The 288,358-nt window shown below is 39.2% G+C and overlaps 20 protein-coding genes across 33 annotated transcripts in view; 9 read left to right on the forward strand and 11 right to left on the reverse strand.

Annotated features, from left to right (window-relative positions):
* The first annotated feature begins 17,074 nt into the window (after window positions 1–17,074).
* On the forward strand, window positions 17,075–46,633 carry LOC120961224 (uncharacterized). 3 transcript variants are annotated; one of them, XM_049605834.1, is made up of 11 exons: window positions 17,075–17,313; window positions 17,943–18,225; window positions 24,388–24,507; window positions 24,702–24,828; window positions 39,115–39,241; window positions 40,083–40,181; window positions 42,228–42,368; window positions 42,869–43,155; window positions 44,513–44,821; window positions 45,461–45,745; window positions 46,292–46,633. In XM_049605834.1, the coding sequence occupies exons 2-11, from the start codon at window positions 17,992–17,994 to the stop codon at window positions 46,486–46,488; spliced, it is 1,926 nt and encodes a 641-aa protein (XP_049461791.1). In that variant the 5' UTR covers window positions 17,075–17,313; window positions 17,943–17,991; the 3' UTR covers window positions 46,489–46,633. The 3 variants fall into 3 exon arrangements, with proteins under 3 accessions (XP_049461791.1, XP_049461793.1, XP_049461790.1); XM_049605836.1 differs by having other exon boundaries at window positions 17,075–17,286; XM_049605833.1 differs by having other exon boundaries at window positions 17,075–17,414; window positions 46,292–46,632.
* Window positions 24,835–28,347, reverse strand: LOC120951320 (heterogeneous nuclear ribonucleoprotein A3-like). 2 transcript variants are annotated; one of them, XM_040369977.2, is made up of 6 exons: window positions 27,594–28,347; window positions 27,290–27,386; window positions 26,373–26,408; window positions 26,008–26,218; window positions 25,788–25,901; window positions 24,835–25,485 (listed from the first exon to the last, which is right to left on the reverse strand). In XM_040369977.2, exons 3-6 carry the CDS (start codon window positions 26,380–26,382, stop codon window positions 24,963–24,965), a joined length of 858 nt encoding a protein of 285 aa, XP_040225911.2. In that variant the 5' UTR covers window positions 26,383–26,408; window positions 27,290–27,386; window positions 27,594–28,347; the 3' UTR covers window positions 24,835–24,962. The 2 variants fall into 2 exon arrangements, with proteins under 2 accessions (XP_040225911.2, XP_040225912.2); XM_040369978.2 differs by lacking the exon at window positions 27,290–27,386.
* Window positions 46,634–53,614: 6,981 nt separating the features above from the next.
* LOC120949840 (potassium channel subfamily K member 18) lies at window positions 53,615–79,698 on the forward strand. 3 transcript variants are annotated; one of them, XM_040367395.2, is made up of 10 exons: window positions 53,615–53,886; window positions 54,534–54,938; window positions 66,739–66,886; window positions 67,234–67,382; window positions 68,612–68,713; window positions 68,807–68,937; window positions 69,087–69,223; window positions 69,316–69,439; window positions 79,182–79,286; window positions 79,372–79,698. In XM_040367395.2, exons 2-10 carry the CDS (start codon window positions 54,800–54,802, stop codon window positions 79,471–79,473), a joined length of 1,137 nt encoding a protein of 378 aa, XP_040223329.2. In that variant the 5' UTR covers window positions 53,615–53,886; window positions 54,534–54,799; the 3' UTR covers window positions 79,474–79,698. The 3 variants fall into 3 exon arrangements, with proteins under 3 accessions (XP_040223329.2, XP_040223332.2, XP_040223330.2); XM_040367398.2 differs by having other exon boundaries at window positions 53,615–53,841; XM_040367396.2 differs by having other exon boundaries at window positions 53,615–53,817.
* LOC120949841 (trypsin 5G1-like) lies at window positions 79,677–82,188 on the reverse strand. The gene is made up of 3 exons (XM_040367399.2): window positions 81,659–82,188; window positions 81,418–81,595; window positions 79,677–80,114 (listed from the first exon to the last, which is right to left on the reverse strand). Exons 1-3 carry the CDS (start codon window positions 82,148–82,150, stop codon window positions 79,756–79,758), a joined length of 1,029 nt encoding a protein of 342 aa, XP_040223333.1. The 5' UTR covers window positions 82,151–82,188; the 3' UTR covers window positions 79,677–79,755.
* A 9,954-nt stretch (window positions 82,189–92,142) lies between these two features.
* Window positions 92,143–110,051, forward strand: LOC120949839 (TWiK family of potassium channels protein 7). Its single transcript, XM_040367394.2, has 6 exons — window positions 92,143–93,425; window positions 104,842–105,140; window positions 105,218–105,374; window positions 105,459–105,555; window positions 106,384–106,513; window positions 106,691–110,051. The coding sequence occupies exons 2-6, from the start codon at window positions 104,966–104,968 to the stop codon at window positions 107,428–107,430; spliced, it is 1,299 nt and encodes a 432-aa protein (XP_040223328.2). The 5' UTR covers window positions 92,143–93,425; window positions 104,842–104,965; the 3' UTR covers window positions 107,431–110,051.
* Window positions 110,052–110,609: 558 nt separating this feature from the next.
* On the reverse strand, window positions 110,610–113,185 carry LOC120950685 (N-acetylglucosamine-6-sulfatase-like). 2 transcript variants are annotated; one of them, XM_040368938.2, is made up of 7 exons: window positions 112,987–113,185; window positions 112,865–112,924; window positions 112,455–112,793; window positions 112,194–112,368; window positions 111,916–112,116; window positions 111,426–111,853; window positions 110,610–111,346 (listed from the first exon to the last, which is right to left on the reverse strand). In XM_040368938.2, exons 1-7 carry the CDS (start codon window positions 113,116–113,118, stop codon window positions 111,197–111,199), a joined length of 1,485 nt encoding a protein of 494 aa, XP_040224872.2. In that variant the 5' UTR covers window positions 113,119–113,185; the 3' UTR covers window positions 110,610–111,196. The 2 variants fall into 2 exon arrangements, with proteins under 2 accessions (XP_040224872.2, XP_049461644.1); XM_049605687.1 differs by having other exon boundaries at window positions 112,176–112,368.
* Window positions 113,114–113,466, reverse strand: LOC120950687 (uncharacterized). The gene is made up of 2 exons (XM_040368940.2): window positions 113,334–113,466; window positions 113,114–113,264 (listed from the first exon to the last, which is right to left on the reverse strand). Exons 1-2 carry the CDS (start codon window positions 113,396–113,398, stop codon window positions 113,171–113,173), a joined length of 159 nt encoding a protein of 52 aa, XP_040224874.2. The 5' UTR covers window positions 113,399–113,466; the 3' UTR covers window positions 113,114–113,170.
* On the reverse strand, window positions 113,114–114,744 carry LOC120950686 (iron-sulfur cluster co-chaperone protein HscB). Its single transcript, XM_040368939.2, has 3 exons — window positions 114,362–114,744; window positions 113,334–114,282; window positions 113,114–113,289 (listed from the first exon to the last, which is right to left on the reverse strand). The coding sequence occupies exons 1-2, from the start codon at window positions 114,533–114,535 to the stop codon at window positions 113,782–113,784; spliced, it is 675 nt and encodes a 224-aa protein (XP_040224873.2). The 5' UTR covers window positions 114,536–114,744; the 3' UTR covers window positions 113,114–113,289; window positions 113,334–113,781.
* Window positions 114,745–118,373: 3,629 nt separating this feature from the next.
* Window positions 118,374–122,347, forward strand: LOC120951833 (chromobox protein homolog 1-like). 2 transcript variants are annotated; one of them, XM_040370792.2, is made up of 5 exons: window positions 118,374–118,593; window positions 118,698–118,854; window positions 118,909–119,029; window positions 119,109–119,246; window positions 121,950–122,347. In XM_040370792.2, the coding sequence occupies exons 2-5, from the start codon at window positions 118,759–118,761 to the stop codon at window positions 122,126–122,128; spliced, it is 534 nt and encodes a 177-aa protein (XP_040226726.1). In that variant the 5' UTR covers window positions 118,374–118,593; window positions 118,698–118,758; the 3' UTR covers window positions 122,129–122,347. The 2 variants fall into 2 exon arrangements, with proteins under 2 accessions (XP_040226726.1, XP_040226727.1); XM_040370793.2 differs by having other exon boundaries at window positions 118,376–118,491.
* Window positions 122,348–130,340: 7,993 nt separating this feature from the next.
* LOC120951717 (intraflagellar transport protein 74 homolog) lies at window positions 130,341–163,093 on the forward strand. Its single transcript, XM_040370576.2, has 5 exons — window positions 130,341–131,487; window positions 160,738–160,852; window positions 160,988–161,963; window positions 162,036–162,556; window positions 162,636–163,093. Exons 1-5 carry the CDS (start codon window positions 131,327–131,329, stop codon window positions 162,708–162,710), a joined length of 1,848 nt encoding a protein of 615 aa, XP_040226510.2. The 5' UTR covers window positions 130,341–131,326; the 3' UTR covers window positions 162,711–163,093.
* Window positions 163,094–163,706: 613 nt separating this feature from the next.
* LOC120947779 (eukaryotic translation initiation factor 3 subunit C) lies at window positions 163,707–171,039 on the forward strand. Its single transcript, XM_040363476.2, has 3 exons — window positions 163,707–163,811; window positions 164,139–164,253; window positions 164,324–171,039. The coding sequence occupies exons 2-3, from the start codon at window positions 164,161–164,163 to the stop codon at window positions 167,096–167,098; spliced, it is 2,868 nt and encodes a 955-aa protein (XP_040219410.1). The 5' UTR covers window positions 163,707–163,811; window positions 164,139–164,160; the 3' UTR covers window positions 167,099–171,039.
* Window positions 170,326–175,477, reverse strand: LOC120947780 (uncharacterized protein CG3556). 2 transcript variants are annotated; one of them, XM_040363478.2, is made up of 7 exons: window positions 175,110–175,477; window positions 172,775–173,718; window positions 172,386–172,669; window positions 171,833–172,152; window positions 171,628–171,705; window positions 171,484–171,566; window positions 170,326–171,373 (listed from the first exon to the last, which is right to left on the reverse strand). In XM_040363478.2, the coding sequence occupies exons 2-7, from the start codon at window positions 173,709–173,711 to the stop codon at window positions 171,312–171,314; spliced, it is 1,764 nt and encodes a 587-aa protein (XP_040219412.1). In that variant the 5' UTR covers window positions 173,712–173,718; window positions 175,110–175,477; the 3' UTR covers window positions 170,326–171,311. The 2 variants fall into 2 exon arrangements, with proteins under 2 accessions (XP_040219412.1, XP_040219411.1); XM_040363477.2 differs by having other exon boundaries at window positions 172,775–173,742.
* A 1,944-nt stretch (window positions 175,478–177,421) lies between these two features.
* LOC120952912 (gustatory receptor for sugar taste 43a) lies at window positions 177,422–180,952 on the forward strand. Of its 3 annotated transcripts, none has more exons than XM_040372494.2 (13): window positions 177,422–178,644; window positions 178,755–178,809; window positions 178,884–179,028; window positions 179,144–179,255; window positions 179,352–179,414; window positions 179,483–179,626; window positions 179,696–179,800; window positions 179,875–179,959; window positions 180,053–180,149; window positions 180,218–180,313; window positions 180,379–180,447; window positions 180,519–180,608; window positions 180,698–180,952. In XM_040372494.2, the coding sequence occupies exons 1-13, from the start codon at window positions 178,488–178,490 to the stop codon at window positions 180,779–180,781; spliced, it is 1,302 nt and encodes a 433-aa protein (XP_040228428.2). In that variant the 5' UTR covers window positions 177,422–178,487; the 3' UTR covers window positions 180,782–180,952. The 3 variants fall into 3 exon arrangements, with proteins under 3 accessions (XP_040228428.2, XP_040228427.2, XP_040228429.2); XM_040372493.2 differs by having other exon boundaries at window positions 178,274–178,644; window positions 179,875–179,971; XM_040372495.2 differs by having other exon boundaries at window positions 178,279–178,644; window positions 178,896–179,028; window positions 179,875–179,971.
* Window positions 180,953–186,969: 6,017 nt separating this feature from the next.
* Window positions 186,970–194,972, reverse strand: LOC120952264 (armadillo repeat-containing protein 2). Its single transcript, XM_040371499.2, has 9 exons — window positions 194,591–194,972; window positions 194,175–194,522; window positions 189,544–189,722; window positions 189,305–189,448; window positions 189,103–189,237; window positions 188,912–189,014; window positions 187,923–188,824; window positions 187,277–187,832; window positions 186,970–187,203 (listed from the first exon to the last, which is right to left on the reverse strand). Exons 1-9 carry the CDS (start codon window positions 194,745–194,747, stop codon window positions 187,061–187,063), a joined length of 2,667 nt encoding a protein of 888 aa, XP_040227433.2. The 5' UTR covers window positions 194,748–194,972; the 3' UTR covers window positions 186,970–187,060.
* A 15,456-nt stretch (window positions 194,973–210,428) lies between these two features.
* Window positions 210,429–213,448, reverse strand: LOC120947802 (zinc finger protein 774). 2 transcript variants are annotated; one of them, XM_049605782.1, is made up of 8 exons: window positions 212,962–213,448; window positions 212,298–212,886; window positions 211,917–212,231; window positions 211,700–211,827; window positions 211,549–211,638; window positions 211,359–211,448; window positions 211,138–211,278; window positions 210,429–211,058 (listed from the first exon to the last, which is right to left on the reverse strand). In XM_049605782.1, exons 1-8 carry the CDS (start codon window positions 213,091–213,093, stop codon window positions 210,990–210,992), a joined length of 1,554 nt encoding a protein of 517 aa, XP_049461739.1. In that variant the 5' UTR covers window positions 213,094–213,448; the 3' UTR covers window positions 210,429–210,989. The 2 variants fall into 2 exon arrangements, with proteins under 2 accessions (XP_049461739.1, XP_049461740.1); XM_049605783.1 differs by having other exon boundaries at window positions 212,298–212,913; window positions 212,962–213,051.
* Window positions 213,449–215,646: 2,198 nt separating this feature from the next.
* LOC120950503 (uncharacterized) lies at window positions 215,647–219,767 on the reverse strand. Its single transcript, XM_040368590.2, has 2 exons — window positions 219,004–219,767; window positions 215,647–215,944 (listed from the first exon to the last, which is right to left on the reverse strand). The coding sequence occupies exons 1-2, from the start codon at window positions 219,746–219,748 to the stop codon at window positions 215,919–215,921; spliced, it is 771 nt and encodes a 256-aa protein (XP_040224524.2). The 5' UTR covers window positions 219,749–219,767; the 3' UTR covers window positions 215,647–215,918.
* Window positions 219,768–241,591: 21,824 nt separating this feature from the next.
* On the forward strand, window positions 241,592–244,172 carry LOC120947804 (uncharacterized). The gene is made up of 3 exons (XM_049605787.1): window positions 241,592–243,523; window positions 243,638–243,784; window positions 243,877–244,172. The coding sequence occupies exons 1-3, from the start codon at window positions 242,985–242,987 to the stop codon at window positions 244,073–244,075; spliced, it is 885 nt and encodes a 294-aa protein (XP_049461744.1). The 5' UTR covers window positions 241,592–242,984; the 3' UTR covers window positions 244,076–244,172.
* Window positions 244,173–244,315: 143 nt separating this feature from the next.
* LOC120947803 (group 3 secretory phospholipase A2-like) lies at window positions 244,316–252,535 on the reverse strand. 3 transcript variants are annotated; one of them, XM_040363534.2, is made up of 7 exons: window positions 252,294–252,535; window positions 250,525–250,717; window positions 250,088–250,257; window positions 247,814–248,008; window positions 247,109–247,196; window positions 245,301–246,130; window positions 244,917–245,024 (listed from the first exon to the last, which is right to left on the reverse strand). In XM_040363534.2, exons 2-6 carry the CDS (start codon window positions 250,698–250,700, stop codon window positions 245,857–245,859), a joined length of 903 nt encoding a protein of 300 aa, XP_040219468.2. In that variant the 5' UTR covers window positions 250,701–250,717; window positions 252,294–252,535; the 3' UTR covers window positions 244,917–245,024; window positions 245,301–245,856. The 3 variants fall into 3 exon arrangements, with proteins under 3 accessions (XP_049461742.1, XP_040219468.2, XP_040219471.2); XM_040363537.2 differs by lacking the exon at window positions 252,294–252,535 and adding an exon at window positions 251,378–252,245; XM_049605785.1 differs by lacking the exon at window positions 245,301–246,130 and having other exon boundaries at window positions 244,316–245,024; window positions 252,294–252,525.
* A 5,250-nt stretch (window positions 252,536–257,785) lies between these two features.
* Window positions 257,786–288,358, reverse strand: part of LOC120961225 (uncharacterized) — a 58,584-nt gene continuing 28,011 nt past the window's right edge. The window contains exons 3-14 of the mRNA XM_049605778.1: window positions 287,452–288,358; window positions 287,246–287,371; window positions 283,637–283,756; window positions 283,389–283,549; window positions 282,304–283,290; window positions 282,125–282,189; window positions 264,617–267,959; window positions 264,175–264,419; window positions 263,408–264,087; window positions 262,479–263,020; window positions 261,935–262,085; window positions 257,786–261,767 (exon numbers count right to left, since the gene is read on the reverse strand). The exon at window positions 287,452–288,358 is cut by the window's right edge and continues 3,660 nt beyond it. Coding sequence (XP_049461735.1) covers window positions 260,376–261,767; window positions 261,935–262,085; window positions 262,479–263,020; window positions 263,408–264,087; window positions 264,175–264,419; window positions 264,617–267,959; window positions 282,125–282,189; window positions 282,304–283,290; window positions 283,389–283,549; window positions 283,637–283,756; window positions 287,246–287,371; window positions 287,452–288,358 — 8,719 coding nt within the window. The 3' untranslated portion in view covers window positions 257,786–260,375. The remainder of the gene's footprint in view (window positions 261,768–261,934; window positions 262,086–262,478; window positions 263,021–263,407; window positions 264,088–264,174; window positions 264,420–264,616; window positions 267,960–282,124; window positions 282,190–282,303; window positions 283,291–283,388; window positions 283,550–283,636; window positions 283,757–287,245; window positions 287,372–287,451) is intronic.
* LOC125906539 (uncharacterized) lies at window positions 272,076–282,116 on the forward strand. Its single transcript, XM_049605779.1, has 2 exons — window positions 272,076–280,691; window positions 280,937–282,116. Exons 1-2 carry the CDS (start codon window positions 279,477–279,479, stop codon window positions 281,666–281,668), a joined length of 1,947 nt encoding a protein of 648 aa, XP_049461736.1. The 5' UTR covers window positions 272,076–279,476; the 3' UTR covers window positions 281,669–282,116.

Genomic DNA, 288,358 nt, shown 5'->3' on the forward strand with positions numbered 1-288,358 from the left:
CAAGCCTGCCATTAACGCAAACACCATTCCAGTACGATTCGTTTGGTAGTGCAGATGGAGTGGGCTCGCAAGTGGTGGTTGGCGAATGCCTTCATGGTGCCGTCAGTACTACGTGTTCTATTTGGACTACCAGCAGTTATTGTTGTCCAGCAAACTTTAACGTTCCCTGGTAGCGTATCAGGGCGGATTTCCAATTTCGCAACAGCACACCCCGGCGCCTTTCGAGGACTGTTTACGATGATGGTTTTGCTATTGTCATCGTGCGTTGGTTTTGGCACTTATTGGCATTGGTCTGACGAAACGTCATTGACAAATGGCATAATTGCATCGAGCGATTGCCGCAGTCAAAACTGTGCTAAATCAAAGCGAGCCTTCAGCATGGAAGTGATCGTAGCATTTGTATTGCCTTTGCTGGTGACCGTCAACATCTATCTGTACCGCTGGAATAATAGAGCCATGATTGCAGATCTGAATCGCAATTTTAGATGCATCTACGACAGTCATCAACATTCCCTTCACGCCCAGCGGCAATACTGTTTCTGGGACCAGTACGGTCGGTTAGTTATGAAGCAGTTGTTTGAAGTGATGGCTTTGGGTGTGCTGTGGTTGAATCTCAGGCCGTTAAACCACACGGAAGAAGGCGGTAATGTGGACAATTATTGGATACGCAAATTAATTTCATCGATGGCTGCAATGCTTCCAGCTGTTGTGTGTGTGCTGGTCTCAATTGAGATGGGTATTATTTTTTCATTTATCGCCCGCACATTAACTATCCTAAATTGGTCTCTCGATTCTTGGGTTCGGTGCAGTTGTGCGGACAATGGTTTAAAAAGACTTAGAAAGAGTACACTCATACAACATTTGCAAGCATCAGACGAATGGTCTCCGTACACCATGGACATCCGGGGCTATTTACGCAAGTGCATCGCAAAATACGACGAATTGTGCCAATTTATGCTAGAAATTGTCCAGTTCTATTCATCAAATTTGTTGTTGATTATAGGAATGCACTTTATACTTTTCACGATGCAGGTATGTGTTAAATACTTGTTCTTGTACTGGGCTAGAACGAATCGATCATTGGACCACCGATCACTCCTAACAAACTTATTATTTTATTTTGTTGTTTTTATTTGTAAAAAATGGTACATATTACTTGAATTATATCATCAAACCGTATAACTATTTAGTACTAATCCTAATGAACTCCAGGCTAAACTTTAACTCCAGGATAAAAACTTACAGGATTGTAGTTGAATAAATTTGATAAAACTCAAATTTTGTGTAACTATGATAGATTATTACAATCGTGTTTCTAAAAATCTCAATCTAAAATATGTAATTCAAAATGACAACTACACATAAAACATAATAAAATTGTAAATTGTTTGAGTTGAATAAGGATTATTCTACAAGAGTAGTGTAACGTAAATATAACTTGTACTTACTTACTTGTATACTTACTTGTACTAGCTTGTAATAAGACAGAACAACTCCTAATGGTTTTCATTAAATCTTAATTTAATTACATTGTCGTGCATAACACGTTTTTCACACATAATATACAGTACCATATACAGTACCGTCTAGTGATGGTCGGGTTGACCCGAACCTACCTAGTCGAAGCCATCCACATGCCATCCGCTCCGGGTCGGTAGGCTCATACGAGTTCAGCAGGTTTAGAAGGTTCAGTACAGGGTTTACCTAGCTAATCGGTTGTCGTCAAAGCGTTATCGGTCGCCGTAAATACTTTTTCGGGCGACGTAAACCCTCAATTGGGCACTGTCATTTTTATTCGGGCCTTGTGAAGTATGAATCGCGCATAGCGCAGAATCGATTCCGATGAAAACTACATTTTTCGCATCACTAATCCTGATGTAAGGGAGCATGGTTTTATTTCCCACATTTACTATCATGTTCTCTCATAGTCACCTTTAAAATTCTGAAACATATCTCTTTCTTTATACCAGTATACAGGCAAATACTAAAAAACCTCGCAACAAATAACACAATAACTCTTTTTTATCCCGTTTTAATTTGCTGCCCCTTAGAGATCAATTCTTATATAAATAAATAATGTTTAGAGCCGGCTTGAATTGAATAATGTTAATTTATTCTGCTCTTATTTGATCATTATTGCACTCCAAAAATTAGATAGATAACTATTTGTTTGATTGATCTGGCTAATTGCTAAAAAAAGGAAAACGGTGAAGAATAATGAATAAAAAAACAAAAGTGCAATAGCATACAGGGTTTCCCACGATTTATTGATCAGCTCCCATAATTTGTTGGGCTCGTTTCACAATTTATTCATCGTATCCCATATATTTTTGGTTGGTTCCCAAAATTTATTGGTATCGAACGATTGGATACTATTGAACAAAAAAAATGGGAAACGGCCAACAAATCGTGGGAACACACCAAGAAACATGGAAACCAACCAAACAATTATGGGAATCAACCCAAAAATTATGGGAACCAACTAATAAATCGTGGGAAACCCTGTAAGTAGAGCGAAAGAGAAAGTGTGCAAACATGTTCAATGAAAGAAGAGAGAAAAAATAAGCTGATCAATGTAGCCTGGTTAGAGGGCTTGCTCTTCTGTTTCATAGTTTGTACATGCTGCAACAGTCACTATTTTTCAAGCGAAATGGTCCAAGAAGCCCAAAGCGCGGTTAGTAAGCAACTGTAAAGCAACTGTTGACTAAAAATTAACGAAATACTTAATATCGAAGTTTTTAATGGATTTTGTTGCGATTTTATATACGTTATTTGTTTATATTGCACATCAGCTGGTTGCTGTTATCTGACAGATATTTTACCAGTCAAATTGTTCATTTCGGTCAAATTTCATTGCGGTTATAGACGTGAAATAAGGCAATACAACAGAAATACAGAAATACACAATATATTTCCAATAGCTGGAAAAGAGAATATCTTTTTTGTCTATTTTGAGAGATATATTGTCCATTAAGTTTCCCTACAATCACCACATGCACCTTACGCGGAATGGTTATAAAGATTATTTATTCCAAGTGTACAGTCAAAATAACCTTCCATTTTAATAAAATTATAGGGAAAAAATCATGAAAATTTCAAATATGGTAATTTTTAATATCATAACTTTGTGTTTTCTTGTGACAGCTTTTCTTATGTTATCGACAAATGTCGCGTACAACTAGTGTTTCAGCAAATTTAAATGACACGCTTTTTCCAATGTTATCGGCTATCGCAAGTGCAGGACAGATCGTTTTCCTGGTTGATATGATCGCCAACGTAAATAGCAAAGTATGCTCCATTGACACATGCCTCGCTTATCGTAATCCTTAACGATTTATGATTTTATTTAATTACGTTTGTTAAAATATTGCATTGCATGTTCGCAGATCGAAGATTCAGTAGAAATTATTCGTTGTGTGTCTGCAGTAGCTGAAAGCTATGAACGAAATAATTTGCACAAAAATTTCTATGACGAAATTCACAAAAGTGTAAGTACCATGTAATTTTTTACGGCTGAAATCAAAATTACTTTTTTTTATGTAGGTGACAATATTTTCTTTGATTGTGCGTAATGTTCTGGATAGCACTAACTTATATGGTTATTTTGATCTAGATCGAAGTCTAGTTATGACGGTAAGTTTGTTTTAATGCATGGTCATTATGAGCGCGCAATAGTTTATTATTTTTCTTTTCAGATAATTGCTTCCACATGTTCTTATTTGATCGTTTTAATTCAAGTAATGTAATGGATTGTACAGACATGTTCGTTAATTTGTGGTATATTCAAAGGTGGTTCGATTTTTGAACACCACATATTGTTTATTTCTTATTACATTATTTCGTATTGTCGAGGTTGATTGGTATATTGCAGGTGTATACAACAGCTTGTAAAGAGTAAAATTTTTGTAGTTACCAATAATTTTGGATTATTCTAACAGGGAAAACAAGCCAACTACTGTTCGCGAGTCGTACTTTGCGATAACTGTTTTATTTATTTATTAAATAATATTTGTTTATTTATTAACTTATTAATTTATTTATTTACTCATTTATTTATTCATTAATAAATAATTTTAAAAAAATATTTATTGATTAATATATTAATAAATTAATTTATTTATAGATTTTATATTTAGTTATTCCTTTATTCAATAATTCATTTCATTTCATTTCATTTCATTTATTAAATTCAATATCCGCAATCAAGGATAAATAATGCAGACATAAAAATTAATTAATAGCTAACAAACAAACAAAATCAATCATAAAATACTAACCTTAACTAAACTAGTACTGAGCTAGCAAAAAATAAAATAAAAAAAATATTGGATAATCTTAGGGACAAAAGAGAGTAAATGAAAACAAAGAAAAAGAATCAAAGAGAATTAGAAGAAAAAATACGGTTACGGAAAGAGTTAAGAGAGCAATCGAAATCAAAGAGATAGTACAAGTGGTTAAACAACCTGAAACAAGATAGAAGAGGATCCTTGAAAGCATAAAGAGTGTGACGTGTTTCAATTGACAGAGGATCATGGGAACGAAGAGAACGAGAGGGAACATACAGCACGATGGACGAGAGTAAATCGGGAGCACCAAAAGTAGAAAGTAATAAGCCACTAATAAAACAAGCTTGAAACACTTGGCGACGGAAGCTTAAAGAGTAAAGATTTAAAAACTGCAATCGCATTTCATAGGGAGGTAGTGAGGCAGCACCGAACAAACGACGAAAAGTAAACCTGGGTAAGAGGCGATGAATGCTTTACATTCTTGAACAGCCATCGATAGTGAGAGGATTCTAAATGATGCTAGCATATTCAAGAAGAGACCTTACCAGAGCACAGTAAAGGTATCTAAGGCAGCTTTGATCTCTAAAGATAGAGGTAGCGGAACTTGGGGCAAGTGTGGCACCTTAAGCATTTCAAGTTATAACTCACTAAAACGTGTTTTTCAAAAGCCGATTTAAATCTCATAACCATTTTACATATATTTCCTCACTTATAAATGAGTTTCGCTTGAAAAAAGTGCAAACAAAACAGTTTTTGAAGCGTTTTAAAAAAGGTCCAAAAAGACGTTCTTTTTTGGGCTATGGGGCAAGAGTGCCACTCGTATGGGGCAAGACGGCCACCTGGTTAAAATAACCGTATTTCTTAGATAATTGGAAATTATTACGTTTGTACCACTAGTGCATGTATTCCTACATGTATTTAGTCACCAATGAACCCTTTTTGACCACCAATTGTACCACAATAAGGTTTGTTACTGTTCTGTTTTTCTGGCGTGGAATCCGATTACAATAGCGCACCATTCCGCAGCACGCTACCACAATGTTTACATTTTTGACAGCTCGCGCCTATGAAAGATGGTGGCACACTTGCCCCAAACAGAGATGGCACACTTGCCCCAAAAGATGTAACTTTTTTGAAATTGAATTTTTCAGTGACAAAAAAAAGTTTTTTTCAACTAACCCCACAAAAAATTACACGTTTTCTCAGCTATACGGTGGTGTAAATATTTTCTCGGTTGATTGTTCGCATGATTTTTGAGAGCTTGTTTGGTTGCATTAAAAAATTATAATATTCTGCTCAATTTTGAAACTCAATGTAAATCAGTTCAAAACAATGGGAAATATCGATTGGTCTATATGAAATTAGGCTCAGAATACCTAGTCATTGGAAAGCAACCAACTGTATACAAAATTAATCATTAAACTAAAGTTTTCAAGGAAAAATGCTTGGTGGCACTCTTGCCCCATATGGCACACTTGCCCCAAATTCCGCTATAACGTAAAATAAACCCAAGGGTTCGATAAGCTTTTAGTAGAACCTCATCAAGCTGCAGTTTAAAGTTAAGACGACGGGTCAAGTATAATACCAATGTCACGGATGGACATAACACGAGAGAGGGACGAGTTAGAGAGAGTATAGTTAAATAAAATAGGAGAAAGAGAGTGAGAGAAAGAAATAACAGCACACTTTTCAGGACACAGGCGAAGTAAATTGGATGAACACCAATTGTAGCAGATTTACTGCTAACAGTAGGTCACATCCAACTTAAACAAAGTAATCATAACAATCCGATCAATATCGTAATTAGATATCATATCGAGAACATTGCGAAACTTATAACCACCCAGTAGGTCAACTCCAGCAGAAAACCAGCCACAATAAAAACATAAACACTTACGAAATATAAAACCGTCAAGCAGGAAGCGCATCGCAACGTTTCGCAAATCATAACGCAATTGCAAAACCAATTGCGCAGGGTAACCCAGAAAGAACACCCATTAATAAACAATAACGTTCGATCGTCTTTATCCACAAAAACATAACAGGAAACTCGACAGACGATCAGAAGAAAGTAGGTCAGTTTAAAATATAAATATATAACAATATATGGATGACAAAGTGTGTCATCATAGAAAATAATTGGTTATAAATAAAGCTTAAACTGATGGCGACTTCAGTTCACAATTTACAGACATGTAGATCACTCGTGTTCTGGTGTATCTCACCCATTTGCAGATTCCGCCGAAGGCTCTGCTCAATTTGGTAACGTTTGGTTATCAGCTGTTCAGTCGGTTGACCGATCAGCTAAACCCCTTCTACAACATAAGTGCAAGTTTGCACATTAATCGGTTAATACTCCCGCAGTGCTTTAACACCGCCTGGAATCCGACCCGTTGCGTAAAGTAAAGTTCCGTTGTTTTATTCGTCCGTTGCGTAAGTGTAACTTGACCATCCTAACGTAGCAAGCGAACGATACGACACAATCGCAATTGAACTAACCTACGGTACGTTCTCGCTCGATACCCCGCTTCTTTCTGCACTCTTCTTCTGCATTCCGCGCATCAGCTTACCGCACACGGTTCTGATAAACAAAAGTGCGCGACGAACCTACCACACAATAAACAAAACCATTGAGGTAGTGCTGAAGTCTCAAACAATTAGAAGAAGAAGACAAAGGTAAAAAGATTTTGATATCATCTGCATAAATGAGATGACCATCAGGAGGTAACACATTGCAAACATTATTGATGAATAAAGAAAACAAAAGAGGGCTTAGCACACAACCCTGACGGACACCTGACGTACAAAAAACCTCTTCAGATAAGTACGACCCGGTTTTAACTCTGCAAGATCGATTACTTAAGTATGAGGACAACCAGCAAATAATGCCATCAGAAAATCAAGTTTAGACAATATAGCTAAAAATAAAGAGTGAGTTAAACTATCAAATGCAGCGTGAAAGTCAGTGTATATTGCATCAAGTTAGGTACCGGCCTCAAAAGATCTATAAATATTGGAAACAATAGACATGAGATTAGTTGAAGTAGACCACCAGGCATAAATAAATGCTGTTTAGGGCTAATAGCGGAACTACAACAATGAAATATGGTTGGAATGTATCTTTCAAAAGTTCAAAAGTTTTAGCTGTGGCGCAAGTTTGGGTTATCCCACGATAGTTTGAAACAATGCTACGGCATCCCTTTTTGTGCACTGGAAAAAGCCAACAGGATTTCCAAACAACAGGAAGACCCCGAGAGATAACACCTGTACGACTGTTTCAGAGCTAACCAAAATATCAGAAAGATTAATTAAGTTCGCTGGCGTGTAAAGTAGCGCACCCTCAAGAAGGTCAGGGTCACTTACAGGTGGCTCAAATATTTGGGAAAAATGAGCAGAGAAGAGATCACAAAGCTCTACAGGAGTAGAGGTAGTTTGAGAATCAAGTACAATTTCATTAAGTAACGCATTGCACCTTCTTCGTGAACTAACAAATCGCCAAAAGGATGCTGGATCAGAACGAAAACGCAATTGCAGGCTACTCATATATGCCTAAAACGAGCCCTGTTGTATAATCGATGCGCAGAGGCAGCGTAACAATAAACGAAAGTAGTATGCAGATCGGCCCAACGATACCTGCTAAGATATTTCATTCTATAATTTTTGAGGGTGCGAAAAGTACGATAGGACCAGGGAGGTTTAGGAGGCGATCAAAACATAGGTGTATAAGAGAGGAGTGCAGAGGTTAACAAAGCATTAAACGATTGGACGGCCTCGTCGACCGATGTACATTGATAAAAAAGACCAGTCGGAACGAGAAACAATGGAATTAAGTTTACGATAGTCTGTGAGACAAACATTATAACGAACACTTAATGAATGAGGAGCAGAAGGCCATACATTCCTAACCCTAATAGCCCTAAATAAAGAAGAAGGTAACGCAATTTCTAGAGCACCATGATTAGCAACCTGGGGCAGGAGCAGTGACGAAGCAGGATATACAGAACAGGAAGCAGCAGCAGCAGAATTGGAGAGTACCAGGTCAAGATAATCATTTAAATGGTAATGGGCACCCCGTTAAGCTGATAGAGTTCATGCAAATTTATCATATCCAAAAAGCAGGAACTGGATGAATGCGGAGAGATATGTGGCACATAATGTCTTATAGGTAAAGATGAATCTGACAATAGAACACCTGCGGCTGCAGGTGACCACTCTAACGCAGGTTGATTGAAGTCACCAAGAAGGATAAGATGATTCTTTGGTTTCATTTGCATGTATGCAACGCTGATGAAAGCAGAGAGGGAATATTTAGATTTAGAATATTTATTTAGAATAGTTGCGGTCGCTGCTCAACGATACGGTGGTAAATAAACAATCCCTACATAAAGACGAAACTTAGAAAAAGAAATACGGATACATAAAGCTTCAAGAGTGGGGTCATTAATGCTAAGTGCCACAAAAGGATATCGACTGGAACATGCAAGTAGTACACCACCCCCACGCAAAAGTTCATTGTTTAACCAGCTACGATCGCTACGGTATATGTTGTAAGAATCATTATGAAGAATCATGTTGGAAGAAATCGATTCAGTTATTTATTTATAAATTTATTAATTTAGTTATTTATTTTCTTTATTTTATTAGGGACAACTTAATGCCCGGTAGAATCTACCGGATGTCTACGGATTCTGGAGTGTCCGCAAACTCCCAGTTTCTCTTCAAGTTAAGATACATAAGATACTTCAAACCGATCTCAAATGCGTGCTTTCTTCATTTTCGGCCCAATCTTAAAGACAATCATGAATCACTCAGAGTCACGGCCACCCTAACTTAGACACCTATTTTTTGTTATGCATTACACTAGGTTTGTGTTAACTTTGATGTTTCTTTAAACCGTGGAACGTAATGGTGCCTTCAAATAACGATGAGGAAACTCTTGGGCTATGCTGTTGCAAAAACAAGGCCGGTATCGGAAAAAAATTCCGGCAATATAGCCATTGTATTAACTTTCAGAACTAATTTTTTTAAATTAGGTTGTTTAATACGCACATGAAATAACAACATTCTATTGAATAACTTATTCTAACTTACTTTTCAAGGCCAGATAAATGGTGAAAATTTGAGGGATCCGACACTATAATGAAATAGCTGTTAATTTTTAAATGTAACACATTGACATACAAACCAGTCGATTTTTTATATTATTTCTAAAGAAATATGTAATTACTCAAAAGTTTAATGCATAAAATCTAATGTATATATGTGTAATAATAAATGTACAGTCAGTCCAAAAAGTATTCGTCTAGCTGAATATTTAGCAGAAAAAGGGGAACTATGGCCGCAATAGGCATGGGGAGGTAAAAGTAATCATGGGATTTGATAAAGGGACTATCAATACACACGTTTTGCTAAAAAATAAGCATTAAAATAGTGCAATAATAACTAAATTATTTAAAAAACTAAAAAAAGTCGTATGATGGGCGCGCAAAAAGTATTCGTCTATCAGACTTTTGGTATAAAATGCGTATGAAAACAAAGGTTATGGAATCAAAAAATTTCCTGATCTTGTTTCTTATTGCATTTATGACTATTGGTGACTACTTGCACAATTCAAGAACTCATTTGAACCTTTAAAAAGGCGTATTTTTTATCCACTCATCCTACAAGACTTGGAACAATTATCCTCTGATAGAAATATTGCATTTCCGGACTACGTGGCCAAGTTCCATTGAAAAATGGCAACTGATATCATATTAAGAGTCTACTAAATCATTTTCATCAGTTTGGTTTCAGCTGGTTTGGCATTTTGGACAAATGACAATGCCCTGTTTGTTCTCCAGCTCGACTGTTCTTGAAACATGTGATACATTTTAAGTAAAATTTCTCAGAACTGGGACTCAAAGTACTTAAGAACTGCATTAATATGTTTCTCCATCTCGTCTCCTATCATTTTGAATCATTTTTCTAGCTCACCTTACCTCACTGAGCCCTAGTATCATGACTCAATGATGTTACCGTTACCCGAGATTTTGATGTTGGATCTTAGTAGACTGTTTTGCTATGGTAGACGTCGCCCGTTTGACCTTGGCGATTTTAACATGTTTTAATATGTTAGTAGAGTCTAATTTGCAACAAATTCCTGAATTATTTGATGCAACTTAACAGATTTGGCCACTTTCTGTGTATGGTATTATTCAAACAAAACATGTTAGTAACAACTCACTCATTCAAACTATTACATGACCAGCTACGATGAAATGCAGCATGACCCATCAAACAAATGTGACCCATATCTTTTCCTTTTCTTATTGGCCATCACAAAATGCACTGATTCCATGGTAAAATTTGATTTTTTGGACATTAAACCGCTTCTTTCAATCTAACGAAACCTCACAACCGTCAAGGATGGCTGCTTACATGGCAGTTTGTCACACAATTAGTGTCAGAAAAATGGCCAAACTCTGATCAAATGAAGGAACGAGCCCTTCCACACATTTTGTAAACTTCAAAAATTGGTAGGATTGGTTACGCATAAGTTAAAGATACGATTTTCGCCATCATGCTCCAATCATTTAACTCCCCCGCCTTTAGTGCCTCTCTGACCGCTTGAAGTGCAATTGAAACAACAGAAATGCATTATTTTAGAAGGAAGTCACCAGGAAATTGATAATAATAAATTTAATTCACGTCTAAGTTGTGTTTGTCCAGCGTAAATAATTAAAAAGCTAGATGGACGAATACTTTTTGAGCGCCCCTCAAACGACTGTTTTTAGTTTTTTATGTATTTTGGTCGCTATTGCACTATTTAAATGCTTATTTTTTAGCAAAACGTGTGTATTGATGGTCCCTTTAGCAAACCTCATCATTACTTTTACCACCCCATGCCTATTGCGGCCATAATTCGCCTTTTTCTGTAAAATATTCAGCTAGACGAATACTTTTTGGACTGACTGTATATGTAACTTCACAGTAATAAATTATTTTTCTTATGCAGGGAAAAGCACTTATTTGTTATTTGTTATTTGTTTTATTTAATTCAACGGACCGCATGACCCTCTCAAAGCATTAACACTATACATAATATTTGACATTTTCGCAAAATACATGTATGCGTTTAGTCATAGGTCAATAAAATTAGGACGTAGAAGGACGCACGTCACGGATATTGTTTAGTAGCTCGGCACGCGATATGTCTGGTTCATGACGATCACGGATAACGTTGAACTCACGGCACATACGAAGAAACGGATCAGAGGAGCCAAAGCGCGTGCGACGCTCCTCCACGTCAAGTAGAGATCTAGCTCGGAGCGACTTCGGCGAGACATAAATGTTGAGCCTAGATAGAAGCGCCAGTGAGTCGACCCGTTTGTCCAGGAGTCCCGCAACAGTCTCTGGGCGTTGCAGTGTCGCTGATTCAGAAATTCGAGGACTAAGAGCGCACAAAGACCGGCATAATCAACCTAAACACTCCTGAAGCGCAAGGCAAACCGTGTGAACTTACGCTGGATTGACTCCAAATGGGCCAGCGGGCGTGGAGCTGATGGCCACCATACTACCGAAGCGTATTCCAGCACTGATCGCACCAAACCGCAGTACAGCGTCTTGATGCAGACTGGGTCAGTGATATCACGTGTAATTTGTATTAGTAAGCCGATCAATTGGTTTCCCTTAGTGACTACGTTCTCTAGCTGGTCGTGAAAGCTCAACTTTTCATCAAGGAGCACTCCAAGATCCCTGACACAGCTTCTTGCAAACGTAATGAGAACACACTTCTCGACGCACAATTCAAGACCATTCAAAGAGCTCCAGGAGGGCTTGAAGGCGGAGTTGATCTTGCCGGTCGCGGATCGGCGGGAACAGCTTTGAATCGTCCGCGTATAGAAGGTTACTTAGCTACCTTTTTATGTTAGAATACTATATACAAGATTGTTATGTATGATAATAAAACTACTCTACTCTGGTAGAGTACTCTGGTACAATATACTAAATAGCTAATTTAGTTTTACTTTTGTTGACTTATTTCTTCATAACAGTTCTAGTTCTATGATAGCATGTAATTACTTTACTAGTAACCTGCGATTGGATAAATGATGTTTTGGTCGGAATCGATTTTGAATTTCAGAATTTATCTGGAATCGAATCCGGAGAGTAAAAAATAGTCTCCGAAATCGGAACCCTGGCATCAGCATCAAATTCGGAGCGCAAGCTTTTAATCAGTTACTTTTTTACTTTGAAGTCAACGTTTAGAAAAAGAGATGCCGTTCATCCCTTTCTGAAGATTGATTCATTATTATCAATTTTGTATTCTTCAACGGACGAGCATAGGCCACATCGCTTAAATATGGTAGTTCCCTACGACTAAATTCAAAATCATTTTTGATAATAAAATCCATACTAATAAACTGTATTGAATGCATTGTCACTAGCATATTGCTAGAATTATATTTTTAATATCCAATTATATTTTTCTAAACATTGTTTAAAATTACCCCAAGCCACCCACACAAAAAATCAAACTTTCACAATTATTCGGATAATTTAATTTGCATAAGTAATACAAGAAAACTTATAGTGGAACCAGTTATCTGGAAAATAAAAATAGAAACATCCAATATCAGTTTTATAACAATACATGAGTAACTCAATAAAAAAAACAACACAAACATAACAAAACAATTACGTAAAACGTAAAATCAAGTTATGTGAGAAATCGTTACGTGCAAAGTGCATGAATTAGTAGAGTATTGTAGAAAGTGATTTTGTATCGCTTTTGCTGGGTGACTTCTTTCGGAATTGTTATGTCAACACGCATAAAATTATGAATAAGCAGACCCCTCCCCCTCCCTGGTCCACCCTTCACGAATTTAATACCAGAGCCTCTGGTATTTAGGCGGAGCATAGAAATATCAATTTGTTCTGAACAACTTGGTTACATGTCACATAATTTTAAGGAGGTTAGTAGTATTTTAAATCCCTACCTGGAATAGAAGAGAATTATTTAGCGATATTCCTTTAGAAATATCGATTGACGAGACTTTGTTCATCATATGGATTAACACTACGTCATGCTATTCATAAAAAGTTAGAAAAAACAAGGGTTAGAGAGCTATATTCAAAACATTTTCATATTCACTTGCGATACGTTACCACTCTGCGAAAGCTATTTCCTACACGACTTGAAGATGGAGTTTTTTGACAGAAGGTGAAAATGGAGTGAAGTTGCTAAAAGTAATCAACAATAGATAAAATGGCTCAGTATTCTCTTGTATCTTTCAAGCATACACAGTGGCGGATCATTTGCCAAGAAGGCCCTATTGTTTCTTTATCCTTAGTACTGAAAGCTATTATATAAAAAATGCCTACATTAAGAAATTTTCCTATCATTAAATAATTGAATGTTGAGGTGTTTGCTTTATTTGGCATTCCAAAAACATACGGAACTATTTTAAACAGAATTGCAAATAGAAAAAAAAGCAAATTCAAAAAGAAAAATATATTTTACAAGTTTTTTATGTAATAATAAATATCAAGCATAAAGCTTTGATCGCGCAAAATCCCTACGTTGTGTTTTTTTAAATATATTTTTATTTAAAACTAATATATTAAAATGATAACGCGAAACTTTTGTGTGCTTACGCAAAACCGGTACTCATGACGTGTTGGTTGTTGTGTCAATCCATAGATCTTTCCCGCTATCCTAATCGCACCAATACGTACAAAAAAGAAACTTTCAATTATACGCACAATCCGATAAAAACGCAATTACGAGAAACGCAGTTGAAATTTTTCACATACACGGAATATGGGCACCTGTAACACACATTCCTAAACATGCTCAATAATATTTCTACTTCAGAATTTCTTGAAACGTATAAAATCTGTTTGAGTTACAAGATGTGCGTTGACCTCGGGGATTCAACCGGCCGCTTAGTTCGCTCTCTGAATGATCCACCACTGAACACGCATACTATTCAATACATTTTACCCTTTGATGAAACTTGTTGAATCCGTAAATCAGAGAATGAAAATCGATGTAACGAAGAATCAGCTTCAAACTGCTACGAAACACTACTGCATTATTCAGAACATGGTCGAGGCGAATCGCATTATACATTTCCATTAATCCAACGAAAAGCTCATAACTCTGTCAATGAAAAGTATTGAGAATTCAAACCTCATTTTTAGCGATTGAATCACTTCCAAGGAATTTAATAATACGCACGTCAGAAACAGTTCCAAAAAAATAGTATACTAACACAGTAGAGATGATCGTATTTAAACGGTTAATTTGTCCAACTACCAAGCAATTGAATTCAGCATCGCTTTGACTCAATCGAACAACGTTATAATAGTTACAGTTAAGGTTTGTTTTTATTATTTCGTTGTTAAAACGTCTAAACAATTCATGTGTAAAATGACAAACAAACAGCATCAAAAGTTCTAAAGATCGAACAAACGTCGACAAAATATATGAGGACCAAAATAACGAAAATCTGTAGCTCCACGAAAGCAACGGTTCGGTCAACCATTGGTCAGGGATTGCATCGGTTATTGTAAAAGTTAGCAACAGATGAAATATTACAATGACTGAGAGTTTGATTAGCCATCGGTTAGCAATTCGTGAGAGGTAGGTATGAGATTCATAACCGAATACGATTGTTTCACTAATGCTGATTGTTTTGTTAAAATAACACGTGGTTTGTACTCGGTGTCTGAAGAATACAAAAAATACTAAGATTGCACAGCCCCACTCGAGCAACAGCTCCAGCAAAGATATCCATTTGGTGAGGTCTAAAGCATTTATGTTAAAGAACAAAGCTAATATTGGTGACACTCCAGATAACATTACTGCGGCACCAAAGACACACGTGACTGCTCTGCGAGCTACTGTTTGCTTGAATCTATAATTTGTTCCTGAAATGGATAGTTCTGCAAATAAATACGGTAACGCACAATATTCCACCAATTTATGATTACGAAAACTCATGCTGCCTATTACCAGTTCCAAACTGAACTAATCAATGTAGAAAGAATATGATATATTGAAGCGTTGAAACGGTGTGTCTCATTCAATTACTTAATTTGATTAGCATAAGAGGAAAATTACTTGTTTCATGACGTTCAAATGGTAATTCTTTCATCATTGAGACTTGAGGAAAATTATTTGTGTTGACATATATTTGAGATAATATGTTGTGTATAATGCAAATGTAAAGTTACGCTATTCATTGAAATAATTTTAGATACCAATCAATAAGTTACAATATTCCTTCAAATTAAATTAATTTCATTTTCAAGTGGTGATTGGCATGTGTTTTTGACGCTAATAATAATATAGAGTGCCTCTTGGATCATAACAAATGTACTGTTTTAAGCTGTTAACGATTGGCACAGCCTTTTGTTACATCTCATTAAAAATTAAGGTTTATTACTGCTTTATTCGTCAATCAAGTCAATTGTTTAAGTATAAGGGTCTTCCTTTGTGGTTTGACACTATCAAATAACCTAAGCTACCACATCGTACATATAAGATTAAAAACTAAAAAAGGTAAAAAGAGACATATATTAAAATGGAACTGAGAAAAATAAGATTTAAAGTGTTGCGTACTGATAAGAAGACCATCGTTTGGCCATAACGAGTACGACGAGCGAGAAATTATGTGATTTTAAATGTACAATGCCAAACCACAACAAAAATAGAAATCTGCTTAAAAAAAACAAACAAATAATTCGATCAAAGTGAACACAATCACCGTGACAAATTTAAGTGGTCGCTGCTATTAACCACGAAAAATATATTTATTTACCAAAAATAACTTTAATTAGATATGCTATGCAATATGCTTATGCAATCTCTTCGGATTTCAAGACGCAAAAGCAATTATACAAGTTTTTATATTGATGTTACTTTTGTTAAATGTATATAATTGCCTTGAATAATTCAAATTACCAAATAATTTTTTCTCAGTAGTTTAACTAAATTATGCTATTTCTTGAATCAAACTTATCTTGTTTGTTGTGCTTCAGCATTAAAAATTTGTAATCAAAAACCGAATAGTGTTTAAAACAGTAACTGAACTTCATTTTTAACTAACAACATGGAAATGAACATGCAAGAGATGGACACTAAATTTTCCCGGTCCTTCAGCTCAATCACAAAACTTTCCTCAAATTCCCAAAGTGAACGACCCCGTGGTTTATTTGGTTCAATTCAATAGACGTACCATTCCTAAAATGTCCGAACAGTCCTAAATGTCCAAAAACAGATTATTCGATTGCGTGCAGCAATAATTCGGCGCACCTTATTCGAAGGCCGACGTCGTGCAAAGTGTCATCAGAAGAAATGAACAAAATTGCAAAATACACCAGCATATCATACATACTTTTAAACATAGCTCAAATCACACTCAAAACAATCTAAAATCATAAAATTCTCATACAGAATAAAATTTTGGCATTTAAAAAAAAGTAAATTGAACTACTGGATAAAGTAATGCAAACTACTGTGCTTAAGTTAATCAATTAATTGTACTCACATTTGAAAGCACGCTGCCTCTCCACATTTGATGGACGTATTCACATCCATTGAAACGTATAGAGGAAGAGGATAGAGGAAGAGTCTCGACTGCTTGTGAGAGTTGCAGGTTACTGAAACCTAGGAGCGTGTCTGCTACCAATACTACAACTTATCCGCTACGTCTTTCGTTTGGATCAGAAAATCTCACTACAACTGCTGTAAAAAATAGAACTTCCTATATTCGGCCCGACTGGTTGAGGCAGAGAAAATTGAAAATCTTCGATACTGAGAAAACTCGTTGCTAGCCGAACACGCTTGTATCGGTGCTTAAGAGAATATGTGACCGAATGTGCTGTTACGATCGTTCGCGTCAGCTGGGAATAATTTCATAACACGAGCTGAATAATTTGTGTGTTCAGTATACTGGTTGCTATTAGAGGGACTGGTCTCGATTCTGCAGTGAAATTTCACGCTACATATTTAGTAAACAAATGCAGCTGTGGTTGTGTAGTGTGTGTTTTTTTAGAAATAACATTTCATGGAGCATTAAGTGAACTATTATATCAAATATCTTTCTGTATGAATCAGATCAGATTGGAAACGAGTTTGTGGTGAGAGTAGCTCAGACGAAAGAGAACAAGTGCTAACGGGTGTACATTCTATCTATGTATTAGAAACATGCCTCAATAGTTTTTCCGCGTATGGTCTAACATGAACGACTGTGGAAATCTGAGTATTAATTTTGTGAATCGAATGAGCAAACTTCATACCGCACATTTAGTGGAGTGAATGTATGGTTATCAGTTTTCTTCTGTAAAAACGACATCAATGTTCTGTATATTATTGTACCGAAATTATTGTAGCAAATAGATGATTATTTAATTTATGATTCATATTTAATATTCAGCCTTAATTACATATAAGCATGTACTACAAAGCGAGTAGATATTACTCTACGAAGTCCGTATAGAATAAATCTCTTATTTTTATTTTACAGATAAAGCATAATTATTAATAATAGTACACTAGAATAACTTTACTTTATTATGTCCATTGCGATTGAAATAGATAATGCAACAAGTGTCTGTTATGATATGATACTTGCGATTTTTTTTGTCTTTTATTCCTTCGGAAACTAGTTGAATGAAAGGAAGCTCGTATATCCAGCAAGCACAAAACTGTTAAGAAATGTCATCTAGGCGTACCGCACCTCCACCAATGCAACAATTGCAGCCGCAAATGTCGATTTCCTATGGTGAACCAGAAAAAAAACCGCGCAGCAAATGCATGTCTTTTGTTTGTTGCATGTGGAAGGTGTTTACCTGCATCTTTTCGCATGTAACGCTAGTGGCCACAGTTGTTGCATACTGTTTTCTGGGAGCATTTACTTTCGAACATTTAGAGGCAGAAAATGAACGCAACGTGAGTAAACCCCAATTATGTCTAGAATACTATTGTATTCCGTTAAACACTCCTCGCTTTGACACTAATATATGAAAACATCGACATAATTCGTCTGTACTAATTTTCTTCATTAAATACATCGCAGGGCTCAAATACACATACAGGAAGTACTTGATAGACAGTGAGTGCAAAAAGCATTCGTCTAGTTTCGTTTTGTCTAGATACACATTATGGTCGCAATAAATGTGCGTGGGTAAAAGTAATGACGAAGTTTGATAGAAGAACCATCAATTCATAAGTGTTGCTACAACTTAAGCATTCAAAAAGTGGAGTACCAACACAAACACTAAAACTAAACTAAAATTCATTTGGTAATTTGGTAGACGCATAAAATGTATTTGTCTATCCGGTTTTTTATTCATCTATGAGGGTCAAACACTACGTAGACATAGAATAAATTGATTGTTGTCAATCTGCTTGTAAGTTAATCCAAAAGTATTGCATTTCTTTAATTTCAATTGTACCTCGAACGGATACAGAGGCATCAAAGGCGTGAAAATCAAAGGAATGAACCATTATGGCGAAATCGTGCATTAATCCTATGTAACCGACTACCAGTTAATCTTCGGCTTATACTCAAAGTCCATGTAACGCACGCGTGTCTCGAAACTATGCAGACGTTTTAAATTTTTAACTGTTATTTACTTTTACGAATTACCGTATTTTAGCATACATAATACATACTAACAACAAATATTACCTACTAACAGATAGTGATGTGCATGGGTATCCACAAACATAACACTAAAACGGGAAAAAAGTGTTGCCACTGAAAAGCATAAGGAAAAATAAGGGTCGAAAATAAGGATTTGCAATCGGAGGATACAATTCGTCTCATTGGTTCTTTAAATTGAAGATTCAAATTCATAAAAAGGAACAGCTTAAGCTGAGGTTAAAAAATAAAGCTTAGAAAATATCAAAAGAACGAAAGTAAAACTTCCAATAAAAAAAAAAGATTTGATCTGATCCAAAACGATAATAGTTGTTGTTTTTGAACCTTGTAATAATAAAGTGTAAAAAATTCTTTATCTTATACACGGGAAGTCCACGTTGGGTTGTACACATGAAAACGGTAGTTAAAAATGAAACAATTTTATTTTTTTTATTTTTCTATGTTACACAACATAAATAAAACCAAAAAATAAAAAACAAGGGTCACCCGATATCATATATAATTCCAAGACAGCATAGGAGAATGACGGCGCAGTGCATATTTGTACAAAAACTTTTCTGTGTTGTTATTGACGTCCAGTCCATTCTTGAAAAAAATAACTTACATACATAGACATAGACCTAGAGGATACATAGACCTAGAGATATTCTACACGGTGTTCAATAAGTTCGAATACAACTTTTCATAGTTGTGTAGCTTTGTACCATGCCACTCAGTGTAACGGCATTGATGTCAGTGTTAGCCCCAGACAGTGTTGTACCGTGGTGAAAATACCTTTTTACCCTGCATTTATTTTTTGGGTTTTTATCGGGTTTTTAACTTTTTTGTTTTCACTCGTGTAAATATTGGGTATTTTCGATTGAATTGAATTTTTAATGCTGTTTATCACTTATATTGGAAATATTTCTGCAAAGTTTACATAAAATAGACAATTCTATATTCTTATATACAGTTTGGGCTACTACAAGGTTGTTTTGCCTACATATTTAATAAATGGTGTTCTATTGCTAACGAGACTATGATACAACACCTATTTATTCATTTAAGATGTTGTGCAAACGATTTGTTCGATCAAAACATTCAAAAGGACGATTTGATATTTAACAAAGTGTTCAACATCTTCTATAGAGCAAATACTATTTCTTCGAATAGAGAACTATTTTTAAACAATAAGCTGAAACGTGGTTAATTAAAGCGTTTTACCTGATAAATTTGGCATCCTCCAAATTACAGTGGAGCGCCGTTTATCCGGGTACCTTTTATCCGGCTGTCCGTTTATCCGTGCTATTGAGAAATGACAGTTCAATACAATGGTGACATTCCGTTATGAGGAGGATATTTGAAAAAGCTGTTAAAAGAGCACATTGTCATAACAAAAGACCCGATAATTCAAGGCAAATTTCAAATATTCTTTTGGAAAAAGCATGAAGTTAAAAAAAAACTGGGTTATTTTTATCAAAAAATAAGATAATTTTCCAAAAATTAATCAGGAATTGGGGATAAAATATATCATGTGACTCATTATCCGTTTTATTCGCTTATCCGGCCGATGTCAAGTCTAGAGAAGCCCGGATAAACAGCGCTCCACTGTAAATCTAATAGAAGGTAGAGGCGCTTCCGTGATACAGTCGTCAACTCGAACGACTCAATAACATGCCCGTCACGGGTTAAAGCCTAGACTGGACCGTCCCCCCGTAGCAAGGATTGACTATTCGACTGCGTGGTAATGAATTAAGTCTCGAAAATCTGTATAGGATCTCATACAGGGCTTTCTGATAGAACTCAAGACGGCGGGACATTTTGATGTATCGGTAGGAGTAAATCGCAAGAACGATACGTGAAAACGTTGACGATACCGGGATCCGGGATCGCAAGACTGCGGCACTCTTTTTCGGACACATTGTCACCTTTTAGGGACATATGGTCTGACAGCAAGGATTTTTGAATTAAAATTTTTGGGCGTTTACTGGTTCGGTTTTGACTAACTGTGGGGCCCTTTCTGTTGTAAGTTCGTAGGCTGAAATTTCAGCCTGTCAGCTGTTTGCATTGTATAGCAGTTTTCGAGCAGCTATTTAAGGGAGTATAATATACAGGTGGGCTTATCCCAATGTGTATGAATTTGAAGGCTGATTTTTATCGCTTCTGCTTCTGAATGAAGATTTTAAGAGTGTTTCGTGTATTCGTCAAGCCTCCAGAAAGCTTGTTTGAGCAAAAGTTTTCACCCGTTCTGTTAAAAGTGATGTTCAGATTTGGTTATCAAAAAACATGCTATGAGACCACCTGGACCACATCAAGGTGTTATAAATGACAAGGTGAAGTTGTTCAGAGCAAAATGACATTTCTCGACTTGACATTTCTCTTCCGGGGGCTCCGGTATAAAAATCGGGGAGGGCTGGTGCGGGGTAATGAAATGTGTATGCAGAGAGTGACAGATGTCCCCCACAATGTCGCCCAGCAAAAGCGATAAAAATCAACCTTCTAAATACATTATCCTTGGACCACATACACTGTGATTCTATATTCCACCACCTGATCTCTTTAATGCACCTTGGGGTAAATGTAAACATCACCTTGTATTGCCATTTTTTCGAGCAGGTACTCGAATCTAATTCTAGCTTTGAGGCTAGAATAACCTAGACTGAAAATCGCAGGCTAGTTTTGTGTATGGTTTTGTATGGAGTGTTTACATGCTTCCAACTGTCAAAATCCATATAAAAAGCTTACTAGAATCGCGAAGAGCTTCTGTATTGGGTTTTTATTTGTTTGCAAGCGAATTAATTATTGATACACACTCTTAAAATAATTATTCTCATGGGCTGCGATTTCGGGTAGGGTATTAAACCTACTTCTCACAACTACTGACAATTCGGGTCAACCCGGACTCGCTGAACCCACGACTGATCCTACCTTTGCCCGACCCGATCCGAAATCGTTAGTGCATCGTTGGGTTGAAATCGTTAATGGTGTCTTGCACTTACGGGAATCGTTGCACCGACTGAACCTACCTAATGTATCTTTCGAGTCGACTCGTACGACTCCTACGACAGGTCGCTTATGGATGGGTCCGCCCAGTCAGACAAATCGGACTTAATTTACCCCTATCTTACCGCTAAATTACCGGTAATTTAAGAGTAATTTAATGGTAAATTAGCAGTCGTTAATTTACCCATTCGAGCAGTTTTGACAGATCCTATTCCTTCCTCTATTTTATTTTTATTTTTGTCGGCCAAATTGTTAATAAATAATACGAAATGTATTATATTACAGTTAACCTTTAAGTTGGCAACCGGATACCCGGGTATTTTTTTTAACTTTAAACTGCAATAACTTTTGATTCATTGCTTTTATTGACCTGAAATTTTCGGTAGCCTCCCAACTTTTAATTTCTGATTTTTTGGTGCATAAGTTGTAACAGCCTTATAAGTATTTTATTTTGATTTTTTTTGACTTTACCACGTAAGTTGGCAACCAGCATACCCGGGTATTCCATACATTTTGTATGGAGAATGACGTTTCTCTTCTTCCTCTTTTCATATTGTACTTATTTTCGAGTCAAATTCAAGCGATTCCAAATTTCAATTTGACCGTTATTTTTATAATAAAATGAATAAACTAAATGAATAAATGAAATAGAAGAGAATATATGGTCGGCATTACTTGCTTACAGCATTAAAATATAGAAAGCATTAGCCGGCATCACGAATAAATGAACACATTTTAACAGTCGTTTAAAGTTCATTTTGGTTTAACCGAGTTCATTTGTTGTTCTTTCCTGTTAAAATAAACGACCGTCAAAACAGTTAACGACTGCTCGATATCGCATATAGGCAAACACGGGGAAAAAATTCGAGCAGTATAATTAAACGACTGTTAATTTGTATCGCATACGCTCTTGACAGTCGTTTGTTTAACGGCGGCATAGGACCAGTCGTTAAAATTGACAAATGAACTCAATGCGTTCGCGATGCCAAATTCTAGCAATTTTTAACGACTCTGGTTAATTTTTAACGACTGTTAATTTTAAACCAATTCTTTCGCGATACCAGCTATTGTTTACCTATGAAAATCGTTAATTTTTTGTATCAAAACGTGTGGAATACCCGGGTATGCCGGTTGCCAACTTACGTGTGTAAATCTGGTTGCCAACTCTACGGTTAAATGCTTTTATTCAATCATTGTCCTTAACTTATACAAACGATTACAATGTATTTTTTTAAGCAAACTCGACTTGAACAGCCGCTTCACCCGGAGAAGGATGTGCACAAATAGCACTAATAAATGCAATTTCTCGGCTGTTTTTTGCATTTTACAGTTTTAAACACACCGCCGATGTCTTCTTCCACTAAAAGATCATTAAGACAATACTTGTTATGTTATTATTTATATCTTTTTACTGCAACAAACGACAACACTTCGTACCGCTAAATTGCTCTTAAATTACTGTTATGACAGACACAAAACTGCTCGAATGGGTAAATTAACAGAAGGCTGTCTGACTGGGCGGCCCTGTAAGTTTGAGTTGACCCACCCATCACTAATACAAGTGCTTAATCGTTTTCTGTTAGGAGTTGTAACTTTGATGTTTTCAATGTTTAAGATATGTTCTACTGAAATCACTTAAACTTCGTGCATCCATGCTTGGCACTCTCACTTTAAATTTCCTTTGGATATCGTGGATTTTTTTTCCCGAAATTAAAAATACCCGATTTGGTACATCCCTAGACATAAATGAAATGAAATGAAGTAACATGTCCCAGCCATCGTATCCTGTCAGCCTTCGCCACCGTCAGGATGCTCAGTTCGCCGAACAGCCCAGCAAACTCGTGGCGTACTCTAGTAAAAAGAAGACCCGTACTCTACTAAAAAGATCCTAATCACAAGGCATCTATTCGCTATCCCATATCTCAGCAACAGTTTGGTGAATCTTCTATTCTAATCGTGCATCTCCATTCTTGACCAGTTCATCTGCGATTCCATTTCCAGTGCCTTGTTATTTTTCAGTGCACAGATAGCTTTTCGAGTTTCGTTGATTTTGGGGTGGCTCTAATCCAATGCTTTCTGCTAGTGAAACCTTTAGCATACCTTTTATTTTCTACGCATATTACGCGAAGAACCGGGTAAACGAATAGTTTTGAAGCGTCCACCAAAAGACTTTTTTTGTATTTTTGCTAGTATTGCACTATTTGAATGCTTAATTTGTAGGAACACACGTGGTCCTTCTATCAAACCTCATCAATACTTTGATCGTCACTTGCCCATTGCGGTCATGATTCGCTAGTTGCTGTAAAATATTCAGCTTGATGAATTCTTTTAAGACTCAATATATTTAAAGACATTATTTCCCCTGATTTGAAAGTATCGTTTCGACTGCATTATCTTCCATTAGTCAGCTACAGACCATTAAATAAAAGTACACATACATACGTATTTTCCTTTACTGTTTTAAGGTCAAAAAAGGAATCAGTTCTATTCGTGTCAATCTCACTGATGCTATTTGGAAAATGACTAATGATAGACCAGTTTTGCATCAACAAAATTGGACATCCGCTGCTATTATGCATCTACAGGTATGTTACAATTGAAATATTTTAAAATTACCACTCTGATAATTTTTGTTTATTGTTCTGATACCAACTTGAAAGATTTTTGTACTATTTTTATACTATACTATCATGCTATCCATCGAAGTTAAACATTAGTGTATATACTTACCCACAGACACTTTAACAAAAGCTGTATTTGCTCTCCTACCCTATAACAGTCTTTCGAAAAAGAAATACTCACAGCCATGAAAAAGGACGGTTGGGATGGAAACGAAGATGTGGATCAAATTCAATGGACATTTTTTGGAGCTCTTTTTTATTCTATTATCGTCATAACAACAATCGGTAAGTAACAAAGCTATTTTAGCATGGTGACAACCAAAAACTACAAACACTGAAAGAGTGTTGTAACGAGCTGCATCAGTCAACTTTTATCTTACAATCTCAGTGGAGCTGAAGTGATGCTTCAAGTTGTTCTGTTAGACTGATTTCTTTTCCACCTTCTTACTGGCTTGGCGGGTTTGGTCAAACTGTGGACCGAATTGAGATCCACCTGGGAATGAACCGAACGGTCTCGGCCCTATTCCACCTACACCGAATGGCTGAGGAAAATAGCCTCCCGAGGGATAGCCACCGGGCGAGAAGAATCCACCCGGATGTCCATTGAACGTCGGATTTCCGAATCCTCCTCCATAGGGATATCCGTTCCCTCCAGGATAGTATCCGGCACCGCCGTACGGAAACCGGTTATACGGACGGCCTATAATGCCGGTCGGGCCTCCAGGGCCCACGAGAATTCCATTACCACTGGAACCGTGTCCCAAACCGCCATACCCTCCGCCTAAGTGTGGTTGACCCGGGTAAAATCCTGCTCCTCCTAATGCATTACCACCCTGGAACGGGAATCCTCCTACACCACCCTGTTGGCCAAGGTTAATTCCGTACGGGTTCGGCCCAAATTGTCCGTTAATAAGTCCTCCCCCACCGAACTTTTGATTGAATCTGGAAATTTGGAAAATACAGACATAAATAGAGAAATAGAGAAAAAAATGTTGAAATATACAATTGTTTGTTATTATATATAGTGACCGGCAAAATTAAAAGCCCATTTTTAAAAGGTGATTGAAGCTAACTTTTCATATTCGCCTTAATTTGGCATTGTTCGTTTAAAACACATAATGACTAATGTTTCAAATAATAATACGGCAAGTAAGTTTCATTTTAAAACCTAACAAATGTTAGAATTTAAGGAGTGAGCACTTTATTTTGTCGGCCCCTGTATATCTTAAATTATGTTTTAGTACCCAAAATCATTAGATTGATTTCCATCTCCAAATTCGCCAGAAAACTCATCATTTTGTGGCCTTGAGAATGATGGCCTTTTCGTAGTTGTTTCTTTTACCTCGTATCGGCCTTTTCTGGAATAGAATCAAGTTTAAGATAAAACGGCGGACAATAGTTCATCTTTCGATAGAAATTTGCTGTTTATAATTATTCTGCTTTCCTTTAAAGATTGAAATTTACCTAACTGCCAAAGTATTCCGTTTTTCATTTGATGCTGCTGCTTGTGACCCAGTGCCTTGGAATTCCAACATATCGCTACGCACGTTGTATCGATCAGCATCGTTTTTGGCATTATTGCTATTGTCGTTATTTCCCCCTCCTGACCATGACCATCGCTCCTGGGCGGTCACCGTAAGGATTACCGCAAATATCGTCAGTAGCCGAAGTAATGCTTTAATAAAATATAACAGATTCATCTTCTCATCCACAAATAGTTCAAATAATGCTAAATCTCAGAAAACAATATCGATGTTTGACAAAAATGTTCAGGGATAAAGAGTCTATTTACCAATGAACGAATAACGTACACAATTTACAATACTTACATTGTAGCATACTTGCAGTATATTAGTAGACACGTGCTAAAAGGTAATTTGCCAATTGTGGTAAATATGTCATTTGTTTGTGATGATTAAAGTCACAATAATCAGGTTATATGTGTCTATTATACATAATTATTGTTTAAAAACTAGTATGTATTTTTTATTTTAGGGATTAAATTTATGAATAATGGCAAGAAATAATGATTTTAAACGTATTCGAAAAAACAATTGTTGCACACTTTATATTCAATTATTGAACACTTTCTAATACACTGAACTAGAAAAATGAGCCCTAAAATGGTTATTTTTCTACCGAATAATGTATAAGACAATATTAATGTATTACCACGTGGTTCAAGCCAGAATTCCGCAAAATAAGTAATGCACTTGCACCTGCTGCCGCAAGCTTATGGTAAAGAAAGGACTGTCAACATGATAGCAAGGTGAAAAAAGGAGGTGGTATCGAAGCACACTCGTTGTTCCAATTAAGTGGTTCACAGGGCGAAATAAAACTCATTATCCCTTAACGGTTTAAATAAGGCACCCATTCAGTCAAAATATTTTCATTTTTGTTTAAAAAATCTAAAAAAATACTAAATAGAATATGCGACAGAAATGATCAATATTTAAGGAAAAAGAGATAGCTTTCCTTAATACTTTTTAAATATTTGGATAAACAACCATTTATACTCATTGTGCAATAATTGAGTGGTGTGCAACAATAGGCAAATTACCCTGCTTTGTCTAATTAATAATATTTTTGTTATAAAACTGTTTTATATATTCTCATATCCACGGTAAAATATGTAAAATATTGCCTTTTGAATACTTCACTTTTTCTGTACAATTATATTATTCAATGTCAGTTTTTAAACGATATTCACCATACGACACTTTTTTATGTAAAATCATTAACTCACTTCTTAAACCTTTTTCACTTCTTTAGAACAAAACATGAGCGTGTCGTCGATAGTTTCAATCCAGTATGACGATCTGTTACTCTATGTATGTTACGTTCTAGTTGAAATAGTTAAAAAATTAAAACAGCACTTATTTAAATAAGCAAAAAAATCTTCTTAATTCACTTTCTTAATTTAAATCATTTTTATTTTTATTTTTTGCTCAATTGTTGCACGAGTCTTATTGTTATACACTAATTTGTCACACACAAACTACGTGATCTGCTTTCATAATGAAATAAAATACCCCACATTTTAAACGAACCGTAATAAATACAATTTTTGGTGTACACTTAAATACGAATCACAGAGCACAGTGTACAACCAATTGTTTGAATAGTTTATAGAGGCTTTGGCTCCAACGGATTTCTTTCGCCTCTGTTGTACAACTAATGCTGCCTTTTTAACTTGTCGTTGTGGCTGAAATATCCCGAAAGTGATCCGATGCCAATCGTTGCTTTCGGTCTACTAAACTATACACTTTAAAAGTTTGCAATTCTTATACTCAAACTATGAGCACACACCAACGCACCAAACAAATACTACGAAACATTGTAAGGTTATTTCTCCTAGCATCAGTATAAACGCTTCATTGTCTGCGATTCGAACAGTAGGCCGGGAACTCATCAGCTTTACGGACTCTTTCGGTCCAAGTTCACGTAAATGTGTGTAACACAAACGTCTCAACTGGGTTTGGGAGACAAAACAAAAGATTTCATGAAACGCATCACTGTCACGCTGGTCGCTTGCAAGAGAAAGGAAACTGTCACACTATAGCGTGAATGCCAAACACAAAAAGCTAAAGCAAACTACCAGCAGCTAATCAACGGCCGTCATCTTTTGCAGCAGGTGCGTTTACAAGCATTTGTCTCTGGTTAACTTTGTTTCCCTGTAAAATTCCCAGCATACAAAGCTCAGCTTTTGAAAGCGGATATTGCATAAAACCGTATAAAATGTGCATACATTGCAATATCTTTTTATTAGAGCATAGGTTTAAGAGGTTTTATAGATCTACCTAATTAGACTTATTTTATGAATTTTACATGCAAAACATTCACATAAAATGTACAAACTATTTTCAGATATACTCGAAATATTTCATTTTTCTTTATTATTTTGATCAAGCAATTCAATTGGCATGAAATTTAACATAAGCATGAGCTTCTATCAACATTTAAATTCGAGTATCATTTACATTTCAAATATTCGCTCGCAATATTCCTGATCTCCTGACCACACCAAAATAATAATGATACATTTTTTATGCCTTAAAAACACCACGGTTGCAAAAAATATGCTCATTCCCAAACAACCCATTTTGAGCGTTCAGAGTTCATGAATGGGGCAAAGCTGACCATTGTGCTTACAACCATCAAGAGACGTCCGCATCTAGGTTAAGGTCAATTCAGCCAAATACGATTTCACACCCACAACAGAGCCATGCATGTCTTAGACCTTCGAGTTTTAACTGTTGCTTAAAAAAAACTGTTTCCGCTGATACCCTTTCTGAGACTACCTGATCGCCTTCGCGAAACATTTTCAAGACTATTTACCATGTATATTATTTCATCTCTTCCACACATTTTTAAAAAATCGAACATTTTGTGTGTATAGAAATAAACGTGTATATATTTGAACCATTTTTCTTATCTCAAGCCTTTTGAAACAAAAATCGATGTTTGTTTGTTTGAAAAAAAAAACCGCCATTTGTTATGGATCCGATTTTTCTAAGAAATTTGATATGATTTATGTTCTTCTTTTTTTCGTGATGCGAACTATGCCATTCATGCGTCATGCTTGTTTAGGCTTTTTTTGTTATCGAGGAGTGAGCGTATTCCATCCCGCTCCCCGACTTACCCAACCCTGCCGGTACGCTGTGGTGCGTATTACTTCATGCGGAGTCGTGTGTGCGGTGCACGCTGATGCTTGTTTGGGCTTTTTTTTTTTTTTTTTTTTTTTTTTTTTTTTTTTTTTTTTTTTTTTTTTTTTTTTTTTTTTTTTTTTTTTGTGGACGAAGAGTGAGCATATTCCATCCCCCTCTCCGACTCACCCAACTCGGCCGGTACGCTTGTGGTGCGTATTACTTCATGCGGAGTCGTGTGTGCGGTTGCACCCTGGGTCACGACGCATCTTCTGCGGCGATCTGGTCTGATGATTCTGCTTATTACGCTGCTTTCCGTGGTGCGACGCGGTCCCTTTGGTCCTATCGCCCACGCTTCGGGTGGGCAATGGGGGGTCGGCATCGTTGGTCACCACTCCAAGCACGTAAGGCAGTTCTCCTGAAACGAGATTTGGATAGAGGAAACAAGAAAAAGGAGAAAGAGATAGAAGAAAGCTGAAAATAGATGAGAGAAGAGAAAAAGAAAGCTGGAAAGAAACGAAAATAAATAAAAGATTAATAACTTTCCAGCTTACGGTGGCCCTTGCGGTGCGGGTTGTTGCCGTGCCGCATGGCCTGAGGGACCACCATTTGCGTCCCGCGCCCGCCGTCTGGCCCGCCTGCGTCGCCTTGCCGTTGGTGGACGCTCAACATCCCATCTCGCTTGGAGAGTGGAGAAGATTGTCCTGGCGGCGGCGCGGACGGCCTCCCACGTTTCGCTGCGGGTGCACATTTCCGAGACGATGTTATCCATTGTTACTCGGGGATGGCACCGCTGCTGCATCTCATTCCGGATCCGATCGAACCGTGGACAGTGGAACAGCACGTGTTCAACGTCTTCCACGGCGTCACCACATTCAGGGCAGTTGGGCGAGCCCTCCAGGATGCCTTTCTCGACGAAATAGGAGCGCAAGAACCCGTGCCCCGTGAGGAGCTGGGTGAGGAAAAAGTCAACTTCCCCATGCTTGCGGCTGACCCAGAGATTAATGTCTGGAATCAGCCTCCTCGTCTTCAGTCCTGGTGCTCCTGGTTGCCCTGCACCCGTTGTCCACTGGTCCTGCCAGCGCCTCATCGTCTCCTCCCGTTGCCGCTTTCGTATGTCCGATTGAACTCCACCACTCGCTACCTTTTCGTCGTGGCAGCGGATATCCTCCTGCATGAGGAGGACTAACGGGGTGGTGTTGGCAACAACGCAAGCGGCATCATAAGAAACGGTCTGGAAGGCGCTGGCGACTCGGAGAGCCCCCGGTCGATGCGCCCTTTGGACCGATTTGCGATGGGTCTCCTTGTCGAGCACCCATCGCCCCCAGGTGGCAACTCCGTATCGGATGATACTGTTGCCGACGTTTACGAGCTGTCTCCTACTGCGGCTCTTAGGACCACGCTTATTCGGCATCAGGCAGGTCAAGGCATTCGTAATCCGTGAAGCCTTATTGACCACCCTCTCCAGATGCCGGCTGTGGTGCTGTTTGCGGCAGAGGTCCACTCCCAGGTACTTCAGCGTTTCTGCTTGTTTGGGCTTCCGAGACTTATATGTACCACACTGACGAATATTCAGTGTTTCCTGCGGGAGGATTGCCCGGTTATGAATATATTCTGCCGGCCGTTGTAGAAGTCGGCTACTCTACCGAAGAGCCCGCTAGGTCGCACTTCTATGATTTATCAGTTTAATTATATTTATTCGAAGCAGCTCGGTAATCTTGACATTGAATGTTTTCGGATCCTGTTCTAGTAAACTAACTGCTTTAACAGTTTGTTTACGGTTATTGCGTCACAAACAAGGTGACACTTTAAGTCAAATCTAGTATTTGGCAGCAGCTCATATTGCAAAAAATGTTGTGAATATATATTAGATAGACAATCATGAGTACTCTCGCTTTGGAGACCACGATATCCATATAGCAAAACTATGCTGTTTTAACTTGACGCATGTTATAAGTAAGATATTCTATATTTCAGCGAGCATAACATGTGGTACCCTTTGTACCTTTTACTGTTATTCCAATGCATTTGATATGATATGAAATATGAAAATGTGAAATTTATTATTGTTAATTGAATTTGTATACATTCTCAGTAGTATGTCAGTTTTGGATGTTTTCTTCCGGCATTTTCCGCGGACATACATTAGTCTCATTAGGCGGGTGAAGCCTCCAGTCGTCTAGTTATAAAACCAAGTCTTTATAAATAAAGATGTAAAACAACTATGTAATAATGGGGAGTTTTACGATGGTATTCTGCTGTTTTATATGGAGTTTGAGACTTGGCTACTGAAATCATGTTAACACTCCATACAAAACCACACGCAAAAATAGCCTCACATTTTCAGCCTAGGTTACAGTCGTTGTCACCTATTTTGGCTCTAATAAGGTATCAATTTTTAATGATGCGCATCAATTTCTACCTCTAAGGCATACATTTTTGACAGTGCGCATCAATTTTTTACTCTAACGCACCTATTTTTGTCTGTAAGTCATACATCTTTGACTCTTGACTCTTGAATCCAAACGTATTAGGAAAACAAACCATAAATCAGGAGGTTTATCAAATGAAAAATCTGGAAACAGCCAGAAAACCAGGGAAACCCCAGTAAACGGTTTTTTTGTCAGTACGCACATAGACATCGTATTTTTGCTTATATGTGGGGCTATGAACACGTCAATGTTAACTATGAGCTAGGGTTGTTTGTAAGCTTAGTTTTATAGTGTAACTATTTTGCTCTACGAATTAAGCACGGTAGTGAAACGGATTCAAAAGGAGGTATTTGGATTCGATCGGAGTAATCCGGATACAATCGGACCCAATTGAATCTGTATTCGTTTGGATCAGCCGGATTCAAAGACATATTTATTTTGGAGTCCGATGCAGTTTAAAAATTTCTGAGTCGGAGTGGTTTCACGAATCCAATCGGGAGCTCCCATTACTAAAACATACGAAAAAATCATACTGATTTCGATTATCACCGACTGAGAATATCGCGACCAAGAGTTGGACATTGCACACAATGTCACCAGCATGTGACGGTCGCAACAATTGTTTGAATCTCATTTCGGATCATCACTGAGCTCGTGACGCTGACATTTTTTGTTTCAGCCGGAATTTGTCATAACTATGTCAATAACATTTTGCAGATTTGATCACAGTAAAAAAAATCATGACATTGTGACTAACCAAGTGTTAGTCACAAAAATGTCATTATTACAATTGCGCACGTGACGCTGGCATAGATTTTGTTTTTGTCAGATTTTTTATGACATTGACAATGACATTTTGCAGGCCAATTATGGTCACAACAACAGCACTTCGGCAATGGCCAAAGCTTTTGCACACGTTTGTGAAATGTATGCTCTTTCTATCTTTTGTTTTGCTATTCAGGAAAACTATTTAATTTTCCAATAAAAAAATTATTTAAACTAAAACACTTTCTTTCTGTCAGCATTATTGTGTGAAAAAAAAACCATAGCCTCACCTAGCACTATGTGTCAAAAACACCGGTTCAAATTGCCCCATGTGTAGCATTTTTTTTTTTGTTATATTGGTCTTCAGCTTGGTCCTCAGAAATATATAAAACTTTCTTGGTGTCAATAGAATGAATAGTTAATAGAATGAATGAATGAGTGAATCTTTGCCATAAAATAATGCTTAAATAAAAGGTGCTTACCCGTATAGCCTTCAAATACCCAGAATCAGTACATTCATTCGCTTGCCTAATCGGGAGCTTGGCATGTTGATTGCTTTGTTTGCTATATTGAAGTAGTGGTGATGGAAAGAAATCTTTTGACTATAAGAACAGGGAACCAATATCGCGAACATTGCACCATTTTTCTAACACTTTATCACGTTAATATTCCTAACATAATCTTGTACATACTTAACGAGAAAAACGAATGCATAAACATTGATATATGGAATGCGTTATATCGTTACGTACACATCATAAAAAAAATTATTCACCCGTTTTCTGTTTCGAGTCAACAAGCTGAAAATTCAGCATGTCAGTGGAACAACATACATCATCCGGTTTGTACCTATTTGACAATTAAGTTCCGCCATATCAGGTTTCACCATTTGTTTACAAACAAAGATGCTTGTTATAAATGTTTTCTTTTCTTGATTCTATTTGAAAAGAATTATAGTGCTTTTATTAAACCTAAAACAGTCGATCAAAACAATTTTAAACCTTTCTCGATATATTTATCCTTCACGATAACACGATATTTATCCTGCAGCAAAAAAAAAAAAAAAAAAACAATCCTTTATGAGTTACATAACTTGAACTCGCGACGATACGGTAATACGATACGACGATAGGCAAGCGTATGAATGTACTGATTCTGGGTATTTGAAGGCTATACGGGTAAGGGGGGCAAAATTAACATGCGAAGCAAAATGAGCATCCTTTATTTAAGCATTATTTTATGACAAAGATTCACTCATTCATTCATTCTATTAACTATTCATTCTATTGACACCAAGAAAGTTTTATATATTTCTGAGGACCAAGCTGAAGACCAATATAACAAAAAAAAAAATGCTACACATGGGGCAATATGAACCGGTGTTTTTGACACATAGCGCAAGGTGAGGCTATGGTTTTTTTTACACACATTACTGCTGACAGAAAAAAAGTGTTTTAGTTTAAATAATTTTTTTATTGGAAAATTAAATAGTTTTCCTGAATAGCAAAACAAAAGATAGAAAGAGCATACATTTCACAAACGTGTTCAAAAGCTTTGGCCATTACCGAAGTGCTGTTGTTATGACCATAAATGGCCTGCAAAATGTCATTGTCAATGTCATAAAAAATCTGACTAAAACAAAATCTATGCCAGCGTCACGTGCGCAATTGTGATAATGACATTTTTGTGACTGACACTTGGTTAGTCACATTGTCATGATTTTTTTTACTGTGATCAAATCTGCAAAATGTTATTGACTTAGTTATGACAAATTCCGGCTGAAACAAAAAATGTCAGCGTCACGAGCTCAGTGATGATCCGAAATGAGATTCAAACAATTGTTGCGACCGTCACATGCTGGTGACATTGTGTGCAATGTCCAACTCTTGGTCGCGATATTCTCAGTCGGTGATAATCGAAATCAGTATGATTTTTTCGTATGTTTTAGTAATGGGAGCTCCGGATTGGATTCGTGAAACCACTCCGACTCAGAATTTTTTAAACTGCATCGGACTCCGAAATAAATATGTCTTTGAATCCGGCTGATCCAAACGAATACAAATTCAATTGGGTCCGATTGTATCCGGATTACTCCGATCGAATCCAAATGCCTCCTTTTGCCTGCCTCCTTACAAACAACCCTAGCTCATAGTTAACATTAACGTGTTCATAGCCACACATATAAGCAAAAATACGATGTCTATGTGCGTACTGACAAAAAAACAGTATACTGGGGTTTCCCTGGTTTTCTGGCTGTTTCCAGATTTTTCATTTTATAAACCTCATGATTTATGGTTTGTTTTCCTAATACGTTTGGATTCTTTCAACGATTTACTAACAGTTTCCTGCATATGTTTTACCCGTTTCCAAAATAAGTTGGCATTATTTAACTTTTTATCAAATACATAATTCGTTCCGCAGTCAGACAAATCGGATTTAATTTACCCCTATCTTACCGCTAAATTACCGGTAATTTAAGAGTAATTTAATGATAAATTAGCAGTCGGTAATTTACCCATTCGAGCAGTTTTGGCAGATCCTATTCCTTCCTCTATTTTGTTTTAATTTTTTTCGGCCAAATTGTCAATAAATAACACGAAATTTATTATATTACTGATTAATGGTTATATTCAATCTTTTTCTTTAACTCATACACACGATTACGATGTATTTTTTTTAGCAAAACTTGACTTGAACAGCCTCTTCACTCGGTGAAGATGATGCACAAATAGCACTAATAAACGCAATTTCTCGGCTGTTTTTTACATTTAACAGTTTTAAACACACCGCCGACGTCTTCTTCCACTAAAAGATCATTAAGACAATACTTGTTATGTTATTATTTATATCTTTTTACTGCAACAAACGACAACACTTCGTACCGCTAAATTGCTCTTAAATTACTGTTATGACAGACACAAAACTGCTCGAATGGGTAAATTAACAGAAGGCGGTCTGACTGGGTAGTTCAAATAAATTTATTGAATCCAAATTATTTTTTGAAGCTAACAATAAATCATGACTATCTGAAGCAAATCGGAAAGTTCACAGAAAACTTTTAGCTTATAGCTACGTAGATATATAGAGTATAGTGGCACTGTATAGTATGGTGAAATTTACTCAACAACTTAAAAAAGGCTGAACATTATTCCATCCCAAACAGCCCTCCCATCCACTTACTCTGGAGTTGATCCGGACTCGAATCCGAAAGCAGTGGGATCCGGATCAATCCAAATCCGGCTACAGACCAATTTTGCCCATCACTAGTATGTTTCTGTTATTGGGGCCCTTTCGAAATTTCAGCCTGTCAGCTGTTTGCATTGTATAGCAGTTTTCGAGCAGCTATCCAAGTGGGTATTATATACAGGTGGGCTTATCCCAAGGTGTATGAATTTGGAAGGCTGGTTTTTATCGCTTCTGCTTCTGAATGAAGATTTTAAGAGTGTTTATGTATTCTTCAAGCCTCCAGAAAGCTTGTTTGAGCAAAAGATTTAGCCGGTCCTGTAAAAAAGTGATATTCAATATTGGTTAAAAAAAATGCTATGAAACCAGCTGGACTACATACACTTTGATTCTAGATTCCATCACCTGATCTCTTTGATGCACTTTGGGGTAAATGTAAACAACACCGTGTTTTGCCATTTTTTTGAGCAGATACTCGAATCTAATTCTAGCTTTGAGGCTAGAATAATCTAGACTGAAAATTGCAGGCTAGTTTTATGTGTGGTTTTGTATGGAGTGTTTACATGATTTCAGACTCCAAATGTCAAACTCCATACAAAAAACTGACTAGAATCGTGAAGGGTCCCATTTTCAGACAATGTTCCAAAGCAATCTTATCTTAGTGGTGGAAGCATATAATAATCTAACCGTATTAATACACGATGCGCAATCTCAGATTGCGCATATATTCGTTTTATCAAAACATAAGTCATTTCGCGTAGCCAACCCTGAGCTATAAACGTCATTTCCATACAGTTTCAGATTGCGCCAAGATTGCGCATAAATTTTCAAGATTATATGTCCGAGATATATAAATTTTTTTTGACAGATAAATATATCAAACCGATCCGTTTGACAGATAAATATATGCGCAATCTGAGATTGCGCATCGTCTATTGCTACGGTAAGAATAATTGTGTTTTGTAGATAATTCAAAGGAATATTCATTAAACTGATTACAATTCCATTTTGTTCCGCTTTCCCCTGTATGTTGCGATGTGATAGATGTATCCTCAATTTATTTGGGTTGCTTGGGGTTCCCGTGGTACAGTCTTCAACTCGCATGACTTAAAACATGTTCGTCATGGTTTCAAGCCAAATATGCACCTTCCCCCCGTAGCAAGGACTGACCATTCGGCTGCGTGGTACTAAATAAGTATCGAAATCCTGTATAGACCAGCATGACCGCGTGGATCGTTACGAATAGAAGAATTTGGTGTTCGGACTCCTGTGGTTTCATACGAACATGAAACACTTCAGACATGCTTTACTAATTTAGACCTTCGGCATCTTGGCGCGAAGAGAGATCCGTCTAAGCTAAATTTTTGCTACTGGGACTTCCACACGGATCCCAGTATCATATCGGATAGTTAAAAACTAACTATCACAAATGCCCATTTGTGGCAAAAAAAGACGATGACGAGACGAGAATGATGCTTGAACTTTCCTAGTGAAAATCTACATCAATGTGCCTGAAATAATGATTCACTCTGGTCATTCTCCTCATTGCGATCCAGAATTCACTACGCATATTACGAACGGATTACATATATGAGTAGGAGCTTTAATAAATCGTACCAGCATTTAGACTTTCTATTTCATGTCGATAGTTTTAAAAACAGAATTGGTTGAATTATTACTAGTCAGGTCGTCAAACGTTACGTTTTGTTTCATACGAGAGAGGGAGAGTTAAACTTTTGTAATCTATATAACACAAACAAACACACATAAAATGCATTTTTTGCAAATACCAGATGAGTAATAAACAATTATTCTTTTTCTTGACTCAACAACTTTCGCGGTTATGCCGGCCTAAAAAGGCTTTCGTTACTATGTACTACGCAGCCGAATAGTCCGGCATTGCTAAGTGGCCGGTTCATACGAGGCTTGAACCCACGACGGAAGTAGGTTACCACGGACGGACGAACGAAAACACATATCAAAGGATCACCGCAGTAACGTTGCATTCCGTTATCGCAGGACTCCACACAGCATAACACGGAGCGCAACATAACAACTGACAGCTGCCAAACGCTTCAGAAAACGCTTTATTGCTGGTATCATATTTTGAATATCCTTAGTAGGCCGCTCATTGCTCGTAGAAAAACTACCGGCCTACTGCGATGACCGACAGTTAATGAAACGCCTTACCCCTTTTTCCAAGCGTTTTGTGAAGCGTTTGGTTAGCTGTCAATTGTTATGTTGCGCTCCGTGTTATGCTGTGTGGAGTCCTGCGGTTACGGCTACGACCGACATAGGTTACTATAATTAAGGTTCTTCGTTACACAAAATACCGGCTTACTATAAACTCATAACACGTTGTAATCCCATATAATCCCATATAATGAGATTATAAATATCCCATGTATCCTTTGTAATCTTAACTATTGCTAAACAATGTCAAATCAATGCTCCTTCTTTTTGTTTGTCGAAATAGCATGGAGCGTGCAATAGCATAACGCATGACTGCTATTTTGACCGGTGCTTCATATCTCGCTTATTTAAATACTTTCTCTAGTTGTTAGATGGCTTATATCGTCCGAATACCCTTATGTAAGGTATCTGATGAAATCAACTCATCACCAATTGACATTAGAAATAGTTCCATATAACACCACTGGGAAAAGGTCTTTATATGATTATACCAAAATGGTAAAACAGACATGCATATGTCTTTTTAGTCATTAATTGGTCAGAATCTATAAAAAAACACATAGACAGAAAGCTCCTCAACCACCATATCCTTCAGGTTCAGAATTCTAGAATATTTTTAATAATTTTGTAATAGTTGGAAAGGTGGAATACTCAAGCTCAAGCGCAAGGCATACCCAAAACCAGTTAGTTTTTACTGTTTTTAAAAGAATGTAATGAATCTTTGTTCAATTGTTATTATCTAGAAAAAAAAACAAAAATCGATTATTCTTCCAACAATTCTTGGAATCTATATCTTTAACTGAAAATTTCATTGAAAAATCTGGAAAAAAAAACTCCCATTTAAATCCAGTACAGGCTGAATTCAATTGTTCAACGCTTTATAGTTGGCATTAAAGAAACCGTTTTTTTTTTTTGAAAAATCCACAGAAATCTCTTGGCCTGCCGAGAAAATTTTTAGATTTTTTTGTATGGATAAACGTGCCAACTAAAAAGCACATATTCCATAGTTGGCATGGAATCGAAGTTCAACCAGTGAGCTCCGACTGTGCATAACGGAAAAAGCAAAATGATGCTTCTTATAAAACATAGTTCGACGAAATGATGCTTACATATTTTTTTGTTTGCCATCAGTGACTCCTCCTCCCCTTCCCATCAAAAAGAATCTTCCAAGTTCAAACCCGGTGATTTATCGTAACACTGCGATATCGAGCAGGAATGTCGTCTTGGATCGAGTTTGAACCAGTGAACCATACATTCAAATTAAAGAATAAATAAAATATGCTTATTCACTACACTCTACAAAAATCTTACAGAGAAACAAGTTATTAATATTTCATTTTTATTTATCATAGGTTATGGTCATATAGCACCCAAAACATACATGGGAAAAATATCAACCATTTTTTATGCCATTTTGGGCATTCCACTCATGTTACTGTGTCTCTCTAACATCGGCGATATTATGGCTAGTTCTTTTAGGTAAGCACATTCCTTCGTGATTATTTTAAAATAGATTTATGTTGAATTTTATTCAGCAAGTTTCCATATTAAAACAAATGTTTTCTCTAATATATTTATTATTTTTACTACATCACAATTTACTTAGCGCAAAATTATAGTTTTTGCCATTGTAAAACGAAAGGAAACCGTAGGTTTGTTTGGAAATTTGCCCACTGGAAACAGCGCAACATTCAAATAACGCCCGTGCTACGGGTACCTTTTATCCGATTGTCCGTTTATCAGTGCTGTTCTGAAATGATAGACAACCCAGTTATAATACCATATTGTTAACTTACAAAACTACAATTTTTGACAGATTTAATATATGTTCCTTATAAAAACATGGATTTCATAGGAACCAACTGGATAAAAAAAATAGCAAAATTTAAAAATATGAATTTGTGTTAAAGCACATTTGGGCCTATTGTCTATCCATCCAGACCAAATTCCGACGAGTCGTCAAAAGTAAAAAAGTAGCAAAAAGTAGCATAGCTGCAATATTCCACGCAGAAATATATGTGTTCAACTGCCATTTTGTATGGTGCATTGTCACCACATTCGATAAAATATCAAATTGTTCATGTTTCCACACATGGAGTGTAAAAGTTCGCCATGAGACTTTATTAATATGTACATCTCAGCGAATATCATCATCGAAAACAATTGCATGTCATAGATTTTTATTCTATTTGACGGTGTGGCTAGGCGCACGCTAATTATTAAAGTATTTTTAAACTATTTTTTGTGAAGTGATCTTTCACAGATTTCAAAATAAGAAGAATAGAATGAAGAAAAACGATTGATATTATTATTGTTACAGATTTTTATATTGGCGAGTATGTTGTTATGTCTGTACGAGAGAACCTAAAAGGTCCAATTCAAGAAGAAGTCGTAGCAGCCGTGGAACCGTCAGGCAAGGGTGAGAAAATGTGAAATATTTTTTTATTATACTGTGATGTTTTAATTATTTTCAATAAAATGACGATGACGATGATCTCATCTCCCGAACAGGGTCGAGAAGAAAAAATACTATGTCAAAGATGTTTTATGTGAATAATATTACAATAAATATTTATTTTAGCATACATAATATGTATTATATGACATATATTATACGTCTTCTTCATTATGTTACATATATTATGACTAGAACGCAACACTCATCTTCTACACTTATAGAACCGCATGTATCGTACACGTGACGTGGAATTTTGTTTTATAAATTTGTTTACAGACAGAATAAAATAATTATAATAATAATACTTACATATATGTGTGATTCGTTTGTTGCCAGCAACTTTCGAAACGGCTGGATTTTTAACGAAATTTTGTATACACCTTATGGTAGCATCAGAATAGGTTTTAAGAAACACAACCTTTTCCGATGTTACACTTCACTTTATTTAATTGCCATTTTCTAAGTCACATACAAAGAGCAAGATTGCAATTATTGTTGTACACAGCTTTTTGAACTCAGTGTAATTTGTTAAACTTGTGTAATTTTACGATGCTGTCTCAAATATCCCAAGTACTAAGCAAATATGATATAGTTTAGATATTTGGGAATATCTAATCTAAGCTAATAGTATATAATACTAGCTGGCCCGACAAACTGAGTTATTCATAAAAAAAAACTAAAAAAATCCATTATTGCTTTGTTACTCGGGATAGTTGTATCGTGCCCGTATCCTCTCAGGATCCAATCATCGAGTGTAAACCGCCAGACCCCTCACACCAAGGGTCAAAGTGCTGTATCAAAGTGGGTTATTACAAGGTGTGTTTATTTAGAAGGTGAATTATTAGCGCGTTTGCTGGGCGCCATCATTGAGTATTGTTATGTCAAATCGCATACAATTTTCTATACCCCCCTCTTGCCCTTCCCGATTTTAATACCGGAGCCCCCAGTATTGTTATGTCAAGTCGTGAAATGTCAATTTGCTCTGAAGCACTTCACCTCCTAATATCCAAACACCTTGGGTTTATTATACAGGTGGGCTTATCCCGAACAAATTGACAGCCGTACTGTAGAAAAATGAAAACGAAATGACAGGAGGGGATTCGATCATTTGTTGATGTATGCGTGTGAATTCCAATGGCTATTTTGGATGATGTGTGGTAGTGTGGGTGAAAAACTACGTATCACAATCGAATCCCCTCCTGTCATTCGTTCGTCCAATATGGCCTTCCCGCCAAACCTATAAGCCCACCTAGTCCCTATACCCACTTTGGTGCTGTATACAACACAACAACAATCCTGCTCTTTGTATGGGAGTTAGAAAATCATTTTTAAATTATGTTTAGTGTAACATCTGAACGATTTTTAAGTCTTAAAACCTATTCTCATACCACCATAAGGTGTGTGCAAAGTTTCGTTGAAAATGATCAAGCCGTTTCGGAGGTTGCTCGCTGCAAACACCATGACACGAGATTTTTATATATACAGTGGAGCGCCGTTTATTCGGGTACTTATTATCCGGCTTTCCGTTTATCCGTGCTGTTGAGAAATGACAGTTCAATACAAAGGTGACATTGCGCTTTGAGGAGGATATTTAAAGTAGCGGTTAAAAGAGCACAATATCATAACAAAAAACACTATAATTCATGGCAAATTTCAAATATTCTCATGGGAAAAACAGGAAGTTAATATAAACTGGGTTATTTTTATCAACATATAGGAATTTTTTAAAAATTAATCAGAAATTGGTGATAAAATATATTATTTGACTCATTATCCGTGTTATTCGCTTATCTGGTCGAGGTCAAGTCCCGAGAAGCCCGGATAAACGGCGCTCCACTGTATAGATATTGGCGTATATGCTGTGTGTGTGTATGCGTGAGTTTTTAAAACTTCTAACACTAAATATGACAGCTACTCAAACGTGCATTGTGCTCAATATGTTTACAAATAATAAACAAGAATGCAACTATCCCGACTTTGAGAATTATTATTAATTCATATCTTCAGGAGAAGTTCTATGAGATCTGTTCAAGCAGCTGGAACAAATTTAAGACGCTCGGTGCGAAATTCTCAACGTTCAGCTGATTCAGGATTTGATCCATACTATGAACCAGGCTTATCTCATTCATATTCGGATACGGATTGCAGGTATTATACATAGAATTAAGCTACTAGTTATCAACAAAAGAGTTAAGAAAACATAACTTTTACAATTTGAAAAGGTTTGTTGTCATAATAACAAAATCAGGCAAAGAGATTTATTTTACATATCTTTCAAGTTGGTGGCATCGCGCTATTTATTATGCAACATCACAAGATGAGATATTTAAGCAATACGGCCTTTATGCAATGGACCCTTACTCCTAAATTAAAAAAAACAAGATGAGATATTTTTTACTAACCTAAAAACATAATATAGGGATGGATCAATGGAGAGTGGATTGCTTTCAATCCAAGCTATCTTCCCTACACTACACTAAGTATCGTGCTGTTAATTAGAAACCACCTATTATATACAGGTTATCGGATCGTATTAGTAGTAAAATCAGATGAAGTATAACATAAATTATTAATAATAAAAAAACATATAAAACAAATATACAATGCAACATGAACTGAAATAAATGTTATTTACTTCATCGTAACAGGTATAATGCTGCCATGGATGATGCATACTATCCCGATAATGATCGAAGCATGCGACAACAAACGAAGTATGACACTCAAAATCCCACCGGTCCTGGAGGTATACGTCACCAAATCAGAGGTGCTCCCAATCCCGATGCTTTTATGAATGATGAGTATCTCGCAAGTTCACAACAAATAAAGCGTCCACCCCCGGGACATTCCCGTGTCGAATCCATGGGACTCGATCAATCGCAAAGATCGTTACAAAAACCTCGTCAGTTTGATGGGCAATACAGAAAACCACAAGGTTTGTTTCTCTTATATTATTTGCAATCATCTTGTCTATGACAATGTTATAATTAACATTTTGGCATATATATATATATATATATATATATATATATATATATATATATATATATATATATATATATATATATATATATATATATATATATATATATATCTATCTATAACTTTTTTTTAATTTATATATATCGTTAAACAATGTGTAATATAAATATAATATATAAATATTAAATATAATTCCCATGGATTAAATATAATTGAATATTAAATTTATAATACTATAAATCTTCTTCTTCTTCTTTGCCTCAACAACCGTTGTCGGTCAAGGCCTGCCTGTACCACTTACGGGCTTGGCTTTCAGTGACTAATTGATATCCCCCCATAGCAGGATAGTCAATCCTACGTATGGCGGCGCGGTCTATTTGGGGATTGAACCCATGACGGGCATGTTGTTAAGTCGTACGAGTTGACGACTGTACTACGAGACCGACTATAATAATGTAAATATATATAGGGTGTTCGAGATAAATTTGACAGTTTCTGAGGGAATAGGAAAGGAATTTTTATCAAATTTATGTTAAATATTAAAAAAAAATATTTTTCTACAAAGTTTAGCTTACCATGTTTGCCGCATTTTTTATTCGAAGTACCCCCCCCCCCCCCTTCGCGTCGATGGCCGCCTGCACCCGCTTCCGGAACCGCGCGCAAGCCCGGACAACCATGTCTCTGGGGATGGCCGCAAACACGGCCTTTATTCTGGCCACCAGCTCCGCTTTGGTATTGCAGGACGCCCTGTTGGTGTCCCGCTCAACTGTACCCCACACAAAGTAATCCATAGGATTAAGGTCAGGGGAGCTGGGTGGCCAAACGTCGGTGCTGGTGTATCGGTCGAAATTGGCAGTGAGCCATTGGCGTGTTTTAACGGCCGTATGGCATGATGCTGAATCCTGCTGCCAAACGTACGGCCGCCCATTGGCCACCGTATTGTTTTTACGGTGTTCAGCGAACACATCGCCGCCTTCCGAATTTCGACATTCGTATGGCCGACACGAACCATCATAACACACGTTACGCGCTTGTACAATTCGGACGGGTTCCACATATTTACGGAGCTAGACATTTTTTACACTTGTTCGCACAACTTTTAGCAATCGAATGACATATCAATCATTTCGATACGCCAACTCAACCCTGAGATATAAACCCAAAGGCAAGGTGTCAAATTTATCTCGAACACCCTGTATATATTTAAAAAACAAATCAGTTAAATCATTAATTAATTTAGCATGTAAACTGTTTCTACTACTGTATAAATACAATTTTCAATTTCAATATTTTTCAATATTTTTAACCAGGAATGCGAGCGCAATCCCTTGATCGCCGTATGTTTCGGCAGGATTCACAAATGATAGACATGGATGATGATTCACCATGTAAAACGCCAATACTGTGTAACAAATATGCGCTTGACGATGTGGATGACCAGGACGGCAGATCGACGAGACCTAATCCACGCAGTCAATCGATGCCACGCCAAACAGGTCGCTATGGTGACCGTTTGATGCCCGATCGGATGCCCTACTATACGGAGGACAACGAGATAGCAGAAAATATGCAATCCGTGCGCAAATCAGCCCCACAACGACGTCGTGAGCCACGTCCCGGTAAGTGAATACATACATAAGCAAGCGTGCTATATTTCTGGCAAATTTTCTGAGACCACCAAACGTGACGACCACCAAGACGATTCTAAACCCAAGAACATGATTGACTAACTCACTTTAGTACACATCAGAGGGTTAAATCAGAGCGCAGAACTTTAAAAAGAATGAATGATGAACAAACACACTCCACATGTTTCGTGACATCATAATGTCCCATCAGCATCAGAACCCTGAATGAGATAGTACAATAATTTTACATAACTTTCTGTCTTAAAATAATAATTTTTTTCAAACACAAAAGTTATCTGTGTGACTTGAAGAAATGAATAAAGCAGACTATGTTGTAAAAATTTGTGACATCTATATGGAATAAATACTCAAACATCAGGGTGAGGCGAGAGCAGTCCATCTCGATTGGCTGCTGACTTCTTTTACATCTTACATCCAATGCCAGCTGTTGAGCGCGAGCCATCGCAGTCTCACGAAGAGACGCTGTTAAAAACATAAAAGGATTGATATTCAAACGAAAAAAAACTCTCCATTCTGACAGTACGCGTGGATCATAATTTACCGTTAATTACATGCTTGCAATTAAAACGATACCTTTTTCGCTTACCGTTTTAACTATAATTGCTGTAGTGCCAGCACCATCGCCACGTATAATGTCACCGATGGGATTCGCAGTTCATCGCCAAGCCCGCCATCTACAAAATGTGATCGATGATAATTCGCTCTATGATGACGAATGGGATCTCCACAGCGGCGAGCTTCCACCATCCTCCATTGTGCGGCCAGTGCCAATTTGGTTGTGCGTTTTTCTAGTCGTTAGTTATATCATTGCCGGCGCATTTATGTTTTCTGAATGGGAAGAGTGGAGCTTCCTTGATTCTGCATACTTTTGTTTCATAACCCTTACTACTATAGGTAAGTAGTTTTACAGCAAAATAACAATATTAAATTGTCAAGCGGATAGGTGAAATCAAATACAAATAATGTTTAATTATTGTTAAATACAAGGCATAGATACATTTTACTACAACTTTTTCAATTATCATTAATGTTAATGTGTTTACGGGCGATTATTTCTATACAACTATCCTATGCTTTATTCTACTTTTTCTATCTATATTCTACACTTTCTATACTATACATCAGTGCTCTCCTACCTATTTAGGATCGCGGACCACGTAGACTTTCAAATTTGCCACAACCCACTTCTTTTGAGGGTATTCATTTTATACACTTAGTTAAAAGATTTTGTTAATCAATAATATGTTTAAATCTTATTCTAGCCTGTTGATCGTGTAATTTAGATTGTTGGGAAAATGGCACGAAACTTTTTTTATTCGTGCGGTGCTATACATAACCTAAAGACAAATGCTTGTGAAATTGTATCTTAATTTCGTATTTTAAATTTTCGTTCTGCTAAGAATATCTATATGAACTTTACTTTTACTCAACTCTTTTCAGGTTTTGGTGATTTTGTTCCAGCTCAAGGGGTTAAAAATGATTCAGAAATTTCAATAGCACTCTGTTCTCTCTATCTTCTCTTTGGCATTGCACTTTTGGCCATGAGTTTCAATCTAGTACAGGAAGAAGTGATCTCAAATGTCAAAAGCGTTGCACGAAGACTAGGAATACTTAAGGAAGAAGAATTGGATGATTAAATCCAATTCTTCTTCCTTAAGATTAAATTAAATTTTTTTATCGATATAAAATTTCATCCTCATCATAGTATGTGTTTTTTAGGACACATCTTAATTATGTGAAATAATTTAATCTTAGTCGTACTTTTTTTCACATCTAGTTGAGCAATAAAATAATGTTCTTAAAAATGTTATCCAATATGTCAAAATAATCTCTTTTTGTTTGTTTTGTTCTCTCCAAACGTTTCTTTTTTTATTCAGAAAGAACATACTACCGTTCTAGGCGATTTTACTTAAAAATCCATATTACTTACCAAGTATTGTCAATTCATAACATTCTATGTCAAGATAAATGTAGCTTTTTATTTACATTTATCTCAAATAAGCAGTACAACGTGATAATAAATATTTTGCAAAGGTAAGTTTATAATAATAATTATTATTATAATTTATTTAATTTTTTAGGTAAGTTTATTATGTATCTATTTATTAACAGAAAATTGTTTATCTCAAGGAAAGTACAATTGATAACTTACACTTAGATACTAACTTTAAACCTAAAGCTACTCATAATCTAAATTAACAAGTGTCAGGCAAAACAAAGCTTAACAATGTAAATAAATTTTAAAAAAATACAGAAAGAAAACAAAAAATCTTATTTACCAGGTCACAACTGAACAGATAGAGCACACACAACACAAAGGAAAGAAAGTTGGAAAGAGAAAGGAAAACTATATTATATAAAAGACACATACGTAAGAATACTCAGAGGAACGAGAGGAAGAGAGACGGTTAATATGGGAGGATATCAATGCTGAGACAATCCTATTACAACGCAGGCTATCGTTCTGTTTACAAATGCAATACATTGTTTACATTGTATTACAAATACAATACAACACAATACAATACAATGTAACTACAAAACAATACAATGTAACAGATATTAATGCTGCTAGTTTTATAAGTATGTGGATAAGTAAGCATGTTTATGATGAAGTAATTTGACAATTGAAAACAAAAACAAAGCAAAAAGTAAATGTTTATTTGTATCACATTTCAAACCAAAAATCCGGGTAATAAAAATAAGTAAAATATAAATTTATTGTGTTTTAATCTTTGCATTAAAAATAATACACAACGCTCACATATATGAAATTTCGAAGCATATATATTTTCCCATTTTAAGTATATTTTCTTTTTCATTTTAGAACATATGATTCGACTGAACGTATGTAATTTTCTCGCCCATCATGTTTAATCCTTCGATGCCATAGACGATCACATTTACGCATGTTTTAACCTATCAACAGTACGTTAAGATTTAGCTACGCTCCCTAGCTTTATCAACCATTCAAATTGGTTCCTAAAATTCGAGAAGTATTGCTTTTCCCTTCCAATCGATAGCGATCGGAAACAAGTTAAATTTTCTAACATCATCATCATAAGTGTGATAGAACGATGGAACGAAGGGTAACGCGTACGCCAAATAACATTTCTTCTCTACCAAATTTCATTTTGACGAACATATGGTCCTGAACTATCGCTACTCATTGCCTGTTTTTCACATTAGAAATCTGCTAGTACTGCTGAATTCAGAAATGCTACATGTGTGCTAGGTTTGATATTTTTAGATGGTCTTCATGCATTAGTGGTGCACTTCGTGTGAAAGTTTTCTGGTGTCCTTTAACGTACGATACAAAATTTATGTCGAAATCAACACAGAGCTGCTAGCATTTAAAAAAGGGATGATAAGCAATTGAATTCATGGAATTGGTTTTTTTATAACCTGTTACCTGCTACTCTTTAAACCTTATGTTTTTTTTTATGTGTTCTAATTTGAAAATGTTTATCTTTTTTACTTTTTTATATTTTTCACCTGTGTCTTTATCTTATCCAGCTCATCTTTTTTTAACCTACCAAATTTGTAGCTGACGAACGATGTAATCCACATTAGCAAAAGTTCTTTATAATTTATTGTATTGAAGGTATAATTTTAAACATCTGTTAATATGTTTAATATGTTTTTCTTTTAGTTTGTATTTTATTGAAGGAACAGTCTTTAATGGTGCTAAAAACTAGAAATCAATATTTAAAATCCTAATATTCTATAAATGAATATGTCTAGGCCATCGCATGATATATCTTGATGTCATATACTATACACTACTTATACAAAACATTAATTGTTAATTTGAAACTTAAAAAATTACCTTCTTCTTTCTCTACTTGGTGTGACGTTATACGTGGACATGTTGGCCTATACAGGCTTTCGATACATAATCAGTACCAAGCAATGGGATAGCTGGTGCTTGCTATGGGAGGACGGGCCATTCTACATTTAAACCCTCGACGGGCTTGTTGTTAAGTCTTGTGAGTTGACGACTGTACCATAGAATAGCCTCAATTACCAAACAAAATACCTTGTTGGTGTTGAATAGCAATTATCATGAACCGTATGCCTAAGAGCAGGCGAAAGGAACTTTTTTACAATAAAGGGAGGGAATTCGAAACGCGCACATGATCTTTCAGGCTTTATTAAAATTCTAAATCTTTCTTATATTCTATTTTGCTATACATGTGACATATTTTTTTGAATAATTTCTTCCTATTCTTGCCTGCATGAGCTATGTCTCTTTTTATTACGTTGCGACCGATAATGGAACTTATCAGCGCTTTATTGGCCTTACATGACAGGATTATTTTTACCGCGAACTTTTGATATTGGTTTTATTCCTTAAGTTTTTCATTTTCTTTACATAATATAACAATATGTTGTTTTGTGATAATAAATCTACTTATATGAGAAAAGTGCAAAAAAGCACATGTAGTTTTAACCTTAACCTAAACATATCTATCTAACGTGCATAACCTACATTTGTAAAACTTTATCCATAACAAGATAGAGAAGGTGAGAGCTATGTACAAAAAATATAAACTTTTTTTAAATATATAATTAATTAATATATAATATATAATTAATTAATTAAGTATTCATAAAAATAATGCATTATTAATAAATTACTAACATATTAAATATTGTTCAATTGATTGAATAATTATAATAATTGAGCTTTCGCAACATTGTTGATAATTTTTTTGCTTAAATTTGCTATTAATGCTTCCATTTTTAGTCATTTATACTATATTTTGTCAAGGTTTGTCAAATTGGAATGTTCTTCCACTGATGTGGATTGAGGATGTTATGTTTTAGGCGGTTTCCAAGTTTTTTTTTAATTTGAAATAAATTTCGTGCTTATTTTGCCTCAAAGCCCTATGCATCTTTATGGTGTATGCATTTTTGTAATTGTTCCCCAGTTTAAATAAAATAATGAGGTTACTTGATCACTCATTTTGTTTAGTCTTGTTCTTATACTGAATTACAATCGTTATAATTTAATCCATCAACGCCTCAATAAGCTGGGCACAGTAAGGTAGTCAATTTACTCAACTTAACAACATGCCCATCATGGGTTTAAGTCCCGTGACTGCCATACGTAGGATATTATTTCAATAGATTTTACCACCATTTTCGATGTTTAAAATCTATTCATATGGTAATACAGTTATACAAACAGTTATATGCCTCTGATAGAAATATTTTATCGTTATTGCAATATATATCTTGCTCATTTATGGCAACAGCACTCTTTTATGGGAGACATTGATCTATTGTAACATTGTAACAAGTAATTAATGAATTTTATAAAATAAAACACGGCTTGTGTTTGTACATTCTGCTACAACAGATTGCTTTTTTCTGTGTTGATTTTTGAGAATACGAAATTTTTGAATAATAGTCTTTTAAAATATATCGTTTCTCGTTACATAACGAGTACAGCATATTCCCGAGATACGCGGTTTATGCGTTCCCTAGCAATTCGCGTAACTCGAATATCGGCGTAAGTCCAATATCACGTTTCACTTAACCATTTATTCACTTCACTTAACCATTTATTCAACATGTTTCGTGCAGAAAATTAGGAAACTTTAAAGTAGTTTAAAGATTTGGAAAAGGGAGTTTTTTTATTTGACAATTGTTTGAACAAATTGTACTGATTTGATAAACAAACTGTCAAATTTAAAAAAAAACAGCGTATCTTTAAATCCGCGTAAGTCGAGATCCGCATACATCGGAAACAAACTGTACATAAAAAAATCAAATCAAAACCATGAAAATGCCAACATCATCATAACTCGTCTACTTACAGTATGTCTATTCATCACACTTCTCATAACACACATCTGTTTTGCATTATGAATAAACTGTCATTCAAAATATCAAATTTCATGGCATCATCGACATCGCCAACGATGTGTGTCTAGCGTATACAGCTTTGAAGCAAACGTATACCGCAAACGCATTCTGTAAGAAACCCCTCCTTAATACATTTGAGGTGTCATAAATTTTCCTCACTCTAGCTCAGACGACAACATCCAACAATCTCACAATGACGAATTGTTATTTACGGAAAAGACCAGGTAAATCATGGCAAAAGGCAATGCAACGCTTCTCTAAAAACCGTACAAAAATACTCTGATCACCCCAGAGTAATGGACTTATTTTCTGTTTTTTTCAAAGGAGATCTCTAAAACAAAGATACATTTGGCAACCATCCATCTGATACTTTCGTTATTTTTATTTACGGGAACAGACAAAAAATACAATAGTAAAAACATACTGTACGTGGAAAATGTGTTCCCTGTACCTTCCTTTTCGACAAACGATCAAGTATATGTATGTATGTATGTATGTATGTAGGATATGAAAAGATCCTATTACTAAAGGTTCTTCTTGTTCACGGCATTATGGTCTACTTAAATAGGCCGGTTTGTTAAGTTTACTAGGCTTTTTTTGTATCATACAACCGAACAGTCAGACCTTTCTCTGCAGGAGCAATCCTGAGAGGAATCATAACTTATCGACATTCCAAACGGTCACGCGTCCATTCAATAGACCACTGTCACAGAAGTTAATTATATTGAAGCCTAGCCTAGAATTTCTTCACTATCCCTCATTCATATTGTACATTTTGCTTTCTTCACAAAATATGTTAACTAAAATATAGACTTTTCTTGAGTTACACGAATAATGCATTCCAAAGACATTCACGTAACTTGGATTTTCCCGTTCGTCAAATGTTACATTTTTTAGCCAAAAATAGTAGAGAGACAGTTATTTGTACACAGTATTAGCTATAATACCGCAGTTCAATACATGGTTTATGCATTTATGGGGACACCAGATCTAGACAGATATTAGGAGAATAATTTACGGATGATATGGCCACTACCTCATCATCAAAAGTACAAGATTTCTTTTTTCTTCTTCTTTGGGGCTCAACAACCGTTGTCGGTCAAGGGCAGCCTATACCACTTGTGGGGTTGGCTTTCAGTGACTTTTCGATTACCCCCCATAGCAGTCAGTCCTACGTATGGCGGCACGGTATATTTGAGGCTTGAACCAATGATGGGCATGTTGTTAAGTCGTACGGACGGGCATGTTGTAAGTCGCTTAAAAGACACAGGTTGGTAAATAAGAAATGAAGAAAAAATAATTTCTTCATTTATTACAAAGAAAACTTCAAAATATGCAGAACGTTGAGTAAAAAATTGCTTTGCCTATTTTGGCCCCAAGATATATGGAAAATTCCTTTTTTGTAGCAATCTGAGAACTATACAATGGTTTAACCGCATGTATAAATGCAGTGTTACTGTAATTTTTTTCTTCTTCCATGTCTAGTGTTTTTACACAAAAACTGAAAGCTGATCAAAAATGATTTGTATCAATAATAATATGAAACATGAACAAGCGTCTTAGGTTACGCTGTACGAAGTAATATCAACCAACTATTTGTAGGCGCAGGAGTATTGATGTAACTTTCTTTGTACATAACCTAGTGAAAGACTGGTTCAATTCATGCAATACTTTTCTACTCTTAATATATATTGTTACTCAATATGTATTTCACTATACACTGTACTAATATTAATATTACGAACTAATATTATATATTTCTCTCATCATCACTGGTTATGAAATTGATGACTCTACATAATCATGTTAATGCCAGCAAAGGTTGTTTAGTTAATAGCTGAAGTAAATTCAATCAATTAAATAATTACCGTATTTCATGTTTCTTTATATTTGACATTGATATATGGTTTTACTTTGCGTTTCATTTATAGAGATTATTCCAACAAAATTTTCTTAAGTTAAGTATTTACCGATTTACTCCACATACACACATTCATTTAACACTGTTGTCGCCGTCGTAACATTGCGATCGCACAGCTAGAATTATTCTTGTCTTTGCAGAAAGAAAGAAGATCAAGAAGAGAGAAAAATATGTTCTATTTTCATACCAGACAGCGTCAAACGTAAACATATAACGCAACTCATGGACGTCGTGGTTTAACAGTGTCTACCACCATGCACGTTCAATATCGAAATCAAGGATCACGACCACTCTTATACTATATAACTACTGCGAAAACGTAAATTTACTTAGCGCAACACCACAATCATTCAATCTACCTGCAAACTCTGAATAAACGGTAAAGTTTTCACGTTTTGAGAACGCCGAGCGGCTGTCCGCTTGAAGATAATTGAACATGACAAGTTCGTTTTTGTGCATGTGAACTGCGAACAACGAACCATGGTTTCAGGTATGAGACATTTATCAGGCAGCAAAAAAGACACCACTCTGAACGGGAGATCATGATCGAACGTGTCATGTTTATTTTTGGACACTATTGCATGATACCGCCACGCCACCAGAATTCTGTGACTAAAAACTGTGTCAGACACGGTTTTCATGCAAAAAAAAACCTTGTGCCAAACTGATTCATATAAACTGAATGATAATGTATACTAGAAAAACCGCAGATGTGTTATGAAAAAATGAATCTTATTGACGAATAATACCACTTCCGATACGATTTCAAACCGTTCGCCGTTTGCGCAACGTACGTCTGAGGTTGAGTGTTATACTTGATCGTTCACTCCAATGAAACACGTGAAAATATATTTTCACATCTTTCTGAACTCATCGATGACAAAAAAAGTCACACTACCACCAATACAATAACCAATATTCGTCTGTTTGCACACAACTGCAGATCAGTTTCTAACCAATGTTGTGGTATATATTTGAGGAAAGGTATATCTGTAGAATAAATCCTACATCTTCTCGTGTGTGGTGGTAATGCATTTCATCTTGCTTGTTACTGCTTTGGAGAGCGTACAGCAAGCTCAGATTTGCTCTTAAAATTCAGTCGGAACGGAAAATTCACACTGTAAAGATCACGTTTTGTGCATTAAGTAACACATCACGATGAGCGTAAAATGTATATTCGTATTCTTAGTTTTCAGTTAGTATCTACGTGAGCAACTTCGAGACATCTTACGTTGTTACGGTAGTGTTAGCACAATTTGCCATACATTGATTCGCAGTCCATAGCATATTATTTTTTTAAACTAATTTGTTTTTTGGAAATGTATATGATATTAAAATATGATATGAATATGATATTAAAGTGTTGCTAGACACCAAATATAGTAAAAGTAATAGTTCAACGAATTCTAGCGCGGCAAATGCAGTGAATGATAAACGGCAATCGAGTAAACATGTGTAACGCACTGTTATCGTACAAAATATAAAAACAAGACAATCCATAAAGCTAAAACATGTTATAATAAATAAAAACACATTAGTCAAGGGGGATACGACGGATTAGTTGGGAATGTGTTCGCAGTGCACAATCTATCTCAAGCCCTTTTTCCGCTACAACCATGCTGCTCAGTGATTTAAAATATAAAAATTAATATAAAAATAATAAATATAAAAAAATAAACATGAAAATATTTTAATAAAAAGTGTTAACTGCTAGTTGCAGTCTACATAATAAATGTGTTACAGTGTTGTCAAAAATATTAATAATAAAGATAAGCAATAGAAGCAAACGAAATGCTCTTATTTCACTTTTTTCTACAAAATGTACACAACCCATGAATTTCATTAAGTGTCAAACACTTTTTAATCCATATTTACTTCGTGTTCTAGTATGCAACGATTCTCGGAGTTGTAAATAAGAATGTTATAAACAGTGATGAATCTACGATAATCTCATAGCCACTATTGAATACAATTAAGTGATGGTTCTAACTAGTCTTACCTTGGTGATAAAAGGCAGGCAGTATCAATATTCCAGCAATCTTAGCTGGTGCCACAATATCTGGTTGATCTTGATCCAGGTATTATACTTGGCAACACCGTGGTAGCATTTGATTCAAAACAACACTGCACAAAAATAAGGAAAACCTCCTTCAATGGAACGAAAACGTTCAATAAGACGCCGCCAAAAGCCACCATTTGCGGAGCGGGCTAAAGATCATTGCCGCAATTTTACGGCATTCATGTTTAGCAATGTAGGAATTATATTCCTCGTTGTATTATACATGATAGCAGGTAAGCAACATTTCTGACTGGATATATTCTCTTTACGTATCGTTATTTACCATCATCCAATACTACTATTTTAATACTGTGTCGATATTTATCATGATTACTATTGCTATTAGTACCATTGTTGCCATTAATGTAGTTATAAATAACGTTGTATTGTAACTTTTATTAGCATTTTGACATATTTGATGATTATAAAATATTTACAATTATATTTTCTTTTTTAAATTAAATATATAACTAGAGAGATTCATCAAAAAAGGATACGTGTAACTATTATTTATCTTTCAATGTTTCGCTACGTTGTAAATTTTTACCCTTCCATTGCACAATGGGCATTTGCCGGGATGAAATTCAAAAAATCAACTTTGTAATAGCGCAATTTCAAATACTAGGTTTTAATACTAAGGGTTGAACTAAGAAAAATACCAAATATGAGCTCTTTATCTTTTCTGGTTCTCTAGAAAAGACCTCTCAAAGTCAAGACTTAAAAAAACGCAGAAAAATCTTCACTTTTTTGGAAAACTTTGAACCTTTGTAACTTTTTCAAATATGAATCGATTTTGATAAGTTTAGACATTTTATAAACGATATTTAGTCAGCTTTATAAACACATGAAAGATTTTGAGTTAAGTTAATTTTATGCAAAAATATACGATAATAACTGAAGAAACTTCCTGAAAATTTACATCATTTTAATTTTTGACTTGATGCCATTATGAAAGTGGTGTAGAGTGGCGTTGTCTCATATATGTCACATAATAGTGTAATATATATACTATCAATCTGTGAAGAAATATTCTGCGAAAGTTTGCGAACGCGAATTTTATTGAGGTTTTTTCAACTTTTTTTAAAAACAGACACATTCGTAACTAGGCGGCTCCATAGGTGCCTAGTGTAGCGTATTTCGTGTATTCTACAAAAATATATTCTACGTGCTTTTGATCAACTTTCATTTCCATTACGAAGCTGTTTATCTTAGTTTCAGTCCTACTCCAGATTATAGACGGATGTAAAAAAATAATTTAAAAAAATATACGCATAACAGGAAAACGTTATGAATGCATCAGCATCTATTGGCGTTTTAGGAGAAGAAACTCCCAAAAGTTATGACAAACTAAATATAAGGATAGAGGGGAGTATGCTCCAAAGAATATTTTGCTAGAAAGAAAATGCATCCAGAAGGACATTTTGTATAATGAGCTGTATTCCTCTGATTCGTTAACCAGTTCAATATCAGTAGCTGCACGCACTAAAACAAAGACAGGGTTTAACTTTACAAATGAAGTAAATACTTTGTTTGTAGCTATCGTTGAATTCTGATTTTTTCAGATAGTTGTAAAACCAAGAACATCAGATTTTTTTTATTATCCCTTCTGAAGGCAGTTCAGAACTTGGAAAAGTATTGGATGAATATTGTGTGATATCAATGCCCAGGAAAAAGTGTAAATCCTATTTTTTTTTTAAACAACAGATTTAAAATTTTAACCTTCAAAGATAAACAATTTGTGCTGCTTTTCATTACGAATTTGGGAACTACTTTATTTCAATGTACCTGCTCTATCTAATTATTTAAATGCCTTTATTCATGTCTTTAGAAACGTGAACTAGACGTTAGGAGCTTGTAATAGCATCCACCTAAGTTGTGTTTGTAAATTTTTAATATTTGTACTACCTGTGAGTAAAAGTGATGAGAATTAGCTACAATTGTCCTATACAAAGCAGAAAATATTATCTTATTCAAAATTATTATGTTTTGTTCATATTTTATGGAACATTACAGTATATTTTAAAATGGTTTATACTATTAGCAATAAATAATAAAAGAAAAAAAACACACAACATTAATAAAACTAAGCAAAGATCCCTTAAAACACTATTTTATGTAGCGCCACTTGGTGGTATGGATGCGAACTACATATAAAATGTTATTTACTATCATAATACTTTACTACAAACGATGAAAACTAACAATTTCTGCAAAAATAATTTTATCCCGCAATTTGTTCTAAACTGCCAATTGTGCATTGTTGATAGTATTTGACGCTTCACTTATTTGTAAATGTTAAATTTCCTCTGCCGTTAGTCTATCAATTGGCAGCAGTAAAGAACCGAATAAGAAGCAATAGGAAATTTAAATCTATTGCATAAAGGATATTTGATACAGAACTTCATGCAACAAACCATAACCGTCTCACGAGAGTTATAGATTTGATCAAATATTGTACAGGCTGATACAGTTTACGCAATAAAAATGTTTGTTTAATTTCATCCGATCCGTAGCATATTGGATTATGTTGTGCTATATGACATATTCATTCTAAGGACAAATATTTTGATTATGTATTTCAGTCGTTTCCCGAGTTACACGACACTCCAGCTACGCGAATTTGAATAATGCGAATTTTTAATTTTTACAGTTTATCTGCTAAATAAGTACAAATACGTCCAGCAATTGTCAAATGCCAAAAATGCATTTATGCTAAATCAATGTATTAATTATAATGTAATTATAATGTGAAATGTAACATTCAAAGATTTCTATGGAGATTGGAAAATAGGGAGTTAGGGTTGCTAAGGACTTTGTATGAGTTGCTAAGTAACTTTGACAAATTTTTATTTGACAGCTAGGGAGTCCAAAGGCTAGGGAGCTAGGCTAAGGTCCAATTAATGGATCTTGGCTTCCATTTACTTTACACAAAGTTATCCCAGGTGGTCTCGGTTTATATAAATCTAAACGTTTATTTTATTGAAAAGGTTTAGCTAGTTTACATGTGGTTTTGGTAATAATTCTTTCTAAAGATACTTAATAAGTTTTATAGAATATTATTTTATAAGTTTTCGCTGGCAATCGGTGTCTGGTAAAAAAATAATGTCTAGGCAGGGGTCCAATTTGCAGGTAATGCGTTCAGCAAATTCAATGAAGCCTCTCTTACACTGCTTCTAGATGACCCAAAGTCGTCTTGATTACATTTAATTCTCTTATGCAAATTGCCCTGTATTTTGCGATAAAAAATCTTCCGGGACAATTTTTGGCGACAGTTTCCATCTGACAAACCGTCTATGTTTTAGGACGAAAGTATAGATAACTTAGATCGTTTCGTCACGAAACGGGAGCGCTGATTTTCTGTGAAAAACTCACAAACCCGCGACAATCACGGTTGCCTCTGATTGTGCTCTAAAATTGAGAAGTTCATTTAGAACAAAGAGTTCGCTGAAAATTGGTCGCGGTACAAAAGTTGGTCGTCTAGAAGCAGTGTAACACCGCTTTTACACTGCTTCTAGACCACCCAACAAATCTTCGCAACAATTTTTGGCGACACTTTCCATCTGTCAAACTGTCTATGTTATAGCACGAAAGTATGGCTTACTTCGATCGTAATGTCGCGAAACGCAAGCGTTGCCTTTCTGTGAACAAATCACAAGCCCGCGACAATCACGGTAGCCCTTGATTTGGTTTTTTTTTTGTTGAGACGTTTTTTAGAATAATGAGGTCGCAGAAAATTTATAGCGGTACAAAGGTGCTAAAAGATTGACCACGCAGAAAAGTCAGATATACTGAATAATACGCACAGTTATATAATTGAAAAATTAAAACTACAATTTTATTAAACATCTAATTAATTAATGTAGAGAATTAAAAGTAATCAAAAATAACTATTTGTCAACCATATTTTGGCAGAAAAACGTAATTTATGACTTATGCTGAAAACCGAGTTACGCGAATGTCTCTGGAGCCCATTATTTGCGATAAATTGAATATTTCTAATCTAGCTCTGATAAAGTAAGGCGGCGCTCTGGGACCAATCGAACGAGACAAACAAACACGACTCTGTTCGATAGGTGCTCTGTCAGCTGTTCGATGTCTTACGCCAGGACTCCACACAGCATAACACGGAGCGCAACATAACAACTGACAGCTGCTAAACGCTTCATAAAACGCTTTATTGCCGGTACCATGTTTCGAATATCCTTAGTAGGCCGCTCATTTTTCGTTGAAAAGCTACCAACCTACTGCGATGACCGATAGTTAATGAAACGCTTAACCTCCTTTCCCAAGCATTTTCTCAAGCGTTTGGCAGCTGTCAGTTGTTATGTTGCGCTCCGTGTTATGCTCTGTGGAGTCCTGGCGTTATAGACCTGTCATGATGCACTGCAATACGCCTTTCTTTTCGTCTCGAAAATGAAGCATTTTCATAGTTTAAATGAATATCCACCTACAGGGGGAAGTTTCAACTCATAATTTACTACTTATTCACATCCATAATAACATAGAAATTATTCAAATTTAATATTGAAAAATGTAAACAAACGTCCATGCCAAAACACATACAGTGCATACACATGGTTTATGTACACACAATAGTTTAATACGTTTCAATCCTTTATATATGATGTTATAATTGATTGCAAAGTTTAACAATAATTATTGATAGCTATTTTAAATATTTTGCACGCAATTTTAAGAAGATAAAGAGACAAACTACGTAAACAAACTTAAAAATGTCCCGAATTGAATTCTATCTACTGTAGCTGTGAAGCGTTTGACAGCCAAGGTACTCACAGCACAGGTGGGTATCGAACATCACAGACAGAATCAACTGACATGTTCGACTCGACGTTTGTCTTGTTTGTTTGTTTGTGTCAGACAGTGCACCTCCATATGATTATATGGGTTTGTTCGTGTCGGATGTCGTGTTCGATTGCTGCTAGAGCGCCGCCTAACTCTCCACGGAACGAACCTTTCCCCTTCCACTGTCAAAATCGCGAACAGTTTTGTGTTTCCATGACACGATTAATCAGTAGATTCGGAAATGGCGATTTTATGAACATTTACACATTAACACTTGTTTTTAACGTGTAGAAATCACTAAAAACCTTTGAACAAACCACAGATTCCAAAAATAAGTTTAAACAACAAAATATACAGTTTCCTTTGCACCTATCAAAAGATTACAAGCAAAGATTCGTGCCATCCAGCCACCAGCGGATGGCCAAAATTGCACGAAAAAGAATCTCTGAACTCTGCTCGATTTTACGTTGCCATGAGAGCCCGTTAACAAATTCGAACAGTCTGCGAGCTCACAAGAAGCCTCGTACTCAATATACAGTGAACCCTCTGTTATTTGACACATCTCCAATTTGAGAAACCTCTCTTATTTGAACATTTTTCACAGTCCCTTAATTTCCAGTACATTTTTGTCCCTCTTATTTGGAAACCTCTGAAATCTGTATTCATGTTATTTGTGTATGGTGTTGCCATGGTTATTGAAAGATGTATGCTCAAAATGGCGATTCTGTTTGCAGTTTCCTATAGCAACAGTTAAGGCTGCATACTAAATGTTCTGTTTCTTTCTAGTTTGTATGGACATTTCATTCACTTTCAACCTCTGTAACTTGAAAACCCCTCTTTTTCGACAGTCCCATCGCCTCTCAAATAAGAGAGAGTTGACTGTAAATTCATAGCCTCTGCGCCCTCACATTTAAGCAGATTGTGAGGGCAAACAGGTTTTTCGCCTATAGTTTTAGCAGTTATAATTACCCAGCACCCAACAAAAAGTTCAAACAGCGTAAATTATAGCATAATAAAGGGTTTAAATTCTTGTTGAAAAATCCACAAAAATTGAATACGTGCTCTTTTGCTACTAGATACTACTAGCAACCCTCGCAATGTTTAACGGGAGACGGTGATTTTGACAGGAATTTTCAAGCAGAAATCGTTTCGTCGAAACAAGATTTTAAATATGTTCAATTTTACGTTTTCCATGGTTTCTAAGATATTTTGTAGAATGTTTTGTGTAACAAGTGTTTTAAATATTATTAAACTTTTTGTTATTGTTAGCAAATTAACATACTTCAAAAGATAAATTAAACTAGCGAAACTTACATCTTATTCATTATAAGCTGTAGTCGGATAGTGGCACACGAGGCTCATTTTTTATTTGAACTCATCTGATTGCATTTGATCGGACTATCCAGTTAAACATGTATTGTAAACAACACGGCTATGCAATATACAAAATTGTGGGATTATTTAATAACTTCAGAATACGTTCAAACGTTTACGTTTTTTTGTTTATTTTACAAACGAATTGTCATCGGCACAGAAAGGAGCAGCTTTCAAACGCAAACGCAAATACAAACGCAGTCTGTTGTGCCCTACCTTTCAGAAATCCAATGGTAGCGGCACGCGATTCGATCATAGTGGCATATGATTCGAGAGTAGTGGAACGCGATTCAACCGTACTGGCACGTGATTTAACCGGAGATGCACTTCGTTCGTAGTGCACCTCCCCCGTACTATAATTCGTAAATTAAACTAAAATTCATTTACAAAATTCTGTCAAAAAAAATCTAAAGGCCGGGGGAAGGTCGTGTTTTACAGGGTTTTTGAGGATTATATAGAAATGTTCAGCGAGTTGTAGTTCAGCGAGTTTAGTTTAAAAGTAGACTTTTTCAGCGAGATATACAGGCCTATTATATTGCGTTCGGCATTCGAGAAATTTGACTGGCACGTTCATTATGTTCATTTTGCTATCGTTTTGCTAGCGACGTTTCCCTTCGAGTAACCCGTCAGCAAGTTCGAGTCGACGAAGTAAAAATCGGTACCTTATTGTTCGAACAGTCAGGTACAGTATCGGACATTAAGATAGGACCCTTTTGTTTCAATGCACCGTGCACTTGTTTTGCCACGTTACTTGTGTTTGTGTGTGTGTATGTGTGTATGTGTGTGTGTATGTGTGTGTGAGTGTGTGTGTGTATGTGTGTGTGTGTGTGCATGTGTGTGTGTGTAGTAGTAGAAAGAGAGTGTGCTTTTTAATGTGTATTAGCAAGTGCGCGGGTTTGTGTCTGAAAAACATAGCTTGCCATGATGTCATATTGCGTTGAAATTATTCTTATTATGTGTGTTATCATGTGAAACATTGTGCGTTTACACTTGGATAAAAACTAAAGTTTGCATCGACAGCAGCGCTTGTTCCTCGGACGAAAACGCAGGTGTGCTGTTTCATGAATGTGAATGCGACACCGGTGCGAAATGGACGCGCGCACAATAGCAATGAACTCGGCATTCCCTCACAGGTGTTTCTCCAGTGCACGCCATAGAAATGCCTTCGTGCATCTCTGCGTTGCACGTTGTGTGCGAATGGTAAACTTTGTGCGTGCATTGAGCTGGCGTGCAGTTATTCTTTTCAATGGGCGTTTTGTTTCATGAGCGCGGCAGTATTCTTTTCTCGATTTTGAAGGGAAGACGCTTACTCGCGTACTCGTTGATAGTTTTTATCCATGCGATGTTTTCGCTGCTCCAAAACGATGTAATTCATCGCGTATAGAAGTAGAACGCAGGCAGAGCACGGGATCAGCCGTGTCCAAGTTTTTAACCAGCGCGTTCTTGACGGTCCAAGCAAGCAATGTTAGTAACAATGGGTCGAGGTAAACGTTGTACCGATCATCAGCGCCATATGTAAAAGCGAATGGCTGCTGCTGGCATTAAGCGCAAAAGGATCGAGTTCGTAATGGAACGATCGCGCACTTTTGTGGCAAACGCGCTTTGGACAACCGAAACGTGCTTAGACAACTGAAACGCGCTTGGACAACCGAAACGCGCAAGTTAACCGGACGTCCTCAGAAGACCACGGCGAAAGAAGACCGTAACATTGTTAATATATCGAAAACACACTGATCGCGAGGACGGTGGTCCTGCTTATCACACCAAAAACCTAACCCAAAACACAAAAAAACTACTTACAAATCTATCCGAAACGACCTACTTGTGAAACAAACACACACATCAATACACATTCAAACATACATCCACACACACACACACACACACACACATGCACACACACATACACACACACACACACACACACACACACACAAACACACATAAACACACATACACACACACACAAACACAAGCACATACAAACCACACATAAACTTGGCCCAACGGGTGCACGGTGCGTTAAAAAACCAATGCCCTATCTTTCTGTCCGATACTGTACTTGCGAGAAAATTTCTGCCGATAGTTTAATCTATCGGGAACGCGTAAATTTAACCACACTAATAATTTAAGCCGCTGTCTGTATTTGTAATTAGGTTTAACATTAATTTATCAACACTTTCATCACTCATATTTACCCCATTTCCAACAAAATTATAGAAAAAAATATTTTAAAGAAGTGTTGAATCCGTTTGTTTACATTCACTCTGACCACCGGTTGCTTCGACCAACTGTCAAGCACGCTGGAACAAGAACAAAATAATCGACGAAATTTTCATCGACTCGAACGGCAAATTAACGTTTATCCGGCGCTACAACCGCTTTGCGATCTTGGCCTGCCTCAGGAGTGTCCGAAACCGCTCGCGGTCTCGTGCCTTCGTCTCGACTTTTCGACACTTGATCATCCAGGCGATCATAAAAACCTCTAGGAGCTTTCCCTTATTGGAAACGTTGGAGTTTAGAAGCCTTACCTTGGGAAGGGGGACATAACTAATCTCTTGAAATAAGTTGGAAGGCGAAGTTTTTAAGCAGCGTAACGTCCTATCTTGACAGTCCGAGCGAATCTGACCTGCCACGGTTGAAATTTGTTTTATTTATACTCAATAAGTTTCGTATATTTGGTTTAGGAATGTGTTTTTTGTCCTTATAAAAGGTTATTGAAATGAGGTGCAATTTATACATTGTATCGGAGTGAGGTGTCTGTCATTATGTGCCTATGTTGCACTTTTAGTGTTATAACAAAGGTTCTGGAAAGTTTCAACTGTTCTAGCCAAAGAACGAGTGCGTCCGTCGATCTTTGCCTACACTGCGCTTTTAGCAATAAGTTTGCTATGCGTTGTCTGTTTGTCCACTTTGCTGCAGTAACGCTTGAATTGCTTATGTTGGGAGTTTTGGTTGTTTTTGATAAATGTGTCTCAATGGTTTTTTCTATGGACGGCATGGTTTAGGTATGTTGCTATGGTGTGGATTGATTTGCTGATGTAATATAATGAATGGGTTGCAATAGTGTGATTTGGCTTCCCGAGGTGTGTTACAATGAGTCTATAGTTGATAGTGTTCATTATAGTTATAATAAGTTCTTTTTAGCAGATATGCTACACCGGCCTTAATGGCGGACGCCTCGACGCCATCTTGCCACCTCAATTTGCCCTACCACGCCTCCTCTGTCCTTGTGGACGGCCTAAAAAGACTTTACGGGTTGGGTCGTCCGTTCCCATGCGTACAACATGGCCAGCCCACCGGAGTCTGGCGATCTTGATACGCTGCACGACAGTGAGGTCGCCGTACATCTCGTATAGCTCGTCATTATAGCGGCTCCTCCATTGTCCTTCCACACATACGGGGCCAAGTATCCTTCTGAGTATCTTCCTCTCGAACGCGGCTAAGGGGGTTTCGTCAGATTTGGACAGTGCCCATGTCTCAAAGGCGTATTTGAGTACCGGAACTATATAGGTAGTGCCAGCTTCGTCCATCGACAGGTTCTTTGAGATGAAGTGATTTTCAGGCTGTAGAATGACCGATTGGCAGCCAGTGTACTTGCGCGCAACTTAGCTTCCATGCTATTGTCGTTGCTGACCTTTCACCCAAGATAGGTGAATTGTGGGACGACTTCAAAAGTGCGTTCACCTACCTGTATGTTACGCCTACGTAGATTCTGATTATTTATTGGTAGGGCCGCTGATGTTGCCACCATCAGTTTGGTCTTTGCCTCGTTTATCTGCAATCCGAGGTTCTCTGCCGCCTGCTCGATCCCTTGGTAGGCTTCTGCTATATAGGAGAGCCGCAGACCAATGATGTCTATATCATCAGCGTATGCCAGGATCTGGGTTGACTTATAGAAGATGGTCCCCGTAGTCTCCACCCTCGAGTCGCGGATGGCCCTCTCTAGCGCCAGGTTGAATAGGAGACAAGCAAGCCCGTCCCCCTGGCGCAAACCTTTGGTGGTAGCAAAAGGTCCTGAGAGTTTTCCATCTACCCTCACCTGGTAAGTGACGTTGGCCATAGCCATTCTAACTAGCCTTATCAGTTTGGCCGGGATTCCAAATGATCTCATAGCGTCGTACAGTTTATGCGGCTTTGAAGTCAATGAAGAGATGGTATGTGGATGGTAAGGATGGCTGCTTACATGGCAGTTTGTCTCACAATTTGTGTCATAAAAATGGCCAAACTCTGATAAAATGAAGAAACGAGGCCTCCCACACATTTTGTAACCTTCAAAAATTGGTAGGATAGGTCATGCATAAGTTAAATATACGATTTTCGCCATCATGCCCCAATCATTTAACTCCCCCGCCTTTAGCCTCTCTGACCACTTGAAGTCCAATTGAAACAACAGAAATGCATTAATGTAGAAGGAAGTCACCAGCAGGTTGATAATAATAAATTTAATTTACGTCTACGTAGAGTTTGTCCAGCGTAAATAATTAAAAAAACTATATGGACGAATACTTTTTGCGCGCCCATCAAATGACTTTTTTAAGTTTTTTATGTATTTTGGTAGCTATTGCACTATTTGAATGCTTATTTTAAGCTAAACGTGTGTATTGATGCTCCCTTTATCAAAGCTCATCATTACTTTTATCGCCCCATACGTATTGCGGCCATAATTCGCCTTCTGTAAAATATTCAGCTAGACGAATACTTTTTGGACTGACTGTATACATTCCTCAAATCTTATCGCCGACACAACACGCTATATGGTTCCTACGCTCCTTTACCGGCCATGATACGACAATTTAATACGTTTTCGAGGTATTTTGATTTCAATACGAGTCTCAACTCATACAAACAAAGTCTTCCAAGGGTCTAGCTAATCACGGATAAACGAAAAAAATTGTAATAATAATAATAATGATAATAATAATAATAATAATAATAATAATAACAATAATAATAGTAATAATAGTAATAATAATGATAATAATAATAATAATAATAATAATAATAATAATAATAATAATAATAATAATAATAATAATAATAATAATAATAATAATAATAATAATAATAATAATAATAATAATAATAATAATAATAATAATAATAAGAAGAAGAAGAAGAAGAAGAAGAAGAATAATAAAAATAATAATAATAATAATAAAAATAATAGCAGCTTCGTTACTTCGTCGAGTGCGAATGGGGCCAATTGGATCAAAGTCTCTATAAAAAAAGTTACTTCGTCGATGAGCTTGGTTTTGACGAGATTCAGCGTTAATTCATCATCCGCTCAGCTCTCCAACGCAGTCGTCAAGGTGTTGATCGATTTAGGAAGGTTGGGGGAAATGGGGAAATCACCCAGGAGCCCCTAAATTGCGAGAGGGGAAAAAGGGAAAAAAGGTTCACAGCCACTGACTTAGAAGCATACGATGCTGTCAGAAATATCCAAAGTAACTAATTTGTACTGGTGTATTTTAGTTACCTGAGAATCACTAGGTTTTCCAGGCTTATAACTATAACTATAACTATAACTATAACTATAACTATATCTAAAACTATATTAAATAGATATATTTATATTTCTGTATATATATATATATATAAATATATATATATATATATATATATATATATATATATATATATATATATATATATATATATATATATATATATATATACATATATATATATATATATATATACATTTTTTTTTCATAAAACTTCATTACACTTCATTTTTTCGCAGTTTCATTACACTCCATTTAAACAAATCCAGTATTTTAAAGAAAAATCTTAAAATTTTCGTATGAGGAAGCTTGCACACGGGTTCATCTATTATGTACATTTCAATTACAGGTGCGTTCATGTTCATCGCGATAGAAGGCAACGAAGCACTGGAGAGGTTTGCTCAAATACCGTTTAAAAGGAACGAAACTGCTATGAAATTGTGGCAAATATCCTGCTGTGAAGTGAATGTGTTCAACAAAAGTGTCTTCGAGGAAAAGTGAGTAATGTGACATTTTTTTATTTCATTGCCTTCGATTTCTTTTCTGTCTTCCTTTTCGGACACTCGCATCTCACGCACGTTAGCCAATGAAGGTAAAGCGCGCTCTTCGCATGGGTAAAGCGTGTTTGTTGATGATAGACAGCGTCACCTGTAAAAGAGTCAATGTCCTCAAAGGGGCTCACATTCTATTCTAAATTGTAAAATAACACAAAATACGTAAATTCAAGAAACATGTGCAATGTATGGCGTTATGGTTGCATTAATACCCATAGCATGTACGCATTCAAATATTAATCTACTAGACAGTACCACTGACATAAAGGTGTATTCCTATTTCGTTTTAGAGTAGGAAATGAAATACGAGCCTATCAAGAAAAAATAGTGCTCTGGGCTCGTCGTGGCTGGCAAGGCAGCGACATCACCTTGGAGAGCGAAACTCCCTGGAGTTTTTCTGGAGCATTTCTTTACTCATTAACAGTTATTACTACAATAGGTAAATAGTACATACTAAAGTTTATTCCATTTTTTCAGTAGCTTCGTGCTTAAATACCACCTGTGTGTAATTAAAAAAAAAGCTTTATTTTTGGAATGTTCTAATTCATTTTAGACATCTAAAGCAAATAATGTCATAAACAGTAAATCCATGTATAATGGGTGCTTAAAAATAAAGTTTACCTTTGCATAATGAGTTTATTTTTTTTTTGTTTTACGAAAAACTAATTATTTGTTATAGTTAATTTCCATAGAATTTGTATGAAAATAAAAACTATCGGTTCCAGGGCTAAAATATTTCTTTCGAAAATTCTAACAGGTAGTTGCAACAAATGAATTAGTTATAAACATCAAAACTCTCACCTTTATGAACACGTAGTTAAAATAAAAAGTAGTTTGCCAACAGTTTTCGTAGATAAAAAATGTATTTAAAAAATTTCGTTACTCGTTATGGAATATTTTGCTCGTAAAAGTTAAACACTCATTCGAAATGACATTCGTTATGACAGGGTCCACTTTACTTTGTACTTTTCACTTTGCAAATTTGATTTCGATTTTCTGCAAGATCACGCTATAATACAGTTTGTGTATTTTATCAGCGTACAGAAAATTTTATGAAGCACAACTCCTTCAACAACTCCTTCAACAGTTAAGAATGCAAAATGTTTTACGTTTATTGTATTGAGTTGTTGATGTCATGGCTGATTTGGACATCTATCAACAGATAATAAATTGGCTTTCACACGAAATTAAAAATCTAAATTATTAATATTTCTTTCTTCTTTGGCATAACAACAGCTGTCGGTCAAGGCCTGCCTATACCCACTAGTGCAGTGAGCTTGGCTTTCAACGACTTATTGTTACCATAGCAGGATAGTGGGTCCTACGTATGGCGATACAATCTATTCGAGACTTGAACCCATGACGGGCATGTTGTTACGTCGTACGAGCTTACGACTGTACCACTAGACCGGCCCAAAAATTTTAAATATAGTTAAAATAATTCAAAATTACATATTTGTTACCATAATATCTTTAGTCGACGATGATCTATTGTAGATATATAATGTAATAACATGGTATACAATATGTGTGTAGTCCATTTATTGTAAACGAAATTAAATCATATTAAACCATTCATGAAATATTTGTGTAAAAACAGTATTTATTTAAATTATGAAGGAAACTGCATAGAAAATGCACATCATGTCATATCTCTTCCTGTTTCAGGATATGGCAATATAGTCCCTCGCACCGAATGGGGGAAAATAGCGACAATATTTTATACAATAATCGGTATGCCGTTATTTTTGCTCTACCTTTCCAACATTGGTAAGATATGACAATAATTTGAAAAAAAAACAAGTAACGATTTTTATCTTTGCCATTCTGTTTCCGTTTTTTGTTACTTCTTGTTTGCTCCAGGTGATATTTTGGCTAAATCTTTTAAGTGGATATATGCAAAGTTTTGCCTATGTCGAGTATGTCCAGGAGTTGCTAGAAGGAGAGCAATGCGAGCAAGACGAAGAGCACGTACGGAAGAGCGAGACTACTCGGTGAGTAAAGCATATACCATCTAAATTTCAAGAAATCCCTTATCACAATTAATTAAATACGTTGACGTATCTTATTAGGTAATAAAGATATTAATAATAATTTAATACAATTTTTACTTTACTTTTTTGCCTACGTTTCATTAACATAGTCGGAAATTGGTGACAATGGATTTGACACTAATACCATCACCACTTCTAACGTAGACGAAGAAATTGAGGAGGAAATCACTGCCGAGACGAATACCGTCACCGTTCCAATAACTATCTGTATTATGATAATGATAGGGTAAGTAATCGAACTTCATTGAGTAGGCCACTTCTAATTCCCCATATTCGGTATTCAATATGATGACCACATACGGTTTGAACGATACACAGATATATATTTTTCGGAGCTCGCCTTTTTGCTGACTGGGAAAACTGGGACATTCTCGACGGAAGTTATTTTTGTTTCATCTCTTTGAGCAGTATAGGATTCGGCGATATCGTTCCCGGTGCATCGGTAAGTGAAATAAAACAAAATTTTTCTATCCTTCAGGTTTATACCATTTTCATAATCAACGTTGGTATTTCGAAAAGCAACTACAACATTTCCCATGAATTTTGTCAACAAAGTACTGATTTCCAGGTTTCCAGCCCGTAGGAGTAATCGAGTAATATTAATTAGTCAGGGAGTATCCGGCGTATCTGTAATAGTCAGAACGGCGAAGTGGTTGTAGTGGTTATGCCCGATAAATATTTGATAGACAAGTTTTGTGAGACAATTTGGATGATAGTTGTACAGGGATTTTCAGGGGTTCTGATAATGTTGGTACATGTTCTGGGCTCTGTACTGGAAAGTTGAAGTTCCATTAAGGGTACTTTCATTACCGTCACATAAGATTCAAATTGGAAGAAATTAATCACTAAAAGTATTGAAGTGTAAAAGAGTCCAGAAAGTGGGACAAAATTATCACTTCAAATTCGAAAAAGTCTAGAAAGTTACTGCACGGCCATCAACATTTTCATTAAAAAAATTAAAAATGTACATAAATTGCTAGAAGACAAATTTGACAGCTCTATCAGTCGAACTCTAACCATGATGGCCAAAAAATAAATCAACTTCGTGTAGAACCGTATGAAATCAACGAAATGTACCATATCCACGACCAAAACAGACATCCTATAGATCCATTTTTCAGGGAATGGATCCATTTTTCCGTGGCCCTTCAAGAACTCATAGCCCTTACTAGTGTAGTGCTTAATGCGCCCCTGATGTACACAACTGTAAACTTGTTAACTTGTAAACTTGACGTTCGATAAATTGCCAAAATGGTGGCCAAACGTGGTGTGAAAATAATCGCCATGCAACAGATTGTTTTTTTATGGACTTGACTTCGTATATCATTGAATATCATCGATTTTGGCTTCTTGCTTAATAGGACGACGCCATTTGGAGGAGTGTCTGGTTGCACGATCTTACTTACTTACTTATCCGGCTTTACAATCGCTTTGCGGTCTTGGCCTACCTCAGGAGTGTTACAAACCACTCACAGTGAAGCATTTGAATATTTGATGAAATATCCAAGGAAACTACCATTTCATATCATTTTTGATCATCGCATCGATCAAATTGGGGAAAGTGACTGAATGACGAAACAAATCGTATCGATCACTTGAGGAAATGGAGCGACTGAATATCGATGTGTCTCCCTAGTCAGTCCCATCAAGAATTTCTGGACCAAAATGGTACAAAATATCTATTCCAACAATTTTGTCACGAAAACTGAAGTGAAATTGTTAAAAATCGAAGGTAAAACTTATAAACATGCCTACACGCATGTCTCTTCCGCCATGGTGAACAATCTGAGTAACTGACGGAAGGTAGCTTGCCAGGTCGTTGATTTATTCTGGCATGTAAGTTTATATAATTACCTTTCAAGGGAACTTTATTAACAGCAGTTATCTGTCTTAGTTTTTTTCTATTTTCTTCTTTTTCTTCTCCTTCTTTGGCTCAACAACCGCTGTTGGTCAAGGCCTGCCTGTACCACTAATGGGCTTGGCTTTCAGTGACTTATGTATTACCTCATAACAGGATAGTCAGTCCTACGTATGAGATCATGGTTTATCCAGGACTTGAACCCATACGGGCATGTCGTTAAGGCATACGAATTGACGACTGTACCACGATACCGGCCATATAGCCCGAATCGTGACCTATAGCCATCCGAATAAACTCAATGTTTTGCAAACGTTACAGCGAAATTAAATATTTGAACGTAAAATATCCGACAAATGGTGGTATAATACATTAGGTTATAATAATGTACCCTATACAAACTCAGAAAAAATAAAGATAATTTTACTTTACACCTATTTACTAGGCTCTCTTCGCTTTTGGGCAAAATAGAAATTAGACCAATTTTCTAAGTACAGGCGGCCCCTGAGACACACGGTTAATGTGGACCGAAAATGGATGGAAAATACAGCGTATGTCGAATTTCCGCGTAAATCGAATCTCAAGCCAAAATATTATTAATTTTCGTGTATTTTTTCAAGAAGAGATGGTTTTAGTCACTTAATTAATTATTTGATATGACTCTGACTGAACATGGGATCCTTCACGATTCTAGTCAGATTTTCAAAACAACATGTCGTGTTTTTCATTATTCCCAAGGTGCGTTCATAAATCAGGTAGGACGATGTTGTATCGAAACAAAAATGGAAAACTGCTATACAAAGCAAACAAATACAGGTGTCCCCCGAGTTACGACTGTATTTGGGACCGAAAAAATGTCCCAAAGCAAGGTGTAAGTCGAAATAGTCGTACGTCGAATATCAGTGAACATAAAGTTTATAACCAAAATTGTAGAGTAGGAATTAATGAAATCTAGTATTTTTTTTTCAAATAATGTACGATAATTTGTAAACGGCTTTTGGGGTAAAATTTATACGATATAGATATTCAAGACTGGGGAGTTGTGAAATCTGTGGAAATGTGTTTGTAACGGTTATCAGCACAGAAATTCAAAAAATATATCAATTTCATTTCAATGGCAACTTTAAACTGTCAAAATCAAAATTGTCGTAACTGCGAATCGTCGTAACTCGAAGGGGGTCGTAACTCGGGGGACGCCTGTAACCGGCTGACATTTCAGCCTACGAACTTAAAATGTAAAGAGACTCAAATCAGTTTTAAACCTTTTCAAATGGTCATTAACATTCGATCAAGAGGGAAATTATCTGGATTTTAACAATTGATGTGTCAAATCAGTACAGTTTGCTCGAAAAACTGTAAAAGGGGCCCTTCACGATTCTAGTCAGTTTTTTGTATGGAGTTTGACAGTTGGAGGCTGAAATCATGTAAACACTCCATACAAAACCACACAAAAAACTAGCCTGCAATCAAGGTGTGTTTATTTAGAAGGTGAATTATTAGCGCGTTTGCTGGGCGCCATCATTGAGTATTGTTATGTCAAATCGCATACAATTTTCTATACCCCCCTCTTGCCCTTCCCGATTTTAATACCGGAGCCCCCAGTATTGTTATGTCAAGTCGTGAAATGTCAATTTGCTCTGAAGCACTTCACCTCCTAATATCCAAACACCTTGCCTGCAATTTTCAGTCTAGATTATTCTAGCCTCAAAGCCAAGGTGTTTGGATATTAGGAGGTGAAGTGCTTCAGAGCAAATTGACATTTCACGACTTGACATAACAATACTGGGGGCTCCGGTATTAAAATCGGGAAGGGCAAGAGGGGGGTATAGAAAATTGTATGCGATTTGACATAACAATACTCAATGATGGCGCCCAGCAAACGCGCTAATAATTCACCTTCTAAATAAACACACCTTGCCTCAAAGCTATAAATAGATTCGAGTACCTGCTCGAAAACACGGTGTTGTTTACATTTATCCCAAGGTGCATTAAAGAGTTCTGGTGATGGAATCTAGAATCAAAATGTATGTAGTCCAGGTGGTCTCATAGTTTGTTTTTTAAAACCAAATTTGAATATCACTTTTTGACAGGGTGAGCGAAAACTTTTGTTCAAACAAGCTTTCTGGAGGCTTGACAAATACACCAAACACTCTTAAAATCTTCATTCAGAAGTAGAAGCGATAAAAATCAGCCTTCTAAATTCATACACCGTGGGATAAGCCCACCTGTATATTATACTCACTTAGATAGCTGCTTTAAAACTGCTATACAATGCAAACAGTTGACAGGCTGAAATTTCAGCCTACGAACTTACAACGGAAAGGGCACCAAATTTAGAAACACGCATATAGGTGTATCTCAGGGACATACACGGTTAATGAGGACCGAAAACGGCCGCAAAATACCGCGTATCTCGAATATCCGCGTAAGTCGAATCTCGTGTTTTCCAGCCCAAATATCACTAATCTTCGTATAATTTTGCAAGTAGGGGGTGGTTTTAGACATCAAATTAATTATTTTATATAATTCTGACTGAATTTAACAGTTTCAAACCTATGAAAATGTTTTTTTAATATTCGATCAATAAGAAAATTATTTAGCATTTTACAATTGATGTACAATTTGTTCAAGGAACTGTCAAATTTAGAAAACCGCGTATCTTCGAATCCGCGTATAAGAGGTACCGTGTATCTCGGGAACTACCTGTATTGTAATATAGGCTTGAGATTTCCAGATGACTCAATAAACATGGATACGAATACAAACACATTGTACATCAATAAATTAAATGCACATAACATAATACGCCCCCCCGATCCCGTGGTACAGTCATCAACTCGTACGACTCGATAACCTAGAATGGACCGTCTCCCCGTAGCAAGGATTGACTATCCGGCTGTGTGATAATGAATTTAGTCTTCAAAGCCTGTACAGGCCGGCATTTCCGCGTCGGACGTTACACCAAATAGAAGAAGAAGAACCAGCTCCATCCACAATAATATTATAGTTGCCTTCACAATTGAAAATTACTTCAAAGATAACGTGGTGATGTTTTTGTAAGCGTTTACTTCACCCACGTTCGACGCCAGTTGGCGAGAAAACCTTATTTAAATTCCTGGTTATTTATCGTCTTAAACCATGGACGAGTACGAGTAAAGGGGTAACGAGTAAACTATAGCAATTCGACCTTGGAACTGCCATTAAATGTGTGTTTGCCTATGGCCTAATGCCCGGCGAACTACAGTCTGTTCCCGAGTTACGCGGTTTGTGCGTTACCGAGGAATCCCCGTATCTCAAATATTCGCGTAAGTCGAATTTCACTCGAAATTTTGCAAAATGCTTTAGATCACTCGGAGTTGTTAATTTAATTTAGTACTTTAATACACTTTATCAGTTATTTTATAAGATTCGTGCAGAAAATTCTGATATTTCTGGCTTTCGGGAAAAATCTACGGGTATTTACATGGTAAAAACAATATTTTCCTGGGTAAATTTTCAATGGCGCAACAGCTAATGACAGTTTTTGTATATTGGAAGTAATTGGTATCAATGACATGGCTACACAATGTGCCGGGATGCGGAAGGAAATCTCCTGACGGACGAGCGGGAGGAGATCGAAAGGTGGAAGTGCTACTTCGAAGGACACCTGAATGGAGCAGAGGCAGGAGTGGCTGGCGCAAGTGGCAGTACAAGGCAACCACCACAGCAAGAGCACAGCAGTAACACCAGCGACAGCATCGCCGCAGACTACGAGGTGCCCCCGCCATCTCTGGATGAGATTGCAGCTTAAGAGCAATAAGTCTGATGGCAGTGATGGACTGGTGGCCGAGCTCTTGAAGATAGAGTCGGAGAGGCTTACCATCGAAATGCATCAGTTGATCGTGAAAGACTGGGAGCAGGAGGAACTACCGAAGGAATGGAAGCTGAGTGTTATTCACCCAGTATATTGGATTCCTGGTCACACAGGTATCCAGGGAAACGGAAGTGCAGACCGACTAGCCAACGCAGGACGTAATAACCTGCCCTGCTGCCATAACACTCTTCCACGGCGTAATTTCATTCACCTTAGCAAAACCATCATCGCCAATAGCTAGAATGATTATTGGGTTAGCAGCGGTCGCTCTTTCCTGAGAACCATTAAGACCACAACACCACCATGGAAAGACCATCCATCGCACCAAGACCAGGGAATCATATCACGACTTCGGATAGGACACACCCGGCTCACCCACACCTTTTTATTACAAAAATCAAGCCCACCACTATGCAGTTTCTATGGCGTCTACATCACCGTCCGTCATATCTTAACAGAATGCCATGGTTATACTGCAGAACGCATCACCTGCAAATTGGACCACAGCATCGACACCATCCTCTCACCAGACAGCGATTGCCAGCGTAAACTAACCACTATCACTAACCTTTATAAACAACTTTAACCAAAACCACATTTGTAACAAAAAATTAAATCAACGGAAAGCTTTAAGTAAACCGAGACTACCCGGTATAAGGTAACTGCAAGCCACAAATGGCTTGCAAAGAAGAATGATAGATTTTAAGTATAGAATTAATCAATTAATTGAAAGAGGTCAATGAGGCCAATTGGCTCAAGGTCTCTATAAAAACTAAGAAAATAATCACCCAGTATACAAAAAAAAACGACAGGCTGATTTGCTCGAATTTTGGAGCCATCACGGTCCTTAATGCCGCCTACAAGATCCTGTCCCAGATCTTTTTCTGCAGACTTTCACCCCTTGCTACAAATTTTATCGGCAGCTACAAAGCAGGGTTTGTTGGAGGCAAATCTACCACCGTCAAAATTTTCACTCTACGGCAGATCCTCCAGAAGTGCCGAGAGCGGCAGACCCCTACGGACCACCTGTTCATCCACCTCAAGGCGGCCACCGACGCCATAGACCGGTATGAACTACGGAACATCATGCAGCGGTACCATTTTCCTGGGAAGTTGATCCGGCTGTTAGAGGCCACAATGAACGGGATACAGTGCAAGATGAAAGTGTCGAACTTGATGTCGGAATCATTTGAATCTCCCAGGGGTCTGAGGTAATTCGACGGATTCTCCTGTTTGCTCTTCAAAATCGTCCTGGAAGGTGTCATTCGAAGAGCGGGGCTAGACAACGACATCCGTGGCACGATCCTCTACCGGTCTATCCAATTTCTTGGCTTCACGTATGAAATCGACATCATCGGCAGGACAATAGCAAAGGTGTATGAGGTGTACACGCAACTTAAACGCATAGTAGCAATAATTGGATTGAAAATCCATGCGACGAAGACGGAGTACCTGCTTGCCAGAGACTCAGTTCATCTGGGAAGCAGTGTATTAGTTGACGGCGACAACTGGCTGGCAGGATATGATGGCTGGGACATGTTATGAGGATCCCGGACTCATGCCCCACCAAGAAGGTGTTCGATAGCGATCCTCAGTTCGGCATAAGGCGCAAAGGAGCACAACGAACTCGATGGCTGGATCAGGAGAAGCGAGACATATTGGAGATCGGGTGTCTACTTGGATGGGAGGCTGCAGCCAGGGACCGAGTATCCTGGCGAATTGTTGTTGACCTGACCATATTACATCGACGTACTCTATCGTGAGCAAGCCAATAACGGTATTAAAACGGAATTTGAAGTGATTTTGGAATTTGAAGTGGACATGTTAACAAGCATGGATGCACATCCAGTTTGATTCCACTGGAATGATTCCAGTAGAACATACCTTAATCTTTAAGTTGACAACCGGATACCCGGGTCTTTTTTTAAACTTTAAACTGAAATCACTTTTGATTCATTGCTTTTATTGACCTGAAATTTTCTGTAGCCTCCCAACTTTTAATTTATAATTTTTTGGTGCATAAGTTGTAATTTTAAACAGCCTGTAAGTATTTTATTTTGAATTTTTTTTTAACTTTACCACGTAACTTGGCACCCAGCATACCTGGGTATTCCATACATTTTGTATGAAGAATGACGTTTCTCTTCTTCCTCTTTTCGTATTGTGCTTAATTTCGAGTCAAATTCAACCGATTCCAAATTTCAATTTGACCGTTATTTTTACAATAAAATGAAAAAACTTAATGAATAAATGAAATAGAAGAGAATATATGGTCGGCTTTACTTGCTTACAGCATTAAAATATAGGGACCCTTTCCGTTGTAAGTGCGTACGCTGAAATTTCAGCCTGTCAACTGTTTGCATTGTATAGCAGTTTTAAAGCAGCTATCTAAGTGAGTATAATATACAGGTGGGCTTATCCCACGGTGTATGAATTTAGAAGGCTGATTTTTATCGCTTCTACTTCTGAATGAAGATTTTAAGAGTGTTTTGTGTATTTGTCAAGCCTCCAGAAAGCTTGTTTGAACTAAAGTTTTCGCTCACCCTGTCAAAAAGTGATATTCAAATTTGGTTTTAAAAAACAAACTATGAGACCACCTGGACTACATACATTTTGATTCTAGATTCCAACACCAGAACTCTTTAATGCACTTTGGGATAAATGTAAACAACACCGTGTTTTCGAGCAGGTACTCGAATCTAATTCTAGCTTTGAGGCTAGAATAATCTAGACTGAAAATTGCAGGCTAGTTTTTTGTGTGGTTTTGTATGGAGTGTTTACATGATTTCAGCCTCCAACTGTCAAACTCCATACAAAAAACTGACTAGAATCGTGAAGAGCCCCATAGAAAGCATTGTTTACCTATGAAAATCGTTAATTTTTTGCATCAAAACGTGTGGAATACCCGGGTATGCCGGTTGCCAACTTACGTGTGTAAATCTGGTTGCCACCTCTACGGATAAATGAAGAATATAGAAGACAGCAGTGCTACTATTTCCAACCGATAGTGCTTAAGCATTAGTGATGGGCAGGTCGACCTAAACCTACCGGGTTGGAGCCATCCATCCAGGTGTCGTACGGGTCGACCAAAAAGGTACAAGTAGGTTCAGTTGGAGCAACAATTCCGCGGGTCGCTTATGTTTTCTCGCACCTACTGATGTACGTCGGGTCGTGAAATGAATAGTACGACCCATCACTCACTTGTATCACCATTCGAGGATAGCGTCAGTACATCTGCAAAAGCATCTGCAAAAGTTGCAAAAAGCATCTTTGTTTTATATTAGCAATACGGCTTGGCCGTTGTAAAGTAAACCAGTATAAACGTATCTTTTGTATGAATGTAGTATTTAACTTCAGAATTTGTTAACATTTTTGAATCTATACAAACATTTGGGAAAGTTATGTCCTTGCAAATACGTCAATTTTCCAGCTCGATCAGTAGATAATCTATTCTCAATCTGTTCTCAGTGGATAATCCACTAAAACTTGCTAAAAGATCTTTCAACTGTTGTCAATTCCCTTATTTACGGCCATGTCATGTATAGACTAGTTCGAGTCTATTTTATCATCAGATCCTTACTTACCTATATCCTAGTTGGAGAATACCAAATGTAGTCGGTGAAACGCTTTGATTGAATGCGTTTAAATTTATTGATAAGATATGCTTCCTTAGAATAAATAAAAAAGACTTAAAGCTCTCAATTTGAGGAAAAAGTATTTGTTCTTGATGATTGGTTATGTTGAAATTTTATGAGTTATCAGATCGATCTTTTGATACAATTAAACGAATCGTTTACATACCAAAAGATAAGGTAGTACGACATCGTCAATGGGAATATAAAGGGGTTGAAACATAGTTGCGTAAGAAATTTAATGTTTCTTTTTTTATACATTTATTTTTTTGTATTTATTTATGTTTTTTTTTGGCTCAACAACCGATGTCGGTCAAGGCCTGCCTGTACCCACTTGTGGGCTTTGGCTTTCAATGACTAATTGATTCACCCCCCCCCCCCATAACATGATAGTCAGTCCTACGTATGGCGGCGCGGTCTATTTGGGGATTGAACCCATGACGGGCATGTTGTTAAGTCGTACGAATTGACGACTGTACTACGAGACCGGCTCAATTTATGTATCAGTTATTTTATTAAATGAATAATAAATTTATTTATTTCGTTATTTGTTTATTTATTTATTTATTAATTTATTTTTTTATTTTTTTATTTTTTTATTTATTTACTTATTTATTTATTCATTTATTTATTTATTTATTTATTTATTTATTTAATTATTTAATCATTACTTAATTTATTTACTAGATATATACTAGATATACTAGATATATTAACTATGCCTATGTCTCTATGCCAAACTATGTCTCTATGCCAAAACTGCGTACGAATATGAAAAAAATGCACTGGTCAGAGGTTTCTAAAGGTGTTTATTACTACAACATGTCATTTTATCCCACAGCTACAAACCAAAGGAGATACCAAAATGGAAATAAGTTTCATTCTTTGTGCGGTCTATCTATTGCTCGGAATGGCTCTGATTGCGATGTGTTTTAATCTGATGCAGGTAATTGTTCAACAGATAGCATGAAAGCATCAAAAATAGCATAAGCATTAAAAAAAAACACATATATTTTTCTGTTTGCCATTAGGAACAAGTCATCTATAAAATAAGGTCACTTAAAAAGTGTGTTAGAGGATGTTTTCGTTGTGCGAAAGCAGTACCGGTACCAATGGAAGAGCCTGAAAGCTAGAAACATGAGATCGATTCTCATCAACTCTCGATGCATTAAATATTATTCAAGCTATCAAAGACATAATGTACGTTGGTATAATAATGCTAAAAGAAGACACAGTTGAAAAACCTGCCCCATGTGTAATGTTATGAAAATGAAGTTACGAATAATTTATACATTCCGATTCCTGCGAAAAAACTAAATAAATGTGTAGCCGTATATGTACCATTGTGACAAATTTTATTATAAGCTTTATTTGATTATTGAGTTGCAGAAGATGTTGAGATGCTGATTCACACTTTAGTTATCCCTAGTAGCACTAACCGTTTCCTTGATCCAACCAAAATAGGATGCAACACGTGTGTATAACCCCGGTGAAGATGATCCGCAGCCGAATCCCGTCGATATCACTCCAATCAAATATAGATTGTTATTCTGTTTTGTTTGCAATGGTCCACCTGAATCTCCACTGCACGCATCGATGTATTCAGTAACATTATCTACCAAAGCTCCCTGCGCACAGTACATTTCATCGGTTATTCCTTGATGGAGTTTTTTGTTCGGGGATGCCTTCAATAATGATGCATAATGATCTTTGCAGTCATTCTGCAGCACGGTCCGTACAGTAGCAAACATTAATCGAGGTGATTGAAAGTGACCTAAAATGTACAACCTCATTAAACATGCTTCAACATTTCACTTAAGGGGCGGGCTTGCCATGAAAGCGTACAAATATCCAGTTGCGAGATACTACTTAAGTCTAGGATGTCATCAGCAATCCAGAATATTCATTTAGGTCGTTTTGTCAAGAAATAGATTATTTCACTATGCAAGAATCTCGTAAAAGTCAATTATTAATGAAAAATCTGCCATGAAGGATTAATTATACACCTCCAATTTTAAGCACAGTAATAGTAATAATGATACTAATAAAGAATTTATCAACATGAAAAATCCCCTGTTGTTCCTTAACTTAGCTACTCAAACTACATATTGGAATATCACAAATCGATGTGGATATGCTCTGGCAATGCTAGTGCAAAACATCAGGTAGATACCGAAACGAATTTAGCCATTTCATGAATTGTTATAATTAGAGTTCTAGAATTAGAGACTTACAGGGATTTCCAAGTCAGTTTCAAATGTAAACATTGTTATTCACCACATCCAAGATGTTTTTCAACAGTTGCGAAATGGTTTATTTGCTTCAAAATGAAATTTCAGTTTCAACACATGATTTTCAACACATAACAAAGAACTGTAAAACTCAATCCAGCTTTAGTCGTGTTGAAAATCATGTGTAAAAAATTCCTACCCGCGCACATGAATTGTCAATTAATGCCGATGATTTAACATTATTGACTGGTAACTTTAATAATTCAATGCCAGCACCATATTGGCCAGCATTGGCAGGTTAACCGGTCATTTTGTTAAAAATAAAGGCTAAACTTCTTTCAGTGGATCTCGTATATGTTAGGTTTTTTCTTTCATTTATGCCTGGTTTTGTGAGATTTTTCAAGATAATGGATGTTATGCAGTAGGATAGGTAAATAGTATCCTCAACTCTGTGTGAAGACAGTGTTCCAATAAATTGTCTTAGGAACTGTTTAAAAAGGTCGCTAAGTCGGAAAATGGTTAAACATATAAGGTGTCAGCCTTGAGGTGGCTGCCATTCTATTATGAAAACAATGAAACAAACTCTTTCCATTGTATTACTGAAGTTTTCCGCAGTTCTGGTAATTTTTTGACACTTGTTGGGTCTTTTCTACGAGAAGTGATCATTATGTGATGGGAAGTGAACTCTACAGTATCCTTTTTGGATACAGAATTATCTTTTCGACTTTCTTAAAGTGTCAAGAAAGAGTGCCAAAATCATCATAATCCCTGAAACTCCCATCACCATGCTATCAAATTAATGTTATTCATTTATTTATTTATTTATTTATATATTTATTTACTTACTTTCTGTAGCACCCCATCCAGCAATAACAAGATCTTCGCTCTCATGCAAATCAGTCTTACTGATGTATGGACAAATTGGAAGCACACGTTTGTTAAACCTTATATTTTGTTCTAGTTCCACCAAAGCAATATCATGATATTTAAAAGATGTTTTATATTTTGGGTTCGAGATGAAGCTCTGAAGAAAAAAAAAATAATTGGCCACATTTTCTACTTCGTAAAATAAACTACAAGTTTATACCTTTACAGTATTTTGTTGATCGCATTGCATCGATTCAGCACAACCGAGTCCCGCAATGTTCACCGGATTGCAATGCGCAGCGGTAAGGAGAAATCGTTCGGAAATAATATTCGCACTGCATGTCCAAGCAATCCCATCCTCTTCACTTTTCAACCCTAATCTAGCAAGGTGGGGAAACATTCCAGGTTCTGCTTCAATGCCGTGCATGATTTGAAATTGTTTACTATTTTCGCAAAAATCAAGAAACGGTTGACAGCAAATCACTCTGTAGAAGGCATTTTGTTGACACACCGGGGTATGCTCTTGATAGGCTATGGAGTGCACAAAAGCTGGATCACATAAAGATATATTCATGCACTTTCCACCGATAACTTGAGGAGTGTCACAACTATTTCCTTCCAATACCCGTATATTAATGGGCCTTCTTACTGCACCAAATGTGCTATAAATGATCAATATATGCATCATTACAAGCAGCCGTACATGTACCATGTTTTTCAAATGCTTTCGTTCAACTAAAGTTAGTATGCACATGAGCACATAGACTGTTGTTGATAACCCGAGCTACAATCAGTTATCAGTACCACTATGGTTAATGAACGGTCAGAATCCAACCAATCAGTTGGTTATGTACAATTGCTATTTACAAATTGTTTTATAAATGATTGTATTGTGATTCATAGCGAGCATCCACACGCGTGGTCCAAAGCAGCCGAGGTCATACAAAATCATGAAAAAGTCTGCGCCTTTGCGTTCTGGCGTCCACCCGACGTTTACCGAACCGAACCAAATAGTTGTGTTCGTTAAACATGTGTGCGTATCAGGTAGCTGCATTTGTACTGCTTACCTGCCATATGCCGCTGTGTTACTAAGCGAGATGCCTGATTATTAAAATAATACCCTTTTTATCTATAATTATTTCATTTTCTAGCAAAGTTATGGGAAAAACTATAACAAGAAAACTTAAAATAAATAAAATATTTGCCTTCAACGTGGTAAAAATAATAGAGTTTAGTGCGTTCATGTTTTCCCTAGTTACTACACAATGTACAAACACTTATAATAAAGCTTTTGTCCAAAAATCGAGATACACTTGTCGCAACTTTAGAATATCTTCTTCTTCTGTGGCACAACAACCGCTGTCGGTCAAGGCCTGCCAGTACCCACTAATGAAGTTAGCTTGGCTTTCAGTGACATATTGTTACCATAGCAGGATAGTCAGTCCTACGTATGGGGGCACGGTCTATTCTCGGCTTGAACCCATGACTTTAGAATATCATATTTTGTAAATATCAGTTTGTACAAAGTATAGGCCGTATAACTTCTCTTTATAGTATTATTTTCGAAGAGATAATAAATAAAAAAGGTAATTTAAATAGCAGGCATTTGAATTACTAGATAAAATGGCCCGATAACAGGGCTACGCAACGTATATTGGGGGGTATATAAGAATTCCACTTCAATCAACCATTTTGTTTTTGGATCGTTTGTAAAAGTTTTGCTTGTGTTCTTTTATTATGTTTAACATATATTGCAGGAGTACCGCTCGGATCCTATCTCATTACTCTGCAATGGGATAGGATCTGAAGCCCCTCGAGGGATAATACAGGCTCTCCCATCCAACTCCTATTCCGACACGTCCTCGTCGTGCAGAGTGGTAACATGTGCCACCACATATCCAAGCTTGGGTACACGGGCTTGACCCAACCCCTTGGCCGGATGGTGGCCAGACTACGGAAAGCCAAAGGAATCATTGAAACGGAACCAACGATACCAACCCTACGTAATAGCCACAGGACTACTCTTAAAATGGACTCATGGAACGTACGCACTCTAAGCAAAGCCAGATCCTTGAAAAAACTTGATGATGCCCTAGCCACACTGAGCATGGACCTCGTAGCTCTACAAGAGATTCGGTGGCTAGGGAACGGTGTGCTCAACAAGCGTGGTAAGCATTGCTACGACATCTACTACAACTGCCACGACCGCCACCGCGTGCTCGAAACGGGTTTCGCCGTAGGTCCCCGGTTGAAATCCGCAATCATGGATTTCAAAGCTATAAACGATAGGCTATGCACCCTGCGCATGCGAGGCAAATTCTATTATATAAGCCTCATAAACGTTCACGCCCCCGTGCTGTCACACTGGCTGTCACAGTCTGCATGAACACAGTAACGATAAGGGTAGTAGATTGGTCCAGTTCGCCGCAGTTAAATGTCAGAACATATCGAGGAGCCAATATCGATTCCGATCACTACTTGGTTGGCTTAGTGGTACGTGCCCCGTGCTAATGGGGGCGGAGAAAACACGCAGCCTCGGCTCAACACATGTTAGTTAGGCCCGTACATGTCAAGTCCAGTGCATGCATCTTCTGGAGTCCCGCAGGGCAGCAACCCGGGTCTTTTGCTGTTCCTTCTTTTCATCAACGACGCGACGTTGATCCTTCCGGCTGATAATCATCTACTGTACGCAGATGACGCGAAAATTTTTCGTGTTATTCGTGAACCAGAAGACCACGCCCGACTGCAAACTTCCTTGCATAAAATGGCCCGATAACAGGGCTACGCAACGTATATTGGGGGGGTATATAAGAATTCCACTTCAATCAACCATTTTGTTTTTGGATCGTTTGTAAAAGTTTTGCTTGTGTTCTTTTATTATGTATAACATATATTGCAGGAGTACCGCTCGGATCCTATCTCATTACTCTGCAATGGGATAGGATCTGAAGCCCCTCGAGGGATAATACAGGCTCTCCCATCCAACTCCTATTCCGACACGTCCTCGTCGTGCAGAGTGGTAACGTGTGCCACCACATATCCAAGCTTGGGTACACGGGCTTGACCCAACCCCTTGGCCGGATGGTGGCCAGACTACGGAAAGCCAAAGGAATCATTGCAACGGAACCAACGATACCAACCCTACGTAATAGCCACAGGACTACTCTTAAAATGGACTCATGGAACGTACGCACTCTAAGCAAAGCCAGATCCTTGAAAAAACTTGATGATGCCCTAGCCACACTGAGCATGGACCTCGTAGCTCTACAAGAGATTCGGTGGCTAGGGAACGGTGTGCTCAACAAGCGTGGTAAGCATTGCTACGACATCTACTACAGCTGCCACGACCGCCACCGCGTGCTCGGAACGGGTTTCGCCGTAGGTCCCCGGTTGAAATCCGCAATCATGGATTTCAAAGCTATAAACGATAGGCTATGCACCCTGCGCATGCGAGGCAAATTCTATTATATAAGCCTCATAAACGTTCACGCCCCCGTGCTGTCACACTGGCTGTCACAGTCTGCATGAACACAGTAACGATAAGGGTAGTAGATTGGTCCAGTTCGCCGCAGTTAAATGTCAGAACATATCGAGGAGCCAATATCGATTCCGATCACTACTTGGTTGGCTTAGTGGTACGTGCCCCGTGCTAATGGGGGCGGAGAAAACACGCAGCCTCGGCTCAACACATGTTAGTTAGGCCCGTACATGTCAAGTCCAGTGCATGCATCTTCTGGAGTCCCGCAGGGCAGCAACCCGGGTCTTTTGCTGTTCCTTCTTTTCATCAACGACGCGACGTTGATCCTTCCGGCTGATAATCATCTACTGTACGCAGATGACGCGAAAATTTTTCGTGTTATTCGTGAACCAGAAGACCACGCCCGACTGCAAACTTCCTTGCATGAGTTCCAGTGTTGGTGCAACCGTAATGCAATAGAATGCTAGGGCTAGTCATCAATATGACTCGCGAGCGTAACGATATACCTTGCACCAAGGCGCTCTATTGCTCACTCATCCGGTCGTTGATGGAATATGCAAAAATCGTATGGTGGCCAACTGCAGCGCGTCCGTTAGCTCGATTGGAATCAATCCAGCGCAAAATTACACGATTTGCACTTCGCTCATGGAACCAAAGGCTCGATTACCGGACTAGGTGTTTACTACTCGGGTTACCTACACTAAGTGAGCTAATACGAAAAGCCAGGTTGTCGTTCATCACGGGACTTCTCGACGGCCGTATTGACTCTCCGTCACTACTGGCTGCCATCAACCTGTACGTTTCGGCCAGGCCGCTCCAGACTCGGGCAATGCTGGCCCTCGACGACCGTAGAACGCAATTTGGCTCCTCTGATCCGTTCCTACTCATGTGCCGTGCTTTCAACGCAGTCATCGACGCTTTTGAGCCGAGGATTTCGCCAACTGAGCTTAATGATCGTGTTTCTGTGTTAAATTTGGTTCCATAGTGCACATTTTTATGTTCTATGTTATTGTAATTCATTGTAAAACACTAATTGTAAAACATTAGTGCTAGAATGGTTCGAGAGGGCATTGCTGTCCATCGATAGACAAATAAACATAAACATAAGCATAAACATACAAGGACTCCCTAAGGGACATTACTGTCCAACAAGAATTCAAATCCACTTTAGACGAGTCTCTACTACCAGAAAACAGATATGAAACTACGAGCGAGAGGTGAAACACTCTAAAAACAAAAATAATAAACTGTGCAAGAAATATACTCCTACCACATCGTGGCAACACCAAATCTGGCTGGTACGACGATGAATGCAGACAAGTGACCGAACGTAACGTCAAACCGAACAATACAACAATACAATACAAGCGATAGCAGGTCACTGAAACAACGTTTTACCTAAGGTAACCTGCTGACACAACAAGGATGGAGATCTGGTCAGTAACCAGCCAGAGGTCCTCTCGCGGTGGGCTGAGTACTTTGATAAATTACTCAACGACCAGGTTAATCAACAGCTAGTGGTTGAGTGGTTGATCAGCGGTGACCTTGTCCCGCATGTCGAAGACATACGGGGCGAGTACCGGCTTCGAACGACGAAATCCGTTCGACGCTCATGAGAGAATGAGCATCATGAGATACAACTGTGAAGCATTTAAAGACGTTAATATCTACGATTCAAGGATTGTTATGTTTTGAATTTTGATTTTTTTTGTCGTTGGTATTGGATTTCATTCGTTATTGGATGATTCGTTATCAATTATAAGACAGCTTTACTCAATTTCTTTAAATTTGAATTTTAGTTATTTCAAATTTAGGAGGGACAACAGGATTGGATTTACTTTATAAAAATGTATAAATATACTGATTGATATTATTTTAAAGAGTTATAAACGTTATTTACATGGTGAAAATGTTTAGCGATATTTTTCTATGAAGTTTCTATGAATTTATATAAAAAAAACATTAAATTTGACCTTTACATGAATATTCAAATATCTATATATATTTATATATATATATGTATATATATATTTTATATATACATACATTTATATACATACACATACATTTATATATATACATATATTATATACATATACATAAATTTATATATATACATATATTTATATATATATATATATATATATATATATATATATATATATATATATATATATATATATATATATATATATATATATATATATATATATATATATATATATATATATATATATATATATATATATATATATATATATATATATGTATGTACATATATATATATGTATATACATATATATATATATATATATATATATATATATATATATATATATATATATCTATATATATAAAAATCTCGTGTCACGGTGTTTGTCGCGAGCAAACTCCGAAACGGCTGGATCATTTTCAACGAAACTTTGCACACACCTTATGGTGGTATGAGAATAGGTTTTAAGACTCACATCATTTTCAGAAGTTGCACTAAACTTAATTTATTAGCAATTTTCTAACTCCCATACAAAGGACATCATTGTTGTTGTTGTATACAGCACTTTGACAGTCGGTGTGAAGCGCGGTTTACACTCGGTGTAAGGTGCGGTTTACACTCGCTGTGAAATGCCTAGCGGTTTACGATGCTGTCACAAATATCCATAATGACAACACAGAGATGGAGTACTTTAGTTTGGGAATAATGATTTAAAAAATACATGCTATTTCGCTTTGTCCTATTTGCTGTTTGATGTTCCAAAACGAACAAATATGCTTGCTTTAATAATTGTAACATAAACATGTTTGGTTACTGATGTTAAACTCGCAAGTGTAAACAAAGCAAAGCGGTTGTAGTGCCGGATAAGTAATTTGCAACTTCAAATACTTAATCGGCAACTAATAAAATGTGGGGTAAAACTAGGTTTACCGGGCCAGCTAGTGTATGTATATATATATATGTATATACATATATATATATATATATATATATATATATATATATATATATATATATATATATATATATATATATATATATATATATATATATATATATATATATATATATATATATATATATATATATATATATATATATATATATATATTTGTATTGTATATACATATATATTTATAAATATATTTATATAAATCACATATATATACATATATATATATATATATATATATATAGATATATATATATATATATATATATATATATATATATATATATATATATATATATATATATATATATATATATATATATATATATATATATATATATATATATATATATATATATATATATATATATATATATATATATATATATATATATTTCTTATATATTTTTTTTCTTATATATATTTATATATATTTCGTATATATATTTTATATATATATATATATATATATATATATATATATATATATATATATATATATATATATATATATATATATATATATATATATATATATATATATATATATTATATATATATATATGTATATATTTATTTCTTTAAAAACTTTTTTATTACAGATATTTGTATTTATATTTCTATTTCGATATATTTTATGTTTTTTATATACATTTTCAAAACTGATAAAGACTTTTTTTTTTGAAAAAGATCACAAAACATTTTCAAAATGGTACATACCTCTAAGTTCAATTCACTTTCATCATTTAAAGCAAATTTTAAAGCAAAAAGTTACATTGAAAACAACATTCGTTCCAAATCCGCAGCGCAAAACCTCGCGGATTTCTCCCCATACAAACGGGAACGTTCGACCCCGGCAGGTAGAACTCATTCTTTCGCGCGCTCCTTACGGTCTCTCAATGGAACGTTATTTTAAAACTGAGCGCCAAGTGAGCGCCTTCTGACAGCCGCGGCGAACGGATCTCGTCGTTCGAAGCCTATAGTCGCCCCGATAGTCGGAAACTATCAAAGAGGATTCCGAAACGGAAAATCAACCACTGATCAGATCTTCACCATGCGGCAGATCTTGGAGAAGATGGTTGAATACAGACACAACACATACAATCTCTTCATTGACTTCAAAGCCGCATATGATAGCATAGCCAGGGTAAAACTGTACGACGCTATGAGCTCTTTTGGAATAACGGCCAAACTGATAAGGCTAGTTAGAATGACTATGACCAACGTCACTTGCCAGGTGAGGGTGGAAAGAAAACTCTCTGGACCTTTTGCTACCACCAAAGGCCTGCGCCAGGGGGACGGGCTTGCTTCTCTCCTATTCAACATGGCGCTAGAGAGGGCCATCCGTGACTCGAGGGTGGAGACTACGGGAACCATCTTCTATAAGTCAACCCAGATCCTGGCATACGCTGATGATATAGACATCATTGGTCTGCGGCTCTCCTATGTAGCAGAAGTCTACCAAGGGATCGAGCAGGCAGCAGAGAGCCTCGGATTGCAGATAAACGAGGCAAAACCAAACTGATGGTGGCAACATCAGCGGGCCTTCCAATAAATAATCAGAATCTACGTAGGCGTGACGTGCAGATAGGTGAACGCACTTTTGAAGTCGTCCCACAATTCACCTATCTTGGGTCAAAGGTCAGCAACGACAATAGTATGAAAGCTGAGTTGCACGCAAGGCTGCCAATCGGTCATTTTACAGCCTGAAAAATCAGTTCACCTCAAAGAATCTGTCGCGACGGATGAAGCTGGGACTATATAGTACCTATATAGTTCCGGTACTCACATACGCCTCTGAGACATGGGCACTGTCCAAATCTGACGAAACTCTCTTAGCCGCGTTCAAGAGGAAGATGCTCAGAAGGATACTTGGCCCCGTATGTGTGGAAGGACAATGGAGGAGCCGCTATAATGACGAGCTATACGAGCTGTACGGCTAGGCGTGTTAGGCCCAAATTGAGGTGGCAAGAGTGGAGGCGCCCGCCATTAAGGCCGAGATAACGGACTGGCAGACGAAGGCGCGACACTCCTGAGGCAGGCCAAGACCGCAAAGCGGTTGTAGCGCCGGATAAGTAAGTAAGTAAGTCAAAACCACCTATGAAAATGATGGATCAATATCGAGCTATGGAACAACCTCTATATTAACAATCTCTAAAGATTCATTAATCTCGAAGAATTCATGAATCTATGGAACGTCTCCCCGTAACAAAAAAGACTATCCGGCTGCGTGGTACCAAGAAGTCTTGAATACCTGTATAAGCTGACATGATCACGTAGGTTATTACGCTAAGAAGAAGTATAACACTAAGCAGAAGCTCAAGCTGTATGAACCTTTCGAGACATATAATTCTTTGGAGAATCATGAATCGTTTGAGCTTCATGAACCTTTTGATATTCATTAATCTCTCGAGATACATGAATCTGTGAGATTCATGAATTTTTTAAACCGAGCTTCAAATTAATTTAATCTTTCCTTAATTTTATTCAGATTTATGAATCTAAATCAGATTTATCCAACACTACTGTAGATCAGCATATGACATACCATACAAATATTGACAAATATAAATGTTTTATTCCATTGCACATCTTGTCTACAAGTTGATGTTGACCAAAAATATGCTCGAACATCAAAATACGTCCCAGATGTACGATTTAGGACAACTTATCATTAGTTCCTTTCGACTATTACAGAACCCAAATTGGTCAACGGATTGTTTTCATTATTTACATGTGTCAGTGGCCTTCGCTGCGCAACAAAACTTAATTATGACCTCAAAGGTGGTAGTTTTGTCCATTTCATCATAGGTGCTGCGCCACGGAGGTGACAGAATACTGACAAATTTGGCAAATATGAGCTTTTGTCACTTTTTTCAGCTTTTGTCACTTTTTTGAGCTTTTGTCAAAATTTCGTAAACTGGAGTAGGCAGGAAATAAAGTTAACAAAAGTAAACAAAAAGTGACAAAATTTGACGTTTGAGAACAATCTCACAGCTATTTGGCGCAGTTGTGACCTATCCCTATGGTAATATTTCTAAAATGCATATTTCTATTTGATTTAAGTACCTATTTAGTACTTCTCCAGCAAAATTTCTACGATATTCAAATGATTCAGCTTTTTGCAGTTCATGTGTAGATTTGTGATGCGGCCACAAGAAAGCTAGTTTTTGCAATCGACAAGCAGTTTTGACAAAGTTAAAGTTTGCCTTCGAGTTAAGGTATTTTGTTAACAATTTGTTCAAAACATGACTGAAAATTTTGATAATTCTGCTCTTTAAAATCCAGTTCGATGCTCATAAAAATTAATGATAGAATAACATCAACATTTTTAAGTGTAATTTGAAAATTGCTCAAGATATTGGTAAATGATTGGAAAACAGCTGGGTGTACCATTATTTGATAGAGCAGCTGTATTCTACCACTTTTAAATGGAGTGGTATAGGATTTTATTGGTTTTTTTTCTTTAAATTCTTAACCCTGACATACAATGCCAATACTATAGAGCTGTATATATCAATTTCCAGATTTAATAACAACCTGAGAAAAAAGGGTAAGATGTTATTCGTTCTACTGATAAATTTATTTACTGTAAGTCACATATTCTATACAGCTAGGCGTTTTACAATGTGAGATTTAAGAATGGACTGACTTTTTTCTGTGAAAAAATAAGTTGACACTTCAATCCTTTCAGAAATCTGCCAGAGTTAATTTTAAAGCCAATATTATCAATTCAGAACTACCTAACTGTCAGGGATACTATTTATAAGTTTTTTTAAGGCTTGCCAAATTTGGTTTAAAGTTGGTAGGAAATATCATTAGCATTATAGGTAGGTTATTAATATTAAAAATTAATATTGATATTTAAGTTTCTGATATTAATATTAATATTATTAGTCACAATCAAAAAGAACCCCAAAACAATCCAAAACTGATGCCCCATTGAACTTTCCCAATGATCATCCGTATCATGAAGAACATTCTTACAAGAGTACACAAATAAGGAGCACCTGTAAATGAGCAGCAAATCTGGTAAAGACCAAAAATCCTTCTCTGCTAACAGTTCACTTGCAGAGACATGCGCATTTCGAGTTAGTGCCAGTTTCCATTTGTGTACCCTAGTTTTCTCAATGGAACCTGGCTATTTTCCCTGGGATACGTGGTGTGTGTTTGTGTGAGTATTGAAATATTTGCTCATCTTTAAACATAATCAGCGAGAACGTATCACTGACGTGCTCTCCACTGTTGAGAGGATTTCAAGAAACTCATGTTTGGTGTCTTTAATCTCTTCTATGTGGTAAAATTAGTTATACGCGAGACTCGGGTGTGTGTGAACAACAACGCTGCATTTATCTGCGGAAAATAACATTTGACATGCCTCCAACAAACCAGGTGCACATTGCAGCATCCTGATGCTATGTGCATATGCCACAGTCAGTAGTTTGCATGAATGTGAAATATTACCGTTCGTGATAAAACAGTTGTTAAAAAAATGTTTCTGTCTTTAGCCGCTGAAAAAGGCATCACTAGCCTAGTGATACGCGAATAGTTGTACACTGGTATATTGCATCTCATCTAGTATCATAAGCTATGCATATGTGTTGTGCTTCGTCGGAGTTACTTTCCTATGTGGCAATGTTCCTGTAATCCCGTTTTCTTTTTCTAAGCTCAACAAACTTTACTGTGAGCGCTGTGGTACACTGAGAACCAAAAGAATGCGATGTCTTTTCGACTCCACACTGTACGAAATTTATTTGTGGAAATGGCCGCGTTTGTGCAAAAAATAGAATAGTATGCGGTTTCCATGTATCCGTATTGTATCCTTTGTGGGTGGAAGCTCATGTGACAATTTTCTAGTGGAAATGCCATAATATCTGGTTTACGGTGCTTAAAGGGAACAAATACGTGGATCTAATATGCAAAACAGCAAGAGAAGAGCATCCAATCCAACGAGTAGAAAACTACTATACCTTTTCATCAGACAACTTCTCAATCCCATATGCTGTGAATGAGCGCGTGCATGAGAATATTGAGTAAGGTGTGGCACAAGAACGGATAAGTGGCAGAAGAAATGTGAATGATAGAAAAAGGAAATAATTTGCGTTTTATTACTAGCCTTAGTGCACGATATAAGAAAAATCGATGAAGTTTCAGTGCGGGTGGATAAAGATTGTCTCATAAATAAGATAAAACCAGGGCTACATTTGAGAAGCAGCATAGTGAAGAAAGAAGAATTCCTCTCACAACAAATTCGCTCGCTGATGGTGCTCATTTTTTTACTTTTTTTTATTTTTCTACAAGGGTGAAGTTTCATCTTCTCATTGCCTTCGATCTCCTGGCAAAGTTATATTGTTCAAATCAAAAGCCCAAGCTTCCAAGACCTAAATCAAATTATGATGCTCGTTTTTCTTACTAAAAAAACGGAAAGTATGTGCAGTTTTTGGTCTTTTATTAACGAAATTCGCCTCGACATCACCGAGATAAAATATATTCCAACGAAAGAGTAAAAGAACATCCACACGAGGAAGGATTTACCACAACCATACGGATTAGCAGTAGTGTTGGTATGTTGCATTCTAGCCTTGCATTCCTTCATACAATCATAATTGAGAATAAAAACTAAGCAAAATATTTTAATCGGCAGTCTGTTCCCGAGCCATCCGCTTAATTCGAATGCTATAATCATTCGCCTAAATACATTTAAGAAATAATTATTTCTGGCTTAAATTTGCACTTTTACACACGTAATAATTTGTAAGAAATATGAGGGAGTATAATAAGAAAATAACGATATTTCTGGATACAAAGTGAATTTATTTTTTTATCAAAAACAGCAATTTATTTTGCATTTGACAATTTTTAACCTATTTGAACTGATCTGACACATAAACTGTAAATTTAGAGAGAAAAAAATGCATATCTCCAAACCCGCGTAAGTCGAGAACCGCAGAACTCGGGAATAGACTGAATTGTTATTCCTTGATTCGATTACCAAAAGCATTTATAAATGAACCATCGCTCTTCCAATATCTAATTATGAATTACTCACACTTTTTCTGCCCTGTTGATAAACGGATGATTTTGCGATAGTTTGGTTATATGGGTATTGAGAATTGGCAGCTGAATACTTCATACCCATTGTACATTGCAGTCTTTGTCAGTGCAGGCACTGCATTTTTTATTGTACGCATTTTTACGTATTACGTATACGTATTACGTATTTTTTATTGTATTCAACATCTGTATTCGGATCAAATTGGTCACGTGGCTATCAATTACTAGTTTAGTTTCAGTGACCATATTGCTTTGGTAAAACACACATAAATTCGGTGAGTTCGCAGTCCATAAGGATCTTGAGCCCATGTACGGGCGTTTAGTTAGGAAAGAGCGACGGTCCTTTTTAGGTTTGAGCCCATGACGGGCATGTTTGGTGATACAAGTGCTCAAGCATTAGTATTGGGATAATTCCCAATTTTTCCGGAGTCGATTTGATCCGATTCCGGACAGAATCGGAGTGAGTCCGACTTTCTCGAGCAGAGGGGTGGTGATGGTCAAAGGTGAATACAGATACTCGTTCAGAGTCGTTGACTCTAGCTCGTGAAGCTCGTTCGGAAAATATTTAAAAATAAAGAAATTAAGCAGGAGTGGAGGGGGGGGGGGGGGAGTGTTGTCTTGGAACGATCTGGAGTTGGAATAAGTTCTGCAAAACTGCTAAGCCCAGAGTCTGAGTGGACCCCCGACTCCAGAAGAAACATCTTTCTGTTCCAGTGAATAACAACCACTTGAAGTTAGAAGTCGTAGAACTGATGTTTATTTGTTCTACTGTTAAGACTTATTTTTTCTTATACTAGAAACACTTGATTATCGTGTAGGTAGGTTTTATAACATGTCCACCTTCAGTTCAAATCTCCTTTGAATTTACAGTCAATCCTACTTTTTTAGTAACATCGTAGCCATATCATGGATAATCATAGATAATCAAAATCCTCCGACTAATCTGTTCGAAATACTTTTTTTAAGTCTCACTGGCCTTTACATACATTACATCCACGCGACCGACCAGTGTGCATTATTTGAATAGAAAATATTTTAAACTGCGATGAAAAACAAGTTAATTGCTTTAAGATGAATCGATTTCTACGAGATTTGATTTTTAAATAACAAGTAAATAAGAGGTTTAATATTTTTCATTGCTGCATTATGATTTATGAAAAATAGTCTGAAAGAAGGAAGTTCATAAACACCCCAAAAGCTTTCAATTTTAGTAACATTTTCTATGATTAGAAAGTATAAAATATTAAAAATATTAATAAATGAATAATGTATATGAAATATAATTATTACCTATTCAATATATGTTTCCGGCTATTTTGAATAAACTTTACTTCAGGTGCGAGGGCTCTTTTTTAAATTGAGGTTAATGAAGGTAGTACAGTAGAACGTCGATTATCCGGACAGCTCGGGACCGGACGGTTGCCGGTTAATCGATTTGCACGGATAATGGTCCAAGAAATGTCATTTTCATATAAAAATTATTTTATTACTAGTTTTTTATTAGTTTTATGATTAATCCAACTTGAATAAATCGATTAATCGTTAGTAAAATATTCGGCCTCAGCACAATTTTTCGATCGAAAAAATTCGATCGATCCGGCTGTCAATTTGGTGTCATTTGACACTCATTTCGCCGCCAAGGTGTTCATTTTACTGGTCTTTTTGAAAACTGGTATACCATGACACTCACGAGCAAAATGAACTATGCTACAAAAATTCGATCGTTCCGCTTTGTATGGCGAAAAATCCGCAACTCATTGAGCTGCGGAAATTTTTGAATATCAGAAAAATGCCATAAATTAAGGTTAATGGTTTTGAAAAACGTTATGTAAAAGCAAGTTGGTTATTGTTCTGGTTCTTTTTCAATATTTTGGGTGATAAAAAATCATTTACTAAATATTTAAAAAAATGGTTTGCCTACACTAAGTACTGAACTCGATGGGAATCGACTTCATGCAGGAGTATGAAAGAAATAGTTATACTGTCAGTTTTACGTGAGCGCCTATCGAATTTTTTCGATCGAAAAATGGTGCTGAGGCCGATTATTTTAATCAATAACTATAGGTTTAACAACTGTTCATGAACAAAAATGAATTTCGAAAATACCTTGAGACACCTCAGAGCTGCACAAAAATCTGGTTGCCCACTTGACTATCGCTGCAAATGTTCGCTGTACGTTTGAACAGCTGTCACATTTATGCGCACGGTTAAGCCGCCCGCCGGTTAATCCGCCCCCGGATAATTGACGTTCTACTGTAAATACTTTTATGTATTTCATTATCCTGCTTTATCAATAGCTGGGAAAATAAATAAATAATCATTTTTATAAGTAACCATTTTTTATGTGTAAGATTGTTATAATTATAATATGTGATGTTGTTACAACTCTGATTGCTGTTAAAAATGATAGCCTAATAGTAATAATATAATTTATATATACTCATGAATTATCAATGCGTGTTATCTTTATTAGCAATTGCTGTTCTTTTTATGTTTTGTTCAAAAATTGTTGCTTTTCTTGTAAATCATGTATTATCATGTAAAAATAAGAAATATTAAGACATGGTAATCTATTAATTTGCTCATCCACGGCGGTTAAAACAGGCGTTCAAAAATGTTTCTTGGGTTTGTGATAAACAGGCGTTACGCGTAACGCTAGCGTAACGTAGAGGGCTGAGCCTTACTTTTACCTAAATTTGTAAAGATTCCCTTAACACCCAATCTTCATATACAGTGGCGGCCACCAAAAGTCGGACACTTCATATTTTCACCTATTATCTGAATTTGCGGCACCCTGGGCATTTCCATAGACCGCTAATCGGAAAACTTTCTTCATACGTCTTTGAAGACACTCTTTAGCTATGCACATGCATCTTTTAAAATATTGGAACACCATTCAGAAATGTGATAAAAGGTATGAAATTTATGCGGTCCATCGAAAGTCGGACAGTCTTCATTTCATAGCGCACGCTCTATGGTCTTAATCAGCCAAATACCGTTTCTGCAAAGTTCCTAAAGAAACAGTATAGTAGTTTTTTAGATAATGTTAATTTTTTCATAATTTTGGAGTTACTTACTATCAGGAATGAATGAAATAGTAAAAAAACACTATCTAGCCTGCCATTGAAGACTAAATTGCCACAATGCCGTTGTTCACTATTTAGATAGAATCGTTACTGCTTCAAATTGACCATTTTTGTTCCTGGCCTGGTTACTGAACATGTTTGAACATGTTAATAACAAAAATCGTATAACTTTTTAGCAAGGTAATGAATAAGGCTTAGTGCCATAAGCGCCCATGCATCCCCATAACTTTCTAGATACCCTAACAAGTTCAACGGTTTTGGGCATGAATATCCTTCTAGATTTTAACAGCCTGCGCGACATTTTATGCATCAAAACTATTGTTTTTTGCTTTATTGTTGCATAAATTCTAAATAAAAAATAAGATTTAAGTATTCCTTGACTGTTTGCCTTAAACTTTGAGCAAAATGTCACTTCCTTACTAGCGTTAAGCCTATTGTTATAAATTTGTTACAACCGATAGCTCTGACGCGGTCTTCTACCGTTCTGTTTTGTTGTCTTATTGATTATGTTCACGTAGTCTTAAACTCGATATCTCAAACAGAAATCATTATTGTTTGTATCAATCAACCGCAAAAACGGATGCTTTTGAAGACTTTTCCACATGGTTGTATGCAAATATTTCCTTAACATTCATATGTTTTTCGTCTTTTACTTGTATGAATTAAGGTATGTTCCAGCGCTAGTCGCGGAACGTTTAAACACGAGAGTTGAATTTCGATTAATTATACAAAAAAACATTATTGGTGCAATTTTATCTGTGGCGTGTGAGTCTCCTAGGTTGTTTTTCGCTATATGTTCGACTGGCTACTGACCTTTCACGGCCCCTTTTCTTCTTCTCTCTCTCTCTCTCTCTCTATCTCTATCTCTCTCTCTCTATTCCTCTCTCTATTTTTCATTTCTCTATCTCTCTCTCTCTCTCTCTCTCTCTCTCTCTCTCTCTCTCTCTCTCTCTCTCTCTCTCTCTCTCTCTCTCTCTCTCTCTCTCTCTCTCTCTCGCTATATGGTAGCCTGGCTATCGCTGTCATCCTATCATTAGGCTATCATTCGGTTATCACCGCCTATCAACTTATCGATCCTAACGATCGATCGAGCGTTCTGTCCTCTGCGTTATGTAGAAAAGCTGATAAAATTGTCTTTATAACTCAATTTCTGATACTTCTACAAGATCTAATAACTTTAAAATTATGAAAAAAACAATAATACTCTCTTTAAAATAACTCTGATATTTAAATTGGTTAATCCGGACCGTAGAGCGCATGACCTATGTAATCTAAAACGCAGATGACCACTCAAACTAGTTGATGGACCTCTAACAACTGATATCAAATGATTTAAGAACCATATTGGTCAATATTGGCAAGACGTGATCATTTCACTATGAAATGAAGACTGTCCAACTTTCAGTGCACCGCATAAATTTCATACTTTTTATCACATTTATGAATGGTGTTCCGAGATTTTAAAAGATATCGATCTGATTTTTTGCTTGTACATTGTTAAAGAATGTCATCAGAGACGTGTGAATAAAATCCGTTAAGTGGTCTAGGGAACTGTCCATGGCGCCGCAAAGTCAGGCGGTCCCCGAGATACACGGTTAACCGTAGAGTTGGCAACCAGATTTACACACGTAAGTTGGCAACCGGCAAACCCGAGTATTCCACACGTTTTGACGCAAAAATTAACGATTTTCATAGGTAAACAATGCTTTCTATATTTTAATGCTGTAAGCAAGTAATGCCGACCATATATTCTCTTCTATTTCATTTATTCATTAAGTTTTTTTTCATTTTATTATAAAAATAACGGTCAAATTGAAATTTGGAATCGGTTGAATTTGACTCGAAATTAAGCACAATACGAAAAGATGAAGAAGAGAAACGTCATTCTCCATACAAAATGTATGGAATACCCGGGTATGCTGGTTGCCAACTTACGTGGTAAAGTTTAAAACAAATCAAAATAAAATACTTACAGGCTGTTTAAAATTACAACTTATGCACCAAAAAATCATAAATTAAAAGTTGGGAGGCTAGGAAAAATTTCAGGTCAATAAAAGCAATGAATCCAAAGTTATTGAAGTTTAAAGTTGAAAAAAATACAGTGGAGGGCCGTTTATCCGGGTACCTTTTATCCGGTTATCCGTCTATCCGTGCTGTTGAAAAATGACAGTTCAATACCTAGATGACATTGCGTGCTGAGGAGGATATTTGAAATGGCGGTTACCAGAGCATTTTGTCATAACAAAATACGCTATAATTCATAGCACATTTCAAATATTATCTTCGGAAAAACATGAAGTTTATAAAACTGGCTAGGTTTTACTAAAACATAATATTAATTTCAAAAACAAACCAGGATTTCGTGATAAACTAAATACTTTGACTCATAATCCATGTTATTCGACTATCCGTGCGAGAGCGATTCCCGAAGAGCCCGCATAATCGGCGCTCCACTGTACCCGGGTATCCGGTTGCCAACTTAAAGGTTAATGGAGACCGAAAACGGCCGCAAAAAAATGCGTTTCTCGAATTTCCACGTAAGTCGAATCTCGTGTTTTCCAGCCCAAATATCACGAATATAATTTTCGTGTAATTTTGCTGGTAGAAGGTGGTTTTAGCCACTCAATTAATTATTTGATATGATTCTGACAGTTTTTAACCATTAAAAAATTAAACCACCTTTTTAAAATTCAATCAAAAGGGAAATTATTTTGCATTGGACAATTGATGTGTTAAAGCAATACTATTTTCTCAAAGAACTGTCAAATTTAGAAAAGCACGTATCTCCGAATCCGCGTATAAGAGGTACCGTGTATATCCTCTGCAAGTTCTGACGTTTAACAGACTCGACTATCGTCGCCGGTTACTAACATGTGGTCGATTTGGTTGAAAGTTTCTCGATCCTGGTACGCCCACGTGATCTTGTGGATGTGATCTGCGCCTGTCTGATTGTACGCTGCAGTGAACTGAACCAATCTACTACCATTATCGTTGCTCAGATGGAAATGTGAGGAGGCTGATTGGGAAAAATACAAAATATAAATTACATACACTGTTGACACGTTTCGGCACACGGTACGATATAAACAAACACCTGTCAGCGAGTTGAAGCGAACGGATTAACCGGAGCGCTTCCACCACCAAACGCAGATTGGCGCTAGTATACAATCAGGAGATTAGGCTGTGATAAGAGCGAGATGACTAGCGCTTCATGCTAAGGTCGCAAACCTTAGCGAAAGGGTCAAAGAAGGTCGAGTTTGGCGCAATTAGCAGCAAGCAGTTAGAAATCAAACACGAGAGAGACCGGACAAATTTTTAAGCGTGCGCATTAAGTTCGAATCGCCGTTGTCGAAAATTAACGGAAATAAAATTATTTGTTACTAAAGTAACATGCACATCAACCTTAGATGATCCTCCCTTCCTTACCTGCTTTACAGAGACAATAACAAATGCAGCCTTGACCAGTATCCCTCTTACAAAGGGTGCCGTTGGCAGAGAGTCCGTCCCCTGGTGAAATAAAACAGTTGCCCTTACCATTAAGGTTCGACATAAACCACTGAAGAGTCTCCAAAAGTTTAAAAAAAACATCAATATGTTTACCCCGCTCTTGGCCGATCAATACCGAGAAGCCAATCAGGAATCAAGAGCCGTCACATTTGCAAAAAATCCAGCTTGAAAATTGTTTTTAAATCAACCCTAAGAAAACCACCAAATATTCCAGAAAGTAGAATAATGTGAATTGAAAAAAATAACACTTCAACACTTCACTTCAAATTACATCGAGCGCCCGGGACTTAGGTTAAAACGCGCGCGGCCTCACACTGCGAAGGCTTGAACTGTACTGACGATTTTGTGTGGTAGCTAGAAAGGGAACGCACGAGGAATACTCGCTGCACTAGTGCGAGTGAGACACCGACACCAGCAAGCCGCTGCGAGAAAACCAAACTGAGCGCGCTGGCTGAAAGTGAACGCACACATTCACACATGTGTGATTGTGTGAGTGCGAAAACTGTGTAGAAAGCAAAACACGCTCTCGCCTCCGAGCAATTCCGCGTATTTCCAACCGTCTCCCCCTGCTTCTACATGCCCCTCGCCTGAAAGACGCACACTTTTACATTCTCTTTGCTAGTAGGGAATGCTTCAAAATCTCCCTTACCGGTCCAAAACAGTCCTCCTTAAGATTTACAATAATATTTGGTGTTCCGGGAACATACCGGATGACTGGAAACCCTGTTTTACAATTCCCATTTCAAAACCCAATAAACCGCCACATAAAATATCTAGTTACCGCCCCATTTCTCTACTGAATTGCATTGGCAAAATCATACAGAGAATGGTAAATAGAAGATGCAAGAATTAGAAGACCGTAACCTCCTTAGCACCAATCAACACGCAACACGAGGAGAGAAAGGTACTGAGATATATTTTGCCGAACTTAATGAACTTTTAGAAACCCACTACCCCAAAGACCACCACATTTACTGTGCAATATTAGATTTATCAAAAGCTTTCGACAGAACCTGGCGACATACAATTCTTGAACGGATCAATATGTGGGGTTTTGGAGGACGCATTACAGCGTATCTTTAAATCTTCCTATCAAATCACACTTTTAAAATTTTAATTGCGACGACATCTTCTGATTTTCATGTCCAAGAGAATGGTGTTCCCCAGGGTGCCATTCTCTCTCCCACTCTTTTTCTGATTAGTGTAGAATTCCTCTGCCGCCCATGCCCAGTAACATTTAATGTTTCATGTATGCTGATGATATAGTTCTTGTCTCAGCATCCAACAATGGAACCGAATCACGCACAACTTTACAAGAAGGAGTCAATATAGTTCAGAAATGGTCACGTTGAACCTGTGCAACACAATTTCACACTTCAAATCCAAAATAAGTCACATCTGCAATAGCATACATCATATTCTAAAACCCATTAAATACAATACCTCAGTAATACCAAAGCCTCTCGCTAAACACTACTTCAAATCATCAATAGCTGGCTTGTACCATAACTACTCTACGACATTGAAATAGTCTCCCGGCAACGGGGAAATTTCCAAAAACAAATTGCACCACTTTACCATACTGCCATCCCGCTCTGGTGGATTTCGTTCATCATAACCAACAAGATAGTGGCAGCTGCAGGGCGAATATGTTGAACAAGGGTCTCCAAACTACGTCCCGCGGGCCGCATGAGGCCCTCGGGAGCCTATTATGCGGCCCTTGGCGGCTTTGTTAAAGTTAAAAGAAATAGTTAATTATTGTGACTATTTTTAAAGAAAATGTAATTGTTGCTATTCAGAGACGTAGACCAGGCTTAAATATTAGAAAGCTATATAAATTTTGTATATCATGTTAGTATTTTCCTATAAAGATGAAATTTAAACGTTCGCATTAGTAACAGGCAACGGAAAGATGGCCCTCAACACCATTATATGAGAAGCAATGCGGCCCGCGAACTGAAAAGTTTGGAGACCCCTAAAGTAGAACAACATCAAAACCGATGCCATTATACAAAGGACAAACGCCGATTTCACCACCCTTAGTCACCAAAATCATCCAAATCGGTAGTTGCCCCTGGTACTGCCGCCCACAACAAATAGACTGGACCATCAAAAATCACCTTCGGGCTGGTTGCAATAGACTCATTGCAAACCGTCATTTTGCTGGACTTGTTCAGCAAAAATAACTTAACCACCATCTGATCTACACTGGCGGATCAGTACAAAACGGTTTCACCAGCTATGGAATCTACTCTAGCATCGATAATGGCACCATCCGGCTACGAGACCATACCTCAATCTTCAATGAAGAAGCAATAGCCCTGCTTATTGCAGCCAACGAAGGTCTACGCAGACGCAACGTGATCTTCACAGACAGTGCAAGTGTCCTTCAAGCACTAGAATCTGAAACCACCCGTGACTCGAACATCCAAAAACTCTACAATATACCGAATTCACACCAAGTCACATTCTGCTGGATTCCTGATCACACAGGTATTCAGGGATACGAAATAGCAGACCGACTAGCCAACGCAGGACGTAATAATTCGGCCTGCTACCATAACACTCCTCGCCGTGACTATATTTGCCTTAACAAAACCATCATCGCCAATATCTGGAATGGTTATTGGGTTAACAGCGACTGCTCTTTCCTGAGAACCATCAAGACCACATAACCGATTGAAAGAGGCAAATGAGTACAATTGGCTCAAAGTCTCTATAAAAATAAAGAAAAAAAAATCAAGACCACATCATTGCCATGGAGAGACCATCCATTACACCAAGCCCAGAGAATTCTATCACGACTTCGGATTGGACACACCCACACCAGCCCACCACTATGCAGTTTCTGTGGCGTCGACATCACCGTCCGTCACATCTTAACCGAATCTTAAAATTCTTTCGTATTACAAGCCTTAATAAAAAACTCTAACCAAAACCAAAACCACATTTATAGCAAACAATAAAATCAATTGATAGCTTTAAGTAAACCGAGATTACCCGGTATAAGGTATCTGCAAGCCACAAATGGCTTGCAAAGAAGAATGTTAGAATTTTAAGCCTAGAAATAATTCATCGATTGAAAGAGACGAGTGAGGCCAATTGGTTCAAAGTCTCTATAAATATAAACAAACAAACAAATTATTGGTCCGATTAATATCCGGGGGACGACTCTGTGTCCCGCACACTGTCGTACGTACACTAAGCGCGGGCCACTTAGTGTGTGTCGTGCGCTCGAACAACCGAGTTTGTTGCGAGCAGCCAGTCGAGCAGGGCTCCCGGCAGGGCACGGTTTGCTTTAATGTGTATTGTGCTTGTTCATATTATTATTATTTATTTATATTTATAATAATAATATGAGTTTATATTTATATTTATTATGTGTACTGTTTATATTAGTGTTATAATAAAAGTACCTAAGTGAAAAGCTAAACACAACACTTATGTTAAGGAATTTGCCTAGCATGCGCAAGGTACATAGCATATCGTTAATAGCAGCGGTTTCAACCGAGGGAGAATTCCTCCCAAGGGGCGAATTTCGACTTTGTTGAGGGGGGGATAATTTTCGATCAAAATTTCCCAAAATGCCATTTATCAAAACTAGAATATTTATATATTCAAAAGTAAGAATCAAAAACGGATTATTCATCCAAAAATTTACTGTATTTGAACATTGTAGAAGTTTGTTGAAACTCAAATTTTAGGTGCAAACACTCCCTAGTAAAGCTGAAATAAGCCTATAAAGTTACAAAATGATTTACAGATATATGTTATAAGCTAAAGAAAATATGCTTAGAGTTTCGGGTCCCGATCAGCTATTCGTTGTATAATTTCATTTCATTTCATTTACAGTCTGTTCCCGAGTCACGCGGTTCTCGACTTACGCGGATTTGGAATACGCGGTTTTCGAAATTTGACAGATCAAACGTCAAATCGATATACAGGCGTCCGCCGAGTTAGGCCCGTGTCTGTGCTCCATCGGATGCGATTTTATCGGAAGGCCTGTCAAAATTTTATATGTGATTGGACAGATAACGTCGAACGTGCGATTTCGTCGTACGACGGAACCAAATTTTTTTTGATTTCGTCGGACGCCGCATCCGATTTTATCTGTCAAACTAAATGTATGGTGTTTTGTAGGAACAATTTCAACTTAATTTTTCATAATCGTTATATTATTAAAATCATTTTCTGTTAAAAAGTTAAATAATTAAATTATTAGTTAAATTAGTTCTGTTTTCTGATTTCAAAAATTCTTTAACCTTTTTGATTCATAAAATAAATACAATCCTCCAAATTGCGATGAATGATTAAATTTTTTCTTACATTTCAGGACACGTCCAGAAACTGAGCAAAAGCAAAGCAACTGCCGATAAGCTACGCTTTTAAATGCGTACAAACACTCAAGTTTGAGGATCAAAACATTTTTAAACTCAATAAATCAATATTTTCCAATTATGAACACTAAACCACCGCTTCAAGTTTCGAATTTTATTGGCGGTGGTAGCACATCGCGACCACAAAGTCCGTCGCTTTGTTTTTCTACCACATCATCCAAGATAGATAAAAATGAATCGGTATCTCTCTGCGGATGTCAGCAAGCCCCGAAATCTCAATGCGCTTCCGCGCTAGGTATTGTATTCGCATGACCAAGGTGAGGCAATATCTCGAATATAATTGGTTTGTCGTTTTCTTGCTTTTTTTTACAGGTGTTTTCGTGCTGGTTTTAGCGTACACTGCGCTTGGATCTGTACTTTTCGTCACACTTGAAGGAGATGGGGAAGATGGCGATATTATTGAGACTTCTGTTGCTGCATCCAAACCATATCCTAGACACGAGTTAGTTAGTGCAGAAATGCGCCTTAAGTAAGTAGGGAATGTCCATACCACTACAAATATTGCCAGCTCCGCAAAAAAATGCTCCAATATTCGGTTATTTTTACCCTGCAGAACTGTGGATCGGTTATGGTCGATTACTGAGGATTTAAACATACTTTATAAAGAAAATTGGACTCGTTTGGCTGCCCAGGAAGTCTTACATTTTCAGGTAACATTAATATAAATATAAACAATAATTCAACATGCTGAAACATTTGCCTCGTGCTAACTGTAGCGTGCCTGCCGGCTGCCCGACCGGCTGCTCACAATACACTCTCGTCCTGAGTGCACGACACATACTAAGCGGCCCGACTAGTGGTGGCGCAACTGCCACGACAAGCATATCAGTCGTTACAGCTGTCCACAATTTGTTTGATCTATAATATATATACGTAGTTGACCGCTAACTGAGTGGGAAACAAGCTCCAGTTAATGAACGACGGCCGCTAACTGGAGTAACGTTTCTATGGATTGATTGCTTCCATTCGTGTTGACTTGAATGAACATACCAAACATTTTCTTTTTTTCATTAATGTTGATAAAAGTATAGTAATTCGTGTGATGTCGTAAATTAAAAGAATTAATTTAATTAATAGATGGCAATTAATTAATCAAACGTAGGCCATAAATTTGTGTGAAAAATGCACATTTGCGACAAATTTCTCTTCTTGAGATTCCGGATATTTTGATGTTTTTTTTCATGTTTTAGTTTTCTTTCTGAGAATCACTCCAGTCAGCGAACTTTAAGTCAGCGATTTAAAAAGCACTCCAGTTAAAAATATGTTCCCATAAAAAGGGAAAAAAGCTAAATAATGAAATATCGACACCTTTCACATGCATAAAAATTCACGTAGTACATCCACGAAATTGTTTTATTTTGAAAAGACTTCAATTTTGACGTAGTTCTGTTGTTTTGGACGCTTTAACATTCAATAAAATGATGTAACTGATTGAATAAGATTCGTTTTCAATACTTTGATCCAATTTCCATTTTTAGGATACAATAATACGTGCGGTACGAGCATCTCGTACCCAGCAGGTGACCAATGTACAGCAAAATACACGACCTTACAAATGGACTTTCGCTTCCGCTTTCCTTTACTCGTTAACATTGATAACCACAATAGGTACGTATATTTGTATGTATTTTGATGCACATTATCTGTCCTTTGGTTTGGTCTGCTAATTATAAAGATTTCCGTAGCAGATGAAGTGCACAGATCGAAACCAGCGGTTCGAGTAGAGTTTTGCATTCATCATAACTCTTCTCTTAATACTCCTTTTATTATTATTTTTTCTTACAGGTTTTAGCGGAATTTCTCCACGAACTCAATGGGGACGTGTAGCGGCATTGATCTATGCACTTTTTGGTATACCCATCATACTACTATACCTTTCAGCCATTGGGGAAGGCTTATCGAGCGGTATGCGATGTCTCTTTCGTCGGCTACGACCCAACCGTTCTCCTTCTGGGAGTACCAACAATAGCAACAGCAGCAATTCAAGCATTGGCAGTGTCAGCGTTCCCATGAGCAGCAAAGCAACCGTAGCCGAGCTGCAGAAACGGTCGCAACAACAGAGCTACCATCAATCCTGGAACCACGGTGGCACTACCATTCATGATCCCTGCGCATACGCCCTCAACGCTCACGGTTTGCGTGGGGGGATGGCTACAAACAGTAAAATGCACTCCCAGTCCGTTGTACCAATATCGATCTGCATTATGATATTGATTTGTTATATTACCCTCGGGGCGGTACTGTTTCATAAACTGCAGCCTTGGGGAGTTTTAGAGAGTCTTTACTTTTGTTTCACCTCCCTTGGTACTATCGGATTTGGCGATCTCATGCCAAAAGGCACTGTTGCACAATACGCAGCATCAGCATACATCATTATTGGCATGGCTGTCGTGGCGATGTGCTTCAGTCTCATTCAAACGGAGCTCATTATTTGGTTGAAGAAGTTTACTATCCCCGAATCACTTCCTACATCCACGGAGGATGTTGCTCTCGTCTCAGTAGCTATGACACCGATAAAATCTTGACAACGACCAAATGATCTCATTCCCAACGAATACAACTCTCTTCCGCGCCGTTCTAGCGCATTTCATCGCAACACTCCGGCACGACGCTCTGCTGGTATTATGGAGAATCACATGGAATATTTCGTACCACGAAGCGTAAGTGAATTCAATCTGTCGGGTGTAGGTGATCTAGCGCTTCCTCCAGCTAAACGCAACCTCTCTACGCAACACGCAGCTAGCTCTACCATGCTAGCCGCACCAAAGCCACGAGAGAAAATGGTAACGTTTGAGGACGAATCAAAATTTTTGCATGGCTTGCCTACCACACCGAGAAAGCCGACCCTGACCAACGATGTGTTTATGTGACGTGACGGGTCCGGTAATGGTGAGACGCCTCCGTCGAACCAGTATCCTAATGATGTGATTAAGGTTTGATATTGCTAGAAAACCAAGATCGCTTTGCCTGCTTTTAATTTATTTAATTCATAATTACCAAAAGCTTGTTTTCGCAACTCCAATGGCGAACGCAATCAGATCGATAAAACGGCAAGTGAATGTATATCACGTGTGAATAGAGACATAATGAAAGTTTTAATAATCCAAATCATCCAAATGATGTTTGATATGCTTCATATTCTTTTTTCCTTGCAAAATAAGGCTACAGAAGTTTGCGAATTTATCCAAAAGACCAACCATTCCGATAACATCTCATGCGCTACATTAAGAATGAACGGGTCTACAATATTAGGTTCATTGAGGAGGTAAAAATCGTGCCAAATATTACGTGCAAAGTAGGTAGTAAATAAGTGAGTGAGACTAAACAAGCATTCCTTGAATAGTGACATTCATTGAATATGAAGTGAACGAAAATCTGTACTGCACTATCATAACTAATTGAACCCCGTTAATAACGTCGATCAACACTGTACATATTTTGTTGTAAAATTGTGAGGCCAATAAAAACCAAATTTACATAGATAAATATGCTGGTGCTCTAATTGTCGAAACATGAAGAAATACTTAGACGCTATAATGCTTTGTCTCGTAGTATAGTCGTCAACTCGTACGACTTAACAACATGCTCGTCAATCCCCAAATGGACCGTGACTATCCTGCTATGGTGGAAAATCAATTAGTCACTGAAAGCCCATTAATGTTAATTGGTTAATTGGCCCATTAAGAAGCCCACAAATGGTACAGGCAGGCCTTGACCGACAACGGTTGTTGAGCCAAAGAAGAAGATGATAATGCCTATTAACATACATTTTCTTTGCTCTTATCCTGCAACACTGACACTGGGGGCTTGCTGAAAATTCAACCATCCAACCAAAGTTCAACCGTTGAGATTATCAGTATGTTATTTTACTTCAATCATCAAGTTTACAGCTATTGTATGTTTTCCTCTATGTCGAAATATGACTGAAGTATCCTGCAATACCTGCGTCTGCACCCATATGCTTTTACTGTTAATCCGTTTGAAACCTGCTGAACTGGGTTTTTTTTTCTCAAAAATTAGTGTACAGGCGGTCCCCGAGATACACGGTACCTCTTATACGCGGATTCGGAGATACGCAGTTTTCTAAATTTGACAATTCTTTGAGCAAATTGTACTGATTTGACACATCAATTGCAAATTGCCAAATACATAATTTCCGTTTTGATCGAATGTTAAAAACTATTTCAAAAGGTTTAAAACAGTTATATTCAGTCAGAATCATATCAAATAATTCATAAAGTGACTAAAACCGCCCCCTACTTGCAAAATTACACGAAAATTTGTGATATTTTAGCTGGAAATCACGAGATTCGACTTACGCGGAAATTCGAGATATGCGGTATTTTGCGGCCATTTTCGGTCCCCATTAACCGTGTATCTCGGGGACCGCCTGTATAATATAGTTACAGTGAAGCGCCATTTATCCGGGTACCTTTTATCCGACTATCCATTTATCCGTGCTGTTGAGAAATGACAGTTCAATACAAAGATGACTTAAGTCATAATTAAGCAAATTTGCTTTGTGAGGAGAATATTTGAAAAAAAAAGGTTATCAGAGCACATTGTCATAACAAAAAACACTATAATTCATTGCAAATTTCAAATATTCTCTTTGGAAAAACATAAAGTTAATAAAAAAAATTGCTAGTTTGTATCAAAACATAAGATAAATTTCAAACGAAAATCAAGAATATGTGCTTAAATATATTCTTTGACTCATTATCCGTGTTATTCGCATATCCGGCCGAGGTCAAGTCCTGATGAGCCCGGACAAACGGCGCTCCACTGTATATTCTTTGATTCCATGCTAATTTTTTACTAGCTCTCCGAAATCTCCCATGGTAGACTAAAGTCTTTCCCCGAGTTACGCGAATAATGCGTTCCGGAGACATCCGGTAACTCGGAATTTAGCGTATGTCGAATATCACGTTTTCCAGCCAAACTATGCTTGATTTATAATGATTTTGGATTGAATTTAGTTCATTTATGTAATTTATCACGTATTTGATGCAATTGGTCTACACCAGCTGTGTCAAACTCATTTCACCAGAGGGCCGCAAGTACAGATTTTCAGTGATTCGCGGGCCGCAAAGTTGAGAATAAAAAATATACCTCAATATTTATATAAAATACTGTAAAATCATTATTGTTAAACAAATTGACTTTTTATACTCCTCGCTTCAAATCTGGAATCGTTTCTGGAAATATTTGCCTGCAATTTTTTGACAGTTCAAGAGAAAAATTGTAATAAATCGTGTTTAAACATGAGTTTTCGCTAATTTCCAAGTCCCAAATGTTCTGGTGGTATATTCATTTCTTATAACAAGAACCCGTTGTTTATGAATAATTTTGTTAAATTACGATAATTTTATCCGACGCAGATTCGTGGTCTCGGTTGTTCTGTACGTACGTGTAGAATAAGTTTGTTAGACGATATGGGAACATTAATGTTAATTTAGAAAAATATAGCGACACAATGATTGTTCTTCTCTGGAAAATTGAATACACTTCGACAAATAGTAAGAAGAGATTTTTGGTTTGCAGTTCTTACAGCACTTCTCAAAATATTCTCGCGGGCCGCATTCATTGTCCACGTGGGCCGCATGCGGCCCGCGGGCCGCCAGTTTGACATACCTGGTCTACACAAATCGGTTACTTCTTTTTTTAATTGATTTAAAACTGTTGACAAAAAAATGCAAATTGATTGCACAAAATTGATTATTTTAGGTTTATTTTTGTTTGCCATACACATCACATTTAATTGCTATACAGTGGAGCGCCGTTTATCCGGGCTTCTCGGGACTTAACCTCGCCCGGATAAGCGAAAAACACGGATAATGAGTCAAATGATATGTTTTATCACCAATTCTTGATTAGGTTTTGGAAAATTTTCTTAGTTTTTGATAAAATAACCCAGTTTTTATTAACATCATGTTTTTCCAATGAGAATATGTAAAATTTTCAATGAATTATAGTATTTTTTGTTATGCCAATGTGCTCCTATAACCGCTTTTTAAAATATCCTCCTCATAACGCAATGTCACTTTTGTATTGAACTGTCATTTCTCAACAGCACGGATAAACGGAAAGCCGGATAAAAGGTACCCGGGTAAACGGCACTCCACTGTATATTGTTTTGATTGTCCAAACTAACCAACCGAGGCTATTTGGAGATTTTAAGAAAAAGAAAACATTTATGCGCTGATATGTGCCGACTATTTATGGTCGCGGTCAGTTGACTGCAATATTTAATAATAGTTCCTAGGCAACATTCGATTGCAGGAGAGTAAATCAGTAAATAATATGACATGTATGACCCACACAGGCAGTGAGATTCTGTATTGCTAGGCTGTACTTTGCTCTAATTGAGGGAAGTATTTCGAAGCCGATGTTCTTCATTTGATACAGGTCATTGGCAATATCATAAGCTTCAACGAAATTCTGAAAGAACAAAATTAAATGATGTTCAATTGTGTTAATATTCACATCAATGGAAAAGATACGCGTTATGCAATATTACCTGATTATCCTTGAATTCGCAGTAAATGAAATTCAAATCAGTAGCCAGATGACGAACGCAATTGTAAGTATTATTCCAGGCGTCTTGGCAATGGCACGCAGCATCAACAGTACACAACTGTAGTCTGTCTTGCGCTGCCCATGGGCATTCGGGGTTATACGTTTCCAAGGATCCTTCTCCCCAGTATTCTACCAGTAGTTGTCTTTCAATTAACACATCTGCATCACTGTGCAGTGGCAATGGTTGGCCATCTAAGAAGGAAGGCAGTTCTAGATTGGCAAGCTGCAGGATCGTGGGCACGATGTCTAGCAATGCAACGGCTGACTCTTGGACTGCTTTCGGTTTGATTGTAGGTCCTCTTACGAATAAAGGTACCCTAATATCCGTCTCATAGGGTTGCCGTTTATCATAGGCTTGGGAGAATTGCCCTGCAATATTAATATTTATAATACTAAAATTCATTCGCAATCGATCACAAGAAAAACTATACCTAAATGAAAACCATTGTCGGAGGTGTAAAATATAAATGTTTTTTCCAATAATTTCTTTTCACGTAAAATGTTCACAATGTTCTCCACCATATTATCAACTGCCATCAGTGTTTGCCATCTCTTACGGTGAATCGTGTCCATCTCATCCAGGAACTTTAATGGCAATGTGGAAGGTTCCATAGTTAATAGCCAATGTTTTTCTAATTCAAGAGAGGGTAAAATAAACGAATGAGAATTTTTAATACGAACTTTCGAGTACCTGAACCATCGACATTACGTAATGGACTGGAAGATATGTTGAAATTCGGCGTTTGTATTGCTTTGACATTGGGGAAAAGATCTTTGTGCCTGTCTGCAGGTGTGAATGGGGCATGTGGAGCAGGAGGTGTTACCATCGCAAAAAAATGCCGATCTGCTCTTAAGTTCTTCAGGAAGTTTACCGTTTTAGTATCCTACAATTAAAATGTATTAGTTTAGAGAAAATTAGTATCATTACCGAGATGAGTGTACGTATTAACACTCCTATAATACCCCTTACCAAGTAATCAGTAAAATATTCATTGGTATAAGTGGCCACTTTACCATTTTCAGTGACGGTAAAGTTGTAGTATCGCGAATTCCCATGTAAACCAAACCACTGAGACCATCCCGGTGGAATACTTGCTGAAAAATACTCGTTTAAATACTTCCCAGCGAAAAATGTGTCATATCCAGCATGAGATAACCAAACGGGGAGAGTCGCCGGTTCAATCGTTTCACGCCAAACACGTCCATAACAGCCGCCGGAACGAGAGTTGTTCTTTGTTTGGTGGTTGTGAGCATATTTTCCCGTCAGAATTGAACTTCGTGACGGGCAACAAATCGGAGATGTTGTAAACTGCAATAAACGCATAGAAAGTACAGTGCATCTCATACCCACACCACAGTAAGGAAAAGGCTGTTGCTTACTGCATTGACAAAGGTCATTCCTTCATTTGCGATGTGTTCAAGAGTTTTGGCCATTGGGGTCTGAAAATTAAACGCTCACATTGCTTTTATTCATCCTTTAGATTGTAACCGAAGATACCTACCATGCCATTCAGCATGATGTCTTGGTCATCAGTAACTATAACTAAGAAGTTGTATCCTGAATCGCTATTTACATCGGCACTTATCGAACCAAAACAGACAACAACCAATGAACAGTACGCGAATGTATACATTTTAAAACGCGGATTTATTCGTTTGTTACATTAATTAGGGGGTTGACACTATTCAATGAGCCACCGATGGCATCAATTCCAAACCAACACATTCCTGTGCAAACCGCACACCCACGATGAACAGTGATGCACTTTTAACCAGAGCCCTGTGAAGTAAAAAATGATAATAGACTAATGTTAAAGAGTGTCAAATGCACACTTGCATAAATGCTTACCATTTGTATTCATCGTTATATATGTTTTTGAAGAATCCAACGAATCCTGAAGATGTCTGCACCATTTTTGTATTCCTCACACGGTTCTTTTGCTTTCGTAAACTTACAGAATAATTAGATACGTTTTCTCTGTAAATTTCCTGTAAGCGCGTGGTGATTGCTGCGATTATTTTCGATGTTTTCCCCACTGGAATAACTGAAGCTGTCAAAAAGCATCAAAATATTGCTGCATGGGTAATTCCAATTGAACGTCATTTTTGCTGCATGGACTATTCTATAAGCGAATGAAATAGCGCCGCAGAATTTACATAACAGAATATTACAAATTTTTCAGAGCAACAGAAAACCCATAAATTGCAACAAATATTAAAGTGGTTTATTCCATCCAACACACAATTGAGCATGACGTGTATCGTAGTTACACGTTGCATATTATAGTAGATGTTTACTACTTTAGATTAAGATGTAAAAGCTTTTCTTTTACGGTCCTTTCAATGTTGTTCATATATTTTAAACGTATGATAGCTTCCTTAGCGCCATCCAAATCATTGGCTTTAAAGTGTTGGACTAGCTTTAAATTCAGATGTTCAATATTTACAGATACATTTGAAGCTATATTTTTTAGTTCATCGGCAGTTTCTGCATCCTCCACTGATTCATTTAAATCCATCATTGCTAAGAGAAATTCTTTATCAAGTGATGTATTGTCTTCAGATATAGTTACTCCATTAAGCGTTAGTAAATATTTGCCCCTCTCAATGGACTTGGAAAGTGTTTTGTACGCTTTGTTAACTAAAGAGCTCCATTCTAATGCGATTGCCTTTTCATGCTCTGATTTCTGAGCAAACTTGTCTGGATGTATCATACTTTGGATATGGCGATAGTTCTGTACGAGTTTCAAAGTGTCTATGTTGAAATCTTTCTTCAGTTTCAATAGTTCGAAGTAGTCCTAAAATTGTGCATAAATCAGATTAATAATAAATCCACACTATTTGGTTCATCAGGATTGTCTTTAAAAAGTTAGTTACTTCTTTTTCAGCCGACTCGCGTAACACACCGCACGAAGCACAAAAAAACGTATTGTTAATATCTGAACTGCTACATTTCCAGCATTGTTTTCCGGCAGCAGACTGGGATCTGCAACGAAGGTTTGTCAAGTGCAACCATTTTTCCGTTCCACGTTTTAAATGAGTCCGCAACATCGTAGCTTCCTAAAGTACTGAAGCACAGCTTAAATATGAGAATGTAGAAGCTGTCCTTGGAGTAATTTTGAATCATACAAAAGTAAAACTATTCTGCTCAGATGTACGTTCACACAACGTAAATAAACAAATCTGTATTCACAAATTAGTTCGAAGTCCAGTCATGACATTTCCCTACACTAATACAAACATCGGTTAGGGCAGCGCTCTGGCAGCAATCAAGCAAGAAATCAGACTTGATATATAACATTACCAAGGTGGATTAAAAATATCAGGTGGTGGAATCTAGAGCATTTTGACAATTCGTCCCTTGACGTAAGGTCCCCAAGATTCAAACTTTGTTAAGATTTATTTAATTTGTTCATATAATTTATCTGCCCTATTTTTTCTATTAAATATTCTTTTAAAATATATTTTAGGCTTTGAGAGTTCATATTAAACATTAAAACATAGATTTAAGTGTAGATTTAAGATTTATTTCATGTTATTCCGTGAATTTATTCTATAATTCTTTGTGTTTTCAAGATTTTTGAGGATAAAAACTAAGAAGTCATTTAGTTTTTCAATTTTAACATTTATTCCTCCTTATTTACGAGCCGCATGTATGATTTATGTGCGATAAGAATTCTTACTCACATGATTTTACACTTCATGCCTAAACAAATCATCAAATCTTTTGTTAATATACAGTGGAGTGCCGTTTATCCGGGTATCTTTTATCCGGCTTTCCGTTTATCCGTGCTGTTGAGAAATGACAGTTCAATACAAAAGTGACATTGGGTTATGAGGAGGATATTTGAAATAGCGGTTATAGGAGCACATTGTCATAACAAAAAACACTATAATTCATAGCAAAGTTTAAAAATTCTCTTTCGAAAAACATGAAGTTAATAAAAACTGGGTTGTTTTTATCAAAAAATAAGAAAAATTTCAAAAAAAAATAACCAGGAATTGGTGATAAAATATATCATTTGACTCATTATCCGTGTTATTCGCTTATCCGGGCGAAGCTAACCCATATAACCAAATCGGTCTTAACCCACTGTAAAGCCACTTCAAACCCACGTGGGTTTGTGGTGGTCGATTCAGTCGTTAACCCACCAAATTTTAGAACAATCGGAGCTGTCAGTTCCGATCATATGTATTGACCTAGCACGCGCTTGGCCCACCTTTTCCAAGCATGTTGACGAGGAAAATGTGGATCAAGAGCGGGCTAGGGTAAATATGCTTAACAGGATTTTAACACATCGATTGCTTTAACTCATTCACTTACATCACAGCATAACTTCGTCAACATTTTAAATCTAAAAACTGTGCACTGACCAGCGAAATGGATGAGTCCATTTGCATGTAAACAAACACACACAAATATGTTTTACAATAAACAAACTTAAACAACGTTTCATTGCTTCCTTTGCACAATTAAACATATTTTGGGATGGAAAATGTTTAGCAAATGAATTACCCGTGTATAAAAACTTACTTTCACAACACTGAAGTGGCCGCTTCTGCGGCCATATGGTTTAACCCACCAAACTGACAGTGCTTTAGCTTTGTTTCATGCAACTGGATTTTTAGTACAGGAAATTGGTGGCGTTTTCGGTATCATGGTTATTTGGGAAGTCCCGAGAAGCCCGAATAAACGGCGCTCCACTGTATCTCACTCTTTCAATAACATCCATAGACACACAAAAATGCACGTAGTAACAAAGAAATATTTTCTATTTGCTATGCTTTGTGTGCGGAAATCATTGGTTGACGGTTTTAAAGTGACGCAAAGTCCCTCAACTATGGCGACCCCCTAGGTGGATTTAAAAATATCAGGTGGTGGACTCTAGTGCATTTTGACAATTCGTCACTTGACGTAAGGTCCCAAGGATTCAAACTATTCATTCAAAAACTATTCAAAAGGATTAATTTTGTTCATATAATATATCTACCCCATTTTTTCGATTAAATATTATTTAAAAATATATTTTGGACTTTACGAGTTCTTATATAACATAAGAACATGGATTAAAATGTGTTATTTTGATGATAAAAATTAAGATATCATTATTTTTTTCAATTTTCACATTGATTCCTCATTCTTTACGAGCCGTATGGACAATTTGTGTGAGATCCCAAGCGCCACAGATTAAGCTTAAACGACTGGAAAATTGAATATCCATAGAAAAAAAATGAAAGCTCCACTGCTTCGTTGGTTTGATCAATAGATGGCGTATTACAACTCATCATTATATTGCTATCCTTTTCTTGCAATGTGTTTCGACAAGTTTCATCTTATCATGACCTATATAGCCTTCTGACTTTCCGAGCAAAAATCTTTATGAATGGTCGTGTGGTCAGATACGTGGGTATCAACACCAACGACCATTACTCAAATCTCACTTGCTTCAGTACTGGTGGTTTCCGTTGGAGTTTAGTATTTAAACAAGCGTATCGCCGTTCTAGTTCTAGCGATGCATAACTTCAATGCGGAACCATACAACAGTACAGAGGAAATGAGAAAGCTCTCCTCCAAGCGATAAAGCTCAACTGGTTGGGGTATCCTACCAACAGATAGCGCCATCAGCTTTTTTGCTATTTTTAGAATGCACGAGTCGTTTGCCGTCTGCTAAACGAAGTCTTTCTATATTCCGTTTAGGTAGCGAACTTGAGTCGTTTAGAAGCCGTTTAGTGGTCGTTTAGTGGATGTGTGGCACTTGGGATACTCACATGATCTTAAATTTCATGCATAAACAAATCATCAAATCTTTTGTTAATATATCTCATTTTTTCGATAAAATCACTAGACACACAAAAATGCACATACAGGGTGTGTGGGCTAAATTTGACACCTTGCCTTTGGGTTTATAACTCAGGGTTGAGTTGGCGTATCGAAATGATTGATATGTCATTCAATTGCTAAAAGTTGTGCGAACAAGTGTAAAAAATGTCTTGCTCCGTATATATGTGGAACCCGCCCGAATTGTACAAGCGCGTAACGTGTGTTATGATGGTTCGTGCCGGCCATACGAATGCCGAAATTCGGAAGGCGGCGATGAGTTCGCTGAACACCGTAAAAACAATACGGTGGCCAATGGGCGGCCGTACGTTTGGCAGCAGGATTCAGCACCATGCCATACGGCCGTTAAAACATGCCAATGGCTCACTGCCAATTTCGACCGATACACCAGCACCGACGTTTGGCCACCCAGCTCCCCTGACCTTAATCCTATGGATTACTTTGTGTGGGGCACAGTTGAGCGGGACACCAACAGGGCGTCCTGCAATACCAAAGCGGAGCTGGTGGCCAGAATAAAGGCCGTGTTTGCGGCCATCTCCAGAGACATGGTTGTCCGGGCTTGCGCGCGGTTCCGGAAGCGGGTGCAGGCGGCCATCGACGCGCAGGGAGGGCACTTCGAATAAAAAATGCGGCAAACATGGTAAACTAAACTTTGTAGAAAAATATTTTTTAAATATTTAACATAAATTTGATAAAAATTCCTTTCCTATTCCCTCAGAAACTGTCAACTTTATCTAGAACACCCTGTAATAACAAAGAAATCTGTTCTATTTGCTAAGCTTTGCGTGCGGAAACCAATGGTTAACGGTTCTAAAATGACGTAAAGTTCCTCAACTATGGCGACCCCCCTAATCCACCACCTGGTATTTTTAATCCTCCTTGGGCGACCCCCCAAAGGCCCCTATGCACCACCTGATATTTATAATCCACCTTGAGATTCCACCACCTGATATTTTTAATCCACCTTGGACGACTGTTGTCAAATTGAATCTTGAAATGGCAACCTGCCAAATGCTGAGAAGATACCTTTTCTATATTTTACCTTGCATAAGGCCGCGTCTATTAATGACATATGTCACAAGTTTGTTTGGGCGCAAAGTTGAGCTGCATTTATGCTCATCCTCATTTTTCAGCATTGTTGTTAGATTTCATTAAACCTCTTCCAAAGGCAATAAATTTACTAATAAACCTTATATCATATTGTATGTTGTGCACATCCCTGGGTGCTCCTCACAATTACGTTCTTTAGACAACTATAGATAAACTACAGGTCATTCACCGCACGCTTTGCTTTGCAGCTAACCGTGCATTAAACTAGCTTTCTATAATAATTATTAACAAGCTCTTTCCTTTTACACTAAACTATACGTACAGGGTTCGATAATTATTATTGTGTTCAGTGTGCAGTGGCCGTATCCCTAAATTTGGAACTAGAATGAGTAACAAAAAGCTGAAACCGGAGGAGCCGGTTGAAGAAGTAAATGAATTTTCCGTCGAGAAAATTTTGGACAGCAGAGTGGTCAACGGCAAAGTACGTACTACAGTGAAAAGTCATATCATATATTGATACTGAATTCTTTAACAGGTTGAATATTTTCTGAAATGGAAAGGTTATTCGTCAGAAGAAAACACCTGGGAACCGGAGGAAAATCTTGACTGCGATGATCTGATACAGGCCTTTAAAGAATCACGAAAAAAAAAGGAAGGCAAGCCACTGAATGTTAAGAAGTATTATACATTGCATCGTTAAAACCATTCAGCTATCCTCTTTTCATGTATCAACAGCCAAAGAAGAAAGTTCTGGAAGGAAAAGTAAGCTCAAGGATTCATCTGAAGAACCTAAAGCTGTCCCAGCTAAACGAAAAGCTACGAGCGATAAGAAAGTAGGCTTTGACCGCGGATTGATCCCAGAAGAGATTATTGGTAAGTTTTTAATATTTTTTCTTGACAAATCTCAGAAATCATACGCGAAATTTAAGTTTCTTTTGATGCATATTATCTAGCACTCTTTCTTATGACTATCTATCATAATAAATGCACCAATTCATCAATGCAATGCCTATCATATTGGCTGAGAGAATTGAAATGTGTTGTACATTCTTCTTTTTGGCATAGCGACCTATGCCCGGCCTATGCAGTTAATAGTTTCTTTCAACCAAATAGTCAATCCTTGCTACGGGGGCACGGGGACGGTAGATCGTAAATCGTACGAGTTTGCATACCTTTTCATGTTTTTAGATGGTTTTCCGACAGAACTCAAGACCGCGGGACACATTCATGAATCGGCGGGAGTCAATCGCAAGAATGCGTGTACGATACGTGAACACGTTGACGATGCCGGGACGATACCCAAAACCTAAACAGTGGGCGCACAAAATTTAAATTAAAAAATCACTGCTGTAAGACCATATGTCCCTGGGAAGCGATAATGTACCCTACAAAGTGTGCCGCAGTCTTGCGATACAAATCCGCAGATCCCGGTATCGTCAACGTTTTCACGTTCAACCAAAATAACTTCATTTTCATAGAAAGTAATAAAAAATTGTTTTTTTTTGTGAAACTGTTGCACTAGCCTGCCAAATACTGGAACAGTTACCCTAGTATCTGGTTGATTTGGCAACCAAAATGAAAATTCCAAAAGATCAACATGTTATAGGCAAATGTTTTACTCTAACGTCTGGTTTTCACCAGTATTTTCCATCATTTTTTGTTCTACAAACCATTTGAGCCAGTCTGATAGTACAGTCGTCAACTCGCACGACGTAACAACATGCCTGTCATGGGTTCAATCCCCCAATAGACCGTGCCCCCATACGTAGGACTGACTATCCTGCTATGGTAACAATAAGTCACTGAAAGCTAAGCTCACTTCACTAGTGAGTACAGGCAGGCCTTGACCGACAGCGGTTGTGTGCCAAAGAAGAAGAAGAAGAAGAAGTTCATTAAACGATGATAACTGGGTAAAGAAGCAGCTGAAGGGAGTGGAGTATCAACTTTCAGGGATAGGCATGACGTGTACATGCTGGTTTTTTTTTAAATATCATATCAAAGAGGCATGAAAGCGTTATTTTTTTCTACCCCGTTAGCATCTTCTCTTAAGGCCGGGCTACATTGATCGTACTCGCAAGTGTAATTTCGATTTTCACTAGCGCATCTGGCAGCGGCTGGTGGAAGCTTTTTTTGGTCGTTCGTGTTGAATCTCAAAATTAATTAGTTTTTTCATCGTTTTTTATGCGAAAACTGCTGAAATACTTGCACAACATATTTATCTACCTTTCACAAAACTATTCTTGTCCAAATTAGGTTAAAAACATGAAAAAATAACGTATTTTCTGAAGCGGCTCCAAATTGCTTGGCAAAATGCTTCAGTCAGCCGCCGCCAGATGCGCTGGTGAAAATCGAAATTACGCTACGGATTACGATCAATGTAGCCCGGCCTTTACGCTTGCTAAATTATTTAAGAGAAACTATGCCTAGTTCAATCGTTTTACCAACATAATCATTTACCGGGCTAGTTGTTAATAGTCTTAATAAAAAAATCTACTTATCGTTGTGTCTAAATATGCTTCTTCACATTCACCAAGATAGCTTACTATCTTTGGGGCCCTTTCCGTTTTAAGTTCTAGGTTTTTTTAGATTTTGAAGATATATGTAACATGATACTTTGCGACCTTATTATTACATTACGGGATCTGATATTTTCGCCAAAAAATCTTACACCGTTTTCGAGCCCAAATAAAAAATGTTAAGCTGCTTTTGAACATTGTTCACCTATGAGTAAACATTTGACATAGTGATTTCTGAACATTGTTCAATCGCAACTAAACATTTGCTTTCCCTAATATTAACGTACGTTTATACTATCCGGGATCGTTTCTTCGATGATTATTTCGTTGCAATTAGTTTTTTTTTATCACGGCGGTCCCGTGATACAGTCGTCAACTCGAACGACTCAATAACACGCCCGTCCAAGCCCAAAATGGACCGTCCCCCCGTAGTAGAGATTGACTATCCGGCTACGTGGTAATGAATTAAGTCTCGAAAGCCTATGCAGGCCGGCATGTCCGCGTAGGACGTTACGCCAAATAGAAGAAGAAGTCGTTTGTTTAACTTCATTTTATCATTCATTTTATGTTGTACTAATTTAAAAGTCAGTTATTAGTCCTGATGGTATCGGGATAAATTATTGACTATTTTTGCAAATGAAGTTACTAACAAAAGTCTAATCTTCATAAAGAAAACGGATAAATTTAGGGGTATCACTTGTTTAGTTACGATTGAACGAAGTTCTGAAAATCAGCAGTATTTCAGTTGGACGTTAAATGTTTACTTATAGTTGAACAATGTTCAATAGCACCTTAACATTGTTTATTTGGGCTCGAAAAGGGTGTATTTAGCCTTCAGTCAAATTAACTTACTTCGTAATGTTATGTTTTGGCCCTACAAGCTACAAGCTCGATTCGAAGATTTAGAAAAGCATTCGTGAAGAAAATAACTTTCTTGGTGCGGCGTTCTGTACCAATAAAATTGTATGTAGTAAACTTCCGTGGCCCCTTAATTTTATCTGCAAATTAATTCACACGATTGTTGTCTTCTTTTATTCACTTCTCTATACTTTTATTTTAGGTGCAACTGATGAACATGGAAAATTGATGTTTTTGATGAAATGGAAAAATGCTGCCAATGCTGACTTAGTACCCGCTGAGCAAGCCAACGTAAAATGTCCCCAAATTGTTATTAAATTTTATGAATCTAGGCTAACATGGCAATCCGCAGAAGCAAAAAATGATACGCGGGACGACTAGAAGGAAATATTGTTTGTATTTTGTGAGCGTCACAGCATTATGTTTTCTGCTATGTTTACTGTTTCTTCAGTAATACTCAATCGCCGAAGTGAAAATATGTCCACCCTATCAGGCAATCAGCCTGCAAGAATATTTTAAGCAATTACTATGAAACTATAAACCGGTAGAAAAGCTTAATCGGCTTCAGACAGACTTCAAAACATCGTCAGCGGTCATCCATCATAACATCACGCGACAACAATTTCAAAACCAAGAGCATTGTGTAAAATGATTGAGGAAATATATATATATATATATATATATATATATATATATATATATATATATATATATATATATATATATATATATATATATATATATATATATATATATATATATTTCTAATTGTAAAATAAAAATAAAACGAGTAACTTTCTTGTCTGTGTTTTGCCAAAAAGTGTTCCGCGACAATTTTGGCTTCATTTGTCTTATTGTCGATCAGCAGCCGAAATGCTGTCTTTATTACAAAAGTACAGGGTTTCCAAGTCACTTTGCGATGTGAGCTGCATAATTCATCTCACTTGAGACGTTTTTTTTATTCTGACGTGCTACTTCATTTGGCCCGAAATAATTTTCTATTCCGCCCGAGGCTAAACAAAACAGTCACGTGGGCGCGGGGCCAGTCACCTAGTCCCATGTAATACCAGACTACGGAAAGCCAAAGGAATCGACCCTACGCAATGCCCCAGGGCTACTTTAAAATGGGCTCATGGAACGTACGCACTCTAAGCGAAGCCGGAGCCTTGAAAAAACTTGATGATGCCCTAGTCACACTGAGTATGGACCTCGTAGCTCTACAAGAGAATCGGTGGCTAGGGAACGGTATGCACAACAGGCGTGGTAAGCATTGCTACGACATCTACTACAGCTGCCACGACCGCCACCGCGTGCTCGGAACGGGTTTCGCCTAGAAATATAGGCCTTTCTAGGTCGCTAGAAATATAGATGCGTGCCCCAGGCATGACCTCATAATCATACTGGGGGACTTCAATGCAAAGGTCTTTAGGGAGCCAATGTACCGCCAATACACTGGCTGTCACAGTCTGCATGAGCACAGTAACGATGATGGTAGATTGGTCCTGTTAGCCGCAGGGAACAATTTGGTTGTTGGAAGTACCAAATTTGCTCGCAAGAAAATCCCCAAGGTTACATGGGCCTACCCGGATGGAGAAACCCTCAACCAGATCGACCTCGTGTTAGTAAGCCGACGACGATAGTCAAGTCTGTTAAATGTCAGAACATATCGAGGAGCCAATATCGATTCCGATCACTACTTGGTTGGCTTAGTGATACACAGCTGGACAAAAAAATAGGAAAAAAAATTTGTGTGTTTTTTTTGCGTGCACTAGGTGTGTCATCGCCAACAGTTCGAGGCGTACTGAATTTGCAATAGAAGATTTTTGCCTTTTATACTCTCATTTTTGGTGCGCTACTTATCTGAGTTTTGAGTGCCGGCAGCGTTTTGTGGCAATATAAAAGGAGAGCCAAACCGTGTTGCGCTTCATTCTTCCATCAGTGGTCAAGGTGTAAGGTTGCTATTTAAAAATTCCACAAAATCATCATGGGTCGCGGAAAGCACTGCACACCAGAGGAGTGAAAACACATTCAGGGGCTATATCGTGAGAACGTGCCGATCAAGACAATCTGCAAGGCGTTCGGCCGTTCGCGGACGTTTGTGGACAACGCCATTCGTAGCGAGGCTACGGGTAAATCGACAGGTCGTCCGCGAAAAACAACGACGTTGACACGCAGATTGTTGAGATGATCAGGGCGGATCCTTTCAAAACTTGCGCTCGTATCAAGCAGGAGCTTGGTTTGCAAGTTTCGGCGAAAACGGTGTCTCGCCGTTTTTTACGCCGCTGGGTTCTGTGACCGGAGACCGCGGAAGGTTCGTAAGCTGCTGCCGCCCCACGTAGAAGCGCGCATTCGGTTTGCCGAAGAACATTTAGCTGCATCCATCTCTTGGTGGAGCAAAATCATTTTTTCGGATGAGTCCAGAATCAATCTGGATGGTTCGGACGGCATTAAATACGTCTGGCGCCTTCCTAATCAGGCGTATCATCCGAAAAATACGATAAAAACCCTAAGTCACGGAGGCGGCCACGTAATGGTGTGGGGTTGCTTTTCCTGGCACGGCCCGGGTCCTTTGTTCCGTATCAACAGGACACTGAACTCGGAAGGGTATAGAAAAATACTTAGTCGTAAGATGTTGCCATACGCCCGAACAAAATTCGGAGACGAAGAGCATTACATCTTTCAGCATGATAACGACTCTAAGCACACATCGCGAACAGTTAAATGTTTTTTGGCAAACCAGGATGTGCAAGTTCTACCGTGGCCTGCGTTGAGTCCTGGCCTAAACCCGATTGAAAATCTGTGGTCAACTCTCAAGCATCAGCTTAAGAACCAGCCTGCACGTTCAGCCGATGATCTATGGACACGCTGCGAGGTTATGTGGAAACGCATACCCAGAAGCGAATGCCGTAACCTCATCGGCGATATGGCCAAACGCTGTCAGGAAGTGATAGCGAATAACGGTCAACACATTGACCGTTAGAATGTGTTTTCGCTCTGTGGAACACCGCAACACCACCTCCCAACAACCACTTAAACAGTCCTTTTCAGGGCTACCAAATATTTCTGACAAGAACTATGTCTTTCGGTCACAGAAAAAAGTTCCTATTTTTATGTCCACCAGTGTACGTTGTAGAATTGCCCGCCCCCATACCAATGGGGGCGGAGAAAACACGCAGCCTCGGCTCAACACGGACTCCAAATCTGCCTAGTTCGACGATGAATGCAGACAAGTGACCGAACGTAAGAATACTGCATACCGAGCAATGCAGCAACGGCATAGAAGAACATTGGAAGAGCAAAACATGCGGGAACTCGAGCAAACCAGAGAGGCGTACGGGCCGACACGAAAGTTTTACCAACCGATAGCAGGTCACCGAAACAACGTGGTAACCTAAGGTAACCTGCTGTCGCAACAAAGATGGTGGTCTGGTTAGTTAACCAGCCAGATGTAATCTCGCGGTGGGCTCAATACTTTGATGAATTACTCAACGACCCGCTTAACGAACAGCTAGAAGCGCCACTAGCAGATAGTGTCATGCTACTGCCACCTAGCATAGAAGAAACACGAAAGGCTATCCGTCGGCTGAAAAATAACATAACAAAATAACAAAATATCAAAATAACAAAAATAACAAATAACATCCGGAACTGACGCAATTGCAGCTGAACTGGTCAAGAATGGAGGTGCACGACTAGAAAACGAGATTCATCAAATTGTTACTGAGGTGTGGGAGAGCGAATCGATGCCTTGTGATTGGAATCTCGGCATCATCTACCCCATATACAGTAAGGGAGATAGGTTGGACTGCATCGCCTTGTCCCGCACGTCGAAGAGATAGTCGGAAACTATCAAAAAGGATTCCGAAACGGAAAATTTACCACTGATCGGATCTTCACCATGCGGCAGATCTTGGAGAAGATGGTTGAATACAGAAACGAAACATACCATCTCTTCATTGACTTTAAAGCTGCATATGACAGCATAGCCAGGGTAAAACTGTACGACGCTATGAGCTCTTTTGGAATCCCGGCCAAACCGATAAGGCTAGTTAGAATGACTATGACCAACGTCATTTGCCAGGTGAGGGTGGATGGAAAACTATCAGGACCTTTTGCTACCATCAGGGTCTGTGCCAGGAGGACGGGCTTGCCTGTCTCCTATTTGACTTGGCGCTAGAGAGGGCTATCCACGACTCAAGGGTGGAGACTACGGGAACCATCTTCTATAAGTCAACCCAGATCCTGGCATACGCTGATGATATAGACAACATTGGTCTGCGGCTCTCCTATGTAGCAGAAGCCTACCAAGGAATCGAGCAGGCGGCAGAGAACCTTGGATTGCAGATAAACGAGGCAAAGACCAAACTGATGGTGGCAACATCAGCGGGCCTTCCAATAAATAATCAGAACCTACGTAGGCGTGACGTACAGATAGGTGAACGCACTTTTGAAGTCGTCCCAGAAATCACCTATCTTGGGTCAAAAATCAGCAACGACAATAGCATGGAAGCAGAGTTGCGCGCAAGTATGCTGGCTGCCAACCGCTCATTCTACAACCTGAAAAATCAGTTCACCTCAAAGAACCTGTCGTGACGGACGAAGCTGGCACTATATAGTACCTATATAGTTCCGGTACTCACATACGCCTCTGAGACATGAACACTGTCCAAATCTGACGAAACCGTCTAAGCCGCGTTCGAGAGGATACCGCTCAGAAGGATACTTGGCCCCGTATGTGCAGAAGGACAATGGAGGAGCCGCTATAATGACGAGCTATGTACGATGTACGATGAGATGTACGGCGACCCCTCTGTCGTGCGTATCAAGCGTATCAAGCTCGCCAGGCTCCGGTGGGCTGGCCATGTTGTAGGCATGGAAACGGACCCAGGCCCGTAAAAAGTTAGGCCGTCCTCAAGGACAGAGGAGGCGTGGTAGGCCCTAACTGAGGTGGCAAGATGGCGTGGAGGCGTCCGGGATTAAGGCCGGGATAACGGACTGGCAGACGAAGGCGCGAGACCATGAGCGGTTTCGGACACTCCCCCAACGGGACAAAAGTAGAAAGCTTGGAGCAAAATAATCGTTTTTCTCCCTCTATCCTCTATACCGCGCTTGCTTGCACTCATGCGCGAGCGCTCGAGTATATTATCGCAGAACTGAGTATTCGCAGTTCAACCCGTGCAGTGAGAATGTATGTGTTAATGTGCAGCGAAATTTGTCTCTATCATTCCCCCACCCCCAAAAAACCACATTCACTCTCCGCGCACTCTGAAAATTTTGGCACGCACGCTACGTACAACACAATACAAAAGGTCGTTTAAACCGCGCACACTGATCAAAGTCGCGATGGTCCAATCGGAACGCCGACGGTCCAAGTCAGAGATTTGGTGTGAAAGAAAAAGTTTTTCTGACCAAATCGACAACACACACGCGACGACACACATCGCGTCGTCACATCGACCACCGTCGATGGAAGTGAGTGATGTTCTAAAAATAGATACGTCGGGTGAGTGAGGGGGGGGGGGGGGAGGCGTAGAACAGAGAACGTAAGCGTGAGTCGTCGCGTGTGAGTGTGTACACTCGAGAACTCATTTTTTTCTCTTTCCTGGAACTCACATGTTCTACATTTTTCTGATTTTAAGCAACCAAACTAGAACGGGAAGTAGAAGGCTACTTCATATTCTGTTTTCCTTATTACTTTCGAGCGTTTTGAAGCGCTTGGGCCTGAGGCAGGCCAAAATCGCAAAGCAGTTGTAGCGCCGGGTAAGTAAGCAAGTAAGTAAATATATACCAGTGAAAGCCGATAGTGAAAGAGCAATTAGAATGTATAGTTAACTTCACGCGGTGAAGTCAACTTGTGAGTAATCCGATTTAAAGTTAAAAAAATTTTAAATCTAGTTCAGACTAAGACTGCAAGCTCAAGCATTCCCGTATTTTCCAACATGGCTTTGTGGGAGTGATTGAAAGATGATGTAAACCGTTCTAAGAGTCAACTAGACTACATTGATTCGAAATTCAGTGTAACCACGCTTGCTGTGACCAATGGCTACTTGATTTCAACTAAGGTATTGATGGCGTAACTTTAGTTCTTCCCATATAACCAAGATACTGAAAACGCCACCAATTTCTTGTACTAAAAATCCAGTTCCATCAAACAAAGCTAAAAAACTATCAGTTTGGTGGGTTAAGCCACACGGCTACAGAAGCAGCCACTTCAATTTTGTTAAAGTCAGTTATTATGCTCGGGCAATTTATTTGCTCAACATGTTTCACCTGTGTTAAAATGTGATTTAATTGTGCAAAGGAAACAATTAAACGTGTGTGTTTAAGTTGGTTTGTTGTAAAACATTCATGTTTAATATGTGTATATGTGTGTTTGTTTACTTGCGAATGATCTCTCCATTTCGCTGGTCAGTGCATAGTTTATAGACTAATAATATTGCTGAAGTTGAAGTGCAGTGATGTAAGTGAATGAATGTAATCAATCGAAGAGTTAAAATCCTGTTCAGCATATTGACCTTAGCCAACCCTTGACCAAACTTTTCCTCAAAGCATTTTTGGAAAAGGTGGGTTAAGGGTGGGCAAGATAAATACATCGGATCGGAACTGGCAGCTCCGATTGTTCTAAAATTTGGTGGGTTAACGACTGAATCGACCACCACAAACCCACGTGGGTTTGAAGTGGCTTTACAGTGGGTTAAGGACGATTTGGTTATTTGGGTTCCTTCATCCTCTTTCGCATTCATTTCGCAAATATATGCTGGTTCAACACGAACGTTCAAAAATTATACATTATAATAAATACACACAAAATACAAACTTTAAAACGCAGGCCGCGCGCCAGCCGCACCGAGCGCCCCTGCTCGATCGGCCTTCGTGCACACTCTCCCGACGCTCAGCACACCCTAACCCTTGCCTACTTAGTGTGTGCGACAGTGTGCGTGTATACCAAGGTCCCTTAAAGATAGAAGGTCGAATAATGTAGAGCGATTTGACATTCAAGAAGAAATAGAAGGAAGGGCCAACTTGCGAAGCGACACCAAACAAGGTACACGTACCATTCAAATTGCAACGAATTTTCGATTCGATTATATTTTTGTTCTTTTTACGCGTTTTAATATTTTTCATTGTTGCACTATGGTTTATAAAAAATAGTCTGACGGCAGGACTCCACACAGCATAACACGGAGCGCAACATAACAACTGACAGCTTCCAAACGCTTTACAAAACGCTTCTTTGATGGAAGTTTTGAATATCCTTAGTAGGCCGCTCATTGCTCGTAGAAAAACTACCAACTTACTGCGATGACCGACAGGTATTTAAACGCTTTGCCTCCTTTCCCAAGCGTTTTCTGAAGCGTTTGGCAGCTGTCAGTTGTTATGTTGCTCTCCGTGTTATGCTGTGTGGAGTCCTGCGGTGAAAGAAGGAAGTTCATAAACACCCCAAAAGCTTGCAATTGGAGTAACATTTCCTATGAGTATAAAATATAAAATATCAACAATATTTATAAATAAATTTAATGTATGAAATATAATTATTACCTATTCAATCTATGTTTCCGGCCATTTTGAATAAAAATTACTGTAGGTGCGAGGGCTCTTTTTTAAAGTAAAGTTAATGAAGTTAATAAATACTTGTATGTATTTCATTATCTTGCTTTATCAATAGCTGGGTAAATAAATAAATAACCATTTTTTATTATTAACCCTTTTTATGAATAACATTGTCTTTTTATTTATTATGAATATTTTATTTTTATGAATAACAATTGTAATTCTTGAAGTTGTTACAACTTTGATTGCTGTTAAAATGATAGCTTAATAATAATATTATAATTTATTTATACGCATGAATTATCAATGAGTTTTATTTTTAATAGCGATTGCTGTGGTTTTATGTTTGTTCAAAAATTGTTGCTTTTCGCGGCCGCGATATTCCGGTCAGTGTATTTTCGGCATAACGCTTGTTATTATAAACAAACAAAAAGTGAGTTTGATGAGAATAACATGAATGCTTCATTTTAATTTATGTTAAATTGATGTACAGTCTTTCCCGGATGTACGCGACACTCGAGTTAGGTAGCGGTCAGAACTTCGCCGCATGCGATTTTGCCGCAAGCTTTTGTATGGGATTTGACGTTAATGACAGCACTTGCGAATCAGCCGCATGCAGCGATGCGGCAAAATCAAAATCATTTGATTTTGCCGCATCGCCGCATGCGATTTTATTTCAGATGTCAAATGCCTAAAATCATATCAATGAATGATTATCTTTATAAAGAAACAACAAAATATCATTATAATACCTTGAAAAGCTAGAAAATTGAGAAAACTCTTTTCTTGCCGCATGCGGCAAAATCGCATGCGACGAAGTTCTGACCATTACCTTACGTGAATTTTTATTTTTGACAGTTCAGAGTCAAATCAGTGCAAATTGCTCCATCAATTGTCAAATGAAAAATAACTTGCTTTTTTTCAAAAGTTTTAAATCACTAAAAAACAGATAAAACTCATTTTTCTACACCATTTGCATCAAATAAGTAATAAATTATATGAATGAACTAAATTCAATCTAAAATTATGGTTAATCGAGTATATTTTGGCTGTAAAACATGATACTCGACTTACGCGAAAATCCGAGTTACGCGAATGTCTCCCGAACGCATTATTCACGTAACTCAGGAAAGACTGTATAGTCTAAACTCACTGGTTGAACTTTGATTCCCTGCCAACTATTGAATATGTGCTTTTTAGTTGGCAAAAACATGGAAAACCATACCAAAAATTTATGATTTTTTTCTCGGCAAGCCAGGAGATTTTTGTGAAATTTTCAAAAACCGGTACAAACGCATGCTTTTTAATTGAACTGTCAGCCAAATATCGAGCGTTCGACTAAAAATCACGCAAACTAAAAAGCGTTGAACTATTTATTTCTGACTGCATTTAATAATATACTCACCCACACCATCAAGCGACCGTCCCACAATGTGGCAAACCATTTCTATAGCTTTTCTACGGTGTAGTTGTCAATTCGTTCGGGATAAGTCCAATACAGGCGGTCCCCGAGATACACGGTTAATGGGGACCGAAAACGGCCGCAAAATACCGCGTATCTCGAATTTCCGCGTAAGTCGAATCTCGTGATTTCCTGCTAAAATATCACAAATTTTTGTGTAATTTTGCAAGTAGGGGGCGGTTTTAGTCACTTTATGAATTATTTGATATGATTCTGACTGAAAATAACTGTTTTAAACCTTTTGAAATAGTTTTTAACATTCGATCAAAACGGAAATTATTTGGCAATTTGAAATTGATGTGTCAAATCAGTACAATTTGCTCAAAGAATTGTCAAATTTAGAAAACCGCGTATCTCCGAATCCGCGTATAAGAGGTGCCGTGTATCTCGGGGACCGCCTGTATACAGGTGGACCCACTTGTACCGACTTTGCTCAATACTGTACGTAACCAAGGTAACAAACTACTGGCAAACAAATAAACATATTGAAGAAAGCAGTCTAACTCCGTTAACTGTGGGATATAGATATATCTAGAATATTAGTTTTCGAAACGCATTAGAAAAACATGGAAGATGTTAACAATAACTCATCGGCACGATCCTATTCAGACCGTCCTGCATCCCGAAGAGGTTTAGGTCCAACTAACAATCTATTTGCTTCAAATAACACAACCACCTCAGCAACGCCTAGCCCTGTTGCCATCATAAGACCCGGAACTGCTTTGAAGTGAGTGCTAAGAACTTCGACGTATTTTATAACTCTTTCTTATGTTATAATAATAATAATAATAATAATAATAATAATACTACCGATAATTATAATAATTAAAAATTATTATTATTATGATTATTATTATTATTATTATTATTATTATCATTATTATTATTATTATTATTATCATAATACTATTTATAAACACTGTCTACCCCTAGAGGTTAACAGTTATATGTGAGAGGGTAAGTGATATAATGAATGATATACAAATTAACTGGGCATAATCAAGGAAGAAGAAAGGAGATGTAACGAAGGCGAAAAAAAGATACATTTTAGTCTAGCAAATGGAACGAATCGTTAGAAGCCGATAGTGCACTAAGAAGCTGATCGTTTGTACCGCAACAAGTATAGGGTAGGTGTACCAAACGTTGTGTTAGCATCAATTATTGTGCTATCGACAAAAAGATCAAAATTTAAAAAGGAATCTGGTTAATTGCGGTTTTATATCAAAGTTATCGAGTCGAGTCGCTTCTCTTCGAAGGTTGCTTACAGACTGCGTTTATTCTACCAAAAATATCCATTACATATGTGTTTCACGCATACTTCTAATTAGATCTAACACTATCAACGCAATACTACTTAACGCTATATCTAATAACCTATACAAATACTAATAAGATATTTACAACGTGGTAACTGCCCCATCCTTCTAGTGTTGATTCTCCTGAATCAACTTTAAAGCCAAAAAAATCGGTATATAGTTATTTGGAGATGATTAAATTTTTGACATTTGTTTTGTGTATTTTAAAGTTATTTTCATTTTGAACAGTGACACGTTTGTCATCTTGCACGAAATTCCTCTTAAATATGGGCTTTTCTTTCCCCTTGAAGACTTTATCTTTTACAAAGATTTCTTGCCCTACTTCTAACTGCGGAGGTACTTGCCTTAGTTTATTATGAGTTTTTAGCTGCTTGCTTTGAGCTTGTTTCAATTGTACAATTACCTCATCATAAATCCTATTTCTAACTTCGTCAATTTCTTCAACGGATGCTGGATTTTGAGAAATACCTAAAAGGATTTCTTTTGGAGTTTTCTTAGTTACACTATGTATAGTGTCGTTGTATTTTCCTACTACTATCGCCATACGCCTTTTAGTTGAGTAGTTAGGTTGCAGACGTTTTTGTATGCGATACATTTCGGTAATCGTAGAATGGAAGCGTTCTACTTGACCATTAACCGCAGATTTATTGCTTGGTGTGGTGGTTATATTAAGGTCTAGCATTATCCCTCGAATTTCTGCTGATAGAAAAGATTTCTCGTTATCCGTTACTACAATAGATGGAATTATATATGATGTAATTGTTTGTTCGAAAGCTTTTCTAATATGAATCGTTTGTTTTGATTTAATGGGGATCATTCTTCCAAATTTCGAAAATTTATCAACACTTGAAAGAAAGCTTTCCCGGTCTATCTGGTATATGTCCAAGTGCAAAATCTCAAAAGGATGGTTTGGTATAGGTGTTTCCTGCAATTGTACTTTCAATGGGCGCCTATCATATTTGCATGTATTGCACGCATCGCAAACTTTAATGAAATTTCTAATTTTTTGTGTAATTTTGGGAAAATAAAATTTCCTCAAAATTTTACGTTTGTTCTCCTCTATGCCTCGATGGGCCCTTTCGTGTTCATCTTGTATAATGTTTTCTTGTTCTTCTGTGTTCGTAATACCCTTCAAAATATTTTGCGTGAAACGTATCTTATACATTCTTGTGCTTGAATATTCTTTGAAGATATTTTGAAATTTTCCTAGGATTTCTTCTGAACAATTCAAACTCTTCTTCTGTTAGGTGTGCGATGTGAGTGTTAGATTCTACGTCAAGTATCTGATCGATTGTCACACTACTATACTCACGACACATTTTTTTTTCGGATAATAGAAATGCAGTGGTATTTTATACTTGTTATTGTCCGGCTTTGTGAGTTCGATCTCTCGGGCACGTGTAATTAAATTGATATTGTGTGCAAATACTATTTCAGTCCCAATTATGCCATCAAAAAAGTCGTGAAAGTTGTACACCACAAATTTATATTTTGTTTCTAGCACTGGAGAGAAAATATCAAGAAAAACTACTTGCGAAGCACTTCCTATCCCGGCAACACTTTTAAACTGTTTTGTTTCACTTCTAACTGTTTCACTCCCTATCACATTTGCCCACTTCTCCGAAATAATGTTTATATTTGCACCACTATCGACTAGGAGTTTAATAAAACCATGTTCTGTAGGCACTTTAATAAACGGCAACACTAACCCACTGTTTTTTACCTTGGCAGGCTGTTGGTATTGGAGCCTGTCCCAAAAAAAGTTGGGCTACACTGAGCTGCCGTGCTATCATTCTCTTGGTGAGCGTAAGCTTGAGCCGGCCGGTTTTGATAATGCAAGTGTGTACGCATGGTACGATCTACTTCCATCGGCTCTTGACGCGTGTGCGTTTCGCTCGGTATTGGTGCGTGCGGTTTTTGTTTCGGAGGGAACTTTTGTGTTGGTAGGAAACCTTGTGCCGATGTACCTTTTCGTAATTTTTCGAGCTCTACACAAAGTTCATATGCCTTATTCAAGCTGTCTGGCGCAGCTGTTTTAACTAATATTCCTAAGTCACTATTTAATCCCCTTATAAAACTATCTACGGCTTTATCTTTAAAATAATCTAAAAACGCATGGTTAAGAGAATTATACTTAACATTATTTTGAATGTGGTTTGTAATAAATGTAAGAAGTTCGTTCACTCTACCGAAGTATAATTCGATATTTTCATAGTTCTTACGCTTAATTGTAGTAAGTTCGTAATCTAAACTCATCAAATCACGACGATCACTGAACTTCTTCACCAACACTTCTTTGATTGCTGACCAATCAAATCCTACATTACTGGCATGTAAAGCGTCCGATGCCGCACCAATTATTTTTCTACGCACTGTACGTTCTATTATTCCAAAATGCGTCGGGCAATTTGCAAATGCGGAATAGTAGTTGTATATTCCTTCGACATCCTCAACCCAGGTGTTGAGATGTTTCGGGTTACCGTCAAATTCCGGCAACATTTTAAGGATGTCAGGGACCTGTCCCATTTGTATGAAGAATTTCATTTCTTCTTGGCGTTGTTCCATCTTTTTTCTAACTAGATTCTAACTAGGTAGACGTATATTACAAAAAAATGATCGAACGGTCTTTCACGATGAATAAATTAGTGCACCTATTCGCGCTACAACACCGCAAATCACCAGTTGGAAGGCAATAGCTCTAAGGCTGGATGTCGTATTCTCTGATGTCGTAACAAAGACAGCTATAGGTAGCTTCACTCCAGTACTAGGAGCTTATACGTTTACTAATTTTTTTCTTTTAATTCGGGCGCCAGTTATCGAGTCGAGTCGCTTCTCTTCGAAGGTTGCTTACAGACTGCGTTTATTCTACCAAAAATATCCATTACATATGTGTTTCACGCATACTTCTAATTAGATCTAACACTATCAACGCAATACTACTTAACGCTATATCTAATAACCTATACAAATACTAATAAGATATTTACAACGTGGTAACTTCAATGTATTCATGTAATTTATCATATTTCCTTATTTTCTCACAAGTTTTAAAATTTTTCGAGGTCAACTAAACAAATAATCACTATATTTATTATCACTGTCCAAAACTCCACTACTGCTTAACGATGAGCGAAAAACCCGCCCAACATTCAATATCAATTTATACGTAAACTAGAGAACAGAACCTATGTTGTTGTTTGAATAGTTTATAGAGGCTTTGGCTCCAACGGAGTTCTTTCGCCTCTTTGAACAGAACCTATGCGAAATGATGTTGAAAATTTTATTATTATTCGTTAACACTGAAACATCACAGTTTTTGAGCGTCTAACAATGTTAAATAATTATATTATCGAGTTGAAAAATAGCATAACAATTGCCAACATGGCATGTACTAATTGATGTGCTATTCTCATGCCTACAAGTTTTGCTGTCAGATAGCAAAAAAAACAGTTGTGTAATTTTGCATGTAAAATCGACATTCTTGACATTCTAAACCCTATCTTTAAAATATTAAATTTTATTGATTTTTAACATATGGTTATCAAATTTTGAAATTGTAGATTCCTTAAAAATATTCACCTTAGTGTTGAAAATCAATCTTCAAACAAAATTTTCAAATCAAACAATCTTAGTACATTTTTTGGATTAGCACAACAATTGGTACATAGCTAGCACAACATTTAGAACACATAGAACAAAAAATGGTAGATGGAAGAGGTTTTGGAGAACGGCTACAACGTTATTCAATATTTTTTTCACAGTTCTTGTTTTGGTCCAAACGCTGCACAAACTCGTCCATAAATGGTCCACATACCCTACCGGGATGGGATCTTCAGGAGAGTAGTGAATTCTGACGCGTAAACGCCATCCCGTCGTTTACGCGTCAGCAGATAATGCACGGATAACAGCTCCAGTTAAATTGAGCGTAAAATTTTGTATTTTTTCTGCTAGATTTCATTAAATTTAAAATTAAATTACAATATGGCTTATGCAAATGAAAGGATATCAATTACCCAGCTATTTATAATGCAATACATATTAAAATAATGAATTGAGTGCATTTCCTTGCGATTCCCCGCTGAGCATTAATTTTTACCATAAACAAAGCGGGGAATCACAAGGAAATGCATTTAATGCATGATGCAAACGCATCTGAAAATTTCCCTGCAATAAATAAACGTGAAACAAATCGATTTGTTTCTCTTGTAACAAAAATGTTCCAGCATCTTGAGTTTGACAGTTGGCGATTGGCAATACGATTTGGCAACAAATGTTCCCGTAACATTTTTGTTATGTATTTAATTCTCTTTATTAGGCAGAAAAGTTCACATGAGGTTTGTTTTAGGAGTTGATGCAAAAAGTAACAAACGAATTCAATAAGGTGCAAAGAAGGAATAACATTTTACAACAAACGAAAGGTAGGGTCAACCTGTCAGGCGTTATGACACAACTGTCAAATACCAGGGTTCATATATAACACTCCTCCCTTCTTAGCAAGGATAATGTATTTAGAAGGTTGATTTTTATCGCTTTTGCTGGGCGACATTGTGGGGGACATCTGTCATTCTCTGCATACAAGTTTCATTACCCCGCACCAGCCCTCCCCGATTTTTATACCGGAGCCCACGGCAGAGAAATGTCAAGTCGAGAAGTGTCATTTTGCTCTGAACAACTTCACCTTGTCATTTATAACACCTTGCTTCTTAGAAATGGACTACGGTGAGTATCAAGGTGGATTTAAAAATATCAGGTGGTGGACTCTAGTGCATTTTGACAATTCGTCACTTGACGTAAGGTCCCCAGGATTCAAACTTTGTTTAAATTTATTGAATTTGTTTATATAATTTATCAACCCCATTTTTTCGATTAAATATTCTTTAAAAATATATTTTGGACTTTGTGAGTTCTTATTAAACATTAGAACATGGATTAAAGTGTGTTATTTTGTTTTATTCGGTTAATTTATTCTATAATTCATTGTGTTTTCGACATTTTTTAGATAAAAATTTAGAAAACATTATTTTTTCAATTTTCACATTGATTCCTTACCCAAATAACCAAATCGTCCTTAACCCACTGTAAAACCACTTCAAACCCACGTGGGTTTGTGGTGGTCGATTCACCCGGCGCTCTAGCAGCAATCGAACACGACATCGAACATGAAAAATGTATGGGATTTGACATGTTCGATTTGTTGGTTATCAAATCGAACATGTCAAATCCCATAAATTTTTCATGTTCGATGTCGTGTTCGATTGCTGCTAGAGCGCTGCCTCAGTCGATAACCCACCAAATTTTAGAACAATCGGAGCTGCCAGTTCCAATCCGATGTATTTATCTTGCCCACCCTTAACCCACCTTTTCCAAAAATGCTTTGAGGAAAAGTTTGGTCAAGGGTTGGCTAAGGTCAATATGCTGAACAGGATTTTAACTCTTCGATTGATTACATTCATTCACGTACATCACTGCACTTCAACTTCAGCAATATTATTAGTCTATAAACTATGCACTGACCAGCGAAATGGAAGAGTTCGATCGCAAGTAAACAAACACACATATTCACATATTACACATGAATGTTTTACAACAAACCAACTTAAACACACACGTTTAATTGTTTCCTTTGCACAATTCAATAACATTTTAACACAGGTGAAACATGTTGAGCAAATAAATTGCCCGTGCATAAATAACTAACTTCAACAACATTGAAGTGGCTGCTTTTGTGGCCGTGTAACTTAACCCACCAAACTGATAGTTTTTTAGCTTTGTTTGATGGAACTGGATTTTTAGTACAAGAAATTGGTGGCGTTTTCGGTATCTTGGTTATATGGGTATTATCTACGAGCCGCATGGACAATTCATGTGAGATTAGAACTCATACTCACATGATTTTATATTTCGTGCATAAACAAATCATCAAATCTTTTGTTAATATATCTCATTTTTTTCGATAAAATCAATAGACACACAACAATGCACATAATAACAAAGAAATCTGTTCTATTTGCTAAGCTTTGTGTGCGGAAACCACTGGTTAACGGTTCAAAAATGACGTAAAGTCCCTCAACTATGGCGACCCCCCAAAGGCCCTAATCCACCACCTGATATTTTTAATCCACCTTGGGTGAGTATCGCAACGGCGGGTTTCGCAGTCTTGTACAACGGCGGACGAAGGGTGTCACTGGCTCGCATCGGGTTTCCTGTCGGTGTGTCATACGATGAATCGGATGAAGTAGATGAGTCTGATGACACGGTGACTGTCCGAGATGAAACGGGGACACTCCACGTTTGTAGAGAGCCGGTTGACCCGTAGTAGTGCCTGCGGTGATGGTGTACCTCCGGAGTCTGAGTTGGTACAGGTACACTTCGCGGCTGATCTGTCCTGTTGTTGTCTAGGGCTGGTCGCATCTGATCCACGTGGCTTTTCATCTGGTTACCATTGCAGTTGATGGAGTAGTGTAGATCGCCTAGTCGGGATACCACTGTACCTCGGATCCAGTTATCCATTCTCGTACTTCCCGAGAGACAGTAGACGAGTTGTCCGGGCAAGAATGTTCGGTACGATGGTTCAAAAGCGATTCGTTGCTTCTCTGCTGTTCTTGTCTGGACGGATTGTGGTCGAACCAGATCGAGACGTGAACGGATGTTTCGCCCTAGTAAAAGCTTTGCTGGTGCTTCACCGGTTTCACTGTGCGGGACTTTGAGGTACTGGAGCAGGAACTCGTTCAGGTTAGCTTGGAGTGTAGTGCTGGAAGAATGCATACCCTTCAAAGCTCGCTTAACTGTCTGAAAGTATCTCTCTGCTTGCCCATTGGTTTCCGGATCATATGGAGCGGAGCGTTTGTGGAACTTGACACCGCTTCGTTGAAGAAATGTGGTGAACTCTGCTGCAGTGAATTGTGTTCCGTTGTCTGTTACAACAGTTAGGGGGGCTCCATAGGATGCAAATAGCTCGTCGAGGATTTTTATGGTTGCCTTGGTAGTGGTTGAGAGAGTCACTTTCACCTCAACCCACTTGCTGTACGCATCCACGATGACCAGTAGCATCGCGCCAGCAACGGGTCCCGCATAGTCAACATGCACACGCTCCCAAGGGTTAGATGGATACTCCCAATGGTGTTGATTGAACTTAGGAGGTGCTGAGACCGTTTGAGCGCATTCGTGGCATGATTTAGCTAGCTGCTCGATGTCTTTGTCTATGCCCTGCCAGTAGACATATGAACCGGCCAAATACTTCATTCTCACCACACCAATATGTGCTGCGTGCAAATCTTGCAGAATTGCAGGACGGAAGATGTCGGGAATCACGACACGGTGTTCAAACAGCAAACAATTGGCGACCATGGTGTATTTGGCTTCTGGCCGATTTGTGATAAGTTTCGTCCCATTTCGAGGTCTTTCAAGATTTTACCCAAGTGCTCATCTTTTCGCGTTTCGCGTGCGATTTGATCGGCTTTAATGGGCAGCTGCTGGATTTGGTTAAGCACAAAATCTTCAAAATCGTCTTGATCCTCATTTCCTCCTCTACGAAGAGAAAGGCTGTTGACACTGGATTGTGTCGAGGGACTTGGAATGCGTGAACAATAATCAGCATTCTTATTTTCGTTAGTCGATCGGTACACTACATCGAAATTAAAGTGCGCTAAGTAGTCAGCGTAGTTTGCCATGCGACTTATACAAAGTGTAGGCAGTGACTTCTCGGGATGCAGGATTTGCGTCAACGGTTTGTGGTCCGTGACGAGCGTGAACTTCCGTGCATATAAATAGTTGAAAAACTTCTTGACTGCCCAAACGATAGCGAGAGCTTCTTTGTCGATAACCGGATAGCGTTGTTCCGTCGCCGACATTGTACAGCTTGCATAAGCTATGGGTCTTTCTACCCCGTTACTGAGTCGATGGGAGAGCACTGCTCTGAGACCCGTCTTGCTTGCGTCAGTAGCTAATATCAATGGTAGTGTTGGGTCATACTGAGTAAGGACTTGTGGTGAAATTAAAATGTTTTTGATATCGCGGTAGGCTTCTTCAGCTTCAGCCGTCCACTCAAAACGATCTGCTGATAATATCTCACGCAATACTTTTGCTCTTGTTGCCAAATCTGGTATGAACGCTGAATAGTATGTGGCTTTACCCAAAAATAGCTGTAATTGTTCGGGAGAAGACGGTCTTGGTGCGTCTCGGATCGCTTCAATGTGTTTCGTCGACTTGTGAAGACCTTCGCGATCGATTCGGTGACCTAAGCACTCGAGTGATGGTATGGCAAAGACGCTTTAGATCGATTAAGTTTAAGACCACTTTCCTTGATTCTGCCTAGGATACTTGCTAAGGCTTGTAAAAGCTCTTCAAAATCTTTTGCGAAAACGATAATGTCGTCATAGAAGCTAACGACATTTGTAAGGCCTAAGAAAACTTCTTCCATTCGACGTTGCCAGATTGCGGGTATGTTGGCGGCACCGTATACTGCTCTGGTTGGTCGTATGAGCCCATGATTGTGGTGTTAAGGGTTAGGACATAACGAAACTGTTCGTCTATGGGAAGATGCGTATATGCGTCGGTAACATCCAAATGGCAAAATAGAGTAGCACCTTTCATTCGGTTGAAAATACTCTCAATTCGAGGAATAGGATGTTCGTCTTTTATCATTAAAGGGTTTACGGTAGGTTTGTAATTACCTGTTATCCTCAGCTTACCGTTTTTCTTAACGACCACGTGTGTAGGAGATGCCCACTGCGAATATTCGACCTTTTCGTAAAAACCAGAATTTAATTTACTGTCGATTTCTTTGGCGTACCTTTCTAGCAGCGCGAGGGGAACGTCGCGTGCTCTAGCAAATACTGGTGTTGCATTTTCTTTCAAGTGTACTTTTGCCAGGGGACCTGTCAGTTTACCCGGAGACTCACTGAAAACATCAGCATAGCTGTCTAATAATCTTGTTAGCTGCGTTTCGCAATTTGGAGATAATGTGATATTTGACACTGTATGGATGGATGTACGCGAGGAGAACATGCGATTTAAATCGATTTGATCTGCAAAGTGAGAGATCCATTCGCGTCCCAGGAGTGAATCGTGTGCTCCGGACACTACATAGAGTTGCTCCTTTCGCGTTGTGGCTCCAATCGTTACATTGACATTCATCCTACCAATACAGCTGATGCGATGCCCGGTATAACTAGAAAATTGTCTGTCGCTTGTCTGCAAGGTGAAATGTGGTTTAATTGATTGGAGGGTTGCTTCTGATACGATTGCGCAAGGTACTGGTATCAAGCTCCATCTTCAGCGATTTACCATCGATCTTAACATCAACCATTTTTTTCTCACTTGACGGTATGTTATGAATACGGTTAAGCCGTTGCACTTGATCAATACTACCGGAGGGCGAAGAGATATCTTTTTGTGAAATGTGATGGTTGGACTTACCCGATTTGCAGACCTTACGCCAGGACTCCACACAGCATAACACGGAGCGCAACATAACAACTGACAGCTGCTAAACGCTTCATAAAACGCTTTATTGGCGGTACCATGTTTTGAATATCCTTACCCAAGCGCCACAGATTAAGCTTAAACGACTGGAAAATTGAATTTCCATAGAAAAAAAATGAAAGCTCCACAGCTTCATTGGTTTGATCAATAGATGGCGTATTACAACTCATCATTATTGTAGTGTATGCGTGAGGTTTTAGTTTAAGAGTAATATGTATTAGTATATGTGAGTTTAAAGTGTAACTTGTATTGGTAATAAAGTAGGTCAGTCTAGTCCAGTCCGTCGATACGTATAGATGTCACAAATTGGCGACGAGGATAAAGTCAAGCCTGTTTTAAACAAGCCCGTAGTAAAAGTCGAAGTGTTAAAAATGAATACTATGGGAAACATTGAGCCCTACGTCTTGGGAGAATGTTTTAAGGAGTACACTAGTCGGCTTGAAATGTTTTTCTTGGTCAACGATGTGTCCGAAGAGAAGAAAGTGCCGATCATGGTGACAATGGCGGGAGCGTCATTGTATTCAGCCGCAGTAAAGATTTGTTCACCGGATGATCCACGAGAAAAGTCGTATAAGGATTTAGTGAATGCCTTAAGTGAATATTTCACACCAGTGGAGAATATCGTGTCGGAGCGCTACCAATTTCGCAAGCTGAAACAGTCATCGGATCAGTCGATAAACGACTACATTATCAGCCTTAAAGCGAAAGCGAAATCGTGCGATTATGGATCGTTTTTACCGGATGCGCTAAGGGATCAGTTTGTTGCTGGAATCCGAGACCATGAGCTTCGGACGCGGTTGCTAAGAGAATCGAGAGTGAAATTTGCGGATGCGTGTGAAATAGCGCGTTCGTGGGAAGGGGCGCAGCAGCAGAACGCAGCGATGGTGGAGAAGGAGATGCATGCGGTAGCGAGCGTGCGTAAAACACCTGTACAGCAGCAGAGCAAGCAGTTGGAACGAGAGTATGTGTATCGTCGAAGCAGCCAGGAGCAAAAGACAAGTGCGGAGTGTCATCGTTGTGGTCGTGCGCACAATCCTGCAACTTGTCCAGCAAAAGCGTGGAAGTGTTACGTGTGTGGAAAAATGGGACACGTTTCATCGAAGTGTCGGTTTGCAAAAAAACATATGAGTAACGCTAGTAGAGGTCAGCTACGGAAAGTAGATTGCGATAAAGGTCAAAATCCTCAGATGGTCCGTCTTGCTTGTAATAGTAAGCAATTAGAGTTTGAGATAGATTGCGGTGCGTGTGTTAGTGTAATTTCGGAAGAAACATATACTAAAATGTTCAACGATGTACAAATACTACCAACCGAGGAATCCTTTTTCTCAGCGTCAGGGCAAGCGATAAAGCCAATGGGAAAAATGTGTGTAAAAGTGGAAATAGCGAGGTGCGCTAAATTATTTGAATTAGAACTAATAATAATTCGATCGGAAAGAAGTGTTACGCCACTGCTAGGAAGAAATTGGTTAGATGTTTTGTTTCCGGATTGGAGAAAAGCATTCGAGTTAAAAAGTGTAGAATCAGATGTGCTGGCTGAGTTACAGAAAAAATTTCCGTGTACTATTAATGCGTCAAATGAGTCAATTAAGGGATTTGAGGCAAATTTAGTATTGAAAGAGGATTATTGTCCAATTTTTCATAAAGCCTATTCCGTTCCCTTCACCTTACACAGGAAAGTCGAAGAAGAGTTAAACAAAATGGTCGAAGAAGGTGTGTTAGTGCCAACAAAGTATTCCGAATGGGCGAGTCCTGTGGTAATAGTGGAAAAAGAAAATGGTTCTGTTAGGCTATGTCTAGATGGAAAAGCAACGCTGAATAAGTATTTGTCGATGGAACATTATCCACTTCCAAAAATTGAGGATATATTTGCTAAAATTTCTGATTGGAAATTATTTTGTAAAATCGATTTATCAGGTGCATATTTACAAGTCAAATTGTCCGAGTCTAAGAAACAAATATGCACGATTAATACATCCAAAGGATTGTTCAATTATACACGTATGCCATTTGGAATCCATACAGCCCCAGCGATCTTTCAAAGTATAATAGATCAAATATTAAGAAATACGAAAGGATTGGCATATATAGATGATATTATTGTCGGAGGGAAAAATGCGGAAGAATGCAAAACGAATTTATATGAAGTAATGGAAAAATTGAACAGTCATAACGTAAAGATTAATGCGAATAAGTCAGTTTTTTATGTGTCACGTATAGAATATTTGGGTCACACTATAACGAGTAATGGAATACACCCAATTGAATCCAAAGTAGAAGCTACTGTAAAAGCACCAGTACCGAGTAATATAAGTCAACTTCAAGCATACTTGGGATTACTGAATTATTACCATAGATTCCTTCCAAATGTATCAACCACATTATACCCTTTATATCAATTGTTGCGAAAAGAGAAAAAGTTTGAATGGACTAAATCATGTCAAGAAGCGTTTGAAAAGTCGAAAATATTGCTATGTGAAAACAGAATGTTAGTTCCATATGACCCCGAAAAACCGTTAGTTTTGCAAGTCGATGCAAGTCCATATGGAATAGGTGCAATTTTGTCGCATGTTATTAATAACGAGGAAAAGCCAATTATGTTTGCGTCAGCGTCACTATCAGAAGCCCAAAAGAATTACGCTCAAGTCCATAGAGAAGCGCTAGCTGTTGTATTCGGAGTGAAGAAATTTCACAATTATCTTTACGGGAGAAAATTTAGATTAGTAACGGACAACAGTGGAGTCAAAGAGATTTTCAATCCTACGAAAGGAACGTCGAAAATTGCTGTTGCAAGATTACAGAGATGGTCGTTAATACTAGCAAACTATGAGTACACAATAGAACATAGAGCTGGAAGGAAAATGAGCAATGTTGATGCACTGTCGCGTTTACCTTTGTCAGAGGAAAATAAGATAGAGGATACAAAGTTGAGTCTAAAAGTGTTAGAAGAAGAGACAATCGATCTAGAAACACTAAAAGAAAGTCAAAAAAGTGATGAAGAGATACGGCAATTATATGAATACGTTAAGAAAGGATGGCCAAAACAACTAAACCAAGAGTTTATACCATACTTTAAAATAAGGTATCATTTTGGGATTGAGCAAGAAGTCGTATATTTCGACGAAAGAGTGGTGGTACCAAAACGCTTGAAAACGAAAATACTACACCAATTTCATGGAAACCACGAAGGAATAGTTAGAATGAAAATGCACGTAAGGCAACATTTGTGGTGGAGAAAGTTGGATAAAGACATAATTGAATTTGTACAAGCGTGTGAGGTATGTCAAGCACGTCAACCGATAAAGAGAGAAATAGTTGACACCACTTGGAGGAAAGCAGAACAGCCCTTTGAAAGGATACACGTCGATCTATTCTATTTTGAGTCGCGTACGTTATTAATAATCGTAGACGCATATACAAAGTACATTGACGTGAGAGTACTTAATATGTCGAAAGCTACAGATATAATCGAACAGTTAGAGTCAGTCTTTGCTTACTTCGGAAGTCCAAAGGAGTTAGTGTCTGATAACGGTCCTCCGTTCAATTCCGAAGCATTTAAAGTATTTCTAGAAAAACATAAAGTCAAAGTTACAAAATCACCACCATACCACCCACAGTCGAATGGTTTAGCAGAGAGAGGTGTGAGAACTGTCAAGGAAGTGCTGAGTAAATTTTTATTGGATGAAAAAAGCAAACCATTGTCGTTAGTAAGGAAGATAAACAAATTCCTCATAAATTATAGAAATACGCCGCATACAGTAACGAAAGTAACACCATCTAGTAAGATGTTATCATATAGACCAAAAACGCAATACGATGTAACGCATTCTTTTATATCAGATTCCGTCACTAAGCCGAACGAACAAAACTACCTAAGTGGTAAACAAGATAGAAAGGATCGAAAGGGGAAGTACCAAAGAAACAAAATTGTAGTATATAAATATGGTGAAAAAATATGGTACAGGAAAGCTTTAAAGATATATTGCGATGGATACCGGCTACGGTATTAAAGAAAGTTAGCCCCCTCATCTATTTAGTAAATTTAAAGGGATCTTCAAGATTAGTCCACATTAATCAAATACGCAAAAGAGGTATCGTCCGGTCATTTCATCCTCCAATAGAAATAGAGAAAGAAGTAAAATTCCATGAAATACGCAAACGGAAACGAAGTGAATCAAGATCGCCTCCGATCAGACGATCTGACCGATTAAAGGGTCAGCCTAGAAGAAAATATTGTAAATAGTGTAAATCCAAGTTAGTCCGGGAGAATGTAGTGTATGCGTGAGGTTTTAGTTTAAGAGTAATATGTATTAGTATATGTGAGTTTAAAGTGTAACTTGTATTGGTAATAAAGTAGGTCAGTCTAGTCCAGTCCGTCGATACGTATAGATGTCACAATTATATTGCTATCCTTTTCTTGCAATGTGTTTCGACAAGTTTCATCTTATCATGACCTATATAGTCTTCTAACTTTCTGAGCAAAAATCTATATGAATGGTCGTGTGGTCAGATACGTGGGTATCAACACCAACGACCATTACTCAAATCTCACTTGCTTCAGTACTGGTGGTTTCGGTTGGAGTTTAGTATTTAAACAATCGTATCGCCGTTCTAGTTCTAGCGATGCAAAACTTCAATGCGAAACCATACAACAGTACAGAGGAAATGAGAAAGCTCTTCTCCAATCGATGAAGCTCAACTGGTTGGGGTATCCCACCAACAGAGAGCGCCACCAGCTTTTTCGCTATTTTTAGAATGCATGAGTCGTTTGCCGTCTGCTAAACGAAGTCTTTCTATATTCCGTTTAGGTAGAGAACTTGAGTCGTTTAGAAGCCGTTTAGTGGTCGTTTAGTGGATTTGTGGCACTTGGGTAGTAGGCCGCTCATTTTTCGTTGAAAAGCTACCAACCTACTGCGATGACCGATAGTTAATGAAACGCTTAACCTACTTTCCCAAGCGTTTTCTCAAGCGTTTGGCAGCTGTCAGTTGTTATGTTGCGCTCCGTGTTATGCTCTGTGGAGTCCTGGCGTTAGCAATATGACCTTTCTTATGGCAATTATTACATTTTTCGCTACGGAAACGACACTCGCTTCTGAGATGTGGACCTCCACAGCCATTACAAACTACCCAAGCGCCACAGATTAAGCTTAAGCGACTGGAAAATTGAATTTCCATAGAAAAAAAAATGAAAGCTCCACAGCTTCATTGGTTTGGTCAATAGATGGCGTATTACAACTCATCATTATATTGCTATCCTTTTTTCTTATCATGACCTATATAGCCTTCTAACTTTCCGAGCAAAAATCTATAAGAATGGTCGAGTGGTCAGATACGTGGGCGATGAAGCGATGAAGCTCAACTGGTTGGGTTTATCCCACCAACAGAGATCGCCACCAGCTTTTTTTGCTATTTTTAGAATGCATGAGTCGTTTGCCGTCTGCTAAACAAAGTCTTTCTATATTCCGTTTAGGTAAAGAACTTGAGTCGTTTAGAAGCCGTTTAGTGGTCGTTTAGTGGATTTGTGGCACTTGGGTACTGGCTGGTTACCGTGAGTATTGTTGAATGCGGTGTTCTCTGGCGAGTTTCCTTGCTGCTTGTTTGTCGTGTTTCGACGCGTGTATGATTTTTTTACATTTGGCTTTTCGTAGCCTAGCTTGTTAGTAGCTTCAGAAGCTGGTTGCGACGTGTTAATGTCTCAAGCAATATTGCGAGTTGCTTCTAACGCGAGGGCTACATCGAGAGCGTCTTGAAATGTGGATGAATTCTTTGCAACTATCTCGTCACAAATGTCGCGCTCTGTCAATCCATGCAACATTTGCTCAATGAGCATTCGGTCTAAAAAATTGTCGTATTCGCAATTTGCTGAACCTTGCTTTAACCGGAGTACGTACTGTGCAATCGATTCGTCTCGTTGTTGCACGATGGTTCGAAATTTAATACTTTCTACGAATTTATTTTTCTTCTGGTCCCAATGAGCTACTACGATTTTCCGCATTTCCGATTATGGCACTTCTTGTGATGCGACTAAAAATTTTAGCGACGTGTTTAGCTCGGCTCCCATATGCACACGAGCATAATCCGCGTACTGTATTTCCGGGATTTCACTTAGCTGAAGTGCCCACTCAAAGCGGTTAAAATAATCAGCGACCGATGTACCCTCGTTGGCACGGTATTCGGGCATAGCAAATGACGGTGCTTTCGGAAGCGGCGCTGGGATATTTTCACCTGTGTTGCGTAGTTCTGCACTTACTTGTTCGACGGCTGGTCCGATGGATGCCTTAAGTGCCTGCACAAGCATTCCGGAAAGAGCCTCCAGCAACTCACAGTTATCATTTGCCATCGTTTTCTGTTGTTTTCAGCGTACAACGAAAGCCCCGTTGTCGTAATGTTATTCGCACGTGGTGGTGCTAACCTCACTTTTCTGCTTGGGATGTGTGTGTGTGTGATGTATCGTTTGTTTAGCGGGCGACAAATCGCTTTTCCGCTGGCTCCGATGTATCCGACACGTATCCTGGACTATCCCACTTCTGACACCAAAATGTTATGTATTTAATTCTCTTTATTAGGTAGAAAAGTTCACATGAGGTTTGTTTTAGGAGGTGATGCAAAAAGTAACAAACGAATTAAATAAGGTGCAAAGAAGGAATGACATTTAACAACAAACGAAAGGTAGGGTCAACATGTCAGGCGTTATGACACAACCAGGGTTATGAACCCTGTTGGGGACTGCGCTGCCCCAACGTGGGAAAAGCAGAAAACAGTGGAGGGTTGTAAGGCCTCCACCTCGCGGAGAACAACCGGTGAAAAAAGAGCTGAAGCCCACTAGCTTCAGCCTGGAGGAAGACCGATTTTCTTTCTGCCTAACACGAGGAATTGATACACTCGGAGTACCAAAACAGGACTGGTTGTGTTTATTTTCCGTTTGCACGTCTGTCTGCTTCGAAAGTTCTAAACCAACAACAACTCTCTCAGCGCTGGCTCGCGCTTTTAACCGTTCGCGCACGGGAGAGAATCGTAAGAAATTCATATGTGTGGGTGTGAGGGAATAAATTCGATCGCGCACGAGAATAATGCAAAAACCGTTAACGTGAAGAGTTCTAGAACTTCTCTCTCTTTCTTCTGTTGCGTGTTTCACACGCGATGCAACTGGTTCACTGTCGGAGCGAACCGTTTGGGCGCGAACATGCACCCCCGGGCTGAGAAGAATCCTCTGAAGCACTGCAATCACGTTTGCAGTTGTCTTCGATCGGCAAGATGGAAATTCGGGATACGGCTCGTCGATAAATCGCTCCGGCGATTTTAACGTCCACGGCTCGTACGAGGTTGTCTGGTCCCGGGTAGATGTTCACGATTATGATAATCAGCGCTGCAACGACGGGTGACGCTCTCAATTCTGGAACAATTTTGTCGGGAAGTTCTTCCGGAATCTCTACGTTGTAATCTGTTCTCTGGAGGAACGTCGGACCCATCCACCAGAGAGTGGTTGTCTTCAAGGTTTCTGGCAGAAGACCTTGAGACACGATGTCAGCTGGATTTTCCTTCGTTGAAATGTACTTCCATTGTACGTCCAGCGGTTCGGTAAGGTAGCGAAATTTTTCACTTCGATTTCGCACAAACACTTGCAGGGTTGCAAGTGGTTTCTTCAGCCAAGCAAGGACAATCTGGCTGTCAGTCCAGAGTATGATGTTGCGGAGGTGAAGATCGATGGAACCAGCAACCTTGGAGATCAACCTTGCGAGAAGATAGGCTCCTAGCAATTCCATGCGCGGAATGGTTACTGGTTTCACTGGTGCAACCTTCGATTTGCTGCAAAGCAAACGAAGACTTGCAGTTCCATCAGGAAAGATGCAGCGAAGATACAACGCTGCTCCGTAGGCTCTTTTGGATGCATCAGAAAAACCGTGCACTTCAACAGCAATGTGGTTAGGAAGCACCACACACCTAGGTATTCTGATGCCATTCACGTTCTTCAGGGATGTACGAAACTGCAGCCACTCTTGCAGCAGTTCTCCTTCTAGGCTGGTGTCCCATGGAAGTCCAGCCAACCAAATCTTCTGCAAAATAAGCTTCGCAATGATAATGACTGGCGAGAGCAAGCCAATCGGGTCAAATAGTTTGCTTATCTCGGAAAGAACGGATCGCTTGGTTGGTGGATTGGAATGTTGCATGAACTGGTCAACGACGAATGCAAATTCGTCTCGATGTGGATTCCATGTCAATCCGAGTGTCTTCAAGACACCTTCAGTTTCGTCGCCGAGAGTTACCAGTTCCTCACGGTCAGCTTCGGGGACGTGTTTCAGGAGCTCTGGAGAGTTCGAACTCCACTTGTGAACTGGAAATCCAGCGGAATTGAGTAACCCGAGGAGCTGGGTTTGACACTCAATTGCTTCAGCCACACTGCTGGCACCGGATAGGATGTCGTCAACATAACAGTCGTCTCGGATGATGTTGACTGCCTTCGGATACGATGACGCTTCGTCGATGCTCAACTGCAGTAAGCACCGAGTCGCAAGGAAAGGAGCGCACGATGTTCCATAAGTGACGGTTGTCAACTCTAAGACGCGAAGAGGAAGTGCTGGATCAGCACGCCAGAAGATGCGTTGAAAACACGAGTGGTCGGAGATGACCTTGATCTGCCGATACATCTTCGATATATCAGCTGTGAACACAACAAAGTGCTTCCGGAAACGGACGAGGACGACAAAAATGTCGTTCTGCACGGTTGAACCCACCATTAGGGCTTGGTTGAGAGCTACATCGGATGTTGTAGCCTTGGCGGTTGCGTCGAAGACCACTCGCAGCTTCGTACTGGAGCTCGATGGACGTAGGACAGCATGGTGAGGTAGGTAGTAGCGAGCCTTGTACGGTTCGTCGGATTCCTCCTTGACTTCATGGCAATGACCAAGAGCTTCGTAGTCATCGATGAACTTGGAGTACTGGAGCTTCAGGGAATGATCTTTCTTCATTCGCCGTTCTAAAGAGAGGAAACGACGCAAAGCAAGCTCTCGATTGTTAGTTAGTACAGGTGGATACTCACGAAATGGTAGGGCGACAATGTATCTTCCATCATTGTCACGTCGGTGGGTAGCAAGAAAAATCTTTTCGCATTCTTCATGCTCGGTCGTTTCATCTATATCTCCGATGTCTTCAACTTCCCAAAATTTATTCATGGTCTCGGAAAGCGTAGTGGTGGTAGCGATGAAGCTCTGCTGATTGGTCGACTCGTCCTCGACGTCTCCAGCAACGACCCATCCGAGATGAGTCTCTTGCAGGTCAGGCAAATCTTCTCGTAGCTGCATTCTGTTTGACTTGAGAAGACGCATGAAATGGGACACACCCAGTAACATGTCGATTTGACCAGGCGTATGAAATTCAGGATCGGCAAGAAAGATATCGGGCGGTAGTGGCCATTTCGACACGTTCAGCTGGCTTGTGGGGATGATTCCTGTGACCTTAGGAATCACGAGGCACTCGGCGGTTGTTGAGAAGGTTGAATATCGAGATTCGATGTTCACGACGACTTTTTCCCGGGCACACGTCTTAACTGTACCGACTCCAGTAATCGGCACAAGTGTGGGGATACGCGGGGTGAGGAGGCGATCGGCCATCGCCTTCGAGATGAAGCTCACCTGTGAGCCGCAATCCAACAGCGCACGACAGGGGATCGTCCTGTTGGATTTGTCTCTCAGGTTCACGAGAGCTGTCATAAGCATGGCCGTCCTTTGTTCCAACGGTCGGCTGTATGGAACGGCGGCGTTAGACGTTGGATGATTCGATGCTTGAGCCTGCTGCTCAAACCGCATGGATTGGATGGGGCTTGCCATCTGTGCTTGGGTATCCGGCAATTCTGGTGGTTCCTCATGTAGTAATGTGTGATGTTTCCGCTGACATTTAATGCACGTTCTGTTGGATGAACAGTTGTTGGAACGGTGACCGGGTCAAAGGCAGTTGTAACACAGTTTCAACTCCTTCACCTTGGCATTGCGTAGTGCTACTGTGAACTGTTTAAAAGAGGGACACTCGTGATGACGATGTGCCCTGTTGCAAAAGAGGCAGAGCTGGCTAGTTGTGGTAGGTGCTGCAGCATGTACTCTCTGGCTTGTGGATTTCGGACATGATGGTTTAGAGCTTCCTTGGTTCACGGAAGTTGCTTGGGGCCGACTCTGGAACCGTTCTAAAACCTGACATTCGCCTTGCAGGAACTTAAGCGTTTGGTTAAAGTCGGGCAACCTTCCGTGTTCCTGGGTTCGTTCCCACAGCCGAACAGTTTGTTCGTCCAGCCGTGAAGTGATTATTTTCGTTAATAACAAACCAGACAATTTGTCGATTTTGATGTCCTGATACTCCAAACCCCCAACGTGCCGTTGAACTGTCTTCAAGAGTTCCAACAGCTCCTTGTGGTTTCCTTTCAGGACAGGTTTTAAGTCAAGGAGACCAGTCAGATGTGTGTCAACAATGACTCGGGGGTTCTCGAACTGGGACTTCAGCTGTTTCCACGTTTGCTCGAAGTTGTTGTCCTGGATCATCTTCACTGTGATCCAACCAGAAGCATCTCCAACCAAAGCCTTATCGAGATGATGCAGCTTCATGGCATCGGAGTCACTGCCCTTAGCAACAATGTCCTCAAACATCGTCTGGAACTTGGGCCAGTTCTCCACCCTTCCGTCGAAACTGGGAATAGGCGCTCGCAATGGTTGTTGTTGCACGATGAATTGCTGCGTAACAGTGCTATCTGCTGGGGCCATAGGCTGCGACCGCGCTTCAGATAACTGCTCGATTCTGTTCATAGCTTCGGTGTGTAGAACATCGAATGCCGTTAGCATCTCATCTTGCTCATCGAGTTTTGACGATGGAATCGATTCCAAGATTTCACGATGCACGGCGGAGTATTCTTGATAATGAATATCGAGCTTTTTTGCAAACACCTTTAGCTGCGTTTGAGTCACCTTCGTCGGGTCTTCTTTGGCTTCCTCTAGCATGTTGTTGATGAGAGTGACTCTGCGCTTGATTTGGCCACGCTGGTGAATCAGCACCTTAGCGTCGGTAGCTTCATCCTGGGATCTCTTCGGAGTGTGATCCAGGCCACCAATCTTGGTACGTATGCCTTTCGATGAAGCTATTTACACTTTTACCCGGAAAGCGTTGTCAAAGCCACGCTCACGCTTGTTCACACTTGCACCGAACACCGTATTCAAATTTACGGAAAAGTTCAAGGAATCACTTGAGTTTTTAGCGTTGTTTAAGCCACGCTTACGCTTGTTTCTGCTGACAGCGGGCTTGCGAAATTCAACAGAAATTGGATTCAAAGCACTTAGGTAGCGTTGTTTAAGCCACGCTAACGCTTACACACACTCACAAAGCATGAAACAACAGCGCGCGCACGAGTCTGGGATCATACGCAAAATACGAGGAACTCGCACCTTTGTGGAAATGTCTCGAACACACACGAACGAAACACTACTGCGCGCACTTCTCGCGACGCGTTTACACACACATACACGAGACAAAGGCAACGCGCCAGGCAGGGGAATTGTTATCGCACTCGGACGCACTACTTCGCTACGCGCGCTTCTTCTCGCGCACACACACAAACGCACACGAGACAAAAGCCACGCGCCAGACAGAGGAATTGTTTTTCGCGCTCGGACGCACGACTTCGCTACGCGCGCTTCTTCTCGCGCACACACACAAACGCACACGAGACAAAGCCACGCGTCAGACAGAGGAATAATTCTCGCGCTCGGATGCACGGAGTTCAGGCACATGCACTGCTTGGATGAAACTGTCTTGCGCACACACACATGCACAAACAACGGAACGCGCACTTATCGCGATCAGACACACGAAAGAGCTACGCGCTTTAGAAAAATGTTTCGCGAACAAATTTCACACGAATTTGGATGCGCGTATTTGCTTTGCGCTCGCACACACAAACAAAACTACACGCACCTTGGAAAGAAATGTTTCGCGCACCGGCTTTCACACGAAACATGGATATGCGTACTTCTTTTCGCGTTCGCACACACGAAAAAAAGGCGCGTTTGGTTAAAACGTGTTGTGGACAGACCGCTGCCTCATCCTGAGGGCTCACTGTTGACAGCAAGGCTGTCATCCTGTGACGTCCTCAGTGAGGATCGCGGCGCGAGCAGGACCGGTCGTCCTCTCCCCGCATTGCGTGTGCTGTATTTATATTATTTGTTACGTGCGTGTGTTATTGTATAACATATACCAAAGAGTAGAATAAATACATATTCTGTTTGTGCCGTACACCACCGTCATTACGTTTGTTTTGTGCGGACACAACAGTGGCGACGAGGATGGGATCCTCCTCGCGTAGGGGGGGATCCTACAAAGGACCGACGCAGCACGGAGGTCACCATCGCGGTTCCACCATCGCGCAACCGCCATCGCGCAGGATGGGCACGCTCGGGGGTTTGCGCGAAGCCCCGAAGGGATCCTCACTCCGCTGCAGCATCCGGACAAGGCGAGGGGACATTCCGCTTTGGACCGTCGTCACACGGCATCACCGCCCCCCGCTGCAGCGTCATCGGACACACACTGGTGCAGCATCGTCATCGCGGCACCACAGCCGCCCTTCTGCACCAGCATCATCGCGGAGCCCGATAAGGCACAGTGCTGAGGCATTTCGGCTGCCCCCTGTGGACCTTCATCGCCGGCGCTCCAGCTGCACAGGTGCATCTCGACGGCGACACCACTGTCGCCCCTGTGCAGCACCATCAATGTGTCCCGAGTGCACAGTCGTCGTGCGCGGCATCACGGTCGCCCGCTGTACACTCGCATCGTCATCATCATCACCATCATCCTGCGCGCCCTGCACAGCAGTTCACCGGCAGCGACATCACGGTCGCCCCTGTGCAGCGGTACCGGCTGAGCGGTCCAAGCGCGCGCGGCACCACGGTCGCCCCCTGCTCAGCCGCACATCGACGCCCCAACGGCAGCAGCATCCGGAGAGCTGCCTCAGAATCATCATCGGCGTCTGGTGCAACGGCCTACAACAACAGCATCATGCTGCAGTTGCACCGACAACAACAACAACAACAATAACACCACAGCGGCTGCAACGGAACGAGCGAGCGCAGCACATCGGCTGCCCCCTGTTGCAGCCCGCAACGCTCATCCCGTCGAGCGTTAGACACGGAGGCCGGTCAACACTCTCCCCTCCCCCCGTTTTACACAGCGCCACTTGAGCCGTACGCTTGCCACTCCGGTTTTAAGTACATTAAAACTGCTGCGTTGGCTTAAGCCGTACCGGCTTAATTAAAACGGGGAGATGTTGTGGACAGACCGCTGCCTCATCCTGAGGGCTCACTGTTGACAGCAAGGCTGTCATCCTGTGACGTCCTCAGTGAGGATCGCGGCGCGAGCAGGACCGGTCGTCCTCTCCCCGCATTGCGTGTGCTGTATTTATATTATTTGTTACGTGCGTGTGTTATTGTATAACATATACCAAAGAGTAGAATAAATACATATTCTGTTTGTGCCGTACACCACCGTCATTACGTTTGTTTTGTGCGGACACAACAAAACGGAAATGTTTCGCGCATGCACTCTCACACAAAACACGGATAGGCGTACTTCTCTTCGCGCTCGCACACACGAAGAAAGCCGCGTTTGCTTAGAACGGAAATGTTTCGCGCATACACTCTCACACGAAACACTAGGGCGCGTCCCTCAAGTAGGGACCGTTTTATGCACACAGACACCCGAAGCACGGGCACGTCTTGAGGGCATTGCTTTGCGTTTGGACGCACAAGCACGAATTCGCGAACTTTTCCTCGCGCGTGCGCACACACACGAAGCTCAAGTCTCGCGCGCTTGAGAATAACTAGTTTTGTGCATGGACATACACACACACAAATTTGGCACCTGCACTTTAGAAGGAATTGCTTCTGAACCGAAGCTTTGTCACTTCATGAAACAGTGGCACGGTTTTTTCGGGAATGTTCCGCACTGACCACGAAACACTTGACGCGTTCCTCTCGTGGGGATTGCTCCGCGCACACACACACGCGAAACACGGACACGCGTTGGGTTCGACCGACGGTCGATTGTACCGATTTGCGCGATCGGTGGTTCCACCTTGCTGGTCGCCTGGTTGACCAGAATGGGACAAGATGGTCGCTTCCACTGGTCTCCCTGTTTTCCAGTGGAACGCCTTGACGCCGGGGACTGTAAGCCGGTATCACAATGCACAATGGGCATTTGCCGGGATGAAATTCAAAAAATCAACTTTGTAATAGCGCAATTCCAAATAAAAGGTTTTAATACTAAGGGTTAAACTAAGAAAAATAACAAATATGAGCTCTTTATCTGTTCTGGTTCTCTAGAAAAGACCTCTCAAAGTCGAGATTTGTTAAAAAACGCAGAAAAATCTTCACTTTTTTGGAAAACTTTAAACCTTTGTAACTTTTTCAAATATGAACCGATTTTAATAAATTTAGACATTATATAAAGGATATTTAGTCAGCTTTATAAACACATGACAAATTTTGAGCTAAGTTAATTTTATGCAAAAATATACGATAATAACTGAAGAAACCTCCTAAAAAATTTCATAATTTAAATTTTGGACTTGATGCCATTATAAAAGTGGCGTAGAGTGGCGTTGTCTCATATATGTCACATCATAGTGTAATATATATACTATCAATCTGTGAAGAAATATTCTGCGAAAGTTTGCGAACGCGAATTTTATTGAAGTTTTTTCACATCAACTTTTTCTAAAAACAGACACATGCGTAACTAGGCGGCTCCATAGGTGCCTAGTGTAGCGTATTTCGTGTATTCTACAAAAATATATTCTACGTGCTTTTGATCAACTTTCATTTCAATTACGAAGCTGTGTATCTTAGTTTCAGCTCATGTACTTATCTTATATGTAAATTTCTATTCTAACCTAACTTTATCATTAAATATAATGAAGCAAATCAGAACCAAATACCTTTTGGTCCTACTGCAGATTATAGAAGGATATAAGGAAAGTAATTCTTAAATTATACGCATAACAGGAAAACGTTATGAATGCAGTAGCATCTATTGGCGTTTTGGGAGAAGAAACTCCCAAAACTCATGACAAACTAAATATAAGGATAGAGGGGGGATGCTACAAAGAATATTTTGCAAGAAAGAAAATGCATCCAGAAGGACATTTTGTATAATGAGCTGTATTTCTCTGATTCGTTAACCAGTTCAATATCAGTAGCTACACGCACTAAAACAAAGACAGGGTTTAACTTTACAAATGAAGTAAATACTTAGTTTGTAGCTATCGTGCAATTTTGATTTTTTCAGATAGTTGTAAAGCCAAGATGGATTTTTAGTTTTATTACTCCTTCTGAAGGCAGTACAGCACTTGGAAAGGTATTGGATGAATATTCAAAGACAAACAATATGTGCTGCTTTTCATTACGAATTTGGGAAGTACTTTATTTTAATGCACCTGCTCTATCTAATTATTAAAATGCCTTTATTCATGTCTTTAGAAACGTGAACTAGACGTTAGGAGCTTGTAATAGCATCCACCTAAGTTGTGTTTGTAAATTTTTAATATTTGTACTACCTGTGAGTAAAAGTGATGAGAATTAGCTACAATTGTCCTATACAAAGCAGAAAAAAATATTTTAATCAAAATTATTATGTTTTGTTTATATATTATTATTATTATTATTTATTTAATCTTCATTATGGAACATTACAGTATATTTTAATATGGTTTATACTATTAGCAACAAATAATACAAGAAAAAAACACACAAAATTAATAAAACTAAGCAAAAATCCCTTAAAACACTATTTTATGTAGCGCCACCTGGTGGTATGGATGCGAACTACAAATAAAATGTTATTTACTATCATAATACTCTACTACAAACGATAAAAACTAACAATTTCTGCAAAAATAATTTTATCCCGCAATTTGTTCTAAACTGCCCATTGTGCAATGATGCGGTTCGATTGGACCAAAATGTTGGGGACTGCGCTGCCCCAACGTGGGAAAAGCAGAAAGCAGTGGAGGGTCGTAAGGCCTCCACCTCGCGGAGAACAACCGGTGAAAAAAGAGCTGAAGCCCACTAGCTTCAGCCTGGAGGAAGACCGATTTTCTTTCTACCTAACACGAGGAATTGATACACTCGGAGTACCAAAACAGGACTGGTTGTGTTTATTTTCCGTTTGCACGTCTGTCTGCTTCGAAAGTTCTAAACCAACAACAACTCTCTCAGCGCTGGCTCGCGCTTTTAACCGTTCGCGCATGGGAGAGAATCGTAAGAAATTCATATGTGAGGGTGTGAGGGAATAAATTCGATCGCGCACGAGAATAATGCAAAAACCGTTAACGTGAAGAGTTCTAGAACTTCTCTCTCTTTCTTCTGTTGCGTGTTTCACACGCGATGCAACTGGTTCACTGTCGGAGCGAACCGTTTGGGCGCGAACAAACCCTAACAATTTTCATTGAACTAGGTCTAATTAGACATTCAAGTTTATTGATGGGCGTTTCGGAGCGTTGATGATTCGCCATCCTCAGGGCCCAACGTCCATCCATCCTGGGGCCTTAGTCGCTAGTACTCTGTCTATACGGCATACTATACACTAGCGATCTACGGGCCCCCTTATATGGCAGAGCCCCAGGCTACCGCCTAGTCCGCCTACCGTTAGATCCGCCACTTATCCTTCCTACCGGGAATCGGTCATTTGTAGGCTTGGCCTGGGACGGACATGTTGTTAAGTCGTACGAGTTGACAACTGTAACACAGGATCGCCCCTTCACTTAAGTACCGCATTTTTGAACACATTATCCCGTTTGAAACTTCTTTGAAAAAATTTTTTTTAGTGCTCTGTGTTTTAACCGACTCCGGAGCCGTGGGTGCAGTTCTGGCTCCAGTGCCGTGGGTGCGAGGTCGGATCCAGAGTCGTCAACGAATATTGTCTGGAGCAAACAATACAATCATTATCTAACAAACATCAAACATCAGTGAGTAGTATTGTGCAGTTCACCAACTGCTAGAATAGCTTCCACGTAACCTTTGGATGTACGCAAGGCCTTCAATGATGTGTGAGTTATTCTCAGTAGCAAAGATAATAACATGAGTACGACTAATTAATCAATCGATGTATAATGTCTTCTGTGGCAATCATGCCCCTGATGATACTTGCCAGGATTAAATTTTTTCCATCTCCAAAGGCGTTACGATTGGCCTAAAGGCTAAGATCAAAGAGTAGACATTACGATTGAAACGATTATACCAGGTTATATAGGCTTTCTTAACATGTTTCATGAAATTGCATATTCTCTTTATATTACATTATTGTGCATATTTCCTTTACACTTTAAACATTTAACTGAAAGTTTTTGTATTAAACGATGTATTTTTCTAACTCATCCTGTGGTACAGTCGTTAACTCGTAAAACTGACTATCCGGCTGCTTGATACGGAAAAAGTCTCGAAAACCTGTATAAGTCGGCATGTTCGCATAAGACGTTACGACAAATTTTGTGAGTAAAGAGGAACTTTTCTAACTATGAGTTTAGAACTATAAAATTGCTTATAAATAAATAACATTTGGTAATAGCAATAATCAAAAGAAACCAGACATGAAGGATTGAGTAAACCAAGCAACAACATAACTGTTAAGACCGGGGGACACCGTCTGTACTAGTGATGGGTAAATTCAAGAAAAATCCGGAATCGCTTCCGAATGACACCGCCAAAATAAGAAGCGGTTCCGGAAGGCAGGTGCGAAATTCTGAACTCGGAGTCGTTCGTGGCCGTCCGTAGCCGGTCGGAGCCGTCGGAATCGTTCGAGCCTTCGGAGCCGTCCAGAGCCGTCCGGAGCCGGTTTTAGCCGTCGGAACCGTTTGTGCCGTTGGAGCCGTCGGAACTGTCGTAGCCGACAAAGCCGGTTGGAGGAGTCGGAGTCGTTCAGATTTCAGTCTGTTAAAATGACTCCGACGGCTCCAACCGGCTCCGATGGCTCCAACTGTTCCGACTGCTTCGACCGGCTCTGGACGGCTCCGACGGCTCCGACGGCTAAGGGCAGAATCGACGGTTTGAATTTGTCGGCTTCGATGAGCTTGAGTAGCAATGCTCGGAAGCGATTCCGAGTCGTGGTTGCGATTCCGATGATCCATTACTAGTCTGTACTCGCTAGTGTAATTTCGATTTTCACTAGCGCATCGTGCGGTGGCTGGTAGAAGCTTTTTTCGGTTATCGAGGGAATGGTCATGCTGGATCTCAAAATTAAGTAGTTTTTCCATCGTTTTTTATCATGAAAATGGATGCAATGCATGCATGACATGTGTATTTACCTTTTACAAAACTTTTCTCGTCCGAATTAAGTACAAAACATATAAAAATAAAATATTTTCTGAAGCGGCTCCAAATTGTTTTGCAAAATGCTTCGGTCAGCCATCGCCAGATGCGCTAGTGAAATCGAGATTACACTGGTGAGTGCGGACAATGTCCCCCGGCTGTTAGGGATGGTAATGTAAAAATATTGAAAAACAAATGAAAATTGAGGTGCATAATAATTTTTCTTCCGCGACTTTTTTAATACCTGTATTTAAGCAACAATATTTGATACATATCTTTATAAATGTTGCGAACAAAATCAAATGCTAATATTTTTGTACAAAAACAATACATTTTACTTCAACAACATTTCTACTTCAATCAATCACTACGCCTCGCCCGTGAATGATGTAAGCAGGCCTTCAATAAAGAAGAGTTATTGCACCAAATAAGAAGAAGAAAAATATATGAATCAAATTTTGCAATTAGTCCAAAAGAAGGAGTTGCAGTGTAGTTGCTGGAGTATCACAAAAGTGATACTCTCAACTATTCGGTAGATTTGGTTGAAATCAACGTTGGAGTTATTGCGTGATGGAAAACTGTACATACCGACTAATACCCCGAAATACCAAAGCCGGTATTTTTTAAAATCGTATATATAGTTATCTAAATATGCACATATATAAATATATATATACAGTATATATAAGTCGTACGAGTTGACGACTGTACCACGAGACCGGTAGGAAGACTATTACTTGAAAAAACCAGACAAAGAAGTCTGTATCCTAAATATGTATGATCTTTTTCCTTTAGATACGATTTGACACAACAATAATAATAACGTTACCTGCTTATTTTTACATCCATCAGACCACCTTCTGCATTGCGCTCTGGAACTGCAAGTAGGCTCTTGGCAAATAATGGAATTTCTATGATTTCGTCGACATCCCAACGCATTGGAACAGCTTTAGGAAATGCTGGAAATGTAAGCATAGGGTATTGAGTGTTTTTTGTTATAAAATTTAATAAATAGCCCAGGAAATATTAAAACGAGTGGGAAGAGGGTCTGATTGAAATTTCAGTGTATCTAATTAAGGTCTTTAAACAACTCAACTTGTAGCGAATGGCAGACCGTCCAATTACACAGCATGGCATCAGTGGCCTTTCGACGTCTTACGGACGTCTTGGAACTGCTGTTAGTAGTAATCGTCAAATTAAAGACAAACGCTACTGGCAAGCATTATTACAAAGCAAAATTCAAGAAATCAATCAAGAAACAACAAAGATTTTGAAGGAAAAAAAGTTTCTCGATCGTGAACGATCAGCTAGAAAGCTGTACGAGAAACGTGTAAAAGAAGCTGCAAAAGAATTGACAAACCTACAATCCACCCTAACGTCGATGAATTTAGCTTTGGACAACTGTACATCGGGTATGACACGGCAACATCTATTAAACGAAACGGTAGCATTACGAGAACGCAACGAGCACATTCAAGAACAGTTGGAGGTCATTTTCAAGCAGCGACAACAAAAAGACATCGAAAACAAGGCACTGGAACGAAATACAGAACAGGAGAAAAATAAGGTGATTGAAATGATCAATTCGCTACCAGAAGAGGATCAGCACAAATATCGGGAATACAAAGCTTTGTCGGAAAATCTTCGCAAACAGAATGCCATTTACCATAGCCAGATAAGCGAGATGGAAAAACAAAAGGACAGACTTAACACAATGATTATGAACTCACAATCTCGTTCTGAAGCACATCGTCTAAAATCAAAGTTGAAAGAATTGCTAAACAAACGAAATGCTTTACGAGAAGAGGAAAACAATCGCCTCTCGCCAGCTCAGGAGCGCGAAAAACTAATCAACGATGTACGATCCAACAACCAGGCGCTAGCTAGTATTGGCAAGCAACTAAAGATCGTTGAAGATCAATTGATAGAAAAAAAAGAAACATTACAGCAGATCGACCAAGATCTTGAAGAAGGAAACTCCGAGCGCCATGTAAAGTACAAGGAACTTAAAAAACGAGATGATGTAATGTCAGCATTTATGGACAGTTTTAAAAGCAACATGAATCAGGAACAGCAATGTAAGTGCATTAAATTAATTTACTCAAAGTGTCTTATAATAACGCAATCTCTTCTTTGCAAACATGTTACAGGTATAGATACGCTGAAAAATCAAATCACGTATGCTATTGAGCAAATTACAATGCAAGGAATCAACATGAACGGGATGTATGATGCGAAACTAGAAGGAAACGGATTTACATCTAAGAATGATCTTAATTCTCACTCGGGACTGATGAAGGAATACAAAAAACTTGGCATACAACTCAAGCAACTCCAAATATTGGAAAAACGTACAGTGCAGCAAATGAATTCTCTACGCCAGGAAGAAACAGAAGCTCTGCAAAGTATTCAAAAGTATGCTAACTTGGAAATACCTCGATCCGAGGCAATTGCAAAAATGAATGAGCTTACCACCATTCTGCAAGAGATGGAAGATAAAAAACGTGTTACAGAAAATGTGGTCGATGAAGCTCGCAATAGAAATCATGAGATAAAGATTAATCTGAAAAGTAACGATACATATCGACAAATTTCTCATCTTGAAGATAAGCTGATAGATTTAATGAAGGACAATAAAGTGCTTCAAGAAACAGTGAAAAACATACAGCAGGTATATAATGCATACCAGTTTAAAGGAAATAATTTAATGTCAACCAAAAATAATACATTCGTTTTGTATTTCATTACAGGAAAACGACTACTCCAAAATACGTACTGAAGTGCATGAATTAGTAAATGAACACAATACTCTTTTAATTTTGTAAATTTAAATTCGACAGTGTTTCTTTCCGGAGGACTCAAACAAACAACCCCAAAATCATGATTAAATCGATATCAAATATTATTCTTCTTCTTCTTTGGCTCAACAACCGATGTCGGTCAAAGCCTGTCTGTACCACTTGTGGGCTTGGCTTTCAGTGACTTATTGATTTGCCCCCATGGCAGGATAATCAGTCCTACGTATGGCGGCACAGTCCATTTGGGGATTGAACCCATGACGGGCATGTTGTTAAGTCGTGCGAGTTGCCGACTGTACCACGAGACCCGCTAAAAATATTATTTTTATATTATACAGGACATATTATTACAATTGTATCAATCCCTGTTCAAAATAAATATTTACTTACAATTATTGCTCGATGGTAAATATAGTTGAAAGTTCTTGTGTATTGTAAGGTTAACAGAAAACTAATTTCATATTGTTAGATGAAAGCATGCAGCCAACCGCTAACATGATTTCTCTGCAGTAACCGATCAAATAGACACAGAGCGAAAACGTCGCGCGCGGCAAAAAGTAGCTCAATTTTGCAAACAGAGCTACTCGTCTCGCGCGACATTTCTGCTTCATCCGAAATAATCGAGTTATTAAGTTTTGTTACGAGCCAGATTAATGCCAAAAGTAAAAATAGATTTGAACACATTTGAACTCATTTTTTTATGTTTTTAAACAAAAAGCATGAAGGTTGACTGTGCCAAATGAGCTACTTTGATCTACGCGGAGTTAAATTTTTAGCTATTTTTTATCGCGCGCGACGTTTTCGCTCTATGTCTATTTGAACGGTAACCGGTAACCGTTCATACCTTTCAAAACTAAGCTCCTGGATACCCGCAAGTGACGGAAAACCCATCCATCGAACCCATCCTCAACTCCATAAAATTTTGACAGGAGTTCGATGGGTTCACTACTCGCGATTGCCATGTGTAAACAGGGGGTAAGAGATCGAACGCGCGAACTGTCCAGTTCGTCTGGTGTAAAAGCGCATTACCGAAATGCGATGTTTTTTCGGAACTCTGACAGTTAATGGTTCAGTCCTTCGAGCTAGACGTGTGCGTGTAACACAAAAGCTATATTAATTGTGTAAAAAGTGAGTCTTCCATAGAATTTTGAAAAGCTCTCTCCATTTTTACGTGTTACATATCTTTTGATCAAATGTGTTTTTTCGCTCAAGCAGAATATAACCATTTATTTGGCTTTTACGTGTAGTGCGTGGCAGCTGCTGTGAACATTCCATGAAAGATATTTCCTAACCTATAAAATCTGCCTTATCGGCACTTGCAGTTCAATTCATTTGTTCAACCGTACATGATTTCCGATTTTTTTGTGTGAAAAATATATTTATTTTTTATTTCGACATTTCGGCATCTTGTTTAGCAACGGCGTTTCAACTGTATACCATCTCTATTTTCCTCAGGCAAAATTTAACTGGTGTTACGATGTCTCGTTTCTTCGCCGGTGGTTCGGACTCTGATTCCGACAGCTCTTCTGATAGCGAGCCAGTAATTCGTCAGCAAGTGGCTCAGTTCACGGTAAGTTATAAATTGCAATGCAATGATAGTACTGCATTATTACAACGTGATCTTGTTTTAAACTATACAGTTCAGTGATGAGGAGGAGGACGTCAAGCGCGTCGTAAGATCGAAGAAGGAGAAGCGCTATGAAGACCTCTCCAATATCATCAAGAGTATCCGGAACCATAAGAAGATCAAGGATATGTCGAGTGTATTGACGAGCTTTGAGGAATTTATGCGAGCGTATACGAAGGCGTTGCCGGTAGTTATGAAGGAAGAGAATGGCGTAACGCCTCGTATTGTCGTTCGTGCGCTTGCTGAGCTGGAGGACTTTGTTAATGAGAGCTGGGACGACAAGGAGAGTCGGAAAAATCTCTCGAAGAATAATAACAAAGCGCTAGGAACTCTGCGACAAAAATTCAGGAAGTACATCAAAGATTTCGAATCGGATATGAAGCGTTTCCGCGCCGCTCCAGAAGATTTTGCCGAAGAGGAAGAGGATGATGAACGCGAAGACGAAAAGGGGTCCGATGAGGAAGAGGAGAAGGTTGTGGTACAAGTCGAACCGAAAGCGGTATCCTTCAAAAAGGAACCAGAGAAGGCCAAACCTGTTAAGCCTGTGGCGGATTCCGATTCGTCGGACTGGGGCAGCGATTCCGACTCGGACAGCACCTCTTCCGACGAGGATGCTAAATACACCAGCATTCGCGACCGGTTCTTGAAGAAGCCAGAGAAGGGTACGGAAGAAATTGCTTCAGCACCTTCCGGTGTATCTGGTGACGATGCGTTTAAGAAAGAGAAGAAGAAGAAAACGGGCGAAGCTTTGAGCAAGAAGAAGAAACCCAAGCAAGATGAAATGTTTGACGAGAACGAGGAGGAGGAAGAAGGCTGGAAGGTGGTCAACGGAACAAGGTCCGGTGCTTCCGAGCAGCCGAAAATGTTCGCCAAGGATGCAGAAATCGACACGAAGCTGGTCGTAAACAAGCTGAACGAAGTGATGGCTGCCCGAGGTAAAAAACGTACAGATCGAAAAATGCAGATTGAGTTTCTTCGTGAGTTGCGTACAGTGGCCGAGACCAACAATCTTGGCCCGGCGGTGGCGGTGAAAATTCGTTTCAACATTGTTTCTGCCATATTCGACTACAATCCAAAAGTATCTGGAGCGATGAAACTGGAACACTGGAGTAAACTATTGGAAGAAATTCAAGAACTGCTGAAACTGCTTCTGGCTCACGAGGATGTGCATCTATCCGAGTCGATCTTGGATGAATACGAAGAGTACGATACTGCACCGTTCAAGATACGCGGCTGCATGCTGACTGCAGTGGAACGGTTGGATGACGAGTTCACAAAACTGTTGAAAGAATGCGATCCGCACAGCAATGAGTACGTTGACCGGCTGAAGGACGAGGTCCCAGTCACGAACATAATAGAACAAGTTGTCACTTACGTTGAGCGACTCGGTAATGAAATGGAAATCTGCCGCATCTATCTACGCAAGATTGATCATCTGTACTACAAATTCGACCCGGACGTGTTGAAAAAACGAAAGGGTCAACTGCCAGCCAACACCATAACGTCGGTTGAAGAGATGGATAAGCTTTGTCGTTACATCTATGCCAAGGATCAAACGGATCGGTTACGCACACGTGCAATCCTATCGCACATATTCCATCATGCATTGCATGATAACTGGTTCCAGGCGCGTGATTTAGTGCTGATGTCGCACCTGCAGGAAACAATCCATCATTCCGATCCCGCAACCCAGATTCTGTACAATCGTATGATGGCCAATTTAGGCTTGTGTGCCTTCCGCCACGGCAATATCAAGGATGCTCACCTGTGTCTGGTAGATTTGATGATGACGGGTAAGCCGAAAGAATTACTCGCTCAAGGACTAGTACCGCAACGTCAACACGAACGCTCGCTTGAACAAGAGAAAATCGAGAAGCAACGTCAAATGCCGTTCCACATGCACATTAATCTGGAGCTGCTCGAGTGTGTCTATCTGGTGTCTGCTATGCTGCTCGAGATTCCATACATGGCGGCTCATGAGTTCGATGCGCGTCGTCGAATGATCAGTAAGACATTCTACCAGCAATTGAGATCATCCGAGCGACAGTCTCTGGTTGGACCACCGGAGTCGATGCGCGAGCATGTGGTTGCTGCTGCAAAGGCAATGCGGCACGGCGATTGGAATGCTTGTGCCAACTTCATTGTCAACAAAAAGATGAATGTTAAAGTGTGGGATCTTTTCTACGAAGCTAATCGCGTGCGTGAAATGATGATTAAATTCATTAAAGAAGAATCGCTCCGCACATATTTGTTTACATACTCGAATGTCTTTGCATCGATTAGCGTACCACACTTGGCCGACATGTTCAAGCTACCGAAAAGCAAGGTCCACTCGTTAATCAGCAAAATGATAATCAATGAAGAACTAATGGCATCACTGGATGATCCTACCGAAACGATCGTCATGCATCGTTCTGAACCGTCTCGTCTACAAGCCCTTTCGATGCAGCTGGCCGACAAAGTGACCAATCTGGTGGACGCAAACGAACGAATCTTCGAAATGAAGCAAGGAAACTTCTTCCAGCGTGGCGGTAACCAAGGGTACAATCGTGATCGCCAGAATTATCGCAATCAGAATCAAAATCAAAACTGGAACAACAATCGTCGCCAGGACAACCGCAATCGTGGTAACCGCGGCAATCAGAACCGTGGAGAGGGACGGGAACAACGTGAACACCACCGCGATCACCATCGCGACCAGCGCGAACACCGGGAGCATCAGAATCGAGAATTTAGAGAACAGCGCGAGCAGATGCGCAACGTTGAATACCAAAACAAGGCTGAGTAATTGTTTGGATTATTGCGTTGCAACGCACCGGGAGAGCAGATTCGTTCAGATCACTGATAGCGGCAGATTCATCTACCAGTATCTTTGCCACAGCGAGGTAAACGCGATACATTTTTTAAAATCAGGTTTGTAAACTTTCACCTAAAAGTGCACAGAATTGATAGAAATACGGAGGATTTTACCATCGTTCTTCCGCTTTTTAGATATTCTAGGTACTAGAAGGGTAGTATTCTATCGACTAAATATTACGCAAAAAATGTTCATTAAAGTAAAGCTCCTCAGAAAATCCGTTAAATTTATACTATTACCAACAGTACTACAAATAAAAAGCCGATACATAATTGCCATTCATTTGGAACATCAAGCAGAGCATCGAAAACCTGCAGGGTATTACGAATGCTTGGCATGTTGTATTGAACATCGGAGCAAAAAAACGTTGAAGTGTATCATGTTTTGGAAAGAACACAATTGTTGAGCAACAGTAGGTATGGAGGGGGCCATTACAGGTTCAAAACAACATAACATTTCTAATTAAAGGATACATACAACAAACACTATCTAGCTCTATTAACTTTTTCTGGGTTGTAATAAAATACATATGTTTGAAAATTATACCTGATTAAAACAGATGAAAATAATACTCATTTACCCTTTGGTTGAAGGGTAGTGAAAGCATGCTAGTCTACTTCTGTATGATATCTTAGTAAAAATAATTGGTGTTATTTTCTTTCATGATGTACATTAGTGATGAGCGGGTCGACCCAAACCTACCGGATCGGAGCCATCCATAAGCGATCCGGAGTCGTAAAGGTCGACCCGAAAGTAGGTTCAGTAGGTGCAATGATTCCGGTAAGTGCAAGAAAGCATAAGCGATTCCGATTCGTTGGTGTAGCGAGTTCAGGTCGACTATTGAACCTACTGTTACCCGACTCGATGATGATAATGATAAATTGACCAAGATTTTCCGCAGAGCAAAATGCGCTGGTTTTTGAATCGGTTAATTGGGTGTTGTTTTGTTTGAAGATATCCCCAAGGCTTTCTCCAATTTCATCGACGTCAATGAAGGGCATTTCACGTGAAGCGTGGGGCCAAAATGCCAAGCGCTATCTATATATTTCTCAGGGTACCGGATTTTTCGTTAAATTCTCGACAATTTGGTGTGAGGAAAAGTTTATGTTCGCTTATCAATACATTTGAATGTTTATTCCCAAATTAAGAACTGTTGTGGACAGACCGCTGCCTCATCCTGAGGGCTCACTGTTGACAGCAGGGCTGTAATCCTGTGACGTCCTCAGTAAGGATCGCGGCGCGAGAAGGACCAGTCGTCCTCTCCCCGCATTGCGTGTGTTGTGTATATCATTTATTACCCGTGTTTATTGTACCTATACCAAAGATAGGAATAAAACACATATTCTGTTTGTGCCGTACACCACCGTCTCCATGTCTCATTTTTGCGGACACAACAAGAACTCTAGCGTGGAGTTTGCGTTTCGCGCGTTTTTACTCTTCATCGGTGCGGATATTCTGGAAATGTAAAAATAGCCTATTCAATCGGCATTATTATTATATTACTTTTTTTACTTTTTAATTGAAGTCGCTTACTTTTGGCTATGAAAATGTAATGCTCGTAACATCGAAATCGACAACATGGAAATTTAAAGAGCGTTTAAGATTTGTATAACACATATGAAATTATATTAGTATCATTAAGGCTTATGTAACTATTTCACACCGGACTACAAGTACAAAATACAAATACAAACAAACAAATATTATCAATAAAAAAAATGATCAAAGGCAAATTAAGAGAATTGTTTTATACGAGTGATATATTTTCGATTGTAGCACGTTCATCCATTGTGCTCGATAATAAAATTTTACTATCCTCCTGGCTGTTCGGACTGCTTGGTACTTAATTAAGTCTTGATCATAAGACTGTGTAGGACGGGGCATGATCGCTTAGTTAGTTACGCCAAATAGAAGAACATAAGGAGAGGTTTAGTGTACTGTGACTACAATACAGATAAAGTATTACATCAAGGAAATTAATCACAATTAAAGTAGACAATACAATAATAGCTTTTTATTATTATTTATTGCGTTGCTTATTTGTTATCATGCTATGTGATGCTAGATTAGCGCTTTGCTAATAATTCTATATGAAGTTACTTTCAGCGCGGTCTCCTAAGACGTCTCCGTTCCGTTGCGATGTGGAATTGTTGTTTAGTATCGTGATGGACCCTACGTGTTGCGTTTTTGTTGGCTTGCTGTTGTCTTTTTATTAAGATAGGAAACATATCAGCTATTCAAATTAGCTTACACTTAAGAATGTCGAAAAATAGTTAGTGTCTAACTGTCTAACTCAATAACAGTTTATGCATTTATGCAGCAACTAATATTATAATAGGTAAAGTTTCCTATTTGCAATATCAGATCACTGCCATCATTAACTTCATTTGAGCCGCGTAGCATAATGTAAATTACAGTATAACCTCACTAGTTGGGACTTTTTTAGTTGGATTGTTCACTAGCTGGCACCTCAATAGTGGAATTGTCATCCAACCAACGAGGTAGCTTTGACAGAAAGAAAACTCGGAACGGTAGTCATGGTCAGCTTTTAATCAAAGCCATTGCGATGAATTTGCGTTTGGTTCAAACAAGTTTGGAGGACAAAATTTTTCAGTTTCGTATTCATTCATCACATTGGCGGTCTGCCAAACAACTCAACCATCGAGTTGCACATCCACTAGTTGGTACGCAATCTTTATCCCTCCCAGTGAGGTCATATTGTATATTGTCTTCAACACAAACATACAGCTACGATGTTTAACATTATAGATGTTATAATGTAATAAAGCGACAATGCTAGCAGATCCAAACGAGATCATGAATAGAAGAATCCCAGTCGCACCACATTTACCATACCAGATTCTAATTCCGCCAACTAAGCTTACCGACTTAGCATCATTGTAACGAGACAATCTACTACTTGGCTTTGCTGTACTTGCTGTTTCTCGTGTTTGTTTTAATGCACTAAAATCGTTTCCCTTCATCTCAACCCATGTTGTTGTTCCCTTTTGCTTCTTACAGTCCTACATTGCTGGTGTCTGTTCGTGATCTTAACGTATTATTTGCTCGATTAGAACCGTTCCTTATACCGTTTAGCGAACCGTTGTTTTCTGTTTTGTTTCTTTATGCTTTAATTATTGTCAATTTGGAGTGCATCATTTGCTGGTGCTGCTTGAGCAATAATTCACTTCGCTAGATCCGTTATAGGCCAAATTAAAAAAAAAAAACTCCTGCACAATTGCAAAGGCGCCCTCCTTTTTGCTGACTGACCATACAAACGATGGCTTACTGGTTAGTTGTGTTTTTACCATTGTTTTAGCGTTCCTACCATGCTTCGGCATTTGCATTGTATTTATATGTATATTTTACGGCTGTATATGTATATGTGTATATATATATTCATTTACGGTTTTGTATATAGATATTTATGTATATTTTGTATAATTGTTTGTATACGGTTATATCATGTTCATACCGCCTATGGATTGTAAGGTGGCTCAATATATCGTGTTTGTTCATAGCTTCATTACATTCTTCCTTATACTCATTTACGGATGGTCCACATATTATTTAATTTTCCCTCATCCGTCCCTTGCCAGCAAGCGGAGAGAAGACTGTCGATTCACATGATCTTCCTTCCTCCGTCCCGTATTTCTTCTGGTACATATACTTTCTATGGTATTACTACGTAAATCGTAATTATGTTTCATTACACGGAGCACTCTTCGTCAGCATCTTAACCTGACTGTTGAGCAAACGATGTTTTTCCTTGAAGCGTCAGTATCATCTGTATGTATCATCTGACGCGTGATCGGACCGGTTTGAGCATTTGACCACTCATATTCAACCTAACTGTGTAACTAGATCGTATGTTGTGCTGGAAAGTTCGAAACATTGCTCATCGCAAAATTCGTGATGTTGTGTACTTTTGATCATCTAACCTACATTTAGAGATGCTGCAGCTTTGCTCATTTCCAGTCTCATACAGAAAGCTGCAACCGCTTTATTTGCATTTGTTACATACTTTATTGCTGTTTTAATCGCTGCTACTGTTGATCAATACTATTGGTGGCGCTGAAGTTACTTGTTGTTTCTTATTGCTTACTATTCTTATCAGATTTGTAGAATCGAAGAAAATCAAAGCTTAAAGCTTTTTGTACCAGTAGAGATAGTGTTCTCCATCTTCCACTAACAGCTCATCCACCCCTGTAAGTAGTTTATACATTATTAATTGCACATTTTCTCGCACCACAGATGTTGAGTTATCCACAGTTACTGTAGGCACAAGAGTATAGGTAAAATCAAAACTCTCTTACCTAGCGGAGCTATTAGCTGATTACCAGGCGGATTTTTTGTGTCTGGCCTTTCGGGCAAGCGATATAGCAGCCAAAAGTGATAGCTGTAAAGGAAACGGTCACATGTGTTAGCCGTTTACCACTCTTAGACTAAAACATATCTACCTTTTCGGTTCCTCCTTCATTCCAGCCAACGTGTGAACGTAGTGTCCGTTGGGCCATTCACGTGCTTCAAACGAAAACCTGAAAACCATGCAGCATAAAGAGATCAGTTAGCATACACACAACACCCAGGATCTTTTTTTGCTTATGTTTCTTGTACAGTCATAAACGAACGGTATAACCGCACCATAATCAGCTATCGCCATACCTAGGATCTATTTCTGCCGCTTGCTTCATGGCCCGGAAGAATGTTGTATTTTTCGGTGACGTCAAATCGAGGAAATACTCCTCAGTTTCGTTTGTACCCACCCACAGGGTGTACGTATATGAAACGTTTCTTGGTTCCAGCTCTTCTACGGGCGAAATACCGAGCCCAACCGGGGCAGCTAGCTTCGGCTCGCCATTTTCCGATGGTTCGTTGGATTCGCGCATTACGTGATCGCATTGCAGCGCTCGAACGGCTCCCAATCCCCGCCAACCAAGCGCAAGTACGATATCAGCTGTTAATCCGATGCCAATGCTAGGATCCTATCAAACAACAATCGGTTAAATAAACGAAGGTTTAAATAATTATGGCCGCTATTTACTCGAGCAGTGGCTGGTAAAATTTGGAGGCTAAAAGAGCAAAAGTCTATAAAAATGTTCATAGTTCCCCGTGAAGAGCCATGAATGGATGAATGAATATATGTGTGAACGTTCGGTGAAACTTATGAATGGGAAAAGAGCCACTCAGCTCACGATCATGCGGATCGTTTGCTAACCTGTCCATCTTGCAGCGGTTCCTCCGTCCAGCCTCCGTCGGTACGTTGCTTAGCCAGTAACCACTCCGATGCGGCAGTTCGATTCCATTTGCCGGCGGGATCGGGCTCCAAATCTTGCAGCGCCTGCATGGCTAGTGCCGTGCTCCGCAGCGAACCAAAGCTACCCTGCGGCCCCTGCAAGCTAGCCAAACCCCGAGCAGGACGACGAACAAAATGCTGCAAATGTCGGTGACGATGATCGGTTACTATGCAACGGAGTGCCAACAGCACCATGGCAATCGTATCTACAACAAAAAAAAACAATGCAATTTAAACATCTAGCTAGGATCATAAACCACAAACTAAAGCAGAACTAAGGACAAGGATTGAACCGACGTTATTTTACTTACCAACATCGTTCACCTCTCCGCTAGCTATGTCCAACAGTCGTCGAATTTGACGCTTTCGCACATGTGTGGCAGAACTGCATATGGCTAGTGCTGTCAACGCAAACTCATACTCTTGTCCCTGATCGTGCTCATGATGCTCCAGCGCGGCTACCAAATCGTGACCGTAAAAATGACGTGCATCCTTGCAGAGACCTCCCATGGCCAAGATGTACTTGGCAATGTGATCGGTATGCGGTAGCTTCGCTGTAGCATGATGCCGGTCGAGCATCGTCAACACCTCAATATCCATCTGCTTGATGGACAACAGGTTCTCCAAGTCTGATACCGCCTGTATAGGATTATCATTATCCGTTGGGTCGCGGGCTCCGGACAACTCTTTGGCCAGAATTACCATGTGCGTGTCGTTGCCCCAACTGTAGTCGGGCAACCGTTTCTCCCTCAGCCAACACAGCGCTCGCTGAATGCCCACGCTTTCCGCCTGATTTGGTCCTCCCGGCCCAAGCTGCTTTTCCTCGATCTGCAAAACGTCGACCGGCAAGCTATCGACTAAATCTTGCCGTAAGGATATTTGAGTTGCCGGTGCAAAGGAAGCAGACATGTTCGATATATACAGCGGAGAAACGGTCGATTGCTGTGTGGATATAGGATCAATGGTGGTACTAACATACAATCCAGCGACGGTTCCACCCGGCTGGCCAACGGTAACCGAGCCCGTCTGCTCGGTAGGAAGTGCGTTTAGCTGCACAGTCGATGTTGCATACTGGTAATGTTGATGCTGTTGTGTCGTATGTGCTAGACCGGTGGTTGTGTGGGCTGTATCAGACGTACTTTGCATTGTCGGTGGTATGATAGAGGTAACATTTTCACCAAGTATGCTATTGACTAACAGTAACACCGTAGCAAGAAGAACTGCCGCAATTTGCTTTCGATGTATCATGTTTAACCTGCAAGTTTTGGAAATTGATGCACTTGAAGCATATAGTTTAGAATTAGTTTGGCTAGAATTAAAATTTAATTGTGAATGACGTAAATATTTACGCAGCTGGCTGCTAGTACTGGGCTTGATTTACATAAACAAATAAAAGGAACACCCTATCTGCGATATGGCCATCTATAAAGACCCACCAATGATTTAAATATGACTCACTAATCATGTCATGACGAACATGTTAACGGTGGCGGAGACGAACGATGATAACCTCTACGCTTCCTAAGGGCAGTTAGATCGTTCGTTCATTCAACAGACCTCCATCGCAAATTGAATCGTACAGCCAATATCAATATAAGTATATTGACAATACTGTCCTGGTCACATCCTGGTCGCTCAAGTGGAGCGGCAATACGCAAACATTCAAAGGGCAATAAAATTATCATTATTAGCAGAAATCCCGAGTCTGATGGATCGATCAGTTTTAATTAAACAAGAACTTTCTACCATGCTGAATAAGTAAAACTAATAAATTGAAATTTGCTTGCTCTCAATCGATCAACCACTCGCAAATGTTGTCAAAAGGTAAACATGTGTATCTTATTACTATTAACCAAAACACATATTTTATTAAAAAGTGTGTAGTAGCGATGGACAACCATCAAGCAGCAACTATTCTATCTGCCGACATTGGCAATGCTATGCGGCCTAGACAACATGACGCGGCCTAGACACAAACACACATCCATGAACTCGTCGAATCTATCGACAAGCATCGTAAAATCAATACTCGTCTTCATGGGTTGTAACGTGATTCATCCTTTGCAATCAATCGTCGGGTTTCATGGTGAGGTATCAGTGACCAGGGATAGGCGTGTTCCCTGGACTGGGTGTTCATCGATTAGACTTTCATGCTTTACAAAGCAACGAACGTGATTTGTTCCGCAAATCTTAATACAACGGCAATGTTTTTCAATTATATAAAAAAATCATAAATAATATTTCTGAAAGTTTGCAAACGGAGTGGCAGAGATTGATAGTCTATCATCAATGAACCAGTGAATGAATAAAAGATTTAAAGTATATAGTGAACTTTATGACGTTTTTGTCACCTTCTTAGGAGATTTGTGATGATTTTCGAAGCCGGCGCTTAACAAGTTTGACTCTCTCTCTTTGGAACGTTTTTCAATATCCTTAAAATCCAACTACGTCAATTCATCAAAGCTCAAGTTTACAGCGCTATTTGTAAAATATATAATAATATATCTACAAATCTTTAATGTTGTAATAAATATGAAATCCCTCTAAAGTACAAATGAATTGTTTTTCGATATGGATTTTGCAGCGATTTCCATCGACTCATTATTTTTCTACGAAGGGCGTGTGTCAAACAGTTTTCTTCCCTACCTTTTAATACGGTTTCGGCGAAAATACTTCAAAGCTGTTTATATTGCACCGCACATTATTTTACTGGGCGGAACGTAATTTTCGTAATTTACACCAGCAATATACATGCACCAAGTTCTAACGAGATTGCCACTAAATAATCACTTTCACTTTCTTACACTGATAAGAAATTCAATAGCATTCAGATATTCAAAGCTAGGAAGCGCACAGCTAATAGTCTACGATTCGACTACCGTCGTTTATCGATAGGGATATGCACCCAGTTCTCACAGGACGAAAAATGACTGAATAACAAAGATAATGCAGCTTTCATTAATATGTGCAGTAGATACTAAACACACCCCAGTTGATTTGATTGTGAAAGTGCAATGAAGGAAGGTAAAAATAATGATGTTAGGTTTCAACAGATGACGGACATGCGCATTCTTCATGTTCTAATGTTATGTTGGCAGCATTCCATGTTTGTCTTATTTGAATATATTTTTTTTTGTATTTTGAAATTCGTTATATTCAGTATCATAACATAACTGTGTGTTTTAATTAAACTGGTAAATAATTAAGTTCATTAAATTAAATTCGGTTAACTTCATATGTTTGTTAGAACCGTATTATCGTAGCGAACATGAAAATATTTCAATTTTACAAAAAAATGTTCTTTTGCTTTTAACATGTCCATTCTATCTTCTTTATATGTTTTATATCAAATTATTGTTACTGCATGTACAGTATAAGTGTCTATTTGCTTTATTTATCTGATCTTTGTTATATTTTAACAATTCAACATTATTAAGAGTTATGTCCGCACAAAATGAAGTATGAAATAAATATTGAATATGTATTTAACATTTTTTGGTTTGGTAGATACACGGATACATTATAAATAACGCACACACGCAATGCGAGGAGAGGACGACTTGTCCTTCTCGCGCCGCGATCCTCACTGAGTTATATGATATCGTTTTAATATGATATCTAATGATTTGAAACGTTTTCTATAAGTATCATCTGTGTTCTTACCATCTTTTCCATAGAGGGAAATTGAGTGGAAAAATATAACGTTTGATAGAAAATTTAGAGTTTCAACAAATTTTTTCATAAAACTAGTTAACCGGGCCGACGGTTACAGAGCTACGCAATATAATTATGGGGATGTTTAATACCTTCAGGATGTGCACAAAGTTTTTTCTAAGATAACACTATTCCGTGTGTTATCTTTAATCCGAGAGAAACATTTAGTGAAATTGGTTTACAACCCATTCGTTGAAATTGATCTCTAATACATGTCGTTTCCTTCTGGGGGTTCGAGGCATATAATGGAACAGTTCAATCGGTTAAGAGAATGTTTTAAACCGGTAGTGGAATCGTGCAAGCATTCTGTGGAGGTTTGCAATCATATGATAGAGTTTTGCAACCGAACAGGCGAATTTTGACAGCATACTTTGGAGCTGTCATCAAATTGTGGGTGCCGCCGATTTAAACAGCTTCGAAGTGATACGACTGCTGTTTTCTAAAAAACCGATTTTTTTTCAGGTGACATTCAGAGTCACAAAGGCAACATGATAAATTAATAAAATAAACAAAAATGTTTTGGTACATTTACAGCGGCGCCCATAGTCTGATGATAGCTCCACAATATGCTTGCAAAATTCACATATTCAGTTGCAACATTCCATTATATGATAGCATACCTCCACAGAATGCTTGCACGACTATATTACCCGGTTGAAATATTCCCTTAACCGCTTGAACTATTCCATTATATGACTCGAAACTAGGCATGGGACAATTGTGCGAGACCTATGCCGCACACTCAGTTCATTATAGTGTGCGGTTGATCGCCGCATGGGAAAAAGTGAAAGGTTAGGTCTTCGGCACGCATACAGATCTGACTGAAATGTGTTCTGAAAAAGATGCAAGATAACTGTCGGTGTCATAGACTGAACGAAAAAAAAACATTCGTTTTGGATCGGCAGAATTTGTCACACACAACGAGACAAGAAGATCGATCTCACTTAGAGCGAGAAAGAATGCACATATTGCTAGCATTGTATTGTCTGGGCAATCATTTTAATCTATGTGACTTTAGAAGAATATTAGGAGCTAGAAAACTTTTGGAATAGATTCTATAAATATAACTACATGCTTTGCATAAACATATCATTACAAAATTAACGACTAACCGAAACCAAAATCTTTTATTGTATGTATACCCGGGTAGGTGGTTATAGAAGTAAGGGGTTAAAGTTGATTTCGTTTTTTAAAGAACATTTAAAAAAATCTACATTTTCACCACTATTTTAAAACATCGAGCCGGTCTCATAGTACAGTCGTCAACTAGTACGACTTAACAACATGCCCATCATGGGTTCAAGCCCCAAATGGACCGTGCCGCCATACGTAGGACTGACTATCCTGCTATGGGGGGTTATCCATAAGTCACTGAAAGCCAACCCCACAAGTAGTGGTACAAGGCAGGCGTTGACCGACAGCGGTTGTTGAGCCAAAGAAGAAGAAGAAGAAGAAGATTTTAAAACATGTTTCTATAGGCATTCTATTTTTTTTATCGATTCGATAAACCAATAAAAAGTGATCATAAAAAGAATAAGCAAAACATACCCGGGTAGGTGGTTATAGAAATGAAGTTTAAGTTTGACTGGTCAGGTCGGCCTATGCAGCCTTTCTAGATTTTAGCCGAATATTCTTCGCTACGGTCCAGATGAGAATCGATCCGATTCGGACTTGTGGGCGCCGGCGCGTCTCTAGAAAACAGAACCGAACTGCTTCTGAGTTATTATTCAGGCTTTAATAAAGTTTTACCAAAGTAGCATGAGCCTTTTGTTGTTGCACGAAGCCGTATTTCTTTCGGTGAAAGAACCTGTACACAACATTAATACAACATGGAACATACCCACACTTATACAATCAAGTGTTGATTTTGTTAGTCCGTACCTAGCTCCGGAAATAAACAAAACCCAACATACAGGTAACCTGCTGTTACTCATATTAACCTTTTCCCACCTACCTGCTACAGGACTGTCAAGAAACAATTATTTAAAAGCCTTTCCCCAGTTCTTCCCAGAGCCGATAGCAGGTCACCTGATAATGGATAACGGATAACGACCAACGCCTGCACTAATCCAATGTAAACAGTATGATTTAAAACCTGAACTAGTGAGTGCTAATAGCAGTCGAGTAAAACGCAGCTCGGAAAAAAACTAATAAACAATAACAAGTACAAGCCTGGTGGTTGCACTTCGCTCGATCCAAGGCTATAAAAGGGTTCTGCTTCACGAGGGACGCATCATAGTGCAGTTACAATTTCCTTGTTTGGCATTTTTATGCGCTACAGTCTAAAGCATACTACGATACAGCCCGGTCATGGAAATATCAGAGTCTACTAAAGTAGTGTTTTACGTAAGCAGAATATTTGGTCTTGCACCTTATGTAGTGAAGCGCACTCCTATTGGCCAAATAGTGGATTACAAGCGCAGCGTGTTTCTCATAGTTTATAGTGTAGGTCTTGTGTTTTGCTTAGGTACGTACAACGTTTATATATGTTGTACCCATTTGTTTGCGCCTATAAAATAAGCCTTTCCCTACCACTTCTATCATTTTGTGTTATCAACTATCAAACAATTCTACCAGCTGGCCTCACCTACAAAGGAATATTTTTCGATGTAACTTCCAAAAAACCTATACGGTAAGACATACGATGTGCCTTTACATGTCGTACATCCCCGACCATAGGAACAGCCCGTTAACAATGTTAAAAAGCTTCGTTTTCAGAATGAAAACAGCTACTTCAAAGGTGGTGACCATTCTAGACGTGTCGGTTGTAGTGTCTGCCTGCATTTGTGGCACACTCAGTGGAATAGGGGGACTGCATTTTGTGCGTGAGCTTAATCGACGGTTAACCGAAGTGAGATCCGCTTAAGTGTTTTCTAAATTTTCCCACAGCTGTACAGCACTTTACCATGTATTTGTAATATTTTTTTCAATCATTCTACACTCCTTTAAATCATAATATGTACGAGGCCGATGAAATACTGTCATTGTACGTCAAGGAAAGTACCCGAAGTCGGAGGCAACGACGCAAAGGAATCCTCATGCTAGGATTAGTATGTTTCATCATTACTGGAGCACTCTGTAAGATTCTACTCCTCCTCTGAACTAGACTTACAACAAACTCGCCAAGAGTTGAGTTTTATTTGCATTGATTTGCTCCTGTTTTTGCTTTGCCAGCTCTGGACATATGGGTATGGTATCGCATTGCCGATAAGATAAAGAAAGAAAACAGCAATTCCAGTAAGTTTCTTCATGGTGTCCCCTCTATTGGAATCTTTGTTCACTATTGCACTATTGTCTTTTTTTAGGTGCCAACGTACTAGGCTACTTTCCATTTTACTGCTTGTACTACATACTGATGATGTTTCATGTCCTGTTCGCACAAGCTGCACTGGGCATTGGTAATCGATTTCGCCACTTGAATGTGGCGCTGTACGAAATGTTTCCCGAATGTACGACCCTCGCTCATACAGATTCATCATCATTAGATCGTACTTCTCATCCCTTGGTTATCTTTTCAGTTGGCAGAACACCGCGCATCGAAATCTCATCCATCAATTTAGATTCCGATAAAAATGATCCTATCGATGTTGACCTCCGAAAGTGTGTAGCAAACGTGGCGCATGGTAGGGTATTGTTTAACTCAACCTCTAAATGGCCATCGATACGAAGTAGCTCAACTTTCACCAATCATTTTCAGGATTTGATAGGAAGCGAACCTTATCATCGAGAAAAATAATTGAAGATCTTGCCGTAATACATGCTTCTCTTTCATATTGTATAGTGTTGGTTTCGAAGCAAGTGAACCGAAGCAATGCAGGAAAATTCACATCTACATATTATCTTAAATTTCCGTGTTTTGTGTACAACCATTTCAGGACATTTGGAATTGCTTTGCTGGCGGTGCTAGGGTCGTGCTTACTACATCTCGTCGCCACGTCCTACTTTTTAATGGTTGAGTTGGTTGGTGACAAGGTGCACTTCAACTATAACGCTTGTTACCGTAGCTTGGTTAAATATGTTGCTCTGTTTATTTATTTCAGGATGCAGTATTTGCGTGGATTCAGGCATTGTGGTTATTCATACATATTTTTAGATTTTTACTAACCATTGAACCCTGTCACATAACTAATGTTGAGGTAAATTCACCCTAAAGTGTAGCAAAAGTAACACGCATACTCCTAATCAACCTAAATTCTTTCAGTCAAATCGTACTATAACCATTATAAACAGCTTAAGGAGGACCTGCAAAGATGTTGAAATGATAGAGAGTGTATGTCTTAGCGTAATTTATAACATTAGATCGTTTTAAAATTAATTAATCTTAATTTAATATACGTTTAGATCAACATGTTTTGGCAGCAGTTGATCGCTAGCAACTTTTCCTTCACCGCTTGTGGACTATGTACAATTGACAGACGAATTATCACATCGGTTTGTTTCATTTGTATTGTTTAACATTTCAGGGATGAAAAAATATCTGTGTTTTTTCCGATAATTTTTCAATTTATTATTTTTTTTAGTACTGCGGAGCGATTGCCACTTACTTAGTAATACTAATTCAATTTAAAGAAGCCGATGACAATTCTGGAAAAACGCCACACTAGACGACTACAGACGAAACAAGTATAGCATTAAAAGTGGCATGTGTATGGTTTAAATTTAAAATTATGTGTAGCGACATAATTTAAACATTATTTATCACCAACAAACGTACGGTGGAATAATCATATCAAAATAATAAATTTGATAATAAAAAAATAGTTCACAATATGGAATGTACATATTTTTTTCTTTCAAAGTTGGGCTCTTTTTAATTGTAAACACATGGTACGTATTACTTGTCCAGTTTCCATCAATCTTACCTCGTTGGTGTTGCATCCTTTTGTTTTGCTTTCTAGGATGATATTTGTTCTTGCATTGTGATTCTTGCCTCGAAAGTTTCCATCGGTATTTTTCCACTACCTGTCCGTACCTAACTCAAAACAGAAACTCATGCCATAAAATATTTGCCATAAGGAAGTTAATTGTGTCAATCTTCTTAATTCTCTTAAGAGAGCTGGTGCTGTGACCCACCTTCGACGATTGTTGAAAGATTCTTGAGGTTGGTTGTTATTGTAAATGGTTAATGTTGTTATTGTAGAATTATAGGGGTTTGGACCTCTTGGCGAAAGAGACCTCTTTTAGGTGCTTCAATGCTTCATCTGACCACATAGTGATCGGATGGCAGCTTATGCCTCTCGATGCTATTGTGAGCACTGTTGCCGACAGTTGCAATCCTTCGAAAATAATCTGCTCCAGATCTCCAGCGTGGTCGACCCATAATCCTTTTAAGCGTCTTAGTCACAATCATCTGATATATTTATTTCATTATTTATTTGTTACATTGAATGAATAACAAAGTTCCCAGACATTAAAGATGTTTAAACAACTGCGAAGTACTGCCAAAATCAAACAAGTGATTCACATCATTAAATGCACAACTCATCGAACTAAGTGGATCATTGTAACGTTAGTCAGTTCGCCGTCGAGCCACCGTAAGCAACGGCCGATAACGCAATGAGGTGGTGGGCGCATATAAGTTCAGATGCTCAGCAGCCATAAATTATTGTTGCACTATGCGGCGTCGAGCAGAGACTGACTGGAGACCGAGAAGTAAGAGCTTCGAACTTACTTATCCGGCGCTACAACCGCTTTGCGGTCTTGGCTTGCCTCAGGAGTGTCCGAAACCGCTCACGGTCTCGCGCCTTCGTCTGCCAGTCCGTTATCCCGGCCTTAATGGCGGACGCCTCCACGCCATCTTGCCACCTCAATTTGGGCCTACCACGCCTCCTCTGTCCTTGTGGACGACCTAAGAAGACTTTACGGGCTGGGTCGTCCGTTTCCATGCGTACAACATGTCCAGCCCACCGGAGCCTGGCGAGCTTAATACGCTGTACGACAGTGAGGTCGCCGTACATCTCGTATAGCTCGTCATTATAGCGGCTCCTCCATTGTCCTTCCACACATACGGGGCCAATTATCCTTCTGAGCATCTTCCTCTCGAACGCGGCTAAGAGGGCTTCGTCAGATTTGGACAGTGTCCATGTCTCAGAGGCGTATGTGAGTACTGGTACTATATAGGTACTATATAGTCCCAGCTTCGTCCGTCGCGACAGGTTCTTTGAGGTGAACTGCTTTTTCAGGCTGTAGAATGATCGGTTGGCAGCCAGCATCCTTGCGCGCAACTCAGCTTCCATACTGTTGTCGTTGCTGACCTTTGACCCCATAGGTGAATTCTGGGACGACTTCAAAAGTGCGTTCACCTATCTGTACATCACGCCTACGTAGATTCTGATTATTTATTGGTAGGTCCGCTGATGTTGCCACCATCAGTTTGGTCTTTGCCTCGTTTATCTGCAATCCGAGGTTCTCTGCCGCCTGCTCAATCCCTTGGTAGGCTTCTGCTACATAGGAGAGCTGCAGACCAATGATGTCTATATCATCAGCGTATGCCAGGATCTGGGTTGACTTATAAAAGATGGTTCCCGTAGTCTCCACCCTCGAGTCACGGATGGCCCTCTATAGCGCCAGGTTGAATAGGAGACAAGCAAGCCCGTCTCCTTAGCGCAGACCTTTGGTGGTAGCAAAAGGTCCTGAGAGTTTTCCATCCACCCTCACCTGGCATGTGACGTTGGTCATAGTCATTCTAACTAGTCTTATCAGTTTGGCCGGGATTCCAAATGAGCTCATAGCGTCGTACAGTTTTACCCTGGCTATGCTATCGTATGCGGCTTTGAAGTCTATGAAGAGATGGTATGTGTCGTTTCTATATTACGATTATAACGATTGTAACGATTTCATATCGAAAAATGCTATAGTATCCTTACAAGGGTTAAACATATGCGAATACCATATAGAAACGAGTATTTTTATCACAAAAAGTCCATGGAGCAGTCAAATTAAAAGTCAAATTAAATGTTTGTACACCATCAATCGCATGGTAATCGCGAGGAATGACCGGTTCCGTGATAATGTTGTCATCATGCAAGACCTACCTACATGCCCGTCCTGTATTTAAGCCTGGTATGGACCGAGCCCTCAATACGTAGCACTGATTATCCTGCTATGGGTATTCAATAAGTCACTGATAGCTCAATAGCGGTTGTTTTGCCAAAGAAGAAAAAGAAGACGACGGAATCACGTGCTGTGGAGATTTTATATAAACAATGACTTCTGTACGTTTACTGTCACTTGAACAAAACAAGATGAAACCGGAAAAATGAGTAAGTAAAACTGCTAAAACAGAACATTGTGGAATTGATGTAGTTCATAATTAATTGAATTATATTGCCAAAAGAATGCCCGTCATGTGCCCAACTTTAGCATGGATCGAGTCCCTGATACTCAAAACTGTTTATCCTGGTATAGGCCGTCCACAAGGACAGAAGAGGCGAGGTGAGCCCAAACTAAGGTGGCAAGATAGCGTGGAAGCGTCCGCCATTAAGGCCGGGATAATGGACTGGCAGACGAAGGCGCGAGACCGTGAGCGGTTTCGGACTCTCCTGAGGCAGACCAAGACCGCAAAGCGGTTGTAGCACCGAATAAGTAAGTAAGTATGGTTAAACCAACAAACTCACTGGTATCCAAATGAATTACTGCTATGGCAGATCTTAACTACCTACGGTTATTCCGCCAGATAAGAAGAAACGAAGCTTTGGGATATAATCTTTGGAATAGTGTTTGTACTCCTCGGATTGCATATTCTTCTATTTTCAATTAAAACGATACAATCATATTCTCCCGAGTGAAACCGGGTAAATCAGCTAGTTAACGAATAAAATGAAAATTAGGGTGTCAAGATTGTTTCCCTGTGGAACATCAGACAATCCAACAAACAGTTGGGAAATACATTACTCGATGATCGCAGCGTACGTTCGGTCAACAAAGTATGACTTCAGCCAACATACTAATATTTTAGTTACGAATCCCAATTTTGACAACTTTTCTAGTAAAATGGTTTGGTTAATGCTATCGACTGTTGCCTAGATACCGGTATATATTAGGTCAGTCTGGAATCTTTTATCCATATTGGTCAAACAATGAGATGTAAAATCGACCAGGTTGGTCACTGTCGAAAGTTTAGGAACGAATCCGAGTTGCTGTTGGCTGATGTATTGATATGCTGATGCTAAGAGCTTGGAGTAAATCACTTTTTCAAAAACCTTTAAGGCCGGGGGACACTGTCCGCACTCGCTAGTGTAATTTCGATTTTCACTAGCGCATCTGGCGGCGGCTGGTGGAAGCTTGTTTTGGTCATCCTGGGATTGGATGTCTGAAATCTCAAATTTAAGTAGTTTTTCTACCATTGTTTTAGACGAAAATGGCTGAAATACTTGCACAACATATTTGTCTATCAAAATTAAACCTTTTCCAATCCAGTTTAAGTAAAAACCATGGAAAAATAACATATTTTCTGAAGCAGTTCCAAATTGTTTAGCAAAATGCTTGGGTCAGCCGCCGCCAGATGCGCTAGTGAAAATCGAAATTACACTAGCGAGTACGGACAGTGTCCCCCGGCCTTTATGTGTGTATGTATGTGTGTGTGACTGATTACTGAAGGAATGGTTGAATCGTCAAAGTATACGGCACTAAGGCCGTAATGCTCGTTTGGTATGCGCTATTATGAGATCATCCGAGACAGGAATTCGGTCATACACCAGGTCTTTACTTTGCAGGAGGTCATCCTTGTTAGTGTCAGTGAACGAGAGGTATGCGATTACCTTACTATTGATTAGATGCTTCAATTGGATAACGAATCGACTGTAACAGTCCATGAGTACCAGGAACGAATGACGTTGTTTGACGTGCTTCTGGAGTGACAACTTTGTAATAGCATTCATTTTAGACGGGTCTTGACGGGTCACAGACGATCTTGAGAAACACAAAACGAGGTTTTTTAAGGCGTAAATGAAAAACATACTCACACACTCAGCCTACAACGAATTAACAAGAGAAGGCAGAGATTATCAAGAGAAGGCTTCAATCCCGAAATGCCCTACACCACCACGTTAAAGGCCGGGGTACATTGTTCGTACTCGATCGTGTAATTTCAATTTTGACTAGCGCATCTGGCGGCGGCTGATCGAAGCATTTTATATTGTTTATATTTGTTTATTAAACAGACGGACCTATTGGTCTAATCGTTTATATTATAAATAATAATACACATACATCAGACATATACGTTACACATCACGCAACCGCAATTTTTCCTTAAACGCCGACGTGCGCATTTCGACGCCGTTTGCTAAGTGTTTTGAGTCCGAGAAGCAGACATCGCTGATGGTAGGATGGCCTAGTATGGTGAGATTGCCAAGGAAGGAACCGGATCGCGTACCTAGTGATTTTCCTTTGCAAGGCTTCAAATCGATTTATATCACCAACAGTAGGCGGGCACCAAACCAGAGAGCAGTACTCAAGACAAGATCGTACAACGGAACAGTAAACCGATTTGATGCACACGGGATCGATAAATTCACGGCAGGTGTACGTTATAAGATTAAGCAGTTGGTTTCCCTTCGCAATAACGCTGTCGATATGGGGACGAAATGATAGTTTGTCGTCTAGTAACACTCCCAGGTCGCGAATACATGGCGTTCGAATAAGATGCGAGCAGTGCTGCAAAATGTCACTATCAATGTCATAAAAAAATCTGACTGAAACAAAATCCATATCAGCGTCACGTACTCAATTGTGATAATCAGAGGTGATACGCAGAACGATTGGTGTGACTAATACATGCTCATGACATGTTTGCGACCATCGCTTGGTCAGTCACTATATCACGACTTTTTTTTGCTGTGATCAATTTTGCAAAATGTCACTGACATAGTCATGCAAAATTCTGGCTGAAACAAAATCATCTCAGTCACGAGCTCTACTGCGAAGATCAGAGGCGAGGCTCAAACAGTTGGTGCGACCATCGCATGCTTGGTGACATTGTGTGCAACCAACTCGTGTTCAATCACTTGATCACTTGATCACAGTTAATTTAATATCAACAAAATGCACTGACATTTATCCACACATATTGATGCACCAACTATCGATATCATCAAGGACTATCTGGAGGCGTTGACAGTCACTGGCATTTTGCACTGGAAGAAATATGTTCACATCGTCGGCGTACACGAGGTGTAAGCCCGTCGGTACACAAACTATAAATCGTTGATAAAAATGAGAAAAAGTAATGGGCCCAGATTACTTCCTTGAGGGACTCCGGACGAACTGGTAAAAGTGTGAGAGCGATGAGGACCGATACTTATGTGATATGAGCGACTGGTTAAGTAGGAGCGAAGCCAGGTAATATGGTTATCAGCGAAACCCAGTTTTTTAAGCTTTGAAAGCAGAATAACATGCGAAATGCTATCGAACCCGGCTTAAAGTCGATATATGCCAAACGATTTGAAGCCACTTCTGAAAATTATTTTTATTTGTTTCAATTATTTTTCCATGTTTATTACTGAAATCGGATCAGAAAAGTTTTGTACATGTGTATCTACCTTTTACTAAATCTGGGGGGCGTACCTTGAAAATCACCGGATGCTACCTTTATGGACAATACCACGCTGTGTATTCGCAGTGCGGCGTCATCCATTAATTGTGTCTCGTTAAAATTGATATTTTCGACTGTGTGGGATGTGGGATTTGGTTTTTGATTTGTTTATTAGTTTCGGTATTGTGGTACCGTCATTCACCAAACCAACCTTATAATTCTTCCAGGCTCTGTGTTTAATACTATGAAACATGACTGTATAACACATAACACATTTTGGTTCACCTATAATGTTATCTAGGTTATATCTTTTGATCGCTATGGTAGATAAGCCCAGTTCACATCTTCTTCACACATATTCATCTGAAGACTCACAAGGAGAATTCCCGTTTGACAAGCACATTTGTAATCGCTCCCATAAATCTGTTGCTACCGGAGCAAAGTCTTCCCAAAAGATGTCAGGCTCCTTGCCACCGAATAAATTGTCTTCATCTGTAATAAATAAAAAATAAATACGGGAATTACACACGCTATTCATTTTACTGGTCGCATGTGCTTTGCTCACCTAGTCCGTCTGCTAATGCTCCACAAATTAAGTCAATCTCCACCTGTCCCAATGATTTCATGATATCAGACGTATCTATCAAATAGTTCCATATAGCCTGGCACGCAATTCCTGCCATAATCCAGTCCCGATTATTAACGCCTCTATGTAGCAAACGCCTCAGTAAGGTGGGACCATCAATCTCGTGGAATGGAACTCTGCTGGACCAATCCCCGAGCATGTTCACCAGAACACCGCAGGACGTAACCATGAGTTCGTCGTTTTTTGATGTCAAACACTGTTTCAGGATCTTCATCCCATTCTCTTCGCTGAACGTTTGACGTGTTGCCGTGTTGCGGGTCATGTTGCCTAGTACACGCGCCACTTCCGATCGAGCAGGGTTATGATCACTTCCCAGAATGGAGCACAACGTACCACAAATGTCTTTCATCCGCTCTGCAATGCTTCCAGCATGCATTTGGTACGAAGCCCCGTCTGTGTCGCTCGGTTCATAGTAGTACGAAAGATTATGCAAAGCGCCCAGCGTGGCAAACAAGAGCTCCTCCAATTCTGTAGACTGAAAAAATTAAAAAAAAATCGAAAAAAACACATCGTTTCATACTTAACACAAATACGTTGGTCGCCAAAACAATGCTCATCAACTTGCCTTAGGGTCCTTCACTTTGAGCAAAATATTCAAAAGAATTTCACCCAACGGTGACCTCCTGCTCATCCCGTATCCTACGTCTCCATTCACACACATGTTTGCCAGAATTCGTATCAATTTGGTCAACACCTGTGCTATAGAGTCTCCCATCTGATTCTTCAACGTAAAGCTTTTATTTGCGTAGTACTCTAACGTTGCCAACAAAGCATCGCACGACACATCACAACAGTAGAATTGGTTACGCGCTGTATCCCAGCGCGCCATTACGTTGCCAAGAATGTAGCCCAACCGATTACATGTAGCCAATCCTTTCTCCACCGTTTGACTAGTCTGCATTACGGATCCAAGCAAAATTCCTAACCGTGAGGCAGCTACTGCTAAACGTTCGCAACATTCCGCCCGTTCCGAAAGAACGCTCAGCGTTCGAATTATATTAGCTTGCACTTCCGGCTCTTTGATACACATCTCAGCCGCACGTACCAGCAAAGGCACAGCTTGTTCGATCTGCGCAATATCCTCATTCTCATCTTTCTTATCGGGCCTTTGATGATGACGGTTGGATAAGTGACATGCGCTGGGAACAGCTACACAATAATTACCAGCCAATGTGCGCAAAGCCCCCGAAAGCTGAAACAACGCGTGAAGTGGAGATCCTGCTAATTGTGTAGTAGATGCGATTTCATTGATCATTTTTAGATGCAACACCATCAGCTGGCAGAGACCATGTTTAGCCAAACGAACAGCAAGTGAACGTACGTTGTTGCCTACATCTGAACCGTTAGCTGTGGTATTGTTTGCACCGTTCGACGAGCCAGTAAGGAACCGTACTGCCCCGTAACCGTATATGCAAGCTTCTGCATCTTCTATAGGTGATGCGCGTCCAAGCCCATCAACTAGAAGTTCTGCGAAACAAAAAAAATCGATTTAATTTCGTACAATCTATCCTTTATAACTACTAATTCACAGTTTCGTTTGGAGTGCATACATACCGGGCACATCACTATCCATAAACAAATTGTCGTTATTCTCATTACGGGCGATCTTGAACACAAGCTTACAGGCACCGGTCAGATTGCTTCCCGTAACATTCATCTGCAAACAAAAAATTAATAAAAATAAATAAATAAATAAAAACAACTCGAGACAGCCGCTATTGCATGTGTTCGTTAATAGCACTTACAGCCAAAACTGTGCTGGCCACCAATAGTAATATTTTGGACGAAGAGGCCTCCACTAGTCCGTACAATGCACCCAAAACTGTACCACGCCAACTGCCTTTAGAGTTCTTTACTCTTACATATAGCTCATGAAGAATCTGATAAAATAATAGTATTATGTTATGTTACCCTTGAGAAAAATTAACACTTTCAACGATTGCTTACCGCACTGATGTAAGCGGTTGTACTTTCATCGCAGTCCTTCAATCCAGAATACGCTTTCAGCATCTCCAACAGAGACTCGGTCGAAGACTGCACTAGCAAATCATTACTTCTTCTTAGCAGTTTTGACTGATCTTCTAGTAAACTCTAATGGTAATGTTAAGAATAGATATTGATTATTGCTAACCATTGCTTCATTCAATTGCTTCATTGTCAATAAGAACAAATTAATTCAGCTATACCTTATCATCCGTTGCAATTGCATTAGGAGCTTGTAGTTTTTCTTCAAACGATTGAACCTGGCGTCTTTTCAAGGGATGATTTTTTACAATACTATTCGCTGAACCATGTGTAGGGACAGGCTGTGACGACTTATTCGATTGGTCCGATGATTTGCTTTCTTGATTTTCATAATCATGAACTACAATTAAATTACAAAATATTAACGATTAGGAATGTGAAGCAGGATCCCATTTGTCATAAACATTGTAACACGCCCTAACGTACACCACGTACGTCTCTATTAATAAAAAAAAATAATAAAAAACGTACGTAAAAAATTTAAAAAAAATAAAAAATAAATAAAATTGTAGTACCACCGTTTTCGAACCTTAGTAAATTATGTTAAGCTACTTTTGAACACTCTCCAAGCTCGCCTGACTGTTCGGAGCCACCAAATACCATAAATCTTTAGCTGGATAGTAACATTAGCTGATTGTTGTTTCCCCACCAAAAGACTAACGACGATCCCTGGGGACCACCACTGGCATACGGAAAGTTTACTAGAGCTGAACGTGTTAACATACAGCATCGGTGTACAAAGCCATTATGGCGTTATGGGCCAAATGAAGTTTTGGACGGAATTGGTTACCGCTAGGTCAGATTTTTTTCTGGTATCAATTTCGAATCGCAGGTCCGGAATCAGTTTCTAAAATCAATTCAGAAATCGGCTTCGAAATCAGAATCGGCTCCGGAATTGGAATCGGTTTCGAAATCGGAATCGGCTTCGAAATCAGAATCGACTGCCCAAACGGAATCGGTTGCGGCATCTCCATGAAAGCAAACGTATGGGTATTGGCGTATGTAGCTACGATTGTATCGATAATCACAAAGGTTCTAAGTTGTTGAATACAGTGGAGCGTCGTTTATTCGGGTACCTTTTATCCGTCTTTCTGTTTATCCGTGCTGTTGAGAAATGACAGTTCAATACAAAGGTGACATTTCGTGCGCAGGAGGATATTAGAAAAGCGGTTATCAGAGCACATTGTCATAACAAAAAACACTATAATTCATGCCAAATTTTAAATATTCTCATTGGAAAAACATAAAGTACATTAAAACTGGGTTATTTTTATCAAAAAATTAGAAAATTTTCCAGAACCTCATCAGGAATTGGTGATAAAATTTATCATTTGACTCATTATCCGTGTTATTCGCTTATCCGGGCGAGATCGAGTCCCGAGAAGCCCGGATAAACGGCGCTCCACTGTAGTTTCAAATACAACTTTTTCTGCAACTTCGGATCTCAATTCCAGAACTGAGTATTATTCCGGAGCCGGAAGCGTAGTCAGATTTGGAATCAGCTCCGAAATTGGCTCCAAAATCGGCTACGGAATCGCCTCCAGAATCGGGTTCGGGTATGGCATCACCTCCGGAATTAGAATCGATTCCAGAATTGAAATTGTCTCCAAAATCGAAATCGATTCGAGAATCGGAATCAGCTCCAAAATCGATTCTGAACACGGCATCGAAATCGGGTAGTTATAATTCTGAGCTGCCATCACTTAAATTGCAAACATTACATAAACTTTATGCTGTGTGCGACAAAAGAGGTTGCCTACCCCTGGAAGCCGACAGGATGAGTGCCGATCGGGAGAGATAATCGGTGATCGGTCTTCTGCATGATGCAAGAAATCGATACACGAACTGGGGCTCTCTCCTACGGACCGCGATAAGGGTCAGACGTGCGTGCTACGCTTATTTAATTGTTAAAAAGTGAATTTCATGTGTGGCGTTTAAAATAAAGAGAATAAGTTTTAAACAATACAACACTTTATTTGTATAAGCTTGGAAACAAATGAGAGAGATGATGATGAATATGATACAAAAGTTACTGAACAACTTTTAGCATGACAAATCATTCCGTCGTACTTGTCACCCTTGATTAACATAATATGGATTGATGGACTAATCATTATTGTGGTTTTCAGAAGTTGGGACACTTTCAAGATAATTTTGGGACACTTTATTGACTCTTTTTTACGGGAATTGTACTGTATGTATCGATAAGTGAACTCTACGGCACACTTTTTGGAAAGGCTCGTTCAAAATGCAATAAAGTATTGATTCAATGATTTTTTTTAATAATAACTTTACATGCGTCTTTCACCAGCAAAATTTGATACACTTTTGTAATTCTTAAAAATCAAACCAATAGTTTCTATTTATCTGCAGAATCGATGTGTAAACCATCTTTAAGTAGTAAAATTACGTTTATTTTAGATGAGTTAAAATCTTTTTCCTTGTATTTGATAACCCCACGTAAACGCTTTTCAAAGTCATTGCAAGCCGCACGCACAACTTCGTTGAAACCTTATGGGTTGTAGCTGAGTCCTGTTAGAAGCAATAACTGTCTTTTCCCAACAGTATTTTTTCGCAATGCTTTAAAATTTTTTTGCTCATGAAAAACATTGGCCATTTATTCTATGGTCGATATAGCTCCCCAAATCAGCCTCAGGTGATACATTTTGATATCGCTTGACTGTACATCACGAAGTTGGTTAAATGTTGGTATATCAAGAAATGCTCCACGAACACGATCATTTTTCTTGTTCAAAACTACCACCACAGTAATAAATGTTTTATCTAGAAAAATAATGTTGTGACTAGCATGTGCATGTGCAGAGATCTCACTACCGTACTACTTTTACAATTAGTTTTAATAATAGGAATTACCAATCTTTAACCTTGCTTGGATGACATTATTACATAAAATCAACAATATCATGAATCGTATTGCTTGATATCATGATCCAATTATTCGGTTTGAAATCTTTTATGATGTAATAATTCGAGTGCTAAATTAACTGGCCCGCGGCTCTTGATCATTTACACAATTTGGCCCTTTACCTCAAAAGCTTGCCGATCGCTGTAATATATGGTTGTATGAACTGGATAAAAAATGGAATCAATTCAGTCAGATCAAGTCCATTGATATTTTTATTACTAATTTTTTTTTGTCTTCTGAGGAGCGCTATCACCTGTATTGCAAGTCTTTAAAGCTAGAGCGTAGCTCCGATCAATACAGTTTGAAAAAAATAGATAGAAAAATGCTTGTTAGGCAATTTATCTATGTAAGGAAGCCTCAAGATAAGTAAATTCAACTTTAATAAAAAAATTAGTAAAAAACATTCTTTTGCTCATAGTTCTATGATAGACAAGTTCTAGATTGTACGGCATAAATAGAAATGTTTCTTCAAAAAAAAAATCCTCATCTGTAGTCACATTTACGTCACAATTGCAGCATATTAGGCTATATTTTTTCATGAGTAACGGTTAGAATAGATTACTGATTAATAATGGAATAAAAACGAGATATTAGGGGCAAAAGAATTAAAATTTATTTACAAAATCATACCGCCTTTCTCTTTAGGTTGCCATTTTCAGCTCGCTTTTGACAGTTTCATGAAAAAGTATTTACAAACAAACGGGTAATAGCTAAAGCGAAAAAGAAGACAAATTTATCCAACCATTCATGGAGAAAAAGGAGAAGTTAATAGAGTCTACTGTATATTCAGAAACATTTAAATTATTTTTCATTATTTGCCATTCCGTAGCCACGAATCACTACCGTTTGCAGCGAGGCCTGCAGAAGGAACAGATTTTGGTCATATAAAGCACAGTCAATGATCCAGCTGGATGTGAAAAGTCCTCTTAACTTTCAACTCAACAGTAAAATGAAATATCGAATCGGCACACACATGTACAATACACATAACTTCCTTTGCTTATAACCCGGTGACGAATGATAAATGAGATCCTTGGATTGTATCAGCCATGTAACATTATAATTGCTCTCATTAGTAATAGAAAATGAGTGCAAAATGCTGAACAAAATTCTCATTCACTCCATCGCTAAACATAAACCATGTTCAATTTAACTGTCAAAATTTTCCCATGGCTTTCTGTCAATTTACTCTAAGCGCATCGACCTGTTCTCTTTCAAAGACCTTGAGCAAACCCATCAAACTCCTGTTAATATTGTATGGAGTTGACGGTTGACGACTCGAAAGAGCTAATGTAGAACCACGAATATACACACTCTAGCATAAAATGACTTGCAAGAAAGAATGATAGATATTAAGATTAAACTAAAATTTCTGATTTTTCTATTTGGCATAGGCCTATATCTTAAATCCTATCGTTACCAGGCCTATTCAGGCTTTCAAAACTTGTTAGGTACCACGCATCCGGATAGTCAGTCTTTGCTACAAGGATACGGTTTTTTTTTGTATGGAAAATATTATATTACTAAATACCAAAAAAATCAACAGTTGCGATCGAAGTTCAACCAGTGAATTTAGACTGAAATAAAAGCAGAGTATTATTCTATAATTACTTTAATTCAATACGTAGTATTTCACAATAATCGCAAAATGGATTTATTCTAAAAAAATCTACAACGCATAAGGAATGATTATTTGAAATGCCCCACGCCGTAATGTATGTCGCGTTTGTCATAAGATAATGTAATACAATGTATTACTTACAATTATGCAACACTGATGTACTGTTTAATACGACAAACCATTGAGCGGCCAAACTATGTATTATAATAACCTGAACTGAAGTTCTATCCAATTCCAATACTTACTATTTTCAAGCGATCCAGATAATTTTTGCGGAATATTGGCAAGTGCTGGCAACTTTTCTCTACCTATGACTGTAGATGAACTGTGCCCAGCCGGTTCACTTCCAATGCTTATGCTGCCTTTCACATCGATAGAATCAGACCGTAAGGAACTAGACGCTGCAGTTCCTGCAGTGCTGTTTAACTGGATGGGCTCTAACGATGGTAGCGTATTGGCTCCCTGTTGTAAATACTTTAAATTTATTGCACTTGGAGGTCGCCCCGGAGGAGCCAGACGGCCATACAGTTGCCTTCTAGGTTCGCGTGGCGTTATTGGTCGGCGGGCTGAAACCAACCTGGTGCCTCCAATACCTACATCATGAAGAATCATCATCCTTATTATATCCAGAGCAATACAGTATTGTTTAATCATCGCTCACCTCCAGCAAGCATGCTTTTCGCTTCACTAACTATCTCTGCACTAGTTTTGCGTACTAACCGGCCTGCACCCTTTGACCGCTGATTAATCAATGTGAGACCACTGCTATCCACATTTCCAGCTCCAGGAAAATCCATAAATGGTCGCGAGTTTTCCATCACTATTTACTCTATAAACTTTCTAAACTTCTTTCGTTATTTTTGTGCAAATGCAATGCCACAAATTAATGGAATAGGTTTCCCAGTTCAAGCTTTAGCACATGAGATGTATGATCCCACAGAATGAAACAAAACTGTTATTAAATGTTTATTTTAATATTATCCTTTTTCAGGAACCGCGTCTTTTACACTAATCTTTGGCTCAATATACCTTCACTGCAGACAAATGTGCTTGTCCACGTTGCTGCAACAAGCATGCGTCAATTTATTGTTTGGTTACTATGGAAATCGTTTAACAACAAAAACTTCTAAGTTCATTGTTCTCGATTTCATGAAATAAACCATTGACCATTGACACAACATAAAATAACTAGTTAATTTGGCCTGGTTACTGGGCCACGCAATACAATTATGGAAATATTTAATATCGTCAGGATGCGCACAAGTTTTTTATAAAGACAATGCAATAACCAGGGCTCCTCTTAAATTAGACTGACACATAAAGCGAAACTGATTCAGATCCCATACCTTGGAGTTGATATCTCAAACCCATGTCATTCCTGAAACTTGATTGAATTGAATCAAACCGTTCTAGGAACTGGTCCCAATCCTGTTCCGACCCGGTTCGTATGGTTATTTATCTGCAACCCATACCAAAATTATCACTGAATCCGTACTGTAGGATTGTGAGTGTTGAGAACGGTGGCCAAGAGCAGTGAGATACCGTCAGAGCCGACTGAGGTAGCATTAAAAAGACGAACACCAATCGGCAATGAGGCCAATCGGCTAAAAGTCTCTATAAAAATAAAGAAAAACAAATTAAAGACGTTGAGAGTGTAACAACAAACACCGGCAAGGCGAAGCTGATCGTGAGTCGGGGAGAAATGATCGGACAACAATATATGATCTAAACAGAACATGCGAATATAAAGTGGCGAGTCTAACGGTGGGCGGACTGGGCGGCCGCCAGGGACTCCGGCGGTCTAGGGGCCCCGTCAACGTAGACTTTAGGTTTTCGCGTACGTTCATGGTGTAAGCCTATCCCTCTTACGTTAATGGTGAAGATAGAAGCGTATGCAATCGGCTCTGCATTCGGGCGTGGACAGGCCCATGGGCGCCGTCTGTACTCGGGTAAGCCTTTAAGTCCGCTTTAGACCTTACGTGTTCGTGAAATTTTGATTTTTCGCTATATTTTATAGAATATTAATCGGAATATTACTCATCGTACACCAAAACAAAGGAAATTGAATTCCCCAACAATTAAGACTATAAAACAAGCTCAAATGATGAATTAAATGCGTTTCCTTATCATTCCCCGCTGACCATTACAGGGTTTCCCAGGAGTTCTCATAGCTGTGGGACACTTTACAGGGTTTCACACTTTATCTCAAGACCGCGGGACCCCTTCCCGAATCTGTCTTAGCCAAAGCCAAGATTGCGGTATGATGCTTGAAATCGTTGATGATACCTGAAAACGTTGATGATACCTGAATTCATCGGATGCAATGCTGAATCTGCGGCACATTTCTCGAAACACACTGGTCCGCGCCGAGGACATGCGGTCGAATATTTTTTACACGGATAACCTTTGTGTACATCAGTCTATTAGAAACACTCAATTATCCTTTTCGTTTTTTTACCAAAAAAAGACAATTTAATAACATGAGTGAATGCATATTTGTTTAATTAAAATATTTACAAGTGTTAAGAAAGTAGTTTGAACTATTTAAATCATCTTTTCCTGTAAAAACACGAAAAAATAATTCACTGTTTTCAGTACACTGATATACACAAAGGTTATCCGTGTAAAAAAATATTCGACCGCATGTCCTCGACGCGGACCAGTGTGTTTCGAGAAATGTGCCGCAGATTTAGCATTGCATCCGATAAATTCAGGTATCATCAACGTTTTCAAGCATCATACCGCAGTCTTGGCTTTGACTAAGACAGATTCGAGAAGGGGTCCCGCGGTCTTGAGATAAAGTGTGAAACCCTGTATTGACTCTTTGTTACGTGAAATGAACTTAATGTAATTTGAATTGGACTCTATAGCACCCTTGTTGGACAAATCCAATATGAATTTCCAAGGAGCCTGTCCAAAAAGGGTGCCATAGAGTCCAATTTCCTACATATGAAGTTCACTTTCCATAGGAAAGAGTCAAGGAAGTGTTCCACAACTATGAGATCCCCTGCCAAACCCTGTATTTTCCACCGTGAACAAAGCGTAAAATTCTGAGTGGAGCGCAAAGCATGTAATATTGTTGAAGCGGTTTAAGTTTATCGTTTCGGGAAAGGACTGTGTAGCAACGTAGTCAAATATTAGCCAAAATCGGATTGGCCATCTTGGGCGCCGTTTGACATCAGAAAGGCCTTGAAAATTCATCATTCCCTCAAACATTTACTGTTACTACAGGCATACATACTCTTCCTGTGAAATTTATGAACCAATTAACATTTTTCTTGCAATAACCAGACCGATTTATCTATTAAATCACAAATAAAATTTGAATCGAAAAGGGCTCTTAGATGTCAAACTGCTTGTAACGAACTTTTGGCTACTTGTCAAACCGTTCTACAATACGGGACCTCGTTCCTACACAGCTCTTGGTTTCGGGCGAAAAAAATGAAATTTACCGTCTCATTCTCCTAATGTTCTGTCTTTTCGGAAAAATATTTCACCGTAAAAAATGTCAACGACTCAAATCCTATGTGGTTCAATGATGGGTTTCTTAAATTATTTCGATAAGCAAATCAATATAAACTGAATAAAACGATTTAAATATATTTATAATAATATATTACTATAAAATTTTACATTAGTATTTAACATTCGTTCATTCAATTCATCATAAAATAATAACTATATAATATTTATCTGCTATTATATTGCATAAGTTCATTAATAAATTTTTGAATGATGAAAAATTCATTTAAAGGGAAACGAATTTAAATAATCATCCAGAGTCGTACGTATGGGTAAAATGGTCCTAAAGGGTCTTGTTTGAATTTCTGTATTATTTGTTTTGATGTAAGCTTTAATTTATCGCCGTCAGAGCAACTGAATTCGCCAGATTTTAATGTAAAAAATATTCACGTTCACTTCGTCTGCAAAGCGGCCTTTACCCGTATAAGTTAACCTGTCGATAAGCGCAGAAAAACTCTCAGCTTCGCTATTTGTTCTGATTGAAACTCTCGAAATGGTCACGATTTCTTATCGGGAACAAAAATGAAATTGCTCGTTATGCGAGATGTTACGCGTTAAGAGGAGTATTTATAGAGCATTTAGATTTGCTCGTTATGCGAAAAACTCATTATAAGAGATACTCGTTATGAGGGTTTGCACTGTATATGATTATTTATACCAAAACGATAAAGTATGACTGGCCACACCGCTCTGATCAGATTCACACTTTGTATTCGACCACGAATATGTACACAAATAGCATATTTTTGTTAGCAATGAGCAATCGTATGAAGATATCTCCGTGCAAGGTGTCAATTTCATATGAAACTAGACACCTTCACTCTTTTGCGCTAATCGTGTGCTAAAGCAGCTTTTGCGATTGTATTGTCCACTCGACAATGATGATGAAAATATAGCTGGCTCTCTTATTCGCTCGCTCGTTTACATGTACTGCATCTCTACGACTCGTGCTTCGCCTCAGCCAGCCTTTGAAGGACGAACAGCAGTGGATACAGCGTTTTCACGATTTATTGGTTGGTTCCCGTAATTGTTTGGATTATTCTCTCGATTTTTCCCCATTTCCCATATATTTTTGTATTATTTCCGCATAGTTTTGGTATCGTTCTATTGGACGCCTAAAAATAAGGGTAACGCCTAATTAATCGTGGGAACGAGCCAACAAACTATGGGAAGCATCAGCAGCGGGTTTACAGTGTCGGGGGCCCTAAGCAGTAAGAATTGTTGAGGCCCCTTTGTACATGAATATGGGGGGGGAGGGGGGGGTACTCGGCATCCGTCTTTGATTATGTACCATTTCAACTTAAATTTGGTAGCTGCCGGGGGGGGGGGGGGTGCTTAGGGTTCGTCTAGCGCGGGGCCCCAACGTCCATCGCCCACGGGGCCCTCCTTGCCAATACAGTGCCATATTCTATCAACTGTTATTGATAATGGATTAAAGATTCCGGGGCCCCTCATTGACGGGGCCCCCCGCAATTGCTTACTTTACTTACCGTTAAATACGCCACTGGGAAGCATTCAATAAAGTTTGTGAATCAACCACAAAAACCTAAGAAAATCCCTGTAAAAGATGTTCTCTTTGTCTTATACAACAGATTTGACATTAACTAACAGGATTAGCAGAGAACGAACGATTGTAAGATTGATCCGATCAAATGATCTGGATCACCTTTATGAACGAACCGGAACTAAGCCGATCTTCAAAAATATCCATTTTTAACACCTCTAGTCCACGACGTCCCAAGAATATTCTTCTTCTATTTGGCGTAACGTCCTAACGCGGACATGCCGGCCTATACAGGCTTTCGAGACTAAATTAATTACCACGCAGCTGGATAGTCAATCCTTACTACGGGGGGACGGTCCATTCTAGGCTTGAACCCATGCACCCATGACGGGCATGTTATTGAGTCGTACGAATTGACGACTGTACCACGGGACCGCCTAAGAATATTATAAAGTTTTATGTTTTTTTAAACTATATAGCTGCTCCCGACTGTTTTTGCAATGCGTGACAAACGCATGTGATAGAGGGTCCGATGGGAATAGGATTTTTACCAAGATACTTATTGTACAAACAATTTCAGTTTAAAGGAGAGAGTGTTTGTCATAGTTGTTAACTACAAGTAGCCATAACTAATGTTTTCTCATACTGGGTTAAAATCTCGATTCAACAAGAGCATTTTTTATGTGTGTTTACCTACGATTAAAGTGTATATTTGAACATACGGTTGTGGTGTTTGTAATAACGGGATAACAAATCCCATCCAATTAATTTTGATGAGTCTCATTTATTGCTTGTATCGTGATGGTTTTTTATGCGTAACTCGTTTAAAAATTGGTACAACATACATTGTAACAGTGAATTTGTATTCCTTATTCCAAAGAGTTCTCGAATCTCTTATATAATTTTGCTATTTTTAGTAAGATGGCACGAATTACGTCACACTTCTTTTTCTTCTTCTTTGGCACAAACCCCGTTGTCGGTCAAGGCCTACCCAAGTGCCACAAATCCACTAAACGACCACTAAACGGCTTCTAAACGACTCAAGTTCTCTACCTAAACGGAACATAGAAAGACTTCGTTTAGCAGACGGCAAACGACTCATGCATTCTAAAAATAGCAAAAAAGCTGGTGGCGCTCTCTGTTGGTGGGATACCCCAACCAGTTGAGCTTCATCGCTTGGAGGAGAGCTTTCTTATTTCCTCTGTACTATTGTATGGTTTCGCATTGAAGTTATGCATCGCTAGAACTAGAACGGCGATACGATTGTTTAAATACTAAACTCCAACGGAAACCACCAGCACTGAAGCAAGTGAGATTTGAGTAATGGTCGTTGGTGTTGATACCCACGTATCTGACCACACGACCATTCATATAGATTTTTGCTCAGAAATTTATAAGGCTATATAGGTCATGATAAGATGAAACTTGTCGAAACACATTGCAAGAAAAGGATAGCAATATAATGATGAGTTGTAATACGCCATCTATTGATCAAACCAATGAAGCTGTGGTGCTTTCATTTTTTTTCTATGGATATTCAATTTTCCAGGCGTTTAAGCTTAATCTGTGGCACTTGGGTACTGTCTGAATCACAAGCGAGCTTGGCTTTCTTTGATTTTTAGATTAATCATAGCAGGTTATTCAGTTCTACGTATGACCGCAGGACTCCACACAGCATAACACGGAGCATAACATAACAACTGACAGCTGCCAAACGCTTGAGAAAACGCTTTATTACCGGTACCATGTTTTGAATATCCTTAGTAGGATTTCTCATTGAAAAGCTACCAACTTACTGCGATGACCGACAGTTAATGAAACGCTTTACCTCCTTTCCTTAGCGTTTTGGGAAGCGTTTAGCAGCTGTCAGTTGTTGGCTGGTATTATTGATTCCGTTCGTAGCGGGAACGTACGGCGCTCACATGAAATTCTAGGGACGGCAACACATTTCTTGAACCCGCTCCTACCACGCCGCGGTGAATAACTGTAGCAACCATCTAGTACATTAGGAAAATGAGTGTCGGGACGTACGCCGCCGCTACGAACGGATTCAATAATACCAGCCGTTATGTTGCGCTCCGTGTCATGCCGTGTGGAGTCCTGCGGTGAGAGCACGGTTTCTTTGAGGATTGAAGCCATGCCGGGCATGTTGTTAGGTCTGGCGAATTGGCGACTATAATACGCCAGTATGATAGCAATTGGTGGTTTTAGATATTTATAATTGCAATGTCCTCCTACTAAAACATACTGGCTGGTATTATTGAATCCGTTCGTAGCGGGAACGTACGGCGCTCACATGAAATTCTAGGGATGGCAACACATTTCTTGAGCCCGCTCCTACAACGCCGCGGTGAATAACTGTAGCAACCATCTAGTACGTTAGGAAAATGAGTGTCGGGACGTACGCCGCCGCTACGAACGGATTCAATAATACCAGCCACTATGCGTGACATCACTGGCCCGGTCTGCATCAAGATGCTGTACTGTGCTTTGGTGCGGCCAAGGATGGAATATGCTTCGGTATTGGTGGCCATCAACTGCACGCCCCCAGAACCGTTTAGAATCGAGACAGCGCAAGTTCACGCTGTTCACTTTGCGCTTCTGGAGTGGAGTCGCTGTGCGCTAATAGGTCTCGAGATGCTGAACCAACGCAATTGCAAGGCCCAGCGGTTGTTTGTTGTGGGACTGCTGGACAACCATCTTGACTCGCCGGTGCTATTCTCCAGCCTGTAATTTTAAAACTAAACCGCGATCGCTTATTGCCAGGTCGATGCTTGACGTAGAGCAACGGTTGGCAAAGTCCAGCGCGCCGCAACATTAATTGTGGCCCGCAATTGGATTTGACTGATTTTCAATGTAAACGAAGTAGCGGCGTGTAATCGAAGTAACAATTTATCGAAGTAGTCTTGAATAGATTTAGGAACGATCGATTCATCGTAAGTTTGTCGCAAATCATCTGTTGAAGAGAACGGTCATATAAAAACTTGTTAACAAAACTTCTTAAGCTTTTCAAAGAACCGAGTTCCTTTAGGTTATGGGCTCCTCTGTAAAAGAAGGTGCTGGCATTCCCCAGCTGAATGGAACGAATTATGGAAAATGGTATTTTCGAGTTTTTTCTTGGAAGCTTCAGAAGTTTGGGAGGCGCTCGAAGAAGACGTGCCTGAGGCGGTCGGAGAACCGCGGAACAAGTTTTTACGAATGGACCGGAAGGCAAAATCCTTGCTGGTTGGATTTGTTGGATATGATTGCCTAGCCATAGTCGAAGAAAAGGAAACAGCCAAGAAAATGTGGAAAGCTCTTGAAGACCCCTTTGCCGAGAAGTCGGGGGTAAGCCAGACGATCTTGCGCAAACGGTTGGAGACATTGCGTATGAAGGAAGGATCGTCAATGCGAAACCATCTTGCCGAATTCGACGACTTGGAGCGTCAGTTGATGCAGGTGCAGGTGCAAAAATGGAAGCAAGCGATTTGGTCTCTCAACTCTTCATAACGTTGCCGAGCAATTACGATTCATTAGTGACAGCTGTAGAAAACATGGACGATAAGATCTCTCCCTAGAAATAGTGAAACATCGGTTGCTAGGTGAAAAATCGAAGAGAACAAATCGAGCGGCGAAGAAAAATCAACAGCTTTTGTTGGTGGAAGTTTTCAGAAGAAAAAGTTCAAAGGGAAATGTCATCGATGCGGAAAAGTAGGCCACATGCAAAAGGATTGTCGATCCAGAACGCAAGACAGAAACGCCAACTCTGTCGTGGCAGAGAAAACTGTGAGTTTTATGGTGAAATAGCAGCTTCAAATCGGAGAAAAAGAGCTCGCAGTAGACTCTTTCATCGTTGATTCTGAATGCAGTGACCACTTGATCAACAACAGAAAATATTCGAAAAATATAAGGAAACTTGACGAACCGTTCGTGGTGGATGTTGCCAAAGACGGTGTAACTTTGGTAGGTGAATACGAAGGTAGCGTTACTAGAAAAACCAAAGAAGGCGTAACGGTAGAAATCAAGAACGTAATTTACCTACCGGAGTTGATTGCTGTGGCTCATATGCGACTTTTACGAAACTTTTACGAGTTGCAACTAGAGCTGGACACGTGCGTTCTCGGGAAACTTTGTAGCGAACCGTTTGATGGTACCGAGTACGAGCCACACGTCCACTAGATAGGATACATTCAGATGTTTGTGGTCCTATTGATTCTGTTGCATGGAACGGATCCAAATATTTTGTTCATAGATAATTTCACGCATTTTGTGGTAGTATATCCAATTTCAAGAAAGTCTGAGGTATTTGAGCGATTCAAAGAGTGTGAAGCAATAGCAACAGCTCTCTTTGAGAGAAAAATGTTGTGGGCAGCCGTGCGTGCCGACCCCTGGACTTGCCGTGGCAGTTGCGCTGCCACCGGTCAACGTCCAGGGGGACAACAGTGTGTACACGCACACTGTCGCACACACTAAGCGTGCAAGGCTTAGTGTGTGCCGAGCGCCGAGCAGAGTGTGCACGAAGGCCGATCGAGCAGGAGCTCTCGGCAGGGGCGCTCGGTGCGGCTGGCGCGCGGCCTACGTTTTAACGTGTTTGTATTTCGTGTATATTATTTATAAATGTAAAGTTCTAAGTGTATAAATAAAGAGCAAATAGTGCAGTTCATAACAGTGGCGACGAGGATGGGATTCTCCTGCGTAAGGGGGATCCCAGTACGAACCCGCGGACGCCATCGCGATTGGGCACGTCTTTCGCTGCATCATCGCAGCGGCCATCGCGATGGCAAAGGTCCGGGAAGGATTGGGCCGCCGCCCCCGCCAAGACCGAGGCCCCCGGATGCCGTCCCATCAAGGGGACAGCATGGGCAGCGCTGCACACTCTCGGCGACGTGTGAAGATCGCCAGGCTGCAGTCCAAGCAACGCCGGCAGCGTCATCGGCGAGGAAGCTTTCCGCCTTGCTGCCGGGCTATAGGCGAGAGCGTCATCCGCCAGGCTGCAGCCCCAACTTCAGCGGGCGAGGGTCAATGCCGCCCAGCAGTTACAACAGCAGTCGTGCCACTGTGTCCTAAGAGGGCGAGGGATCTATGCCTCCCTGGATGCAGTGTGGAAAAGGGACGAGGACCCATGCCGTCCCGGGTGCTGCCCTGTACTATGGGGGCGAGGGTTTCATGCCGCCCCGGGGGCAGCCACAGTGTCCAAAGAGGGCGAAGGTGTCATGCCGCCCTGGATACAGCACTACGAGCAACAGCAACGCGCAAAGGAAGGGCGAAGGGTCATGCCGCCCTGGCTGCATCGTGACCAAGAGGGCAAGGGTGTCATACCGCCCTGGAACAGCATCATCAGCATCAGCCCCAGCTTCAGCGGGCAGCAGGAACGTGTAAAGGAAGGGCGAGGGTCTATGCCGCCTAGCATCAGCATCAGCAGCAGAGCGCAGCAGCAACAACAGCAGGAACATGTGAAGGAAGGGCGAGGGTCCATGCCGCCCAGCATCAACAACAGCAGCAACAGTGTCCAAAGAGGGCGAGGCCGCCCTGGATGCAACAAAGCATCCGCCGCCGCAGCAGGGTTGTCGTCGTCGGCTCGGCTCAAGCACGACAAAAGGCGATAGCAGGGTGGAAAAAGGCGACGAAGGCGTACGCAGCATCGCCACCGCGGCAAGTGATCGTCACCGTCGTGGAACAAACGCGAGAAAAGGGTGAGAGCGAAGCCGATAAGGGTTTCAGTATCCGTGGTATACGGAAAGCGCTCGCGCCACAGCATCCCCAGTATTCATCAGCATCGGCCGGAGGGTGTCACCACACCGGTATTCCCTCAGTGGAATATTCCGTGTCGGTTCGACCCCTCCGGACAAATAAAGGGGGAGATGTTGTGGGCAGCCGTGCGTGCCGACCCCTGGACTTGCCGTGGCAGTTGCGCTGCCACCGGTCAACGTCCAGGGGGACAACAGTGTGTACACGCACACTGTCGCACACACTAAGCGTGCAAGGCTTAGTGTGTGCCGAGCGCCGAGCAGAGTGTGCACGAAGGCCGATCGAGCAGGAGCTCTCGGCAGGGGCGCTCGGTGCGGCTGGCGCGCGGCCTACGTTTTAACGTGTTTGTATTTCGTGTATATTATTTATAAATGTAAAGTTCTAAGTGTATAAATAAAGAGCAAATAGTGCAGTTCATAACAAAAAATAAGCCAAATAACCGTAGATCAGGGCCGTGAATATTGTTCCAGTGAACAGCTGACATATTACAAGCAAAGAGGAATTCAATTGCAGTGTACGGTAGTCTACTCTCCACATCAGAATGGCGTTGCAGAACGTTTTAACAGAACGTTTGTTGGGAAGGTCAGAACCATGCTTATTGATTCTAACATGCCAAAGCGAATGTGGTCAGAGGCGGTGTTGACGGCTACATATTTGATAAACCGCAGCCCAACAAGCGCATTATAGGGCTATATGACACCTGTTGAATGTTGGTCGAAGGTAAAGGTAAAGATTTTAGAAAGCTGCGAATTTTTGAAATTGCAAATTAAGGTTTTTACGTGGATCCCAGACCAGAAAAGAAAGAAGCTGGAGAATAAGAGTCTTGAGGGAATAATGGTCGGGTATGCTCCGAACGGTTATCGTATTTGGGATCAAATATCTGAGAAGATTATCATTGCGCGAGACGTTAAGTTCGACGAGAAGTGCTTACCGTTTTGTTAAATGAAGGATGTTGAAAATCACGATAAACAAATTATGTCTATCCGTTTTCAACAAGAGGGGAAGGTAAGAGAATAATAATGATGCTGTTAACGTAGAAGAAATCAACACCAACATGGACGAACACGACGATGCCGCCAATATCACGCAAGCACTTCAAGATGTCGCATGTAATGATGAAAACGAAACCACACCGCATGATGATTTTTATGAAAATAACGAGGAATATCGCGATGCAGTATGTGATGATGAATCTCGCTAAACTGGCGCAAGCGAAAAATCAATAGCAACACGACATAATGAACGAGAACGAAGGCTGCCGAGAAAATGTCGTGATTTTTTCACTGGTTTTAGTGCAACAGCTGGTAGAAATAGACAGTTGTCAACTTAACCACCATGTACATACAGCGAAATCGTGGATCGGGAAGATCGTACATTATGGATGGAAGATATCGAGGAAGAATTGTTGTCGTTGAAAACAAACGATGTTTGGGCATTAGTGAAGCGACCGACATTGTGTAGACCATTGAAATCCAAGTGGGTATTTCGTGTAAAGGAGGATGAGAATGGTAATCCAGTGAAGTATAAAGCCCGACTAGTAGCGAAGGGTTTTCTGCAGAAGCCTGCAATGGATTATCACTAAACATATGCCCCGGCGGCAAAACTAACAACAATTCGAGCAGCAACGGCCAGTACTGAAGGAAGAAATGAATGAAGATCCAAAAAGGATCTTATTTTCATCGAATGGATGTCAAGACAGCATTCCTTCACGGCGAGCTTCAAGGAGAAATTCAGCAGTACCGGCGAACTCGTTCGACGAGAAACATTCGTCGCTCATGAGTGGACAGGGTTGTACCACTAGGTTGGCCAGTACAAAATCTATACGGTTTTCTAATGTTTTTATCTAGAGGTAGAGGGCTATGAAATGAGTGAAAATGAGCGTCGCGGCGAAAGTTCCTAGGAACGAACGAGTTCGCCGATACGGCTGATTTATATGGAAGCTCCACATGGCGTAAAAGCTGCTCCGGGTATGGTGTGCCGTTTGAAAAAAAATCTTTATATGGGCTAAAGCTATCCTCCTCGTTGCTGGAATGAAAAATTTGTTCGTTCCAAGCATGACTGCTGCCTTTACACTTGGCTCAACAAAGAAGGTAACGATTTCATGTATATTGTACTACATGTCGCTGATTTGATAATAGCAGGCCCAAACAAAAATACCATCATGGAGCTGAAATTGAAATTATTGGAAATATTCGAGATGAAGGATTGTGGAACTTTGAAATATTTTTTGGGAATCAAGATTGACTACGATAAAAATGTAGGAATTATGCAGCTGTCACGGGTTGCCAATATCGATCGACTTCTTGAAAAATTTGGAATGGCAGATTGTAATTCTTCAAGAACACCTATGGAGAAAGGTCTGAAACTTGGAACAGAAAATGCCGGTATAACAGAACCTTATCGTGAGCTTCTGGGAAGTCTCATGTACGTTATGATGTCCACCCGTCCGGATAGCTGTTACCCTGTTGCATATATGGGTTAGCTTCAACAGAATTCTGGACACCAATACTAGATTGCGCTGAAGCGAATTGTACGGTATCTTCAAGGTACAAAGAATTTGGTACTGACTTTGAAAAGGAACGAACAAGTCGAACAACTCGTCGGATTTGCAGATGCAGACTGGGCAGTCGATACTATTGATCGAAAATCAGTTAGTGGTTACATATTCAAGGTTTATGGAAATACAGTTTCATGGTCAAGCAAAAAACAAACAACTGTAGCCACATCATCCAGTGAAGCTGAATACGTCGCTTTAAGTGCTGCTACGGCTGAAGCTATATGGTTGAAGGGACTTTTGGAGGATCTTGGACTAAGATTTACAAAACCTGTCCCAATTTGAAAATAACAGAGGATGTATGTCGGTATGTCGAAAATCCCTGGAAGGATAACCGTTGGGACCCCTCCCCCCCCCCCCCCCGTCAGCAAAAATTTTAGACCCTGTGACTGATGATCGAAGGGGCCCCCGACTGTTCAATCTCGCAACAGCAAGTTTAGTGCCGCTACCGCTAAATGTCTAATGAAAGTCATTAAAGTTTCATTTTGATGAAACTTATTAGATTTAATCTTACTTTACAAATAAATGATGTTTTAAGTATACATATTAACATATTAACACTTTAGATTGCATAAAATAACATTGAAAACCTCGATTTATTCACTTGCACAGTGTCTGTGCTCCGCACAGTTGCATACAACAACTGTGCGGAGCACACAATAACTGTGCGGAGCACACAAACTGTGCGGAACACAAAAAATGTGCGAAGTGTGGCACCACAATTTTATAAAATGTGCAATTGGGCTCGCACATTTTACTGTGCTGTGTGTGCATGGTGGCACAGTGCTACTTGACTCATCACTATTTACCATTTACAGAGGGCCTCAACTCGTCTTTCCGCCTAGGGCCCCCGATACCCTTAATCCGCCACTAGTAATATGGTGAGCCGGAATAATTATTGCAAGTGATTTATTCGGAAGTCAACTTAAGAGTGACTGTGTGATGAGCTATTGAGCTGCTTTTATACTCTCTATTTTGCTATCAGCTACCATTGCCTGTTCGTCTTCCATTGTCCTTGTTGTAACTGGGATCCAACAATGAAATAAGGCAAATACTTCTTACGCCATTCCTCAACGATTTAAGCATTGTGGGCTGGAGCTGAATCCCTTTTTCATTTTTTTTTCTTTTTCAAAAAAATTAAAATTTTCTCTATAACATTTTTTTCAAACACTTCCTTTTTAATTCAACTGTCAGCCAATATCGAGCGTTCAACTATAACATTCTGACTATACACATATACATATCCTACATTTTTTTCCCACAATCAAGATTACATTTTCAACAGGCATGACTAGAAAAAGATTTAAATATATTTTTGATAAAAAAAAAATTTTGAACTAAGTCTACAAAATGTATGACTCTTTAAACCCTAGTCAACGTTATGTTCTCCATAGACCCAAAGGCCCAATTATACGTTCGATAATCCGCGGAAATGCACCTCCAAATATGCACCTCGATAATCCGCACTTTTGACAAACAAAATCATGCATGGCGTTCGGTCAAAAGTAGTGATATGTGATTCAAAAGATTAATATCTTTCTATTTTTTAAATAAAAAGCTTTCTTTGTACAACATGAAAATGTATGTTATGTAATAATTAAGTCATGAGCCGAGACAAAAACAAATAAATTTAAAAAATCATAACATCAAAACGTCGATCATGTGCGGATTACTGAGCGTGAACTGTACAGTCAGAATTCAATAGTTGAACGGTTTTTATTTGTAGTAGTAGTGTAGTGTATAGTTTAGTTTTAGGAACGCTCGATAGCTGACTGACAGTTGAATTAAATGCAAACGCATGAAAAAGCCAGCATTTGAAAAAATCAACATCAACGCATCTTTTTGCATCATGTTGGTCCAAAACAAACTGCCGCACGGTGTCCGTTTTAAGGTTACTTTAGACCTCGCGTGAAATTGAACGGCGAATTTTTTTTTTTTTTGCTATATTTCATTGAATATTTATCAGAATGTGGCTTATTGTACATAAAAAACAAATGATATTCAATTCCCCAACTATTTAAACTGTAAAACATATTGGAATAATGAATTAAATTCATTTCCTTGAGATCAACAGCAACAACAGCTCGTCGCGGTTTTAAGGCTATGACTCACATACTTATGGCATAGGATGAAGGACATGTAAGATTCTGATATGGGTAATCAATAAGTCTCTGATAGCGGAACCCATTAGTTATTTGTCATTTATTGTTTAAAATTCAACGCACCGCCGAAGAGGGCCGAAGCGAATTCGGAATTAGTGATAAAGTTGGGCAAAGACCAACTACGGTTGTTGCGCTTAATGACCGTACACAAAGTCTAGTTTATTTATATAACATAACTATTTACATTCAATTTTGCGTACAAAAACCAAGTCTCTTCTACAAATCTAAATAAACGAGCTTAACATTCTCCGGAATTTACATGATAAGAGCAAGTTAAAAAAAGGGTTTTCTATTAGTTTTCCTAAATTAACATTACTATTATCCCATTCTTCACGTTCGATAGGTTATGATTTGGAGCTTAACTGGATTGAGAGATCGAAAAAAAATCAAAAAATACATTGATCAATGGCCTTAAGTTTGATGTTCATTTCATAAGATTGGTAACTTGAGACCTGGCATGGAAATAATAGCATTCTTTAAGCATTAAATACAAATAATTATGGCTATGCCTGCAAAATCATAAGATCTCTTTATTTTGCTATGTTTTATGTACAAACATCAAAAGTTTTGAACATCAAAATTGAGGTTGTACGGCATTAAATGAAATTAATATTTAATCAATTTTAACATAACCATTACTGTAGATCTATCTGATATGTTTTATCAAATCGGGAAGCAGTATGTTAGCATTAAAAAAGTATAGTCATAGTGAGAATGCGGCTATTGAAAAAGAAGAAATATTTATTGATAAAAAAGATACGCTATTGCAATACACTAGTGGAACTCTTTTTAGTTTGCTTGCTTGTTTAGTTGAATGTGAGATGTGAATTAGATGGCAGCTGGAATGAAAAGTGCGCTTTAATGTGGGAAAGCAGTAAGTACAAAGCATAAAAATCATAATAACATACTTAAAATAAAGTCCTATAGAAAAACATGCCAATTACACGTCATAAATAGATAGCATACTTCGTTTCCTGTAGTTTAAGGACAGCATTAATGTATAAGAGAAAATAAAAATATCACAGTGATCTAATGTATGCAACATTGTACGAGAAAGTCGAAAACATAAACACGAATTTTTATCGATCTCTCCATACCGCTTTATTTCACTGCTCTTAAATATGCATTCGTTAACTAAACGCAAATTGTTTGTAGACACGCAGTATAATTCATTGAATTCAATAAGTAAGCGATTCGTTCAGTAGCTTAAAATGTTTGGCTATTAATGAGGACGCTTTATTTAGATAAATTATAACTAAATTTGCAGTGTGGCCCCTTTGTGATGTTCGCTGGAACCGTAGCAATTGCACCAGTTAGATAAGGAAACTACAGAAAACCCACGATAAGACAAACGTTAGAAAATGTTAATCTTCTGCACATCCTGTGAGACTCATACCCTGTGTAAGGGGTATTTAGCTAAGATCTCGAAACCTGTTCGATAAGCTCTTGATGTGCTATCATGTTCTCAAAAGTGTGTTGGTTTTCCGTTTGTTTCATATGTTGTTGTGGTAAATGTTTTCTACTTTGAATTTTACTTATTTAGCTTTTATCTAATATTCCTTAACTGCTGCCGATAGAAGATTGCTTCTGATTAACTCCTACTAATGGCTATTTTGTTGTTCTGTTTCATCTTTGTTCCCAAATGGTGCTGAATGTGGTTCTACAAATGGGAATGAAAATATTTATTGTGTTAGCGCTGGTGAACCTCTTCTGGTATAGATATTTATTTCTAGCATTACCTTCAGTTCCGTCTCGTTGAAGAATGACTTGTCACAGTGGGGACATTTGTGACTTTTCTGTTTTTTGTGGCGTTGCTCGTGGATGTTTAGTTGGTATTTTGAGCTAAACTTCTTCTCGCACATAGAACATTCAAAATTTTTCTGAAGTTACAGTCATGTTGTAAAAAAGATGATTATATTAAGTAAGTTGGTAAAATTCGGAACGATATTTCGTGACATACCTCAAAATGCGTCTGTCGATGGCGATACAATATCGATTTCGATTTAAACTCTTTGTTGCAAATACTGCATGTGGGTATTTTGTTTACCTTCTTCAAGATAAAATTAAACCAGAAAAGGTTGAAAGAATTCAGTATAATGTGAATATTCAATATACTCCTTATTTATTATGATCTTTGCTATGATGCTTACCTCATGTGTTTTCATATGCATTCGCAACATTCCCGGGCCCCGAAAACTTTTATGGCAAATTTCACATTCTGGTTGTTTTTTACAGTTCGCCTGAAAAACGAAAAAAACATGATAAAAAATTATATCAACCATTCATACATTTACTCTTTACCTTTATCCAGTTGGTATGCGATGACATGTGAAGATGCAACCATTTCGGTTGATTAAACTCTTTGTGACAAAGATTGCAGACATACCGGCCAGGACTAGGGCAAGATGTCTGATAGGTTAGAAACTCCGCTGTGGAAACATTTGTTCAGTATGCTTTAGTTTATGTTCTAACGCATTAGGCTCACATCTAAATTCGTTTGGCAGATTAGCGTGCTTACCTATCAGTTTTTCTTCATCGTCCGAATCCTCACATTCTGTTTCGGCATAATATTCCATCTCTCCTTCTTCTACGCCCCCAGTCTCTTCAATAATTTCATCTGTCTCGACTGTTTCATCATCCGGTAACAAATAGTCAACATCCTCTTCCAGCTTCTCATGTATTTGTGTTTCTGTTTCACTTTCCTCAAGTTCTGTGGGCTCCGTTTGCTCCACTGCCATGTGATGATGGTGATGTAGCTGATGTGCATGGATTGCGTCGGTAGGTATGGCTGTAGTTGCTGCTGGTGCCGTGACCATCAAGGGAACTGATGAAACTGTTGACAAAAAGGCTCATATTAATAAAATATAATAGCTATTCCAACCATTTGTCGTACTCTTACCATTTTCCAGGTATTGTGCCTCTGTCATTTCTGGTTGCACTATTATCTCGCAGCGATCATCTGCAGTACGCTGAATTTGCAGTACGTGTGCTGGATGCCCGTTCTGAGTAATCATTTGTACGGTATTATTTGGACCTTGTATAAACTGACCGATTGAGGCAGCTTGAAATTGTGGTGTGGTCTGAATGATCTGCTGACCAGTAGCCGTTGTGATTATATGGCCTGTATTTATAATTTGTGCACCAGCATTAATAAGCTGAGCACTAGTCAATATCATTGCAGGAGCGGCCAGTGGAGCTTCAGTCTGAATTGCTTGCATATCCGTTCGCTGGATGTGTAACTCGTGCAACTGCGGAGCGATCATCGTCGGAGCCATTTGTTGGAGCTTGGGTGGACTTAGGGTTATATTTTGTATCTCTTTTTGTATACATTCTTTGTGATCTTGATCCTCGGTTACCGTGATACCTTTGATATATTGTCTCAATGTTACATCTGACTTTTCCACACGAGTCTTAAACGCATGGCAGCGGCTTACTTGGTGTATGCACTGGACACAAATTTTGTCCGGCCACCCATCCATTTGTTCAATCTAAAATGACAGCAACAGAACAATTCGCTACACACATCTTTGTAACTGCTTCACATTGTTTCCTCTAAGACTAACCTGTATCTTGGCGATTTCCATCAACATTTCAGCAATCATCTCTCCGAATAGCGGCCGCATTTCCTTCTTCACCACTAAACAAATGCGACAAATTTTATCCAGTTCGATGTTCCGTGTCGTTAATTGCTCCATTGCTCTTAGAGGTAATTTTTGCTACAAAAACAAACTACGGGCAATTGCCCTTCCTTCCTATAGCTCTTAACAAAAGTGTTGTATTCCTATCCAGCGACCCCTTTGACTTGCCAAACACACACACACACATCAAGCGTTTGCTAACGTTCTGTAAATGGCTTTACCGCAACGTATTCCATAACAGTGGACACCTGTACAGTAAAATGTATATGCAACACTGTTTTATCCACTACCAAACACGAAGCATTTAATCGACAATTTGTATCAACACATCGATGTAAACAAAAGGAAAACTTTTATCGGACGAAAATATGCAAACATGGCAGCGTCGTGAAACGGTTTTGACATATCCTTTGACGTCAAGCAAAATGACAACGAGAAACGATAAGTTTAAATGTCACATTTCATTTCAAAATATCTCGTTTCTCAAAAACACGTTTTGTTAAATGTAAAATAAATCATTTTGATTCGTCACTCCCAATTTTAGTCCTAAAATATAATCTTACTGGTTGAGTATTTTTAACTGAACGACGCATCCGGGTAGCAAGCGACATTGTAGGCTTATATATTTTACATGTGTAATCCGTTATCGATGCAATATATTGATGGAAATTGGAAACTAATGTTTTTTCTAAAACACTTTAAAGATTGGTTCTACTCGCAATTTTACCATTTAAGTAAATGGTTTAGCTTTTCAAAATAGTAAACAAAATGTTAAAAAAACTTGTTATTAAAACCTACATAACAACGTTAAACCTACATTTTCACAGCAAAACAGGTCTAACCCAAGCGCCACACATTAAGCTTAAACAACTGGAAAATCAAACATCCATAGAAAAAAAAACAAAAGCTCCATAGCTTCACTGGTTTGTTTATTTGTTTTTTTTTTTATTTATTCCAGAGTCCCGCCTAACAATTCGAGTTTTTTTTGGGTCCCAAGTGCCACAAATCCACCAAACGACCACTAAACGGGTTCTAAACGACTCAAGCTCTCTACCTAAACGGAATATAGAAAGACTTCGTTTAGCAGACGGTGAACGACTGATGTTTTCTAAAAATAGCAAAAAAAAACTGGTGGCGACATACATCTGTTGGTGGGATACCCAAACTAGCCCGCTTTCCTCGCTTTGAGAGCTTTGTCCTTCTCCTTGTAGTATTGTACGGTTTCGCATTGAAGATATACATCGCTAGAAATAAAACGGCGATTCAATTGTTTAAGTTTTTAACTCCAATAGAAACCACCAGCACTGAAGCAAGTGAGATTTCCCAAGTGCCACAAATCCACTAAACGACAACTAAACGGCTTCTAAACGACTCAAGCTCTCTACCTAAACGGAATGTAGAAAGACTTCGTTAAGCAGACGGCAAACGACTCATGGATTCTAAAAATAGCGAAAAAGCTGGTGGCGCTCTCTGTTGGTGGGATACCCCAACCAGTTGAGCTTCATCGCTTGGAGGAGAGCTTTCTCATTTTCTCTGTACTGTTGTATGGTTTCGCATTGAAGTTATGCATCGCTAGAACTAGAACGGCGATACGATTGTTTAACCTTTAAGTTGGCAACCGGATACCCGGGTATTTTTTTCAACTTTAAACTGCCATAACTTTTGATTCATTGCTTTTATTGACCTGAAATTTGCCGTAGCCTCCCAACTTTTAATTTATGATTTTTTGGTGCATAAGTTGTAATTTTAAACAGCCTGTAAGTATTTTATTTTGATTTTTTTTAAACTTTACCACGTAAGTTGGCAACCAGCATACCCGGGTATTCCATACATTTTGTATGGAGAATGACGTTTCTCTTCTTCCTTTTTTCGTATTGTGCTTATTTTCGAGTCAAATTCAAGCGATTCCAAATTTCAATATGACCGTTATTTTTATATTAAAATGAAAAAAACTTAATGAATAAATGAAATAGAAGAGAATATATGGTCGGCATTACTTGCTTACAGCATTAAAATATAGAAAGCATTGTTTACCTATGAAAATCGTTAATTTTTTGCATCAAAACGTGTGGAATACCCGGGTATGCCGGTTGCCAACTTACGTGTGTAAATCTGGTTGCCAACTCTACGGTTAAATACTAAACTCCAACGGAAACCTCCAGCACTGAAGCAAGTAAGGCGGCGCTCTAGCTGCAATCGAACACGACATCCGACACGAACAAACCCATATAATCATATGGAGGTGCACTGTCAGACACAAACAAACAAACAAGACAAACGTCGAGTCGAACATGTCAGTTGAGATTTTGTCTGTGATGTTCGATACCCACCTGTGCTGTAAGTACCTTGGCTGTCAAACGCTTCACAACTACAGTAGATAGAATTCAATTCGGGACATTTTTAAGTTTGTTTACGTAGTTTGTCTCTTTTTCTTTTTAAAATTGCGTGCAAAATATTTAACATAGCTATCAATAATTATTGTTAAACTTTTCAATCAATTATAACATCAAATATAAAGGATTGAAACGTATTAAACTATTTATTTGTTTATTTGTAAATGTTAAGTGATTGGCCATTATTGTATTTTTGATGCAGTACAAATATTACACGCGTTTTCTTTATTCAGTTCCTTGTATGCATGACATTTCATTCGCTCCCTTCCTGTTTCGAGCAGTGCTGCTCGTTCGAGCAGTCGCAGAGCTGCCAACATGCCATAGCTGTCAATGTTGTATATAACAGCTCTTCCCCCGGAAATAAAGCACCTACTTCCGCTCTGCTACAGATCCAATCGTTGAGGAGGTTTGATGGTTCTTGTTGATCGACGAAGTCCAGAATCCGCTGTCAAGCCTGACGAACCGGAAGTCCCCTCAAAGGTGGCACACTCAGTAGATGTCGACGACTGGATCACCTTTGAACGCACAGGGACAGTTTGTATAGTCGGATGTGCAGAGTCAGAAACGTTGGTTGTTGAAGACTGTGTGTCCGTTAACGGGGTCTGGGTCGAGGGTAAGTCAGAGGTCACAGTCAAGTCTTCAGTGTGGCTATTGGGCTCTTCTGCGCGCAATAAAATTGAATCCTCGGTAGATATGGGAAGATTATCGCCCACACTACGCAGTTGATCAATGTGCCGTTTCCAAATTCGACCGTCTCCAAGTTGTACTAAATAATGTAATTTACCCAACCGTTCTTTTATAGTGCCGAAGCTCCACTTGTTGTTATGTAGGTATTCTCGAGCAGCAACTTTTGAGCCAACTGTCAACTCTCGAATTTTATTCTGAATTTCACTCCTCTCAGGGTCATCCGATGGAATCATAAGATCCAATCTTGAACGAATCTGTCGACCAAACACCATCATTGAAGGAGAGAAACCAGTGGCAGGATGAATCATTTTGCGATAGTTTAAAAGGATATTGCATATTTCACTATGGACTTGAGAACGATCGCAATTTAAAGATTTTAATTTGGACTTCATTGTTTGTACGAACCGTTCAGCTTGTCCATTAGTGGCCGGATGGTATGGAGCAATAAGCTTATGTACTATTCCATTTAGTTTTAAAAATTTTGTAAAATCAGCTGAAGTGAATTGGGGCCCATTATCACTAACAAACACAGATGGGATTCCAAAAGTACTGAAAAACTCCCTGCACACTCGTATTGTTGTATCAGTAGTTGTGTTGTTTACTACATAAACCGAAGGCCACTTAGAATAGGCATCGATTAAAATCAGATAGTAATATCCCATAAACGGTCCTGCGTAATCTGCGTGAACTCTTTGAAATGGTTCATTTGGAGTATTCCAACAGTGGAATGATGTTTTAGGAGGATTAGCTTTCGACACTTGGCAGGATTGACAATCCTTAACCACATTTTCGATGTCTTTATCAATGCCCTCCCACCAACAATAGCTCCTGGCTAGAGACTTAATTCTGCAAATCCCGAAATATGTCGAGTGAAGTTCTTTTAAAACATTTTTACGTAGAGCAGGAGGTACATAAACACGAGTACCGCGGAGTAAGCAATCCTTCTGTAAACTAAATTCATTCTGATCTATGCCAAATCGGAATTTAGCATCAATGCTCTTTCCCATTCTTAAGGCTCGAAGCAATTCACGGACAGTATCGTCTGCAATTGTAGCTGAACTTAACTCATCAACAGTGAGGGGTAATGTTTCGATGGCATTGACTTCAATAAAATCAGGTTCTTCTATTTCATTCATGGGATCAGTCGTGCATGTCGGTAACCGAGACATGGCGTCGGCATTGCAGTGTTCTGATGAACGACGATGTCGCACGATGTAATCATAACCTTGAAGAAATGCTGCATAATGCTGCATACGTATAGTTGACATAGTAGGAAGTCCCTTAGTTTCCGAGAATATTTGACTGATCGGTTTGTTATCGGTTATTAAAATAAATCTACGACCATAAAGGTATTGATGAAATTTTCGAATACCAAAAATGATCGAGTACGCTTCTTTATCGATTTGCGAATACTTTTGTTGTGTTCTATTGAGAGTTTGGGACGCGTATTGAATTGGCCGTTCCGTACCATCTGGGTATTGATGACTAAGGACCGCTCCCACTCCGTAAGGCGAAGCGTCCGTTGCTAAAGTCACTGGTAGTGAAGGATCATAATGAACGAGAAATCGATCAGATTGCATTTCTTTTTTAAAGGCTTTAAATGAACTTTCGCATTCCTTTGTCCATTGGAATGGAACATCTTCTTTTAATAAGTTATTAAGTGGGTATAAAGTCGTGCTAAGATTTGGAAAGAATCTTCCATAATAGTTTATCAAACCTACGTATGATCGTACTTGATCCCTGTTCTTAGGAATGGGCATATTCTGAATAGCGTCTATTTTATTACGAACTTTGTGAATGCCATCTTTATCAACCATATAGCCGCAATACTCGATTTGCTTGGCGAAAAAATCGCATTTATCCCTATTCACTCGCAAATTGTACTTGTCCAACCTTTGCAATACCGATTCCAACCTCTGTAAGTGGGTTTCACTATCTGGCCCATTAACACGGATATCATCTATAAAAACTGTCACTCCTTCTATTCCTTGTAACACCTCCTCCATCAGACGCTGGAAAATAGCTGGGGCAGACGCAACACCATACATGAGCCTTGATGGCTGGAACAATCCTCTATGTGTACTAAGGGTGAGAAATTTTCTATCCTCTGGTCGTACTTCAAGTTGTAAGTATGCTTGGGATAGATCTATTTTAGAGAATGTCTTACCCCCAGCGACAGTCACAAAAAGTTCCTCAATTGTAGGGAGAGGGTGCTCATTCACCATTAAATTTGGGTTTAAGGTGATTTTATAGTCTCCGCATAACCGTACCTTACCACCAGCTTTTTTTACCACAACGACAGGAGTCGCCCACTCAGAATGGTCTACGCGCTCCCATACACCATCATTTACAAATTGATTAATTTCTTTATCAACTGCATCACGAAGCGCAAACGGCACCTGTCTTGCTTTAATATACACAGGTTTTGTATGTTCCCGTACTGTTAGTGAAGCTTGAATTCCTTTTACTTTTCCAATTTCCTTACTGAATACTGATGGATATTTCTGAAGTAAGGCATTTAATGCACTGTACTTGCATTCATCATCCCTATCGCAGTATGAAACAGTGTGTGTGCCAGATTTGAAAATGCGATTAAAATCTAAATTTAATGCACGTAACCAATCACGTCCCAGCAAGGGGTGTTTGTTGGACTTCGTTACATACAGTGGCAATACGAGTTTTCTTCCCTCTACCACTACCAATAATTTTCCCAACACATTTATGTCATTGTCCGAATAGCTTACTAGTCTTAAGTCCGTTTGCAAAATTTCTATGTCTTTGAGATGTTTTTGTTTGTCCTTTATGTTTATCAATGATACCGGCGATCCAGTGTCGACCTCGAATGTTAGTACACCTTGACCGACCCTCAGATTCAACAAAAACTTACCAGCATGATTCTGGACCGTGCTCACATGAAGAACATCCTTTGGGTCGTTTTCCTCCAAATAATGTGTGTTCTCCTGACGCCTGTTGTTGTGGCGAGACAAACACACTTTTTGTAGATGTCCTCTTTTCCCACAAGCGCTGCAAACCGTTTGCTTGTGCTGGCATCTATTAGCCATGTGATTTGTATCGCCGCATCTGTAGCACTTTCGCTGTTGACCGTTGTTTGTCGATGATATTTTCTTTGTATTGGCCGTAACTTGTTGCACTTCACATCTCGGGCTGGTTCCATGCATTTCCTCGGTCCCACGCAATGACATTTCCATTCCAAACGCAATGTCCTTGGCTTTGGATAGTGTAAGATCGCGTACTTCCAGCAATCGTGACTGTATTCCACGATTCCGAATGCCAAAGACAAATTGATTTCTCAGCGCTTTGTCTAAGTACGAATCAAAATTGCAGCTTTTAGCCAGCTTCTCTAACTCCATTAAGTAATCGCTCAATGATTCGTTCTCCAATTGCTTACGGCTAGTAAACTTGAAGTTTTCTAGGATTTCTAGCGGTGCAGGGTTGAAGTGATTTCTCAGGAGTGCAACGATTTCGTCGAATGACTTCGTGTAGGGATCGGCGTTTTGCAGCTTGTTGCATAATACGTCGTACGTAGGGCCGCCCATGTAATGTAGAAGGTAGTCCTTTTTATCGCCATCTCCAATTTGGTTGATTCTAAACCAAATTTTTAGCCGTTCCATCCATCAATCGAACGATGATGACACGGGGTTGAAAGGCTCGAACACACACATATTAGCCATTTTTGCGTTGGTACCGGAAGAAGAAGAAGCAGTAGGTGTGGAAGATCCAGTGCTCGCCACGGTTTGTGGTTGCATCGATATACAAGCAGTAGCAGTCACAGCAACAGTAAGAGTAGTAGGAGCAGCAGTAGTATCTCCGGTAGTAGCAAAAAAATGGTAGCAGCTCGTCCCGTAATCAATCCAGCTGACGCTCCGGCAGCAGTAGCAACGCCAGACGTAGTACCGCCAACAGCATCAAAATTCACCGTATTCGTAGCACCGATAGAAGTAATAACGGTAAATGCTCCTTCTCACCAACGTAGGGAACTGTTTAAGTAACTGAAAACGTATAATTCCCTTTTCTCGTCGCCAAATTATTGTATTTTTGATGCAGTACAAATATTACACGCGTTTTCTTTATTCAGTTCCTTGTATGCATGACATTTCATTCGCTCCCTTCCTGTTTCGAGCAGTGCTGCTCGTTCGAGCAGTCGCAGAGCTGCCAACATGCCATAGCTGTCAATGTTGTATATAACAGCCATAATTGGCCTTATCACTGATCTTATAAACTAAACTTATAATAACATAAAGCATCACGGTACAATGTAACATCAGCACAAAATAAATAACACAGAGTATCACAGCAAGAAAAACAGGTTAAATTAGGGAATTCCAGTCAAAAGAGTCATAATGTGCATTAAATCTGATAGCCATCGCAGTCAAAGGTTCATTATCGCTATATGCACGTCTAGTTTGGTCAACTCTTAGTAGCCTAAAGTTTCTTAAAATACGAGCAGGTACGTGGAAATTAACTCTAGCTAAAAGGTCCGGTGAATCTATCTCTCCTAGGATGATTTTTTTCATGAACAATATTTGCGCCGTTTCGCGACGAGTAGCGAGAGATTCGAGTCCAAAAATTAAACACCGGGCATGATAACTAGGTCTCGCTGCTACGTTACGCCAGGGTGTGAACCGTAAGACCAAACGGGTGAATTTTTTCTGCACTGACTCAATCTTATTCGACCATAACGACGACGATGGGCACCAAACTACTGAGGAGTATTCTAAGATGGATCTGACTAGTGATTTGTAGAGTGCGACAAGACAATGTGGGTCGGAGAATTCTCTCGACTGCCTGCGTATAAATCCTAGCATTCTGTTCGCTCTATCAATAATTTCGTTATGATGCACATGAAAGTCAAGTTTACGGTCAAGAGTAACTCCTAAGTCTTTTACTGCACTGTGTCGTTGTAATTGTGTACCGGAGATGCAGTAGTTAAACACTATTGGACAATTAGAACGGTGAAACGACATGGACAAACATTTATCAACAGAAATTTGTAGGTCGTTGTTCAGACACCAGTCGGAAAAAGAGTCGATCGATGCTTGCAGGACATAACAATCACCAAAACACCTCACAGGAAAAAAAAGTCTAAGATCGTCCGCATACAATAAACATTCAGATTCCCTTACTACAGTAGTAACGTCATTGAAAAATAGAGAAAACAGCAAGGGTCCAAGGTTACTACCCTGTGGCACGCCTGAACAACGCCTGAACAATACCATCAGGTCCAGGGTTGTAGGATGGTTTGACCTGCTTGAGCGCCTTTAGCACAGAATCTCTGGAGATGTTTATGTCACGCACGCGTCGGAGGGCACGTTGTTGAGAGCAGCATCCAATGAGAAGCCAGGAGCTTCAGTGGCAAACGAACTCATGAAACGATCAGCAAATAAATTGCAGGTTTCCTCTTTGGTACACGAAGTTGTTCCATTAAAGGAAACTATAGCTGGCAGGGAGCTGTTTTTCCGTTTTGTGTCGACATACCTCCAAAATTTTTTCGGTTTTCTTCTTAAGCTGAACTGTATACGGATCAAAAAACGAGAGTGAAGTTGTCTATTATAGCTTCGATATACATTGTGTGCAGCGATGAACCGCAATCTCGATTGTTGTGTTCCACTGTTTTGATAAAACCGATAGCAGGAAGATTTGTTTCGTTTTAAGCGGCGTAATTGAGCATTACCCCACGGTGGACCCTGTCGTGGACGTTTTATAGGGCAACAGGCAGATAAATGTTCCGCAAATTTCCGATTGAACATATCGAGTGCATGGTTTACGTCTGGGTTTCCATCAAGGAATGACCAGTCAGAAGATTGCAGTAGATCATTTAGAATCGAAAAGTTAGTGCGACTGTAGTCGAGCATGCCTAATTCTTGATGTGATGTTGTATGATGTTCTGCTTTGGCTAAGCCGTTCGGCAGGCACAGCTCTATAGGCGGATGATAGCAATCAATAACAACTATAGGGAAGGGTGTTATTGTCGGTGGAGAGCATTGTTGCAGGATATCGTCGCATACAAAGATCAAATCGAGGTAGTTAATCGACGCATTATGAATTTTGTTAATCTGGTACAGTCCGTTGATATTCATACAATCAAGAAGAAGGCGACAGTTGTCCGTGATCCTCGAGCTTTCGTAGTCAACTTGGAGCATAATTGGATTTGTTTCATCGGGTATCCAATTCGGGTTTGACAAATTGAAGTCCCCGAATAACAAACACATTTCATTAGCTTTACATGCTACGTCGTCAATAGTTGAACAGATTGTATGAATAACCGACGTGTTATTTGCCATGTCAGGAGGAACATACATTGCGCCGATAACATACGTTTTCTTAATGCTGTAAATCTTTAACCAAAGTTGCTCGACAGTGTCTGTTGTAGAACATAAGAGTACTCGCAAATGTGAGGCGACAGCTATGAGAACCCCACCACCTTTGGTTTTCCTACTATTTCTGTCATTGCGGTCCTTTCTGAAGACGTTATAATGGTCCGGAAACAACTGTGCCGAGTTAATAGAGGAGTCCAACCATGTTTCAGTCAGGATAATGACGTCGTAATGAGTAGTAGAAACATAACCGTAGCAATAGACGATGCGCAATCTCAGATTGCGCATATATCTATCTGTCAAACGGGTCGGTTTGATATATTTATCTGTCAAAAAATATATATATATCTCGGACATATAATCTTGAAAATTTATGCGCAATCTTGGCGCAATCTGAAAATGTATGGAAATGACGTTTATAGCTCAGGGTTGGCTACGCGAAATGACTTATGTTTTGATAAAACGAATATATGCGCAATCTGAGATTGCGCATCGTGTATTAATACGGTAATCGAATACCTCATGACATTTAGTTTTTAGTCCTCTTACATTTTGATATAAAAATAACAAATCGTCAGTATTATTTAAGGAGGCAACCCCTGCAGGAATGACATGACCGTCGTGCGTTTGTGTGAGTGTAGGATCTGTACTGTAGCAATAGTGCTGCTGATGTTGCGTAGTGTTGGGTTCACGTTCGTTAAGTGGCCTGCACGAGATGCCGTTACTACAGACTGCTTCAGTGGTGGTAAAGTTGTTTGTTGTTGGAGGAACAATCATCAGGTGAGTGCGTAAATTATCAACAAAAGTTGTTTCGGCGTTATTTGGCTCATATGCGGTGTTCAGCTGATTAGCGTGCGTGCGAGTGTGCGTGATGTGTGTGAATTGTTTATCGGTGTTGATAATTAGTGGGTTTGCGGTGTGGGTGAAGTGCGTGGAGTGTGTGCTGAAAGTATTGTGTGATCCAACAGCTGTGGTGATCGAATATCCTGCGCTGTAGATAGGGTTGTAGGTGTTGAAAGTCTCATTGGCGGTAGACGAAAATTTGCACCTGGTTGTTGAGCTCGGTAGTCGACAAATTCACGCACCGATAGACCAAGCGGCCAAGTATCGGGGGAAAGAGCCCTTTCACGTTGAGTAAGAGGCACTAACACCTTAAAGGATAGAAATGAGAGTGTTGCTGTGTTTGTGCCTTGTCGTATAAGGCAATATGCAGTGACATCCTCAATGGACAAAGCATGTTTGACCATTTGCACTATTTGGTCACTGGATGTATCTGGAGCGAGCCGGGAAATATACAATGCGCACTTTTGCACCGTAGACTGAGCGGGGACTATTTTCGGAAATGTAGTTGTATCTTTGTTTGTGCCTGTGATCATGGGTGCTCGATTTTTGCGATACATATCATCGATCGGCTTATTATGTTGGTTCTGGTTGTTATTGATTTGGGTGTTGATGGGTCTGGCGCCAAATGTAAACAACGTACGGTTGTCAGTAGCGACTTCCGAGAACAAACGTTTTGAATGATTTATGCGACGAATTTTAGCAGGCGGGTGGCTACTTCGTGGAGTTTTTAGATCGAGCTGGCTCATCCGTGCAAACCCAGTTTTAATTTCATTAGTCAATGGCTCCATAACGGTCTTGATGCTTTCGGCGACTGTTGTTATTGCCGCCTGGAAGCCAGATTGCATGGCTGCGTCTTTTACGAACTTGGTGCGCGGATTCATAAATACGTTGTTGCAGCCAATACAGCACCAGTGTAATTGTTTATATTCCGCAATGCGCAGGAACAGATCAGCAGGAACCGACGTGCAGCGCTGGTGAAATGGAGAGTCGCACAGGCAGCAGCTGATAGATGCCTCCACAATTTCCATAGTGCAGGCGTTGCAAATACGGGCCATTCTACGGGAGCGGTGCAGATTTTCGTTGCAGCAATAAGAGCGATGGCGGTTAGGACGCGCGAACTCAAATGCGATCCGAAAAACGAAATTTACGCGAATTTTATTGTCAGCAGAGATAAACGCACTATTGAACGGTAATGGAACGGTGTTCTAAAATACTGTGATTATACAGAAACCGGAAAATAGTGTGATAAACAGCGCGATTTTCAAGAAAATATACGGAGCGAAACGCGAATGCGACTTTTACGTTAAACGTCAAACGTCAAGATGTGTCAAACGTCAAACGTCAAACGTCAAACGTCTATTGTGTGTACATAATTCATGTGTATGCACTGTATGTGTTTTGGCATGGACGTTTGTTTACATTTTTCAATATTAAATTTGAATGATTTCTATGTTATTATAGATGTGAATAACTAGTAAATTATGAGTTGAATCTTCCCCCTGTAGGTGGGTATTCATTTAAACTATGAAAATGCTTCATTTTCGAGACGAAAAGAAAGGCGTATTGCAGTGCATCATGACAGGTCTATAAGACATCGAACAGCTGACAGAGCACCTATCGAACAGAGTCGTGTTTGTTTGTCTCGTTCGATTGGTCCCAGAGCGCCGCCTAAGATTTGAGTAATGGTCGTGTGTGTTGATACCCACGTATCTGACCACACAACCATTCATATAGATTTTTGCTCAGAAAGTTAGAAGGCTATATAGGTCATGATAAGATGAAACTTGTCGAAACACATTGCAAGAAAAGGATAGCAATATAATGATGAGTTGTAATACGCCATCTATTGATCAAACCAATGAAGCTGTGGAGCTTTCATTTTTTTTCTATGGATATTCAATTTTCTAGTCGTTTAAGCTTAATCTGTGGCGCTTGGGTTGAGGTCGCTGGCGTTGATACCCATGTATCTGACCCAAGGTGGATTTAAAAATATCAGGTGGTGGACTCTAGTGCATTTTGACAATTCATCACTTGACGTAAGGTCCTCAGGATTCAAACTTTCTTTACATTTATATTAAATTTGTTCATATAATTTATCTACCCAATTTTTTCAATTAAATATTCTTTAAAAATATATTTTTGACTTTGCGAGTTCTTATTTAAGATTAAAACATGGATTAAAGTGTGTTATTTTGTGTTATTCCGTGAATGTATTCTATAATTAATTGTGTTTTCGACATTAATGATGATACAAACTAAAAAATCATAATTTTTTTCAATTTTCACATTAATTCCTCATTATCTACGAGCCGCATGGACAATTTACGTGAGATTAGAACTCTTACTCACATGATTTTAAATTTCGTGCATTAACAAATCATCAAATCTTTTGTTATTTTATCTAATTTTTTCGACAAAATCAATAGACACAAAAAATGCACATAATAACAAAGAAATCTGTTCTATTAGCTAAGCTTTGCGTGCGGAAACCAATGATTAACGGTTTTAAAATGACGTAAAGTCCCTCAACTATGGCGACCCCCCAAAGGCCCTAATCCACCACCTGATATTTTTAATCCACCTTGATCTGACCACACGACCATTCATATAGGTTTTTTCTCAGAAAGTTAGAAGGTTATTTATAGTATGTCATGATTAGATGAAGCTTGTCGACACATTGCAAGAAAAGGACAGCAATATAATGATCAGTTGTAAAACGCCATCTATTGAGTAAACCAAGTGAAGCTACGAAGCTTTCATTTTTTGTCTATGGATATTTGATTTTCCAGTCGTTTAAGCCCAATCTGTGGCGCTTGGGATAGTGTTTGCTACTCTACGTTGCGGTAAGTTTATATCTTCTTTGAAGCCAATTGTCCTCCTCCTCTTGAAACATAGCCGAAGGCAGTGCGCCGCCGTCTCATTTGATCAATATTCTCAATATTTTTTATATTTAATTTCATATTCATATATTTCATACCCAAGGATGCAGCGTAAGGTCGGAATCGAAATCAAGGTCGACTACGGGACAGTTGGTGCAATGAAGCATAAGTGACATCGACCTACTGGTGCAGTGAGTTCAGGTCGGGCCTTGAACCTACTTTGGCTCGATCCAACCTCGGAGTCGCTTATGCTTTATTGTACCTACTCAGCCTTTCGGGTCGATCAGAATAGCTCCAGGTCGCTGGTAGAAGTTCCCGTCGATGTTCCCGGCGAATCAAGACTAAGCGACCGCGCAGGGTCATAGCGTATAAATTTCATATTTAGCCTTAATTCTCGAATCACCGACTTCATTAGATGCTTCTTTCTCCACCTCAAGCTTAAGTTTCGTACGACGAGGTTTAAGGTACGACGAGCGGTCACCGAATAAACGGTGCGCCAAAACGAAATTTGCGAGAGCTACCGCAAAATCCAATGGTAGCTGAGAGCGATCCAAACGTAGCTGAAAACGATTCTGACGTAGCTGAAAACGATTCAGACGTAGTTGATTGCGATCCATTCTCATGGATTGCGATCCATAGCAACCGGATAAAGATTCAGAGGAAAGTGAGAACATGGGTTTATGACGTGCATGTTGTTCGTTTGGAATATGGAATATAGAATATGTTGTTCGTTTGGAAAACACATTCATAAATACACAAATGCACACTAGAAACACCTCAATTTAACTGGAAAACAAACGACTCTTACCGCAGGACTCCACACAGCATAACGCCAGGACTCCACACAGCATAACACGGAGCGCAACATAACAACTGACAGCTGCCAAACGCTTGAGAAAACGCTTGGGAAAGGAGGCAAAGCGTTTAATTACCTGTCGATCATCGCAGTAGGTTGGTGGCTTTTCTACGAGCAATGAGCGGCCTACTAAGGATATTCAAAACTTGTTACCATCAAAGAAGCGTTTTCTGAAGCGTTTAGCAGTTGTTATGTTGCGCTCCGTGTTATGCTGTGTGGAGTCCTGCGGTTAGCCAACTACGATTATTAATTTGACGATGAAACATTGCAATCGAGCAGATGTCGTCTTTTTTAACCGTCGTTTATTTTGACGACTTCCATTGGCGATCCCACCCACTGTTTTTGCTCCTATTTTCGACAATTTGTTCCTGTTTTCGGCAGGCTGTGCTCCTATTTTTGGTAACGCGAATACGGGTCGGAAAATGTTTTAATCAATGCAAGTACTTCGTAAATAAATCTTCATATTTCTGATACCACCCAAGGTCCTTGAAAGAGAACAGGTCCAAGCGTTTGGAGTAAAATGACAGAAAGCCATGGGAAAATTTTGACAGTTAAAGTGAACATTGTTTATGTTTAGCGATGGACGTTGCTATGGAGCGAATGGAAGTTTTGTTCAGCATTTTGCACTCATTTCCTTTTAGAATATTATAAAAAATAGAATCTAATTAGAATATTACATGGCTGATTGAATCCATGGATCTCATTTATCATTCGTCGCCGGGTTATAAGTAAAAGACGGTATGCATATTTCATTTCATTTCATTTCATTTCATTTCATTTATTAATACAATATCCGCCATCAAGGCTAAATAAGGCAGACTTAAAACTAAATAAACCCTAACAAATAAACAAAATAATTCATGAAAAACTAAGCCTAACTAACCTAGTCTTGACCTAGCAAAAAAGAAAAGAAAAAAAACAAGAGTAGAGCGTAGAGACTATCAAAACTTAAAGAAACTTAGAAGAATAATTAAAGAGAATTAGAAGAAAAAATACGGTTACGGAAAGAGTTGAGAGAGGAGTCGAAATCAAAGAGATAGTAAAAGTGGTTAAACAACCTGAAACAGGATAGAATAGGATCATTGAAAGTATAGAGAGTATGACGTGTTTCAATTGACAGAGGATCACGAGGACGAAGGGAACGAGAGGGAACATACAACGAGATGGACGAGAGTAAATCAGGAGCATCAGTATCAGAAAGTAATAAGCCACCAATAAAACATGCCTGAGACACTTGGCGGCGGAAGCTTAAAGAGTGAAGATTGAGTAACTGCAATCGCGTTTCATAGGGAGGTAGTGAGGCAGCACCGAACAAACGACGAAAAGCAACCCTGGTAAAAAGGCGCTGAATGCTTTCAATTCTCGAACAGCCATCAATAGTAGGAGGATTCCAGATGATGCTAGCATATTCAAGAAGAGGCCTTACCAGAGCACAATAAAGGTTTCTTAAGAAGCTTTGATCTCTAAAAATAGAGGTAAAACGTAAAATAAACCCAAGAGTTCGATTAGCTTTTAGTAGAACCTCATCAAGCTGCAGTTTAAAGTTAAGACGACTGTCGAGTATAATACCAAGGTCACGGATGGACAAAACACGAGAGAGAGACGAGTTAGAGAGAGTATAGTTAAATGAAATAGGAGAAAGAGAGTGAGAGAAAGAAATAACAGAACATTTATCAGGGCACAAGCGAAGTAAGTTGGATGAACACCAATGAACAAATGCATTAAGGTAATGCTGAAGACTCATACAATCAGAAGAAGAGGACACAGGTAAAAAGATTTTGATATCATCCGCATAAAGGAGATGACCATCAGGAGGTAAAACATTACAGACATCATTGATGAACAAAGAAAACAGAAGTGGACTTAGCACACAACCCTGAGGGACACCTGACGTACAAAAAAACTCCTCAGATAAGTACGACCCGGTTTTAACCCTGCAAGATCGATTACTTAAGTATGAGGACAGCCAGCTAATAATGCCATCACCAAAACCAAGTTTAGATAGTTTAGCTAATAGTAAAGAGTGGGGCAAACTATCAAATGCAGCATGAAAGTCGGTGTATATTGCATCAAGTTGGGTACCTGCCTCAAAAGATCTGAAAATATTGGTAACAAAAGACATGAGATTAGTAGAAGTAGACCTACCAGGCATAAACCCATGCTGTTTAGGGCTAATAGCGGAACTACAACTATGAAGTATGGTTGGAAAGATACATAGCTCAAAAGTTTTGGCTGTGGCACATGTTTAAGTTATCCCACGATAATTAGAGACAATGCTACGGCATCCCTTTTTGTGTACCGGAAAAAGCCAACAGGATTTCCAAAGAGCAGGAAAGACCCCGAGAGAAAGTGAAAGGTTGAAAATTTTAGCAAGGTGTGGAGCAAGCACGTCCTTACAGTTTATTAAAACTGAGGCAGGAATGCCATCTGGACCAGGAGTAAAAGAACGTTTCAACCCAAATAACACCTGTACAACTGTTTCAGAGCTAACCGAAATATCGGAGAGATTAATTAAGTTCTCTGGCGTGTAGAGTAGCCCACCCTCAATAAGGTTAGGGTCACTAACCGGTGGCTCAAACATTTGGGAAAAATGTGCAGAGAATAGCTCACAGATCTCAACAGGCGTAGAGGCAGTTCGAGAATCAAGTACCATTTCATTAGGTAACGTATTGCACCCTCTTCGAATCCTAACAAATTGCCAGAAGGATGCTGGATCAGAACGGAAACGCGATTGCAGTCTACTCGAATAGGCCTCAAAACAAGCCCTGTTGTATAGTCGATGCGCAGAGGCAGCGTACTTAAATAAACGAAAGTTGAAAGCAGATCGGTTCAGACGATACCTCCTAAGATATTTCATTCTATCCTTTTTCAGGTTGCGAAGAGTACGATTGGACCAGGGAGGATTAGGAGGGGAACGAAAAATAGGTGTACATGAAAGGAGTGCAGAGGTTAACAAAGCATTAAACGATTGGACAGCCTCGTCGACCGATGTACATTGATAAAAAAAAGACCAGTCGGCACGAGATAGAATAGAATTAAGTTTACGATAGTCTGTAAGACGAAAATTATAACGAACACTCAATGAATTAGGAGCAGAAGGCAATTCATTCCTAACCCTACTAGCCCTAAATAAAGAAGACGGTAACGCAATTTCCAGAGCAGGATGATGGGCATCCTGGGGCAGGAGCAGTGACGAAGCAGGATACACAGAAGAACAAGCAGCAGCAGCAGAGTTAGAGAGCACCAGGTCCAGATAATGATTTGAATGGTTATGCACCCCGTTCAGCTGATAGAGTTCATGCACATTTAACACATCCAAAAAGCAGGAACTGGATGAATTCAAAGAGATATGAGGCACATAATGTCTCATAGGTAAAGATGAATCTGACCTTACTGCGGCTGCAGGCGACCACCCTAACGCCGGTTGATTGAAGTCGCCAAGAAGGATAAGATGATCATTCGGTTTCATATGCATGTATGCATCGCTGATGAAAGCAGAAAGGGATTCGAAATAGTTGCGGTCGCTGCTCAAATACGGTGGCACATAAACAATCCCCACATAAAGACGAAACTTAGGAAAAGAAACACGAATACATAAAGCTTCAAGCGTAGGTTGATTCATGTTAAGTGCCACAGACGGATAACGACTGGAACATGCAAGCAGCACACCACCCCCACGCGATCGTTCATTGTTTAACCTGCTGCGATCGCAACGGTATATATTGTAAGAATCACTATCCAGGACCATATTGGATGGAATCGATTCATTTAACCAGGTTTCAGTAAGGGCAAGCATTTCAAACCCTGATTCATTCGCAGAAAGGCGCAATTCATTATATTTGGTGCGAAGGCCTCGAACATTTTGGTAATAGATCACGAAGGGGTCTATTAATTGTGAGCTATCCGTTTGGCAAACGGGCTGATCTGTGGTGAGCGATTCGTGTTGCTGAGATTGTTCTGTGATTGAAGCCCCACCCCCGGTGATAACTGAGGGGGTGTGGGAGGAAACTCCGGTTGGATAGCCTCTAGGATCTCGGTCATCTGGGATAGTGATTGATTCCCGCGCTGTGGGGATGGCGATCGATGATCCAAAAAATGATCCGGATGAGCGGTGCTTTTTGGCGCAGCAGAAGAGCAATTTGCACTGCTTGAACGATGCGAAGTAAGCGCAGAAGGGTCAAATCGGGCCCTTTCATGTATACGTTGCTTTGGTAGGCCACGATCAACAAACTCACGAACAGTAAGTGAAACTGGCCAAATAGTAGATTGAAGCGCCAGATCCTTGAGTGATTTGGGAATACTCACTTTAAACGATATAAAGGACATCAAATCAAGGTTTGCGCCCTTTTTCGTGAGACGGTAAACATCTATGTTGTCGGTTGGCAGCACAGCTTTAAGCCACACACGCATATCATCAGCGGAGACATGCGATTTGATGTTCGTGAAGTATAACCATACTTTTTCTGCTATGCCAGTGTTCGTGGTATCATGGTTCAAAACAGGATCAGAAGATGATTTTGTATTTGTTCGGCAGTGCCCAGCACTAATATCACTAGTCACCTTAGTACGATGAGTGTAGTGGTTGCAGCTATCAGAAGCTTCCACAGTGTTGGTATCGTTCGCTGCTTGTTGGATATCTGCAGTGAGCTCCATTGAGTTGGTAAATGTACGGCGAGTGGATGCTGTTTTAGTCGTTCTGGTATTAGTGGCGTTGAGTGACGATGCATTAGTGGACGTGTGCGTTCGCGATGCGTGAGAAACAGACGGCTTAGCTAATACGGGTGTTAGCTTATCAGCGAGAGCGAGGATCTCAGCAAGCAAATCGCTCTTGATAGCCGATCTAAGAGAAGAGAGAGATGAGTCAATCGTGGTGAGAATTTCTGCTTTCACCAACTCGAGTAGGGCTGCTATCTCACTTGTGAGAAGTGAGTTTGTGCCATTGCGAAACTCGTTACAATTTTTGCACAACCACAACAATTGATTATTCCGCCCAAGCTCACGAGTAGAATCACGGGACAAACCCGTGCAATGGGTATGATGCTTGGAGCCACACACACCGGCGCAGGACACCGAATTTGCACTATCGGTGGGTGCATTGCAGGTTGAGCACTGCATAACGAATGACACAGCACAAACTGACGAGTGACAGGAGCAGGAACGAAGCCAAACAATATCTCGGCAAAACTGACGAAATAACAGGAGACTAGGTGCAAGAATTCAGGTGCAACTTGATAACAATCGAAGGCATGCACTAGCCAGTACAAGCAACTCAGCAGCACCAATGTTGCAAATGTTGAAAATCAGGCAGTAACACGGCAAAACAGCATCAAAAATCAGGAGCACAAGGAAGGCACAACCACTCGGTTTGACAGTCGATCTCTCTCTCAATATTGTATCAGTGTACAATATTCTCATATTGTATCAGTGTGTGTCGATTGGATGTTTCATTTTACTCTCAGTGTTTCATTGAAAGTAAATAGGACTTCTTTTACCCAGTTGGAACATGTTAAACTTTTCGTTTTCCCAGCAGGACCGTTGAAAACGGTAGTGGTTTGTGGTCACTCAATGGCAAACAATCAAAAAGATTATCAACGTTTCTGAACACAGAGTAGACTGCAATTACGCCTCCTTAATTCTCCAGAAGTGATTGACCACAAGAAATTTAACCAATATAATCTTCCTAATAGTAAATTCGTCCACTTTTCCGCGTTAACTATTAGCCGTATGTTTGTAAACACTTTTTCATGAAACTGTCAAAAGCGACCTGAAAATGGCAACCTAGCAACGGGCTTTGCATCGACCTGTTCTCCTTAATAGATCTTGGATACCACCGATCAAAATCTAACCCGTTTTACGAATCGTACACGAATTCCTTTATGTTAGACGCTAGTGATTCGATGCTGCTGTAAAGCTCTAGCAGCTCCATCATCCTTTTGGTTTGTTCCACTAACATCGTGATAAAGGATTCGTTATTTTCCAAAGGTAGTGCCATGGCTCTTGGCCATGGTCTTAACAGCCGGTCTCGTAGTACAGTCGTCAACTCGTACGACTTAACAACATGCCCGTCATGGGTTCAATCCCCAAATGGACCGTGCCGCAATACGTAGGACTGACTATCCTGCTATGGGGGGGTATCAATTAGTCACTGAAAGCCAAGCCCACAAGTGGTACAGGCAGGCCTTGACAGACAACGGTTGTTGAGCCAAAGAAAAAAAAACTCATGACATTTTGCAGCACTGCTTGTGAGCAGGCTTCACTGTGCACATTGACTCGTAACCACACAAAGGAATGAGAGTGAACTCGTGAATCTCATGAGTATCACGAGATTTTCACCAACGAAAATAATGAACATATCCGTGGTAGCTTGATGCTCATTGCTGATAGTCAATAAAAGTGCGTCATGACATGCTGAACACGACATGTGAATTCTTGAGTTCAACGCGATACTCTGACTGACAAGCTTAGCTTAATGCCGACGCAAGCATAATCATGATTTTTTTTTCTGGCTGTGAACAGTGCTGCCAAATGCCACTGTTTCAATCATCAACACTCATGACTGAAACGAAGCTCAAATCAGATCACGTACACAATTGAGATGATCAGTGACTATACTGAAACAGTTCGACCCTACCAGCATTAAACGGCTTTGAAGGCATTCAGAAGGCATTTAAGGCCTTAGTCGCCTTAGAAGGCGAATAAAGATTTCAACCGAAACTTTCACGGCTGTAACGGGTTCTCTTCGAAATCTTTCAACTTTTTGATTCAAGGCGAACAGATAGCTTGCCGCCATCTTAGCTTGTTTATATACTGAATTTGCACCTGTACTAATGTAGCTGCCAAATAGAGCAGTGACAACGCTTTTGGTTTCGAACCGAGAAAGCGTGTGTTCAAATCCTGATTTTTATGATCTTTTTTCTGCGTTTATTTCTTTTTAAATTAATTTTTTCTTACTATAATTACTTTAAACAAAATTTATGTGAAGCGAAATTAAAATAATACCTTTTTAAAAAACATAATAATAACACTATGTTCACCGTTCATTATCAGGATGGGAGAAATATGTATCTCATTTTTCCTTTTATTAGAGTTATCGAAATGAGTTTGATATATTAACACCTTTCAATGAGTTGGTCTTTAACAACCGAATAATGTAGACCATCTTTAATAAAGTGAAATAGCTCAGAGCTTAACGCAAGAGAACATAACACGTAAATCGTGCTATCGAATCTCACGTTCATATCTGGGAACACTACAACAGTGCAGTGCTGAAGACGCTTGTAAGGTTTTCTTTTGACAGTTGCAATTTCAAATTTCAAATTAAAAGCGAAATGTATCATTGACATATTTCAAAGGCATTTAATTACTGCTAAATGCACTGCTGATCGCCTTCAATTCGCCGGCGAATACAAGGCGATTAGAAGGCATTTAACGGAAATTTGCGGGTAGGGGAGAATCAATCACATGCTTGGTGACATTTAGTTTAGCACCCAACTTTTGATCACTCCCAACCAACCAAACCGTGCTCTTTCGAAGTAAATTTGCTTCGATATACCTTCGATAGAAGTTCTCTACCGAAGGTGTATCAACTTTGATAGGCAGTTCCTACCGAAGTTAGGCTCGGGTGTTTAGCCAAAATGCTACAAAAGAGAAAGAAAAAAATCTCTCGTATGCTGCGCCGCTTTCTCGCTCACACGCGCGCCCTGCCCCCTTTTATTTACGTACGTGTTTATAGCCCCTCCTCCTCCTCCTCCTCTCATCTATCTTCCTACCTTATGTGCAGTGGTTATGTGTTTTTAATTGAAATTGGAAGGAGAGATATTCGATTTATTTATTACGTGCGATTTAATCAGAGAATTGAAACATGGTAGCAGGTGAATCTACTGTTCATCACAAGCGGGCCTAACACTTTAACTATTTGTGAATTCGCGCGTGAGGACGTAAAAGGCGCAATAATAATGGAGCGGTTCTAACGTAAACAGACCAAATCGCTCAGCTGAAAATTTCATAGAGCGGAATAGCATTTCATTGTAATAGCATTGCTAGTATATCATCCGCGCACCCTATGAACCGTACTTTTCCAAATATCTTAAAAAGTACGCATTGTATGAAAAAACCGTCTTTACAAGATCGATTCAGAATTTCAAAACACATTTGGAAAAAGTTTTTTGCTAAAAGTGACTTTTGAAATTTTACTCAGATTAATGTTTATTCCTTTAAATTAATTCATAAATGGGGTAAGGGAAATAATTTATACTAATACTAATAGACCAAGACTCCATTGCCTGAAATATTTAGTGCCTCAAAGTAGTATATCCTCTTTGCCAAGCGTTTGAGTTAAACTGATTCTTCGCAAAATGTGAAGAGAGCGTTCGGCCCCCCTTCAGATGCTTCGACAGAGTGAAGCTCCTCCCCTTCCTCCATTCGTCATCCATCAATTTTTCTCCGCGCACTCACACATCTACACGCACATCTGTTCGCATGGCAACACGTGAGATGAGTGACATGCTTTCTCGCTCATCACGAAGGATTTGCTTCGAAAGAGCTCGGTTTGGTTGGTTGGGCTCACTTGGGCACGACATGGTTGTCGGCGATAATCGCGACATTCTTGGAATATACTTGGCGCGTGGGCTCTAGCAACAAAATGAGCATGCTTTCTCCCTCTATCTGTTTTGATTATCTGTCGGGTCAAACAGAGCGAGAAAACATGCTCTTTTTGTTTCTTGGAACCACTCGCACGTAATGCATATCTCCCGTGACCATCGCGATGATCACCGACTGAAAATGTCGCGACCAAGTGATTGAACACGAGTTGGTTGCACACAATGTCACCAAGCATGCGATGGTCGCACCAACTGTTTGAGGCTCGTCTCTGATCTTCGCAGTAGAGCTCGTGACGCTGAGATGATTTTGTTTCAGCCGGAATTTGTCATGACTATGTCAGTGACATTTTGCAAAATTGATCACAGCAAATAAAAGTCGTGATATAGTGACTGACCAAGCGATGGTCGCAAACATGTCATGAGCATGTGTTAGTCGCACCAATCGTTCTGAGTATCACCTCTGATTATCACAATTGAGTACGTGACGCTGATATGGATTTTGTTTCAGTCAGATTTTTTTATGACATTGATAGTGACATTTTGCAGCACTGCTCACAAGTGAGATGAAGATTGAAACAAAAGGCAATTGCCTGCGCTACGGCACGTGTGCGCTTTCGGTGGCCGATCGGCCCTTCCTAGAATTTTCATCTTTCAGCCACAAACCAGATAGGTTTCGAATCACGAGCATACAAATAAACGAAATTATCTAAGCTGCAAACCCAAGTCTAAGTTTATATGTTTAAATTGGAAACAAACGCTATGGTTCTTTTTATACATCAACATTAAAAAAAATCATGGAAATGAATGCAAATATTCATGATCATTTTGAAATAATGAACAGAAAAACATTTAAACATTCACAAATTTAGAGAAAAAACTATAAATAGACGATTTTAAACTGTTCGAAAAACAAGAAATAGAATAGAACAAATGATAGATTGTCAATATTGGCTTGCTTTTTATGCGATCAAACCAACTGATAATCTGTAGTTCTGCTGATTTTCTAAAAGTGCATCAATTCACGGACTTGTTGTTTGCAAAAAAAACGAAAGAACCCAATGAACGACTTGGTGCATTCACGTTCACTTAAAAGAACCGAAATGCCCACCTCTAATCGGGCAACGTTCGGCACACACTAAGCCCCGCACGCTTAATGTGTGCGACAGTGAGCGTGACACACTCGGGGGAAATTTAATCCTACATACACCCACATGGGAAAAGCTACAAAAAGGTTGAAAACCACTGATCTAGGATATCGCTATGGTCTTAAGTTGTCTCCGAGCTTTCTTTTTCTTAGTACTGTACAATAGGCTGCACATGAAATTCTCGAATATAAACCTCATACGATAATTCTCCAAACGTTGCACACTCGCCCATAAATATGACATCCCGGCTTACGATAATTTTCTTAGTCTTTGTGTTATAGACTCACTATCCTTGAATCGAAAATGTCAGAATCGAATTTAATATCGAAGATGAGAAGCTACTAAGTACTAGCTACACGAATTAAGAGAGCAATATAAATTAAGTGTATGTTTCCCCGTGACTGCTTGTGATATTTCACACCTTTTATCACATTCATACATAGTGTTCGGAGATTTATTTAAAATATATCTGATTTTTTATAAGGACATATCTGAAGAGTGTCCTCAACGATGGATGAAAAAAAGTTTTCCGATAAGTGGTCTATGGAAGTGTTCTCCAACCTTTTTAGGATCGCGGACCACTTGGCTTTGAAAATACATTTGCCGCGGCCCACATCTATTGAGGGCATACATTTTTTAAACTTAGTTCAAAGTTTTTGATTAAAAATATGCTTAAATTTTCAACAGGTATGTGTAGAATAAGATTTAAACTTGATTGTGGGTGGAAAAATGCACAATATGTATTTACTATACAATACTATACTATACTATACTATACTATACTATACTATACTATACTATAAGTACATTTTTCTTTTTCAAAAATACAGAGAAATCTCTCTAACGGTTCCTTGAAGAATCACCTCAGCTTAGAGAGATATTCATGTTGAGGAAAATTAATGATGGTGTTGCTATGAAGTACCCCAAGCGAAAAACATGGCATCCTTTGACCAATATTTTTGTGAACTATCATCCAAACATTCATCTTAGAGAATTTCGGCTATCAAATCGCATATGCAGCTTGAAGAAAATTTACCTTAGGGAGACATTCATCTTGAAGAGACACAAAATGTATGGAATATGACGGGATCGTCAAAATGTTCATCCTTAAAAAACAATTCATCTAGAAGAGACTGCATCTTAGAGAGATTCTGTTAACGCCACGGACCACAGGTTGGAGACCATTGGTTTATCCGGTCTAACTATCGTGGGTACCGCAAAGTCAGATAATAGGTGAAAATATGAGGTGTCCGACATTAGGTGGCCAACACTGTATTTTAATTCGACAGAATTAAACAGGTGATTAAACAGAATTAAAAGTGGGTGACAACTATTGAACTTGATAGGGCATCTCGAATGTTATGGGGATTCATGAGCGCTTACGACATAAAGTCTTTATCATTATCTTTGCTAAATATTTGGATAACATTTACGTTACTAACATGTACATTTTTCTTCGGGCCTGGTTAAGGAGCATGTTCGAACATTTGTTCATTTGTTCATTTATTGTTAAAATTCAACAGACCATATGTGGCCCCCTTGAAGCAATCTTCAAACAATTCAAAGTAGTAATCTACTTTAGCTGAATAATGATCACTAGCATTGAGACAACCAGGTTTTCTATGGGTAAACATTCACCATTACTTCTTTCCTGAATCTTTTTCATATTCATATTCATATTTATATTTATTTGTCTACCTTTTGGTTACACAAATGCTTAAATAATACTTATTACCTATGTTCCTAACCTAACAAAAATTAACACGAATTATCAAAATTTGAGAAAAAAAATTTTTTTAGAAAATTAGAGTGTAAAATTTAAAAATTAAAAATTAAAAATTAAAAATTAAAAATTAAGGCAGCACGGGATTATGGAGGGTTCTGATGCGGGATCGGAAAGAGGATAAGGGAAGGTTGAAATCAAACATAGAATATACACAGTTAAATCGACGAATTGCACGAAGAAGGGGGTCATTACGGCCCACTGCAGTTCGGCGGGAAGGGATCACTAGGGGAGGGCGGTTTCGAAGAACACGGTTAGGGGCGTAGAAAGGGATAGAAGAAAGAAGGGAAGGAGAATCAATATTACCAAGGAGTAATGCGGCAATAAAGGAGGATTGGGCATGGGAACGGCGGTTTTCCAATAGTTCCAGGCCAAGCTGCCGACACCTGTCCTCGTAAGGAGGTATGGGGGAGGACAATCTACCCAGGATTTTACATATAGCAAACCTGGTGAACGATCGCTGCACCCGCTCGATACGTTCCACATGGGTTCGAGCTGTAGGGGACCAGACTATTGAGCAGTACTCCAAAATCGATCTGACCAGAGAGCAGAACAGAGTCTTCAGGCACATTGGATCGGAGAAATCGCACGCAATTTTCTTTAGGAGACCCAATGTTTTCCGCGCCTGATTGACAACTGAGTCAATGTGGTGGCTGAAGGTGAGGCCTCTGTCAAGCAAGACACCGAGGTCTTTTACGACACAAACACGATTGACTTGTACAGAATTTAGGACGTACGAGTAAGTAATTGGAGACTGCGAACGACTAAACGAAATGACGTTACACTTATCAGGACATAATGTGAGGGAATTACTAGAACACCAAGACGAAAAACGATCAAGAATATTTTGTAGGGAAATGCAATCTCTAGGAGACGAAACTGGGAGAAAGATTTTGAGGTCGTCTGCGTAGCAGAGGAAACACTCAGGAGGGAGGGTGGTACGGACTTCTTCTTCTTCTTCTTTGGCTCAACAACCGTTGTCGGTCAAGGCCTGCCTGAACCACTTGTGGGCTTTGGCTTTCAGTGACTAATTGATTTCCCCCCATAGCAGGATAGTCAATCCTACGTATGGCGGCACGGTCTATTTGGGGATCGAACCCATGACGGGCATGTTGTTAAGTCGTACGAGTTGACGACTGTACTACGAGACCGGCACCGGGTGGTACGGACATCATTAATAAAAATTATGAACAGCAAAGGACTTAGAACACTACCTTGCGGTACGCCTGCACTACATGAAAAGGGAGTCGAAAACATATCATTAAATTTAACACTATAGGAACGATCACATAGAAAAGAACGTAACCAAGATACAAAAAGATTATTGACGTCAAGTTGTGAAATTTTATTTAGAAGTAAGGAATGAGGAATACGATCAAATGCAGATTTGAAGTCAGTATAAATAGTATCAACTTGTTTAACTGACTCTAACTGGGATGATACGAAAGAGGTGAAGGACATAAGGTTAGTTGTTGTAGAACGGTTAGGAAAAAAGCCATGTTGCTGAGGGATAATAGTAGAAGAGGTGAGTTTAAACACATAGGTATGGATAATATGCTCAAATACCTTGGTTATTGCGCATTGTATTGAGATGCCACGGTAATTGGAAATGACAGACGGGTTACCTTTTTTGTGAATGGGAACTAGCCATGCTCGCTTCCACAATAAAGGGAATGAAGACGAGGACAAAGATAGGTTAAACAATTTTACCAATAGAGGGACGAATAGAAAAGGTGACTTTTTTAAAACCGAGGCTGGTATTCCATCCGGTCCAGGGGAGAAGGATGGCTTAAGTTTTTTAAGAGCTTCAGAGACTGTATTAACATTGACAATACCCTCAGCCCATGCGACGGAGTTAAAACCAGGCCATATGCCCTCAGATTCTGTCAAAGGTTGACTCTCCGGTCTAGACAGACCATTGGCGAAATGCTCAGCGAATAGAGAACAGGTGTCAGCAGCATTGTCCGTAGTGACCGAACCGAGCGACATGGATTCTTCTTTTAAAGGATTCTTCTTCTTCTTCTTCTTTTTGGCTCAACAACCGCTGGCGGTCAAGGCCTGCCTGTACCCACTAAGTGAAGTGGGCTTGGCTTTCAGTGACTTATTGTTTCCATAGCAGGATAGTCAGTCCTACCGTATGGGGGCACGGTCTATTCGGGGCTTGAACCCATGACGGGCATGTTGTTAAGTCGTTCGTGTTGACGACTGTACCACCAGACCGGCCCCCTGTATTAAAGGATATAATAGCTTAAATGAATAACAATAACACCCTCTTGAAAGGTACTATGCTACATTAATTTGTCTGATTTGGACCATAGAGCGCTTGGTATAGGTTATGTAATACGCCTTTGAATACTCAAAATAGTCGATTGAACTCTAATAATTGATATTAAACGATTTGAGAACCACATTGGTCAATGTTGGCATGCTACGTGGTCATTTTGCTAAGAAATCGAGACTGTCCGACTTTCGGTGGACCGCATCAAGTTTATTTCTATTCTTACATTTATGCATAGATTTCAGCCTGATTATTTGCCTGAGCAAAGCTGTAGATTGTCCTCAAAGTGTGCAGAAAATTTTCTGATACGTGGTTTAACACACTGTCCATGTTTTGTGAATTGTTTCAATAAAAATACATAAAAGGCACATCTTTTAATATATAACAAAATATTATAATTAGGGCTACATCTTTATTTCGGATTTTGTTCGAGAAACTTCATATTTCTATTTGTTGAGCCAAAAAGAAGAAGAAGAAGAAGAATCCTTTAAAAGATCCAGGAAAGAAGTAATGGTGAATGTTTACCCAGAAGTGTGCAGAAAATTTTCTGATACGTGGTTTAACACACTGTCCATGTTTTGTGAATTGTTTCAATGCAAATAAAAGGCACATCTTTTAATATATTACAAAATATTATAATTAGGGCTACATCTTTATTTCGGATTTTGTTCGAGAAACTTGAGATAATTTGAGAGAAATCCATTTGTTTTCGATAATAACATAATAATAATAACATAATAACATACCTAACAAAATAATGGTTTAGGGTAAAATTCTTTAGTTTGTTAAATGGAGCATGTGAAATATTTTGCAAAATTGATAGTAAAATATGTATATTTTGAACTATGTCGGACTTAAATAATTGTTAGCTTCTAAACTGCTTATTAAATAATAGAAAAAAATTGATTTATCTTAGTTTAATTCTAGGGTTTCTAAAAATTTTGCTTGACAAAAACATGGTTTTTCCATTCTAGGTCTCATCCCAGCAAACAAGACTGGTGGAATTAAACATTGAAGATTTTAGATTTAAATTTAATATAAGCATTGTTGGTGTCCACCGAATTCGATCAACATCATGAATGATAGTTTCAAAAATTATTTTTTGCAGTTTCTCTCTCTCTCTCTCTCTCTCTCTTTCTCTTTCTCTCTCTCGCTCTCTTTCTCTCTCTCTCACTCTCGCTCTCTTTCTCTCTTTCTCTCTGCAAATCGCTTGTCGCAGATTAATAACAAGAAATGGGACAAATTTGTAACTTGCTATTTGTTTCCATTCAATTTTGTTCAGAGAAGGTTTATACTTTTAGACAAGGTCAAGTTTATCGAAAGCACGTCAGATAAACAATACATAAATGTTTAACACGAAACACTTTGACGTCCCACCTTAGCGCATCACTTTCATGGATCTGTCGACCGATCGTGAACCCTTCCATGTTGGGCCATCAATCGCCATCGTGCAACCTCATCTTCCTGAAGGTAACAGGAGGCTTTTTCGTTGTTAGCTATCTAAACAAGCACAGCACTCGAGTAGCCTTGCCTAGCCTACCGTGCCCAAACAAACACTGCACAAATAGAGGAAGAAAAAAACACTATTCTGCATCTTGCACCGATGGTAATGAATAATCCATCAATGGTTTCACTATGTTCCTCCTAATGCTAAACCCTACGATACCACATCCCAACTGTAGACAGTAACGTGGGACGGGACTAAATTACACCTCACTTGTGCCACTGCTCCACTGGCACTGGCAGTCACTAGCTGGAAAACGCCGCGAGATTATCAACGACCGAAACGCCGGCAGTAGTCGAAGATAAAGTTATTAATTCATAAACAACGATAAGTGTGACAACAGCCGACCTTCCGTTGGCACCGACAGATCGAGGGCTGTACACACCACCTCTTAGCTGAGTTTTCGACTAACTCTGAAGGCTTTTCATCCCCACAGTTTGTCGCATTTACTCGTAACTGTATTTAACTTAGCACCCTTTCCAGCAGCTACGCTCCGTCTTCTTTTCGCGCATATGCATCTGCTTAACGCGTTAACCTGACTGAGATGAATGGTTTAGCGCGCCGTTTATGAGGTTATAATAAAAAGCGCCCACCTATGATTCCTCCCACACGTGGGAAAAGGTTCAGTCAGTGCTTGGCAATGAAATGGTGCGCTCGTACGTTATACTTATCAGTACCATTTTTGTCATCGTTTGTGAGTCTTTTTCGAACATGCTAGCAGCTGCGCGGAACGATCACCGAGAAACGGCACGCGCATTCTACCGTGCACTGGACGAAAGTGGCTACATCCCTACGCTAGCACTACTTCTGCAGGACTACATTCTGGTCAACAGCACCGGTGCCATACCGTGGAGTAATCCAACCTTTGTCTATTACGACCAACAGTTGATTGACGCCATTCAACAGCAGCTTGAGTTAGAAAACGTGCAGGACTCCTACGATCATCACCAGCTGCAGGCTGATTACGGCTCTGCTCTGCAGCCCCTGCACGGAGGACTTAAATTTTTCACCTACTACTGCGGTCCCGGCAATTGGTCTGCCGACGGAAGCACGGTGCAAAACGCATACTTTTCTAGCATCGATCAGTGCTGCAAACATCACGACGAATGTCCGGACACTATTGTACACTCCAGGGATTATCACCGGTACGAGGATTTACCCTACAAAGCGCAAATATTTACCAGGTATGAGGAGCTTTCTCCCTCCAATATTTAACGATTATTATTACTAATTCACCATTACCGAGCTCATACGGTGTGATATGTCACGTTACCCATCAATTGTTTATCACCAACCAGATTGCGGTGTAACTGTGATGTTGAGTTTCTAAGATGTCTGCAAAACATTTCCACCTTTTTCTCCTACGCCGTAGCGTGGATCTACACCAAGTTTCAGTCCAGTTGCTTCGACTACGAGTACCCTGTGATGGAGTGCACCGTAAAAAGGTAGGCAAAAGAATCGTTCATCTTATTTCAACAGCTGTGCTGCGGCAGAGCATTCATCCGGGCTGACCTGCACTCATTGACCTTCGTTGCAGAAATGATGGACTATTCACCGCCGATCGTTGCCTCGCATACATGGTGGACAATTCGTATTCCAAACGATGGCAATGGTTTGACATTCCCTACATCGGCTCCAATCAGTTAATTTTCCCAGAGGTGGAGTACCGATTCGATCTCAACTGGTTCAATATACTTTTCGAACGTAATATCACCCCCAATGTTTCCATTTCATAGTGTATTTAACCATACTGTTGAGGCTGTACGATTCGCATGCTTTGCAGCTGTTATGTGGTGTTAACTTTTATTAAATAAAGAATATTTACGTTTCTAAGCTATACTCGCTTTGTTTCGTTCACTGTCAGAAGAAGTGTGTGTTGTGACAGTGAGTGTTCATATGAACAGTTTTAAATTTTTACACATGTTCTTAAAACTAATCATCGGATAACAATAATTTGAGAGCTGAGAACTAAAAACTTGTTGACTTTTGACTTTAAAAAGTATGGTCTATTTATTAGCCCTTTCTTTGACACTTTGAGCGCAACGGACGCTAGAAGAAAACAAATATGTAGCTCATTTTGAAGTCGCAAGTTAATGTAGGAGTGCATTAATAAAACCTCAACTTATTTTTTGCTGCTGTATTTTTTATTTCGAATGCAACTAATGTGATGGAATGTCTATATGTTTACTTTTTAGACGAAAGCCTTTTACGAAATAGAGATGAAATATTACTCATCACAAATAATTAATTAATGCATTTAATAGTTGATCTGCATAAGACAATCATCGTAAGGCGAGAGAAAACGACAATCACTATCGTTACGGAGTGTTTCTTTTACTTGAGCAAATCTTATAAGCATAACGACCAACTTTAACTAATTTTACTAGTCACATCAATGTTGCGGCCAACATGACTATTACAATTTAAGAAGCTTTCCTATGTTCACTCCCTATTGATCAATCGTGTGTACAGCTGGATGCTTTGTAACGGATGTACTTGTACATGTACAGTAGTGCTCCTCAATTGACTATCTTCAGAGAACCCTTGATTACGCCATCAGCGCGCATTTACTATGAAGCTAGTTATTTATTCGACTTTTGCTGCATGATTGGGATGTATTTTTCGCTCGGCCGATACTTCCACCTTGAGCATAGCTCGTCCGCTTCCGTCTGGTTGAAGCCCACTCTAGTGGTAAAGGTATAATAGAAATAAATATGAAACAACGATTATTCAATAACATTTAAGAAGTGCAAACAAGTTCTGCCATACAACATGAAACGGTCTAAGGGAAACACATTGTTACTGTCCACCACCGTATGAAACAATATCTTCACCAGCAGCACCACCACCACCACATTACAACTCGCTTAAGAATAGTTTACATTACCAAGTAAATCTAACCATTACACCATCTCCTTTCCATGTACCTCCCAAAATAAGTTCAAACATCCTCTCACTCACCATTGTCCATGAGCTGTTCACATTTTGAGGCCGCATGGCTTTGTTTCCGCTGTGCCTTGACGTGGTCAGCTTCCGTCGCTTCAGCTTTCGTTTTTCTTTGCGGCCATTAAATTTCGGACCACTCTTTCACCCGCTATTTTCATGGCTACATTCATTCAAAATTTTCTCTGACCTGTACTCACAGCAGACCATCATTGTGTGGAGCGTTTGAGGTGTTTGAGGCGTTTGAGGTACTTTGTTCCAAAATGAGTTACACTTACAATTAGGTAGCAAACACTCACTAACAAATACTGATCTAGCCCTGAGGAAAACTAAGGTAACTATACAGTTGGCCATGAAATACTGGTAATTGAATGGAACATCTGTGCGAGCGTTAATCGATTCCTGATTTCGATTCCTATTGCTCAAATAACAAGTCTAGCAATGTATTGTTGTTGCTGGTGTTTTGAGAGGTTTTGAACCTCATGGGTTTTAGCAATGTACTGTAAACCTTATACAGACAGTCTCAATCTCTATCGGACCCGGATCATTCAAGCATTCCTGGAAACAGTAACGTTCATCCGTATACGATCGACTTTGCCGTTATCCAGTAGCGTGTATAGCCGTTTAGCGGCCTCACAAACAGGTCCTTAAACAAATTCTGCGATATTAAGCCCAGCGAGTTGATTTTCAATTGATTTCCACCGGTAACGTCATTCGGGCTGCCCAGGTCAAACGACCGCGAGTTTCGTAGCGAATTTGCTTGTTTATTATACGCACCACCAAACGGTAGGTTGTACGTGCCAGAGCGATAGAACTGTACGGGACAATCGTATCCCGAGTGGCTGCCACTGAAAGTATGATAAAAGCTTCGGTCAAAATAACGATATCCGATTGGTTTTAGCGCAAGAGCGTATGTGGTGGCTCAGGCCAAGCCGGTTTGCAAACAATATACATCTTCCGTACCGCGTTCAGTCACCCTCGGGATCAATTACGGTTCACCCTGAATTTCGAATGTTGATACTTACAAACCATTTTTCTTCATTCACACGCTCAGAGTCAAGGTCAGCAAAGCACCACACCCAGTCGTCACCGCCACACATGTTTCCGACCCAGTCTCGCTCATGCACCCAGCGCTTGTTAGCTCATCTTTTTGCTCTTATTGCCAGCGAACCAGCGAAGACCGCCCTATTGCGCCTTCACTGCGTCCAGCGGATTGATTTCACACGATCCATCCATTGCGATCCCAACCCAAACTACCGACCATTTTAAGCAATGCCCGAAAAAATAAAGCGTCTAGGCTACGCACTAAAGAGCAGAAGCTCACCAGCTTGGAAAGCATTATCTTCAACACGAATGATTTGAAGCAGGGCCGTTTCATTCCCCACGAACCCCCTCCTCCCAACCCCTACCCACCAAACGAGACGTCGAAAGCTGTGTCAACCATATCGAAATGCGGTTCGAAACACCTTTGGCTGTGCTATACGCACCAAAACTGCGCCAGTTCGTGGCTCTTTCCTAATCATCATCAGCGTTGCCAGGACGGGCGGGCAAGCGGCGAGTAAAAGATTGTTGTTGCTTCGGAAGAGTATTGCGACACCTGCTCGCCGTGCAGGTCAAGCTTGATGGGGCCAGCGACTTTCGGAGGTTATAAAATGGATAGACTGATCTCGGCGACGTTTGCTATCTTCCCGTGCCTTCACCCTATCGTATCAATCATACAGCGAGTTTGTGGCGAATAAAGCGACAGATCGCGGATGCGTTTGTGTAGCCGCTGCCGTTGTTGTAGTCGATACAACGAATGAATAAATGGCTGGTCGTTAACTTACCTTTGCCAAACTGAGCACGGTCTTCTTTCGCCAAAGCATGTCACCTGTACGACATTGAAGAATATAGCACCAAGTGTGTTGGCCGTCTCTGCGAAACAGACCAGCATTAAATTACTTATTTACTTGTCTAGTGCATTTTATAACAATAAGATATATTATTAGATTCTTTAAATTTGCATTTTTTAATTTTGCATTTTTTTAGAAAATCATATATTAAACTGCTAGTGACTTTTATCTTTCCCATGTACGTTGTTTGTGCAATCATATCCTCGCCGAGTAGCTAACTGTTATGAAATTCAAGATCAAGGAAACAACATGATCCTGATTATGCTTCTCATTATTATTTGAAGCTACAATCGTTGTCGATTTAGACCTGGCTGTCAGCGATTTGTCGGTCAATACATGGCAGAATAATCAAGCATAGTCATAGTCAGCAGGATAGGGTGTCGGTCCAAACGGGGCCTGAACACACGGTGGGCATGTAGTTCTTTAGTTAGAGTGATTTTTATTAGGGGAAATATAATACCGAAAACGAGCATGGAAAATTCACGACAGGCTATAACACAACTAAAATCGAATTTTGGGGATATATTCTATTAACTCTTTAAAGTTAAAATACGTAAGACAATAGGAAAAAATAAACTATCATGGACTTATTCCTCGTCCAGTATTTTGACACTGGAACACACTATCACTGTTACTTACCCGTGTTTAAGTTCTGCAAACATCTTCTGAAACGTGCGTCACAGTCGCAATGAGAACGAGTGAAGGCGCCACGGTTGCATAACCCACGGCGGCACTCGCCCGGGAGTAACACATTAGGGCACAAGTCATGTTCTCGGCAGCACTGATCTTCGGCAGCATATCGTCCCACATCGGAATAGTTTGTTGCGATAGTACCTGTAAAGTTATCTTTCGATCACTTTTCGTGTTTAGCTACCATTTGACCAGGGATGTACCAAATCGTGTTCAAATCGGGTTAAAACGGGGCTTTTTCGGGTAGAGTAGGATTTTGTTAAAGTATTACTCTCAGTTAAAGTTGTTAAAGTAAAGTTGTTAAAGTACAAGTATTACTCTCAGAGATCAGGGAAAACACGAATTTGCCTTGTTAGGGAAAGCGGGGCAAAATGGCACTGTTAAGGATTTTACTCTGCATCTCATTGGGTATATCACTTTACACTGATATTTTGACGGCAATCGATGCTTAGACGTCATATTCATGAATCAAAAATATTAGTAAAAATAATAACGACAAATGGAATTTGAATGAAATTTAAAAATCAACATCAAAAGACGTGAAAATGTATTGTGCGGGGTAAAATGGTTTCGCTATGGGGCAAAATGGTCATACACAAAATGTCAAAACACATCAAAACAAAATTGGCAAAATGCGTCACAACATTGCACTTTTGGCTTTCGTTTATGCTCTGCCATCTATAATTGTGATGTAAGTTTTGCGTTAAGGTGAGTTGTTGAATAATTGCTGGAGTAAGTTCATATTTGTCAGTTATTTTTCTTGTCGATATAGTTTGCGATATATTAGCCTTACATAAATAAAGCCATGATTTATGTAGTGATCTTTGCTTACATCTCAGCCTCATCATTTTGCTCCTGTTAAAACATACCACACATTTTGCCCCAAGCGAAACATTTTACAAAACTTTTATTTAAAAAAAAAACAACTTTATATTAAATTAAAACGGTTACTTTTTCCATGTGAATCATAGATAAATGTCATGTGCCAAGATACACATTCTTTTTCTCTCTAATTATTGGCTAAATTCTTCTTCTATTTGGCGTAACGTCATACGCGGACATGCCGGCCTATACAGGTTTTCGAGACTTAATTCATTACCACGAATCCGGATAGTCAATCCTTACTAAGGGGGATACGGTCCATTTTGGGCTTGGACCCATGACGGGCATGTTATTGAGTCGTTCGAGTTGACGACTGCACCACGGGACCGCCCCTGGCTAAATTCTTACGAAAGCTTATTTTCGAGACGGTAAAAATAACATCGTTTTGAACAATAATTTTCCTGAATTATTAGTTTATTTAGAAATCTTTTGCTATAAAATGTTCATGGTGAGCAGAAACATCGTTTTTGATGTTTTTCAATCATTGCAAGTGGTATATTTTCAATAATACAGGTGACCATTTCGCCCCACCTAACCATTGCCGCACTTTCCCCTACATGTTTAAGGTAGTTCAAATAGCTGTACTGTAATTGTATATGTATAAATAAGTTTTTTAAGCTAAATTTCGAACATTTTTTTAATATTAGCGAAAAGAATTAATTAATTAATTAATTACTTAATTAATTAGTCAATATTTACCCTAGTGAAAAAGGAAAAAAACTGGCAAACATCCAAAAACCTAACACCGAGTAAGAAGCTACAACATTGCATTTGACGAAGGGTTTGGGCAGTTGACCAAATAGCCCGAAACGATAAAATGCGTAATGAAGTAATCGAGAGCCCCTGTGCTTTACAGCTTTTACACTTCCGCTTGTCATAAATGGACGAAACATAAATCAGTCTGAATTCTTAGTGAGCTTTAAGTATATTCTACCATACCTTTTTTTTTTTTGTTCAGACACATCGGTTCATAAAATCCGTATTACTATTCTACTTTATGTTTTGTCTTCATTTGGAACTTCAGTTTACGAAACAGAAATAATAGCCTCGTAGCCTTCTATTAGTGTTTTATTTCATTACTTGCTCTTCAACGTTTCCTCCCTATATTTGTCTTTATAGCTTGTTCTTGAAATGTTTTTTTTTAACCAGCTAGTAGGAAGTTAAGATTCAGGAAACGGCAATGCTACAACCGATCGACAACTGACCCTTTTTTGTTTTGCTAATGCGGTACACAAGTCTATATTTTAGCTTTATCTCAATGTCCTATAACTTACTCCGAGTCCTACAGCTTGATATTTATCAATTACGCAAAACTTGAATGAATAGCTTGCGGATACTCACCTGGTCCACACCATTTAGTGCCAGGGTAAATAAATCCCAGCCCTCCTTGCAGCTCTCCGGAAATGTTACTAGCTTCGCCACATACCTCTTCCAGGGCTATTACCGATTCTCGCGGCACTTGCCGTACCTTCTTCGTGTCCGATGCTAAAAGCATGCGCTGAATGTCTCCACTAAAAAATTAAACAAACACAATCTTGTTCAAGTAACTTAAAATCAGCCGACTCTACAGAATCTGAGCTGGAGCAGCAACACAGCACGGCCTTGAACTTCCGTGCGGGTACATTCGATCGGGCCAGGTCATGGACCGGTTTTTGTTGATGATTTAAGTTTCGCTTTCAACATTCTCTGCTCAGGAGCAATACATCAAGATGTGTTTGCTCTGTGCGGCAACGGTCAGTAACCTGCGGCTAGGGAAGCTACACCCCATTCATGCTTACCGGTCAGAGTGGATCTTGCAGTACGGAGGTCGACTGCTTAGTTCAACCATTCGCGTCATCCGGAAGTCGGCCACTAGAACAGAACTGCACGCAACTTGCGTTCGGTATATCGTGTTGGTCAGCAGCAAGAACCACCAGCATAGGACCACAAACCGCCCCATTGTGAGTTGACGCATCCGTACAGCTACACTTACTATTTTCACATCGAACGAAATTGAGATTTAATCGTAAATCTTATAGGTCGATAAACGATACACAACATTGTATGATCAAATCATTCTAAACAACTTTTACAAAGCGTCACTTTATTCTACATGTAGAAACGGTTGTAATAATACTATGTAATTACGTAAAAATATAAAAAAATCTCCTTTTCATTACACTAAATTTACTGATTCTTCAAAGTTTTGCCCTACTTACGCGGTACAATATAACTATCATCAGTTGCGAAACGAGATATTCTGGTTTTGTAATGTTCAATGATCAACGACAGAATGCAACAAAATGAAATTTTCGGCAATTCAACAAAAGACCTAGCTTTTTTTGTTTTATTCAAAATATTGGCACAATACACTTTTTTTGCACAACAAATACAACGAATACAAACACTGATTTGATCGCCTGTGCTGCAGATCCATTGCATCACTTTCCCGACATTCAAAAGACCAATGAATTTTGATGAGCCACCAATTTCACATACTTTTGGTCTGCCGGGAACTTGCTTTTCCGGTTTTTTGTTTTTATTTTTTATTTTCATTTGGCCTCAACCATATCGTTTGTATTTTGTATTGCTTTTTTCATTTAGATGACACTGACCTCGAGCCGCTCGGTTCAGTGTGGAGAAGAAACTTACGAAGATGCACACAAAACAACCAAAAAGTCCATTGATCTTCGATCGTCGTCAACAGTTTGAGTGGGATCGCCGGTTGCTAACACATTTTATGCTAATCATAACGACCTTCACGTCCGCCGCTAAACGCACACACACATAAGCCTTGCTTATCACACGCTTGCTTTATGAACTCGAATACTTTTCTGGTGCTAAACAAATAATACATTTCACGTTTGCTTACGAATTGTGCAACTTCGTTCGAGACATTCTACCGGCAAAGTAAATCATTGAATCTGCGCTCAGTATTTGGCACACACTAATAAACATGAAAATAAGTGAAAATGCGTTCTGCCCCGTTGCTGATGTATGCTAATTTGACCTACCTAATTCTCAAGCAAACATTACATCACATCAAACAATTTCAGAATAAGAATCAAAAATGTTGAAAAACGCTTCTCGGACGCTGTTTTTAACAATCCGCAAAAGATAAAAGAGATCGTTAACTTTCAGCAAGACGCAAAAAATAAATCGTCATGAGCATACGATGCTCTAATACTTTGGATAAGATCGTATCAAATGCATAAAAACGACTATTGCATTCTTCACCAATCAAAGGCAAATTATTCACTTAGGCCACATGTGCGCGATGGGGCACAGGATGTCACTGTGAATCACTGTTTGTACAGTTGTTTCACCCCAATGTGTAGTATACTCTCTACTATGTTAGACAAAAAGCATGAAGCTTTGTCATAAACAGCAACATAAATTCACACCCATCATCGGCATTTGGCACGGGTTTCTCTTTTTTTGTTTAAATTATTGCCCTTTCACGTACGATTTTCAATTGTTCCTGTGCTTTGATTGCGCCTAAACACCAACGATCCTTTAGATTGTTATCACGTATGGTAGTTAATAATCACTGCTGATAAATTAATACCTTTTGGAACGGCTTCAAAATGAAATCACTCAATGCAGCACTAAGCCAGTGTCAAATAAAATCTCATCAAAGTAGCGCTAATGCACCCCACAAATTCAAAACCGCGTCAAAAATTGTACTGCGATCATCCGCGATTCGGCCCGTATCGTTTCAAAGTCAAATGTCAACTGATGCGCGAGGCAGGCGGACCCCACGCGGACGGACACACTGCTGAGCTACCAATGATGTTGTTGTGTACGTTTCACGAATCGTACGACGCACGCTGCAGTCCTAGGCACGAAGCTGATGCTGTGCCATTGAGAATGTTTGTGGTTGCCAATCAAAGATCACAGACAGGAGATTGTCGTTCGTGTTTGTATAGGAATTTATTTCTTTGGCCGCTTGCTCACCCTTCGACTGCAGCAACATACAGCATTTATGATCTGAGACTATCAGTTTAGTCGAAACTATTGTTGTGCACGGAATTTTTTTACACATTATTGTACTCACTGTTAATTAAATTTTAAACAACCTTAAAGTACATCTTAGGGGAACTTCTATAGATACATCGGATTGCGTATAAGGAACTCGATAAAGTTTGTAAAGCTACATTGTGAGTGTGGAGCTACATTGAGCATATGCAGTCATATTGAGGAACTATACATTGCACATAATCACATTGCACATTATCAGGTGAAGCGAGACCTGTCCGACACCGGGTGTCTACATGAATGGGAGGCCGAGCATCCTGAAGAATGATTGTTGATCGGGCCATGTCACACCGACGTGCTCGATCGTGAGCAAGCCAACAAGGGAGAGAAATATTGCACATAAAGCTATGAGAGCTTCGGATAAAGGAGGCATGCGGCGCAAAATGGATACCCTCAATTTAAACACAGGTAACGTAAACTCAAAGACTCAATATGCATTCATTAGACTGTGTTATTAATTATATGTAGGTTTCATTACTAGCTATTTATAAAACAAATTTAATCCCTGGTAAAATGATAACCGATAGAATGAGTATGACCAGCGTTACTTATCAGGTAGATACAATAATCCACGTCGTACATATATCGTATTCACAAACGCCTCCGAGTCATGACAACAGTCAGCATCTAACGAAACCCTTCTTGGCCACGTTCGAGAGGAAGATGCTCAGAAGGATCTTTGGCTACGTATGTGTGAAAAGACGATACAGTAACAGGATACAACGACGTGCAGCCTTTCATAGTCGTTCAGCCTATCAAGCGATAGCACGGCCAAGTTCTACGCATAAAACCCATCCAGTCCGTCAGTCTGTCAAGAGATTTATAGTGACTTTGGTCCTTTTGGACTCTTTCGTCACGTGCGCTAAAACCTTTTTTCCAACGGGATTTTTTTCACTTTCTTGTTCTTTGTAGAATGAGAAAAAAATAAGTTATACATGGATTGGTAGGGATGGGATGTTGAGGTGGTAGCACCGCACAACACAGTAAAAAGTGCTACTTGACCTATTACTAGGGAAAGCGGGGCAAAGTGGGCATGTTTAGCAGTTTACTGAATATTCCTTTGAATATGCCACAAAACACAACTTTTGTTTCCTTATTGTATGCCTCCACCCTTTATCTGTGGATTAAAATTGCCACATAGAATAAAAACTACTTAAAATCATGAAATAGTGTAAAATAAAAGTTGATGTTGAAACTGTGAAACGTCAAAACACTGGGGCAATATAGGCTACAACATCTGCGCTTAGGTAATGGTCTATGCTTTTGCGCACGTTTCGTGAAATGTATTTTCGTTCTATCTTTTGTTTTGCTGGTCAGGAAAACACTTAAAAATCGTCCAAAACTATGTTATCAAAATTAAAACAGTTTTTACACGTTTAATTCTACAAAATCGAATCTTTTGAAGCTGTGGCTGTTATCATTATTGAGGCGACAAATACAACACCATAGCCTCACCAAGCGCCGTATGTCAAAAGCATCTGCCCGTTTTGCCCCAAGCGTAACTGCCCATTTTGCCCCACGTGAAGCATTTTAGTATTTTGTGTTATATTACTAAAAATACGCATTCAATCGCCTTGCTTTCTTCAGAAAAAGTGTATAGAAATATCATATCTTTAAAACTGTATCATGTAAAACTTCAACGAATCTCTGTGACACTGGTTCAACCTTATTTTCGAAGTGGCAAAAATTACATCAATATGCTACTTAACCTTGTTTTGCATTTTTCTTGGTTATTTGTTATGTAAGGGTTATGAAACTTACATGCTGTTCATAGAACATTGTAATACATTTTGAGCCTTGGAAATTATCTTTGTAGTCAAATAATACTTAAATAGAGGGTGCCCATTTTGCCCCGCTTTCCCCTACATGTGACATCTATACATACTTTGTTTGTAACATTTAATTATCGCTAGATAAATTGTCTATCTCAATCCTGTGAAGGGCTATGAGGTGGGACACATCATCATCATCATCCGAACTGATCCACTACTCGACTAGACTCATTCCAACTCCATCGAATTCATGCGGACTCGATCAGACTCATCCGGACTAGTGATGGGTCACCGGAATCGCACCCACGGCTCGGAATCGCTTCCGAGCATTGCTACTCTGACTCCGATTCCGAATAATTTATACCGTCGATTACGCCCGGAGCCGTCGGAGCCGTCCGGAGCCGCTAGTCGGCAGCTGAAGCCGTCGGAGCCGTCGGAGCCGTCCGGAGCCGTCGGAGCCGTTCGAGCCGTTAGAGCCGTCGGAGCCGTCCGATGCCGTTGGAGCCGTCCGGAGCCGTTAGTCGGCAGCTGGAACTGGTCGGAGCCGTCGTAGCAGTTGGAGCCGACGGAGCCGGTTGGAGCAGTTGGGACCGTCGGTGCCGTCGAAGCCGACGGGGCCAGTTGGAGCCTTCGGAGTCGTTGTAATAGTCGGAAGTATTCTGGAGCGCTTTAATTTCCCGATATCAGCGATAGTTCCGTTTTAAAAAGCAGCTCACGAGTAAAAAAAGAGTCTTCTTCATATATTGCTCTGAAGTTTCATTGTATTTTTTTTTTTGAAAAATAAGTCAAAAAAATTATTTGCTCCGTATATATATTTTTTGGGTCGGTCTGGTGGTACAGTCGTCATCTTGCACGACTTAACAACATGCCCGTCAAGGGTTCAAGCCCCGAATAGACCGTGCTCCCATACGTAGGACTGACTATCCTGCTATGGTAACAATAAGTCACTGAAAGCCAAGCTCACTTCACTAGTGGGTACAGGCAGGCCTTGACCGACAACGGTTGTTGTGCTAATGAAGAAGAAGAAGATATATTTTATTTTATCAAACTTCCATCATAGTTCTATTGCTCCTTGACATCGTGCGCAAATATTTATTATGAAAAATATGTTATAATGGTGCCTCCCGAAAGTCACGGCCCCAGATGGCTCCGACGACTCCAACGGTTCCGACGGCTCTGGCTGCCGACTAGCGGCTCCATCGATTCCGACGGTTCCGATCGGCTCCGGACGGCTCCGGGCGGCTCCAGACGGCTCCGAGCTCGGAGTTTTGCACCTACCTTCCGGAACCGCTTCCAATTTTGGCGGAGTCATTCGGAAGCGTTACCGGATTTTTGTTTAATTTACCCATCACTAATCCGGACTCATTCGGAATCATCCAGACTCGATCAGCGCGGAGTCGAATCCGGTTTTGATCCTCAGTCGGATTTATATTTCGAACACCGGAGTCGGAGTTGATCCACGACTCCACTGCGAATTACCCGTCACTACTAATGTGGGGTAAAGTGCTACTATACGGACAGTGCGCAACGCACACCATGCTATGCGCACAGCATAGCACAGTGCTTTAACACATTGACTGCCACCATACATGACTGCCACCACTGAGCAACCCGCCAAACCACCGGATCGCGTTTTGAAACGTGCGAAAAGTGCGCACTGTGCTGAGAAGCCTTGGGAGGCCATGGGAGTGACAAAATGCTGATTTTTTTTTTTCAAAGAGTGGGCTTTTGTCACTTTTTTGAGCTTTTGTCAAAATTTCGTAACCTGGAGCAGCCAGGAAATTAAGTTGACAAAAGGTGAAAAAAGTGATAAAATTTGACTTTCGCAAAAATGCGTAAACAAACAGCTATTTGGCGCAGTTGTGACCCATTGCTTTGATAATAATGCTAAAATGCATGTTTTTAATTGATTTATGTACCTATTTATTACTTCGTAAACAAAATATCGATGATATTCGGATGTTTGAGCTTTTTGTCGTTTTTGTGTATATTTTTGGTGCGGCCACGAGGAAAGCTCTTTTTTGCAGTTGACTAGCAATTTTGACAAAAGTTGGAAATTTTTTCTACATTTTGTCACCTCCGTGGTCACGCGCTAAGAGAGCGCACTGTGCGAAGATTGTGCACTATGCGGAAGAGTTAACACAGTGCTAGCACTACCGCAATGGTTCGAAGTACGCACTGTGCTTGAATGCTTAAATCTGTCAATGGTATAAATCCTTTTATTATGTAAATAATGTTGAAAATTGAAGCGATTCTTGTAATAATGTCTGGAGTAGTGCTGGGTTTCATGAATCTTTCGTTGAAATTAATTCATATGAATCTGCAGTGATGAGTGATTCGAATCTCGAATCGACTCTTCAAAGATTCATGACTGTCATCTCCAAGGATTCATGATTCTCGAAAGATTCATGAATATTCAAGCATTCATGAATCACGAAAGATTACTGAATCTCCAATGAATCATGAATCTCGAAAGATCAACAAATCTTCAAAGATCGTGAATCTAAAAAATTCAAAAATTCATTAAAATTCATATATCTTTAGGGATGCATGAATCTTTACAGATGTATGATTTTCATAATATTGTATTTGGGTGACCCACCTAACAACATGCCCGTCGTGGATTAAAGCCTCGCATGGTTCGTCTCCCCGTAGCATAATAAACTATCCGGCTGCGTGGTACTTGCCAAGAAGTCCCGAAAGCCTGTATAGACGTGGCTGACCACGTAGGATGCTACGCCAAGAAGAAGAAGAATGAGCAGCTCAAGCTCTATGAATCTTTGGAGATGTATTAATCCCTTGAGTTTCATGAATTCCTAAAGCTTCGTGATTTTTTCGAGACATAAATTCATGAATCTTTGCAACCGAGATTCATATTCATTGAATCATTTAAAACATTCATTCTATTTTATGAAGCTTACCCAACACTTGTCCGGAGTCGTTCGGAGTCGTTCGTAGTCGTCCGGAGTCAATCGAAGTCCACCGGAACCGGAGTCAGGTCGGAGTTAACAGGAGCCGTCCGGTGCAATGTACTTGTGATCACGCATTTCATTTCGTTGTGTTTTTTGTCTTTCACTTTGCGCGTGCACTTCGTGTACAGGCCTTGATTTCGAAGGCCGACTCCACACTAGTTTCAATCCATCACTAGTTTGAGTATCGTAACAAAAATATATACAAAACTGCGAAAACAAGACGTAAAACAACTTTTACAAGAATTATCGGACAAAAATAGTAACAAATAATTCAGTCATTCGTGAGTTTAATTTACATTTTCACTTTATTTTCTTTACTTCTTTGCTTGTTTACTTTTAGTTACGTGTTATCTCACTATCTACTCGTTCTTATATTCATATCATATCGATTCTTTTGTTTTTTTTTTCTTTTTCTCTTTACTTCAGTTCGTCTTATATATTCTGCATCTACAAGTTACGACTGCTCTACACTTTTTTCGTATTCTTGTAGTATTTTCATAGTACCTATTATATTTCCTTTTACATGTTTGCCATTCTTTTTTTTCGTTCACTCAGATTTTCTCGATTCCTTACATTTATGTTTGTAATATACTTCTCAGCGACCCTTCCGTTATTTAATGCATATTCTAATTGTTTTTTTTTTGCATAATCGCTAAATTACTTTTAAGAAAATAAAATGAACAAATCGTATCATGTAATGCATAAACTAAGGAAATTAAAAAAATAATCGATTGAAGAATAAATCGCACCACCCCACTGATTTTGGGTGTAAAGTATCTTGCTGGTCACTTATTTTTCATTTTATTTTTACTGTACATAATGTGTCCTATCTCAGAATGAGTAATATCCTTTGTAAGAGCAATTAGTTGCTACGATTTTTATATTCCAGGATCCCTTCTTCCTCTTCTATTCATATTATTTCCCCGGGATTATTCATCAATTTTCCTCGATGTCTTTTACATTCGTCACAAGCTGATCCAACCAAATGATCATTCCAAAGAATAAAGAACGTTTGCTCTGTTATTTTTGTTTCATTGTATATTTACCATACGATTGTACGCGAAATACAGTTTCACATCATTCACCTATGTGATACAACCGCAAAATGGCATACATACACACAAAACAGACAGTAATCGATCGGCAGTTTAGCATCGGCAAAGCATATACAATAGATGTTGATCAAGGAACACAATTCAAACGAATGATAAAACCATCATATTTTCAATCGACGCACAGCTCAGCTTTTTCATAATTTCATTTTTCTACACCCTTTGGATGCTGCAGAGTGACAAGAGTCCAACGATTGATAATGATCGTAATGCAAATCTCTGATCTCGATCTTATCGATCAAAAGTAATCGGATTGGACTTATCGCAACGAAAACAACACATCCATACTCGGTCGATGTGTTGCTTACTAACGAACAGCATAACATTTTCGTAAATTGCAACTTTTGACTCGAAAGGGCAATCTGATTCTTTTTTATGATGAAAGGATTTTTTATGTATCTGTTTGACTGTGTGCTTATGTGTGTTTTTGTATCTGTCTGTGTATGTGTGTATTAAAGTATTGTATGTATTTATGTATGTTTATGAGTACTTATGCGTGTGTTTGTTTGTTTGTCAAAACGCTCGTTCTATTTTGCAGCTCAGAAGCATAATGTATAACGGTGTAAATATAGAAGCATAATGTATAACGGTGGTAGATGTGTAACGAAACGTACGAAATTGTCTAACTGAAGCAAAATGATAAGATAAGTTTGTTGAGACATTCTATTTTTCGATCTGTCACACTTACAATTGATTGACAATTGTGATGATCTTTAATAAAACTGTTTTAGTTATATAAACTGATTTCTGGATAAAAAATACATAACTTTGAAATATCCGTTACTGAACATTTCAATTCAGTACACGCTCAGTTGGTAGCAACCAAATCTAAAGAAAATGGAAATTTCGAATCGTGAAAGTTAAGTAGCCGTGGCAAATAATGTGTAGTAGCTCTGCTTTTGTCAATGTCTATCCTCTCTACCAGACTGTGAAGTATTACTTATTCTACCTGTATTCCTGTCCCACCATCGTTCAAATTTTCCATAATGTACTGTTTAAGAGCATCGGTTTGAAATTACTTTTTTCTGTTATTATTACTTTTGTCGATTGTGTAATGGCGCTTTGAGTATGGCGAATAAGAATGCTTGTATTGAGTGTTTATTTGATAATTTTGCCATATTGAGGAAGATCTTGCACTTCCGTATCGTCTCCAATTTCATCATATGCTTGCTTGACATTGATCGAAACTTGCCATTAGAACCATGTTATTCCTGTCCATATTTCATGCTAATGTCTATTTCTTCATATTACTCATCATAGTCAAACGTTTGCTTAGTACCACTTTCATGTTCTTGTTGGAACCTGCTCACTACCATGATCTTGTTGGAACAAGCCAGCATAGACAAATGGCGAAACCACGACATACTGCGTGTTACTTTATACGTATTCCGCGGCACTATCAAGCTCCATTTTTATTATTATCATTATTTTTTTTTGAAAATACCATATTTCTAATCGGAAAATTCTTTTAAAGCCTATAATGAGTGAAGCATATGATTATTGTTCATGATAGATTTGGGCATCTTTGCACTATGATTTGCAAAAACTGATTACTATTAGTTTCTTTTGTTTTATGGTAAAATATGAAGCTGACACGCAAAACCCAATCTTTAACATGAGTGCACGATGTTTTGGCCAGAATTCGTAGCAAGGAAGATAAAAAATAAGTTGAAAAAAAAGAATGAGCGTGCAATGAAAAATAAACAAAACATTAACACAATTCGTGTGTTAAGCTTTAGAGCCAAGGGGTTTCGCCTTAATCTTCATCACTCAGCGCTTCATATTGAGCAGATAGCAGTGGTTTCGGTTCGATAGCAGAGGTAATATGACGATCATCTGTCAACACACCACCAGATCCGTTGCCTCCTCCGTTGTTTGCTCCAATAGAATTGTTTCCGCCAAGACCGCCGGTTACTCCAGCACCACTTCCAGTGATAATCATTCCTGAATGCATAGATTTCAAACCAGCAACATTATTACCTCCACCACTTCCAGTCCCCATCAAGTTCACTATAGAGGTCGTGGAAGATGTAGATGGCGATGAAGGATGCCCGGTGGAAGTAGTTGGCGGCGCCCCACTGGCGACAGTAAGGGCACTAAACGGATAGGCGTAAGTTGGTGGGGTAGTAAACGACGTTAACGGCTGCGTCGTTAGCGGATGGTATGTGCTATGAACCACGGCTGGACTTGATGTGGTAGAACCCGATGCTGCTAATACGGAAGAAGGCGTAGAATGCTGTGGATACGGATGATTTTGTTTGTGATCTTCATTCAAAGAATGCGGTTGTCCATCGCTTGCTCCAGAGGCCGGTGTACCACTTCGATCAACCAAAGTAATTTCCTTCACATGATGGTGAGACGAGGGTGGCTGATGATGATGAGGTGAGAGATTTTGGAAACTGCGTGGAGAGGATTGTTGCTGGCGTTCAATATTCCGACTACCCCCACCGACTCCATCAACAACTACCACCATCGAAGGATCGGTAGAAGCACGCTTTTCATCTTCAGTTCGCATTGCTTCGACAATACGATTTTTTACGTAAAAGTCTAGAACGAAATTATCCCTGCCTCCTGCTCCGGCATGAGGCACTCCGGTGCCACCAGCGACGCGTCCCAAATGAGGGCCCGGGTGAAAGAATTGTGGCCCATCGGGCGAGGCGGATTCATGAAACTTACTTCTTGGGCCAGGTGATTGCGCAAGTCGAATAATATGCCGATCTTCAGGAGTAGCTCGACCGGGACCCTTTTGAGTTTCGTGTGCACGTTGCATTTGTTCTTCCTTACTGGATGTTGTTAGAGACGTTGGACGCCGATGTTTCCATTGATCAGCTGCCAGAATCGCTTCCGCTCCGGGATTTCCGGTCGTTGATGCACCATACGGTATCATTGGTGGTCGTAGCGGAAGATATGGATTGGGGTTGGGCGAATAGTCCTTAGCTATGATCGATTCGGTTAACTCGCCAAGAGTGATATTTTTTACACCACTAAGACTGTTACCGCTTATTCCTCCACTGTCACGTCTGTGATGAGAATGTACGTTATCAGAATCCAAGTCAACATTTATTACGTTGGGAGAATGAGATTTGCTTCCGTTGTTTTCGTGTATCACTTGCTGCATTGCAATAGAACGCTGATCGCGCGACGCAAACTGAAAAATAAAACAGCATAAAAGCAATTCATCATCGCAGCTACGGAACTATTCGTGTTGTTTCTTATGATATTGATATTAATAAGACAAAAACATCGCTATCTGTAACTCTATGTAAGATCTCTATGTCTAAGTAAGATACAAATTGTGTTGCCTTCGACACTTACATATGGTGCCCTATGAGGATCTCGAACCGACGGCATAGGAGGTGGATCGACTGCTGTTTGGCTTATCTGATGTGTTATGATAGCATCAATCAAATTTGCTGCTGTAAGTGACCCATCTGAGGTATTTCGACCGCTCATTAATTCAATCGCTCTGAAAAGTATTAAAAAAAAAATAATTTACAGTAATGGTCCATTTTGCGATCGAAAGTGTTAGTTTATTTTGTTTTTTTTTTTTTAAATTATATCTTTACTTTTTTATCCGAATATAATTTATTGTATAGCAATACGGCCGGGCCGTCCCTACTGAACAATAAAAAATAATTTATTGTACACTATTTATGATAACTTTAATAGTTTATTGCAGAAACCGATGAAAATAGTTGGAAAACAGATAAATTTTTCCTTTTTTTAAATATAATAAAATAAAATTGAAATTTCAAATAGAATTTGGTATTTCAAATATACCAAAAGTATAAGGTATATTATGATGTTTTATACTTTAATCAGTACGTTGTGAGATCATTATTTGATATTTTAAAATTACCTTTCTCGCCTATCTGGCAAGTATCCATCATATTGTTGCTTTCTTCGGCGTTCTTCTGCCTCATGATGCCGATCGAGACGTTCGCGATCACGATGCAAATGCTCCCGTGCCTGTTGTTCACGTTCTAACTCGCGACGCTCTCGATGTTCGCGATCACGCTCCCGTTCACGTTCTCGTTCCCGCTCGCGTTCCCTTTCCTGTTCTCGTTCACGATCACGATCACGATCACGGTCACGGTCACGATCTCGATCACGATCACGATCGCGATCACGTTCACGATCGCGATCGCGCTCTCGTTCTCTTTCACGGGTTCGCTCGCGTTCTCTCTCACGGTCCCGAAGTTCACGTTCCCTATCTCGTTCACGTTCCGCCCTTTCCACCAATAGATTGCGTTCTAGTTCAACACGGTCGCGGAAATTAAGATCCTCACGACGATCTCGTTGATCAGGATGATGAGGATCCCGTTGATACGCCGCTATAGGTCCCAACTGCTGTAACGATGGATGCAACGGAGATTGCTGATGACGGCGCTGCATATCAGCCTGGATTGATTGATAAAAAAACATACAAAATATGTTATATGGGTTAATGAGGTAATGAATTATCTGATATCTCATAGTATTATATCTAGAATGTCTTAAAATATCCGTTTTATCCACAAAATCATCTTATGAATCAATGGACTCTTCATATCTTGTGCACACTACACCTTTTAAGGAGTGTTTTTCACAACGTACTAACCGAAATGCGCTTCAAAAACATCTTTAAACGAACAAAATCATACATAACGTGAATTTAGCTAACAAAACTGACAAGCGTACTTTAAGATTACCCCTCAATACACCATACCGAATATAACTGAACAATTAAACCGAGATCCTTCCACAATAAGTACAAAAATCTCAAACTATTAACAAATTTATATATACCTGCTGCTGTCTCAGGTGTTGATGATGCTGAGCAACAGCTGCAGCCACTACTTGCTGTTGATGCAACTGCTGGAGTTGTTGTTGCTTTTGCTGTTGCTTTTGATGTTCATGGTCATGATCCTGATGCTCCTGATGATGTAATTGAGGATTTTGCAGCGGCTGCGCGTGGATCGACTGGGATTGCGATTGTTGTTTTGATTGTAGCAAATGAGGTGGCTGAGGCGATTGAGCCGGTTGGTGTTGTTGATGCGCTTGGTGAGATAATTGTTGCTGATTATGGGATTGAGACTGTAGCGGTACTGGCGGCTGGGATTGTGATTGTGTTTTAGATAGTTCCTGTGTCTGTAGCTTAATCGAATCTTGAAGCAGTGTTTTCGACTGTTCTTGCGTATGATGTATATTTTGTTGTTGATGCAGCTGTTGTGCTTGCGATTGCGCAAGTTGTTTTGTTTGTTGATGCAGCTGATGTTGCTGATGGTGGAATGGAATCATTGTAGGGTGCTGATAGCGCATATCATGGTGTACACTCGAAGACGGTGGCCCAACTACTGATAATCCTGTCGATATCGTCGCAGGTGGTTGTTGCTGCTGATCGGGCACCCCTCGTTTTGCGTCGTCCTTGTGCGGAACTGTCATCGGTGGTTGTTGAACCGCTAAATCAACGAACGAGGTAAACGCATCTGCAAACCAAAGCGAAAATACAATTATTAACACATGTTGATTGCAATGTGTCAATATTGTGCAATCTCTCTATTCTTATACAATACCTTGAAGATAATGATGAGGAGGAGGTGGAGGCTGTAAATGATATCGCGGTGCTGGACTAGGTGGCTTAGAAGAAACACCGCTTCCACCTACAACCATAGCCACAGTGCCGGCATTTCCAGTACTGTTACCTCCAGATCCACTACCACTGCTGTTATTAGTATTGTGACGCTGTATAACACCTTGTCGCTGTGGTGGTGGCGGAGTGCGATGTGGACTAGACGTATTACTGTACACCGGTGAAATTCTGCAGTCAAAAAAAACAATAAAGTGATTAAATAAAGTAATAATTAAAGTTTACAATAATATCAACATAAATATTTTTTTATCAAACTACGCATATATCCCCAAACCATATTAAATTATTATTAATTTTATAGTCCCTGATAAAATCGTTCATCAATTAAACTCTATTCTTTAATCGCCATGAAATTTTCATCGTACCTGTTAACATGATCAGCAGCTGGTGAAGTTCGGCTTAGATAATCATTCTGAGCCTGTCGGCTACTAACAATGCCCAAAGGTGACGTCCCAACTACATTGCTTCCTACGATACCATATATTGAACCCGGTGGAATAGACAATGGCGTAGGACCTCCAGGAACACTAACGCCAACGCTTCGTGGTAAAGGAGATTCCTTCCCAGAGCGACTGTTGGCAGCTGCATTGACGACCAAAGGTACAACACCAGTTGAGCCGACTGCTCCATTACCACCTGCGGCACTAGTTCGGCCTTGCATCTGTTGTGAAGTTATGTAGTCGTTCATTATGATTTGTCTTGAACTCAACTGTTGTGAAGTTGGCTCAAGTGACGAGTACGCTGTAACGCCTGAAGCTCCGTTACCATTTCCACCACTGACGCCCCGAACTCCAGTTCCATAGGGACTAAACTGAATTGGTAATACATGGCCCCCGCCAGGAACTACTATTGTTTGCGCAGGGCTCTGACGCTTGTAGTCGTATGCTGAAGAGCTGGAACGTTTATCAGACAGGAGTCCCCCACTGCCCCCATGCACAGGAGTTCCTTGAGTTATGGAACCTATAAACTTGTCACTCATTATGACCGGAGATGAAGAAGTTCCTGGGCGACCACTGGAAGCAGCCGATGATGGCGGTGTTTGACGCAGAAGATGCGGTTCGTACCGTGGGCTTAAATTTGCCGTAGATGTTGGCTGACCCTGGATGATTAACTGATTTTGCTGCTGCTGCTGAGTGGCATTCACCGGTGTGCCATGGGTAATGGAACCTCCTTTAGGACCACCGCTGACAGAACCACTACTAGATAATTTAGGACTCAGTTTGGGAGTGTTCTTCCCCTTTGTATTTCCGCTTCCTGACAAAGGGGGTGGAGGTGTGAGCGAAGACAATGTTGACTGACGTGTAGATCCCGTCGAACCTTGCATCGACAACCCTCCACTGTTCTGTCCTGGCCCTGTGCCCAGCGGTATGGTAAGGTATGCTGCCCCAGTTCCCGAAGGGGATTTTGTTAACGTACGGCCCATAGCATCAGATACGCCCGTCCCGGACGGGTGATAGCTCACATAGGTACCACCTCCCACAGCAGATGTTGACGATGGAGGAATGTTAGGCCCCGAAAATGTACCATCCGTTCTATAGACAGTAACTGACGGTCCATGCGTGCTTGATGATAATACATGACCAAGATGAAATGTATTGTTAATATTGTTGTTATTTCCACTGCTTCCGCCAGCCCCGCTATTTCCACCAGCAGTGCCGCTCAAATGATTACTATTATTGTGGCTGTGCGCAGGCGGTGGTGGAAAGTTTCCTCCACCACTACTAACATTGTTGCTAGTTTCCGTTAGTTTTGTGGGAGCAGCCGATACAGCCATCGTCTCTGTGCGGGGTGTTTTTTTGATGCTAAGATCCAACGTTTGTGGTTCATCGTTTGGTGGACGAACTACAGATGAACTCAAAGTTGGCGATGCTCCAAGGTGGATAGAGTGTGGAATTGGAGTGATAGTTGCCGGAATTTGACTACTCAATGCATGATGATGACTTAATTGCACATGACCACCAATCAGTGGAGGTGGTATAGCTGAATGCGGCTGCTGGCCTGCTGGCGAAGAAATTATTTGTCCATGAGAGTTCACCACAGTAATTCCTAATGTGGAGACTGGCATCGAAAGTGGATTAGTTTGCTGACCGGAGGACGTCGATGTCACGGTAGAACCAACTCCTGTAATTACTTGCGGAACACCGCCTGTTGAGGTTAACACTACTTTCGTCCCATCACGAAAATCTCTTCCCATCGATGACGATGTAGAGGAGGCCCCTGAAGAAGCCAGCGCTGGTACAGATCCTGTTACTGGTTGAATTTGCTGTCCAGAGGGCACAGAAGAGGATGGTGTAACACTAGATCCAAATTGTAGGTCACGTAATCCCGGCGGAGGTGGTTTGCTGGTTGCCGCTAGTGAGTTATTCTTTAACGATCTTTCAATAACATTTAACATCACGTCCCTTACATTCTGTGGTGAGTTTATATCGCTTACACATCCTCCAATGACATTAGAACGAGGACCATTCGTTTGTTGCTGAGCGTTGCTAATAGAGTTGTGCAACATTGCAATTCCAGAGCTGTGATGCAATGGTGGCGGGTAGTGCGGATGTGGTATCGGAGGATGAGAAAGAGATACTTTAGGACTCTGCCTATTCGCTGGAGATGATTCATTCTCTTCATCAGCGGTTTCGGTCGCTGAACTATCATATTCCTCCGTGTGGCGTAATGCTTTCCTTGGCTGAGGTTGACCTGGGGGAAGTAAACGGTCATCCTCATACGCGACACCACTACCACCCGAAGATGTTGACGAAGAAGATCCGGTTATTGTCGCTGGGGTCTTTGGTGGTGGTGCTAATGAGATTGCCACTTCACTGCCACTAACGCTGTCACTATCACCAATAACGCCAGATGGGACATTACCACTATCGAGTATGATTCGCCCGCTTTCTTCCAATTTAGCTGTTGTAGGCACACCTTCTACAATAGAAATTACATCAGTAGTAATGCTGCTACTGTTGTTTTTCGTAGGCATCACTGTCACGTTTCCGATTGTACCACTATTTACTCCTCCATTTCCAGCAGTTGGGCTTTCTGCCGACGCAGTAGTGTCGCTGCTACCATCCCGTTCATCTGAGGAAGTTGACCCGGCACTGAGATCTGACTCATCGCCATCAGTTAAGGTCGACCGACGATCCTCACTGGGATGCAGTTTATAGTACTCATTTAAAGCAACATCCAGGCCATACTTTTTCTGATAGTGAAAATAGCAACTTTTAAGGGCTAGAACTGGTTTTCCGAAGGATTCTGCAAACTGGCTCCACTTGGGACCATGCTCTTGCAGTAATTTTTTCAGTCGGCCAACCTCCTCTTCGGTTAGACTGTTGCTGCCTAGCAGATGAGGACCCATCTTACGACGAATCCGTGTCAAACACGCCGAACAGCATTTGCTAACATTGGGTGGTATTTGAAGCTCTTGCACGATCGGATCGCGTATTTCTGGTGCCAGTTCGAACAACCGAGGTGGAAGATTTCGGAAGCGCTTCACGCGATCTTTAGGATTGGGACAGGTTGGAAGAGGACAGTGAGTGTAACGCGATTTAACCGATTTGCACTGGCAGCTGTTGCAAATTCTAGCTCCAACAGGGATATCCGCTTCCGATATTCCATACTGCGTGGCACGGCTTCGCTCAAGAGGTCGTGTACGCGAGCACAACTCTGCTTTGCAGATGAAACACGTATGTAATGTACCCGTAACATTTGTTTTATCTGTAAGTAAAAATTTGAATAAGTAATATTTAGTATAATTTTCTAGAAAAATAAAATATGCGCAAATTCACATTACGGTCATCGTATGGCCGACACGTTAAATTCATATGCAACTTCAACAAATTGATCAGTTCCATATTGTATGAAACCTTTGACAGTCCCACGATTTTTAGAAAATGCACAAAGCCATAATGATTAATGGTCAAAAGATAGTAAAAGATACTAATTTTAACCCGTTCTGCAAAGGGTTTCCACGATTGATTGGTCAGTTCCAAAAATAGTTTGGTTGCTTCCCTTTTTTGTGTATTCCCAGAATTTATTGGGCGTTCCCAGTTACAATTGAACCATTTGTTGGTTCAATTTTATTGATATCTAAGCGGACGATACCAATAAATTATGGGAACGAACCAAAAATCTATGGGAAACGTTGTATAATTCGTGCGACGGGCCCAAAAAAATATGGAAACCGACCAATAAATCCTGGGAAACCCTGTATCATTGTTTTATCTCCCTCCCCCTCTCTCTCCCCCCCCCCCCCCCCCGCGACGAATCAAACGTAACGGAGAACAAACGGAGTCGCACTCGGACAAAACACTGAAAGGGTTAAAGCTCCTCAGGCATATTTGCAAACCAAAAAAATAACATACACCTCAACTTCATTTGTAGTTATTTGTAGGAGCAAATAAATGATTATTTGTCCAAGATATTATTAAAATAAGAAAGTGATAATATTAAACATATCTTGCTGCACTATCATGCGTTAGGGACTTAAACGCACTATCCGGGTTATATCCAGTATAGAAGGATTTGTATAGACGGACTGAGCGGCCGCCGCCGAAAGCCCCCCGTGGACAATGGAACCCCGAGGGACCCAAGTACTCTCCTTCTCCCCCAAGTTAGCTGCGTTCACTACTCTGAATCCGCCATCCGCTATATCTAATATATTGGTTGTAGAATCACAAACTTCAAAATAATACAAAATAAATTTACCTAAAATATTAAAACTATAATAACTAAATACATATATTTCTTCATACAAATAACCACGCTATTCTAAGCAAATGTTACGATGGCGTTAATTGTTCGGTTCATTTCCATGCAGAATATGAAGTTGGTAACCTTCCTTCTGAATGAAATAATAGGGAACATAAGAAAACATAATAGCAACCGATATAGCAAGAAACACGATGTTACATCATGTACAAATCATTTAATTTACTAACAAGTTAAGTAAGCAAATATCACGAAAGTAGCCTCCAATGCTTCTGTCAAACAATCCGGACGTACGGACGTACTCATTCGTAGACTAAGCACCTGCAAATAAGCAGAACAAGCAAAAAATCTCTTTCAAAATTTCTCAACCAACTCTAACTCCAAATTCCATCATCAGCCACTCGATCCCCATCTACATTCTCGTGATGCTCGTCTCATCTTCCCCAGCAGTGTTCTTCTCATCACGACTATAAATGCTACATCTTCATTTCTCGATTACTTTTGGGACGATAAACAAATCGTTGGGTACATACCCACTTGAACAAATTATTTTATGCTTCGTGCGAAATTTAGCAATCATAATTTCATCTCGCGAGCACTAAATCAACCGTTTGTACATGGAATACCCCAAGGGTAGTGAGTCTTGTCGAATTTGAAGACTAACTTCGAGCACGCTACCTTTCAACGGACCGCAACCAAGCTACCCAATACCCCGAGGCTGTCGTCCACTAATCAAGCTGAACTGATAAAAGCACTGAAAGAAGAGCTATCGTTCAAATACTCTCTAACGAACTGACTGCACTGATTGCTTACTTGCTTTTTCGCTCTTTTAACCACTCACTCATTCATTTAATTAATTCAATTTAATTAGTACGCGCGAATGATTCCCATTTGGCGAAAGGAATGAAGTTTCAAAGTTACACACTTGTTTTCATACTTGCTCATACTTGTTCTAGGCCACTTATTCGATAAACTTAGACCAAAGAACAAAAGCTAAAAATAAAACCAATTGTGGTTTTATATTCTTGCGGTAACATTTCATGCACCATATATCTTTCGTTAAATCTATTTTCTTTAAACAGGTTGTCCCCGAGATACGCTATTAATGCGGAACAAGAAGAAACCGCGTATCCACGTAAGTCGAAGTATAGCCAAATTACAGCTAATTTTTGTATAAGTTTGTGTTTACGCGTTTGTGTGCGTATTTTCACTGGGTGAAGCGTTAGCGTTGCGTTTGAATTGGCGATGTATTAGTGTTAGGTCCGTTAGGCTAAGAACAAAATTGTCAACCATTGTCGTTAAAGGATTCGGAATATAATGACGCGTACGCCAAACGGTCACCTTTAAACCCTGAGCAATTTTCACTGCACTTTAACATAAAATATCACAACGTAGGGCCGATCACGAACAGTTTGCTTTGAGTGGCATGTTTTGCATTTGGCAATTGATGTATCAAATCAGTACAATTTGCTCAAAAAGATGTCAAGTTTAAAAAACCGCGTATCTGCGAATTCAGGTATAAAAGCGACCCGCGTCTCTCGAGGACTATCTGTAATTCATAATTATTCGATTTATTCTATGTAAAACATGCAAAAACACGATTATTTAGATTGTGAGACTCGAATCAGGAAAGAGTTTCCGAAGTAAAACGCACACAGTATGCTTAATCATTCAAAACGATATTTGTAATATTGCATATTAATTATTAAATGACATGTTAACAAATCTAATTTCATTGGTTTAACAAGTCCAAATTAATTGTAACTAGTTGGAAGCGTACATCGGCCAAGCTGTAATACTCAACAAAAAAATAATAAATAATAAATCATTCAACATGTTCTTCCAAAATACCCAATCCGTTAAATCAATCGATAATCATATTCAAGCCATCGACTAATTCTGATGCAGCAATCAGATTCATTTTCGTATATAATGATTCTTCTTCCTTCAATCCACCGCGCTTGATTCCCAACTAAAGACCGCTTTAGCGATGTTTCCACATGTTTGTATTATAGATGTCAATTATAATTTATTATTTAAATATAATTACAATCATTACCATCATTATCGAAACGATCAATATTGCATACAAACGTGCTAGTACCCAACAAGGGGGCTACGTATGGCTGCTAGTACCACACGGTTCTATTTACTAGTTCGCTACACTTCTATGTAATTGAAGTTTGTTCTAGTTGTAGTAAACACGACATAACAAGAACGATGAGTTACACAAATATATCGATTGGCGGATGGCAGAGGTACGCGCGCCAGTGCATATCGTTACATACAAATGTAAAGTTTAGCTGATAAGCTTCATGCACTTTTTGCCTTTACTTTCTTTCCGATAAACAACCCGTTAGAATCGTTAGATCAATTTACAATTTAGAGCTTTTTTTTTTGGACGATTAGAAGAATACAATAATGTATTCTAACATAATAACAATAACGAAATTAAGTTTGGACGTGATTGTTATTGTGCTGAATTGTTGATTGAATGCAAATGATATGACCGTATTGACCGCCCGTAATTGAATTATTTGTGTTCCATTAAATAACGTTACTTTTGTAACATATGCTGTTTAAAAATTGCTGTGTTTAAAACTAAACAGTTGACTTCAATTTACAAAAATAAACACAACCACAACACGATTGTAGAGCATATTCATCCTTCTACTAATGACGAGGTTGCCAGTAAAATCAAAATCCCACGATACAAAGGGTTTAAAACAGCAAGAGAGCACTTTCCAAAATGATACCTTTTCCCCGTCCTTGCGGGTACATTATTTCCCTGCCGTTCATTACCCAGCTGGCAACACATGTTAATATTTTCTACGAGTAATTGAATCAAAATATCGCTAAGATAAACAATCCGAATCACGGATCGATGCGAACATATGCAGAATTGACAGATACCGCGAAATTAAACGGAATGCCCGACACTACCCTCCACAGATATAGCGCTTCGAACGGCTTGTTCTCCAGAGCCCACATGTCAGGCTTGTCAAATTGGACAAAAAGGCAAATGTAACGACATTTTAGACGACCTTTACATTTCTTCGTTTTGCCCAGATATACATACAAAGTCCATCTATATTAAATCTTCATTTTCATGATCGAACAAAATAATCATTAAATTTTGGAAGCGTTTCAATAAACTTTGACACTACTGACACCCGAACCAGGCTAGAAACATTTGCAAACCGTATGCTAGTTCATGCGTACCGAGAGCAAACATCATATCGATTAGCGCGGAAAACCCACTTGAGTGTCCCTTCCTTATAATCCTTCCCCAGTGAATGACAATCATGGATGAAGCAAAACCTACAACCCAACCTAGCTAAACATTTATTTTACAACAACAGTTTACATCTACAGTACTTCGGGTGAGTTGAGTTCCAATTGAAAGTGGAAGAAGGCACATCTGAACACAGCAAATAGAAATTGGTTCGTTTGATTTGTTCGACCATTTTCACCACTTTGCAACGTTACTCTTTCCTCGGCCATGCTCGTTGCAGTGCCTTTTTTACACCACCGCCAATCAAATTTGGTTACACACTCATACTTTCGTACATGATCATGTTCATAACAAACGGCAATGGTGTTCTGTGTGATTAAACGTATCCGCTTTGTTATACTCTAACAGGGCACAATACACTCGCGTCGCCCGGATGAATAATTAATCAATTTGCACTGAAATTCCGAAGGGACAACGGAATTTACGCGACTCAATGTCTGCTTTTGAGCTGCGTATTGTATTGGCAAACAAACCCAATATTGCCCGCCAAAAGACATTGCAATTTTGATTGCTTACATTATTTACGAAAACTCGATAATTTAAGTAAAGGCAAGTAAAACCAAAATGTACGGCCAAAAGGATAAACCTTTTAAATGCGCTGCAGATGGCCTATGGAGTGGCCCAAACTCTTCCTTCACTCATGTCAAATGTTGATTTCAAAATAATGAATCTATGAAATTGATTATGCATTAATGTTTGCATAATATGGTTTAGTAAAGATAGTAGCTAAATTTTTTGAATACATTAGAGCAAAAAAGTGTTGCTGCCGTAATATGGATTTCAGATACGATGTAGTGGTAAATTCTAAAGGCTGTGGCTAAACTGTCCGTACTCGCTAGTGTTATGTCGATTTTTACTAGCGCATCTGGTGGCGGCTCGAGGCATTTTGCAAAACAATTTGGTGCCATGTTATGTTAGACGGAAAATATATTATTTTTTCATGTTTTTTTTTACTTAAACTGGAATGGAAAAGCTTGATAATTGATAGATAAATACAGGGTGGCTACTCGAATCAGGATTTTAAATTCCCGTTTTTCCCCGGATTTTTTGGGGTTTTCCCGGTTCACTATGCATCGTGTGCCGGTTATCTTAAGCTATTTAAATATGCATTCTTTATATTTTTGGAAGTTTTATATGAGCAAACAACTGAAGAAAAAACGACAGTAAAAGCTTTAAAATACTGCTTTTTGGTGGTTTAGTATCATGGCACTAACGGGTAAAGACTTTACCCCGTGACAAAGATATTTTGCATATGCTATCAATTGTTGATTAACAGATATCATCATACAACCTTAAACAAGGGTAAGCGGAAGTAATAGACAAACCAGCCACTGGAGAAAGCATAAAAAACCGTGAAGAACATAATTCTGGTGAAACAACAGTCATGCATTATGCTGTTACTCGCACGACGCTGATGATGCACCTCACGACTACATATATGAGATTTCAGGGGTTTTCTTAATTGTGGGTCACTTTCTTGATTATGTTTTACGAGAAGTGTACTTTATGTGATAAGAAGTGGGTTCTACGGTACCCTTTTTGAATAGGCTTTTATCTATTTTCGCTTGCGTAGAACACACAAGCTCATGGTTTCATTTTTTACCCATTCCATTCAATACGAAAGAATCCACAATAATGGCTGGGCTATCATATCAGAACGGTTATTCTTCGATTCTCGGATACGGTGAGGAAGGCAGCAATGCCGATCCATAGCTCTAATGAAGAATGGATGGGTTAGTGCAAATCTCGTGAAAACAAAGGAGCAACGGTCGGACTGCAGAAGCGACGCCAGCTCAACCTGCGCGTATCAGTGTGGGAACCCAGTCAACCGGGATGAAGAGGCCCCAAAACCAAAATGCAAAATGACAATGTACAGGCGATGTGTGAGTGGGTAACCTTAATTCGACACGACCGCAACTTCACGAGAAATCAATAACAAAAGACGAGTGCAAGCTAGAACGAAGAGGCACACCATACCCGAAATGCACAATAACCGATATCGGTGAACGTACACACATTTTTTTTACCACAGTTAAGTAATTTTTGACTGGATTTTTTTCAGCTGTAAGTTCAGTAATCGTTTCAGTGAAAGTATTTTTACTGAACCGTGCAGTAATTTTGAATGCTGACTAAAGTGGCAGCTCGTTTACTGAAATCACAGTAAAGCCATTTTGATATTACTGATTGTTCAGTAATTGATAGCGATTAAAAAGTAGCGAAAAAACATTCAAATTAAGGATTTTATTGATACATAGGGTGGCAGTCCGTTCAGCTCATATTCATTCATGTTTCATAGAGTTTGATACAGATTTAAACTGTATTTTTTCGACCCAAGGTTGATGCTACGGTTAGCACTCACCCTTATCACGAAATTTCAGCAAGTGCAGCACAGATTTGACACACCAACACGGCTGCAAATTCATTCAAATTAATCCCGCAAGCCGAAATCTCACCTGAAATTTTATCGCGGTGCCTGTAAGCGCCTACCAAATCATCTCTTTGTTCATCACGACCAAGCGGGCATCGCATGTTTTGTTTTGAGGCTGACTGACTGACAGGTCGGTTTGATAGACTGAATTGCTGCGTTTTCAGTAATTTGTTTTACTGATATCCAGTGAAAGGACAAATTTGACACTTATTTTGCTGATTTTCAGTAAAATTTGTATTACTGAAATGCATTAAGTAAATTGTTTGACTGAAAATCAGTAAAAATATGACATTAATGCTGAAATTCAGCAAAACTATCTATTACTGAATAGCTTTCACTAAAAAATATTACTGAAGCAAACTTAGAAAATTTGCTGTGTAGGTATTGCACCAGTGCGAATGAGAAGTACATATATTGCATACCATATGTGAGAAACGGAAAATGTTGTCGATACACATTGGTGTGATGTTGCTGGCCTGTGATAAATTGGGAACAATATACAAAGTATCCCGTTAATTTAAAATGCAACTTGGTACGATGGTAAACAATGATCGCAAAAATTTGTGACAATTTCTCGGTTTTTTTTTGAGATTTTCCCGGTTTTTTTTTTTAGATTTTCCCGGTTTTCCCGTAAAAATAAAATTCCCGGCTAATTCCCGATTTTCCCCGGTTTTCCCGATTGAGTGGCCACCCTGTAAATATGTTGTGCAAAAAAGCGTCGATCAGATGCCGCCAGATGCGCTAGGTGAAATCGAAATTACACTAGCGAGTACGGACAATGTACCCCGGCCTTACGCTATGATGTTTTACTTTTGCTACGACCTTTGCTACAAAATTTAAGAAGAAGAAAAAACAGTTTAGTCGCCGTTACAAATAAGAATTTTAACATCTCCATCGTAAAACATGAGAAAAACTATAAAACACACAGCCCACTATTGCAAACTCCACCAATTACTAATACCAAAACCACCAATTACTAATAATCTTTATGTTATTTCTAAATGTTCAACTTTTTAGAATCACGCTTAAAATAAAGCGATGTTTTTTTTCTTATTTTATTAAACATCCTTGAAGATACAAAGAAAACATGAAGAACTATCATTAAAAAATCATTTAAAAAACAGTTCATAGCCAAAAAATGGATAAAAAATTTGAGGGAAACCGACACTAGTTCTAGTTCGGTCACAGATAGGAGAGATTCCGAAGTACCAACGAATTAACCGAGATCGCTACGAACCACAAGAAAAAATCCTTCACCTAAAATCTACAAATTAGTATAATTGCATTAATTTTTAATATATTCACAAATACCAACATGAACAAAGGCAAAATGAGAGCGAAAGGACAATGTCATAAAAAAATGGATTGTTCTTTGTAGATACTCTCGGTGACGCCGCTCCTTTCTTTTCCACGTCCACGTTTTTCAAGTCCTTTATATGTATGCCACCATTCCGTGCCTTCCCTGTGCTCCGTAATTGTCTCTATCTATCTATCTCACACTATTCATATCACATCACCTCTGTCCCTTTTACTCTGAGCCTTTAAATTCTCAAAGATATATTTCACCCTTTTCCAGTAACCGTACATACCCATTTTTTACACTTTTCTTCATTCCTTATTGTGTTGAGTGGCTATCGCTTTTTCAATTCTCCAAAGGGAATTGATGATAAAAAAGCGACTTAAGTAAACGAAACTTACAAACGCGTAGAGGACAATTACTGAGCTGAACCATCGTTGTCGCATATTTTCTCGTTTTTCCCAGTCACTAAGAGCTGATTGAGCTTTACAACAATAAAACGTTTCATTCGACATGGTGTAAAATGTTGATCAGCATGTACTAGGTACGCGCTATGTAGGATCGTATGGTTTCATAACGCGCCGCTTTCCATCTTTCATTCCGGTTGCAAGTTAAGAAACGAAACCACATAATAACCGCCCAAATAAATTTACCCAATACTACCAAAACTATCAAAACTGTTACTATCAAAGAAAATTATAATAGGGACGATTGGTTTCCAAAACATTCACAAACTGAATCAAAACTGGAGCTAGTATAAGGATTCAAAAGCGTTAAAACATATAAAAAACAAGATAAAAAATCGACAACTGCAGAAGCATTTAAACATAATTTATGCCAAAATAAGGCGTGCAGAACATGCATATATGTTACTTCTTTTTAGACAAACTTTAAGTAAAATCTATACCAATGATAAGAAACGAAGTAGAAGTATAAATAAAAAAAACATTTAACATTTTACTAGATAAATGAAACTAAAGCATAATTTAAACTACACTCCCTAATTTTGTGTGACACGTCACACATATTACATTACTTTAAAAAATATAACTTAGTCATCACGCAAGACTGGATTGTTACTATCATAATAAAACGCTAAATTATAATATATACAAACTCACGTACAATTACAATGTTGCAGCGCAGAAAACGAATTCACCTTCAAATATTTACTGTCATTTTGGAAAATTTCAACCGTACTCGCTTCGTCGTTTTCAGCGACGTACCCTACTCTGCGAACCACTACATGCAGGCGCACTCTTTACCCGTAAGGAGGGAAACGGATGGCCAATTTTGCATACACTTCGTTTTTATTATTTGCAAACCATTAACCAAAAATACCATTTTGTAAAGGCGCAACAACCTACGGAGAACGATAGAACAAAATACGAGGACAAATTCCCTTTAGCTTAACCAACGTTGGGTTTGTTATGTATGCTGCGCGATTCGTGAACAGGAAGTATAAGCAAAATCTTCGTAAAAATAAATAAATATTACAAAGCAAAGAGTACATTAGACTAAACTATGAGCAATACATTACTATTATTTTTTTTTAATTCTCGAGTTAACTTATACAGCAATTACAATAGCACATAATACAATTTAAAAAAATCTAAGAAGATGATTTTTGACTATCACGCATGTTATAGTTGTCCAAATTGCTTACTGGTTAATGTAAGTCAAAAAAAAAATGTCTGCATAATGCAATAAACAACTATATACTGACATTTCATATCACTTACACATTGCATCTTCGGTTTCGATTTATTTTTGTGATTGAGTGATTGAAAACCCAACAATTATGATTCGTATTCAAACTACACGAATCAAATTACTATGTATTCGGAATGCTTTGAAAGCGACCACTAATTTAGAAAACCACAAACGGTTAACGGTACTGGGAAAAGATAAATCAGGTTTCATTTATTTCCCAGCGGTACCATAGAAATCTACTAGCAGCACACGACACGGCGAAGTGCGATACAAACAGAAACGCAAAATAGAAATACCCACCAGAACAGCACCATACATTTTCTCCCTACGGCGAGGACTCGTTTTTTACCCTTACTCAAAACCGCGTTTTTTTTCCTCTATTAGAAAACATGATTGTTCCGGCATTTCTCCACAACCTTCGTCGAATCTAAGTACGCATCTTTTGCGGTATCACCAAACGAAGGGGAATTTGGCCGGCTGGCTGGCTGGCTGGCTGGTTGCGGTTGCAATGTGTTCCCCCGCGCTCTCTGACAGTTATATGATTGCGGGGAGAGCGAGTCAGCGAAAAAATCATAGATGAAATTGTTAAACAAATACTCTCAACTTGATTCGATTTTTTCTGCACCCCAAGCCACACCACCAAACATTCAATCTAGCGTTCTTTACTACAAATGATAACAGCGGTATTTGCGATTGCCTCAATTGATATCCAAGAAGCAAGGCTTTTCTTCTCAACGATGATGATAGTAATTCAACCCAATTTTTTATCAACTTTTTTTTTAAATATCAATTTGATATTAAAAATCAATACTGCTGTTGTAACAGGGGTGGTCCCGTGGTACAATCGTCATCTCGCATGATTCAACAACATGCCCTTCGTGGGTTTAATCCTCACATGGACCGTCCCATCGAAGCAAGGACTGACTATCTGGCTACGTGATACTTAATAAGTCTCGAAAGCCTGTATAGGCCGGCATGTCCGCGCAGGACATTACCCCAATAAAAAGAAGAAATTCTTCAAAACATTTAACATAAAAAAACTGTTTAAGAAAAACTTAATCATTACTATCATTATAAAAAGTAATGTATTATAATAAATTTGACCGACGCATGCTTATTTTTTATCAACCGTTCGACGAACTATGAGCAATTTCTTTGGCAAAACATGTGTTTTCATTGTTTCTTCACTATTTACGTATGATTTGTACGCACCAATTCATAACTGACATGATTTTTAACGTCAAATGTTTTCTTTATTACTCTTATACTACTCTCTCCTTTCTAGCGCTCTCCAACTCTAACTCTCTCTATCTATCTCTCTCTGTATCTCTATCTCTGTCTATCTCTGCCTCTCTCATGCCTCTCTATCTCTCTCTATATATCTTTCTCTCTCTTTATGTCTATTTCTCTCCGATATTGTATAAAGCTATTGCCTTCTCGTTTTCTCACAGTTTATTAATCTCTCGTATGCGTTTTTTACGATCATCTCATGCTCTACAGTCTGTGAGAGGAAAAACATGTGCCTAGGTACTCCAATCGTACGTAATTAAATATGGGGAGCATTCTAAAGATGACCAAGGAAGCATTCGTTCGAATTCAATTCATTGCCAACCGTCAACGAGGTAAGGTCGGAAAACAAATCCAGTAAAGTTCAAACTGGCAACGCCAGTATTCGTGATTCAATATTGATAGAAAAATTATGTTACAAAATTTAAAAAAAAAGTAAATCAAGTTAAGTGATCTGTGTGTTTCGTGAAATATCTTCAAGCCTTTGTGACAAATTCCGCACTCATGTTGGAGACTTGGGTCAACTCGAATGCACCGGATGTGGTTCTGGAGGTAGGACCACATCCTTGCAGCACGCGTTTCGCTGCACATTCATCTGTATTAGCTACACACAGTGGATATCTTCGCGCTGCTCTTCAAAGGCATGAATCACAGCATACCAGCACAATTGCCTCGTTACGAAGAGTGCAACATCATTCTAATGGGGCAGCTATTGGTGTACCATCTGAGTTGTGTGCATTACCTGCTACTAATACAACCACATGTTTGTTGTATTTGCCAAACGTATCTCCCGAGCAATTTACTCCGTTACTATCGTATATGTACACCGGGTACCTGGACCTCTCGATGGATAACATTTTTGGTGTACTCCTAGCTACTCATTTACTACATATGCCACGGGCTTTGGAACTTTGCCGAACGTATCTCTCTTCATCCGCTAGTTCTACCAACCCATCTACTTCCACCATGCTTTTAGAACCATTGCAGCGCAATTTTTTCATCGCAAAAACTGAACCAACCGCTGCTTCAACGTTCTCAGTAGCCAACGGAGCTTCAAGATTAGTTAGGCCAATTGCAAGCAAACCAATGGCCACCATCGGATTGAATTTTATAGTACCACCTGCCGCATCCCAGATTAATCTTCTACCGAGTGCACCATTTAGAAGTCTTGGGACTAGCGTGCTGGACATAGATATCCAGCCCAGATATCCAGAAGAGGTAGATAATGAAACTCACTCTCCTTCACAAAGTCCCATAAGTGTAACTCGTTTTGAAGAAGAAAGCAGAACGTCCTTAACAACTCAAAATACTTCTGCGTTGGAAGTTGATGTTAACAACATTGATTTCATGTGTGACGAAAATATAACTAAACCAAATGATCTTAAGCATACAGATCATAATAATGCAGAACTATCTGGTTCATTGGATAATGAGAACCTTGCGAATAAATGTAACCCTCAGACTGGTTTCACTAAAAGGCAAAAATCCCAACAAGACACTGTTAATGACAGTACAAACAGTGTTATTATTGATATTGCTAGTTGTGATGGACCTGTGCGTTTTCGCCGAGTGTTGAATGTCATGTACGGTTGTAATACAAATAACCACAATACAGATTGTGCTGATACAGAGGACGCACCGTACTTAGCCGAAACAGAAACTAATGTAAAAAAACGAAGTATTCGCTCTTTACGATATGCCTCATCATTTCATCAACAGGTAAGAGTAATCGGTTGCTTTTCCTACAGATAATTTTCGTCGATTGTGAATTATTCGAATAATTTATTTATTTTGAATTTATGTAGTGATAGCTAGATCGATTTGCTATATTTAATCTGTTATCTAAACTAGCACTCATTTCAATTACAAAAAAAGCTTTTGATTCGATTTGAAATGCCGTTCAAAACAAAATAACCGTTGATTTCAAAATCAATGCTAACATAGTTTCCCCTACTCATTCATAGATGGCGCGCAACATCAGTAACACTGGAAAGCTCGCGTATGAAAGCACGTCATCGTCATCGACCGGTAGTTGCCAAAAATTTCAAAGTCAACAAACGCAACTGCAGACAGTTGCTGCCACGCCATGTGCAGGACAACAGGAAAAGGATCCAAAGGATGAAAACAGTCAAGGAGATGTAACACCCTATAACGTCGAACATGTTACCGATGCTGAAGGCAATTCAAACTACACTTGCGTATATTGCAAGCATTCTTTTAAATCCCATTATTGTTATCAAAAGCATGCTAAAAGACATTTAATACCTCTTTGCTTAGACAACAGAGCGACACCATACTCCGATGTGACAAAAACTAAAACAGTTGTAACTGCCCAGCCTAGGTCATATGATGCACGTCGTCGTACACACCAAAATTCCACCAGCAACAACAATACGATCAGAAGAGAAGTGAAACCTCTTGACATGAATGTGCAGTATTATCCATGCAAAACTTGCGGTAGCAAGTTTCCTAGTTACTATTTTGTGCATAAGCATAGAAAACTGTGCCATACGGAGGAGGAAGATGATAATCACAGTACAAACGCTACATCTCATAACACATCTGCACATGTTTCCAAGCGAGCACATGTTGTGGATGAAGCTTTACAAACGGAACAAGCTAGCGCTGAACCAGTAAAACGGTCTGACTTGCTAGCGAATGTAGATCACTCACCACATCAAATAGAACAACATTGACAAACATAATGAGAGCTTTTAGACGCAACTAAACTCAAACTTACTAATTAAAGTAACATTAAATATAATTCTGCCATTTTCACATCTTTAGTAACATATCACAAATATTTTGGACCAAAAATATCACATACTGTTATGAACACGTAGTAGGAAAACTAAAAAAAATATATATTTTACCTCTAGCTCAGATTTACTATTTGAGATCACAATTGCATTTATGCTTAGCTATATGATGAAAAAATATCCAAAAAGTAATAAAATGTAATTATCATCAGTTGTGAAATCAAATCACACTTCGATAGCTCATTCTCAATATGTACTAAGATTGTGTTGTTTAATAAATTGCCCCATTTTTTTACACTCCAGCCGATAAAATGTCATATTAATTGATAATAAGTCAATATAATTACTGCTGCTAAGCAAAGCATTTAAACAACAGATGAAAGAGATAATTACCTTCTTGAATGTCAGCACTGTTAGATTCGTTGATAGTTTCATCAATACGCTTGTTCCGTGAATCGCTTTCAAAGAAAAGATTACATTCAATTAACAAGATGAAAATTTACATTCCATATGCAACAAATAAAATATGCTTCTGCGATACTATGCGGAACAAATGTGTTATATTTACTTACCTAGTATTAATTTCTTCTTTAAAGTGTTGAGCATCCTCCTTGACACTTCCAAGTTTGCTGCTTACAACACTCGCAACCACAGAGCCAAGCGTTAATTCAACCGTGGATGGCAATGGTTGACTAACCGTGGAGTTCAACGAGAACAATTCAGTTTTCACGCCATTGATCGGAATGCTACCAGATAATGCAGTCGTAGTAGATGGTATAATACATGAAACTCCGACACTATTTTCAACAGGAGTGGCTTTCTCATCCGATGGATGCGATGCTGTTTGCTCTACATGCCCCGTAGATGGTGTAAAAGTAGCAATTCCAGCTCCACTAACCACTTTCGCACTACTCGAGGATGCCGTCGATAATACATCCACTCCTGTATCATCATCCATCACCCTATCGGTCACGGAAGATACATTCGTTACCGTTGTCTCTACGGCCTGTTGTCGTACGTGTTTCGATACATTTGGGCCCGTGGATGTATTTAATTCTATGTCATTTATCTTCGTAGAAACCTCTACAGCGTCTCCACCAGAAGCAAAGCTACTGTTAACATGTACTGCACTGTTATTACTGTTATAAGTCGATTCAGTTGCATTGTCAATTACAATGGTGTTGTTGTCATTGCTGCAAGAGGTGTTGCTGCTATTCACACTACATGCAGATGTAACGGAGGAAGCGTTGATCGATGCAGTCACATAACTACTAGGTGATAGGGACGAAGAATTCGTAATACAACTACCATTAATGCTGCCGTTATTACCCGTGCTAGTGACGTCGCTCATCATGTTAGTACTTGTAATATTATTATTATTACTGTTGTTGATATTATTGCCACTACTGCCATTATTACTGCTTGCGGGAACACTGTTAGATGACGGATTTGTCGTGACATTGACAATATTGGCTGTCGCATTACTTCCTATCGTACTATTTGTTGAATTCGCGGCACGATCACGGCCTACAGTCTTTTGTTGTTGTTCACGTTGTAGTCTATAAAATAAGAGTAAAAAAAAATATTAATAAATTAAAGCATTTAGCATTTAGGTTCTCATCCGTGCTTATGAAAAAGGTAACCAAAAAAAGCTCACCTTGTTGTAACACCAGTAGTCATTGCATCCACAATTGATTGTGTTTGCTGCTGGTTAGATTTTTGAGGGTTTCTAGAGCTTCTTGTTCGCTGTCGGGACTTCCTTAACAACTGCTTATAATTTTCCGTCTTCTTACTGAGGTAGTAATATCGCACACAATCCTAAAGTAAAGATATTACATAAATTTTTTTATAACATTTTTTTCGTTTTTTTACATGAATGAAAATTCATTCATCTGTCATTCATACCTGCGCACTTTTCCTGTCCAAACTAGCAGCAATTGTGCCAAAATTTTTCGAATGCTGCAAAAACTTTTCTCGAAAAATTTCCTTTTCACCAGATGTCCACACATTCAAACTTAACCGCTCCTAAAAAAAACACATAAAAGAATCATACATTATAAAATTTTATACATTTTCAATATTTTATTTATATGGTTTGTCCCTTCACTGGGATGGGCACACAAAATTGTAATATTTTACATCTACATAACGAACGCTATTTGCAATATCTGTTCTGAGATCATTTCTGAGTTCTTTTTTATTTTTGTATGTGTAATCGTCATGCTAAGCGTTTTGAGAATGGCTAAGGTATTTTTTAAATTCCTTAAATTATTTTTAAAATTAAAAAAAAATGAACTCAATAAAATCCCAAATAAATTCTATTCTTTCAAGATAGTTGTCGAATAGAACATCCTGTATCCATGGATGAAGATGCCAAATATCTGATAAACTAGGTATTAAATAAAAAAATGCCCAGGTGACTTACATAAATGCCCACACTTACGTTTGATTGTAAGTGTGCTACAAGTATTTTGGTTTTCCCTAAATTATTTCCATACATTCATTTGAAATTACTCTATTAAAATTAATGCAATAATTTTATTTGTAATTTTATTAATGCAATAAATATGCAATCATTCATTCGTTTAAATTGTTTAATTAGCTAAAACACGAAGTGAATAACTTGGCGTTTCCAGAACACTGATGTAGAACAAGGGTTATAAGTGGAATCAATTTGTTGGACAGCATGTTCTCGGCGTGGAACAATGTATTCGAGAAATGTACGGCAATGCATTTGATGAATTCAAATATCATCAACGTTTTCAAGCATCATACTGCAGTCTTGGCTTTGGCTAAGACAGATTCGGGAAGGGTCCCGCGATAAAGGTCTTTGAGATAAAGTGTGAAATCCTGTAATAAAATTCATGCCGGAACTTCATTCTGAAGCCATCCGCTGAACGAACTCGGATTTCTGTCTTAGGTCTTCCGTCTTCCGAAATTAAATAAAGTCTGAACTCACTGGTTGAACTTCGATCCCCTGCCAACTATTGAATAAGTGCTTTTAAGTTGGCACGTTTTTCCATACAAATGTTAATGCCGGAGTACATTGTCCGTACTCGCTAGTGTAATTTCGATTTTCACTAGCGCATCTGGCGGCGACTGGTGGAAGCTTCTTTTGGTCATCGAGGGAATGGTCGTGCCGGATCTCAAAATAAAGTATTATTTTCATCTTTTTTTGTCATGAAAATGGATGCAATGCATGAAGAATATGAGTATCTACCTTTTACAAAACTTTTCTCGTCCGATTTAAGTTCCTCAACTTTCTCGACCCCTTCCCCCCCCCCCCCCTCTTTGCCCTTTTTCACCACCTGGTATTTTTATTCCACCTTGTTGAAGAGAACGCGTGCTCGGAACGGGTTTCGCCGTAGGTCCCCGGTTGAATCCCGCAATAATGGATTGCAAAGCAATAAACGATAAGCTATGCACCCTGCGCATGCGAGGCAAATTCTATAATATAAGCTTCATAAACGTTCACGCCCCTACCGAAGAGAAAGAGGAAGAGGAGAAGGACGTGTTTTACGGCCGCCTCGCTAGAACCATAAATGCGTGCCCTAGACATGACCTCATAATCATCCGGGGGGACTTCAACGCAAAAGTCGGTAAGGAGCCAATGTACCGCCAATACACTGGCTGTCACAGTCTGCATGAGCACAGTAACTACTTGGTTGGCTTAGTGATACGTTGTAGAACCGCCCGCCCCCGCACCAATGGGGGCAGAGAAAACACGCAGCCTCGGCTCAACACGGACTCTCTAAGGGACATTACTGTCCAACAGGAATTCAAAGCCGCTTTAGAAGAGTCTCTACTACCAGAAAACAGTAATGAAACTACGAGCGAGAGGTGGAACACTCTAAAAACAAAAATAATAAACTGTGCAAGAAATATACTCCCACCACGTCGTGGCAACACCAAATCTGGCTGGTTCGACGATGAATGCAGACAAATGACCAAACGTAAGAATACTGCATACCGAGCAATGCAGCAACGGCATAGAACGCGGGCATGCGCAGAGAAATACACACGGCTCAGACGCGAAGAGAAACGAGTTCACCGCTCCAAGAAGCATGCTTTGGAATAGCAAAACATAGGGGAACTCGAGCAAACCAGAGAGGCGTACGGGCCGACACGAAAGTTTTACCAAGCGATAGCAGGTCACCGAAATAACGTGGTACCTAAGGTTACCTGCTGTCGCAACAAGGATGGAGATCTGGTTAGTAACCAGCCAGAGGTCCTCTCGCGGTGGGCTCAGTACTTTGATCAATTACTCAACGACCAGTTTAACAAACAGCTAGAAACGCCACTAGCAGATAGTGTCATGCTACTGCCACCTAGCATAGAAGAAACACAAAAGGCTATCCGTCGGCTGAAAAATAACAAGGCACCCTGAACCGACGGAATTGCAGCTGAACTGGTCAAGAATGGAGGTGCACGACTAGAAAACGAGATTCATCAAATCGTTACTGAGGTGTGGGATAGCGAATCGATGCCTTGTGATTGGAATCTCGGCATCATCTACCCCATATACAAGAAGGGAGACAGGTTGGACTGGAACAACTACAGGGGTATTAGGGTGTTGAATACCGTCTATAAAATATTCTCCCTGACCCTTCAAGATCGCCTTGTCCCGCACGTCAAAGAGATAGTCGGAAACTATCAAAGAAGATTCCAAAACGGAAAATCAACCACTGATCAGATCTTCACCATGAGGCAGATCTTGGAGAAGATGGCTGAATACAAACACGACACATACCATCCAAAGCCGCATATGATAGCATAGCCAGGGTAAAACTGTATGACGGTATGAGCTATTTTGGAATCCCGGCCAAACTGATAAGGCTAGTTAGAATGACTATGACCAACGTCACTTGCCAGGTGAGAGTGGATGGAAAGCTTTCAAGACCTTTTGCTACCACCAAAGGTCTGCGCCAGGGGGACGGGCTTGCTTGACTCCTATTCAACCTGGCGCTAGAGAGGGCCATCCGTGACTCGAGGGTGGAGACTACGGGAACCATCTTCTATAAGTCAACCCAGATCCTGGCATACGTTGATGATATAGACATCATTGGTCTGCGGCTCTCCTATGTAGCAGAAGCCTACCAAGAGATCGAGCAGGCGGCAGAGAACCTCGGATTGCAGATAAACGAGGCAAAGACTAAACTGATGGTGGCAACATCAGCGGGCCTACCAATAAATAATCAGAATCTACATAGGCGTGACGTGCAGATAGGTGAACGCACTTTTGACGCAAGTCCCACAATTCACCTATCTTGGGTCAAAGGTCAACAACGACAATAGCGGATTACGATCAATGTAGCCCGGCCTTTAAATTTTGTTAATGGATTTGCTTCGAAAGAAACTCTTTTTGGGTAATGATCGAAAGCCAAAGTTGTATCTCCACAACCCTTTGACATTGCCTGTCAGATATTTCATTCGTAAAAAAAACATTTCTCTATAAATTTCTCTCATTGTTGTCGCACGACTAAAAAAACGACTAATCTTGCTTGTTTTTCTTACCTTAAATTCCGTTTCCATGTCTATTAGCGCTCCATTTTCGTTATTAAACACTAGCCTTCTTTGTCTGGAGTCTAACATTAAAGGTGGAATCACAGCATATGAGCGCATTTTCTTATCCTCCATGGCCTAAAAACATCGGAAGAATCGTATGAATAAACATTTTCATGGTTACCATTTAATACTATAAGATCCATTTGTTAACTTACCTGTTCTTGAAGACCATCCATGATCTCTTCAAGATCGGCTTCAGATTTTATTCTAGAACCTACACGATTAAATCGTTCCTTATCTTCCCGCTGCTTTCGAAGCTCCGGAAAAACCTTTTCAAAGAACTCGCGATTCTTGGCCTCTTTTGCCTTACGCTTGGCGCTCGCCTCTAGCTTATCGACGCGCTTGGTCCATTCCTGCGATAGTAGGGCGTAACGTTCGGTTATCTCGCACTGCTTTGCGGCACGTTCTGTTTTGATCTTCCGGAAGTGCAACAACAGTCGTTGCTTAAACATCCGATGACGTTCTTGTATTTCCCGGCACATTTCCGCATCCGTCGGCTGATTATACAACGGAAGAGGGTCAGCTCCGTATGAACAGAGCGTACTTAGGACGGCATGAGCTGCGGAGGCACGTTTACGATTTTCCGCATATATTTTTTGCGCTAGATTGCGGTGCTTAGGTTGCGCCTCTGAGGAGCTTTCTTCAATCGGTGGTTTAGCAGATGCTTCCTCGAGTGATTCCTGCTTTTTCTTCAATGAAGCAATCTTCTTCTCCGCCTTGTCAATCTCATTATCTACCTTCGCAATTTGTTGTAACAATTCGTCCTTTGTGGCACGCAACTCTTCCATGGGATCACTGGGCAGTGTAGGCGAGATAGCTTCCACTTGCGGATGGTATGCTCCCGAAGTTACCATAACAACCGGCGATTCCCTAGTATCTATCTTCAGCAGCGTCGTTGCATTGCTAGTACTACCAATTGGCAGTGGCACAGCGGAGCCAACAACTGGCGGCGGATGCTGTGAACCGACAACCTCATTTAATCGTATCTTTTTAAATGCCGGTGGTCCATTGCTGTCGGTTACCGCTGGGACTACTGATCTCGAAGATTGCAGAAGATAATCT

This window comes from Anopheles coluzzii, chromosome 2 (assembly GCF_943734685.1).
Source record: "Anopheles coluzzii chromosome 2, AcolN3, whole genome shotgun sequence".
In the NCBI taxonomy this organism is placed as follows: domain Eukaryota; kingdom Metazoa; phylum Arthropoda; class Insecta; order Diptera; family Culicidae; genus Anopheles; species Anopheles coluzzii.

What these genes read in the sequence shown, in the direction of transcription:
- LOC120947803 (XM_040363534.2), bottom strand. Translation starts at nt 250,700, where the DNA reads ATGCGTCAACTCACAATGGGGCGGTTTGTGGTCCTATGCTGGTGGTTC. An exon ending in TGCAAGATCCACTCTGACCG is followed by an intron (nt 250,258 to 250,524) that starts GTAAGCATGAAT and finishes TTAATTTTTTAG; the next exon opens with TGGAGACATTCAGCGCATGC. An exon ending in CACTAAATGGTGTGGACCAG is followed by an intron (nt 248,009 to 250,087) that starts GTGAGTATCCGC and finishes ATAACTTTACAG; the next exon opens with GTACTATCGCAACAAACTAT.
- LOC120947804 (XM_049605787.1), top strand. Translation starts at nt 242,985, where the DNA reads ATGGTGCGCTCGTACGTTATACTTATCAGTACCATTTTTGTCATCGTT. An exon ending in AAAGCGCAAATATTTACCAG is followed by an intron (nt 243,524 to 243,637) that starts GTATGAGGAGCT and finishes ATCACCAACCAG; the next exon opens with ATTGCGGTGTAACTGTGATG. An exon ending in ATGGAGTGCACCGTAAAAAG is followed by an intron (nt 243,785 to 243,876) that starts GTAGGCAAAAGA and finishes CCTTCGTTGCAG; the next exon opens with AAATGATGGACTATTCACCG.
- LOC125906539 (XM_049605779.1), top strand. Translation starts at nt 279,477, where the DNA reads ATGTTGGAGACTTGGGTCAACTCGAATGCACCGGATGTGGTTCTGGAG. An exon ending in CCTCATCATTTCATCAACAG is followed by an intron (nt 280,692 to 280,936) that starts GTAAGAGTAATC and finishes ACTCATTCATAG; the next exon opens with ATGGCGCGCAACATCAGTAA.
- LOC120950687 (XM_040368940.2), bottom strand. Translation starts at nt 113,398, where the DNA reads ATGGTGCAGACATCTTCAGGATTCGTTGGATTCTTCAAAAACATATAT. An exon ending in TATAACGATGAATACAAATG is followed by an intron (nt 113,265 to 113,333) that starts GTAAGCATTTAT and finishes TTTACTTCACAG; the next exon opens with GGCTCTGGTTAAAAGTGCAT.
- LOC120950685 (XM_049605687.1), bottom strand. Translation starts at nt 113,118, where the DNA reads ATGTATACATTCGCGTACTGTTCATTGGTTGTTGTCTGTTTTGGTTCG. An exon ending in GAATGACCTTTGTCAATGCA is followed by an intron (nt 112,794 to 112,864) that starts GTAAGCAACAGC and finishes CGTTTATTGCAG; the next exon opens with TTTACAACATCTCCGATTTG. An exon ending in AATATTTTACTGATTACTTG is followed by an intron (nt 112,369 to 112,454) that starts GTAAGGGGTATT and finishes TTTTAATTGTAG; the next exon opens with GATACTAAAACGGTAAACTT.
- LOC120949839 (XM_040367394.2), top strand. Translation starts at nt 104,966, where the DNA reads ATGAACACTAAACCACCGCTTCAAGTTTCGAATTTTATTGGCGGTGGT. An exon ending in AGTGCAGAAATGCGCCTTAA is followed by an intron (nt 105,375 to 105,458) that starts GTAAGTAGGGAA and finishes TTTACCCTGCAG; the next exon opens with AACTGTGGATCGGTTATGGT. An exon ending in AACATTGATAACCACAATAG is followed by an intron (nt 106,514 to 106,690) that starts GTACGTATATTT and finishes TTTTTCTTACAG; the next exon opens with GTTTTAGCGGAATTTCTCCA.
- LOC120961224 (XM_049605834.1), top strand. Translation starts at nt 17,992, where the DNA reads ATGTCATCTAGGCGTACCGCACCTCCACCAATGCAACAATTGCAGCCG. An exon ending in TATCGTCATAACAACAATCG is followed by an intron (nt 24,829 to 39,114) that starts GTAAGTAACAAA and finishes TATTTATCATAG; the next exon opens with GTTATGGTCATATAGCACCC. An exon ending in CATAACCCTTACTACTATAG is followed by an intron (nt 45,746 to 46,291) that starts GTAAGTAGTTTT and finishes AACTCTTTTCAG; the next exon opens with GTTTTGGTGATTTTGTTCCA.
- LOC120952912 (XM_040372493.2), top strand. Translation starts at nt 178,488, where the DNA reads ATGGAAATATCAGAGTCTACTAAAGTAGTGTTTTACGTAAGCAGAATA. An exon ending in ACTTCCAAAAAACCTATACG is followed by an intron (nt 178,810 to 178,883) that starts GTAAGACATACG and finishes AATGTTAAAAAG; the next exon opens with CTTCGTTTTCAGAATGAAAA. An exon ending in ACAGACGAATTATCACATCG is followed by an intron (nt 180,609 to 180,697) that starts GTTTGTTTCATT and finishes TATTTTTTTTAG; the next exon opens with TACTGCGGAGCGATTGCCAC.
- LOC120949841 (XM_040367399.2), bottom strand. Translation starts at nt 82,150, where the DNA reads ATGGTACATGTACGGCTGCTTGTAATGATGCATATATTGATCATTTAT. An exon ending in ATCAACAAAATACTGTAAAG is followed by an intron (nt 81,596 to 81,658) that starts GTATAAACTTGT and finishes TTTTTTCTTCAG; the next exon opens with AGCTTCATCTCGAACCCAAA. An exon ending in TGGATGGGGTGCTACAGAAA is followed by an intron (nt 80,115 to 81,417) that starts GTAAGTAAATAA and finishes TGTACATTTTAG; the next exon opens with GTCACTTTCAATCACCTCGA.
- LOC120947780 (XM_040363478.2), bottom strand. Translation starts at nt 173,711, where the DNA reads ATGATACATCGAAAGCAAATTGCGGCAGTTCTTCTTGCTACGGTGTTA. An exon ending in CGGAGAGGTGAACGATGTTG is followed by an intron (nt 172,670 to 172,774) that starts GTAAGTAAAATA and finishes TTTTTGTTGTAG; the next exon opens with ATACGATTGCCATGGTGCTG. An exon ending in AACCGCTGCAAGATGGACAG is followed by an intron (nt 172,153 to 172,385) that starts GTTAGCAAACGA and finishes GTTGTTTGATAG; the next exon opens with GATCCTAGCATTGGCATCGG.
- LOC120947802 (XM_049605782.1), bottom strand. Translation starts at nt 213,093, where the DNA reads ATGGAGCAATTAACGACACGGAACATCGAACTGGATAAAATTTGTCGC. An exon ending in TGCATATGAAAACACATGAG is followed by an intron (nt 211,449 to 211,548) that starts GTAAGCATCATA and finishes TTTATCTTGAAG; the next exon opens with AAGGTAAACAAAATACCCAC. An exon ending in TCAACGAGACGGAACTGAAG is followed by an intron (nt 211,059 to 211,137) that starts GTAATGCTAGAA and finishes TCCCATTTGTAG; the next exon opens with AACCACATTCAGCACCATTT.
- LOC120952264 (XM_040371499.2), bottom strand. Translation starts at nt 194,747, where the DNA reads ATGGAAAACTCGCGACCATTTATGGATTTTCCTGGAGCTGGAAATGTG. An exon ending in ATCTGGATCGCTTGAAAATA is followed by an intron (nt 189,723 to 194,174) that starts GTAAGTATTGGA and finishes ATTTAATTGTAG; the next exon opens with TTCATGATTATGAAAATCAA. An exon ending in TCAAAGTGAAGGACCCTAAG is followed by an intron (nt 187,833 to 187,922) that starts GCAAGTTGATGA and finishes TAATTTTTTCAG; the next exon opens with TCTACAGAATTGGAGGAGCT.
- LOC120951717 (XM_040370576.2), top strand. Translation starts at nt 131,327, where the DNA reads ATGGAAGATGTTAACAATAACTCATCGGCACGATCCTATTCAGACCGT. An exon ending in CTTTAGGAAATGCTGGAAAT is followed by an intron (nt 160,853 to 160,987) that starts GTAAGCATAGGG and finishes CTCAACTTGTAG; the next exon opens with CGAATGGCAGACCGTCCAAT. An exon ending in CATGAATCAGGAACAGCAAT is followed by an intron (nt 161,964 to 162,035) that starts GTAAGTGCATTA and finishes AACATGTTACAG; the next exon opens with GTATAGATACGCTGAAAAAT.
- LOC120951320 (XM_040369978.2), bottom strand. An exon ending in CGGAATACTTTGGCAGTTAG is followed by an intron (nt 25,902 to 26,007) that starts GTAAATTTCAAT and finishes ATTCTATTCCAG; the next exon opens with AAAAGGCCGATACGAGGTAA. An exon ending in AATCAATCTAATGATTTTGG is followed by an intron (nt 25,486 to 25,787) that starts GTACTAAAACAT and finishes CCAAATTTCCAG; the next exon opens with ATTCAATCAAAAGTTCGGTG.
- LOC120949840 (XM_040367395.2), top strand. Translation starts at nt 54,800, where the DNA reads ATGGAACGAAAACGTTCAATAAGACGCCGCCAAAAGCCACCATTTGCG. An exon ending in CGGAAGAGCGAGACTACTCG is followed by an intron (nt 68,938 to 69,086) that starts GTGAGTAAAGCA and finishes TCATTAACATAG; the next exon opens with TCGGAAATTGGTGACAATGG. An exon ending in TGTATTATGATAATGATAGG is followed by an intron (nt 69,224 to 69,315) that starts GTAAGTAATCGA and finishes AACGATACACAG; the next exon opens with ATATATATTTTTCGGAGCTC.
- LOC120947779 (XM_040363476.2), top strand. Translation starts at nt 164,161, where the DNA reads ATGTCTCGTTTCTTCGCCGGTGGTTCGGACTCTGATTCCGACAGCTCT. An exon ending in AGCAAGTGGCTCAGTTCACG is followed by an intron (nt 164,254 to 164,323) that starts GTAAGTTATAAA and finishes TAAACTATACAG; the next exon opens with TTCAGTGATGAGGAGGAGGA.
- LOC120951833 (XM_040370792.2), top strand. Translation starts at nt 118,759, where the DNA reads ATGAGTAACAAAAAGCTGAAACCGGAGGAGCCGGTTGAAGAAGTAAAT. An exon ending in ATCACGAAAAAAAAAGGAAG is followed by an intron (nt 119,030 to 119,108) that starts GCAAGCCACTGA and finishes ATGTATCAACAG; the next exon opens with CCAAAGAAGAAAGTTCTGGA. An exon ending in GATCCCAGAAGAGATTATTG is followed by an intron (nt 119,247 to 121,949) that starts GTAAGTTTTTAA and finishes CTTTTATTTTAG; the next exon opens with GTGCAACTGATGAACATGGA.
- LOC120950503 (XM_040368590.2), bottom strand. Translation starts at nt 219,748, where the DNA reads ATGGAACGGCTAAAAATTTGGTTTAGAATCAACCAAATTGGAGATGGC. An exon ending in CACGGTCCAGAATCATGCTG is followed by an intron (nt 215,945 to 219,003) that starts GTAAGTTTTTGT and finishes GTGCGTTCAAAG; the next exon opens with GTGATCCAGTCGTCGACATC.
- LOC120950686 (XM_040368939.2), bottom strand. Translation starts at nt 114,535, where the DNA reads ATGTTGCGGACTCATTTAAAACGTGGAACGGAAAAATGGTTGCACTTG. An exon ending in GCGAGTCGGCTGAAAAAGAA is followed by an intron (nt 114,283 to 114,361) that starts GTAACTAACTTT and finishes GCACAATTTTAG; the next exon opens with GACTACTTCGAACTATTGAA.